General features: G+C 41.8%; 2 protein-coding genes across 4 annotated transcripts; one reads left to right on the forward strand and one right to left on the reverse strand.

The window, feature by feature from the left end:
• Positions 1–10,398: 10,398 nt before the first annotated feature.
• MCFD2 (multiple coagulation factor deficiency 2, ER cargo receptor complex subunit) lies at positions 10,399–15,713 on the reverse strand. Its single transcript, XM_041476952.1, has 4 exons — positions 15,596–15,713; positions 14,667–14,818; positions 13,844–14,003; positions 10,399–12,788 (listed from the first exon to the last, which is right to left on the reverse strand). Exons 1-4 carry the CDS (start codon positions 15,665–15,667, stop codon positions 12,657–12,659), a joined length of 516 nt encoding a protein of 171 aa, XP_041332886.1. The 5' UTR covers positions 15,668–15,713; the 3' UTR covers positions 10,399–12,656.
• Positions 15,714–17,094: 1,381 nt separating this feature from the next.
• Positions 17,095–189,458, forward strand: TTC7A (tetratricopeptide repeat domain 7A). 3 transcript variants are annotated; one of them, XM_041476948.1, is made up of 20 exons: positions 17,095–17,533; positions 20,185–20,348; positions 21,875–22,043; positions 38,474–38,604; positions 40,668–40,789; positions 47,157–47,235; positions 50,234–50,394; positions 50,844–50,907; positions 60,645–60,782; positions 61,169–61,252; positions 71,979–72,083; positions 81,039–81,156; positions 87,141–87,198; positions 90,560–90,632; positions 97,033–97,193; positions 128,245–128,361; positions 132,183–132,280; positions 137,287–137,421; positions 148,283–148,485; positions 184,163–189,458. In XM_041476948.1, the coding sequence occupies exons 1-20, from the start codon at positions 17,212–17,214 to the stop codon at positions 184,382–184,384; spliced, it is 2,724 nt and encodes a 907-aa protein (XP_041332882.1). In that variant the 5' UTR covers positions 17,095–17,211; the 3' UTR covers positions 184,385–189,458. The 3 variants fall into 3 exon arrangements, with proteins under 3 accessions (XP_041332882.1, XP_041332883.1, XP_041332884.1); XM_041476949.1 differs by lacking the exons at positions 60,645–60,782; positions 61,169–61,252; XM_041476950.1 differs by lacking the exons at positions 17,095–17,533; positions 20,185–20,348; positions 21,875–22,043 and adding an exon at positions 22,774–22,822.
• The last annotated feature ends 36,454 nt before the right edge of the window (positions 189,459–225,912 follow it).

A 225,912-nucleotide genomic window follows, 5' to 3' on the forward strand; every position in this document is an offset into this window, starting at 1 on the left:
CCTACTTTCTCTGGTTATGGCTACTGGTAGCACCATGCTCTGCTAGAGCAGGTCACCCTAGCAGCACAGTAGGTGTCAAGCCTTTATGCTGTGGCCATAATATATCAATCTGCCAGCACATCCCTTCCAAATCCTATACCATCATCCCCCGTCATCCACACCCACTCTGCTGTGTCTCCTCCCAGGATCAGCTCTCCCTTAAGAGCATGTTTAAGGGCAGCTTGAAAAGTGAAAAGAGAGGGAAGGCATCATTCCTCTTGTTTGTGGTCTGACTACACTAACAAAATCTGAGCACCTTGTCCACACTGGGATAAGGTCATAAGAAATAACTGATCCCAAGAATAGGAGAAAAATAAATTGGCCATGTTCATCTGAATGATGGAAATAATCTTTGTGGGTAATGCCAAAATGTAATGGGATGTGTTGAAGTGTGGCCAGTGATAGACTCCACAACAGAGGCAAGTGCAGAAGCTGTACCTGTACCCCTCCTCCTGGTAGTATGTAATAATCACTATCAAACTGAGACTTTTCAGAGAGTTTTTAGCTGGAATATGGAAATATATTTGGAAGATTTATAATGATGCAATTTTACTGGAATTTGTATGCATTAACTTTTTTTTAATGACAATGGAGAAGGAGTTTGGCTTAGGACTAGCTGCCACTGGCTTCCCAAGAATTAGAAAGCCAAGCTAATAAATGACCTTGATCAGAAGGCACACCTCACTCCTGTCCCCTGTAGTCCTGTTCCAGTCAGTTTCCAGCCCAAGCAGCTGCTGGGGCCAAGTGAACTGCTATGTCCGATTGGCAGAGCTGTGACCAGCTTTATTTATAAAGGCTTGTGCTAGAGCATACTCTGCTCTCATTCATACCAGGTAAAAAACATGATATGAGTTTTTGGCCCAGTTCTTGTCCTTTTGTGCTGCTGCAGCAAAAGAAGAGTCAGAAAATGCTCTCACCGATAATGTCTGGAGAAGTCATTCTGTAAAGGAACAGCTTGGCTTGGGCAGCTCCAGCCCCCTGCTCTGCTCCTCGTGCTGACAGCATTGCTGAGTGCCTCTAGGAGTGTGGTCATCCAAAAATTCTGGGCTGCTGGCAAGGGCTAAGTGGCTTGGCTCTGCAGAGGAGCTCTGTGGCTGCTGTCTTACCAGCTGCTGGCAGTTTTGGACAAGCTGCACTTGTGCCCCTATGCCACCCTGATTTTAAATGTGGCCATCTGGGATGGCTAAAACTGAGGTAAAAAACTGGGCTACTTTTTGACATGTGACTTTTAAGTTGTGTAGATAATGATGGACAAGTTAAGTCGTGGAGGAAGGGCACTAGTCAGCCACCTTGGGAATCCCTCTTTCTGAACACGGATGGTATCTTCTGTGGCACTGCTTTGCTGTTTTGTGCAAGTTCCCAGCTCTTTAGAGATCCAGTCGACTATCAGACAAAAGAACCCTCACGTTGTATGCCAGTCTGGGTACATACTTGATGTGAATGAATACAAAGACCTATTCATCACTCCTAGTGCTCACATAACTGACAGATTAAATCACTCTCTGGCTGTGAAGATGACAGTTGCCCAATAGATAATGCTGTCTAACAGCTTCCATTAGAAGACCTTGTTTCTGATTGTTTATAATTTTGCCAGACTTCAGCTGCTTGAGCTGGATTTTCCCATGCCATATGTCACCAGAAACTGAAGGTTTGTGTGTGGAGGGGCCTTAGATGAATAGTCATGGCGTTGCCAAGCTCATGTATCACTGAAAAGTCACTTGGACACAAATTTTTAGGGAGTAACTGTACATTTCTCCTCTCTTGATGGAGAAGGAGAAACATCTGGAGTTATATGCTCCCCAGTGGTTTGTGTTCAGGCTGAAGTTGGAGCTGCTGCTAAACAGCCTGAATGCAAGAAGTTCCATGTCAAAGGTTGTCAACTTGCTAGATATTTTTGACTCTTTTAACCTTTTGCGATGTCTTTTGAGGCTGTACTTTGTCCACTGACATACTTAGTTCCATATTGTACCTGTGTTTTTGACAGGAGGTTATGCTACAAGGGAGCACATCTAATGGTTTCAGTTTGAGCACATCTCGGGTTTGTGTACGTGTGATGGCTTTATAGCTCTCCTCTGCTTGACCTTTTCCTTCTTTACCACTGTCCAGTTGTTGTATTTCTGACCAGCAATCCCTGTCATACAGGATTAAGAACAGATTTTCAAATCTCCATGCTGCTCTGAGTACCAGGCTAAAGTTGCAAGTTACTAGACATGACAGCTTAGCAGTTTTCAGAAGGACTTTTACTTGGCCCACTGAATCAATGTGGTACATTTTCCTCTGCATTTCCAAACAGTTCAGTGAAGGTCAACAGGAAGAGCTTTCAGGCTGAACAGTCCCTAGTGAGGTGGTTGTGTTGGGAGGACAGTTGGTCACCAGAAAGAAGTGGTATGGATGTGGATCAGGGGTGGGATGGGGTTAGAGCACCTAAAGTATCTTTGAGAATTGTGTGTATTTTTGTAATATCTGCACATGACAGCTCAACTGGGTGGAAATGTGCTGTCTGGCCTGCAGCCTATATAACCCTTTCCCATTCCCTACAGAGACTTTTATTAAGTGAGCTTTACAAGGACTTAGAAAGGGCCTCTACCTGTCACAGAAATCTGAAAAGGGCAATGTAAGTTCCCCAAGGGATGTTTTTCCTTAACCATTACACAAACCAGAAAATTTCCAGATCTCCGTAAAAACTGTGTGGGCTATGTTTTCCCAAACCAGGCAATGTGAACTGCAGAAGCTATTGCCTATCTATCTATCTAGAGGCAGACTTTATAACCACACAGAATATTTTCATTTAACTACCTGCACTACTGGACCATCATATGATTTAGAGCTCTGACAAACCTGAACTCCCATTAAACTAGATAGCTTGGGCCCATTATCCCAGAAAGACTATTCAGGGTGGCCTGCCAACAGCAGCTGGCCCTTGACTGAGCTCTGCTTTCAGAGTGGGTTTTGCAGCATGCTGTGGTCTGAAATGGCAGTACCTTGGCTAATTTAATGCTTTAGTTTGGTGTGTCAATGCCATGCTGCAGTTTAAATAAGGTCTGTGGTAGAGGCACATCTGCAGTCCAAAATTGTCATCATTCTGCACTGCCAGCATGGTGTAATACACTGCACAGATCCTCAAGCCAAGATTTTAGAAAATTAATCTGGATCCTATAAACATTTTAATGGACGGAAGCAAAAATACTTGTAATACCTGACAGGTCTTTTTGTCTCCTATGTAGGACTTCATATGGAGGAAGTGGTCTTTTCCCTTAGTGACAATTTTTTATATTTTATATTTTTGCTGCAATGGAAAGATCATGTATTATATAGATCCCACTGAACAGCATTCAGCATGCTGCAAATGTCTTTAAGTTTCCATTATAAACTTGAATTTATTCCTATTCCTCCCTTTGCCAAAATTAGCCCTATCCACCTACAACTTCACAGGAATAATCTTATTATGGGACAGATTTTTTGGAAGAGTTGAAGGAAACTGGTCAAGGTGTTTAAGAGAGATGATGGCTAAAAAAAATGAGTTCATCTGCTTGGAGATTTTCCTAAAGACTTTTTGGCTTGTAACATCCTGAAAATTCATTTGCCTAGAGATTCAAAAAATATTTCAGATCTGTTGGTCTTGGCTAAAAATGGTGCCTTTGAATAGTTTTAGGCTGTCTGGTGACAGAATTATTTGGTTACTGAAAGTGGTCTCTGCCGCCATATGTTATATGCTCTTTGGAGATCTTAATTCATCTAGTCAGTACCAATATGGTTATAAATTCATGGTAACAATATAAGGTTTATAAACAACTCTGCATCTATCCTGAACAGACACATTCCTTATCTGAGGCTGCTTCTGTCTGCAAGTACTGTGGTCTAAAATCCTCATGTGTATGTTTCCTGATTCCCACTGCAATCCACGCTGAAACTGACAGCATGGTTTTACAGTCCCTTCTGCACACTCCCTGGAGGCCTTTTTGAAAGGGAACAGAATTCAAAGTTCGGTCTGCTCATCTCCGTGGTTTTTACTGGGTCAAAAATTCATACCTGCAATGATTTGTGCCAATATGGCTGCAAGCCACACATGATGAGACTTAAGCTAATATTATTTTTTAGCATAAGTGTTTTGAGACTTATTTGTGGTTTTATGACAAAGTAAGTTCTGAGGCATTACATTCTATTCTTCAAGAGAATTCATTGCAAAATATGTGCTTAGAACTTTCTCATAATTGGGATTTTTTTTTTAATATGGTTGTTGAAGTATGACCAAAACCATAGGCAAACATTCATTAGACTATTTTCAGCATCCCTCACGTTAAGAAGAATGTGACATCTGCAAACAGTACAGTTTTGCTATACCACTGCACTGATGTGGTCTCCCTGGATGACTCCCTTAGCTAGCACTGAAAGTTATAGCAATGTGAACAGTAAGGTCTGCCCAGCACGTACCATTGACAATGGGACATGGAACATGTTCCGTGAGACCTTGGGTTTGTTTAATGATGTTCCCAGACTTTGACATTTAAGCCTTGATCATTCTGAGCTCTGGACCTCAGCTGGTTTCACTGCTGTTGAAGCCAAGTCCCCAATCCACAAATTGCTGGAGGCTTGTATGTATTTGGGAGAAGTATGATGTCATTCTTTCTCTATTTATTATTCCATCAGTGTCTGTTATTGACCATTATTTGAAGCAAGCTCAAGGGCTACCTGGACCTTGGATTTTACTCAGTATGGATGTTGTTACACTATATTCTCAGTGTCAACAAAAATAGTTGACTATTTGTTGAAAATAGGTCTAAGAATTTACTTTGTCATTTTAAAGACTTAACAGTCATTACTGTTTTGTTTGGGGGTTTCTGGTTTTTTTTTTTTTCTCTGTGCTTTGGAGCTAGGACTTGAATCCCAAATGAAGCATTCCTCATAGTCAAAGTGTTCACTTCTGGGTCTTGACAGTCACATTTTGAAGGTGCTCAGTAGAAACTGGGAAGGGTTTTGCACCTAGATGTTGGTGACAGTGATTATACCCTGACAGGATTGAGCAGGAGGCTGCTGGTTGCAGAATGCTCTGCCATGCAGCACAGAAACTGAGTGCAGCAGGATTGTCTCACTGGCCATTGTCTTCTGGGACTGAAAAATTGCCTGAAAGCAGAAGTACTGAGTAAGTTTACAGGAGAAACTTTTCAAGAAGGAAAATGGGTTATGATGGTAAGAAGACACGCAAAACTGATATCTAGATGGATTAGTAGAAAACTGTAGTATGGCTAGCTCCATGATAGTCTGCAGAGATGATAAAGAGAAGAGGAAGGCCTTACAGCAGAGAGAGAGAGTGGGACAGTCTGTGTGATCTTGGGAAAGATTTCTCTGAGAGCTGGAGCTGAGCACAGGCTCCCTCTGTTCAGGTCCTGTGTTCAGCTCTTAGCTGTGGATCCCATCATAAGGGATTTCTCCTCCCAGAGCAAGTCCACACAGATATTGAGAGTCATCAACTCACTCAGAGACAGGCTTTCACTGGAGGAAATCTGGAAAAGTTATTAACTCCACCTTTTTATACCATGACCAAGTTGCAATCATGTCACCTCAAGCTGCAGTATCTTATTGTTGATACAGAAGTTTTGTTCAATGTCTAATCTAAATCTCCCAAGCTGTTTGGTTTATGCTTCTTAATGGTTTATTCTTCCTGATCTTTCCATCAGGAACATGTTAGTTCCTTATTCTTTGCAACAGCTTTTTAGTTGAAGAATATTAACTGTCTGTCTCTGTTGTTACTTTAGAGAAAAAAAAGCCACATTTCTTGCAGTCTTTCCTCATATTTTCTGGACACCTGTCAATTTTTGCTGATCTCCCCTGCCAACTGTTCCATCTCTTACTTGAAGTACAGTGCACTAAACAGGTTGTGGTCTTCCAGGTGAATCTTTTCCTATGGGAATCAGCCCACATGGGCTCTTTCAGACCCTTTAAACATTCTGATGTGAGAGCTTTGCCCTTCATGCTCAGCTTGTTCCAACACAGTCCCTGGTATTTTCTCTTGTGAACCTAGACAGTTTTGCAAGAACAGATGAATATTTCTGTAAGCATTTTGCACGATTATATTCCATCCATTTTAGATGATCTCTCTAAATCATATCAATAACATTTTAGATTCTGATTTTTTTTAGTATCTATAACATCTGCAGTCCTTCCTTGTTCCATCTGCAAGATTCATATTCAAACTTTATATTCAATCTTCTATGCCTTCATTGAAAACAAAACCTTATACAGGACCAAGGCCCACAGAATTCTTTACAAAACATACACATTTTGATGTTAGGATGCAATTACTCTGTGGATACAATTATGCAACTGGACTTGATCTCCTGCCCCTTCCCACAGCAGTTTCATTTAGAACACCATTCACCAGCATGTCCATGAGGTTATTATAGGAAATACCACTAAAGGCCTTGCAAAAAAATTTGTATAAAATAAGTTCAAGCTATGTGACATCTCTAGCTAGTACTTCAACTTCCCTTTAAGACTCCTAGAGTGAAATTGCTTAGGGAACTGGTCTGGAAGACATGTAATGTGTTATTCTCTAAGGCAAGTTTTGCATATTTTAGGCTGCAATTTTGCCCCCTAAATAATGGCACACTCTAGTTGCTTTTGATCTTTTAAGTAAGATTGATGAAAAAGGGAGAAAAAAAGGTCATTAAACTCTTCCACTTCCTTAACATCCTCTGCACTTACCTGTCATAGAGTACTGGTCCAAATTTCCCTTTTTCTCCTCTTGCCTGTAAAATTTATTTCACTTTTGATAAGTTTTGCTAGTTGTATCTAGTCCATTTTATCTTTAGTAACTGTTTACACCCCCTCTACACCTTCCCATGAATGAAGTATTGCGCTGGGTTCTCAACCAGCTGTACTAGTGTCTATTTTACAGCCATCTCTCTTAAAACTGAGGTCTATTAAAAGGTTGTGAATTAGCTGACATCTGCTGAATATCCTTACTTTCCTCTAAAATGCCATAGTTGCACTGGGTTTCTTACTAGCATTTCTTGAATGAATTGAAGCTGTCCATAATCTGTTAGATTTGCTTCTTATTAGATCTTCCCTACCCATTCTCTGAGTTAATGACATTGGCCTTGAAATGCAGTGCTGTCAGTCACTTGGATGAGATGGCAGAAGATGACACTATGTTTGCTGCAGTGTTGATTCCTTGCAAAATGTCCTATGTGGCAGTGGACTTTGAATTGTATGTTACACCGCCCTCTACCTACGTGCAAAGCTGCAGTGCAGCTGAGGAAGACTGTGACAATTACAGAGTGTATTAGGCCTTAAGATTTAGGCTGCTCTTCAGAATTTATCACACAGAATGAGAAGAAAAATGTAACTTCAGAGAAACTTTCTGCAAGGGATTAATAACTTCCCTTGTAATGAATCTCAGTCAATGTGGACAGAGGATCTGTGCTAATGAAAAGTTTAGAACACAAATTCCTTGTGATAACGAATACTCCAGGCTAAGGTATGCAAGGATGCTTGCCCTACCTAGTTTAAAAAAAGCTTAGACAATTATGCGGTGATTTCATGTTGCAATGGACAGACAGTGAAATTTACATGTAATGGGGGAGAGAAGGAAAAAAGGCAATAAACTTCACCTTAAGCAGAAATGGCCATACTGGATCAGACCATACTGGATCTCTGCCTTGTAAGAACAGTGACAGAAGCTTTTATAACTAACGCAAAAGCAGTAAAACTTCAGGTGCTACTAAAACCCTCCAGTATTCTTTAACGTTGGTTGAGACCACTGGAGATACATCATGGCTCCTCTCACAGGTAAACTAGAGATGGTCAAGAAGTCAGACCAAGCTTGATGTTTATATTAGAAAGCCTTCCTATTACACAATTATTTTTACTGACAAAATTACAATGAAAGCTCCTTTACTATCACTTCAAGTTGATTTGGATTCCGTAAATAATGAAAATTTATTACCAGTAACCAGGCCCATCTGTAGTCAACTTTTATGACAGCTATAAGCCAATAAAAATGCAGGCATCATGCAGTCAATGTGGTGTTGTAAGAGAGAGCAGCAAGCCGTGCCTGTAGTCAGAGTAGTGGTGATGCTTTAGGGAAATGCAGGTTGTTGAATCACTGCTCCATACTGCAGGGAACCAATGTGCAGTGTCCATACGCTACCTAGTGGCTCTGTCGATTATGACATTGCCCCTGAATAACTTCTTTCACCTGTGAATTGCAGGATTAAAAAATACTTTAGACAAAACTGGAATTTGTGAGTCTGTAACCATTCCCTAATGAATCTAAGACATTTTGAGGTCATAAGTGATTAATGAAGAAAACCAAAAAGTTCCTAAGCTTGTGTGAATGTGCAGGCAAAACTCTTGATGGGGGTGCTTCTAGGGAGTCAGTCCTGTAATTAATAGAAGTCTGAGATGCACTAGTCAAGCTGTTAAGGTCTTTCTCTTTTCTGTACAGACCTTTTTCTAGATTTATTACTAAGACCCCAGTCAGTTTAGGAGAACTAAGAAACAAGAACAAGAAAATGTTTATGTATCTTCTTTAGTTGCTGGATTCTGCAATATTTTGTGAGGTAAAAGCAGATAATCCAAACATTTTAAACTGAGCACACAGTAGACAGTAATGCAAGGCTAGATGTGCTCTCTCCAATGGGGAATGCTAATCCAATGGGGAATGCTCAACCCTTGAGATCATGGACTAGGAAGATGTGAACATCACACATAACAGCATTCTCCTGATCTTCTGTTTCTGCCAGGGATCTGATTGATCTTCAGCAAAACAAACAGCCCTTCTGTTTTGTTATTTATCTGTGAAATGGAGATTGAACTGTTCTATGGAAACTAGAACTGCTTTATAGATGAGTACTGCTGTTGTAAAGGCTGTATTTTCTATATCTTATATATATGAAGCAGAAAATATTGTATTTATATATGGCCTGTGCCAGCACATTTAGGGGTATTATCTGAGCTACAACTAGCACACAAATCAGTTATATTTGAAAAAAAAAAAAGTTTGATTCACCATCACTCTCAGCAATTTTGCACTTTTCTACTTAATAACTAAGAAAGCTCCCTAGACAGCTCTTAAAACACTTATCTTTACTTGTACTTGATTACATATGTGTCTTTGTTTTAGGAGGCTGAGTAAAGACATGATGATGCAGGTTTCAGCTTGGGTAACTCTTCTAGAACTGTTCTTTATAGGAAAGCAGAAATTTTATTTTGTTCTTCATGCATATCAAAGGTGCCAACTTTGTTTTCCCTTTTCAGTAAATAATTTTTCTATTTATACTCCTGATCCCTCAAAACAAATTTAAAATAGCTGGCAAATAATGTTCATATTACCAGCATTTATGATTTCCAATATGAAGCTTCTATGGTGTACATCTTTTGCCACATACAATAATAGCAGTTAATAGGCACATGAATACAACAGAAGTACATAAATGGACCTACAGGTGGTTGCATGTGACGAGAAGACCATGCATAAGAGTCATGCCCTTTCATCTCAAATAAACCCAAAACTAAGAGCCTTAAGTATTTGCTAATTTTGGCTGGCAGAGTTCATTTTCTTCACAGTGGCTAGTATGGACCTGTGTTTTGGATTTGGGCTGAAAATAGAGTTGGTAACACAGGGATTTTTCATTATTGCTGAGCAGAGCTTACACAGAGTCTTTTTTTTCTGCCTTCCATCTCACCACACAGTGAGAGGTGCACAAGTAGCTGAGAGAGCACAGAGCCAGGATAACTGACCCCAAATGACCAAAGGGATGTTCCTGAGCCTATGGTGTCATGCTCAGCGTATAAAGCTAAGGAGGATGAAGGAGGAGTGGGGGGGTCTATTTGGAGTGATGGCATTTGTCTTCCCAAGCAACCATTTTATGTGATGGAGCCTTGCTCTCCTGACAATCACCTGCCCATGGGCAGGGGTCAAGGAATTCCCTATTTTGCTTTGCTTGCACTCTGGTTTTTTTGCTTCAGCTATTAAACTGTCTTCATTTCAGCCCCCAAATTTTCTCACTTTTGCCCTTCTGATTCTCTCTGTCATCTGACCAGGAGGAGTGAGTGGCTCTGTGGTTCCTTGCTGCCAACTGGGGTTAAACCATAAGAGCAATAAGCATATAAGGGTTGACAGGGCTACAGGCAACCTGCTTTAAGTGCTCAAGCTGAGCAGCTTAACCTCTTCTGCCCTCTTAGCCACTAGCATTTCCTACACACTAGCATTCTTCCGATTCAACATTTGCTCCAAATCATTCAGAGCCTCAGAAGAGATTTAAAAAAAAAAAAAAAAAAAAAAACAAACCAAAAACCCAAAAAACCTAACTGTAACTGAAAGAATTCTCTTTTAAGACAACTGTAAGAGAAACGAGCTCAAAAACACATCAGCAAATGAGGTATATTTCTTACTAGCACTTCCAGCCTTGTGTATCCTATTAGTATGCACAAAACCCCGTTTAATTTTATTGCTTGTACAACCAGCACAAACCTAGCCACAAAGGTTTCGAAATAAATTATTAGTACAAGAAAAAAAAAAAATCCAACACTCAGAGCTTCATTGCACAAACATTTAAAGAGAGGAAATAATTTCTTTTACAAATGTGTTTCTCTTGTATAAGAATAATTTTGTATAGAAAATAGCTCTTTATACATTTTACAGAAATAGGCTAACATTTAGATTTTTTATTAATGAAAAATCATTTAAAGCAATTTAAGATTTCAGTTATGTTTCAGTCACCAAACATCAATAACACAGCAATACATCACCGCTCTAATATTCTTAAGCTGCTTGACTTATCAAATATTGAGTCAAGACAGTGAAAACATTCCTAGAGCCATGATAATTTGAAAACACTCAAGTAACTTGAAACTGTTAAATTATGAAATACTTCCTGAAAGTAATACCATAATTTAAGTGTCAAGGAATATGAACTTAAACCTTAACAAGGCAGCATTACTTGCTCACTCCTGCTGGCTAATACTGTAAAACCAAAAATTAACAAAAGCTTTAATATTAAACTGGTTTGCTGTTAATGTGACCTTCAAAACAGTCCTGAAGGATAGGATGCTATCCAGAAGGACCTGGACAAGCTTGAGAAGTGGGCCCACAGGAATCTCTTGAGGTTTAACAAGACCAAGTGCAAGTTGCTGCACTTGGATGGAGCAACCCTGGTATCAACACAGGCTGGGGGTGATCAAGAGCAGCCCCGGGGAGAAGGACTTGGGGGTGCTGCTGGGTGAGAGGCTGGACATGAGCTGGAAATGTGCACTCATGGCCCAGACAGCCAAACGTGTCCTGGGCTGCATCCAAAGCAGCGTGGGCAGCAGGGCCAGGGAGGGGATTCTGCCCCTCTGCTCTGCTGAGAGCCCACCTGGAACCCTGCATCCCGCCCTGAGGGCCCAGCACAGGAGAGACACGGACCTGTTGGAGAGAGTCCAGAGGAGGCCACCAAGCTGATCAGAAGGATGGAGCACCTCTCCTGTGAGGAGAGGCTGAGATAACTGAAATTGTTCAGCCTGGAAAAGAAAAGGCTTTGGGGTGACTTAATTGCATCCATCCAGTACCTGAAGGGAGCCTACAAAAAAGATGGAGTGGGACTCTTTACAAGAGTATGTAGTGACAGAGGCTAGATTTAGATTAGATGTTAGGAAGAAATTCATTACTCTGTGGGTGGAAAGGCACTGGAACAGGCTGCACAGAGAAATTGTAGATGTCCTCACCCTGGAGAGGGAGCACCTGAGCAACGTGGCGTAGTGGAAACATGTCCCTGACCATGGCAGGGGTGTTGGAACTGAATGATCTGTAAGGTCCCTTCCAACCGAGGCCATTCTATCATTCAAAATGAAACAGCAGAAGCTATTCTAGCAAATGCTATACAGCATTAACACAACACGTAATAAAAATACTTCAATTTTCTTAATAAAAAAATGGAAGGTAGATTAAAAAAAAAACCCAAACAGTAAATTAAGATATAAAAAGTAAATTTGTAGAGGACAAAAAGTTGAAAATCACATGTATATATATTTATATGTAATGGTATGCTAGGAAGTACATATATTTAAAAACACTCAATTTATTCACAGGCTGTTTAAGTTCATATGGTGTAATGTGGAACTCAAACATAACCCACACTCAAATGCTTTCCCTCTACAACTGCTGTTTCAAGCACCTGGTACTTATCTACATATTTTCTTGTAAATTAGAGAGAAGGTAAAGGCATTTCCCCTTGGAATACAACTATATGCAGTAATAATTTCTTGCTTTCTAGGTATAATTTTAAATAGAAGATGTAAGCAAATAAGGACTATAAAACCCAGTGACTGAAAACCTGAAATTTAGATGCTAATGACTCTATTTAGTATTCATACAGAGCTACTTAGGAGTTTGCCAGCTGTACTCTGTGTGAGTACTGCTGGCACTTCCATGCTTCATGATTCAAATGTGTATTATGTTTAGTGAAACGTGGCTCTCACTCCAAGTTAGCAAAACTCTTGACACATACAACTTTCAAATCAATTTAGGTGGAACTGGTACACTTTTCCTTCTCACAGCACAGAGGTTGATACAAGACAGTAATGAATCACATTATACTGGTTCACATTTTCATGTGGTTAGAAGGAGAAACAAACCCTTATTCCAGTGATTTTGCGAATTCTGCATAGTCAATGTATCCGTCATTGTTCTTGTCATCATCTCTCAAGACATCATCTATTAGACTAATCAGCTCTTCTTCCTTCATTGCTTGGGTATGCTCACCACCTTCCTACAAAAACAAAACCACAGTGAACAATTTAGCAGTCTTTCTCATCTAGTGGCACATGTGACAGATTACTGACAACTAATTTTTTACTAAGCTGTTCATGTTTGGTGTCTAATTTGGCACTAAGTTTTATGTAATCATTTATAACAATGTAAGCTTCCATCCATCAGATGGAAGCTTTGAAGTCAAAGTTCTTTGGACTTCAGGACAAGCATTCTGCAGTCAACATTCTTGGTCAGAAGTTCCAAAAGCTGAATACCACAATGTATAATGATGACAATCATCTAATAAATGTATTCTTAATTAGGATCTTGATGTAGTATAGACACTGTCATTTCTATACACTACAGAAACACCTTACAGTACCACAGAAGTGAAAAAATTCAGCACTGTAGCTTAAAGTCAGTAAAATTCTTGGTAACACCCCTTATGGGAACACAAAGAGGTGCCTTTGCACAAGAAACAGCCAGTCATATTCTGTTCTTGGCTCACTATTCTTTGCCACAGGTTATTAGCAGGAAGTTACGCTATTCTGAATTGTAACTTCCAGAAGGTCAATATGAGATAATGTGTTTCTACTGTGTTCCTAATGATTGGAAAGAGAAATTGAGCTTAGGAAGAGGCAGACCATAGCGGGTTCTCCTAATACAAATTTTGTGCAAGAGGTTTTTTATAGTTTGTGTGTACACAGCAGTAACAGTCTGAAGCTGAAAACAGTGTCATATCATGATATTTCAACAAATTCTCATGCCTCATTTTGGATGATTTCCCTTTCTCCCCATCCCCACCTGCCAAAGTAAGCCCTCTGTAAAGTGATTTTCACTCTGGAGCCCTTCCTGATTCTAGAGTTTAAACTAAAATGGAAACTTGCTAAAAACTGCAATGTGACATGAAAAGCTGTGATAATGTACATTTATAAATTCAACCAGAACTATCAAGAGAAAAATAGTCTCATTTTCAGGCAAAACTGTAACTGCACTGAAGATGTGTTACAACTCTTCTGCTTTTAGGGTCAGAACTGCTTCCAAACACATAAGCCCTTACAAAACTACACCAACCTCTTTGTGGACATGTGAGATAGCAGTAGCAAGTTCTAACCCATCTAGCAAATTATTGCCATCATAATCATGCATTTTGAAGTAATGGAGCTGCAACTCTTGAGGAGACATCTCAGATTCTGGTTTCTCGATAACACCTTCCAGGTGTTCCATGATGTGTCTAAGAAAAACAAAACCCACAACATTTCCATCCGTTAATATTTAATGCTCTGTTTACAGCAAATTTAGTCTTTGATCAAATATTGTACATCTAAAAGCTACAACTTGATATCAAGATAAAGGGGACATAAAGATTGTTTGTTAGAAGGGCTGCAGAGGCCTCTAATACCTTAGATAATATTTCTATTTCTTCTGGCCTACTTAACAGGCTATCAAAACAACTGAAGCAGAGCCCAAAATCTCTTTTTGGCTGTCTTCCAAAGCACAGGAACTGAAGGAAGATCTTGCCCATCAACCATGAAGTGTTCTAGGGAGTTTTGTTTGCTGCTAGAACTGTTCCGCATTTATGAAGAAGCAAATGAGAAAATAAACTCTACCTGTTAGGAATATGATTTTGTCTAAAGTATGCTGACATGGGTAAACAGGATTTCCGTAAGAAATTTTTTTATAGCATAAGTAGGGCTAAAGGCCCCAGAGAGACTTTCTAGGTCTTATAGCTCTACAAATTTATCAAGCAAGCATGTCTCATATCTGGCTTTAGCTAATCATACAACATTCTGAGAAAACAGGGTGCTCTAGGCTGAAGTCCAATTCACATAACACTTTAGAGATAAGAAAATAATTAAGAAGTAAAGTTTACACTTTTAGAACATGGAACACATACTCTTTATCTTGTACCAAATTCTTATCAAGGCGAATATTTGGATGTTGACTCTCTCCTACGTGTTCTTCAGCTAGGGCAGAGATGAAGAATGCAGCCATAGCAAAGCAGAATAGCAAATGTGTTCTAAACATCCTTTGGGCCATTGTGATCTCCTACAAAAAGGAAAACATACCCCCCAAAAAACCAGATGAAAAATGTGATCTATTTTCAGCAGATTTAGACAGTACTAAACAACCCCATTAAGTTTCAGAACAGAATAACTTGTTATATTGGAAACTCTTGGTAAGCAGAGAACCAGAGAGCTCCAATTAGGAGCTTTTATGAGGGTCGCTATTTTACTGAATTAAGCAGTGGTTTTCAGATAACGTTTTTTCTTTTTTTTTTTCTCCTCATAGTTAATGTACACACCGTAGCCACGCTTGGGTTTTCATATACCTTCCAGACAAATAAGTAACCATGCCCTCTGCCTCAGGCAGACCTGCCCCACAGCTATGGGAGCAAAGTTCGCTTACGGCATCGAAGCGGTTCCATCTAATGAGGAGCTCTGTTAAGACTGAATTCCCTAAGGGGCGCACAGCTGGGGAGACGTCACACAGCCAGGCATGTGCGCACTTCACGGGCAGGTGACAGGGAGCAGAGCTCCAGAGGGGCCGAGAGCGCTGCCGAGGGCAGCCAAGGCGCGGGCTGGCGGCTTCCGCTCCTCTTCTTCTCCCAGCCCCAGCCGAAGCTACTCCCGATTCCACCGGCACGGCGCCGGCCACCCACCAGGCCCCCACCCCCGGCTGGATCCCCGAGAAAGAGCCCCGGCAGCGGGATGGGGATGGGGCTGGGCCCGCGGCCCGCCGCCCCCCGCCCAGGCCCCAGCACCCCCGCTCCAGCAGCGGCTGCCGGGGCGTACGGAGAGGCCCCGCCGCCACCAGACTACGTACCCCCAGGCGGGTCTCCGCCGTTCCGCAGGCTCCGGGCTGGGCGCGGGTTGGCCACCATTCCCGGGACACCATCCCAGGATCACCCCTGACCCCGGCGCTGCCCCGCCCGCTCCGCCGCCCATTGGCCGCTCCCCTCGGCCCCGCCCCGCCCCGCCTCGCGGGGGACGTCACCGCTCCCGGAGCTCCACGTGGAGCCCTCGCGGCGGCGCAGGTGGGGCGAGGCCGCGCCCACCACGGGGCGGGGCGGGGCCGGGCGCGCGCGCCCAGGTGTGCGTGCGGGGCTGCGGCCCCGGTCAGTGATGAGCCATCCATGAGCCAGCAGCGTGTCCTGCGGCCAAGGAGGGCAGTGCTGTCCTGGGGTGCATTAGGAAGAGCACTGCCAGCAGGTCGAGGAGGTGATCCTGCCCCTCTACTCAGCCCTGGTGAGGCCACACCTGGAGTGCTGTGTCCAGTTCTGGGCTCCTCAGTACAAGAGAGATGTGGAGCTCCTGAGTGGGTCCAGTGGAGGGTAACAAAGATGATTAAGGGACTGGAACATCTCTCTTATCAGGAAAGGCTGGAGGAGTTTGGCATGTTCAGCCCCGAGAAGAGACATCTGAGAGGGGAGCTTATCAATTTATACAAGTATATATATATACATACCTATATATATATAACGTACACAAGGGGGGGGTGCCAAGAGGATGGAGCCAGGCTCTGCTCAGTGGTGCTGAGCAAAAGGACAAGAGGCAATAGGCAGAAAGTGATGCACAGAAAATTCTACCTGAACGTGACCAAGAACAACTTTGCTGTCTGGGTGACTGAGCACAGGAGTAGATTGTCCAGAGATGTTGTGGAGTCTCCATCAATGAAGATATTAAGAAACTGCCTGGACACAGTCCTGTGCCATGTGCTCTAGGATGACCCTGCTTGAGCAGGAGAGCTTGGACCAGAGGACTCACTTGCAGCCTGGTCCATTCTGGGCACTGTGGGGTCTCGACAACCCTGGTCTTTGATGCACAGAGCTCCTTCCCAGAGGACACATTGGAGGGATCCCACTGGATACTCTAGGCAGAACCTAGAAGGACTGCAATGGTGGAGCTGGTGGCACTGAGGGCCAGCACCTGTCCCACTCCTAGGGCTGTCCCCGGCTGCCCCTGCCCTGGATGCTTCCCTCTAGCCCCATGCATGAAGGACCACCATGGCTCCTGCCCTGCTGCTCGAGTGGGAACTGCTGTACACTCTCCCCAGTGCCCACCGCTGACCGTGCTGTGTGCTTCCTCACACCACGGGTCTCGCTGTTTCCACAGTCGACACCTACACAGCCACAGCCAGAGGTCACAGCCCTTGAGCAAACCTCGGCCCTGGCGAGGCTTTCGGCCCGTTCCTCACGCACGGCCCGAGTGTCTCGTGCCGAAGGTGCTGCTGGAGGGGGCCGGTGGCCGTGGCGATCAACCGGCAGAGAGCCCTGGGCTTCAGGTGACTTCTGTGGGCGGCGGTGGGGAATCAGCGTTCCCGGCCCGTCTCGCCCGCAAGGGAACGAGGGGCCACACCCGCGGTGCCGGAACAGCGGCCGCTGGTGCAGGACGCGGCTCCGTGCCCGGGTGTCAGGCTAGAGGCGTCAGGGAGTGGCGGCCATGGCGGACGCGCTGTCCCCGACCGCAGCCCTCGGGCAGGACGTCCCGGCCGCCCCCGCCCCCCAGCACCTGGCGGATCCGCAGCCCCGGCAGCAGAGCTCGGGAGGCGCCGCCGGGGACTCCCCGCGGGCCGGGGCGGGGCGGGTCTCTCCCGGCGCTAAGATGGCGGCCAAGGCCTCGCACTCGCACGTGAAGCTGGAGGTGGAGATCGAGCGGTGCCGGGCGGAGGGGCAGTGGGGGCGGCTCTGCCACCTCGCCCAGCAGCTGCTGCCGCCGCGGCCCCCGCGCAAGGCGAAGGCGGCGAGGGGCGCGCAGGACGCGGGTAAGCGGCGGCGGGGGGCGGGCAGGGCGGCCGCCGGTACCGACCTGCCCGGGCGTGCGGCGGCGGAGCCGGCTGCTCGCTCCCTGCCGCCGCCCGGTCTCGGCAGCCCCGTGCCGGTGGGCTGGCGTGGGCGGGAGCTGCGGCCGCCCCGGCTTGCGGGGCGTCGTTTGCCGTCCCGTGCCCGCGTCCCGGCTCCGTAGCGGGAGGGAAGGAGGGATGAGTGCGAGAGGCGGCGGGAGCTCAGGAAGCAGCGCTCGGGAAGATCACGCTGCGCTTCCTATTCGTGTCAGCGCTGCCGAGCCCGCCGGGCAGCGAGGGGCGGCTGCCGAGCGCTCGGGATGCCGCCCCGCCGCGGTCAGCGCCGGGGCGCAGGTGGGGCTGCCCGGCTCCGAGCCCGCCCTGGCCGCAGCCGGCCCGACTGGGCTGCGGCCGGGCTGCCCCCGTTTGGGAAGGTCTCTTCAGCTTTTCGATATGTGTCACGCTGGTTCTCTCCTGCCCTGTCCTTGGGTAGATGCCCCTGTGTTCCGTGTCTCCGTTTGCGAGGGGCACTGCTTTACTCAAAGGCTTTCACATGTAAAACAGGTTTCATAAATAGCAAGTATATTAGTATTTTTTTCCCTCTCTTGCAACACACTGATTTGCTGCCTTTTTTTTTTTTTTATTTATTTTTTTTTATGCAATCTTTTGTAACGAGTGAGGCAGCATAACTCAGTCTGAGGTCAGCAAGTAAGCTGTGAACAGGACCCGCGGTAGTGGTACAAAGGGTTCTGCCACTGAAGTCAGAAGAGCTACTTCTGGGAATAAACCCCCTTCTTTAGGGGATCATGTCCAGAATATGGCCCTAGTATTGAAGCTTTTTGGGATGCTTTAAACTGCACTGTGAGAACCATGATGGGGGAGATGTTGGTAGTTTAATTAATGTTTATTTTTGAGGCTTTCCTAGTGTTTACATGATACAGATTGAGCCCTGTGCTGAGAATCGTATGGCCAACCTTTGAACTTTAGTCAGGTTTCAGCTGTGTTTTCCCAGGTGCAGAGATCACCATGAACTTTGGGAGCATTAGTAGTTGAAGAGTTCACAGTAGTTTCTTCCCTTGTAATTAAGAGGTATAACAACAGTACAATTGCTGTAAAAACATGATTTGTTAATTTGCTGCTATGTCATCATAACTTGCTAGTTACGAAAGAGTAATGCTTTGTTACTGCTATAGAACTTCTTTCAGCAGGTTTTGTGCTTCTAGAAATGATTGTGTGTTTGGATGGGATTTTTTAAATTTGCTTTGTGAGGTATTTGCTTTGTGAGGTTTTGTGTATTTATTTCTTAATTGTCTATGATCTTACCTAATTCCTTAAGTTTGAGTGAGAGGTTAATGACTACCTGAAAGCACTTTAGTGTGTAGAAATGATTGCATGCAAGTTTGGGTGGGAAATATACTTGAACTCTTACACTTTCCCATTTTATGTACCTGTACTTTGTTTAGTTGCAGACCTGCAAATGAGCAGGAAGAGCTATGGTTATAATTTGATGTGTAGCTGAACACTTAAGTTACAACAACAAAAAAGTCTAAACCACCACAGTTATTATATGCTGTGTGTGGTGGTATATAGGTAGAAAGTGGGCATGAGGTGTCTCCTGGGCTGAAAATACAGAAATAGGTACACTGCTGCATTCCACTCATTCTCAAATTTCGGACTTTGAAACATGGCATGTATATGCCATGTACATGGAATGTAGGGCTGGGCTCTTTGGTATTCAGAGATTTCCTTACCTGCCTTGACCCACTAGTCTGCTGATGGAGGTACTGTTGTTATAGATGAAGGAACTGCAGAAGTGGGCCTGTCATGTAAGAACTCTGAGTACTCTGGCAGATGAAACTTTTTTTTTCAGCACGAGTGCCACATTGCACGATGCTTCATCCTGTATCTGTTGCTGCTACCTGTGTTTGAGAGTCTCTTTTGTGGAACTTTGAGCAGGGATGGATTTTAATGTAGAAAGAGTCTTACGTGGCATGTTAATTACAGCAGAGGATCAGTCCTTGTGTGCCTTTAGTAATGGATGTGTGGAATCTGTATAATTTATATTTTTAATTTTTTTTCTGTATACTTTCAGGAAAATAGTTGTTTACGTGGCATGTTAATTACAGCAGAGTAATGGATGTGTGGAATCTGTATAGTTTATATTTTTAATTTTTTTTCTGTATACTTTCAGGAAAATAGTTGAAGTTTTTGATGCAATTACTTCTCTGTAGTCTAAAGCATTCAGATCATGCTAATACCTTTGTAAATAAAAAGCATGCACTGAAATGTTTGCAGAGTTTGTTCTTATATTTTTGAAAATGAGTTTTGTGATGAAAATTCTTAACTGTTATATTAGTGACAATGTAAGAAGGAATGGTGCTGCCAAAATTAAAGGATTAAGGAGGGAAAATCTTCAAGTTACAACAAAGTGTTGTTTCATTTTTCCATACAAAGCATGCTGTTTCCACTAGATAAAAGTTAATGGAACTTTTTTTTTTGTCTACGAGTTCTTCCTTATCCCCTCATTTGAGTTTGTTGTCTGTCTCAAAGGTGTGTTGTTTTGTTTTTGTAATTCTGTTTATCATCAGTATGGCAGTAAGCAATGTTTCTTGTTGGTTGGTGTGTGCTTTCAGAGGACCATGGGAGTTTGCTGCTTGCAGAGGCTCTGCTGGAGGAATGTTTGAAGGAAAATTTTGCCAAACTGAAGGACTCCATTCCACTGTCAGAGAAGAGTGAGCCCAAACTAAGTGAAGCTAAACAGTATCTGACCAATATCTTGAGCAGAGGGAAGCTAAGAGTAAGTGAGCTCTATCATCATAATTCCTGCCAACTGGTTGCTTTTTTCATATGATTATTAGTCTGCTACAAGGTGTGGGTGTTGCCTGTTCGTGTCTATGGATATACAGTGCTGCATTGTAGGTGATACTAAGAGACTGATAATTCCCCTAGGCAGGATTTAATGTTGTGAGACTTGCTTTTTCATATGCAAAGAAATTATGTGCTACAAGGGCGTATCCAATTTCTTTTTTTTTTTTTTTTTAATTGGAAAGAAGCAGGATGAATGCTTAGATTTGCTCTCGGGTAGTGGAGTGTGGCCACATAAGGTGCTGTCAGGCCAGCACAGCGGAGTGACCTCCTGCTGCTCCAGATCTGAGGGAATTTTGCACAGCTGGTAGCTCCTGATTGGAGCTGCAAGCTGCTGTCAGGATCTTAGGATTCTGTTGGGAGGACTGTAGCCTATCACTGCCTTTGGTGTCTATTAGAGAAGTAATGCTTTTATTTTGTTTTGTGATCTGGGTGTGTGGCCAGTAGCTGCTTGTCAACTCAGCTGCAGAGCTTCTGCAGAGCAGGAGGGTTTTAACACTCTGTTTTGATGGCTGCTGCTGCATTGGTGTCCTTTGACACACAGTTGCATAACTGTGTTTAGATGTAAATGAATTACAGCAATCTGTTCTAGACTTGTATTACTTTTGGTCTTGAAATTGCCAGGCTAGTTTAGTTAGGTTGGAAATGTATATTGTACTTTCACCATGCTAATTTCCAATGAGCAAGGTCAGCCTATTTAGAGCATAAAATGGGAGAGAGTAAGGAAGAGGGGTCTGTCCAACCCTCTTTATAGTTTAGCCCCATTAACAGTCAGAACTACTGAATTCTTCCAGTTCCTTGTGTTTAGTTTGGCTGCATGAATTGGCATTACAGTTTCTTTAGCTACTGATGCAATATTGACCCTGTGTTGGTTGCATGTATTAAAAAAATGGGTATGAAGGCTTAGGAACCTTTTCATGCTTTCCAGAGGGTCTGAACAGATGTGTTTTACTGAGGTTCTGTTACATACGTTTTCAATCCTTAAACAAAATGAATCTTAGAAATAGCAGGTGTGCCTTCTGTTTTTTCACTGTTGTGTGAAAATTCTTTGACAACTAAAGAAAATTTGGGAGTTTTCTCTTTAGTTAAATATACAGAAGAGAGGGGAGCCCTGGTCTAAAAAGTGATGTCTACTGTCTAGTTTAAAAGCAGGGGTTTTTCTTAGTGTGTGTGTGTGTAGGCAATTCTGACAGTGCCAGCCTTTTATGCACTCTTTGTGGCTGCTAAATCGGTAAGAGCAAGTCAGCTGAGACCAAAGAGTTGGCTTACAAACTGTATTTCAAAATTGAGCTCTGAAGCGGTTGCCTGACCTTCATTGGCTACTGCTCTCATGAGCCTAGCCCTTGCAGTTGTGAGAGGAAAGAAGTCTGAAGCTGCCTAATTTGCTGTGGAGTACTTCATTCTTCCTGTCTGGTATTTCACCCTGTTAACACTTTTTCTCTCTCTGCTCCATTTCAGCCGAAGTATATGACAGAAGCTATGCTGATCCTAGGAAAGCTTCATTATGTGGAGGGATGCTACAGAGATGCTATTAGCATGTATGCCAAAGCAGGAATTGATGACCTTTCAACCAAAGATGAACCTCTGTACATGCTGCGTTTGATAACTGAAGCCTTTGTTATTAAAGGTAAAGGATTGTGTATGTGTATTTGAAATATGCTGGTTTTAGGTTGAAGCTATTTCTCCAAATGGTTTGGTTGGAGCAGGAATAGGGCAAAGATGTATGCTGTAGAAGATCCTACATGGTATGGTCTGTGTAGTTCAAACTTAAAGGCATTATGGAGTATTAGTCCATGGTTTTTAAACTTGGCTGGCTTTTAAAGAAAAGCTTGAAATTGGAAATCTTGTGGTAACTCTTGGCTGTAAGTCAGTGACATGCTTGAGCTTGTGTGTCCATTTTGGGAACATCTAAATTAAGCCCTTGGCTGAATTGGGGCCTATGCTTTCTGTCAGAAAGAGTTCATCTACTTGTACTTGTCAGTGATTTCTGTGAATTAAACAACAACGATGTCTCCAAGTTTTAAACTTTGGACTAACGGAATATGTGCTTTCAAAGCAGGTAGTATATTTTTGCAATGCATGTCACACAGTATCAGACCTTATGTACAAACAGGAATCTCTCCTCCCCCTTGTAACTCTATAGACATTGCACTGTTTGAGAGATTCTAGTTAAAACTACCTCTGTGGGTAGTGAATTTGCATTTCCTTTTTGAATGGGGGAAAGACCCTTGTCAGTTTTTGACTTGGGAGGAGAAAAAGATCAGTAATCTTCTCCTTCATTTGCTTTCGGTTCCTTTATAAATGTTGCTGAAGTACTGCTACCTATCTACTGCTTTCTACTCTTTTCAGCATGTCCACCAGCTAATTAGGTGAATGAGAACTCTGATGATCAGATACCTTCAACTGGTATGTAAAAGAGTGAAACCAAATCAACCCAAAATACTGTTTGACTGGGCTGCTAGTATTACTGATAATAATTTGAGTCATTCTGCTTTTTTTGAAACCCTGTTGTGCTGCTTTGCTTGCTTTGATTTTTGTTTCTTTTGGTACTGATCAAATCTGCTTCATTAATGAGCTTTTGTGGAGCAGGACTAATTTACTTGTACCTCACACTGACACTTGCATGGCGCAGTGGAGCAAGTAGTTGCCAGTGTGTTCTCAGCTGTGTATTTGAGAGCAGCTCCTGGTGCATTCCAGAGTCTGAAGGAGATGCACTGTCCTTATTGGGAACCAGATGCACTGTCCTTCTTGGGAACCACCCTTGGTGAGGTGTGAGTGTAATGATAATGTGTGTGTGGAAACTGATGGAATAACCCTGTTGTTACAAGACCCCTTGTATTGTGTTGATTACCTAACTTACATATGAAGATGTTGGAGGCGTTTGCCTCAGAGCGTCAGGCAATGGTTTTGGTTTCTTTCCCATGTGGTTTAACATGGAATGTAAATACTGTGTTGCCCCTGTAAACCATATGCAGTCTCTGCCACTGCAGAGAAACCTCTGTGCTGTTATGATTCCACAGTCTTTGTCCTCCACGATGATTATTTTCATATAAGCTAAGATATTAAGAGTGTAGTAAATCACTCAGTATTCTATCAAAGTTGCTGGCGGAAAAAAGTCCAGCAGAGTGGAGCTTGTCCAGCTGAGTTTGGAGAGGGCACTCACTGCTGCAGGATCACTGTTCCCTCATGCCATGTTCCCTAAGCCACTCTTATGTTAGCACTTTGTGTAGGTAGCTCTAGCAATAGCAGTGTAGATTTAAATTTTCATTTTAAAATGTGTGTCCAGGCTGCTTCTGCAGGGCAAATAACAATATGGAGTTGAATTATTTAAAATTCATTGATACTTTGTGCCGTAGATTTTTCTTATTCCCCTTTTTAATTTGGTATCTCTCCAGAAATTATGTTAATTCATACTATATTACTGTCTTTGTTGAACTATTGGTTGTTTATGCAATCTGAAGCCTTCTTTAAAAATACTCTTGAATGTTGCTCATAGTAAAATTTTTGCAGGGGCCATTTAGGCAGATATTCAGAAAAGCCACAGTCCTGTCTATTTCAAGGCAAAAGTTAGGTTCCCCACTCAATTTGTTGTTCACATTTTCAGAAATGGGAGAAAGCCATTGGTTTAATAGAATATCCCTGTTCATCCAGCATTAGTTAAAAGCAGCAGAACTTTGTGTCACCTCATAGTGGGAAATTGGAACTGCCTCAGTTTTGTGTAGATAATACTGCTGAGTTATGCCTGTATGCAGAATGGCAGCACAGGTTCTCAGGCACTCAGGATTAGGCTGGGAAGGTCATGGAACGAAGAACAGTCAGATAAAAGGCTTATTTTTTAATGTTGACACCTGTCCTTTTAACATTGGAAATGAACAAAGATGTAACAAGAAACATGTGGGATACAGTGGGAGGAGTTGTACAGAAAAAACCCGTTGTAATAATCCAGCAAAAACAAGTTTCCTTCCTTAGAGCACCTTTTAACCTCTGCAACACTGAAGGTGGGTGTTGAACTAAATCTCTTCACAGCATGTAGTGGGTTCAAATAATGGTAAGAGGCAGTATGGATTTGTACCCTGATGTTTGGGTTGAAGAAGCTGAGCAGGGAAAAAATTTCTTGCTTGTCTTCTCGCTAAACTTCCACACAAGGCGAGTTTCAAGAAGTAAGCTTAAGTTCTTTATCAGTATGAGGGCTTGTGCAATTGACAAGTCACAGGAGAAATGGCAGAGAGCAAAATTCTCCAGTGTCTCATCTGACTGCTGCTTCCTGTTCTGTTTCTAAATCCCTGCACTGTGAGGAGACAAGTTTTGTGGGCGCTGTGAGTGGAGCTCTGACAATTGTTTGATTTTTTCATTATGACTAATTTTAACCTCTCTGGTTAGTTAAAAGGTGGTTGGTTTGTACTTGTCTGCTTCCTCCCCATCCTCCATGAAGTCCAGTCCCTCCTTAAAATTTCACTTCTGCTCAGTTCATATTACTGCTGGTAGTCTGATGCAAGCAGCTCTGTGTTGCATAAACTCGTACTGAGTAAGCAAACTTTGCTTCTAATTCAGTTGGGACACACTGTGGCTTTGTTACCTGTTGATGTCCACTTGAAACAGCAAGCAAAAAAGACTTCAGAACAAACTGTGTAGCTGTTAGAGCCCACTGGTTTCCCTCTGTGCTTGCTGCAGAAACTCTGCAGATATCCCTCTGTTCAAAAGGAATAAGTCTTCCTGGTAGTTGGTTAGGCTATACCTAACCCTTACAAAGTGCTGTGTAGCTCTAGCCGGGGCTTCAGCATAGCTAAGCTCCAAGAAAGAGGCTTCTATGATATGGCAATGTTTGCTGTGCTGCTGAGAGCAGGAGGAGAGCTGCTTTAACTGAGGCAGGCTGTTGGTGGTGGAGAGTCAGGCAGGGCTCGTGTGTTCTGTGAGTCTTGTCTTTGTAATGACTGAGAGGGGTTTTAGCTGGTGGACAGGGATGTGTCAGAGCTGCTGCAAGGTGAGTCAGCCCTGTGCTGAGGGGCTCCCCATGTCTTTCAGGCCAGGCACTGGACTTCTCTACCTGGTGTGGGGTAGCCTGGAGGTAGCTACCTGTCTATATTTGTGCAGCAATGCCAGAGGATTGCACATGGTATCTAGTTTCTAAATGGATTTCTAGGGAGTTAAAGCTGTAGAAGTCCCACTGCCTGTTTTTCTCCTTTTCTCCCAGTCCATCCTGTAATTTTTGTAATTTAGTAATTTTTGTGTTATTATTGGCTATTTGGCAACTCAGGGTGAGTTTAGTTTGTGCAGCTTCAGTCTGAACTCTCTGTAGAGTCAGAAGTTCTGGGTGTTCTGGGGTGATTCCTAACCTCTTCAAATGGCATCTGACGCAGTTGATGTGAATGGTGGTGTACAATACAGCCTCTTCTCTGGTAACTGTGAGAGGACTGCAGACTAAGTTGAGATTGATCTTTTGTAATTTTGTTTCTAAGTGGTTTTGTTCTTTAGATTTTGGGGTTTTTTAACTTCAGAAAAGATGCCCATTTTGTCAAAAAGCTGCAATGTGAGCTTGGTCTTTTTAGATCTTCAGAAAGATGTGGAAGAGAACAAGGTGATAATATGCCTGTAAGAAGCCTTGGTCTTGTCTGTGTTTTATTGTAACAAATCCAACCACCAGTCATATCTACGAGGAAATGACTGTGTTAGTGCAGTGGTTCAGAGATATCTACATTTTGTTCTTGGACCCATTTTAGTAATTTAAAGATGCTTAAGATCTGTGGTGTGACACTTTTGAAAAACCAAAGATGAAGTCTTGAGACAAACATTGCTGGATTAAGCCACTGATCTTTGGAGCTCTCCTAAGATCTGTGAGTGATATTTCTGAAAGCAAAACCTTGAAATTATCACGTGGCGGTTTTTCCTGAGTTCAATAATGATAAACAGACTGGAACCTGCTTCCAGTGTCCTGGGTTCAGCACATCTTGTTTTGGATTATTTTGTGTTTGTTCAGTCTTAGAAAAAATTGCTGAGCTTACGTGTGTTCCTGTTTCTCTTGTGGTTGTATCTTTTAAAAATTCAGTGGTGATGAGATCTGTATACTTTGATTTATATTGTTCTGCTTTCTCCCCATGTGAAATGATTGTCTTGGGTTTCTAATACTGGAAGTGGTTGTTTGGAGATTCTGGTGGAGTTCTGAAAGGAGAATGGTAATATCACACAGAGATAAACAGAAAACCTGACCTTTTACTCAGCAGGTTTGAAAACTATTTGCTTGGTTTTACTCATGGTTTTAAATTGACCAAGTGAAGCCTCAAAATTTGAATAAACTGTTTTAAACCTCTTAGTGATTGTTAATTAGTTTCCTATTTTGTTGACTTGTACTACTGTTAAAAACAGTAGGTTTGCATACAGTAAATGGAAGCTTGGTATTAAAGTTGTTCATTCTAGCTAATCAGAGGATGTATCACACACTTCTTTATATACTTAATTGGAATTTTTAATTTTGACATTTGCTTGTGTGTCATCCCTTTTTCTAATATGATTTTTCACATGATGAATAATTTCCTAGGTGAGATTTGTATTCAGTTGCTTTTGTTTAAAAATTAGAATAAAATGTAGAGTTAAAGATAGCTTTATTGCAAAGCTGTGTTCTGGTAAATCTACTTTTCCCTCCTCTCTAAAGAATTTGATTAAGAATTTTCAGTTTAATAAATGAATTTATTTAACTCAGTGTTTCTGATAAGCTGATAAATTTCTTGTCATGTGTACATTTTTAAAAAATCATAGATTAAAATGGGAAAAATAAGCTTTCCTGTTCGTTTTTATTTCATTAATTATTGGTTCATTGAACGAAATAATAGAGAGAATGGAAAGGGAGAAAAGTAAGGTTTGGGGTGTGTGTTTTCTATTTTGTGCTCTTTGCAAGAAGAAGGCTATGTTAAAGGCTATTCCAGTGCTCCATCAAACTCTTATTTCAGGTCCTAAGCTACTAACTTTTCTAGTTAATTTCTTTACTAAATGCTACCAATCCCATAATGCAAGGATATATTCCACTCAAGTAACATTAATGGGTTATTGTGTGTTATTGTCTTAACTTATGCAGCCTTACTTTTAATTAGAGTTTCCTGTTAGCTTCTCTAGAATGAGATTTTTGTCCACTTAGTTTTTGGTAAGTGAGATGATAATATTGTAGATGAAACTGTGGAGTGTTCTGGAATACAGACTGTGTGGGATGATTTTGAGTACCAGTAGATTGAGCAATTTCAAATACAGATCAATTGAGTTTGGAAACATCATATAGTTTTGTAGGGAATTATGAAATAATTTATTTCATAAGCTTATTTTGAAAGTGAATTTACACTTCTAACTTCTTTTTGTCAGAAGTATTTTTAATTCAGGTTTTTATAACCCTCTTGATGGACTGTGCATGCACTTTCTGAGTCTGTCCCTCATTTTAGAGGGCATAGCACTTTTCAGGATGCCTTCTCCTTTTTGCAGACAGTGTTTGGAGTACTGTTCCACTTCTTGCATGCCAAAAACCCCCTCCCAGTGGTTATACATACTCTTGTGCTTGAGATTTTTACTACAGGATAATTTCTAAGAGCTTTTGAAGTTCCTTAAGAAAAATTTGCTGTAATACCTAAAAGTGTGTATATCATACTATGTAAGAACATACCTTGTCTACTCGATGGAGACAAGTGCAGGAAATGGATTAATGGAAGGTTGAAGACATTGTTTCCATGTTCAGCTAAGTAGTTTGCTTTGTATTCTCTCTAGGCACTAATGGAGAAAAGTGAAAGCATGTTGTAATAGCCCATGTCAAGATAAAGATGTTCCATTTCTGTATTGTTGTTTAGGAGCCACATGGCTGCAAGGAAAGTACTCAAATTTGCGAGTAGCAAAAGTAGAGGGAGCTCAGATCTTCTTTACCTCCTTCCAGCACAGCTGGCCCCACCCTCCCTAGAAGCTGAGTTTTCATCCTGCCTGCATTGCTATTCCTGTCTGACCTGAGGGCAGTGTACCCATTTAGTAGAAATGGGCAGCAGCTTGTAAGGTACAGGGATAAAAATCCTGAGCCTGAATTTCCTCTCTGTCTTTCTCCATTAATTTCAGTGTCAAGTATCGTGTTGCTTAGGCACTGGTGACATTATGGCGTATGTACTGTAGGCTTTTACTTGAAAGTCTAAATCCTCTATACTTTAATAATCCCATTTAAACCAGAAGGGTTGTTACTTTAATATGTTGTGACCTCCCAGGGGTCCCAATTCACTGCTGTCTGGAACCTGCCCACCTTGGAAGTGATGATGCTGACTGAGGCACTTGAGTTCATTGAAGTGTTGTGAAGGGTATCTAGAACCTTCCTTCTTTAGGAAGGTTAAGACAACACCACTGTTTTTCATTGGCTTTAGCAAAGCCTGTTGATCATGAAGAGCCAGCATTATACTGGGCACAAAGCTGAGATGAGAAGAGCATAGGTTTGGGTGATGGTTCAGGGGAAAGTTACCTAAAACTTCGATTTCACTTTTTTTCATATGCAGATACAGCTTTTCAGTGATAATGGGCTTCATGAGGATGATGAACACTTGCCAGCGTGCAACTGTTAACCTCCATGCTGCTTTTGAGATGATATATATGCTTGCAGTTCTCTGTTACTTAACTGCTGTTCCTCTACTGGCAGCTCCTTCGTGACGTTACTTTTGTCATTAATTTCAACTGCTGATGCGACTAAGTAGAACTTAGTGGGACACAGTAGAAGAGAAGAGAAGAATTTGTGTTGGGTTTTTGTTTTGGGGTGGATTTTTTTTATTGTGGTTTTTTTGTGTGTGTATGGTTTTTCTTTGGTTTTTTGTATGTGTTGTTTTGTTTGGTTTTTTCTTTTTTAAGGATCTGGTGGGGCAGGGCATGAATTCCTTTGCTGGAATCCTCTCATGACTACAAAAGGTTGAGATTTGTCTCTCTGAGAACTGAGATCTGTGGGACATGTGACCCATTAAACGGAACCTAAATAATAAAATTAGTTTCTCTGCCTGGCCATTAGAAAAATTGAGTCCTAACCAAAAGGATGTATGATACAACAGGACATTAAAATTAAAATAAGACATTTTGTTGGCGGAACTTGTTTTCACTTTTGCTTGGCAAAAGATGCATCTTTTAAATGTTAATCCACATGAAAGGGAGAAAGAGAGAGAGAGACTTTTTTCTATACTGGTACGCACTTCAAAGTGCTGGTTATCACAGTTCTGACAGCAAGACAGGAAGCATGCTGTTAATTCATGCTGACATCAGAGTAGCTGTCTGATAGGCAAAAGCCCCACTTTGTAGATGTTGATGTCTTGATAAAAGCACCTAGTATTAGTATGTTTTATTTGGGGTTTCAGAAAAGCATTTTTAAGAGCGTGCCTTTGTGCCACTGCTTTCCTGCTTGGGTGTGAAAGAGTTGCCAAGCCCAGCCTTGGTGTTCTTGATGCACTTTTAGGCTTTTCTGTTGCGCTCCATGAGCTTTTATCTGCTGCTGGATCCGATGGCTTACTGTTCCAGAAGTAGTTTGCACTTCTAGCACAGCTATGCACAAATGCAGCATGAATGTTTACTTTAGACTTTCAAGGAGTTAGATGCAGGCCACTAAATGCAGATTACTGAAATTTGGGAAGTAGAAAAAGGGAATAACTTCTGGTTCCTTTTGTTAATGTGACTTGGTTTCTGCAGTGTTAAAGTTTAGTTACTCTGCTCCCTTCCCCATATACAGTTGTAGGTGGTGATTGCACACATGCATAAAACCTTCTCCACCTTCTGCACTATGACTTAGTTCTCTAAAGCTGTGGGGTTAGCAGCATCAGGCAGTGGAAGAGTATTTGCCCATGCTTTTCTGAGGAAATGGAACAATGTTTGTAGGGTTCAATGAAGCAACATGCTACGCTTATTTTCACTAGAAGAGAAGGAATACAAACATTCTCACAGATGGCCTAAGCTAGAGGTAGCTTTTAGATGGCTGCGATGATGGTGTCGTGCTGGGGCTGTGTTGTGTAGCATGGTATGTGTCCAGTGGCTATGGGAAGATTTCCATGTGGTGGTGTGCCCTGGAGTAAGCTTCATATGTCTGACTGTCTTTCAAGTGACCGGGCAACAAGCCTGTTAGTCCTTGCAGGCTCTGTCCATTCTAGTAACTTTAAGTAGAATTGTGTTGAATGCTTGATACAAATCAGCATAGTGAAATATGAATTACCCTTCCTTTCTCTCCCTTCTTCTCCCCAAATACACACAGAATCATTTAGATTGGAAAAGACCTGTAAGGTCATGAAGTGCAGCCATTAACCCAGCACTGCCGAATCTAGTAATAAACAATGTCCCCAAAGCACTGCATCTACACATCTTTGAAATACCTGCAGAGATGGTGACTCCTGGGCTGCCTGTTCCATTGCCTGACTGCTTTTTCAGTGAATAAATTTTTCCTGATAGTCAGTTGAGACCTGTCCTGGTGCAACTTGAGGCCATTTTCTCTTGTCCTATTACTTGGTATTTTGTAGAAGAGACTGATCCCCACCTTGCTATACCCTCCTTTCAGGTAATTTTAGAGAGATTCCTTTTCTCTAGGCTAATCACCCTCAGTTCCCTCAGCTGGTCCTCATAGGACTTCTACTTCAGACCATTCACCAGCTCTGTTGCCCTTCTCTGTACATGCTCCAGCACTTCACGGTCTTTCTTGTAGTCAGGTGCCAAAAAAATTGAAAACAGGATTCTAGAGCTAGTCTGATTCAGTGATTCTGCAGCTAGAAGAGAACTTTCTTGCTGGTGATGCTGCTTAACTGTAGTGCAGATGAACTCAGGCTGAGTAAATTCCAGTCCTTGGTCATCAGTACCATCTCCTTTCCCTTGTACCCCTTCAACTTAGCATTTTTTCTCTTCTGTTTCTTCCTGTTGTAGTTTGACTGGGGAACAAGAGTAATTTCTGCAGTATGCTGTGACAGTTTATAGATGTGGATGGTGTTGACAAAATCTTTAGATGTGGGGCTGTCAGAGATTGCTGGTCACGCCTGTGTTTGCTGTGCCTCAGAACATTGCTCCAGTAGATGTATCTTGATGTCACAGAATGGAGGTGGCCCCTTATACCAACCAGGACAATCAATATGTTATGGCAGTGGCCCCCAAAGTGGTGCATGTGCCCCAGAGGTTGAGCAAGATGATTTACTGTGGTACAGAAGAAAATACTATAACTTATTTTTTTCTTAAAAAATCCACCAGCAAAAAAACCGAAAACCTCACATTGAAATAAATTTTCAGTATTTTATTGAAAGTGGTTCCCTGACTTAGTCTGTATGTCAGAGGGTCTTGTGTCATGTGGAGCCTACAAAAGTGTCTTACAAAACAGAATGTTTCACACTGTAGAAGGGCATCCTCACTATTTCATTCACTTTCATATGCTGAAGCTCAGTTGTGCCTACTTAAGTGGATTTTATGTAGTATATTGTCTAGTTTTAATTAAACTAACCCTTATGAAATAAATATGTAGCTTAAAGATTCCCTCAAAAACCTGTGGATTTCAGATAATACTAGAAATAGGAGCACAAGTGAATCATAAGAATGTCAGCGCTTACATTATTAGCATGAGCTCTTCAGTTGGGTAAAAGCAGTGACAATTGGATTGGATCTAATCAGTGAAGTCTAATGACACTCAATTAAGTACTTAAATTTTTAGAAGCCTCTCTTGAGCTTTCTTATGTAAAAGCAAAATGTGAAAAAAAGATACCATTGGGGAAACACTGTTCTTCCTGCTGTGGAAAAATGGCTGAAGTAATGAAAAAACCTGTATGGCAGCAGACTAAAGTGCTTTTCTTTGAAAGAGACACAGAAGACATTGCCAAAGACTTGAAAAAACAGGTATTAGAAGAAATTGGGCAGTGTGGGAGGCTTGGTATTGTAGTAGCATGGAAGTATAAATGTTTCTAACGTATCTCATCTTAAAGAACTTGCCACATTCTGGTTCAATAATGAAATACATTAAGAACTGCTTAGGAGCACAGTTTGGCCCAGAAATGCACAAAGTGCTGTAGAATGGCATCTATCAAACGGCATTTGAGGTTGACTTTATCATGATAAGAGTTAAATAGAATCTAGTTTGTAATAAGATGGGAATGACCATGAAAATCTGTACAAACCACAGCTCAGTGGTTATTTCATGGCAAAATGGTTAAAATAGTTGTCAAACTTAAAGGTGACTTACTGCCTTTTTGCTTTTACAAAAAGTCAAATGTTCTGAATTTGCAGGGCTTTTCGCTGCTGATAGGTAGCTGCCAGTAGCATGTTATCTAGCAGGTATTTTTGAAAAAATAAACACATAAATATATACTAAATAGTTTGTGAAGCAATGTCTGTATGTAGCTATATGCGTATATTGAGTATGCCTGCTCAGATTTTTTTCTTAATATGATAAAGGAATTTTGGAGACCACTGTATTACAGGTTAAAGCAAAGATTAAAAGACATGCCATGGAGGTTAAGAACAGCCAGTTGAGCAGGTCTGGATATGCACCAAAGAATTAGTGTCTGTGGATTAAAGCTGCTGATTTCTGCTATGGATAGGGTATGCGGTGTGATGCAGAGCCTATGCAGTATTGATTGAGGGCAGGACACTGAGGTTGCGTCTCAGGGGAGTGCTTGCTGCCTTCGGGCTTCACAGCCGCTTGATCAAAAAGCTGTCCTAATTTTAGCAATAAACTTGAGCTGTACTTACAAGTCTAACCAGATAGAGTTCCTGCTTTGAAAATAATTGGAGTAACATTGGTTTACTGCATCTACTAGGAAAGTGGGGAGAAGGAGGTCTTGAGTTCTGCATTGATGCAACTGAGCAGCCTTCACAGGTTGCTTAAAGTTCAAGCTTTTTTCCAGTTTATAGTTAGAAAGGTCTTCAGATAATTGTACATGGGGCTACTGGAATTTTCTGCTTTTTTACCTTTGAGACTTTTATATGAAAGATACCTCGAGAATGTAACAGATTGCCAGAAATTTACAATAATCCTGTATAATAGGAAACAGCAAAGAATGCAGCTTTTTTGAACAGCAAAACTTGTCTCTTTGTCCCCACCTTTCATGGGCTGCAGTATGAATCAATGTGTTCAAAATCAAGGGCTTCTAGGTCTTTCTTCCCCCTCTTCTATTTCCATTGCAAATAAGTCCTGCTGAAGAACGTCATAGCTTAGTTGCTGGGGAGAAAAGTGTCTAGACCAGGTTTTGAATTATTTAAACTGCTGTGGATTGTGGCAGAAATAATGCATGGTGCTGGGTCTTGCCTGTGTCTAACTAATCCCAACTGCTGCTTGTTGACAGTTGGGCTATTTTGCTTTCCAAGACACTGTAATGGAATAGGTTAATTGGGGACTGTGCTCTTAAGTTCAAACCTTAGCTGGCAGGGCACACTGGTTGTAATACCATCTCTAGAGTGGTTTGGTTGTGCTTTTGAATTCTGTCTCTGAAAAGTGTTTGGTATTCTAATGAATGTTGATTAGTCAGCATGCACGTGTATATGTTTGAAGTCTTAAAAGTAGTCTTGTTTCAATGCTAATTAATTTCCTAGAGCGACATTTCGGAACTAGACTGAAGGCCACAGGGTAGAAGTGAAGTGCATCCTCTGCTTGGGGACAGTGACCTGGAATGACCTGGCATTCTGCAGGATGGGAATGTGCACACAACAAGTTTCCTTGCAGCAGCTGTTGCCATGCAGTATCGTCATGCATGGCTTACCTCAAGACAAATTACTTACCTTGCTGTACATAGAGTAAACCTATTGCATGCACTTATGTTAGCATCACACTGTCTTCTGGCCAGGCTGGCCTGTCTGTGTGGCCCAGGAGCACAGACAGGGGAACCTTGCTCTGCAGACTGGGGCTGGTGCTGTTGGCAGGGCTGTAAGTTCCACACTAAGATGTCTTTTGCTTCATGTTGCCATAGGTGTGTTCAACACATAGCACTGGGATGCAACACGTGAGTTTGGGTTCATGCTCTTCATGCTGTTGCTTTTCTTTGATCTCTTCTTCAGCTTGCCAGGTAGCTCTGATGCTCCTGGGCCATGGGATTTTAGCAGCTGCAGGGTAGCACTGTTGGTGAAAGTGATGATCCCGAATTCTTGCACCGATTCCCTCGTTGTCTAAATACATCCAAGTATAGGAAGCTTGAAATCTGTGTAAAAAGGAAAGGATTGGTACATTGTTCATACTTGGAAGGAGGAGAGCTGCTGTTTGGTGAGCTAGTTTATGAACCATAGGAAAATAAAGCCACCTTAATCTCCTCCCTAGTCCGTGTGCAGTTTCCATCTGTGCACTGAGGCTTTCAAGACCAAGCTGGGTAACACCTTGAGCTGGCCGTTTTTTGTGTAGTGAGTCAGACAATGTACCTTCAAGGATTCCTTCCAGCATGAATTTTCATCCCATTTATGTTGCTGAGACTCTGATACCTCATGCCCATGTGCACATAGATGTTCCAGTTCTGGTAATAATATCACCTCATAGCATTAGAGCTATATGTTTTCAGTGTCTTCCCTTGGCAAGGAATGACTGAGATGAAAGTGGAAATACGCCTTCATAAAGTTTCCCCTTTCAGATTTCTGTATTTGAGAGCAGTGCATTTCAACTTAAGGAGGAGATTACTTCAGTGGTACATCTTATAAACCTTACAGATTTGGGATTTTTCTTACATAAATGCAGCTTAGATTTGGGGGCAGGGAAGAAGGGGCAAAGATGATAGAAAGGTGAAGAGCCAGAGATGAATCATTGGGAGAACTAGAGGAGGTGAATGGAAGCTTTGCCTTTATGCAGGAGAGAAAAGCAGCATTTCTATACATAGAAAGTTACTTCCTCTAAAGTGGGTAGAATTTGTTCTTTTAAAGAAGGATAATCTCAAAATAGGTCTTGAAATCTTGAGCCTGGGCTTAAGATACTCTGTTAGAAAACTGTCTGCACTGTATGATAAACTACTACAGTATATAGGTATGTATCTATTTAAATTTGGGCACCTGATTCATATGAGAAAAATCTTAGTATAGATAAGCTTTAAGTTGATACTCTCTTACCACAGCTGATTGTGAGAAATACCTGAATCCCTTTTCCTTAACCAGCTAACAAGGAAGCGTGTAATCTTATGATTTACTTGGAAGCTAATTCTGTCTTTGCAATAGCTCCACTTTGCTTGCTAAACCCAGTGTGGAAGTAATATGCACTTTAGTGGCTTTCTGACACATTGTGGAAACTGAGTTGAAATTAAATTGTGTGTTGTGCTGCAAAGTCTTTTCTGTGCTGGCAACTGGAGGATAGACAAGAGTTAGTGGAATTGGTGCTCTTTATGCTGGTGGGCTTCTCAAGTCTTACCCAGCTGCATCCTAAGCAAATCTTTTTGGTGGGACCTTGTACAGTGGGAACTGAATTGGTGGCTGCAAGAGTAGGGAACTTATGTTTTCTTCTGTTCTTCCCCTTGTATACTGCATTTGCAGTCTGCTTGCTCTAATTTTTCTTTTCATTGCATTTCTGTGGTAGGGAAGAATAGCCCTGTTTAGATTCTGTAGAAGATTTTGTACTCAAATAACATCAGGTCAGTGCATACAGTAATAGAGAGAGAACCATGACTAATGTTGCATCATGTGGGTCATTTTTCCTTCTAGCCCTTTACAAGTAGTGCAGTGTAGCATAGTATCTGTTTTAACACACTGTATTGCTGGATACTTACTGTGGTAAGAATCCTTCTGGATATGTTCCTTCCCCTGTCTCTGATCAGCCCTAGCTCTGTTTTTCTGACTTGCATGGATGGGCATATTTGTTGTCAGTACCTGATGCTGGCAGAGGCTGGTTGCTTTCCTCCCCCATGTCAGAGCTTAGAGGTAGTAACTCCTTGCAGTGGGCTGTAGCCTGTATGTAAATGGCTTTTTATCAGCCTCTTCTATCTGTGTGACATCTCCCACGATAAACGCCCCCATACAGACTGTGTTAGGATGCCTCTTGCGGTTTGATTAAATGCTGCTTGTATGTGAATGTCAGTAGATCTTACTGGATTTTTTTTGCAGGGCCCTCAGCCCTACTTTGCACTTTAAGGGAAATGACTCTGAAATGCAGACTTCTTAAAATTTATTTTCACTTAAGAGAAATGACTAGAAATTCAGAGGTAGATAAAACTGAGATGGGTATAAGAACATTTATAGGTTATTTGTTCTGACTGTAGCGCTGGATACTTTTGGTTTGTTCTTTTGCTGTAGAGAGAGTTAATGAACATTTTTTCCCTTCACTCATTACAAAGTTACGGGGTTGGAAAATGGAAGCATCAAAATAACAGGAAAACAACCCATCATATAAAGACGGAGACTTCATAGACAAACTAGAGACAAAATCTGTTATATCTGGATGCTGTACAAGGTGTTCACCAGAAGGAAGAAGAAAACAAAGACTGGGCATTACTTAAAAGCAGCAAAATGATTGTCATCCCTGTCCCACACACCCTGTCAGTTTGAAGTAAATTCAGTCCTCCTGTTCTACTCTGGTCTGTATTTTCAGAGGTGAAAGGTATGAATGTGTGTTCCTTCAAGATATAGATCTTTGAGGGAGCACACACTGTGTACTTGTGACTTGGGAGGGGATAGGAGGAGTGGGGAGCCACCTCCTGAGCTTGAACCAGGGAGGCCTTTTCCCAACCCAGTGAACTAACCGCTTATGTCTGGCTCTAATGTAAGACATGAGATAGGGAAACTCCTCGCCGAGTAACCAAGGGGACAGAACAAATGTTGGACATCAGAAGTAAACAAAGCTAAGACTGCCTAGGAACCTCAGGCTCCTCCAGCATGAGCGCCCAGACTGTATCATACATCATGGGGAAACCTGGCTGCCTGTTGCTGCCTCACAGCAGTTTGTTGCCAAGACTCCTGGAATGAGCAGTCTGAGGTGCTGTGCTTCTCAAACTGTGGAAGTCCAGGAAAGCATGGCTGGTGCCTGTGGTGGGTCCTCCCAAATCCCTTGCCACATGCTGCAACAGTTAAAATTACTTCACTGGAGAGCTGTCTGGACAGCTGAATTCTTTTCTTTTTTTGTCACCTCTGTGGATCTGTGTCGGGAAGACTAGAACTTTATATTGCATCTTACATATTTGTTGTTATTAGGGAATGTTGTTATATGTAAAATTAATCAGAAAGCATCTGCTGAACTTTTTTCAACGTGTGTTGGGCTATGAGGTGTCGGTGCAGTTGTGATTGGTGAAGATCCAAGTTTTCGAGCAGTGGTGTCTTGTAGAGATCCAGTGTGGCATAAGAACCTGTATCAATCAGAATAAAACTGGTATATGGATGTGTAGCCCATCCAATTAGATTTGGGTGTAAAGGATGTCAGTGTGATGCCAGACAAGGGTCTGATAGTAGAAATTTTTAACGTAGGGACCACTAGCTGTGTGTCTTCAGTTAACATATTCTGTGTTTATTGGTGGTGTTGGATAATGATACAAGAAAGAAGTTCAGTAGTACAAAACCCAGGGTTTTTTCCTTCCTTTGGAAAGGGAATGATCTTGTGGTTAAGAGTCTCCTGTGCCTTGCCAAGTGCTTGCTGTGTGTCCATGAGCAATCTGCATGTGCTCAGATTTTCCAAGAGAGGCCTCAGATTTTCCGATTTTGCTTCTGTATAATTTTCCAGTTGGGCAATTTTTTTGTTTGTTTTTTCCCCTCAGCACTGCTGCTTATTGAAAGCTTCACTTGAAGTAGCAGATGCCTAGAAATGATCAAATTCAGTGCCAGGCTGGCACTGAATTGAAGCACCCAAGATCTGTAGCTGTCTCTGGAAATGTAGGCCTTAATTTCTCTGTTTGCTGATTCCTACCAGAGGTATTGTGTGTCCTGCCTTCATAAAGTGTTTGAAAAGCATGGTAGGAGTGTGCAGTGGCACTGTGTGTTAGAGCAGCATGACAAAGATGCCTTGCATGTGTAGGAATTTTATTTTCATGGGGGTAGTATCCTGAAAGTCATCAAATCGAGAGGGAAACCACATGTGGAAAAGCCTTCCTAACAGCTGGTAAATTAAGAATAATATGGCCATACTGCTGTTGGTGGGCTTCAGCTAAAGATGATGATGCCATTTTGCAGGTTTGTCACTGGAGCGCTCAACCAACTCGATTGCCTCACGTGCTCGACTGTGTGAGAGGGAGGAGGAAGTCATGGCTTGTTTTGAGAGAGCCTGTGTTATTGCCCAGGTATACTTGCAAGAGCTTGAGAAGGTAAGAAAAAATGTTCTTAGGGTATGGCCTGGGTGAAATTTCTAGGGGTTTGACAGCAAAAATGAGAAAATGGAGAAATGTCAAGTGATCATAGCAAGGAATCTGAGAACAAGTTGGAAGAAATGAGGCGTGTCAGTAAAATCATTTGCAAAACAGCAGTTTAGCTGGTCTCTACCTATTTCTTCTGAGAATGAGGTCTGGAAATAAGTTCTGCCTGTGGTAATGCACCAAATACTTCAGATATGCACAAGTTGCATCTCAAGTTTAGCCCTTACTAAAGAGGAACTATGAACTTTGCATGGCAAGTGCTGGTGTGAAGGAACTCAAGACATTTTACATACCTGCTGTGTAAATGATGCACAGCAGTGGCTATTGAGATCCTTAGTGAGTTGAAAGAAACCTTTTTGGGTCAGCCGTAGCAGTTTAATTACCAGTGCTTCACCTTCTCCAAGTGAACCTTGAGGAATCCAGATCATTAGAACCTAAGTCCTCCATCCCTGGAAGTGTTCAAGGCCAGGCTGGGTGGGGCTTGGAGCTGCCTGGTATAGTGGAAGGTGTCCCTGCCCATGGTAGGGGGATTGAAACTAGATGATCTTTTAAGGTCCCTTCCAAACCAAACCATTCAGTGATTCTGTGATTAGTTGCAAGTAGCTGCTTAGCCAGTGGTTGGTAGGGTGGATACTGGGAACCTTCCACTGTGCCATGCAGATAATAGGTGCTGCTGATTTGCTGGGCACATGCATGCAAACTTTGCCTAGCTGAGGACATACCACGTGCTTTCATGCCTTTCCTATGCCACACATTATGCTTGACATCAGCAGTACTGATGGCAATGCATTGTTATCTGTCCTATAACTGAAAGGCTTTTGACCTCTGACCAGATACTTCTGCTCTTCTCAGTAGCAAAGATGTGTTTCTGTTTCAAGTTTTGTTTTTAATTGCATTGAAACGAGAAAAAAATAAGCTTAGTCTACATACAAAAAATCATTACAAAGGAAACTGAGAGGAGGCTTGCTCTGTTTCTCTGCAGAAAAAAAAAATGGAATCATCTTTAAATTGAAACTATTACTGTCCTTCCATTGTGGAAGAATGAGTTCCTGCCAGTGCTAGACGCTGTAAATTTCTTTTACTGACAGCTTGGGTCTGCGAAGAAGGAAAAGGGTCTGACCTGCAATTCATTCACTTAGAATCATAGAATCAGTAAGGTTGGAAAAGACCTCTGGATTTACTGAGGCAGCTATTAATTCAGCACTACCATATTTGCCACTAAACCATGTTGCCAGGTGCCAACACCACATGCTTTTTTGAACACTTCCAAGGATGATGATTCCACCACTTCCCTGGACAGCTTGTTCCAATGCTGGACCATTCTCTCAGTGAAGAAATTTTTCCTTATATCACAACTTGAGGCCATTTCCTCTTATCCTGTCACTTGTTACTTGGAAGAAGACCGACCCCCCACCTCTCTACAACCTTCTTTCACATAGTTGTCTCTGGATACAGAGACAGAAATGCAGGGTTGATGACAGACACAGCAGAAGTTCATAGTCCTTCTCCAGTCCTAGATGAAAAGCCCTGCTTTGGAGAGGCAACTTTCAGCAATGGAAATGGCTTGTTGCCAGTAAGGAAGCAAAACCAAGGAAGATCTGATAGGACAGACAGAGGAAAGATTAAGATTCTTCCATCAGGACTCCTGATGGCTTGCTAACTCTTAACAAATATTTATGTTATATTGAATTAGATAAACCTATTCAAACATTGTATTGATATTTCTGTGCAACATACTGGATCTTTGTGTGGTATTTCCCAAGCTGTTGATGTTAATATGCAGCTTTCTGCTTACTTTATTAAAGGTTGGAAAGGTTTCAAAACTCATATTGGATGCAGAATATCTCATGGAAGTCATTGTATAGTTTATTTTAAAATTGATTTTATTACATTTTTGAATAGCTGATAAATGTAACATTTAATTGTTGAAGATTAAAGTCTACACTAGCTCACAAGGACCTGGCTAGTTCCGACAGTTATCTGTATTCCAAGATATTTCTTTTTTTCCCTCACAGACCTTAAACAACACACATTCAAGGAGTATCAAGGGCAGCAATGTGACTTACTCTGAGTTTGAACTTTCCTACTTTCTGGAAGCAGCTCTGCAGAGTGCCTATGTGACTCAGTTAAAGAAAGGGTAGGTGGATGCAGATATTAATAAAATTAGGTAATATCCCATGTTTTGTCTCAGATGAATACTAATTTTTTTTCTTATGTTCTGTTATGACTTTTGGCTGCTGGCTCACCTCAAGTCTCCTCAGTGTCCTTCCCTTTCTTTTGTTTGTCTTCTCTCTGTCTTACTTAAGAGACGTAAGCATCATTTTTCCACACCTGCAAGTAAGGTGGGGTAGAACAATATTCTTGTCTTGACTCAGCTTTGCTCCCTGTGGAGACAAGGGGAGTTTGACTGTAGAGGGAGAGTGTAATTTACACGGCTGTGTGCCCTTAAAATTTTCAGTGCCTGGTTTAGAGTTCAGTAAAGTCTTACAGGTAGTTTCTTTCATTTGTTTGTTTGTTTGTGTAAGGTCTTAAATATGCCAATCAGTGCCTCAAATCTGTGTTTTTACTATGGAGAATGTATGCAGGAACAGCGCTGCTCCAGGGTATTTATTATGCCTCTGAAATACAGCTCCCAGTGAACTTCAGAAGGGCAGGAGGAGTTAATATCTACAAGCCTACAGTGAATTTTATGAGCCTACAGTGAGAAACCTTCTCAAGATCAGCAGAAAAGATGCTGTGAATGCCCGCTTCCAAAGGCCGTTGGTGAGGACATGCTGTTCCCTAAAGCAGGTTGTGTCTTCAAAACATAATTAACTCTGGTTATCCAATGGAGAGATTTTGTCATGTAGGAGAGTGTCTCTTCAGCATGTGTAAACAGTACTTTTAAGACTCTATCCTTCCTTAGTCCTCTTCTTGCACCATATTATCCCATTTATTATCAAGGAGTCAGATTCTGGGTATCTCACTACAAACTGTGTTCACAAATATTTAATTTTGGCTCTTTTTGCCTTCACCCCCAGTGAAAGATACTTTCTCTCATTTTCTTTGTTTCTTTTCCTGGTGAGCAGAATGGAAAAGAAAGCAAAAAAAAAAAAATTAAAAAAACAAGAGAAGATGGAAAAGAAAAAACTAGGGGAAAAAAAATCCCAGCAAAAATCAGTTTAAATCCTTCCGTAGAAAACTGATAATATTTTTTCATTCTGCTGGAGGAGGAGCTTGCTTCTTCTTTAGGGCTTTTTTTGCTACCTTTTTATCCCTTGAGAATGACTTTAAATGCAGCTGTGAATAGTCGCTGTTCTCCATGTATGTGGAGCAAAGCTGTACCTGTAAGCATATCCATGAGATGTGCCTTCAGGTAAGCCTTGTTTTAACTTGGAGGCTTACAAAAACACATAGCTCAGATGTTGTAAAATGACCCCTTTAGTCAGGAAAGTACAAGTTTATGCATAAAGTGAAGTATGAACTTGTAAAGCATAGTCTCAGTGTCTGCTTGGTATGTGGTTTTCCCAGGTGAGCTGGGGGTTGGCCAGCTGTGGCACAGTATGTGCTTTCCTAACCTTCTGCCCTTCTCAGGGCAAACAAAAAGCTCAGGTCTTGCCAGTAAGCCCATTAACTATGTAGTAAAATAAAATCCCATTTAGAACATATGGCACTGATGTCCTTCAGGCACCTTTTGAATATCAAACTCATGTTCATTTTATTCAGCAACATTGTAAATTCAGTCTTCATCAGCGATGAGTTCATTATATCTAGCAGGATAGTTTGGCCATTACTGTGGGCCCTGCGTGCTCCCTTCCCATATTATTTTAATGATAGCCTTAAAAACAAAAATCAAATCCCAAACAAAAACAAACCACAAAAAACTGTACAGGAACGCAATTTGAAGCAAAATACATGTGTGAATTAAGGCATGCTTTGATTATAAGCTGAATTGCTGCAATAGCAGCAAAATGTTCTCTATAGCTGTCTCCTGATGAAAGAGCAATGGAGCTCCTGCAGCTGGGGTGGGAGTGGAATCCCACGGGCTCCTTACCTCCTGCAGAGCAAGTGAGAAAAATCAGCCAGGGTTGCAAAGTCCACTGGGATAAAAGGAGCCTGGTGGGATGTGGCAACTTGTCCACCCCCGCAGCTGATGCTGATAACTGTTTCTGCCACGAGAGGGCATAAGCAGCATTGGGATGTATTATGGAAGGGCGAGGGATATGGGAAGAAGCTTTTTAGGATGTTTCATGAGTATGGTAGATTACTCCACCTGATACTGAACAGCTCAAAGAAATGCTTTTGTTCAGGTTACGTTCAGGTAGGAAATAAGCCTCGGATGATGGCTGCTCAGGCTCTCAGAGGGTAGGTTCTGTCAGGTGGGATGTCCTTCCCCAGTGCTACATGTGCACAAAAGGAATGGTGAGTGTTTTATTTTTGTCTCAACAGGCAGAAGAGCTCAGGGATACTGTTGTTATGCCTTTCTTCCTACTGGCAGGATCAGATGTGTTCTTCTCAGAGTGTGGTCAGGGATGCCCTTTTCTCTTGCAGTGTGCAGTGAAAAGAAGACACCAGTATAAAAGAAAGGTCCAGTCTCCCCTTCAGGTATTGAACTGCCAGCTGTAAGGAGCAGCAAGTCTTGCAGCTGTAGAAGTCACAGATGCTTTTAATGACATGCCACGAAAAAACATTGTGTTGCTGAAGATGCATTTCCTGCAGTTGTTTGCCATGCTGGAACCCAAGAAACCTTTCTTTTGGTCCTCCAGTGAGGAATGTTGATGCTGTGGATGCAGAACACAGGAAAGCAGATGCTGTCATACTGTAAGAGGCAGCCAGTTTTCTTAAGGTTATCATCTGCACTAGGTTTTGGTTGGTTTGTTTGTTTTGGTTTTTTTTTTTCTGATGCATGATGTATGAATATTAGGCTCATTTCTTTTTGCCTTTTCTTGTGTCTATGCATGAACAGCTGTTTCAGGAGAGGATATAGTTTGTTAGAAGCCTGGGTGAGGTGCAAAGATGCAAAAGGAGGTGGGCAGAGGCAGTTGATGTTGCTGCTGTTTCTGTGCTCTGGGTACTGCTTTACTCTGGAGAGGTGATGCTGCAAATCACCAACTAATTATCTCAAGATGGTCTGTTCTATCTGTCAGCAACTGATTGTTTTAGCAGTAAATGAGTGGGGGATAAGAACATGATCTGCTGTTGACCATGTTGTTGGGGGACCATCTTTGCCAGCCTCTGTGTCCACAGTCCACTCCTTTGTTGTCAATATTTTTCCCAGCAATTTGCATAGAAAACAGTGTACTTCTTTATTTTCTAGTGTCTTTTATGTAATGTTAGCCAAACTGCATGACATAACTCTACTTGACTGCTTTGATTCATGGACTGGTAATTAATCTATATTAGTAGAGTACATGCACAAAACAAATTTTTATGCTAGGCTGGACTGACTGGACTCTAAAGTTGCTCTTTATCACAGTTTGTGCCCATGATTGTCTGTGTTCAATTTTATTAGATTAGCCGTAACTGAATCCAAAACTGCTCTTTATCATGTTTTTTTCAGATGGTGCTCTGACCACTACTCTGGCTAAAACTAAAACCAAGGCAGTTTAATGATCATGTCCCTTTCCCTTCCTGTTTTTCCTCATTTCTTTTTCTGGCCTCTTAGCAATACAATAGGGGCCTATGGACTCTTCCAACTCATTTTGTTTCCATGATCTAATGTTCACTTATGATGCCATGGCTTGAGGCAGCCTTACCTGGGATTTCCAGGTAGTCCTCTATCCAAGTCCTCCAGAGGCTCAAGATTGTTTGGTTTCTAATCTAAGTAAGATCAAGTGTTTGCACCATGGATTGCCAGAGGCTTTATGACTGCATCCTCATCCAGTCACCTACATAGCATGTATTCCTGTTCCAAATACATACTTTTCTTTTTGTTAATTTCTTAAGGTCCTAATTTAAAAAAAAATCCCTTCAATTGCACATTTAGTATATAAAGGGCATATATTAATGGAACAGTGAGTTCCTTATTGTTGTAAGCAGAGCAGTTTATATGCTCAAAATGAAATGTGCTCAGATGTTCTCCTGGCTTGGAACAGTAGAGTGAAAAGACAAACTCCTGTGTTTGCAGGCAGGTGTGCTCTGTCTCCTGTCACAGCTCAGTAATGTTTGATGAAGTTCAAAATACAAAAGCTGCCAAACCAAATCCTCAGTGCTGTAGAACTGGTATTTTTGAGAGCTCAGGGGATGGAGTGGGTGCTCTTTGATAGGTCCTGGCCACACGGGCAGCTGTCTGGGAGGTGGTGAGTGCTGGGTGCTCCTCCTGTACCGCCCATTTTGCACTCCTGCATCTGTTAAAGGTGTTCCTAAGTCTGTTAAAGGTGTTCCTAAGCATTTGTCATGTGCTGCAGGGTTCCAGCCCTGACTATTGACAGACAGGCAGCAGTTTGCCATTTATTCTTTCATTCACTTCAGTGTGTCTGTTCCTTGTTTTAAATCTCCCCTTCCTCCACCCCAGAGCAAGGTGTTTCTGCCAGGAGGCTTAACTTGTTTTATGGCCTTGTCTAAAATGTTGAACTGTGATGGTGCTTTAGTTTTCTAGGAACAAAACTGTCTCATTTTATCACATTTGGTAGGTTTTTCTTCTCGCAAGTATGTGCCAAATGTGAAATTAATTGGCTTTGCAGGTGGTCACTAGTCTTCTTTCTGATGTTGGTTAATGCAATTCATTGGCACTTTATTAAGACAAATGTCATTATTTAGGTCAAAGAGACCTAAATAAATGCATTTTTGAAAATGCTGTAGAACTGTTATACTCCGTAACTCTTCTGGCCTGAGGAGCCCGTGGAAGAACAGAAAATGCTGGTAGTTTTCAGTAATCTGGAAGAGCAGTTGGGCAGCTGAATTTTGTTTTGATGGGGGAATTTATTAATTTTTTCTATCTTGATAGTAAATACCGTGTAAACAGTTCTGTTGGATTTGGTCACTACTTGTGCATAGGGTCCAAAACTGCATCTTTGTGGGTTTATTCTATTCTAGAAACACAAAAAAGCTCCTAGTGTCTTGGCCCTGTCACTGGAGTGCTTGCTGAAGTATTGAAGTCCAACTTAAAAAAAAGTTCTTGACCTTTTTTTCTCTTGATAAATTTGAAGCACATTTTTGACTTGGGAGAAAGTGGAAGCAAGAAAGACAGCATTTGACTTTTCTCTACAAGTTTTCAGCTTTTTTGCCCTTGTCGTACTTTCTTGCCTGCCTGTACACTGCCCATGATTAGACACTCTACAGATTACCTCAGAATTTGACTGAGATGGGTATTGGAAGTAAGGCCATATGCATTTGCGTTCTGTGACATGGTGACTACAGGCTTTAGGGTGGCATTTTATGTAGCCAATATTCATGGTAAACATGATGACATTTTTATCTCTGCACCTCCAAAATAATTACCTTTTTTTTATTGTCATCAAATGTTTGCTGTTGATTCTGGAGTGCAAGAAGGTTTGCAGTGCAGGAAAGCAGGCACAAGTGCAATTTGTACTGCTTACCTTCAAAATTTAATCAGTTTGACAGAAAACGTTTTTATGGCTTTCTTTATAAATGAGATTTAGCTTTTGTCTGCACAGAAAATTTTCCTGGATAAGCTGAAGTGACAGTTAATGTACCAGTACAACTGCTTATTTTGTTGTCTTGTACAGCATTGCTTCTTTTCTGATAGCTTGTATGTCTTTGGGTAACTTTGACCCTGCAATGAATGTGCGTTGAACCATTTTGCAGTTACTGTGGTGGTGGGGCCACATCCTTAGCCTTGAACAGCTGATAGACTGCCAGCGTGTTAACTGATATGTACAGTGTTTAATCTTTCCTCTCTACATCTCTCTGAGTGCACAGGCACGGTTAAGATAGCATTTGGCAACTAGTCAGCTTTAATTGCTCATGGTGTATGCAGAATAATACGATTTTTTTCTAAATTTGTTTTTTTTAGTCTAACCCTTTTACTGCAGGTTAAGCTGTGATTGCAGACAGTTGCTGCAACTTAGCTGCCTGATAATTAACTGTTTAAACCAGTGTAATTTCATCATGTGCCTGGGCCATCAGACACAAAGCGTTTAAGCACCACCTAAAAGAAATCGTCATTTAAAAGCATCACGTAAGCTCAATATAATTCAAACAAGTACAATCTGTGTGTATGAAGAGGAGATGTGCATACTTTTAAGGAGCAGCATCTGCTTTATAAATATGAGCTATGAAAGGCTTCCAAATGTCCCCTCTGTTCATCAAATGTGAATGTGATCTTCTCTTAGAAAGCCATCTGGAGTAGGCAATGCTACAGTCGCAGCCTTGCTCTGTGCCATTGTCCTGTCTGTGCCTCAGAGTGACTTGTCTTGCTACTGCACTACTGTTAGTGATTGTTTCAGGGGTTGTTTGAACTTCAGGTGTGTTGCCGAGCTTTGCCACATCATAAAAATATTCTGTTTCCAGTGTGCTGATTTTGGGGATTTTTTCATTATTTTTTTTTTCTGTCTTCCCCATAGAAATATTGTGAAAGGAATGAGGAGTCTGCGAGAAATACTACGGACTGTAGAAACAAAAGCTACTCAGACCTTCAAAATGGTAAGGGAATGGGAGGGTGGGGCAGTCTGGTATGCAGAAATTCTCTTGATTGATCAGTGCTGTAGCACAAAAGTGTATTTGTCCTCACTTGATTGATTGCTGGCTTTATTTCTTTTACTTTTAAAATTTTTTTTTAAACTTTTGGAAGTGATATGTCAAGTGATCCCCTTAATTCAAAGACCTGCCCAATTGAAACCTCCAGGCTTTCAGACCTGGGCGTACAGGTTACTTCTCTTGGGTTTGTGTTTTGTTTGTTTTGTTTTCTTGGTTTCAGTGCATTTTCTAGTAGAAACAGAGATGTTACTAGTTTGACAGTGCTGTCCTCAGGTGATGCTGTCTTGTTTTCTTTCTCAGTTTTGATCTGCATGCACACCTTTCTGCATTTGCATGTAAAAGCATTAAGTACTTCTGTCTCTTGCAACAAGCAGTGCTTTTTTAGACTGATATCTTTCAGTGTTCCTTCTGTAAAAGCCCCCTTCAATACCATACAGAGTGACTTTAATTGTTTTAAATTTTTCTTTTTGGTGTTGGCATTCTGCATCTTTGCATCCTTTTATCCTGAATGTCTCAGGTAAAGAAGTATTTATGTTCCTGTTTAATTTCTTGGACCTTTAACGGGTTCTTCCCTGTCTCCTCTTGGAGAGATCTTGTCCTGAAGTTACTCAGGAGGTGACAAGGTCAATAGCTTGCAGAATAACAGTCTTGGGAATGAAAGCTTTGCAGCCCTAAAAGCATTGATACTCTTACAGCTAAACTTGTACTTGATTCTGCTTTGTGTTTCGTGTCATTCCAGAGAACTTGGGCAGGGGAGGTGGACATGGGTTTGTGTAGTGTTTTTGAGAATACAGATGCATGTGGAGGCTTGTGCAGCAAATTAGAAGAGATGAGTTAAATAATTGTCCATTCCAAACTGAGATCAGGGTTCAGCAGTATTTTTGTGCTTGCCTGTTTTATCATTTTGCTGAAATGAATCTAACCATCTGGTGCTCCTAGACTGTGACAGAACGTGGCTCAATTGCTCCTGTCCTTGTGCAACTGGGGACAGCTGTACAACACCCCTGGGGGATTTATCCCTTTGGGGAGCTCTCAAGTTGTTCATTCAATAGCTTTTCCTGAGATTTAGAAGTAGCACTTTCATTTTCTTATTTATTTTTAAAGAGCCGTCAAGAAGGCAAAGGGAGGATTGTGCTTAATTAAACAAGTTTTTCAAGCATGAAAGTAAAACACATGATTTTTTTTCCCCCTAATTTGTGGGATCACAGTGTTCTTCAAGCATAATGATGCTTTTTTTAGCCAAAGGCAGTAATAACATAAATCAGAGTCTTGGCCTGTTCTGGTTTGTTTGGTCTTATTCAAAACAAGAATGAAGCTAATTTACACAGCTACTGTACTGTATGTTAAAATTAAAGACACTAGAAGTATTTGTTGCTTGCATTCTGAATGGCTTACCACAAACTGTACTCCTATTTCTGTGTGAACCAGTAGAGATCTTTGCATTGCTGGCAAATTATTTTCCCTCCCCTCTAAGACGGTAGGAAAAAATATAGGAGAGTTGATTCCTCAGGGTAAAACTGACTAAATAATTACACACTGAGATGATAAAATGATACTGGCTAATGTTGCAGGGCCCTAGGCTGTTTTGTTCATAGTTACTTGCTATAAAAAGCATAGAAAAGCTTAGTTAGAAACAGACAGCTTTCTGTAACTTGTCAGTAGCAGGGCAGGGAAGGTCTTGGGGTTTCCAGGGAGTTGTATGTGATGACATTTCTTTGAGACACCATGGTACACTCAGACCACTGCCATCTATGAAGCTGCCCTTTATGATGTTTAAGAGGCAGTACTGTGGTTGCATTTTAGACTAATTCAGTGAATTAATGTGTGGTGAGGGGGGTGAAAATCAGGAGCCTTGCATCATAACAAGCTATTTTGCTGTAATTGACAATAGGAACTTTAACCTAAGTGTGGCTTATTTGATCCCATAGATTTTGAGGTATGACATCTATAACATACGTGTCCTGATATTTAAAATAAAATTATTGTTGGTGGGCTCATAACACATCTCTAAGTATACATTTCATATAAAATACATATCCAGTAGTCAAGAGAAGTTGCAGAATACTATTTGCAAATATTAGGACAGAAGGGCTGAAGTTTCAGCCCACCCTCTGTTTTGTACAGGATTTACTTTACAGCATAGAGTGGTGTGCTGCCTGCCACTCACAGAAGACACCACCCAGTGTGATGACTCTGAGCTTGTTTGCAGGCTCATCTATGTGCAGTGCAAGAATTAGTGATTTGATGGGTATCACACAAGGGTAAATGCCAAAGATAGTTTTGCTAAGTGAAGTTAACTTGCCTCCTTTTGGGCCCAGCTTGCCAGCTGTGTGTATGAAGTGGAAAGCAACTATTGAAGGGTCTTCAGCTGCTTGATGGTAAAATAAGTACATGTGATGTTGCTGTCCCACTATAAAGTTCCTAAGCATCTTCTCTCCTCCCTCCTTTACTGCAACAGGAAGAGAGAAGCAGTACCAAGATGAAACTATAAGAGTCTATAAGGGGGAGTGATATTAACAGATAAAAGGTTGATCTCTTAAAGCTAAAACAAAATTTGCCTCTGGTCTTGCATACAAAATTCTGAGGCTGAGAACACAATTGTCGTGTCATCCTACTCGTATATAGTAACTATTGTGAGATTGTCTCAGCAGTTCATGTGGCAGTTAGTTGTCCTTGTTCACCAAAGCATCCCTTGCTGTCAGGCCTTTTTGATAACTTTTTTCCTAGAGCATTGCAACAAGACCATGTAAATGCAGGAGTTTGATCTTTTCTCAGGAGGGAAGAAACTGACCCTTTTGTAGACCTTAGCAGCTACTCCAGCTTTCTGAAGATTGGTACTGTCACACTGGTACATCTTCTTCCCAAGGTGGAACATGGTGAGGGGTGAATCTTTTGTGTTGGAGAATGTTCCACTGATATATGTTTTTTCTGTACTGATTTCTAGACTGCAGCCAAACAGTTAGCCCAAGTACTTCTCCATTCCCTCAGTGAAGACTGTTACTGGAGCCCTTTATCTGATCCTCTTCCTGAGTTCATGAACAAGGAATATCAATCTTATGTTAGCAATCTTCTTTGTCGGAGGCCTGAGCTGTACTCAGAAGAGAAGTAAGTGTTCATTTTTATTTCAGTTTATTGGAAGGAGGAAGGAGTGTATTTGAACACTCTTCAGTACTACTAATTATGTCACTGATTCATGTAGTAGTTTTGTGCCTTCTTGTTTTTCAACTTCCCACTGAAAAAGTCTGCTGAAAAAATAAAACGTTAAACTTTGAGTGGTTGTTTTGTTCTGGTTTTTCCCCCCACAACCCAGGAAGAAGCAAGTCCAACCAAAGGGCTGTCTTTGCTATGAAATTGAAATAATCTATTTAGGGTTCAGTATAGCTCATCTAAGATATATTGCAGAGCTTTTAATTGTGTGAACCTGCAAAGACAGTATTGCCTAGCAAATTAATTATGAATGAGATGTTTCAAGTTACCGCTTCTCTTGTGAAATGAGAAGGAAGCTGGCAGGATAACTCTTGATCTTCCTCAGAAAAATGTATTCTGTCTTTCAGTGTGTACTGCCCTCAAGACAATGTAGAAGAGGCTCTTCTCCTCCTCCTAATCAGTGAATCCATGGTAAGCCAAAATGAGCTTTTATTATTAATAGTGCAAAGGTATATCTAGCATTTCCATGTCTCCTGGTTGGTTTTGTTTACAGAATCTTCCCTAGAAACAAAGTTCAGATGCTGAGTGGAAAATGGTATCTATTATTTTATTAGTGGCACCACTTTTATTAAGTGGAATGTTAGTGAAGAGTTTTGGCAATTGTCAAGAAGAGAAATTGACTGCATTCACCATAGTTGTATGCAGGTTCTGATGTTCAGATACATTCAGTGGACAGATGTTTCCATTCATAACATCTGTGTGGATTTATGGATCAAGAATGAGAGGAAGAGAGCCTTACCTAAAGCCAGGCTTGGTGGTGCTGTTTGGAATTGCAGGATGCAGTATTCTGCTTTCATGCCTTAATGTGCAGTTGTTGGCTTTTCCAGTCTGGAGTGATCTTTGGCAGTTTCTGATGCAGTGGTACAGGAAATCTTGTGACATGAAGAAACATTCATAATAAGCTACAGTGAAATAATTAGATTTCTTCTATTTATAACATTGGTGGCTTTAAAAATCCATTTAAGAGAAAATTGGAGGAAAAATAACTGCATGGTGACCTTTGGTAATTTTCATGTTCTGAGAAGATGCAAATGCACAGAAAATGTGTAAGTAATGTGTATTTTGCTTTAAATGCAGAGTGGTCACTTGTACCTCAAAGTGAGATTCAAAACCTTGGAACATCAACAGCTCTCTTAGAAAATTTTAATAACTTTCAGACAAATTGAAAAAAGATACTGTGGAAACGTTGGTTTTTGCTTGCTTCGGTTTTTCTTGTCTTGTTCTTCTGGCTCAAGTTCTTTTCCTTTCCCACAAACTTCTTCAGAACAGGGCAGTTTAATATTGTCTGCTTTTAAAATTCAGGGGGAAATTGAAGAGGTGGAACCACCCCAAAATATTAAATTGACTTCAAAATCATGTACATCTGAGTATTGCTATGTGCTTTTCAGTGCTTTCTAGATTAAACCTCCACAGCACATCTGCTTTGTGTTTTCAAGGGTTTTTCTTTAGTCAGAAGGGCTTTTCATAATTAGAAGTGGAGACTACAGGAGTGAGGGCTTGTAGGATATCATGTGAACGTCTATTAAAATCAGAAGTACTCATGTTAGTGGGGCTTGTTGGGGCTGATCCAAGCAGGAGGAGGACTGGGGTCTGGAGCAGTGACAAAATTGGCTGCTCCAGTCTTTCTGGGATTGAACTTGCTGTTAGAGAGGCCATGTGGGACCTCAAACTCCACAATGTTGTTCTGCTGAGGAGGAGAAAGTTATCCCTATCTAATAGCATGTAAAATGGTGAACTAACTGGTCTTGTAGCTAAATTATGGATGAAGTAGTGTGAAAATGGTATTGGTAGAAACAGGACTGCTGTGCTGAGTTCCAGGTTTAAATAAGGAACTTGGTGTGTGCCTAAATGCTTCTTCCGATATATAGGAACTTCTTGGAGGAAGATGCAAGGGACTTTGATTTGCTACATATAAAACAAACAAAAGAAGCTCTTTTAGCAGAGCACTGTAGGAGACACGTAACTGTATTTCTGATTTTGGGGAAATGGAACATCTGAGCCTTCATCTTGCATCAACCTTGCTGCGAGTTTGTTCTAACTAAAATTCAGGACAAGTGTATAGAAATACACTTAAGAATCACATGAATGTTCTTCCTAAGTGAAGGAACAGAGGGAGCAGTCTGATTCTTATATGTGTTTGTAATCCATAAATACTTTACTGTACATTTTTATTATGGAACTCAGAAGGGGAAATTTTGTTTAACTTATGACATGACATGTTTTCCAGAACAGCATTGCTGTAAGGTAGTGAGTTTTCTCACTAGCCTACAGGTTTGTTATTTGTTTGAAGGTTTGGTTTTTAGTTTTGTGTATTTTTTTTCTTTAGAAAAACAACTTTCAAAAGCTCATGAAATGAGCTAAGGGGAAGCAGATTTCCAAATGAGGTGTCTCCCTAATGATACCAAGTTAACAACTGAATAAAATATACTTTCCTTCATTTGAGAGAATGTCAGTGGCAAGTGTTTCTGTAGGCCAGTAAGCTACGCAGTTGGTGTTCCTGGATTTTGGCTGGATTAGGTGTTCTTCCAGTATTTTGCAATTGTGGACCCCTTAAAATGAAACAGAAGTATGCAATAACTTTGGCTTCTCTGATGCTTTGGTCTGTCAGAGCAAAACTGACCAGAAAGATGGTACTTCTCTCTGATTTTTAAAGAGACAAAGAGCAGTCAGGCCATTGTAACTCTCTTGCAGGACTGTAAAGCCAAACAGCTTCTTCACATACCAGTTTCTGACTTCTACCACTCCAAAATTACCTTGAAGAGGGACAGAATTAGGGGAAGGAGGCCCAGAAAAAAATTTCAGCTTGTGGAGGGCACAGAGCAAAGACGAACTGGGGAGGAGCATAAATCATCAGAGAACCTCTAAGTAAATATGTGCTGAAAAGGAGATGTAGTACTTTTTCAAGAAGTATACACCTGGAGCGCCTTGGCGGCTGAAATCTACTTTGTTTCTATGTTTGACTTGCCTTCCTAAGGTGAAGCTGACATCTGCTTTGCCAGGGTCTGTTGTGACTTCCAAGAAGATGTTATGGGGGAGTAGAACTGTTCCTGTGAAGGAGAAAGCAAGAAATTGCCTTGTGATTCTTGAGGGCCAGAGCCTATTTGTCACCAAACTTTCTCTGGCTCTTAATGGGGGACGCTTCTGGCTTGTGGTTACTTATCCCTTTCCCTTGCATTGCAAGGGACTCAGTTTGCATATTCTGGTGGGATGAAATGAGAATATATTCGAAAGGGGCAATTTACAGTTCCTTCAGTATTTCACTCTGCCTTTGAGCCTAAGTATGTAAAAGGTTTTCAAATGGCTAAATAACATAGTGTCCTCTTTCAAGGCTCTGAAGATGCTTCTGTGGATATATTAACACTTTCAGTGAAAGCTTGTAGCCTGCTTTGCCCTGGGATTCTCACGATTTGCCTCCTGTGTTCTTTATGTCCTGTTAAAAATGGTAGCCTATTTTCATGAGCTGAGGTATCTCAGTAATCAATGAAAAGAATCCTGGTTGTTGAGCTTGGCAAATGTTCCTTCTCTGTGCCAGCTGTTACTTAGTCACAGCCTTTGGCTGTAGAGTTCTCATGAAGGAATCTAGTGAAACAAATCAGTCAGCCTGAAGATTGCCACAGTTGAGGCTGTCTTTGTGGGTGTTTGTGGCCTCCTGGCTACTCTATAATTCCTTTTGCGTAGCCTAAGTTATGGTATGGATGGGCTGTGTTTCTGAGAGGACAAAAATGCTCTCCTTCAGACCAAGAGACCAGCTGGTGACGGCCTTTACAAGCACAGGCTGTGGCAGAATGATGTGTTCTTATCACATCTTGGAGAAACATGGACTTGCCTATTTTTAAACCACTAGTCCTCTCTCTTACTGCATTTAACCCATCTAAACCACTGCCACTGATTGTGAGGAGAACTGAGGACATATTGTCACTTGCTGCAGTGTGATTTTTCTGCTTCACCTACCAATGGGGACAGGACTGGTTCTGCCATCAGGGACTTGGGTGCTTTGAGCTGCAGGGTGTAGACAGAGGAGGTTTGGCATGACTAACCCTTAGCTGCAGTTTTGTTTATTTTAATAGCTATTCTCAAGAGTTTTCAGAATTGACTGCACTGCCCTTAAAGTTAGCCAGAAGCTTCTTAGAGCCAGGAATGGAACACTTAGTATTACTTTTTGTGTTTGCTTATGAGGTTAAAAAAAAAAGAAAAAGTTCTTTGTTTGCATTTAGGAACCTTCCCTTCTTGAATCTGAGGTCCAACGTAGAGTCTGAAATGCCTTTATTCAGTGCTGGCAATGCTGGTTCTTACAACTGGGGATTTTGGCTGATGTGGTCCACCAAACAAACCAGGTGACATGGTATATTTTTTTTGGCTCTGGATTCATTCATACTGGAAATAAAGCTCCTTGTATCCAAAACTAATAAATTCTGTGCCTGTGTAACAAAGATTAGAAATGTCATCCCCATCTTATCTCTGATTTGAATCCCTAAAGGCAATTTGACCTTGGAGGGCCTGAGAGCATGGAACAGATGGTGAGGGGGAAGGAAGATACTGGGACTTGTCCTGTTCTTTTTACTGGTGAGAACAAACTCATGGCTGAGAGCATGCCTTTAACAGAATAACGTTAAACCCATGTATTTTTAAACACAGAAATAAATAAAACCTGTTAGATCTTCAGTTCCTAGTTTTATAAAACGCTGTCCAACAGATGGGTTGGTGAAGAAGAATCTCTTGTTGCTTTTGTAGGTTTTTCTTTTTTTCCTTTTTTTTCAAAATGGCACCAAGCCCAGTGGTGATACAACAGCTGGATGACCATCATGACTGTTTTACTGAGGGCCATTGGACTGTGGCAGCTGAGAGAGACAACTGGGGGCAGGGTTGCCTGCTCTGTTGGTTACCAAATCACAGTTGTGCATTTACAGTAGCAAATCTGGCTGTCTCTTTACTGGTTTGAAAGACAAAGCTATGTGTTTGGGACCTGCAAACATGGACTGCAGAATGTTTCTAGTGGGAAATATACTATCTACTAATTACCTCTTGAATAAATGGTTCTAATGTGAGTTGCTAGAGAACAGGGAATGAGAGCTTTTTTTTTTCTGCTTTGCAGTAGTAAGTCTTGTTTCCAGCCTTGCAAGGAGGATATAAATTCTTGGTAGATAGCTTTCTAAATCCAGATAACTGTTAGCAAATTGATGACTTTGTTACCCAAGATAATATCCATAAACAAATTTTCTTACTTTCTGCTTCTCTAGGGTTGTTTGGCTGTTTTGGGGGTGTATGTCTGTCTTGCTTTCAGTGGTGTTTCCAGAATTAGTTTTGCTACACTACAGGGTGTTAGAATGCACCTGAAACATGTAAGATATATCTATGTGGTCATATTTAATAGGCAATTATAAGGGGCTGTTTTGAAGAATCTGAATTGGGCACCAGTAACTTGTGCTCTGTTGCTTACCAGAAATGAGACAGATGCCATGTGGTTCACAAGGGGATAAGTTTTCATTTGCTGTGCTTCTGGTCTCAAGTGGAATGAGTTGTAGTATCTCTCTGAGAGGAGTTTTGTGAGTTCCTGGGGCATGGTTTTTCCTCCCTGTTCTACCCACATGCCATTTTCACAGCAGCTGTGCAGTCAACCCTTAATATTTTCTTTGCATATGTTAGTGAGGGAAAACTTCAGGTGCTGTGTAGAGATGATCAATAACTTAGGCAAAAAGCCTGTAGCCTCTTGCGTTGAACAGGTTCTTGCCATTGTTAAGAATTAATTTATTTTGTTGGCAGTATAGGCAAAACAGCCAGAAGGGAGACTCAAAGGATATAGGCTAAATATTCCCCAGCTCTTAGAAGAAAAGGCATCAATTGCATGATTTCAAAGGCCTGTTGTCAATCTTACACACACGGCATTTGTTTTTCTCTCTTAATGGTAGTATTGAATCACACCAATTACATTATTACAGTACACTGTGTAAAACACGCTGCTGTTCTGTATAGATGGGTTGCAGTGGATCTGGCAATTATGTCTATTATGAAAAGACACAAGTTGAACATTCGAATGCCCATGAATTAGGGGGCAGGCAGCAGGCACTCATTAAAGATTTTAATTGCTTTCTTTTTCTTCTTTGGAAAAAAGCAGGGGAAGCCATGTTTCAAAGTGAGCAATTAAAGGATACTTCATAGCTAATTGCTGTGAGAAGGGGCTGCTACATGGAATATACTCTATTGTAATTCATATGCTTACTTGACGTTTTATTAAGAAACACTTCTTTGTACTGTGGTAAATTTAATTTTCTGCAGTGTAACCGTGTGCGTAATAACTGCTGAAGTAATGGCTGTTTGGATTTGCTGTGGCTCTTTTCCTTCCTTCCTGAAGTAAACAAGCCATAAATAAGCATCATTGATGTACAACAAATCCTCTGTGGATGGGGGGCTTATCTAGTTTGCAGGTAAGTGTGCTGTGTGTGTGGATAGGAAGGCCCAAGCTGTGTGCAGCTCAGCACTGCAGGTGCTTGGAAAGGCAGAGCTGTTCCCGGCTGGCAGAGCCAGCAGGGGTCTGAAAGTTCCCTATGGTGGCATTGCTGTGTTTGGAGGCAGACTGAAAAGCCCTGCTGACCCCCAGGTTCTGTGCCCTGTCAGGTTCAGAGACACCACAGTGACTGAATGCTGGGTCAGCTCAGTGCTGTCAGCCTGGGCTGGGGCCCCTTGGGGGTGTGTGGCCTGCAGATGGGCTGTGTCACCGGGCTGTGGAGAGGGGGGCTGAAGATTCTCAATGTCCTAGGTCTGGGCTGACTACAAAATGTGTTTTATCTCCCCAGATAGGACTGGTGTCATGTCTGAGCCACCTACATGCACAGCTAATTGTGCCTTATGCATCCCAGAATTTCCAAGTGTGATGTATCTCTGAGTTGCTCATATGCCTTGGAATACTTCAAAAAAAGGGGTATTTACTGTGTATTTTTGCCTTTATAATGCAAGTTATACTAATTCCCGTGGTGAAACTTGTGTTGGTAGCACTGGTGACATTCCCCATCCCACAAAACAGCCTTGAACAGAGCTTCTCTAGGTATGACTTTTCATCTCTCTCCATCCTGCTTGCATGCTGTAAGGCATGTCTGTGTGACAATGGGAGCAGCTTAAAGGGAATAGTCATGGTGGAGGTGTTGAAAATGTATTTGTAGCTATGTTTTACTGCTGCTAATAGTGGAGAGGAAGGAAATAATGCAGTAGGACAAATTGAAATTGCTGCTTATGTTATGGATACACTACTTGAGACCAGTGTTGTACAAATAATCTTTTTTCTGATTGTGTTCAGGAAAGTCAGTGGTCTGAAACAACAGAAACACAGGTATTGAAAAAATGTTGGTGTTAATAGCTTAGAATTTTTTGCATTCTCAAATGCACATTTCAATAGGTAAAATTCCCTATCCCACAGAATGGGTGTATTCTTTATTGCAGTAACTCTGCAACTCTTTTGCCCTTGTACTTGCCAGTGACTGTCAGGATTTCTCACTGACAAATATTTACAAAAACGTAAACCAAGGCAAAGAAAAGAAAAAGGTTGATGATGTTCTGAGGGACAGCAGCCTGCCTTCTGTGAGAGGCAGGCCATAGAGACATGCCAGTTTCCTGAGTGGGTTTCAGGAAATAGTGATTCACATTCCCTTCTCTGAGCTCTGCACTGCAGTAGCCTTACTTAGGATGGTGATTTACCTTATTGTGTTAGACACAATCCATATCCTTGCTACTGTTCAGTCAGTTTTTTATGAGGTTTGCGCCTTTTGGTTTTGGGGTTTGTGGGGTTTTTATGTCTCTACTATCATGTGGGCTATTGATTTATTTTTTTAGAGCAGCTGGAATTAGCAATTTGGAATAGGTTCAGTATTGAGGAAATTGTTGAGATAGAAGTAACAATGAATTTGCTAGTGGCAACTTTTATGTATGGAAGCATAGAGAGTGATAGATTGCGAAGACCTTCTGTGGCTTTGAGATTTAAAAGCTTGAACAAAATCAGCAGGTTTATGACCTTCTTGGAAAGAATATTCATTGTGCCTGTGCATATGTTGCATTTAACTACTCTCTGCTTGGGTATGATATATACAATATATCATACTGCAATTTTAGAATATTGCATCCTTGTAGTATGCCCTGTATTCCTGCTTTTGCACGGCTGGGGTGTGTTCTTCATTCTAGTACCAGTATCTGTGGCAAAACGTGATGGACAGTCATGAGTTTTGATTAATTTTGTATCTGTGCTAATGCATCCACTTAAAAATCATAGCTTGGTACTTGATGTATACTGAACCATCAGGCTATAGCTGACTGTAATGGGAGGTTATTGGTGAGATTACAGAGCATGGGGGTGCTATCTCAGTAGCTGTTTGCTACAAACAATTGTCATAACAATAACTGGTGCAGAAAAAACTCTTAATGCTATTGTATATGTGTGGGAGGATTCACTTGGCAATAAGGATCATACAGTATATGGCTTTATTTAACTCCTTTTTTCCTTTTAAAGTAGCAGTCTTATGTTAAATCCAAACAGAGCTTAAACGTGCATTTATTTTTAATTTTTTTTTTTTAATTTCTGCTAATAGAGATGCTATGCCTCTGTGCTCTTGGAGAATTTTTAAAGTAGTTTTCATTCTGTCATGCATTCTGTTGTTCTGAACTATTTTTTTATCACAGATTGCATCTTTTGCAGTAGCATGAAAAAGAAAAATGCCTTTGTGGCTGCATGAGTTGCTGTAAGTTTATTTGTGCAAGCACTGGACTGGGTCTGATCTGTCAGCTTGCCTTTAACTGCAGTCACCATTTAGCTCTCGGTTGAGATTGTGTTAGTTGTCAGTAATTTTGTTTGCAGTCTCGGCTGGAGGCTGTGATGAAGAGTGCTTGGAACTGGGGCATTACACAGATAAAATCATGATGAAACAGCTGCAGCTTAATCACAATGAAGTATGCGTGGGCTTTAAGGGCTGCATATTCTGGAAATTTTTATTACGCTTAATTCCCATGTTTAACCTTTTTATGGAAAAAAAAATCTCACCACAATTAGAAAGAAATAGGTGTAAGATTATAGTTGTGTTGTAAAATAAATCTCATAACCTTCCTGTTTCAAGGAGGGAACATTTTGTTTGCCTTTGCTCAAGGTGAGATTGCTGGCAATTTTCTTAATTTTTCTAATCTTTTAGATGTCTAGACTTGAGTGTCTGATGTTGCACCCCTTTCAGCTGAGGAGCCTAGGGCAGCGTGTCTGTGCTATCAGATGGTGCTCAGGCTGAGTGGCATCCAGCACTGCCTCTCCCAGAGGCTGGGTAGTCTGTGTTTGGAAATCAGACGGACTTTTCCGTTTACTCTGGAATTGTAGTCTCCTTCTTTGTGCTCAGAAAAGCTCAAAGGGCTGGGATTCAGATGTAAATCTGAGTCTGTGGCATGTGATATTTTGGGACAGAAATTGCTCAACTCATAAATTGCTGAACTGATTGTTTCTGTCAGAAGTTTCTTCCTGATCTAGGCCCAGCAATGTACTGATATATTAGCAAAATTAAGACACATAAAATATACTTGAAAAAAACAATTTTTTCTTGCATTGCCCAAACCTTTAATTGCTTTAAGTTGATGACAAGCAAATCTGATTACTTAGGCAACCTGCTCAAATTAAACAACAAAAGGTCAGTAGCAAAAAAGAACAAAAATGGATGCTGTTATGAAGAAATCTAGTGTAGACATGGAAGATAAATTATCAGCCTTGGAAGCAGTTATCACAGTTGCAGGCAATTGAAGTAATAAGGAAGATGCTTTAAGGATGGCCTTGAATTTCTAATTAATGAGAAAATAAGGAAGATGATTTAAGGATGGCCTTGAATTTCTAATTATTAAGGAAATGAGATCTGGTAGGTCTGTTTCATAATGCTCTAATTCTGTGACACAAATCCAAATGAGATATGTGTAGCAGTTCCTTCCTGTAGATACAGCTGTCTTCTTGAGTTTCCTTCACCTGGGTAGAAAGCATCTCTGTGGAAGCACCTTCGTTATGTTGGGATAAACTTTTAAAAGAAAAAACTTTGAGATTATTTTAAACAAAATGCTGTGAGTGGTAGGTGTAGCTTGCTATGGAGGAGTCAGTTCTATTTTTCTCTCTTGGTTTCTGATACTTCACTTGTGTGTGTGCCCAGGCGAACCGGGACGCAGTGATCAGCCGAGCCCCAGAGCAGCAGGATGACCGAGCCGTCAGCCTCCGGGATGCTTCTGCAGTCTACGACCTCCTCAGCATCACGCTGGGCAGAAGAGGGCAGTACGTGATGCTGTCTGAGGTACCTCCCTCGGCCTCTGCCCCTCCAAACACGCTGGCAAAGCCCCTCTTTGTGTGGCTTGTCGGGGAAGGTGAAAATGGAGTGTGCTAGTTAGTGATCAGCTACAGAGCTATGGCTGCACAGGCCAGAAAGGTACACAGAACTATTAGAGATGTTAAAGTAATTTATGTGTAGGCACTTGAACAAAGTGGCTGCCTTTTGAAGTGATGATGTACACTAGCACGTCCCATTAGCTGAGAAGTGTAAACGGTGTCATTAAAAAAAATAAAAAATCACCTGGGTCTCTAGGGCCACAGCAAAGTGTTTCTTGATCCAAGCAGCAGTCTTGACAAAAGGTGTAAGGAGAAAAATGAAGTCTTATATTCCTTTCGTCATTTCTTTCTCAGTGCTTGGAGAGAGCCATGAAGTTTGCATTTGATGAATTTCACCTCTGGTACCAGCTTGCCCTGTCCATGGTAGCTTGTGGAAAGGTAAGGTTCAAACCAAAGGGCTCAGAAAGGGCACGTTTTCCTCTGGAAGAGTGGATCTGGATTACTTGTTTGAATGTGTAGAGTCATGTGTGTTGTGGGAGTAGGTGCCAGCAGGCAGGTCTGTGAAAGGACAGTGCTCTCCTTTTAGTCTCTGACTGCACTTTGTGATGAGCGGTGTGCATTTGGTATTGAGTACTGTTCTTTCTGTGGAGTGTTTTTTTCTCATTATCATGGAGAAAAATTAATTTTGTGCATAGCTGTGGGTTGAAAAGCATTATACAGCTATCCATTGTCTGCAGGTTCAACATAAATGGGCTTAGTATAAGAAGGAACTGATGTCTAAAACTGTCATCAGTTCACTCTGTGTCTCTGGGCAGTTGACTTAAGCTGTGGTTTCTCCATCTGTTGAAGGAAATGTAAATGTTGTTTTGTAGAGAACTTGTAAGGTTTAATATTTTTGAAGTGCTTTGTGTAAAATATGCTGTAGAAAAAGAAAATGTGAGTGTTAGCATGGTCATGTGGTCATAAGTGGTTTTTTAAACTTAGTGTGGTATTTGTGAAAGCCATCAGTAAACCACTGAGATGGCTGAAATGTGGTTGTGAAAAGTAGGCAAAGGTAACAGCAGCTTTTCTTTATTAGTCTTAAAAAAGTGGACTTCCTGTAGGAAATGTAGATGGTACAAGATGTAGTCAGTTCATTCTGGAGTTCCCACCTACACGTTCTGGAGGTATGAGCAAATTGATGCTGTGTGATAGTAGACCACTTAATATGGTCCTGTATTCTGTGCCCATGGAGTATACAGGAATCCATGTGGACCTGAGTGGAGACCATCAGCTAGCACTCATTTGCCAAATTCCAGCTATTACTGGAATTTTATGCCTGTAAGCTGAGCTGGAAATAGTGGCCTTGGCATGGAAAGAGGAGATTAATCTATGCTTTTGCAAAAGAATTGTCTTGTGAGGTATAAGTGGCTGCAAAGCTTGGAAGTGGTCTGAAGGAATTCCTTCATTTTTGTGAGCATAGGTAAAGCCTTATTTTGGAAGACTGTCTGTTGAATGTTAAGGATTCTACTTCAAAAAAATGGTAGAGCAAGGAGAGAAAGTCTGATAAAGAGCATCAGATGTGACTAAGGGCAATACTATGGAAAGCAATACTATGGAAATACTAAAATGATTTTTTCACCTTAAAGGGAAGAAAAAAAGCCTGAGAGAAGTCCTCAAGAGCTTTTAAAAGGAGGGGTTAATCTTGTCTGTAGTGGTTAGGACAAGATGTGATGGCATCTAATTGCAACAACACAAGTTCATGTTTCTTATTAAGAGGCAAAAAAAAAAAAATAAGGATAGCAGAACACTGGAAAAAGAATGCCGTGTGGAGCCTAAATCACTGGGGACCTGTGGAACACCCTAGGCAAAGCTGTAGTGACCCCTCTGTGAGGCACCAGGGGTGTCTTCTGTGGGACCTTGCAAACTCTGGGACTCCATCATTGTTTCCTTTTAATTATAACAGATCTGGCTGATTTATGAGATACCAAAGCTTTGGCAATGCCTATTAGATCAGCAGGAAGATGAACAGAGATCTTTAGTCAGAAGGAGCCTCACAGATTGCTACAGAAGTTCAGTACAAGCATTTCAAAATTCAATTCCAAGCTTGAAAACAGTGGCTAGACTCAGTTATGTGTAAGGAAACCTGAAGGTACTGGTGGAATAATTAAATAATGAGCTTGGTGCCATGGTGCTAATACCTTGCACTGACCTATGTCAAGTGGGGGCTTACATGTCATGTCCAGCTCACCTTGGAATTCAGCTGGAGTTAGCCCTCTGTGTCTTTGCAAATCCTTCAGGTACCTGACCCCTTGATACTGAGGACAACAATGATACACAGGCCATGACAGAAAGGCACAGAATCTTACCATGAACATGGGGTTTGTCTGGGAGTTCTATAGGCTTTACAAGTTGTGTAACCTGATTCTCAACAGGAGACAATGCTATAGCTCTAGTAATCTGCTGGAGAGCAAATGAAGATTTTTAACTGCTGATGTTTGAGAGTGAGTGTATGCAAAGAATAATTGTGCTTGAGTCTTAGGTTAGCATAGGTTAGGAGAAGTGGGGCCTGATCTTTAGCTTCTGACAACTTGCGTGGCAATTCCATTCTTGTCCATTCTGTGTTTGGGTACCTCTTCACCTTCCCTACATGTTACAGAATATTTGTTACTTAGATATTTGTTACTTTTTTATTTTTTTAATCTCTGTAGCTGTCCTATCTTTTCAGATTTTCAAGCACCTCATGTCTTTTTGCCTGTACTTTAAATATTTACAAGGTAAAATGTCCTGATCTTGCCTATTGAAGTAAAAGTGCTAAATGTTCTGAGCTCTATATGGGTCAGAGGGAATTCCCTTACCCAGCAATCCCATCTGTGCAGTATTTCACTTCTAATCCCAAAGTATTCCCTGAGAATTCCTGTCATATACTCTGCAATGCGTCATCTTGCTAATGGGAGATGTGGCATACATTTTTATATTGCTTTGCGGCTTGATAGCAGGACAGAGTTCATTTACAAGCAAGTGCTCCAGTGTAGCAGAAAGAGCTGATGAGAAAACAGTGTGGTCAGTCTAGACTGCAAAATGCAGAGTACACTGAGCTTTTATAGGTGAAGATCTATTTTCACCTGTCTCAGTCACAGCCAATTCATGATCTCATTTCTTGGTAATGAAACCTCACATTCTGCAGCATTACTTGTTCTGCAGTACAGCAAATTGCGCTCATAAATCCTGGGCACGACAGGAACAGTTTTATCAACCTGTAAATACTGGAAACTTTGGTTTCTCTGTTTTTTTTTTAAACATGTTTTTAGGATTTTCAATTCTGACCTTCTTAAAAGTGCCATAAAACCCTATCTTTCCCTCTATTCTACACTGAATTTGACTAGAGTGTTTTATTTGTATATTCAGATTAAGTCAATCAAAATTTCAATGTAGTTTCTTCTTCTACCAGCCGAAAAATTGCCAAATGGTGATTGTCATTTTTCACAAGTGATCTGTCTAAATATCAGGCCAACCACCTTGGCTCATTACCACATGTAGGCTTGAGTTTACACATTATTCTGAAAAGCATGTGTCTTAACAAAAATAGGCACATCACTTCAGTGAGTTCCTACAGGCCTTGGGGCTTCCTAAAAGGGTAAATGAAAAAACTCAGGGAAGCATAACCTTTCTGTCTGTCTTTTGTCCACTTAAGTGGTGGAAATAATGGAGTGGTAGCAATTTCACTTTCCTGTGTTTCTCAGAAACTTGCATCATAAGAGAGATGGTTGGTTTTTAACCCGTTTTTAGGAATGCCTTTTATATTGAACTGTATTCACTGAACAAGAGAAGCATGTATATTTAAATGAAAAAAAATTCACTATTACATTTGAAATACTTTTGTAGGCAAATTTAGTTGGGAAAGGAAAGGAAAGGAAGTGGTGGGAAAACCTAGACAATGGCCAAGACGTGGTGGGAGATGTCCTGTGTCACCAAGTGCAGTTCTGTGTAGGCCAAAGAGGTTTAAATCATTCTCATGCAGTAGCCCTGTTCCTGTGGTGCTGAATGTTGAATTCTTCACAGATGCTTTGAGTTGCTTCTGCTGGTAATAACCTCAGCTATGTGGTAATATCAGCTGGAGGCTGAGTGGGCACCGCAGCTCCCTGCCTCTGCTGCCGTGCGTGGACAGGCTGGAGTGTGAGTGGCAAGGGGTGTAATAGCCGGGTGCCATCTGGCAGAGTCCTCAGGCAATGAGACGAGCCACTGTCCTGCTGCCAGAGTAAAACCAGTGCAGACAGTTGCATCTGCTCGTCTCAAGGTTTTGAAAAAGTGACCAGTATTGAGCAACATGGGGAAAGGAAGGACCAAACTCTTTCACAGAGTAGAAAAGACTTGGCAAAGAAGAGAGAGAGCTGCTTGGGGTAGATTTGTTCTCTGCTGCTGCTTTCCAGCTCAACAGTTTTCCCTGGAGGTCGTGGAGGTTACCAGCACACAGCCCTCCTGCAGACTAGGGTAGCTCTACCGACATTTGTGAACTTGGAGGCAAAATTATCATAGTGTCTAGATGATGTATTACAAGCACAAGGGATGTGTAATAGGGTCCTTGTGCACTCGCAAGCATTTCCTTGGCCTTGGACCAGTTGGATCAGTTACATGTTCCTTTTTCAGGTTTCTGTCCCCTTCCACACCTACTGCCCTCACACAGGGCAGAGCCTGGGTGTCCCAAAGTGTCGCTGGAGCTCCCTGGGAGTAGAGAAGAAGTGCATAGTGAGTAGGCTCTAGCTTAAATTTATGGTACTTAAGAAAGTCTCCTAGATCTGCATTGTGAGGGTTAAAATACATGCCTTGGGCAGCACGAAGCAACATTGATGCCTCTCTTCTGGCTACCATCCAAGGAGACAAGATTTGTGTTTAGTATACTAACTTGCCATTTTCCTAATTGTAGTGAGGGAGGGATTCTTCAAGGATAGCAGTGAAATTATTCTGTGAACACTGAACTGAGTTTGTGTAGTCTAAAAGTGCTGGGGGCCCTAATTGAGCCATTCAATTCTCATGAGTCTTAATCTTTATAGTACAGTAGATGTTTATTGTTGTTAGTGTGTGTAATGCATGGAAACATTTTCACAATCGTGTTCAACGTCTCTGCCTGAAAAAACCCCACAACACAACTTGGTTGGTGAGTGAAGAACTTTAGGATGTATGTTTCTTGAGAGGAGGAGTGAGTAGTAATATAGCCTTAGGCCAACTGAAGGAAGGCTGGAGTATCTGCTAGGAGAGGATAATTTGCTTTCACCCCTCAGCTGTATACGCAGTGAGAAGCTGAAGTACCTCGAGAGTGAGTAAAGGAAGAGCTTGGGAACAACTGAAGGGTCTGTGAGGAAAAGCCTCTGTGAGAGTTCAGTGGAGCTGGAAGCAAGTACCCGGAGGCAAGGACTGTGCTCAGCAGGCCTTGTGCTGGGGTTGCTGCTGGGGGTTATGTGTTCCTGTGGTGTCTGCCACAAAGCTCTCCAGCCCTGCAGAACATGGCCAGCTCAGTGCTTGCCTTGAAGACAGCAATTGTGTGACTTCAGAGATGGCTGCATTTTTGCTGACCCTCCCCAGCCCCCTCAAGCCCATACTGAGGGCAGCACAAGAGCAGTGGGGTCAGCATTGCCGTGTAGATGGATAGACTTGGCAGTAGGGGATGTAAGCTCCAAGCATGATACATTGCAAAATGAGGCAGCTAAAGCTGCTTTCAGCTGCACAAAATGCTCCTTTCTACTCTTAAGCCATTATGTTTGTTCCTCTTTAAGGCAACAGGGAAGAAAAATCATGCATGTCTACCTGAATGGTTTTCTTAATCATGTAATGCTTCAGGAGGTGTCCGGTGTTATACAAAGGGAAGTAATCAAATCCTTCTTGGCATCTGTCATTCAGCTATGTTTCTGATGGACTCCAGCTTTTCCCAGAGCTAGTCTTGCAGTGTCACTGCCCTTTGGCTGCTCAGCAGTTGGAGATACTGCAGTCTTGCCCAAAGCTCATGCTGGTAGCATTTTTAAGGTTTTGAAACCAGTCTTACACAGACATGAACTCTGATTTTAGAGCCCTTAGCAAGTTGCTGATACACACTGGTCATAGCCAAATAATGACAAGCTAATGTCTGAGCTGCTCCTATCTGTGCTGCACCCAAAAAAAGGAATCCTTCCCCTTATTTAAACAGTGCAGCAAAAGCAGATGTCTCTAAGTGCTTCAAGGAGCTTCAAGTTTGACTCAGCCATGCCTGTATTGCCAACATACAGCTTTCCAGAAGGTTAGAAGGAAAGTTAAAAATATATTTAATACATAATTCTGCAGCAACAGCAGACAAATTTTATGATTTAGGCTGTTCCTTCTGTTGGTATCCTTGCAAAAGCTTAGGCTGGTTGCTAGGCAACTGACATTTAAAAAAAAAAGTACATTTCTCTTTGTATTGCAGGCAGGAACCTTGGGAGCAGCAGAGGCCTCGGATAGCTCCTTAAATAGCATTGCTGGGGAATGAAAGTTAAAATATTGAACATTCATTGGTTAAAGATCCTGTTACAAAGGTCAGCTATCTTGGGGATATTCAATAGTTTGGTTTCCTTTGGTGCAAAGGAAAGATTAGAAGGGAGTTTGCCTGTGTGCTGTAGATAGTACAAAAAATGGAAATTTCCTAAGATGCCTGACTGTTGAGCAGAATACCTAGGTGGGCTATATAATTGCCTTCAGGCTTACCTCTCTTTTCTTGACAGAAAGTGTGAAGTGAGGTGTTTGTCACATTAGCAAGTACAAATGTATGCTTATAGATCTTAGAATGTAAGAGGTGCTTTTAAGAGGGAGTATTTGAAGCTGCTTAACTCCAGTGCTCTAATTTGATAAACACAAGGTAAAAGAAAAGGGAGGGAATCAGTTCCTGTGTTAAGTAAATGTCTTGGGGGAATAATGTTCATGCTGAGATTCACAGAAATCTCTAAATTCAGTGGAAAGCTTACAGCAAAACTACTGATTCCAGAGTTCTCAATTGCTTGCTCATTCTGTCATTTTTCTGTGTCAGTTCAAGGTCATTTATATCTAAATGGCTGTGAATCCCAGGACACAGGGAATAATAATTCTTGCATTGGGATGAAATATTTCCTCCACTTCCCCACAATCCCTTTGAAATAGTGCAGTTTTTAGACAGGATGATGCAAGAAATACAGCAGCACTAGTTGTGGAAATTCATTTGTGTACTAAACTGACAGGTAAATTGGGAATGAGGCTGTCTACCAACCCACCATCTTGAGGAACATTTTTCCTTCTGGCTGAAAAGTAGCAAAGAAGGAAAAAATTAGGGAGGTTTAGGGAACCTATGCAAGAGAAGAGCAACTGTTCATGTCATGTCAAAAGTCTATCAGGCATTAGTTACTGTCTGGAAATTATTCTTCCTTTTACTTATATCTGTGTTTTCTTTATCTTCTAAATATTAAATGGCTCTCTTATTTCCTTCTTTGGTTGCTTTGGTATTATGAGAGAGCAAAGGAGGGGAAAGAATGAGAATTGTATTGGCGTAACCCAGGAAAACCATTTGGGCAGCATATATGGGTTTACCATAACTGATGGCAACTTCTCTCAAGCCATTTGGAAAAGGAAGAAAGAAGATTTACTGTAGTATGCTCTTGGTTTACTTCTGTTCATGTGCAAGCATCTTGAAGGAGTATGCCTCCATGCTTCATTGTTGAATTAGTAAATAAGGAGTGGGAGTTGTGTTCTGTGTTTGGATAGTTGTTTTTCTTTACATTTTACTCCCTTATAGGATTCAAAAACATGGTTGCCATAATTATGTAGGGGGAGGTGTCCTCTCTGTCCTTCTCCCTCCCCAATAGCTTCCTTGTGATTCCTTGCTCTAGGTGAGAGGCCAAATGAGACCTAGTTTTCTGAAGTCCTAGGGAGCTGATTCTAGTGCAGTCATTATAAGCCAGCAATTAGCAAGTTAAATAGAAACACTATAAATCCTGGCTTGAATTATTATGTGAGCCCCTTTGAAACTTAGAATCATGAGTGGGAAGCGTGTACTCACTTGGAATTCAATTTCTTCTCTTCTCAAAACATGCCTCACCAATAAATCAAATTGTTATTGCCTTGCAGTGAATCTCACAAACAATGCGCTTGGCTGCCTGGTCCACCCACTCTAAGTAAAAGAATACGTACATTTTAATTACCAGATTATTTCAATGTTGCACAAACACTGTTTCATATTAAATATTTTTACAAACCAATGATACTCAATAATAAGTGCTTGATATTTTTTCTATTAATGTCTGTAATTAGTATCTTTAAGAAACCTTGATATTACATGTCATGCCAGTCTCCTCTAAGTAAGGTCACTGTGGGAGTGAGATATTATTTCTCCTGTCATTCCTTGACTAATGTTTTCATCAACTGTATAAAATATCTGCTGAGTAAAATTTTCAAGGTGAAATTATATAATATCTTGAATTTTTAAAATGCAGCTGGGGAGAAAGGCTTCATGTCACCCTGTTTCTAAAACCAGTTCTGCTCCATATGTTTAGTTGCAAATTTTATAAACTTCTTTAAAATGACATAACTTTGTAAATGTTTTAGGAGCAGTGCAGAAACTGTGTCTCTTGCTCTGTAAATCCATGTTCAGAAGTTCTCAAGTGCATGTGTAATAAAGTAACTTGACACCTGAGGTGTTTGAGTGTAGGCACAAGATGGGACTTTCTCCTGTGCAGCATTCAGTAGTCACTGCTTTGCAGTGGCCTCCTGAACAGGCTTGGGGCAGGACAGACATGGCAAGGGTTCTGTGGATTGAGACAATTGGAGGCTGTGATGTTGGCTGGTCCTGCAGACAGGGAGGGAGCAGAGTTCAAGAGGAACTGGACAGGAATGAGTTGTGTCACTTCTCTTCTGGTGTAGGTCCTACAGCTGTGGCCCAAATTAGGACAGGCCTGTCACTGCTTTGCTTTGTGCTAGTGCTGGTTGTGGTGATCCACAGGAGAGCTGCCACCAGCTCCCAGGTGCCTTCTGATTTCCCTGCAGTTGCAGTGCTGGTGGGGAGCTGAGAAATGACCACTGGGTTGAGCTTGTGTCTGTTTTTGCAAGCATTGGCTCTGGACAGTGTATGGCCTTTTACATACCTGGCCTTTGCAGTTCACTTTTGCATGGTGAGATGACAGGGGTTGCTGGGGTTCAGCTGCAGATATACTGGCTGTCACAGTGCATATTGTCCTGCTGTCACATTTATTTTCTGGAAACAGCTGGGGGGCTGCAATACAGGTACGAGGGCAAGAAGATGATATGCAGCCTAGGTCCCTTATGGGTTATGCTTGTATTTCCATGGGAGTACCAGCTGCTTTCAGTGCATTTTATGTGAGAGAGGAATAAGATGCCACTAAAACCTGAGACACCACTTGTTCTGAACAAATAGCTGTCGGGGAGGTTCATTCTGAGGGATGCTAGTCACCTCGTGGCAACAGAGCACAGCAATGTGTTTGTTCCTGTACCTCAGGGTTGAATTACATGTCTTTATTTCTGAGAGGGATGAAGTAATGGTTCAAGCTCTAGGACAAAGTTTATTGATTTCCATCCTTGGTCTAAATTTCCATTCCTTCTGGCTTTAGGCAAATTGTGCATTTTGAATTTTAAATTAGCAAATGCTTCCTCACTTTTACTGATCATGCCTGATGCTCTACATAAGTGGGAGCAACCTGAAGAATATAGGGTGTGCTGCTGCTCTTGTTCAGACCACAAGGTTGGTACCCAAGCTTTTCAAGCAGGAGGATTTGCTCCCTGCTGCATTGGTTATGAAACCCCTCTTTGCCTTAAGGTGGGCATGGCTGGTGTACATCTGGTTTTCTATTTTTCCAGGTTCCCTCCCAAGCAAACTCCTAATCAAGCTTTTGAATTCAGTAGCAAGAAGTGGACCTCAGTTCTGTGGAGGAAGGAGCTGGCACGTGCAGCCCACTTTGATGTGGTGGCAGAGGGGAAAGTGCTGATGGAAGTGGGAATGTGAAGCTGTGGTATTGCTGGAGGGGATCACAGAAGTCACCAGACTGTGTGTGTGTCAGAGTTCTGGTAGGGAGAGCCCCTGGGAGTCAGGAGGAGATGCCCAGGACCTGATGGGAATAGCAGATGGTTGGACTTTGCAAGCTTCTGTTGCTGCTCTTCTGTAATATAGAAAGGCCATGACTATTTAGCGTGCTTCTGAAAAGGAACATTGTGTCTTAGGGCTGTGTGGAAGACTTTGGGAGGAGACAGGCATGCGAGGATAAATTCCAAGAGAATAAAACTTCCCCTTGAGCTTAAGCATGGGAAAATTTGAGTGGATTAGGGTCAATAGTGAGGAAAGTTTAAATGTAAGACAAACTCTCATTCAGGTGGAATGGGCTGGGAGTCTCTGGTAGGGCAACTCCTGTCACCTTCTTAGTGTGTGAGGTGGCCTTCTCATCACTGCCTCAGACCAGAGCTTTCTTCACTCCCCTTTAAAGCATCTGAAATGTGACAGCCGTGAATATGTGCTGTAAAACACAATGTTTGCAGAGCACATCGGGTCCAAAGGGCTATGCAAGTGCTAATCTTGAAAAAAATCCTCATTAATGGTAACCTAATACCAGCAAAATAGCAAGAGTTTATGGGCTTTCTTTCTAACACGTGCTTGGACTACCCAGTGAACAGTGCATTGATCTGCACCCACCCTTTGTATGGTGGGGTCCCAGTTGCTTTCTTGTATGTTCTGGAACTGGAGAAGACATAAAACGACCTACTGAGCAGATTACTTTAGCCGAACAAACCTCTCTGAGTGAAATTGGCCTAAAATATGAATGTTCTGGAGTATAAGCTCTTTATGATCTCTTCTGGCTTACTGGAAGATGATTATATGCAAGGAAAACTACAGCAGAATTCTTGTGTACTGGGAGGGCAGAGTTAAAATAACCAGTGCATTGATAGCTAAGAAAACTGTTTCTTGTGAAGTGCACAGACAGGGCTGCCTCTTTGGCGTTTCCTCTGAGCGTGGGAAGAGTGTGTGTGCATGTGTGTACACACGTCTGCATGTGGAGGTGGGAATAAAGTTGCTGACTTGTTGCTGACATAGGATTCTTTTCTCCACAGAACTTCTTTGTACGTGTCACTGCAATGTTCTGCATGGACTCTCAACAGCATTGTCTAATCAGCCTTTTTTATTTCCTCCTCCTCTCTCCCACTCCTCCAGTCGGCATATGCTGTGTCAGTGCTCAAAGAGTGTGCTAAACTGCGACCTGCCGATCCCACCGTTCCTCTTCTGGCTGCCAAGGTCTGCATTGGGTCACTACACTGGGTAAGCAAGCTGATGCAATTCTCATTATGTAATGGATTAGGTGCTGCAGTGACAGTGCCACAGTGTAGTTGCAGTGAGGAGAAAGGGAATCCCTGCTAAAATCATACACAGATGTGTGCCCTTTATAAAAAATGAAAATCCCTGCAAGAAATTTTGTAGTGAATCATTAAAATGTATTTTGCTGGCACATTGAAGAAAGGAGGAGGGGGGAAAGCCATAAAGAGCCATTCTGAGGACTGCTGCTTCAACTGAGTGTCACATTGAATCGGCCACTCTTGTAGCCCCTGCAGGACACAAGTTAATAGTTAGGAGTGGACTGTTAGATAGTTCAGGTCTGCTGGACAACTCAGTCCTTTGTTCTTGAAGTTGCTGTGTCAGTGTTTTGTGTTCTGGATGTGTTAATGTATGCCCCAGAAGCAGAGTGGGAGTGGAAGTTGGTGCCTGTGAAATTCTGATTATCCAAAGGAGCAGAAACATCTGTCACTCTTTCTCTACTTGGTTTAATTAACTGAATGGCAGCCTGCTGTTCTCACCTGTCCTCACCACGAGGTGTCCCTGCAGTCAGTGAAGGATTACAATTGCTGAACAGAAGTGAAACAAGATGTGAGAAAATATGAAAGAAAATACCAGAATGATCTGCATAGATCTTGGAGAAAAGTTGTAGAAGCCAATTTGCTGTTGTTTTGTTCCCTTACCCCACCTCCCCACCTTCTACATCCCTGTCTGATGAAAGCTGCTGTTCAGCTAAACTTGAGGTGTATCAGTTTACACCAGCATCAGGGAGGGTGTTTGATTATGCATGTTTTTGAATGAACTACACTGTTTGAACTATAATGGTTAAGCTTATATGCGAGTCAGCAAAAAATGGGCAGCATCTTTTTCTAGGAAAAATCTTCAAGTCTAAGGACCTTCAGGGAATCCTTGCTGAACTGCCCAACCTACTTCTGCTCTACATTTGGAGCAATTTAACTCTCTTGTACCCACAGCTCAGTCTCTAAATTTTGAAGGTTGAAAGTCATTCAGTGATGTATAAAAAGATTCACAGTGAATGTTGTTTTTTAAAATAAATAAAGGGTTTTTTTGATTCTTAGAGATATTAAAACAGTGTGAAAGTGAGGCATTACAGCTGTGTTGAATGCTGCTCTTAGTATGTCTGATGAAGTTTTCAACACACAGCTAGCACATAAAAATACCTCATTACTTTGAAAAGACAGTGAGACTGTAATTCAATTCCAGCTTGGGCAATCCAGTATGTCCAGACTTCTCATACATGACAGAGCTGACGAAACAACTGGCTAACCCTAAAAAGTAGGAAAGGCAAGGGACGAAGGGAAAAATGAGCTGGTTTTGATTATTGCAAGAGGGTTTTTTCTTCAATGTACTGCTTTTTTTATTGTGTGAAATGCTTTTCAGTGTTATTCAATCAGACCCTGGCTCAAAACTGGGGGTATTATGAAATAAAATCATGATTTCACAAGAGGGCAATTTTACTGCAGTTATCTAGAGCACAGCCTTATGAACTAAAACCAAATTAAAAATATTCCCTCTCCCATTCCTTTCAGTCAGTGGCCTATGCTTTACCCTCATAGCAAACTTGATGATGGTATAGAAGGATTTTAATTAAGGGGAGTCTGAGGTAAATCAGATCATCTTTTAAAAGAACTGAAATGATAGGTTCCCACATCTCTTAGTCAAAGGGGTGCTTTTGATATTACTGGCAGACTTCTGTGCCTAATAAAGACCTTCCTGCTTAGCAGAGCTGTTTTTCTAAATGTCATCCTTACCGTAATTATTTGCATTTAAATTACATGGCAATCAAATCAGAATCTAATAATTTAAACTGGAAGTTAACAGGCTGATCAATGCCAGTATAAATAGAAAGGAAGATAGACATGGGACAGGAACAGTCTAATGGACAAATATTAGCAGTTACAAATATTCAAATATATCTTCCTTTTCAGAACATATAAAATATGATTAATTTTTCAATTAGGAAATATGTCTGTGTATTTGGTTGCTGGCTAGGTGGGAAAAGGGTGCAATCAGATCACTATTTAGCCAAATGAAACAGCTAATTTATATCCTGCATCTGTCTACTGTGTGGTGCAGTATTGTAGCCAGTTTGTTTATAGCTCATGGGCAAGCAGTACTTTAGTCTTCTTTCAGCTACTAGCAATAAAAAAACACCCCCAGAATACAATGTTTATGCAGATGGATAATTGCAGATGTCATGAGAAGCACAGAACAGTTTCTTTCATGATTAATCTAGTGATCACTTAAGTCATTTTGCTGGCTTTGTGCATGGTGTCTCAGCACACTTTTAAGAGCAGAAAAAACAGAAAATTAATTTAAATGTACTATAATGATTTACAACATTGAGGATGCTCTGATCACATCTATGAAATAATCTCTCAGTGCAGAACAAATCAAAGTGAAAACGTGGATGCATTCATACAGTGCCATGCAAATCAATATATAGCAAAGCCTGATGCAGAAAAGAGCTGAGCCTCCCCCAGCTTCTGTTGTGGCAGTATGACTAGATCATTAACTGATGTAAGGTGGCAGTACTCTACTGGCATGTTAGGGATACCATGCTGGCTTACATTGGGAGATGATCTGCCCTATCAGCTGCTGGCTTTTAGGATTGGGCCTGCAGTAAAAAACTGGGTGTGGTATAAGCAGTGTTTTGGCTACCTTTTTCAGAATTAAAGGTTTTCAAAAACATAAATTAAAAAAAATCCAGTGTGAACAATAAATCAATACCTCATTAATTCTAAAGCTTAAGCCAGTAGACTTGGAGGACCAGAAAAGCTTCAAAATGAATGCACATATGTAAACCACGTTTGTATGGTCAGGATGCAGTTGGACCTGTACAGCAAAGCTGGAACTTCTATATTGTATCTAAACCATTACACAGGTGTTTTAAGTGTTTTTGTTGTAGGCTCAGAATTACTTTTGAGGCAACATGCTGCTAAGCCTTCCAGCTTGCTGGGGTTTCAGCACAGCAGTTTGCTGGACTTGCACATGGATGATTCTATCAAGCGAACACAAAGCCCATTTGTGTTTAGCCAGCTGTCTTTTAGCTTTCCAGAATGCACTGTGAAATCTTTAACTATTGTAGGTCAGAGTATTGTTTTAAGTTTCTGTAGAAGAGCTGAGATAGCTTGCACAGGAATATGTTCATACTGAGGTTGCTTTGCCTTGCTCCACTATAAATTCAGAGTTCTACTCACTAAAAGGCTTTCTGCAATTTCCTCTTTCACTCAGCCTTCCCTGGCATGGTCTCATCTGAATGCTCACTTGCCTATTTTGGCAATGACTTTGAGTTGCAGGATGAGTTGTTGTTTTTAATATTTTAATAGTACGGTTCTGTTAATTTCATACTAATCTAGGTTTTCCAGGATGCTGTTATGGCAGGTGTTGTGAAAATACTAAAAATGGAACTTCTTCCTACAGACAAGCATTAAATACTGAATTTCTCCATTTTTGGGAGCCTTGTTTGAGGTATTTAGGGTTACCCTGATGCTGTATTTTGCCTTTTACTCAGTTGATTTCAATGGAGGCATATTGAAAATATTGTAACTACACATAGAGCAAAGTGGAGTGTAGTCCTAGGATACACTTGAATCTTCTAGAACTCTGCTCTGACAAAAAGCTGGAAAAACATGAGGCGTGTCTGTAATTTCCATTGCTCCTCAGTTGGTATAATAGCAAAAGTGGTGTTGTGCTAAACTTGTGTAGCATCAAATGATGCCGGTATTATCAGCTAATATGAGCTTTTCAAAGCTGCAGCACATGACAGTTCTATACCTCATATTTCCCTCATTTCTTTGAACTGGTATGCACAACAAAGTGCTCTACTGCAGCAGGGAAGACAGAGATCATGCAATCTGTCAGGGAAAGGGAGAAGTGCTGTTGGGCCAGGGCAGGCTGTGCATGGAGTCATAAAAACTGAGTAAGACATGCCATGAGGTCAGGACGTCATGGTGTGTGTGTGTCAGGGGGGTTCGCAGGATGTAGATGTAGAGCTGCATACTTCTGAGGTAACAGCTTACCATTCATTACTTTCACAGAGCACTTAATCAGAGTGCTTCTCTCCCCTTCTGTCTGTTGTTCACCCTGCCACTGTAGGTAATAAATGCTGTGCGTGTGCTGGTACCCAGTCACTTAGGAGCCCTGGAGTCACCTGGAAATGCTTAGTCATACTGCAGTATGAATAATATTAAAAGATGAAATCTAGTCCTGTTAGTGGAGTTACTCTGTCTTCTGATGGACATCCAAGAGGATTGGCATCACCAGAGTGAGAGGCTACTGAGAAAGCAGGGAAGGGCAAGGAGCTACTAGGTATTTCTTCTGTCTTTTAAAATACATTCTTGATTACATCATCACTGCTGTTCTAGGGCAATCCCCATGGGTTTTAGACAATAAAAACGACCAATAATTTTGTCTTCAATACATTGCCTTTGTGAGCAAACCACTTTAACTACAGTGGAGGAAAGGCCTGAGTATTCCTAAGTGCTGGGGGCTGAGTTTACACAGTCTAAATTGGTGAGCTTAACAATGGTGACACAGAGAGCAAATGCTGACTAGACCAGCAACAGAAAGCACAGGATTTTTTTTTTCCTGACATACATAACATGGTTGGCTTTGTGTGCTATAAACAGCTGTGGGACAAAACCTTTTCATTAGACTGTGTCTTATGGACCACTTTCTTCCTATGCATGTTTCCTTTTATCATTCTAATTTCGCTATATTTATGTTCTTCTCTTTGAATTACTCTCTATGGCTACAACCCAGTGTAATGAAAATTCTAAGAAGAGGTCGATTCAACTAGTTAACATCATGTGTAATTTTGTATAAATACCATTCTATAGGATTTTGATCTCTTAAGTGCTGGGGTATTGTTCAGTGTCATGGGTGTCCAAATTCACCTGCTTCATTAACCTTGTCTGCTATCCTAAGTCCAGTGTCATTCAATGTATTTTCTGCCTCCTTCTTGGTGTGCTCCTCTTTTTTGGCGCAATAAAATGCTGTTTTCATCCTGCTGTACATCATTGATTTGTTTGTCCTTAGTTACTCTAAATGTGTGCTGGTGAGAAGTGCAATTTCTAGTTAGTCCTGCAAGCTGTTGATTCAGTGGGGTAGGGCTTGAGCTTTTCTGAAAACAATCTGGGTGGCAGTTGGACACCAGCTGGGTGGCATTAGGCCAGGGGACAGCACCTGCTGTTCTCCACTCCCTTGTCAGTATGCCTTCGGGCTTGGCTTGAGCACATACCAAAACCTGTGGCCAAATAACACTGGTGGCTGGAACAGCCACTCTCTGTACCAGGGGAAACATCCCTCAGGATAGCACAGCTAGCAACTGTTCTTTTTCTTTCAAACATGAAGGAGGAAGTAAAAGGGGAAAAAAAAGCCCAACCAACCCCAGAGTATGACCATCTCATTGGTGTCAGTTCACAGCTGGGCAGCCTGTCTCTCTCCAGGTGCCAGGTGTTTGCTTTCTGGTGTGATAGAGGGGTTGCTTAGCTAGAGGTTCTAGGTGCCTCCTGACACTTTATAAAGCTGGAGTTCAAAATGCAGAAAGTTCTTCTAAGGTTGTTTTTCCCCCATGTTGTCTTCTGTCCACGCAAGTTTTGGAGGCAGGGAACTTCTCCCTGCAACCTGGAATGATGCCTTTCTCCCCACCAGCTTTTCAGTGCAAAGTATGTAGAAAAATGTTAGAACAATAAGGGCCAGATTGGAGGGAGTGCTTTGAGACTTCATTTTTTGGTGCTTCTAAGAGAATAACATGGTAGGCCTTCCCTCCTCCCTTTCTCATCTCTGCAATACAGACTGAAGACACCCCGTATCCTTAAGGACCCCCACAGACACAGCTTTACTGGGAAAGCACAGCTCAGGCTCACTACTAGTCCCTCACTCGGGTGCATGGAGAGGGAGCTTTTATCCATCCGGACTGCAGTTTGGTAGTTCTTGCAGTTTAGTTGGTTACCCCAAGAGTGTCCCAAGGGGGTTATTCCTGTTTCAGGTAGTACTTTCCAGATTCCGAGTTGAGGAGGCCGTCTGCAAGATTGATGCACTGGAGAGCTGAAACCTCACAGTGGGTGATATGAGTGAAAGGTTTGGCTTTTCACACTTCGCTCAGAATGACTGAAGAGTAGGAGAATGGGAGAAGAGGGGGCAGATGGCTGCCACAGCAGGGCTGGCATGAGAAGTGTCTGAGTGCTGTAAGAAGGAAAAGTAAATGTCCTCATAAACAGAACCAGCTGTGCTGGAGTTCGTGAGGCCACTTATTTTCAAAGCAGACTTCAGCTGACCCAGGTTTGCATTTATAAGTATCTTTGTGGCTGGTCAAAATGCCATTAGTATTTAGTATGAATAAATGTTACAAGAATGTGCTAGAAGTGCTGTTTCAGCCATTCTGAAAAGTTATGTTTTTAATTATTCATTCATTAGATTAATCCAATACTGACAGGCCGCCCTGGGTAACTGGCAGGCAGGAAGGCAGAGACTGGAATTACCATTAGGTGACCATTCAGAGAAACAATGGAGCAAAATCTCTCCAATTTTACATGTCTTCATTTCAGCTTCAAACTTTTCATTCAGTCTTTTTTTCCCATATACTCTACCCACCCCTACTCTTGTTCACTAGTCATTAGAATACCTTGTATAGCTCTTTTCTTCTTCTAATGGAGACTTCTTGGATGAAAGTGTGTGTGGAGAAAAGAGGAGAAACAATGAAGAAATAGAGTGGGAATATAGCTGTTTATGGTGGCAAAGAAGTGCATAATGAATTTTCAGACTGCAGAGATTCATGCCTTACGTAAAAGTTTCTGAGAGATTAAGAATTCAGTTATAATATAGGAGGCTTTTTTGCTGTTCTTTTTTGGGTTTGTTCTATGTGGCAAGTCATGGCCCACTTCTTCCACTGGGCTCTGGTCCAGGACACATTTCAGTATGTGGCAGGGAAGCTGGTAGGGCTACTGACGGCTTAAGAAATCTCCTGAAACAAATCTCAGTCTTCCTTATGTGATCAGAGTTTAAGGGTGTTATTTCTACATTACTGAAGTATGTGGGACTATTTCCGGTGATCTTGGTAGGCCTTGGATTCTACCCTCAAAGACAAGCCTTGCAGTTTAGTTGGCGAATCCCAGTATTCCGCAAGAGGTGTTCCTGTGTCAATTAGTGGCTTTCACAATCACAGCTGATGGGGCAATGAGCAGTACTAATGCTTTCATAGTGCTTTCAGGAAAGGGTTTGATGATACCATATGTGTTAGTCATTGGACTGACCTGAGGTTTCAGAAATTGGGGAATAATTGTTCTACATCTAGTTTGAATTCTGTGGCCTCGGGAGTTGTACCAGTGGGAAGAAATCCAAACAGTGGAGATTTGTTTCTTCACTTGCAGTTTTCAGCCTTTCTTCAGGTTTATGTTAAAAGTAATTTTCTTTTGATGTTTGATATCATCTGATCAATCCAGGTTGTTTGTTTATGAAGCCATTAGTTAATGTTGTCACCTGAATGTTTTCAAGTGTTGGGATTAGGAGGCTCGTTGACAGGATGCTACATCAAGTCAAGTAGATTTTGTTCATAGGTAGCGTATTAACAGATCACTGCAGAAGGCAGATTTCTCGTTTGATGGTGCATTTTAATTCCAGGTTGTTATGGGTGAGTCATTTTAGATGTTAAGGAGCCATGAGGTGCTGAAGTCTGACAATGCTGAATATAAAGAGGGCACACATCCACAGTACTTGTGTCTAAACTAGCTGGATTTCAAACTAAAAAAGTACTTTTTCAGAATTAAACAACCCCATCTCGTAAAGTCAGTTGTGATGTAATTAAAGTTTCCAAAGGGAGGATTTGTCAGATAGTGTAATGCTGTCTACTTCTTGATTAGGGATGACTCTGATTATGGGTGACAGGATCTGCATACTGTCTTGTACAGAAATGAGATCTTCCTGTAGGCTCTATCTTTCAGGCATTTCTTACAAGTTTTGCCAGTGTCTCCAACCTACCCTTTTCAATATATATACATTGTACAGGTCTTAGTCTTTTCTACTTAAAATGGGTGAGTGATATTAATGAGAGTTTAAAGTTAAAAATGAGAAAAACTCCATTCTGTAATAATATTTAACTTATTCTTTTTATTTAAAATTGCCAGTAACTCAGATTTTAAAGATGCTGATAGATATGTGTCGAAAGGAAGTTGTGGGGAGCAGTCTGTGATGTAGTAGAGGAGACCAGCTTACGTATTTCATCACTTTGGAGACTGATCCTGAGAGATTGTGACTGTTCTCTCCTCCAATTTCTATCTATAATATAAAATGCATTTTCAAGGAAATTGTGTCTTTGCAAAAGATGCAGCAAGTGGTTAGTACAGCCAGAGCTGCCAAGGTAGTGTGTTAGTTCAGATCAAAATTTGTGTCCTGAAATTTCTGCGTCCTTGTAGCAACAGAACTTCAAGCAGCAGCTGAGAGCTTTCAGTGAAGTTAGTGGTTTCTTGTTTTATTCTAATGTTTTAAAAGAAAGTAAAATTTGCTAAACGGCAAAACTGAACAGTTTTCCTTTAAAGGAAGAAACCTGTAAGACCTTTCCTAAACCTGTCCTACTGGAATGGCATATAAGTAGTCCAGCTGATCCAGCATTTGCATTTAAGGCTGCATGATTGAAATGTGCCTGAAAGAAGGTATAAAATAAGATAGTGTCCTTGATTAATCTTAAACATCTGGAAAGAGTTTGGGGTGAAAAACCCAAACTTTTCTCCAAACTGTGGAGCATGTGCACTGAGGTCTGCTAATCTGACCTTCTACATTGTCCTTTTTATGAGTGTTTACTGAGGTCACTGAAAGCCTTTGTGTGAATGGCTCTCAGATCACTTACAGGTAAGCCTAATGGTAAATTTTATTGGAGCAAATATAGAGGAAATGCCTGTAAGTCTCAACCTATCTCTTTTGCAGCTGGAAGAAGGAGAACGCTTTGCTAAAATGGTGATAGACCTGGGTGAGAATGCTGGAGAGTCCCTAGCAAAGGGTTATCTGGCACTGGGCCTGACATACAGCCTACAAGCTACTGATGGTGAGTTACTTGTTCATCAAGTGTTGTCATATAGAGAGCATTTGTTCAAAGTCTTCAGTGCAACCAGTGGGAGTTTATTAGAAAGTCTGCCTTCAGTGCTGACTAGACATGAAAAACAATCAGATCACAAGATACATGGGAGCTGTTCACGTGCTCAGAGAACTGTCTTCTCTGGTAATAAAAGTGAAGTTATTAGGTAAAGGAAGAAATGCAGGTCATTACTTAGGGGGCGATAATGTGAGTGTAGCTGATAATGCTTGGTGTGCTCTACTTGAATACTTGTAATACTTTTTTTTCACTTAATTTACACAACAAAAAGTCAAACTTTCCATCTGTTTTCATATTTTTGTCACCCACTCATAAATCATAAAGAAATACAATCCAAGAATTGGAGTCAGAAATGCCTCACTTCAGTTCCTGGCGTGGTACTGATTCCCCACAGAGATTCAACCTCTCTGTGATGTAGTTTCTTTTACTTAGAAGTAAACAAGATAAAAATATCTGCCTCACTGGTACATGTGGATATTGACTAGAAACAGACCACTGAATGTAAGAAGTATTTTATTTTAATGCTGCTTACTTGGATTTTGAATGAGTGGACAAGGGGCTCCTGCAGATTTGGTGCTTTGTAGTTAGAAGCGCTTGAAGTGTTTGGGAGAGTTCTAGCTCTGCCCTTCATCAAGCTCACAGGTGGGAACAGTCTTTGTTTATTCTGTGGCTTCTAACATAGGTGAACATATGTTCTAACACATTTTCTTTGAATAATGGCTGAGCTGGTGTGTTTCCTAATCATTTTGGTACTCCTGCCCTCAGGCAAGTAATAACTTTTCTGTCATAGAGATTCCATAGAAACAAATCAACTTCTTCAAAGTTGATTCAGCAAAGAAGCCTGAATCAAAGCTAAAATTACTCTATTATGTTATCATGGAATATGCAGGCCTTGCAACTTATACCAGAATTCTGCGAGGCACTTGTCTGAGAAAGTGTTCTTGTGCTCTTCAGTACCACAAGTTGGTGTAGTTTTTCAGCCAGCCATATCTGATCAGCTGTTCTGAGAACTGCTTTTCATCATGGAGGCTAACAGGCACGGCAGCTCTTTCCAGTTCTCCATTTCTCTGCCTCAGACTAGTTCTCCCTAGAAAGTTCATGTCAAAAAGTATGTCCTTCCTAGCCTGAACTTTGTCTTACATATATATATTAAGTCTACTAGGAATAGGGTTCTGCTTAACAGCCTAGTTTTTAAGGCGTTTTGCCTAGACGTTCTTTAAACTGTTGTAAAGCTATACAAGATCCCATAGACTATTTTCGGGGAGAGAAGGTTTTGTATGTCTGCCCCTTATGATCTCTTTGTAAACTTCAGTATGAAAAGAAGGTGGTTTCTAAAGAATAGAGAGCCATATACCATACTCTAGATCTAAAAATACTTTGGCACAGCAAAATGTGAGTTGGAAACTCTTTTTCTGGAAATATCTTGAGTTTTCAATAGACTAGTTCAATATTATGTCCTTTTTAATGTAAAACAAACAGTCTTCACAACAACTGCCTTGGATTATATTCAGATTAGCCTCTGATTTATGTTTTGAAACTGCAGAATATATTGGCCTTCTCATTGTATCTCTAGCCTTTAAGGCAACAGGACAAGTCACTCAGTTATTGGAGGGAAGTACGAAGGGTATATTTCCATTTTGCAGATTATATTTTAATAAAATGGATTAAGTCTTTCAAAAGCATACATATGATGGTCATGAATATGGAACTGTGTTTCACTGGAAAATGTCAAATTTGCACTAGCAAGACATTTTTCATTAGCATTGTTAAAAAATAGCATATGACAGTGAGGAAGCAAAGCTAGAACATGCTGAAAGACAGCAGTTCTGTGATGTAATCCTGCCTCATGTTGTCAATCTTGTTTATCATTGTATTTATACCAGTTCTTACTGACATATGCAGACAAGTCAAACATCTATGTGTGTGTATATATGAGATTCGTGTAACTTCCTAGTTAAGATGAGTTTCAGTCAATCAGTATTTTCAGTGGTAGCTAAGTGTCTCAGAGACGTTTGACCAATTACCTTTTAAAGCTTTCAGCCTTCCATTCAAGTTAGACTTTATTTAATATAACCTTCTAATAATTATTTCTCTTCCTGTGTGACAGAGGCACTGAGGAGTTGTATTAAAGCCTTTCCTTTGTGATTTGCAAAAAGCTCCTGTAGGAAGTAAGATTTCTTGAAACTTATGCTGGAAAGCTTCCTTATTCTTACTGTTTAATTTCATGTTTCTTGAAATAAGTCTCATTGAAGTACCTGAACAATGTGTCCTCAGAGGAAGCCATTGACACTTTTACACTTTTGCCTCAGTCTTAGAAGCCCAAGCCTCCTGTGCATAGTTAATGTCCATTTTCTGCAGATCAATTTCCAATGGGTCAATGTCAACAGCAAGCCATTTGTCTTCCTCCCACACTTCCAGTTTTGACATAAGCTGTATTGTCAACTTTTCCTCCCTTAGGTCTGGTGAAGAATTTACTGAAGACAGGGAAAGGTGACATGAATTTACCAAAGGCTGAAGAGGAAGGACTAGGTTGAGAATGTATTGTGAACAAGTGCTCTTCTTACCTCCCATCACCACCTCAGAAATTGTGAAATCTTTGTAGATGTAACAGTCCCTCATTATTTTTTCAGAGATGAGTGTGCTGTATCTCTGTTTTCTTTTAGAATTTTGGTAGAAGGTCATGGATCAGGGACTGAATTAGAAACTCATTCTGTCAGTCTTTGTGGATTTTACAGTCAGTGTACTGGCAGCACTGGTAGTGTTAAACCCCCCAATTTTTTCACTAAGAAGTGAATAAATTATTAGTGAACAAACTTACAGTTTTAGCTTTTGGAAATAACAGTGCATGCAATCTTTAATTATAATTCTCGGCGCTAAAACTGTATGTTGTGTCATATTAGCTGTCTTAACTTAAGGGAATAGTTTCCAAAACTCAGTCATATTTGCAAAAGGGTGCACGCATGTCAGTGTTTCAGTTTGGATCAGAAATTTATTTATGAAGTCCATTTATCTGTCATCCCCACTTCTTATATTGTGATTCACATAAAGGAACAGTTTTGCACATTACAAACTGAATCCTTTCCCACAAAACAAATGTTTTACATAAATAGATGTGACTGTGCTTCAGCTGCTAATGGGTGCTCAATCCATTGGACAAGATTAGAACTAGATTCCTGTCCCTATGTTTGTAGTGTTGATTCTGATCCTCAGCACTGTGTTTCATTCCATGCATTCAGTACTCCTACTGTGCTCTAACTGCTTTTACTAGGACAGAACTTGTCCTCATTTGTTTTTGAATGTGATCCAGAGCTTTGTACTTAGGTACAAAATACTGCTGAAGAACCTATTGAATTTTAGTAAGGCTGAAGCTGCTTTAAAAACCCAAAGTGCTTCAGAAAATAAATCTTGGCTGCTCAAGTGGCATTTGCAAAAGTACTGTATCTTACGGGTTTCAGAAACCCCTGTGCCGCTCTCCCATTGATCAGACTGCTTTTGGAGCTTATTTTAATATTAGTAATAAGTCATATTTTGTTTTATTTGATGGAACTGTAGCAGACATGCTCGCAGGAAGTAAAATTGGGTAGGGACTGAAGAATTCTTTGGTGCTATTGACCTGGGAGAATGGAGCACGAAGTTTAAAAGTTTAATCAGACCCACCAGGTTCTGTTTCCTTAGTGCAAACTTTTCTTTGTCTGAAGTGAGAGCTTCTCAGTGATACAAGTGGGTTGCAGTTTTCTTTGAATAATTCAGGGGTATGGCATCTGCAACGTCTTTGGGCAACCTGTTTCAGAGTCTTGCCACCCTCCTAGTAAAGAATTTCTTCCTGTATATAATCTAAATCTTTCTTCTTCTAGTTTAAAACCATTACCCCTTGTCCTGTCTTTATAGGACCTGTAAAAAAATTACTCTCTGTCTTTCTTAAAAACCCTCTTGAAGTATTAAGAGGGTTGCAGTAAGGCCTCCCTTGACCCTTCTCCAGGCTGAAAAATGCCAACTCTCTCAGCTTTTGGAGACGTCTTCCTGCCCTCCGACCATTTTCATGGCCCTTTTTTGGATTTGTTCCAATGGAACCACCATGTCTTATGTTGTGGATGCCAGAGCTGCACACGGCATTCCAGCTTTGTGGTAGCTGAAGATGCAGTCCACATTGTGGGAGGTGGAGTCACATGCTGTTTCCCAGTAATGCAGAGGCAAAGCTGACTAGTTGTAGAGTAATCACATCATTTCCACAACATATTTTGTGTTTTTTCTGGCTACAAGCTGAACATTAGTCAAATGTCTTAACAGGTGGAAGCTCGACATTCTAGTTTTCCATTTAGTGTTTAATTTGAGGGACAAATGGTAACATTAATTTCAGTCTTTCTTGTTGTGTGACATCTTCTGAATTGCTCTGTAACTTAAAGAATGGTAGTTTCCTTGAGAAACAGAATGTCAGATTTTTTTTCTATAGCAATGTTTATAGGTATGATCAAATCCTTTCCAATGTCTCCTCAAGCATTTTTTTTACATCAATCTTGGTTCTTTAAATTCCAAATTTTCTTCCTTTGTTACCTTTATCCAGTATTTTGTGGCCTGATTTAAGGCTACTGAGAATGATGTGTTTTTAATAGATGCTGCATTTTACATGAAAGTCCATGTCTTTAAATTTATTATTTAAAATACAAATTTTTGGATCAGTTTTTAATCTTGAAGTAGGTTTTGTGGCCTAAGCAAGTTCTGATCTTTATGATTAGGAAATCCTGAAGGTTGCTGTTCCTCCCAAATGAACCTGGTGTTCTGAAGAACTGTTGGAAGATGTAGAAATAAAAAACATCTGATCACTATAGCTACTGCAGCAAATAATTTACTTACAAAATTTCACTCGCTGTCATATTGCAGAATGCAAAGAAACTGGTTACCTTTGCAGGTCTTGCAGAAGAACATATCTCTTTTCTTCTTAACAACTGTTAAGAATACTGGAATTTCACTGTCTTTGTTGCATTATTATATACTACTTAGTAGCTTTCTATTTTGGAGCATACACTGACTTAATGTATCAAATCAGATACGTTCATGGGTGATGTTAGCTGATGGATTAACTACTCATCACTTCCTTATGGTGTTGATCAATAGCTCTCAATTTCAGGATAGGCAGAACAAGAAACAACTGCTGTGCAAAATCGGAAAGCCTAAGAACCAGAACAAGACAGCCAGTGCATTTCTAAAAACCATCACTAGGTTTCTAGATGTTTTGGATCTGAGAAAGCCGTGTTCCTTTAAGCTCTTCCTCTGTTCCTGTTGATCTTGATAATATCTTACGATACCCAGGTATAACACGAGCTTGATTCTTCTCTTCCTTTTCTGGTATTAGGTAGGAATTAATGTATACATTGACACGTGTTTGTACTGAGCAGGATCCGCTAGTCAAGCAATCAGAGGCATGGAAGAAGGGCATTAGTGGCTAATGCCACATCTGAAGTAACCTAAAAGTCTGTTGTGCTCTCAAAGATGGTGGTGTTTTGTCACTGAGCTGTAAGTTTGGCTGCTGGTGCTCCCTGTTCAACCTGCAGCATGCTCCTACACAAAGATGGTGGTGGGGGCAGTCTGTACCTGAGTCAGAATGAGATGCTGGTTACTGCTTGTAGCATTTGCAGCAGTCTGGCTGAGGGCCTTCTCTAACTAGATGTCTTCTTGCTATCTAGTTAGTGTTTAACCCCTTCTTCCAGCCGCCTTCAGTAGCATATGTAAATAAAAAATGCTTCAGTATTTCAAACAAAGGACTTAAAATAATCTTTAATAAGAAGGAATTTGAGAATTCATGTCAGAATGAGCACATGCACAAATACACAGAGATTTCCATAGTGTTTATGCTCACAGTTTGAAATACTCTATACATTTATTTATTTGATCTGAAACATTGAATTAGCGCTTAAATGGCATTGTATCTTGTCCTACAGCTACTCTAAAGAGCACTCAGGATGAATTAAACAAGAAAGCACTTCAGACTTTGGAGAGGTGAGTAGGAATTTTGCAGATTTGCTTTGTGTATTTTTTTCATTAATTCAGAAAAAATTTTCTTTTTGTGTTTCTTTTTTCTCTGCGTAAGGCTTCCTTGCTGGAAAGTTTGAAAACAGTTCATTAGGTTTCAGCAGTAGTCTGTCAAAACCATTTCTGTGATGGCTAAATGCAGTGATTATTTGATTGAATATCCAAGGTAAGAGTGCTGTTCTGCCACCTTACAGAAAAAAACCTTAGCCCCAAATTAGCTGCAGTGAGATCTACAGTGCTGGGAGATGCAGCTTCCTCACATGATGCCAGCTGGCAGATGTGGAAAGCTAATTTTGTCTCAATTCCTGTGTGAAGCAGGCTTGAAATCCTATTTCTATTATGGTGGGAAAGTACCTCCACCATCAGGGTGTAGGCAGCTATGGGACCTGGCACCAGTGCACCTAGGGGAGAGAATAACTGCTGTGCTAATGAGTGTTTACATGAGCTGTTGTTGGAAGAGGAGGCACCAGAGCTAGCGGTACAAAGCAGGCACCACTCACCTCTTCTTCATCCCTATATTTCTGGGGAAAATTGATACAGTGGCTCCACCCTGGAAGCAACTGCGAATTACACTCTTGTGCAACTACACTTGAGACCTCAAGTACAACTGTTTGATTTAAAACCCGTTTTTGTCCATTCTGTGGAGTTGAGAGGTAAGGTGTGAGCTTCCTCACTCTGTTATGATTAAATTACACCACCCAAAATACACTGGGTGGTGTTCAGGCAGTTATTTACATTTGTACAATTACATTCACAATTTACAACCTACTGTAAATGTAGATGCCTACAGACTATAGATAGCAATTAAATGGAAGCTTATGTGGTCTAAGTCTGGGCTGAAGTATGTAATTCTAAATTTATTGTGGTCATAATTACATCAGTGAAGAAAACTTGAGATCTCTGGTATCTCAAAGTACAGGTTTAACAGTTTGAACAGTGTTAAAGGATCTTAGCTGTTTTGCGGATGCTGACCAAGAAGGAGGGCCAGCATGTTTGTCTTACACTGGTTTTGTAGTGAGTGCAAGAACTGAAACCACAGATACAGTTCTGGGTATTTACCTTATGGAGGTCTGAGAGAGAAAACTTCTAAAAGCCATGTATTCATTCACTGTTTGGATGAGGACTGTACTTTTACTTTTAAGTCACACTAGTTTATGGACTCCAGTGTCATACATTAACTGCTGACCAATTTTAAGGAATTGTGGTGCTGCACTGCTTTTAAACTTCCTTGTTTTTTTATCCTTTGACCTTTCCCATTGGCTGAGACTTGTTGTCATAGTATCTTAACTCTGCCTAGGAGGCAGACAAGCTTCTAGCCAAACATTAGTTACTCAAACATCAGCCAACTGGAATGTGACAGTGAGCTGATTACTAGTGTTTTCCCAAATACCTAAGTTTGTTTTTTTTCCTTTTTGTATTTTCCTTGTTTTTCGCCTTTTTTTGAAGAAAATGTATGATCTCTCAGGCCATGGTTTGGCCTGTAGTCATCTCTGTAAGGGGCCTTTTTAGCTGGAAGATTGCACCAAATGTTTTTCTAATTCCTTCTGAGGAAAATGAGCAGTAAAGGAACAATCCTTTGTTTCTTTCCAAAAGCATCATTAATTTCATCTGCTATACTCTTGTGAACTTTCCCCTGTTATTTATTGCTGGAGAAGCTACTGAAGGTTTCACAAGAGACACTTTATAAAGAGGTGGCTCACTCTGTCTAACACCTGAGGGCAAAGCTGGGTTCTATCTTGTGGAGTTTTATTGTTTGTTGCAATTTTTTGGGAGATTGGGGATTTTTTTTGGGTGGGGGGGGTTGTGGCTATTTGGGTTTGGGAGTTTTTTTGTGTTTTTTGAAGTGGAAGGAGAAATTACTGACTCGCCTGTACTAATTGCACGTTGATGTCTTTGGCATTGCTTCAGAACACTTGAGTGCCACCTTGGCTTACAGAGTTACAGGACATATTTAGTCCATACTAAATTAATTTGTTCTAGAGCCATTAGTTATAAAAATCAGCTTCAAAATCTTCTTGCTCACAGGCCAAGATGGTATTTGAAAAGTGGCTGGCATTAAAATGGTGTGTAGTTTGCTTCCTGAAGGAATTCTTTTATTGCTACTTGTTTATTATTAGCAAATCAATAGTTTTGGCATGGGTTTTAACGACCAGTGTTGTCAGCCTGTCGTTTCTCCCTCATAAGGGCATTAATTGTGCTCACTTTGGGCCTGGCAGTGCAGGTGCAGGTTTCCCTGGTGTCTGGAATGCAGCCCAGAAAGAGGTCAGGAATGTTAATTGGCTATAAGGGACCTTCCTCTTCCCCATTTCTCCCATGTGAAATGACTTCCCTGTGCTGCAGAGCTGTGAGTGAGCTCTGTGAGTCACAAGGAGAGAATCCACTGGTTCCTGGAGCGGGCTGCCAGGTGGCATGAGCTGCTGCCCCACCTTTCCTCCTAGGTTGGGTTCCTCAAGACACTATCCCATCATTGCCTTGGTTAATGGCTTCTCCACAGGCTGGCAAATTCAGACTGCAAGTTTGTGCCTAGCATAGTCTGAAAGGGGACAGGTTGTCCATCCCTGTTCCCTGCCTTGTACAAGACTTTGTTAAGGGCCTGCACGTCTGGTTCTGGAGACACTGCAGCCTTCTCTAGCCAAGGCTTCACTTCAGTGTAGTGCCTGCTGTGGGCTGGAAGGGAATATCTCGGAGTCCAAGTTTGACAAGTAAGGGCCTTGGTGTTGGTCCAGGCACAGCTCCTGTCATCAAATCGTTCCTCCCTCAGTGTCTTCCCTTTCCAAATTAGGAGTCTGCTGTCAAAAATTAAACTAGAAGCTGCAGGGTGGAAAATGTTTTGTATGTTTGAGCCTCAGCTTGTGTCAGAGGCTCCTGATATTTAGTCCTCTACATGCTCATGGTGACTGCTTTTTCAGTGCTAATCTAACACTCTCTTAATGTTTGAAAAGTGGCGGTATAGGAACAAGTTAGACAACTATGTCTATCACCTGAATTACTTAATGCTTTGATAGGTTTGTTATACGCTCAGTGCTACTTTTTCCTTATTAGTCATCCAAGTTCCAAAATATTAAGTGGCATTTAATAAAGGAGCATGTAAGTTGTATAACATCCTGGCAGCTGTGTTTCTCATACTTTTTCCTGGGATTCTGGCTTAGCCAGGCCAGCACTGTTCTGCTTTTTGTCTAGTTTCATTGTGCTCCCCTATTACTGGACTGGTTTTCTTTGGGGGAAGACTGGGTTTTGTTCTGTGCTTATGTGACTCATGGTGAAGGAGTTCTGCAAAGCGCAATCTAACAGTCACTTTTCTTTTTGTCTTATGTGGTCTTCCTTAAAGAGCACATGACCTGGCCCCCGAAGATCACCAGATCATCCTCTACCTGTCACTGCAGCTGGCTCTTGTCAGACAGGTATGTGAAATATTTGGAAATCACTGAGTCATGGGAGGGTGGAACGACAGTCCAGTTGAACAAGACCCAGGCTTGCTAAACAGGGTCCCTTCCTTCCTGCATTGTAACCGGTAACAAGCAGTCAGAATATGTTTATGTAAAATATTTTTTAATTCTTACTCTAAAAATAATAATTCTGTAGCACATGGAATGGCCTTCCCTAGGGAATGTGTTCAGCTCTAGCTCCTGAGCTGTCTTGGAGCAACCTTGTGTGTGTGGGATGAGCGAGGTGTGTTTATTCCTGTTCCCTGGTGTCATGCTGTGTCCCACTGCAGGCTGCTCCAGGGGCTCTCCCGTTATGCCGGGTTCCGTATCCGTGCCAGATCGCGCGCTGGGATTGCTTTATTCCAAACTTGGGCACGTTTGACGCGAGGCTTTGACGCGTGCTGGAGCTCTGCAGCGAGTGGGATTAGCTGGCATTTGAATGCTGCTGCAGGTGTTAACTCATAAAAATGAAGCTGATCAGAAAATGCTCTGCACCACTTTTAGGAAAAAAAATCCAGCCACTTGGACTGTGCTTTATTTTTCTGCCCCTTTTACTTAAAATTGGGGTGTTGTATTTCTCTGTCCTTTCTGTTTAAAAGCTAAAGTCTTCTTTTGGAGCAGCTTCTGTTTTTTAAATACCTCTCCAGCTAGATTTGAAATTTCATCATTGTAGTTTCTTTCTTTGTCAGGCCTTCTGCTTGCTGCAGTTTTCTCTCTTTAGTCTGCCCTACAGAGTTGAACAGTTGGGTATTTCTTACTTTCCTGAGCTAATTAGGGGAGCTGTGTGTTCATTAGGTTAAACTAATTGTTCCAAGAGAGCACCCTCTTGATAATGTCACTTTTGTAACCCTTTCATAATGAGAGCAGTGTGCTGTGAGCCTGCAATAAGAAAGGATAATTAAAATGGCTTATTTAACTTTCTCATCTGCCTACTGGCTGCTTTATGATGCAGTTTGCTCAGGGTTTTCATTAAAAAACACCCAGCTACCCTTTTTTCTCACAGCTTTTGCCTCATAGAGAGATGGTCTGATTTGCTGCCCCTTCTGCTTGCCATGAGTAAAGCATTACAGCTTTTCAGCTGAAATATCCTGAAAAATAAAATTAAGATTTTTGTGGTCATTGGTTTTTTGTTGTTTTCACTGTTACTGGCATTTTAACTGATTACCCTTTTTTTTTCTGGTTGTAGCCTGTCTTTGCAGTGCTGTTTCATCTCTCTTGTTGCTTCATTTCCCTTTCCTCCTGTTCTTTCCATTCAGTCTCTTGTCTCCGTGTTCACTTTCCTCTTTTGTCTAGTTCACCTGTGTGTTTTCATCCTTGATGTTGTGCCAGTCGCCTCTGCTCCCACAGCTGTGTGATCTCAGTGTATTATGTAGTGTCAGCCTGACCCCTGCGATGGTGCTCCTGCTCTGCTCCCATCAAGTGAGATATAAATCTTTAACGCATGCTTGGACAGAGAGGAGATACCTGAGACATCTTTATTTTTAGACTGCTGTAAAATACCCTACTCTTCTTTTGCCGGTTTACTTAATGATATACATTTGGTAATGCATTTTTAATATCCTTAATTATTTAAAGTATCTAATATATTCTCTTTCTGATTAACTGAAAAGATAAATGATACCTTTTTTGATAGATTGCATTAACTATTGAACATCACAGTTGAGGCTTTCATCAGGCAATGCTATAATACCAATAAATCAGGTCTTTTCTACATAGTAGGTTATAATATAATACCTGAATGTTTTTCTCAAAAAATAGGCCTTTTTGTTTCCATAGTCAGAGTCCATAAATGAGGTAACTGTAGCCAGCATTGAAAAATGTAGGTATCAGCTTGCATAGATAAGAGAGTGTTTTCATGGAACAAAGCAAGAGAGGCAGCTGACCAGTAGAGTGCCAGGCAAATCTGGAGCAATTAATCTTCCTTGGAGGCTGTAAAATATTTCCAGTAGTACTTATCTCTGGCACCACTGGGCAAGGCAAAGGGGAAATGGAAAAACATAAGCATCCCTCTGACATGAGATGAGGATGTGACAGAGGAGGTATGGTTATAAAAGGTTCATGCAGAGTTGGCATTTGAAACCACCAGCAACCAAGATAAAAAATGATGATAATGAGCTTCATACGTGTGGAGTCACTGGGAAGACTTGGAGGGTCTACATCAGCCCCAGAGTGTTTTAGTGGATTTTTCAGCAACACAGTGTAGAATAACCGGTTCTGTGAGGAGGGTCTCTCAGTCTGGTTTTCCCCCTGAGCTGAAGTGCCAGGAGGCCATGGTCTGTACCTGCTGCAGTGGATATCTCCGCCTGCAGTGCCTGGCTGGCAGCTGGCAGAGCCCAGCGACAAATGAAACTTGTAGCTCCCAACTCACAGTGGCTGGTTCGGCTGCTTTTTCCTGTTTCTGTGGCAACAGCACTTGGATCAGCAAAAACAAGGTAGAATGAACATTTTAAAGCTCACTGATTTTAATGCATTGCCTTGTTTTTTAAAAAGCAGACCAGTTTCTATGGAAATGACTCTCTAGAGTCAGCAGCACTTTTGTTAATTTTGTGTTGAATCCATTTTTTTTGAGGGTGGTGGTGTTTGTGACCTTGACTGCCATGTAAATCAGTATTGAATATGTAAAAACAACATATATAGCCATCATGCCATTTTAATACTTGTTTAGATCTAACCTTTCTTTTCATGAAAATGGGAAGGGAAAGATGGCTAAGGGTCAGCAGCTGAGCACTGCAAGTCTCACCAGTTTCCTGTGGACTTCCAACAGACCTCAAGTTTCAAGTGGCACTATCCAGAAAACACCTACTTCCTTCCCAAGTGTCTGGATGTACAGCTAAGATAAACATCAGTTAAGAGACTAGAGAAAATATTTCACCCGTTTTGCCCAGTTTTTGTTTGCTTTCAAGGAGAAGAGACTGCTGTCTGCCCAAAGAGAGGAGCTCTGTTTTAGGAGGTATTCAAGAGGTGTTTCTTTCAGTGACTGCTTGGATGTAGGTAGTTCTGGTCTGTCTTTTTCCCAGACCATCAACTGCCTCCTCTGCTGAACAGCAACATGCTGCTTTTCTGCCTACATCCCAGCCTAGATTGTTCTGGTGATCAAGAATGACTTGTAGGAAGAACTAAGTAATAACCCATAGATGTATACCTGCTTTCCTGAGGTTCTGGTGAACTGTAGCAAGTCTGTTTTCAATGGAAGCGCTTGCCAGTCAGTAAAGCTTTCTCCTTTCCATGCTATAAAAAGAGATGGAGTGGGTAGTTGTAATGGTTAATTAAGTGTAACTGTCAACTGATGTGAAATTATAAGGCCTGAAAATTCCTCTTAAGGGTTCCTGTTTCATTTACCATTTCAAATATCCAAGTTCATTCGACTGTTAGAAATACACTCACTCTGTTTTCCTTTTTATACCTATAATTGTGACGTACCAGCATTGTTTTTAAGGAGACATGTAGCATTACTGAAATAAATCCTACTATATAAGAGGCAGCCTGAACAATCCATGTTGTGGCATTATTTTGGTAATGCTGCAAGATGCTGTTTCTGGCCTACTGCAGCATCTTTGCTTCCTAATCAGTGTCATGTGAAGATACCTGTGTGCCATGCGAAACATGTGGTATATTTCTTAACAGAATGATAAATCAGGGAACTGTAACTTCTTCTAATTGTAGACCTTACTTAGACTTGCAGTCCAGCTGAAATAAGATTATTTTAAAGTGCAGTACTTGTAGGGAATTTTAAACTGGCAGCCTGCCTCTGATAAAGCCCTGATGTTTCAGGGTGTCATCTGGGGTGGCACCGGCTTCCATCTTTCTCAAATTATATAGTTACTTAAATAAAAATCCATCTTTCAAAAGAAGTTTGTGTTGACTGCTGCCAAGTATCTTGCTTTTGTTGATCTGGAAATTTAGTTTGTATTTCATTGCATGTGGTCTGTTGCAGGTTGTTGCTTCACATAATACTTTCTGTAAAGGCATAGAGTTCATATTATTTTTGTCCACTGTTTCTAATTATGCAGCAGTACTGTGTAGGCTACTCATGTTGTTACAGCACTAAGGAGTCTTTTTGGACTCAAGTTAATAAATTAGGTGCCAGGGAAGCATGATTAATTTTCAAAGCCAGCCATTGCCTGTGACTCTGATGGTACTAGAGGGAAGCGCTGAAATGAGATGTAGCCATTGCAGGTCCCATGCTGCAGAACAGAATTACTTTAGATGGCGTTTCTTTCAGCAGTATGTAGCTGCCTGTCCAGCAGACACAGGTTTGCAGGAGTGACCACAACTCACTTTTTTTCTGCTGTGTTTTATATATGTTGCAACAGAGTCAGAGAGCTTCTGGGATGGCCAGCCTCTGATAGGGGTATGGGCCTACCTGCAGTTTGATCCTAAGTGATTTTCAACACATAAAGCGAAGTCTCAGTTTGCATATTCACACATGAGTAAGGTCCCTTACAATTTTGAATTATCTTTCAGTAAAGGCATTAGTTGCAAGTGTTATTCTTTGCCTGATTCATACTAGCAAATTAGGATCCCCTTCCCAAGTCTTAATCATAGAATAATTTGAAGAGGACCTTTAGAGATCACCCAGTTCAATCCCTGCTCAAAGCAGGATCATCTGGACGAGGTTGCTCCAAGTCTCCTCCAGTTGTTTGATTTGCAGGTTTTCTTTCTAATGAACTTTTCCCCAAACTTGTATTTTCTTTATGAGCACTTGTGCAGCTCTGAGACAGAGAAATAGAAGGAAATAAAAGGGGTTTTTAGTCCTGAGTGCAAGAAGTCTTGACAGCAGCTTTGTTTTATCAAGTCAAATTTATATACCTGTGGTATATCTACTGAAGAACTTTGTGGGCAAGCAGATCTGGGCCCACCACTGTCTGGTCCTGGCTCCAAGTTGTCTTGTCATTGCTAGAATTTTTATATTGTTTGAAAATGTGTTCTAGTAAACTGCTGAGGGAACATGGATGATTAAGCCAACATGTTTACCTTTGCAGTAGGCTTTAATAACACATGTAGTTAAAGTAGCTCCCCTGACAAGCAGTAATTCATTAAAGCTGAGCAATCAGTCATGTATCCCAGTCTGAATCCAAGCCAGGACATTTCAGCAGTTTTGATGCTGTGGGCCAGATGCCAGTTTGGGGTTATGTCTGGAGCAGTCACACTGATCTCCAGGCTTGCATGGAGTCACCAGTAATACAGTAGTTAAGTACCATGGCTCATGTGTGCACAGCAAGAGAGAAATGTCACTTGGACATTAGGATGAAGCTGTCCTATGAACAGAATATACACTACTCTCAGAAGGATACCTGGGCTTTAGATAATCAACCACCTCTGTTGTAGCTTCAGGCAGTGCCATTGTTGCTTTCCTTAGTTACGTGCTACTTGGTTTTGTGAGAGGTCTGTGGAGGCAGTGGGAATTTGACAGTGCTAGTATGCCAGGGTAGAAGAATGTCTGTAAAGCTTTGCTAGGTGGGAAGTTCTCATAGTAGAAAAGAAGGAACTACATTCTCCATCCACTAAGAGAAGGAGCAGGAAAGCATACGTGAGGAAGGGACATTTATACACTTTTATGCTTTGTTTTCTGCAGATTTCCAGAGCCACAGAAATGATTTATGTAATTTCATAAATTCAGTAATTTCAGACACTAGAGAATCTTAAAGAAAAGCCTCTACATAAAACTTACCAGCAAACAAACAAAAGAAAATCTGCTAAGTTCCCTTTTTGAACAGATAGCCTAAAATAGTGTACTGGATCACAAAGAGTGTGTGATAGACTTGAATTCATTATAGATGTTAAGTTTTCTGCCAAGTGAGACTTGGTTCTAATAACACGATGCTGCTGTGACTGTCAGGGACTGCTCTTTACATCACTGCTTGCAAATATATTTCTTTTTCTGACAGCATTTTAAATTTTGACTCTTTTACCCTTGAATATTCAAATTTGATTTTTATTTTCTTGATCCAAATCATGAAGGGCTTTGTGCAGCCTTTATGAGAGACAAAATGCAGCAGACATGTGCAGTGCTCACCCCCAGGTGAAGAGCCAGCCACTCATCCTAGAAAATGGAGCTGAGAGTTGGGCATCTGTGGTGGATATGTTTACATCATAGAATCACCATGCCAAAGGATGAGGGGGTTGATGGGATCAGGTCTGCTGCTCTTGTTTATAAGCAGTGATTTAGTAATGCTGCAGACTTCTTTCTCTAGAATGTGTAGGTTTTTTTCAAGCACTGCAGTCTGTTAATTTTGGCAGCCTGTTTTGATAGTAGAAGGTGCCTAAGCAGAATTTCTTCAAAATTTCTATTTACTCTATTTGTTCTTATTTTTGAGGTATAATGTAGGACTGAAAGAGTAATGTGTTCTTTTGCTATTTCTACCCCATCTCCTAGATTTCAGATGCTATAGACTATCTTCAAGAAGCCCTGCAACTGTGCAAAGATGACATGAATTCACTTCATCTACTGGCCCTCCTCTTTTCTGCACAGAAGCACTATCAGCATGCACTGGATGTTATCAACATGGCTGTTGTTGAATACCCAGAAAGCTTTAGGTAAGAGTTGTTCCCTGGTGCCAAGCATCCAGTCAGGAATGAACTGCTCACTAGCTGTTGTTCTCAGCTATACACAAGGAGGCTGTTACAGGTGTGTCACTCTCCTCCTGGGGAAGGTATTCTTTTACTTGCTGTCTTCATGGTCTTTCTGTAATCCTTACAGTTGCTTTCTATTCCAGTATTTGTCTTTCTGTATTGTCCTGATGGTGTTGTTTCCTGTAGTTTTTTGTATTTCACTTTAGATGTGGAGAAATGAGCGTGAGACAACTATGACAGTGTCTGTATCACAAGTAATTTTATATTTGGTAACTCCCTGGTTAAAAACAAATTTTTCTTGCAATGACCATCGTTTTGATGCTCATCCATGACACAATTTACTGCAATATGACAGCTGGGGAAAAAGATCAGTTGAAAATCACAAGCTGTGATAATGTATAGCTGAGAGGAAGGACGATTTGCCTGCCTGGGAGTAGGTTTGAATCAGCACAGACTTCTTGGAGCCAAAGGCTTCCACTGTTCTGTGTTTGACTCAGATCCTCATCCATCTGAGGGAGGTAAATTGAATTCCATGCAATTTACTGTCATGACCTTTCAAAACAATGAATTTGTCTGTTCTGTGCAAAAATTAAAGCTACTGTAGCATTCTCTGGTGATTTCATACTAGCTGAGTTTCTCAGCCAAACTGCAGAAAATCCTATTGCTGGAAAACCAGCTTTCATTTGGAATTGCCTGTGCTCAAATAGTGTTCTAAACCTGTGCATCATTGTCTTCACATAGCCTGCATTCTCAGTAGCAAGAGGGAGCAGCCTCCATAGGTTTAGTCCAGAAGCTGAGTGGAATTTGTCGAAACAGAACAAAGGCAGGTCATAGGAAGATTGAGTCTGTGTAAATGTGAGCTTGAATGCTTTAGGATCTTTCAGCACTGTATCAGCATATAATGTTTTTATTGCAAACTATGTGTTGCCATTTAAAATAGCTTTTCTGCCTGTGTTTTTGAGGTTAGTTACTTTGTGTATATGAGGAGCTAAGACTGCATTTCTTTGAGAATTAAGTGGAAATTAGTAATGAAAACGCTTTTAAAAATGAAGCCAGCTCTACTCTTAGATTGTGAACATGGGTATGACTGAAGCAGGAAATATCCCAGTGGCTGCTGAACTGTATTTTAGGGTTTTAAAGTAACAAACAAAGTAAAAACCCCTCATACAGCCAACATTACAATTGTACAGCCACATTGTACAGTTGGAGATCAGATGTTTGTTGAAGACTACAAAAACACCTAATGATACACAAGACGGAGGAAGAGGTTGTTTATTTCAGGAGAGGAGTGTTTGCCTTGTCCGATTGACCAACTGGTCCATCATGTCCTGGATCTTTTCCCCCAGCAGTGACTGATTATTTATGTTTCAGGGGAGGACAAAACATAGCAAGCATTGTATGCAGAGTAGCTTGGAGGGCTGCTGGGTGGTTTCCTTTGTGCTGTCTGATAATCTGATTTCCTGAAAAGACTATTATCTCTTATGTTTCTGTGAGTGCAAATTTTGATGTGCACAAAGACCTTTGCTAAGAAGTAGCAGATTAGGTTGTTTTTGATAGAAACAATTAGTATTGGTAGTGAAGGCCCAGGTTCATGCTTGCTCCTAGACACAACCTTGCTAAAGTGTGTGCCCTTGGAAGGGCCCCTCTTTGCTCCTTGCATGCACAGGGTTGTGTAACAAGGCTGACAGTGAGACTCATTCTCAGGTACACATGGATGGAGGAGTAGGGGCTGGCTTCTTGCCTCTGCTGTGTCACTGCCCTGTCTCCATGTGGGTCTTTCTCTTAACCAGCCAGCAAATAACTCATGAGTGAGGGAATGGAGAAAGAAAGTCAGAGTTGCAAGGCAAGAAAAAAAATAAAAGCTAAAAAAAATAGATTTAAACAAGTGTTTCTGAAAAAAGGAATGGGAATCCAGTAAGGAGGGGAAAAGCAAGAATAACAGAGTACATCTATAATTTGTACCAAATTTGAAACCATTTCAGGCTTTCTAGTGCAGTGTATGCTAGAAGGGTTTTACTGCTTTGTAAAACCTCTTCGAAGGGACAAAAACCTGATGCTATTGTGTGTCTCCAATTGCTACTGCCTTATAGAAAAATGCTAATTTTACTACTGTATGGAATGACTACAAGATGTTTCATGTAAATAGTGTAGGCAAGTTCAACTGCGTGATTTTAAAGCTGTATTTAAAAATGGTTGATTATTTTTCCCAATTCGCATTTATATGAACCAGGCAGCTGTGTAATGTGGTGCCTGGGGGCTCCCTTCCTAATGACATCTCTTTTTGGAAGCACAGTTTGATGGCATGTATCAAGAAAAGATGATGAAAGCTGCATTAAAGGACCTTAGGACTCTGTAGATGGCAGGAAAAAAAACCCAGAAGCATTACCTAGATGTATATCCTAAATAAAAGAAAGTGTAAGATGGAAAAACTAAGGATTTAGCTGACCCAAACTACAGCCATCTCATACTGTTTCCCTTGTTTCTGTATGTAATTAAAATTAGTTAGTTGCTACTTTTTTTGTTTTATATTAAATCCTTTCATTGCAAATTTTAAAGAATAAATTTTTTTAGGATAGTTCATGTAGTTGGCTGTTGGCTGAAGCAATTGGAAAAAATATACTGCATTGCTCAGCTAACATATAACATCCTTTGAACTTCATGAACTTCATGATACTGACCCAAATATGTCTGCAAGTGCCCCTTGTTCATGTGTTTAAACATTTACTGCACATTTCAGAGGTTGATGTGGTGCTCAGGGAGGAGGGATGTGAAATGTAGGCACTGAATACAGTGAAAGATGCAGTGGTTTGGACTGAGCTATTGAAGAGCTGGATGTCCAAAAGGCACAAAATGAACCTAGGAAGATGGCTTCTTGAAAGGTGGCATGTAGTAACAAATCCATTACATTCCAGTCAGTGAATGACTGGCTGGATTTGAACACTAGAATGTACTGTCAGGCAATGACAGAGGAAGACTTTATAAAAGAAGAATGAGAGCCAGCTATGCTGAACGTATTGCAAGCTGGGCTGAGCCAGAAGAAATACACTGTCTTGCCATGACCATAAAAGATAGAAATAGCAACCTTTACAAGGAAGGTATCATCTGAAAAGCTGCTGACACCTCTCTATGGGTGAGACTGCCCAAGATAAAATTTAGTGATTTTACATCCTGTCCATGATGGTATGCTTTTAAAAGAAGCAAATGAATGTAGTACCAACAGTTGGCTTTGGTATATATTTTTGAAAGGACTGTCTTCAGCACATTTGAGTAAGAAGACTCCTGTTAGCATCAGGCGCCTCTCCTCCAGGTCAGTAATGCTAACCATAAACCTTTCTGATGATGGGTTCCTGTAATTTTTTTCCAACTCAAAGGCCAGCCTTTGGGTAGTGTTCTACCTGAGTCTGGCAGTGATTACCTTCACAGGCTTGTCTCAGGGGAGAAGTTGTGTTAGTGAGCACTCCTTTGCCCTCCAGATGATCTTCTTAAAGTAATTCATTGTTTATTTTGAAAGAAATTTTGTTTTTTAAAATCTGTATCCACCTCACAGTGTTCCATGCAGAAGTCCCATGGGTCTAGCAGCCTGCAGAATCCACCACAGAGCTTAACATGTCCTTTATTTTCAGCTAGTAAGATTTCCTCCTTCCAGTTTTGCTTGTATAAAAGTGTTTTTGTCTTCCTAATTCAGCCCCTCTTCCAGATTACTGTTTTGCTCTCTGGTCATCTTTTAGCTTTAATTGGTTAGCTTCCAGCAGTGCAAAAAAATTAATGTCTATACCAAGTATAAAGTTGGAAATAGCGTATCAATTTTATGGATACTCTATTGCTCCCAGACTGCTTATCCAAACCTATTCTGTTGTTCACTGGGTAGTTTCATGTCTCCTGGATGGCTCCCCATTATGTTAGAACAATACAGTCCTCTGGCATAGCATGTCACATCATCTAATTGCTGCCCAATGTGATGGTGAATATTTTGTTAAATGATCGTGTCTCTGTGGCGGTTCTGCATGTTGCACAGGGGTTGTAACTCTCTTAAATGAACAGATGTTAATATTCCTTCTCTTTCTAGTCTGTAAGTCACTATTCTGTTGCTCTCAGAGTCTGTAAACTAGTTACAAAGAAACAACAAAACTTCTGGGAAGCGCTGCTGTTCTACACATAAAGACTCAAAAAGAAACAAGTGGGTTGGTATTCTGGAGCAATGTAGATGTCAAATGCAGGTGCTTTTGTTCTGCAGAAAGCTAGCACAAGAGTAATTACTGTAAATGGAGTGAAAAAAAGGCTCAGAAGACCAATAAATGTTAAATGTGTATCTTGGAAAGTGTTTAAAAAAAAGGAAGTAAATTCTGCTTGGGGAATTGTGCGTATTGTCGTGGTGTCAGTGTTGTTTTAGCAGAAATGGTTTATTTGTTACAGCCAGCCCTCAAAATATAAAGTTCTCTTCTAGATTAGGAGTGGTGTGCTGACAGAAAATGTCCTTGATTTCATCACTGCTACATTAATTTCATTAAGGCCATGTGAAGTAATTGTGTGGCAAGATTTATTTGTCGTAGTCTGGTGCACACTTACTGTGGGGAGAACTATTCTGTGGAATATAAGCAATGTCATTTACCAGGTGCTTCCATTTGCCTCAAAAAAACCCCCTCCAACCCTGATGTAAAATCAGGATCTCAAAATGCAGGATTAAACTGTCATTTCCAGTTTGAATTCTCTTTCCATTGCTTGTCAAGCTCTTTCTTTTGTGTTGAAAATAAACAACTCATGCCTTCTTTGAGCCATATCTTTTTGGGCACTGGTAGAGGCCAGCAGTACTGTTGATAGCAGTAAAGTAGATCTGTGTTCTTGCCTGTAATCTCCATGGAGAACACAGTGTCAGTTGTCCCTCAGTCAATGGTTTTGTGTTGTGGCTGATCTACACTGCCACTGTTAAGTGAAGATAGTTGTGCCACCTACCCTTGCCACCTCAACCCCAGGTATTACAGCTTTCCATGCCCTGGAAGGGTTTTACCACTTTTCTCCAGGAAATGGTGGTGGCCTCTTAGCCTTAGAGAATCAGGTCAGCCCATTTATATGATTCCAGTTCATCAGCAGGCAGGAGGCAAGGAAGTCAGTACATCTTGGTGAGAGAACAGCTTGTTAAAATTCTCAGAATACTGTTTTGTTTGAATTCCTCAAGGGTGTAAGATCTAAAGCAAGGACAGATTAATATTTTGGCTGTAGCATTTGATCATGCTAGACAACTTTTATAAATAGGATATTCAAAACTCTTGAGGGTGGAGCTTTTGTAAGCTGACTTCTTGTAGTGGTGTGTTCACACCATGGCTGGTGAGAGTGACCCAAAAGTGTTTATATTTCTTTATTGATGCCCCAGCCAATAATACAAAGTAATAAAAAATGGAAGAATGTACTTGATGTAACAGTACTGTGCTACAAGAATACAAAATGTGTTAGGCTTCTGTGATTCACTAAAGCAAGGGAGATGTGGACATGGTAGGGTTGAGCTGGGGTTTTTGCTGTAGTAACCAAGAATGTTTGTTTCTGTTGGCATGTTACAATTCTGTTTTTTATAGAATTAACCTTAAAAAAACCTTGGTGATGTATTGCGATAATTGGGATTATACTCTGTAGAACTAGTAATGATAGCGAGTATTTGTATGGCACATATATGAAGGAAGAGCTTTAAGGTAGTCTTCTGACTTCTGTTAAAGATAACACAGATACCTAGAGCTAAAAAAAAAATTAAGAAGTTTTAGAGTGATTTTTTCTTGTTTGGATTTATTTTCACACTTCTAGCACTGCCCCCCTCACCCCCCATGATGAAGAAACAAAATGAGTTTTTGAGTTACAGTACCCAAGATTGGATTCCTCTTTTGGCAGATTCAAATTGACATATGCATGCCTCTCTAAGGGTTGTAGTCTGATCTAAGCCAAAAATTCAGCAGGTGAGCATGATAGCCTTTTATTCACCAACTTGATGTGGTGGAAAGAAATATCCCCCTAGATAATGTCTGTTTGTGCCAGGAATGGATTTGTGTTAGTGTACATATCAATCCATCTTAAAATTACAGGCCTGGATTCAAAGGGAACTGGAGAGAATTCCATTCCCTTATAGCACAGGGTTCAGGATATGAATAAAAGGAGTTAAATGGAGCTTAGAGAAGAAACCTACTGCAGACTAATTTTCTTAGTATGGTATGAAAAGAAGGAACAGACAAGCAGATTTCCAGCCTTAACAGTAATGGTTCAAATCTTTCCTCTGGATGAAAAGTCAATTTTATTTCATTATAACTTTTTTCTCTAGTATCTGAGTAAATGGCTACTGCCTCCATGCATTTGAGGCCTTTATAGTGAGCAGCAGTGCTTCTAGATGTTTGTTTTTTAATTGCAGAGGTAACACTAGGTATGCAAATGCAGACATAGGGAATTTAAGAATAGATTCAAAAATGTAGGACTAGCATGGCTCATTTGAGTTACGAGCCACAGGTTCTGTACTCCAGAGTACAGTATATCTGCCTTACCAATGAGTTAGTCCCCCAACACACACTTTGCTCCCTACTAAGGGCCATTTTCTTTTGAACAGCTGCAGCATGTTCTGCTTTATATTCAAAGGAAGTGTTTAGGAGCCCTGACTGTCTACACTGGATACCAAAGTATATTGAAAAATAGCATGTGTGTATTATCTGAGCAGCAGAGTCATTGTCAGTAGGAACTTTTAGAAATGGAGCTTAGCCGTAGTATGTGCATGTAGGGGTTATCCAAGGTGAGAAGGGACTTAGTGACTGAGATCCCTGTGTTTCTACCAGGTGATTTTGTGACCTCCAAAGGTAGATGTGGGTCATGGAGATCCCAAGGAGAGCCTAAGGCATACTTGCTGCCTGGAAGTCAAAAAGAGAACCAAAGAATAAAAGTGGTGTTGGTGTGGAAAGCCCAGCTCTAAACTTTCACCTCCTTCTGTGGGGCTACGTAGGTATTCAGTGGGGCTGAATGGGGTGCCAGGTTTTGTTAGCAAATTCAGATGGCAGTTCTGCCAGAAAACAGGGTTTTGGAGCCTTGCTGAACTCCTTCAAGGCACTGTCAATATATGGATAAAGGAGAAAACAAAATACCCAGCTGGTCTTGTTTTTTCATTGCTTCACACCTGGTGAAGGTGAATGCTGTCACATTCATATTTTCTGAAAAATCCCTTCACCCTGGATTTTTCTCCTGAGAAGCCTCAGAGAAAATGATCTCATTTACTTTTCCTGTGTTTTGCTCCTTTGGAATGTGGTTGGAGATAGTTTACCAACAGGTGATTGTTTCATTGGTTTTCTGATGTGAATTGTTTTGACTTATTGGCCAATCAGTGCCAAGCTGTGTTGGGACTCTGGAGAGAGTCACGAGTTTTCATTATTATTATCTTTTTAGCCTTCTGTAAGTATCCTTTCTGTATTCTTTAGTATAGTATAGTTTAGTGTTCTTTAATATAATATAGTATCATAAAATAATAAATTAGCCTTCTGAGAACATGGAGTCAGATCCATCATTCCTTCCTTCATCAGGGCACCCTGCAAATGCAGTAGAAGGCTTTGAAAAGTCTGCTGTCAGACACACAGATACAATAATCTGAAATTGTTTCCTGAGGCTCTCAGAAACTCATTACCAAGGAAGTATGGGAAAATATTTTCTGAATTTTCTGAGACCTTTAAGAAGTCTCAAATGCAAGGATGATCAAGAGTATTTTTTTAGTTGGTTTTTGAGAATAAAAAAATTGAATTCACTGAGAATTACTGTTGATAACCTTTACTGAAAAGCAGATCCTGAAATATGAAGAGGCATGGATATTATGCTTAGCAAATAGTTTTTCAGTGCAGGAGATTACTTTCCAAGAAGGGTGCAGTGCGGTCAAGCTATGTTGTCTTGAGATGAGTAGAGTATAATGCTCTGATCATTCAGTGAAAGGGTTAGCTTTTTTATTTCCAGCTGGAAATTTCAGACTTGAGTGACTTCTGCTCTAATGTCCTAGGAGTATTTATTTATCTAATGAGAAGAGCACAAAATGTTTTGATTTGCATTTTCCTCAAAAAGAAGAGGGAGGGGGATTTATTCAGATGTTTTGAAGAACTCACCAGGGAGCAAAAACTAAGTATGGTAATTTTTCAGCCACAGATGTGGTTTTTACCTTCTGAAAACAGGGAAAGCCCTTGCTCTTCACTGTCTTAGAAATATTTGCAGTAATTGACAATAATTGCATCTTAGATGGGAAGTCAGCTTCTGTTGCAATTGCCATTAATTTCTGCAGAACCAAATATGTAAGCAGGCACAGTCATACTATTTGATATTAGTCACTATTGATGTTTCTTAATATTTTAGTCTCTGTTAAGGAAAGATAATGATGAATGCAGGTTTTATGGAGAGAGAGATTGTAAACTAGAACTTCTGTGCTACCAACATGTCTTAGAAAATATCATGACATATTTCCTATTATGCTAACATTTTTACAATAGAAAAGAGATAATATGAATAATTTTACTTTCCCTTATTCACTTTAACCTTGAATTTAAGCTTTCTGTTATGTATGTAATTTGGCATTAAATTTGTTATAAGGCTGTATTTTAGGAGGAAGAGGGAATATCAGGATGGAGTGCTAAATGGCCTAATCAAGTGGCACAGTCATTAGCAGAGATTTTTCCTAATATATCAACAGAAAATTCAACCCAGAATGATGCAAGTATGACATAGAATTGTGTTTTTGAGAACTGTGGCTGGACATGTGAACTGTTGGAAATTAATGCAGTGAACTCTAATCCATATGTCTCTATCAGCTGGAGAAGTGGCAGGAGGTTGATATCTAGCACCTCAAGTCAAGTTCATACCAGTAAGCAGTTGAATCGAAATTCATAGTGAGTAGACCCCTGGACATTTTTTAATAATATTTTTTTCTTTTATTTTTCCTTCTGTAGTCTGGCCATTTGTATCTGCCATCTGGGTGCTTGTGATGACTTGAGATTTTCCTGTAGTTTTTCTTGTATTTTCTCAGGACAAGGTAAATGTCTTTCCGTTGATGGTAGGCTATGTAGTGCAGTGGGGGTCTGAACCCAGCTGGGAATATACATGTGTCTGCGGTCTGTGTAATGAACGGGAGAATGACCAGTTGGCAAGGAGCTGTGTTGCTGGGTGAAAGAGGAAGCCCTGCCTCCTGCCCCATGAGTTTCATCAGTCAGCCATTTTGTATATCTTCAAAATGTAGGTACTTTCTGTGTTGGGAAGAAAAAGGGAAAACTCTTCCTCTTGGCATTTCAGTCATGTTTAAATGTGCAGCACTGCACAGTAGGAATGACATAACCCAGCATGATCCAAAGGGATGCGACAGTACAGCTGTGTGGAGCAGCTTTAAGTCTTCTCCAGCCTTGCACAGACCATTGCAGCAGAAGTGCTTTGAGAGGCCAGTGTGATGCAGCATTGCAGAATGGCACTTGAGGAGAATATACAGCATCTCCCACCCCCAGGTGCACGTGCCAGGGGCCCTACCAGGAATGGAACTCCTTGCCAGACAAAGATGCAGAAATGACAGATGGGCACTGAGTAGCCTGGATCTCCTAGCTTTTGCAAGGCAGGTGTTAAGAATGAGTACTTGAGACAGCTTAAAAATCAGCAGCAAGGGTATCAGTAAAACCCAGATTTCTCAGATGCAGTCTGATTTCAGTCAGATTTCGCAGTGCAGCCTCGAAAAGAGGTGGGGATGCTCCACCACAGCAGGCAAAGCACTGGTGGTAAATACCATCGCATAGCAGCCAAGGACTCTGAGAGCAAGAGTGTGAGGGATTTTCCTGGCCTGCACAAAGCAGTCTCCAAGGCTTAGCTGCCCCATGTACTGTGTTAAAATAAAGCTAGCAGTAATGTGTGCCTCAGGAAGCCGCTGGTAGGTGGCATGGGGCCAGTGTTCATTTAGGGTAGTTCATGTTGCTGCCATCCAGCTGTGCTGATCTCACCCCTGGAGGATTTTTAATCTATGTGGGATTGCTTTAATCTATGCTCTTTCTACATCTCCAGAAAGAATGGCTCCTGAGAGGGGGAGCGCTGAGACTCTGGCTGCCTTTGAGCCACCACTGTAGTGCTGTTCTGTAGTAGGATTTGTTGAAAGCTGTGTGCAATAATATTGGGAGTTTATTGTTTGGAAGGATTTGTGTTTGTTTTGTTTTCTTTGCACCCAGAGTGCTTATGTGAATTAGTGCTACTTCATATATGCTTATATGTAAAAGTCATATGCATATACTAAATTATCTTTTCCTGAAAAACATTCTTCTGAAACTGAACTGGATGGTACATTTTCTTGTTCATTGCTCTGCTATTAAAGTAGCTGGAAATGTCTGGAGTCTCCTTTGTTGCCAGGGGTATAAACTATGTCCCATCTTAATCAAGAGGCTGCACATTGTCAGTTTGGAAATGCCAACTGAAACAAGGTTTTTGTTTTTCAAGTCCACTTAAGGAAAAAAGAGATTCAGTATATATGGGCTCTTTGGAGCCTTCACACCAGATGATTTTCAAACATAATAGGGATTGAAGCCTGCTCTAGTAGGAACGCTGGAATTATGTTGCTTCTTTTTCTGTGGCAACCAGCAATTGCCTGCTGCTTCACTGGCCACCTGCAAATGTCAGGGTTTCCACAGCAGGGGCATGGTCCTGTGCAAAATGCCTGTGGGGAAGAGGAAGGGAGATCCTGCAGGATAATGGTGTCCAAATGTGTGTTGTGCAGGGCAGGAAAACTTGCATTTGAAAGCCTGTGATCTTTGGTGTTATTTCCCTTCTCCATACTGCCCTAGACAGGGTGTATTTCTTAGTTTTGGCAGACAGATTTTATCCCGCATGTGTAAGACTGCTTTTGAGCAAAGCCCCGTTACATTTCTTCCAACTGGGAAGAAAAAAGAAAGAAAAAGCAAAATGCATCTGGGTCAAGACATTGTTTTAAAAGGTTCAACTGATACACAGGGAAAGGACAGCAAAGCAAGCTTAACTTAAGATTTACCCTTTCACTTAATTTCTGGGGTGATTTAGAAGCAAACATGTTAAACTTCTGCAATGTTAGTTTTTTATTTAAGCCTGTGATGCTGCTGTGAAGGACAGTATCTTAATAAGCTGCTGCAGTGGGATTTTATTCAGCTCATTAACTGTGATAGCAACACTGAAAAGTGTATAGGGAATTCTAGTACAGATTTTTGATGTTCTAGAGGTCAGTCTAGTCTTAAAAGAAAAAAATTACTTCATTGGCTCAAAACATGCCTAATCCTTGCAAGGTTTTTTTAATTGATATTCATCAGTTATTAACTTAGACTTTACTAATTTCTCCACCTAGATGTCCTGCAAACTTCTGGTGCAAAAGCTGTATTTTAAATAAGGCAGTATCTACTTCTGATCTCATCTAATTTGCCTCTGCACATGGCAGAGCAAATGTCTCATTTTATATGGTTTAGCAACTTGCACCCTGAACCCAGGAATTCTGGGCATAAAAAATATCGCAGCTGAACTATCATTTATTTTTTCTCTAAGACAGTCTAAGCAACAGTACAGTGTAAAGTTGCAGTGCCACAAAAAGATAGAAGCAGTACTCAAAATTATGTATTCCAGCAGGTACTGATTATTTGCCTACATAGACATGGCCATTAGTCTGGGATTAGTTGCCAGACATACAAGAGACAGAAATCATGGTTTTAGGTGTCACTGTAAGCGCTGTTATTACAGGGAAGAACCAATGAAGCAATTCTGTATCTAAACAGCACCTTAAGGAAATCATGTTTCTTACAGGGTAGGGCAGATTTGCCCTTAAGCACTTATGAGGCTGTAATAAGCTGTAAGACTGGTTGCAAATAATGTCACAGCTGAAAAAAAAAAAGTGCTGCTCAGTCATTAAGGACAAAGCCCTGTAGAGGTTCTCACAAATGAATGAATAAATTTGAAATGCTTCCTCTGATGTGTGAACTCTGAAATTAACACCACACTAAGAATAGTACAGGGTGTCAGCTCTGAGGGCGGAAGGGAAAGAGAAGATATACTCTCTTCCAGTCTTCTGTAGCATTTAAATTGCTTAAAGCTTAAGCTAAGTAGCATAAATGGCTACATCTGGCATTTCAGAAGTTAACTAAATAGTGCTGTAGTAGAAATATCCCTGATCATTGGCTTGACCCAAACCTTGAGCAATGCTTACTGCAGGAAAGCAAGTGTACAAGCGGATGTATTTTCTGACCTTGGCACTTGTTTAGTGCTTACAGTCACTTGCAAGCAGGTTCTGTGTGGGCTGTTGGCCTTTTAAGAAAATGCTTAGTGTCTGGATTTCAAGCTGAAGAAAAGGGAAGCCAGGCTGTTTTACCCTACCCAAGTAAGGGAAAAAAGCACAGCTGAGAATGGTGCAGATGGCCTGGAGCAGGCTGGCACATTGTGCTGGAGTATCAGCAGCAGATGACTACCTTAAAAAGTGAGGTTCTGTCATCTCCCTGTTTTCACTGGGGATCTCATAAGCTGCTTTTCCAAGATTATCCATAATAGCGGTTTGTCTAGCTGAAAATATCCCCCACAAGAACAAGAAGAAAATTCCGTGAAACCTGAATATATTAAAGGCCAAGAAAGAGAGCATATTTAATTTTTTCTTATGGATGTTAAACCTCATCAAACTAAGCTGATGAAAATATAATAAAATAAAAAAATTGCAGTGCTGCAGGATGTGTTTTCTACATGGTGCACTTCCTGGCTCCAGGCATTTTTTCTCATCAAGTCCAATGGTCAGTCAGCAAATTTTATTAAGGTTGATTGCCAGTTTCTCTTGTACCTCATAACCACTGCTAAGAGCATTAATTTTCCAGGGAGGAAGTCACTGCTCCCTTGCACAGTGCACAGTCCATCTAAATTCCCTCACAGTTGTAGTGTGTATCATGAACAATGTTGGTTATGTTCTCAGCACTTAAATAGTGCTGTTAAACTGCTGCTCGAGAGTGTGCCCTATTTGGCACAAAAGCATTTTGAGTTTAGGCTTGGAATAGAATTTGCAATGGGGACTGAGCTGGTACTTTCTGAAGTTTAAGGCTGCAGTTGCGACGAGGTTTTATATAACAAATACTTCATGCCTTAGTCAGGGCCACTTGTAGTGACAGTAACTATAGTAACAAAACAAAGTTTCTAGCTAGTGAAGAAGCATTTCCAATGAGCAGGACATCAGTTTCTGATCCAGCCTCTGAAATATGCTTATTTATCAGTTTTGTATACAATGCTATTTTAATAACTACTACTGTATTTTCAAACATATTTAGAAATTTTCATTTGTTTGCTCTTGGTGTGGGTTTTTTTTCCCTCTTTTTCCTAAAACCTGTGGAGGGACTTGCTCCTTTGCCTTCAAATGGAAATGTTCTAATTATATTCCTGCTTTTTTAACTTGTTTTCCTAAAGAAATGGGGATTATGCAGTTGGGCTTTTTATACCTTGAACACTTTTGGAAGTACTGGCTGATTTAAAACAAGTTTTGACAGTGTGTTGGAAGTCCTTAAGATAAGTTTCTGCAAGTTTTCTAAAAGCAGCCTGCTGAGTCAAGGCTGGAGGGGCAGGCAGAGTCGAGCCATGTGGTACCAGGGTTAGCAGCAGCCGGAGGACAGCAGGGACAGCACACAGGGACATGGCAGCAGCACTGCCAGGAGCTGGTGGCTCTGGGAGAAGGGATGGCTGCGGAAACAGAGACAGATTGCACTGGGGACAGGTGCAGAGGATGCAAATCTGTAGGAAGTTGCACACCACCTGGGAAAGGACAGTTTGTGGCATTTAAGTGAAGACTATATAAATGCATACTGTTTGTTTCTGTGTCTAATCTGCTCATTTGCATGTGTAACAAATCATAGCAGAATGAGTAAGGAAGGAAAGGAGGCATGCTGCAAATGGTAATTAGCACATCCTAACAAAACTTCCTCACGCTGGAGGTGAGGTAAAAGGCTGGATCTCAGCAAGGCCTGCAGGAATGGACCTCTCTTGGAAACCAGGGAATGGTACTTCTTAGGTTTTCACAGAAATTCTAGCCTGAAAGTGACAGTCTGGTTAAATAACAGCAGAAAGACTTATTATTCTATTAATAAAAAGGTCTTGTAAAACTTCAGTAGAGAGCTTTTCTGTTGCCAAACAGTTGTTTTATGAGGAGCAGAAAGACGTTTTTAAAGAAAGCGTGGCATTTGCTGAAGCAAGCTGAAAGCACAGGAATGGCCCCAAAGCTGTGATTGCTTGGACAGTCTGCCTGTGAGTTTCCTTATGCTACCTTCATAAATTAAAGGAGTGTTCTTTTTTTTTAGTGATCCCTAATCCTCTCTTCCATTGTGTGTGAATAGTCTTTTTTAAAGTTTGGTTACTTTCTGTTCAAATGGCTCGTGAAACACCAATTACATTATGAGCCTTTAATAAAACTAAATGTGTTACTGCACTGTATTTCCTCCTTCCAGCATCAGCTACTCGCTCCTGCCAATTCTTAAGCCATTTGGTGGCAGTTTTTGGAGCACCACACAAGGAAATGGAGGTGAGGAAAATGGAAGGGAAAGGAGCAAAAGAAAGCTAAAAATATGGTTTTTGGAGTTGAGGGAAGATAGAAAAATCCATCTGAAGCTTTTATGTCATTTTTGGGGCTGTTCCTGTAACTCAGACAATTGGGTAATTCACCTTTTCTGCATAGTGAGAGGTTGTTTTTGCAACAGCAGACAGGGAGCAAAAAGCTGTTCTTTTGCAAAAGCACATTTCCTGGAAGGTGTGTAACTGTAGTAAACCATTTCAGCTCCAGACTCCTTGCAGTGATACTCTCTGAATTTCCCAGGAGCCCTGTGATGCATCAAATATTTTGTAATCAATCTGTACACTGGTGAAATGCAGCTGTGACTGGGGAAGAGTAGAACAGCTGGGTAACAGGGAACAATAGTATGTATCTGATTAGGCTGTGAAGTTAGGAAGAATAATCTGCAAATTGAAGTGGACAAGATGGTTGTAGAGAAGCAGAATATAGAGAACAGAGCTGGAGTTTTACCATGTATTAGAAGCTAGCACCTGTGTGAGAAGTGTGACTTAGGCTCCTTAATATTGTCACTTAATTAAGACTTGGGTTTTACATTTCATTTTAAATAATATCTTAACAAGGGATGGGTATTAAAATGTTTGAATCTTAAGGGGACAAATGTAATCTTAAAAACTCTAAATAAAAGCAATTTAGTTCAAAGTGTTAAGGAAAGCTGGCCATATATAAATGAATCTACCTCTTTCATTTGACAATTGGAAAGACTTTTTTTGGCTTCCCTTAAATCAGCTACAGCACTAAATCCCATAATAGAACATTCTAAAATTAGTAGAAGTGGCTGGCTTTTCTGTCTCTGCTGCACAGTTCTAGTTAGGGGTATTAATGAAGAACTCTTGCTTTTCTCTCTGTTTTAATAAATTAATTACAGGATGAGTTAGTGCAGGCAGTAAGTTTCGGGCTTCATTCTACTGTTTTGTTTTCCTAAAGCATTTAACTTTATGTTGTAGCTGTAGGTATAGTAGCTCTAAGAGTACAGCAGTTTCTGCATCGTATCTTCTGCTTAAGTGTTCTTGTGATCAGTGGTCATCAAACTAATGCTTTTGGATTGGACAGGTTCATCCCTTGGGTTTTTCTGGAACAAAATTCCCGAAGCTGTAGATCACAGTTCCCGGCAGGATGGTGGTGATGTTGAAAACAGATAGCAATGCAGTAGTTAGTGTGGCTCCAAGCTCTGGGTACAAGGGCATGAAATGCTGAAGTCACTGCTTTTAGGGTTGTCCCTTTCTCCTTCTGCCAGTTGACCATGCTCACAAAAAATGTTATTCATAGGTGCTTTGGGGACTGGTCTGTGCTGTAAAACTGAAGAAAAATTGTCTGAGGATGCAAGCGGAGACACAATTTAGAGCAGTCTTTCTTCCATTCTTGTAATTTAGGCCTGCTTCCTGAGTAGCAATAATAAACCATGGAATGACTCATTTGACAAGGTAAGTTTAACTTTTATTTATGGCAGCTGAAGAAAAATTTGACAAGTGGATGTGTCCTGATGCCCTGCCCATGGGAGAGGAGAGGAAGAGATGAGTCCAGTTCCCTGGTTGGTTTTTCACACTTGTGCAGGGAGTGTCACAGTTGTGTTGTTTATCCAGGGAGGGCTCGTATATGTGAGCAGAGCCTCTGTGTGCTGCTGCAGATGCTGCCCACAGTGGAACATGGTGTCTTTAATTGGAATGGAGCTGTACCAAGCCACATCAGGCTGCCCTGTCAGTGCAATTAGCTGCTTTAACAAGAGGGAACACACAGCTTACATGGAGGCAAAATGTTTCAGTGGCTTAATCTATTTCCCAGGATGGTCTTTGCTGGGTTAATTCCTATTGAACTGTGTTATGAAGCAAACCAAGTAGATGATGTATTTTACAACATTAATGGTGTCTCCATGGTAGCTTTTATGGACTTGGGCATTATATGCTCTGTGGTGGTTATGGTGCAGGAGCTTTGCAAAAGTGGTATTTTTGTACTTGAGGCTTCAGTTGTCCATTGGCTGTAGTCCTGAACAGAAATACCAGAATTTGTGTCCTTTGGAAAGACCAAACTGCTCAGAAGAGATGGCAATCTGAAGTGCATAAATCTGCAGGGATTACTGAAGCAGCCTTCAGCAGATTTGGGTCAGTCAAGCACATCACATTATTATTTAGTTTTCAGTGGAGAAATGCAACTGTTTGGGTAGCTGGAATCACATGGAAAACACTGCATTGACACTGATTGAATGGCAGGTATTACATGAAAAATAAACTTGGACCTGGAGAGACCTGACAGATAGAGCTGTGATCTTATCCTAGAACGGGAGGAGAAAGGGGTTGAGAAAAATATAATGACAAAGCCAGTATCTCTATCAAATCTGCCAAATGTCACTACTGTAGAACTTCATTATGAATAAGAAACAAAATGGAAGAAAAACACAGGGGGAAAAAAAAAAGCAGTCACAAATCTGATGCATTAGGAATCTGTCAGCTTCCAACAGAGCTGATGTTTCTCCAAAGTAATTCCCTCTCTGTCTCATTTATGCTAAAAGTGCACTGCAACTCACATGTCTCTACTTTTACTAATGCCTCTAGGGCCTCCAGAAAAAGATGTCCAAGAAGTTTATTGAGTGTTGTTCTGAATATTCTGCACAGGAATTGACCTTAAGGATGTAATTTGCAGTACTATTTCATCAGCATGCTGGGTTTTATGTTGCCATTTCTATTGGAAAGAATCGTTCATGCAAGCTGGTGCAGGATATCCTTGCCCTGTGGGTAGGAAGCGCTGCAGTTATGCTGAGGAAGGATACAGCTGCAGTGTCCTGGAATTGCACAAGCGGGATACTTGTGCCTGCCTCCTGAGGCAGGGTAGCAGTAAGCTATGCTAGCTCTTGGTGTCAGCCACTAACTCTCCCTTTTCTGCATGTGGTTCACTTTCCTGGGTAGCCACACAGCACAGCTCTTGCCTGAGCCAAAACCACAGGTTATGTATGTGAAAGCAGTAATTCACTATAGCTGCCTCATTCAGTCAGCATACCTACCCACCCTTCTTACATTTTTTTCTTCAAAGACCCTTTCATATGGCAGATGGACTTGATACTTTCATATGCTCTTTCCTCCCAGTTCTAGTTTTAGCCCAGTTTGGGCCTGTGACTTGACAAAGACTTGCAAAGTGCTCTCATTGCCATTCAGCTTGGTATGTGTATATACTGAGGCTTTCATAGTCAGTCTTGCCATTTTACTTCTTCTTGGAGTCATCTTGTGCTGAAGCCTGATGAACAGGGTAATTATTTGAAAAAGGATTACAGCTCTGAAGCTTTTTGACTAAGGCTGGAGGAAGCTGTTATTTCATTGTATATTAAATGGCACATGGTAATTTTAAACACCTTCTGTATTTCTAATGAATAAATCAAATCTGTTCAAGAGCAAAACCACCAATTTTTATCTGTATGGTTCAACATTTTTTAAGCCAGTCTTTTTATGACAAGATTTAGTTTATGCCATATATCTACAGTCAAGGAAAATAAAAATATCAGCTCTTCCATGGGTGCATCTTGGTGTTGGTAGTCTCTTTCAAATTGTCACATTTCTGGTGCGTGCTGTGTATTTGAACCATGCTTCCTCTGGATGTCATTCCCTGAGGGAATTAATTATGGTAGGATATATCACATACATAATGACAGGTTCTGTTAAGCTTTCTGGAGGAAAAACTGTCAATCAGGTCAGCAGAGAGCCCGAGCACTTTCAGTTGCCTTGGAGTACTGAGTTCTGCACAGTGGCTTTTGGGTATCCTTTCAGTGAGGTACTTAAGAAAGGGTATGGACATATTAATGAAAATACAATGCCCTCAGTGTGGTGTGAATGGAGAAGAGTACTATACCTGTGGTTTGGATATATTGGCTTAGAAAAGAAAAGAAACAGAAATTAGACTGTGAGCTCTGAAATGCAGCTGGTTTGCATGGTAGCCTTTTAAGAGGGGAAAAAAAGCGTACATAAATGCACAGCACTTTTTATGCCTAGTGGTAAATGGTAAACAGGACAGTTATAATACTCTTAATGCTTTTAGGTTGATATCTGTTCTTTCCCTTCTGATTTACTTCAATAAGAAACTGGTACATGCTGCTAACTTATCAGAAGGCACAGATTATAAATACACTCTTCTGATTTATCCTAGAGTGCTGCGATCTCTGCAGAGAGCTCTGCACTGACTTAACAGAATATGTAACGCTGGATAAACACGGAGATTTCGTTGTGTTCAGATTTCAGTGAGTTCTGTGCAGCCTCTTTCTGTCCCTCTCCTTGGCTGAGATGTTGAGGTGCAGAGTTTGACCTCAGGCTGCTGTGCTCTCCATGGTCAGCACTGGCAACCCCTGGAAGCCGGGCATTTCTGCATGGGCTTTCTCCCCACACAGGAGAAAGGAAATCATAGGACTCTTCTCTGTGAAAGGGTGGAGCTTGCTGTGCATCATCACTTCTGCTCCTTTCTTTTTTTCAGTTGCAGAATCCTTGTGGATATATGGAAGGCTAGAATTCTGCAAATGAACAATTTATTTAAGGGCATGAAGTAGGGAGTCAGCTGATGCAAACTGACCGAACCCTGCACTTCATTTCTGTGTTTATCTGATGCATGCTCATTTCTTCAGAGTTAAAGCTGCCTGAGCTTTTCTGACTTGAAGCTCGAGTGCCAAATCCTCAGCTAGTTTAAAAAGGCAAAAATCTATTCATTTCAGTTGAACAGAGCTGATTACCTTCAGCTGACTGTCAGACCCTGAATGTTTAGTTCTTTTTACCTGTTTCATTACAGCTGTTAGCTCTAGATTTTGGAACAGAGTTCAGTTTTAAAAGCACTGTTGTGTAAAAATTTGTAAAGGTCAGTGGTTGCTAAGTGCTGGACTGTGTCTCAAAAAAAACCCGCCTTCTGTGGGTGGGTGAAGAACACAAAAGTAAACCAAAAACCAGTAATCTTGTCACCTGCACTGTGCTGCAAAATGAAACCTGTTTTTCAGCAGTCAGACCGGGTTAATTCCAGCCAGCCTTTAAATTGTATTTGCAGTTTTACACTAAGGTGTTTTTCTCAGGCTGTTATTGAAAGAAGGCCAAATATTTTTGAATGTTTAAAATGTAATTATTATGCATGTTTTCTCAAAGGATTTTCTCTAATCATATATGCAGTGCTTTAGATATATAATATTGTGTCATCTTTTCTCAGCACATCTGGAAGATCTGTCACACTGGGGTGTACTATATTGCAGAAAAATAATCCATTAATCTGATTTTCGGTTCAATCTGTTGTGGATTCTCCTTTTGATTTATTTTGGTTTGGTTTTTTTTCTTTACTGTGCATATATATTTCTCACCTTTCTCTCAAGGCTTTTATTTTTTGTTGGCAGCTCTAATTGAAATTTGTTAGGTATCTCTGACAGGTTGAGACTGCTGATTGTTACACGTGAACAGTGACTCAGCTTACTTATACAGTATAAGGTATACCTGCTGGAGTCGTATGTGCAACAGTGCAGTTCAAATTTACAGCAAAGCTAGGGAATAAACCTTCACGTTTAATGTACAGCCTGCAAGATCCCAAATTATGTTTGTGTTCAGCTGAACTGTGTGCAGCTTTCTGCTGGGAAAACCTGACACTGGAATAGTAGTCAAGGATACAAGCTGTGGGACTGGATTCTGTAAGTCAGCAGTGTCCTTGGGTTGATGTGTGTAGTTGGGGAATTATTAGGAAGAAAATGGTTGGAAACAAACCTAGCTGTTCACAGTTATATTCTGAGTTTTTATCTCAGAGTAATGGCCAAGGAGAGCTATCACAGTATCAGTTGAGCTGTCTGGCCTGAGATCTGTGGGGAATCTTTACTCGTGGGGAGGCAACAACGTGACAAAAAGTGCTACCATTGCCAAAGCCAATCTGCATGGTCTCAAACCTGACAAGGGTTAGTGGCTACAAGTCCTGACTCTGCAATTAGCCTTGTACAAAGTGAAAAGGAACTATAAAGTAAGAACTTTATGAGGAAATTTAATGCATCTTCAAAACACTCTCTGTGGTGAAAATGCAGCCCAGCACTACCATGAATACAGTTTTGTCTGCCTGATTTTTCTAAGTCAGGGTTCTGTCGAGCCAGATGGTAACACAAGTTTTGCTAGGTTAGCTCAGTTGTGCTAGTGGAGAACTGAGTGAAACTGCAGTAGCTGGTCTTCAGCTCATCTGTTGAAGTGCAGACCTGGGTCTGTGTGCTGGTCCCTAGCCCTGCATTAAAGGTTGTGCTCCTGTGACTCCCTGCTGCTGTTCCTGCACTAACCATGTTCAGCTGGTGCCGACATAGGCTGCAGTTACATCTTTGCTTTGCAGGCCCAGACAAATATAATTCCTGATGGTAGCAGTAGCAAAATAGCCATTTCTTTGTCTGGAATTTTCTTTGGTGAAGCCAGCAGTTTTCTGTTTACTTACCAAAATGCAGGTTTGTTCTACATACTGTGGGTTTGTTTGGGTTTTTGGGTTTTCTTGGAGGTTGTTTTTGGGGTTGGGTTTGTTAGGGGTTTTTTCAGAAATGAAGGAGCTTTTGTATGTCTTAATTTCTGACACTTCTTTCACCTTTTAACCATGTGTTTCCCTATATTTTTACATGCTGGCATATAAACCTGCTCCTTCATATTTTGCAGAACAAGTTCATCTTGTAAAAAGCACTGCCTCTGAACTGTCATAAGTGTATGATGGGTTGTCTTAGCCAGAACCTAGGTTGAAACATGCCCACATGTGCCCCAGAACCAGTATTCTATAGTGAAATTCAGTGGTGTTTGACTGATTGATTTCCACCTTTTCAGCTCTGCTGAGACGTGCAGTCAGTGTGCACTAAATAGCGGCAAACTCTGGCCCTTCTTGTGTTATTAATGTTAATACTTTGTCCTCTGCAAAGTTAAGCACTTAGGAGAGAATCTCCTAGATCGTTCTCCTCATAAAGAGCTGGATCTACCAGAGTTCTTAAGCACACACTAAGTTATAAGGAGAGGAATAACTGGTTTCTTGTTGACTTCAGCAGGACTTGTGTTTAAAGATGAAGACCTCTTATACGTGTGTTACTGTAATAGTTCCAAGGTAACATAAATTATATTGCTCCAGATTAAAATGAAAAGAGTGAGGTCTGTTTACCAACATTGCATAATGCAGTTTGAAAAAGAAAAGCTTATTTTATGCCTATTGTTTATACAGCAAAGCCAAATTTTGTGTGGTTCTAATTTACTAATACAGTGGGGGCATGATGCAGTTTCAGAGTGTTGGCTCCAAGTATCAGTAACATACAAGGTTTCATAAATATGTCAAGTTGGGTAGAAATGTTTTATTAATCCGTTACGGGGTTCTGCTTTACTGTATTTTGTTGCACAATTTATAGATCCATAGTAAGAGTGTACTATCACTTTTTATTACCTTGACACTAGGTTAATTAGGAGGTATTTCACTCTGTTTTAAATACATGGATCAGGATTCAGACATACATTTCGAAAAGGAAGCTATGTTATTGGTTGTACTGAGGTGACTTAGAGGTTGATGTCGACTGTTACTTTACAAGCCAGAGTCCTGGTATGCTTTCCTCTAAAAGCAGCCTAAACTATACATAATAGAAGCTTTTATGAAAATGCAATAGTTTAGAAGTGTAAGTGCAGCATCCAGTTCTGCAGTCTTTGGGGATAGGAAGTATTGGCAGCATGTTAAATATTCAGCTTAGTCTGTTAATGCTCTTCTCTCGTCTGGAAGGAACTCTGCTCAGCAATCAAAGACCCTAGTCTTGGTTTCCTTTTTCGTTTCTGTAAATCAAGAATTGTTCCAGTGGTTGTGGCAGCTTGATAGTTCTCAGCTCTGCCATTCCAAATGAATTCCAGTTTAATCAGAGCTGGTTGAATTTATTCAGGAGGCACATCTGATGAAATTCTGAAGAATCAGGCCCAGCTGATGAGAAAATGTTTTAAATGTCAGTTACCGAGCAGCTCAACCTGCTTTCCTTCCTGTCCACAAATAACTCTGAAGTTGAGAGCCACCTGTATTAAGAGATTAAATGTAAAGGATATGGGGCAGGCAGTGATGAGGGCCTTAGTTCTCCAAATGCTTTGCAAAGGTCATTCCCGTTATCTGCTCTGCATTTGGAAGAGTTAAAGCACAGCGGCCTGGATCGACTTGCCCAAATCTGGCCAAGAAGCCATCTGAGACAGCAAGGCATGGAGCGTGGCTCTCCCAGCTCCCCAGCCCAAGCCATAGGATATTTACCACGCTGCCCCATGGGTGGAATATAGTGGACTGTGTTCCTAGAACACCTCTGATATCACGCTGCCATTTGGCGTTGCCACATAAGTGTCCACCCAGAAATGAGATTCTGCACCACAGAGTCACCTGAGTTCAAGTGTGAGGGCTTGGGTCTGCTGGATGGAGAAGCTATGCATTGAACTCCTGATGAATGAGTGACTGAAATTAAATAGGAGGTGAACCTCTAAGCTCCTAGCCTTGAATGCCCAAGACCTGGCTCTGGTTTTCAAATGTGTTCATAACAGTGTCCGGCACAATGGGGTGTATTCCATGTAGGTGGAGACTGTCAGAGAAGAAAAAATTCACAAAACAATGCTGGGGGAAACTTGCAGAATAAACCTCTGAATCTTCTGAAGTGTTACAATGCCAAATTTAATTCACTCTTCTTACAAGGATACCTATATTCATATTGCAAATAAAAACTTGATGAAAACACACTTCACAGAAAAACTGGGAGCTTTTTCCCCAAGTTTTGCTGTAAAACTTAAAACTGTGAAAATTATTTTTGCATTTTTATTCAGGCAAGATATGGACTGAAATACAGATGATTTGTGATAGTACAAGATTGTTTTGTGGGCAATTCCTCATCAGGGTGAGAGGAAGATAAAAACTCTTTTCAGGTGTATCACCCAAAGGATTCTATGAACCGGGTGAGACAAGCGTTTTTATCAGCTCTGCGAACAATTTGCTTCCTACATTCATAATAAAAAGCAAAATACCACAAGTCTGGCATTCAAAGTAATGACTTAAGTAAAAGGAATGCAAACAATAATTCTTATCACCCTTTTTTTTCTGACTTCTTTTCTTGGGTATGACTAGATATGGTTTGATACTGAAGACAAGTGAAGATAAAGAATAACTTCAGTGTCTTTTGGTTTTTTTTTTTTTCTTTCCAAGCAAATCAGCCTGCTTTTTACAGACTATTAGTTAATTGTTGCTTTTCCGTTAAGTGACAACCAGCCTGGGTTTAGTGTAGATAAAGGAGGTTTGCTACTAGATGCCCTTTTGATGTAAGGGGCACTTTCTGAAAGGACCACATAAGTATTCATGTTATCATATTTGGTCTCTGTATCAGAAATTAATCTGGTGGACCTGAAGGTTGAATTAAGTGAATGAGGTTGCTGGACTGGCTACACACGTTTGTCTTGGGAAGAGGCTTTTGGGTCTGTGCAGAGTTATACAGCATAGTCCATGGGCAGGACCTTCACCTGACAGACAGGAGGCCCTTTTGTCATCAGGTGAAAGCTGCAGCTTGCAGGAGGAGGTAGTCCAAGAAAAAACATCCAGTGGCTGCTCTCTTGCTTTTGCTTTGCAGTCGCCTCCTACAGTTTCAGCTGCCATCTTGACTTTCCTGATCACCTCTTTCTGTGTTTCCCTCCTTCTCCATAAGCAAGAACCTTCTAGGTGTTTTGTGCCAGGAGGCTGAACATAGCAATTTGTCTTCATTGTGTTAACTTTTAAATAGCCTACAATCTACTACCCTGGAAGTTGTTTTCACCCGTGCTGTAGCCGTCATGGTTTGTGGAGCAACATTAGCCAAATTGCTGCTGTCATGCAGGACTGGTCTCAGAGCAGGGCATTCTTATCAAGGAGGAGATGGCAGCTCTGAGTTGGCTAGTTTCCCTGGCTTAGGAAGATGAAGTCAGTAATTCTTTGGCATGGTGACAGATTTCTTGTTTTTATTTTTTTGTTCATATTGGGGGCTAACTGGGCAGGGAGCCATAAAAATTAGGACCGTATGTCTGTAAAAGTATATGATCAATTTATTTTTGTTGGGAAAGTGATAGATAACATGGCACAGCATGAAGTTATAAAAGGAGGTTGCAGTCAGAGTTGCTGGCATTAATTTAACTAGAGAATGTGCCCTTAAATGTCAGGAGACTGCAAGAAGCACAGAGTTATTTGAGAAGACAGCAACTTTGATGTTGATTTTTTATCAACAAAAATACAGGAGATTAAAAGCAGCTCCCCAGTTTTGCTACCATTTTTTCTTATTCATAATTTGACTAGAGCATTAGCAGGTATTGTAGGAATATTAATAAAACCATAACAGTTATGGTGAAAGAGTATCCATTATCTAATTGAGTTGTTTAGGTGACTCACCACTGAAGCTAAACTCAATAACTGGGAAGCTGAGTAACTGATTTTCTGTGAAGACACTACAGTTCCACTGGCAGATAAAACAAGACTAGACAATCTGGGTTATAAGAAGAATATGGGCTTGTAGTCTTGTTTCTGCCATATCAAAATGTAAGAGTGGCCATTCTTGATCAAACTAAAGGCTTGTCTGGCTTCAGCAGGGAATCTGGTGAATGCACAGGGAAAAGCGTATAGAAACCTAGCAGCAGGATGATCCTACCCCTCATTTGTGATCCCTGCTTCTGTCAGCAGATTGGCTCAGAGGCTTTTGGAGCCAGAGGTTGCATTAGATTGTCTTTAATGCCCCTGATGGGCCTGTCAACTGTGAATTCCTCTAATCTCTTTTTGAACATATTTGTGTCTGCTCCAGAACATCCTGCAGCAGTGGGTTTTGCTCTTTAGTTTTGTGTTGTATGAAAAAGCACTTTGCCCATTTTAAATCCACTGTTTGATTGCTTTATTGGATATTCTTTCTTTCATTGAAGCAACACAGATTGCTTTGACTTCCTGATCCTTCTTCATGCTATTAATGATTTTATAAATCTGTCATCTCTTCTCTCAGTCTCTTTTTCAGGCTGAGAAGTCTGTTTACTATCTCTGTATATCAAAAGGGTTCCAAAACTTTGATCATTTTTCTTGTCTCTTTCATCCTCTTTCCAGCTCTTTTAGATCAGATTGTGTCCTGTATTCACCTGTATCCTTCCCTTGTATCCATTACCTTAAAGGAGAAGAAACTGATTCAAGAGGATCAAAGTGTCAGGGGTTTGAATCCACACCTCACAGTTCATCAGAGGGCATACTTGGGTCCTCCACTCATCCAGGTTGTGTGGCATTGTGGTTTTCATTGTTTCTGGTGTGGAATATGTATCTGGACTTCAGAGAGGTGGTAGGGTGAGCTGGTCTCTGCTGTTCTATGGCACTTTGCTGTCCCACCCCCATCACCCAGACACTGGAATCGCATTTGCTGCTCTTGGAGCTGTCACTGGTTTTCATCTCCAAGCAAATGTCTGTACAAAGCAACAGGCACGTGAATCCCATCCTTTAACAGAGGAGCAAAGTACATGTATTAGCTGGAGAAGGTCAGTAGCTTGATGCTAATGTACACAGTTGTCTGGTGAATTAAGAAACACTCCTGCATGTTTTGGTGGGGTTTTTTGTTTCTTTTGCGTTCAGAATCCAAAATAACCCAGCAGCTGTGTGTGTAGGTAGACAAATCTGGGTGAATAATGAAAGACTTTGGGGAATGACAGCACTGATCTGGTAAAGCTCAAAGACATGTAGATCTTTGAGAAGCTGCTGACAAGCTCTCAAAAACTGGAGGGGCTTTAAGCAGACAGTGAATGGCAAAATATATAGACAGATGACTACATAATACTCATTAGTCCTAATTTAGTCTCTCAACCTTGAAATGAGTGGAAGGTGTTCTTGTTTGTTATAGTACTGGCATTATTTATTGCTTGTCAAGTAATAAGACACAGATCCCACTGTGATGCTGTATAAATGTGTACTACAAGGGCTACATTTGATACTAAGAACTCAATTTTAAAGCAGGTTTTAAAAGTCCCAATAATTAACTGATTAATAAATCTTAAAAAGTCCTAGAGCATGCATAAAATCTTCAATTGATTATCACTATACACAGCAACTTACAACTTCCACACATGTGTTCATAAGCATTTATGGTATACAGATGCACTTGTGAGATGAGATCTTCTGATAATAAGTATTAGCTATTAAACCTCAGTAATTGAATTTTCAGGGATGGGAAAGAATTGCCTCTTTTCTTCATGGGTAATATTAAAGAACTTAAAGGCTGAGCGTTTAGCCATGTAACATTAGAAGACTCTTGGAAGTGCTAGATAGGTGTATTTGGCCAGGCCTTGAGACATCATGAGTATAAGCAATTGAAGTCAGCCTTTATGAAAACAAATGTTGAATGCCTTTTGAAATCAACTGAAGTAGCTTGCTCCTGAAAATTTTTGTAGGTCTTCCAAGGTTCCAGTCTCTACCTTTTTTGTCAAGGTGTGACATATTACAGTGATATGATAATTTGTTCTGCTGAAGTTTTGATACCTGGGAAACCTCACTATGAATTCATTTTAAATTTTCATAACTTAAGGTCTCACCAAATTCGGCTGTATCCGGATTTTAATTTGCTAGAGCTAATGTGATAGAGTGAGAGATGAGTGTGTTTGCTTGTGGCAGTTACCTGATTTTCCATTAGAGAAAAAAAGCTTTTGCATACTGTCCACGTGCACAAAAGAAAACCTCTTACTGAGAGGGAGCTTAGAGTCTCGTATCAAGATGAAGTACTGGTTATTTTCCATTGGTACTCTCCCTGAAATTGTACGCATTTACAAGAATGATTTATGGATTTTTTTTCCTCTGTTTTCTTATGCTGGTAGTAGCAATTTTTATACTTACTTTAGCCCGAATCTGTTTTCATATTCACAGGCTAATAGAATTACCAATGACTATATTGATAATCTTGGGGCTATTTTTATATGTTGAATCCTTTTAAAAGTCAACACTGCTTAATACTACAAGCATCATACAAATGTACAATGATATTAAGAAATACAATAAGGTGAGATCTGTGCTAAGTAATTTTTATTTATGCCCCTGAAACTGTGCGCAGACACTGATAGGACAGAGTACTCATTAGATTTATGTGTAGCAAGAGTGATAGCTCAGTAATAAAATTATAAGCTTGAGATATGTGATACTATATCACTGTTTTCTCTATGTATTTACTTATCTGGTTTCACTGTTACAAAACTTATTAGAAACTGAGAAAGACTAACAGCATATAGCACATGCAGCCTGATACCCTGATTGTATTTCCACCTTTTACTTAGCATGCTTAATTGCATTGTTTGCTACTGCCACTAGTATGGTTTAATTCTTTTTGCTTCTTACACTCTTCCCATTTGTCTTTGGTTTGGTGCATTATAAGACTACATGATAACATGGATAACACTATTTTATAACAGCCCAAGGTGAGCTGCCACAGCAGCTAGTAGGGCTTAGTATCTCCAAGATTCTGTAGTGTGCCCATGTCTTACAACTCATGATAATATTGTGCTGAGGCTTCATTATGTTTTTGTGAGAGACTTGGTTTTTTTTCCTGGTTTCATTAGTTGCTCTCTCTCCTGAGATAGAACATTGCATCTTCATCCAGAGCAGATGACATATACTTACTGTAAGCAGTAAACAGCAGAATGATGAAATGCTTGCTTTGTCTTTTTAATGTTCAACTGCAATGTATAAAGATGTTATGTAGTGATTTTACTTGCCTGCTGCTAAGCCATCTATGTCCCTGCTAATGTAAGAAGGAGAAGGAGCCTTTAATATAGCTGTCCTGTCCTGGAGTTTGACTGTTAATAGGTTTGTCTATTTAATTAATACTGCGTGGTATCTTACTATGTTGAGAAGTGTGGCTTTATTCTGGGATGTAATACAACTGGTCTCTGGGCCTTGGTCTTCTTGACCACTGTTCTTCTACTGCAAGGAGTGCTTTAGAAGGTCTTTCATTTTGAAAGTTTGTAATGGTTTAAAAATTATTCTGTATGTTTAAAATAGCATAGATTGTTCAATGTGCTTGCTTCTGAGACTAAAAGAACATTTTTAATAAAGTAACTTCCAGAAGGAAGGTGTTGCAGTCTCACCCCTCTGTACAGTGCAGCCCAAAGAAACTCACTCATGAGCCTATGCATCAAACCCACAGCTTCTGTTTATACACTACCATTGCTTTCCAGATGTTATCCTGCCTTGCTGAAAAGGCTTTAATGACTACAGAATTTACTGTTCACACAAGGTAGTTGCTGCAAAGATTTTCCTTGATACTTACGTGAATGCATTTACTTATAAATTTCCATTTGACTGATTTCAGCTTCCAACAAATTCTTAGATTCTCTGTATCTTTTCTTTTACATCAATGACTCACAATGAGAGACTTCATGTAGATGCTTGCAGGCTGGGACAAAACTATTTCTTTGCTGCTTCTTGGTTAAAGCAAATAAACTGAGCTTATCAAGCCTCTGATGGAACACATTTTTCTAGCCCTCAGATCACATGCATAATCATTTCCTGAACCATATCCCATTTTTAGTCATCTTCTGGAATCAAAGAGCAAGAACTAGAAACAGAATTGTAGTAAGTGTCTTGCTGATGCTCTGATCAAGAACAGCCATGTCTTCCAGTTCCTACCTGATTACATTTCTGTATATGGATGGTAAAGGATGTTTGACCTTTTAACTGCATTGTTGCTCAGGAACTGCATGTCTTTTTTAATACCATTGCACTCCATGATGTAACTTCCCATCTTTCTAGTGTGATATGTATTCCTTATACCCAAGTGATTGATTCTGTATCCTGTTGTGTTGAAACAGGCTTGGTTCTTATGAGCCCTGTTCTCAAGGAATACAGAGCAGCAGGTATCACTGGCCAGTTCCATTGCTAACCACTCCTTTGAATTCAGATTTTTTTTTTTTAACAGTGCATCCATCCATTATTACATTTTTGTCCCAGCAAAATTTTGATCAGTCTGTGTTTTAGCCTCAAATACCTGAATCATAAAGGGAATTCCTCCCAGTTAGGTGGTCAGCATGTCTAAGAGCAGATTATGTTCTTACCAGTATTTGTTTTGTTCACGCCAGTAACAAGAAAATCAAAGATATAGAGTAGGGATGTAAAATAGTAAAGGGTGCAGACAAATTCCCTTGATTATGAATCTTCATGTGCCTTTCCTAGTCAAAGTTTGTACCTGAGGAATTTCTTGGAATGCTTGTCCTACCACATCAAATTGTAGCAGCAGCCATGAGCAGCCTTCACTATAACAGTAGGTACAGTTGGCTACATTTTGGTCACTAACATCCCCACCCCCCAAGGAAAAATCAACCAACCAACCAAAAAACGCAAACGAAAAATGCCCACCCTAATGTTTGTTAGTGCCAAATGGAACTGCCATTTTAGCACATTCCTGTAGATATGCACCACACAGTCTTGGCAATAGAGTTCTAATTATTCCAAGTGAAGAATCTCTTACTCAGCTGCGAATTCTTCTCTAATATCGTGTATACAGTTGCTCTTGTCTCTTTCTGAAGTAGGTTGGATTCCTCAGGAGCCTGCAGGTCACATTCACAAACCTGTTTTTAGGATTTTTAACATTCAGCTGTTGTATGCATGTATGTACACATATGTGCTTCCAGTGGATTAACTGCTAGCCATATCAAGTGAATTAAAATTGTGATAATATTGTACCTTATGAAAACATTTAAAGCAAAAAGTAAGTTTTTCATTAATATAAAAGAAATAAATTATATCTTCTTCACAATTTAGATAAAATGGGTGTAGTGAAAGATGGTATTAAAAGCCATGCTGGCAGCAAGTGGTAGCTTGTGTCATTGCCAAATCTGTCTTCTAACCTCTGTGTGACCCAATTCTGCTGAATTCCAGTGGTCTGTGCAAGTATGTCTTCTCTAGGTACAAGAATAGTAGCAGCAGTTACACTACCTAGAACAAGAATGTACAAGGCTATCAGCTGTCTTGCCTAGGGGCATGAGATGATTGCCAGCTGGGGTTAAGAAAAAGTGTTTCCTTCCTGTGAGGCATTACATAATTATCTGTGTATGTTAAGTGTGCTGGGGTTTTTGTCTGAAATTCATTATATAAGCCAGTGCTATAAGGAGATGCCAGAAGAAGAAAACAGCCTGGGCATATGTATTATGGCAATTCTGTTTTCTCTTGTTTTCAATACTGTCCAAAATAAAATGAGAGTCAGTTTATGTTTCACCTTGTTAGCTTTGCAATGCTTTGCTTTTAACACTGTCCTGCCAGCTTTGTGACGCAAATTTGACTGCAGCTGAGGAATATTGCTAATCCTCTCATCTCTTTGTGGGGAATCAAACTTGAGCCAAATGAAATGTTTTGTGCTATGGTGTTTTCTTTTATTACTGCATGGACAAAGCAAGTAAAAATGCTGCCTGCCAGGATCTTGCCAGAGTGATACTGATTCTCTACTTTTATGAGATGCCAATAAAATAGGAGTTATTCTTTTTCATCTTGCAGCTTGCTCTTCACCAAAGTAAAACTGGAATGGATACATAAAGGACCTGAAGAGGCTCTGGTGACATGCAGACATATGTTGCAGATGTGGCAGATGGTATACAGTGTTTTACAGCACAGGTAGGCTTTCTCCAATGTAGCACGTTCAGATTTGTAATTGGTAACATGGTTATCTTTTTTAATTTTCTAGATACTTGAGTTATTTTGCAAGAAAGGTCATACTTGAGTTATTTTGCAAGAAAGGTCATAAATAGTACTGTTTAAAAGATACGTAATATTTCTAGCAGTGATTTAAAAAAGAAAAGGGAAGATTTTAATGGCCATTATTTAAAAAAAATTAAAAACTACACAACCAAAACTTCAGTGTTCTAGTGTTGAAGAAGCGGTTTGAACCACAGGTTTCTGAACCAATGTCTAAACATCTCTATCCATAATTGGATGTCCAGAATGGAGACAGATTCTCTTTCTCCCCAATATTGCTGAGCTTTCATCAGCTATTGTTCACAGTCTGCAGTAGTTGGCACCACCCAGGAATGTGTGGGGTGACACAGTCCTGAAGTGAATAAGCCAAGGAAAGGCACAATGCCAAACTCATATGCTGTAGTTGCACGCTGGTTGCACATCCTGGTGCTAACGGGGCAAGGAAAGAAAGGAAGGATGTAGCATCTTTCACCCTTCCCTTGTCCTAGTAAATCTGCCTTCACAGAATGCTACGTTCCCTGTTTCCTCCCTTTCATGTGCTGCCCCACTGAAAGATAAAGTTGAAAAAGTGTGGAAGATACTAAGTTGGTTTTCTTCCTTCCCGCACCCTTAGGATATTGCCCTAGTCAAGGTATCAGTGTACAGTGTCTTGGGAATATTTTACCAAGATTCCTTGTCCATAATGTCCACAGGGGTTGTGTTTGATGGGAAGGACAGCATGCTTGATGGCAGCAATCAAGACAGCAGGATGATGTAGCTTGAGTTGTTCCCCAATTTCTGTATGCATTTGCATAAGTTTTATAAACACCAGAAGTATATGCACAGTATGGTGCATGTCTATGTACAAGTTGTCCTTGAGGGGTTATTAGTAATTCTTGTTGGTTTAGCTAATGAGCAGCAAACCAAACACAAAAAATCAGGATATTTACATAGCAGCAGTGGTCTTTTACAGACTTGAATCATTGATTTCCTTAGGCCTTAGTATCTGTAGCTAAGGATTCAATCCTGTACCTCTCACAAGAATAATCTTTATACCCATGAGTAGTCCTCATGAAGCTGATCAAATCCACACTGAACAATTATGACTGAGGAAGGTTTACTTTTGCAAGGGGGGGCTGCAAACCTGCGACTGTAGAGAGTACATTGGAAAACAGACAAATAACAAGTTCAGCCATTTGGACTGCATTTGGATCCCAAGCTGTGCTTTGGTTCTTATACTTAAAAACCCAAGATGTGATACCTTTAGAGGCTTTTGATAAGCTTTAGCCATAATATCTTAAACAAAACAAATTGCTTTGCTTTCGCTTTTAAAAACTCTAGTATGTATTTCACTGCTATTCCCAGCATGGCTTTTTTTTCTTTCTTCAAAAAACACACCATAAAGTTTTTTATATTAGGAAATGCTGTTGGAAAGGTAACAAGAATCAACTTGGTACCTGCAGTTTTAGATTGGATTCAGTGACTCAGGAAGCCCCTTGTATTTAGCAAATTGCAGCAGTATCAGCTAACAAATATGTAAAGTATTCTGGGTAGGGCTGGCAGAGGAACTTAAGGGGAATTCTTATCAGTGAGACTTGAAGAAAGGCATTTTTAGGGCCTCTTGCAAAAGAGAAGGTTGTATTTACACAAAGTTGAGAACTGTTACACTCAGTACTCCTTACTGGTTCAATCAGTGGATAATTGCCTACACAATTAAATGGCACTTCAGTTGCATTTGTCTGGCCTGTTTGCTGGCTTTGCAATCTTACTGTGATTCTGACAGACCAAAAAGTCTTTCAGGGCCCAGTATTTTATCCCCAGCAGCTATTCATATGCCCTGTTCAAGTCTTCTGTCTTCTCTCTGACGAACTGGTGCCTCTGCATTCTCACAACCAAGTGTCCCACTCAGCGTTTTTGTCACCAATTTGTCCACTGTCTCCACTATGTTTCAAAAACATGGGTAGTAGATGTCCTGCTGTCAATCTTTCCAGCACTCTATGTAGAAAACAAGTCATTTGGCTACTATCCCTTCCGTGGTACATCAGAAGCTTTCCTGGCTCATGGCTTTGTACTGCAGCTTTTAAAGGGTAGTTAATTTTCAGTCCTTCTCTGGGACAACAAAGCCATTGGGAGTGGCTGTTTTGCACAATGCATTACACTGGGTTTTCAGCCTGGGATTTTCCAGGCTCTTCACCTGTCCTTAGAGTAGGAGTACAGTGTATTAACCAGTGTTCCAGCATGTGCCTGAGCAGTGATTCCACGGTGGTGGCTGCTGCATTAATATAGCACTCACCTCATGGCAGTAATATATGGAAGTGCAGCTGCCTTACTCCTGCATACACAGGAGTGAGACTGAGCTGTCCATAGAATTCCACCAGCAGCTGCTGGCCAGGGCACTTACACTTGGGTCAGTTCTGTCTAGGTAAGGCTGAGGCATAGGACAGGTAATTTAATTTTCCCTTCTCTCTGTCACTACCTGATAGTCTCAAATGAATTATCAGTGTGGAAACCAGTACGGAAGACAAGGGAGGCCCATTCAAGGACAGAGATTGGTGCAGTCCAGTGCCCAAAAATTCAGAGTGCATTAACAGAAACCATTATGTTTGATCTCAAAGCCCAAGTAAAAGGTTATTTAGCTGCTGTAAATATGATTGCTATTATGATGAATGACAGTAAGTGGCTTTCAGTCTTACATTGTTAGCTGGGAAGGACAAGACTCGCTTTATCTTTTGCTGTTGTTTTCTGTGATAATAGAATAATTGTGTTTAAAGCCAAATAGCAGTCCCAAGCTAATTCTTCTGCTAGATCAATGCAGATTCAAGGGAATTCTGTGCAATCCCTACCAAAGGACTCATCATACTGAAAGATGGGGGCATCCACACCAATCATGTCTCTCTGACAGCTTGCTTCCTGGAAGGAATATTGTCCAAAGGCTGAGCTGCAGGCTTGGAAGTGTGCCAGAAAAAGTAGCCAGGGCAGTCACTTTTCCTTTTGGTATTTCATCCCTTAATGGATGATGAGAGGCGATATCATCACCACTGATCCTTGGGGGAAGGCAGACTATGTGGTGACAGGAAGGCTCAAGAGATCTGTGTTAAGTGACTTTTTGTTAGCCACATGATTTTTTTTTTTTTTGTGAGTTTCTCTTTATAAGGCCTCTCCTGTGAGGACAGAAGTCCAGTAGAAGAACAGACCAGAGTTTCATAAACAGACCTGTTTCATAAAGCAGTGCTTCTGGTAGTTTTTATCTTCCTCCTCTTTTTGAACAGAACAAAAGAGGAAGGGGAGCAAACCTAAAATTAAGGGCAAATAAGCCCTTTGAAATGAAAATATGAAGAAATTAGCACCCAGGTGGAAGGTGGTAATTGGTCTATTTCAAAAGGATCAGCACAGTAAACCTGTGAACAAATTATTCTGCAGAAAAGCCCAAGAGATGGTGGTTCTTGCTGGGTCTGGGTCTGCTAGTGGGCCTCCTCTGGTCTGACTTCTGGCTGCATGTTTCTTGTCCAGTGGTTTGTAAAGACTCCCTATAGCCAAATAAACTAAATACCAGTGTGTGTGCCCTGGAGCCCCTGCTGGGCAGTCTCTGAGCTTCCTGTCCACTGGCAGTGGGCCAGGTGTTAATACATTCAATAAGCTGATTTCTCACAACTGGAAACCTTGATTTTTCACTTCCCATGGCAGCTAAACTATTGCCTGCTTTGAGGGGAACATTTCTCCACTGAGAGATGTCCGTGTTACACAGTTTTGTTTCTTTACAGTGGCTCTGAGAAAGGAAGTAGTGTCACCGAAACACCAGTAATCAAAAAGCATAATGGACTGCATCTCACTCTCCCAGATGCTCACGACACTGATTCTGGTAAGGAAACAAGATTTGTGCTTTCCTGTCCTAAACATGTGCTTTTGTGAGAGATGAATGTTTCGTTTTCTTTGGAGAGGGTGGTGGGCCTGTGCACGTCTGTGTTGCTAGGCTGCTGGTCAGGAGTTCCAGGTCTGCCTCCATGGCCAGCTCTGCTGTGGAATGTGTCACTGTGGTTTGCCTGTACCTTGGCTTCCCCATGCATACCACAGACAGGAGTTTCTGCTTTCTTTCACAAAGCTCTCTGAGATGTATAATTCTGTCCTTCTTTTTATTTTTTATTCCTTCCCTCCCTCAGCCTGCCTCCTCATTTAATTCTGTTTAGATATCCTGATCAAGCCAGCTGCTATTGTTGGTTTTGGAAAGCTGAGAGAGAGTGTCTATTCCTATTAGATGGTGATTTGCTCTGGGATTTATGCATAAACCTTGTGATGCTTTATTGTATGGCAAATACATATTCACAGTACCAGATACAGTCAGATGGAAGTAACTGAGACATCAAAGCTGATCTTGGCAGTAAAGGGGAAAGGAAGCTTTCAGAGAGTGCTGCTGACTTGTGATTTCTATTGTAAATCTTGTGATACTTTTTACTTCTTTAAAACCCTAGCTCAAAATCAGATGATGATGTGAGAAACTTGCCTTTTAATTTGGAGGGGTTTTTAGGGAATCAAGTGCCTATGCTTGTGGATATAGATGAAGCAAAGAAAGTGAATCTCAAACTCAGAAAATGGACAAGGAAAAAACCGAACATATAAATCTCATGGATCTCTAGGGAATTAGGGTTTGTCTGAGTCTTAATTGTGCTATATGCCATGATGCTGCCTGCCAGAAAGGGCAAATTAATGTCAAGTACAAGCTTTGAATCAGCTTTTCATGCACTTAAAGTGATTTGCACTGAATGCAGTTTGGTTTTAGCCAAGAAATATATTCCTCCTCCACTTTGAGAATCCAGGTTTCCATGCTAACATGGTTGCCCCCACAATGAATGCAAGAAAGGAGCTGGTACTGAAATTACACCACCCACCTAAGTGTGGAGCTGGCACTGGCTGCTTTCAGCAAGGCTCTGTGGCTCCCTTCTGTGCAGGCACTGGGTGTTGCTGTTCTCCATCTTCAGAAGGGAAGCAGCTGATCTGCTGTCCCTGTTGGGAGCCTCTTTGAAGACAGTAGTGGGTGAGATTGGAGGGTACAGCTCTACCCCCCTTGCCCTTCCCCAGGGCTGGGGCTAGGGCTGCCTGCTTTGAAGGAGGGAGGAGGTCTGATATTTCTGCATGGCTGTGGAGCAGGCAGTGCTGTCTGTTGTGCAATCCCCCGGGAGCATGCAGCGGCATCGCTGCGCTGCGCAGGCGCTCTGTCATCTCTGGGCTCATCACTGAAGGGTGGCAGTTACTGTGGCCGGCTTTGACACTGACCTCTCCCTCAGCTAGACCACAATAAGATTATTTGCTGTGCCAGAATTTTAGGTTTGCTGCCAGAAAGATTAATTCCTCTTTATTTTCTTCATCTTCTCCTAACTGAAGCAGTGTTCCTAACTAAATTCACTGATATCAGTCAGCTGCCTTGCTGTTTCATTCTTTCTCTGATTTAGTCTTATCTTATAATGCTTTTGCCTGAAGTGATTTAGGCTTGGGACTTCTGTGTTTCTTATAAGCCTGGTATATCTAATGAGCTACATTTCTATTTTGATAGCAGTTTTCGCATAAATGCAAAATATTAAACTTGGTCTTTTTGGTCTTAAAACACCCTAGAACAGTGCTTTTAAATTATTTAGATAGATTTTGTATGGCTTATGTGCAGAGCTCATCAGAACAAAATCAGTTTGTTATTTCATGAGTTATTTCTAAAATGTTTGGAGGGATTTATTGTAAAATGTGAAGTTTATATTCTGTCTGGTTGAGCTGTTAAATAGAGAAAGAGACTGCACTAAAATAACAAATTGATATGATATCTTCGTATGCCAACATTTGCATGTATTTTGAGGCATGACATTAAAGTTCTGCGAGACAGGTTTTGTGGGGAGGTTTTTTTAGCGTGTTTCTTTAGGAGGAGATAGCTTATAATGAGACATTCAGATAAATTTTTTAATGTTGCTTGAAGTTTTCTCATCTCCCCCCACCACCCTCAGGTCAGAGTCCTGCCAGTGTGGCACATGCTGATCTCCCCTCTCAGGATATAGTGTGTTTGAGGTAAACTTTTGTGGCTGCAGTAGCCATCAGCCCACCCCCATGGGCACCGTATTGCTTGCCTGAGATTCAGAGATGTGGCTGAGCCTCTTTCAATCCAGAAGGGCCAGGCTGGCAAAAACCTTGCCAAAAAACTCTCTTACAGAGTTTATTTGGTCAGGCAAGCTTTAAGGAGAACTGCTGTGAGCATCCCAGCAGAGATGGGCAAGAACAGTGGTGGCAAAAGTGGATTATGGGCTGGTTTGGAGAGAGCTTGATCATCTGGCATGTACGTGTCCAGAACAAGGAATGTGTCTGTGTCTAAGGCCAAGCAGGGATGGCATGATCTCTGCCTAAAATATTTTGCTTCCTCTTACAGGGTGGAAAAGAAGGAAAAGAAAGTAAACATCACAGGATTGGAATGCCAAGGGATCTTAAATGAAAAGAGTCTACATATAAATTGCTAAGTAACTTGGGTCTCATTTGTCTAGCAGTGCAGATGCCCACTGCACTAGGCAGGATCAGTCTCAGTCTCAAATTCCCTTCTCAGCAACTACTGGGCCAATGAAGATAAGATGAGGAGCAGCTAACTTGGGTTTCTTTGAGAGCAACTCTGCTGTTATATTCCTGTGAAGTCTGCTTTGTGAGGGAAGGATGCTTTAGTAGATTGTAATTGGATCTACTTAGGCAGCGTGTGAACCTCTCCAAAATGCACAAAGGTGACTTAGTTTTCTTGGATTGATTTGCAAGGAAAAGAGGATTTCCCTGAGCTCTGTGAGGATGTGAATAAGGCACCAGCCTATCTGCCCACCCAGTGCAAACAGCCCAGCATTACATTTGGATGCTTGCAAGAAACACAACTCCACAAATCTTCTCTGGGAGGGCAGCCTTGGCAGGAAAATGTGGTACTGAAAGTTGAATGCAAAACATGCTAATATAAGAATCTCATTAGGCTGACTGCACAATCCACAAAGTTCATGCAATTTTTTCCAGGTTTGCCAGTCTAAAAGGCATGAAGTCTGCCCTAACCTTGAAGCTCTGCTAATAAACTGTTCATGTGTCCATTTTCTTGTCTCTGCGCTGCAGGAAAGCTGTATGTGTTTTAGATGGCTGGGGATAAATGCTTGGTAGTATTGCCTGTGTCAAATGGCTCTAGACTGACTTAAATTTCTGGGAGATGCAGTGAATTTCTCACTAGTGGAGATAGGGATCGGGGAGAGGAGTGAGTGGGCAAGGCAGGGGAGGAATCTCGTGCAGTGAAACAGGCTGAAGGTGGATCAGTTAAATAAACTGGTAAATACAATAAATTCTTCCTGCAAAGCTGAATGTCTTTTGCCGTATCCTTAAAGCAGTAATTGCTACATTACTGCACTGTCATCTCTTGGAACATTAGATCAGGAATGTCTTTGAAAATATGTAGGAATTTAAGAAATGCATTTGGGAAGAACACATTTGCATTTTCCAAGGGAGCCGTGGGCGGCGCCTGCTGCAGGGCTGTTTTGAAGTTCTCCTGCTTGAAATGAATGACATTAGTTAGCGATGAGATAATAGGACAAATATTTCCCATAGCAGTTCTGAGCCTGGAGTTGCACTTCTGGTCTCTCCCAAGCCGTGACATGCTCACCTCGGGTTAAGTGGAAGCTGCAGCCATGTCCTGCCTTGCAAAGCACAGGTGCTTGGCACGGGAGGGTAAAGCCTCCCCTCATGCCTGCCGGGAGGCTGGGTCCCTGCTCCGCATCCACAGCGGAGATGGCCGGGAGGCCGTGGCTGGGGACCACAGGGTGATGTGTTGGTCCGCCGGAGAGGAGGTGTGGTTTGGCAACCCTCTGTCTCTTGAGCACGCTCCAGCTGGAAAAGCGTGCTGTCCCTCTCAGAGAGACCATTAAGTGCCCCGTGGCTGCGGGAGAGAAAAAGCGGGATTTTAACTCTAGGATCTTGTGGTTTCTGAGGTCAGCCTGTAAGGATAGATTCAAGAGTAATGCTAATCAACACAAGTGCTTCAGTCACAGCAGCTCTCCAGAGAAAGAGCTTATCAACCATAAAATCACATTAAAACCTATGGATATTAAAATATTTATTTCTCAAAGCCAACTCTGAAATCTCAATTTGTTGCTTCTTTTGTTACCTCCATCTTGATACCCCTCTGAGAGGTTGACTCACCAGTATAATCCCACTTGCTGTACTGGAGAATGTGGTTTCTGCCCATGCAGCCCTCCTGGGATAAACTTTTGATGTGATGTTTTGTCCCAGAGGTGTGAGCGCTGAATACTTCATTCTTGCGTAAATGTTACAGTGCATTCTAAAGGTTAATGTAGTCAAAGCTCTGAACTCTGTGCTCCCCAAGGTTAAGTGAAAAACCACCCTGTCTCTAAATCAGTAGAACAATATTGTTGTCATTTGAAATGTGTGTGCTATGTGAATGGGGCTAAGCTACCTTGTAATGCTGTATGAATTTTTTACCTTAGTGGGGCACATTTTGTAACTGTACGATGACTGTGCTTATGAAATGGGTATTTGTTGAAAATATTTGATGCTAGACTTCTGCTTCCCAAACAAGCAAAATATGGTTGTTTCCTTGATGAATGCTAAGCAGACCTTTATAGAATTACTGTCTGTCTCTTAATATGCTTGTTTGAGCTGCAGCCCTTAGATAATTTAGTGGGGGGTTTTTTTCAGTAAATTAACCTTTTATAAAACATACTTCTCCAGTTTGTCATGCCAAAATTCAGCAGAGTTCTTATTACATAAAACCAATGCACTGAGTGGAGGATCAGACCCGCTGCCTTAGCAAGTCAAAGAAATATCATAAATAAGTATAAAATACATCACTGTTTGTTTGGTTCGTAGGGTCACAACGAGCCTCTTCCCTTGCTGCATCAAGACTGGAACAGGCCATGTCTGAAATAACTATGCAGAGCAGCACAATGAAGCAGGGACCTGTGAAGCTGTGGACAACTCTAGAACAAATTTGGCTACAAGCTGGTAAGTCCTGAGCTACCTGGAATTCCTCTTTCCCTTCAGTGATGAATCAAATTACATAAGTATTAACAGAGTAGTTGAAGTCATGAGTTGAAAATCACTCTATTCCAGTAGAAAATCTGCCTGTCTATCTAAGATGAAACACCACTCATTTAATTTTGACCCCAAATACTGTGGTAGTGTGATTTCTCAGCTCACTTTTGTTTTTCCAAAACACACAGAAAACTTTAGTCATCACAATAATATGCTTTTTGCAAAAGAGGGTAGGTAGTTCTTACACTAACAAATGGTAGTTCATAAGGAAAATTATTTTCAGTCTCCTTTTACTAAATGCTTCCCTGTAATAAGACTGGGCAAACCATGTCTTAAATGTGATTTAATCATTCCAATTTTTGCTGAGGTTTAAGTGAAAATTATTAGAATGAGCATGTTCTCCACTCTGTCCTCGACTATTTGAACCTCCCAGGGTCTTGTAGGTTGAGTATCAGTTTGAGACACTAATGCAAAGATGCTGCAGCAGAGCACATAAAGGGAAAACAGTGAAGAGAGACTCTACCCACAAGCGACCTCCAAACCCATGGAGGGTTTTTATGTAGGACATTTGTTGAGGAGCAGAGTTGCCCAGCACTTTCTGTGTTTGCATTCCAGCATTTCTGAACTGATAGAATTCCAACCCTATAATTTTGTTTTTAGGAGATACAGTTGTTCTTCGATAACTGGGCCCACAGTTGCACACTTGAAATTACCTTTGAGTGCTGTGATTGCTTATTAGATGTCTCACCATTTGCAATGCAGAAAGAAAAGCAGAACCCCCTGGAAAGCTGCTGATAGTTTTCTATTCTTCGTGCAGGAGAACCTTTCAAATTCTCATTTTGCTAATCTATGCAATTGACAGACAGTTCTCACATAAGACCTGGCAGTCTCACTCTACTTCGCAGCAAAGATTTTCGTAGCTGTTTTTGTGGGTAGTTTCCTACCAATTAGACTTTAGTTCTAGAACAAAATATATTACATTGTTTTTGCTACAATTTGATTAATATTAACAAAAGAATTTACCTTATAGAATGCATCATCCTTTAAGTTAATCATATGTGTTCTCCTTAATGGCTTGTGTGGATGTAAATTTCAGTGATGTGCTGTGGGCTTCAAAATCACCAGCAAGATTGTGCTTTATTCAGTTTATACTCCTGATTTAAGGCTGAATAGGGGGCTGGTGGGGAGCAAAATAAATGGAGTTTATTATGATGAGAAGTCAGGTGTCTGTTGTCCATCATCCTACAGCTGGCTCTAGGCAGTTTACATTTTTACTGCTGTCTGAAAAGACAAAAGCAATAAAGACCTAGTGCTTGCTGTGAATTACTATGATTGCTTTTCAGTGTGAATAGAGTGCCTTTCTGAAAGGTGTTAATTAATTATTTTAGATAGAATTTATTTTTATAAGCTGTAACTTTTCTCTCTTATCTTTTGTAAGCCTTTGTTTTGCTTCATGCTTAGTTTTAGCTGGACTCAATTCGGGATTGATATTTTGAAAACATGTACTGTGACTGCTTTGTAATTTCATTACTGAAGTAGTTAGTGTTATGGATGCAGCTTAATGAGCTCCTGCTGAGGTACTGGCCATTCTCTTCTCACAGTGGTGTGGAAGCTGCTGGATTCTGGTATCCTGAGGGATGAAGAGAGGTGCAAGTATTTGGGGTAGTCTTTACTCTCTGTGGAGAAGGGCACAGTGCCTGAATAATTAAAGGACTTCTTGGAAGTGGGTTGGCCTTATGCTGAGACTATTGAATGGCATAATCCAAAGGGTGTCACTGACCTTCACTACTAGGATCTTTCCTGTCTGAAAGGAGAGGAAGGGAGGATCAAGTGTACTTGTAAGAAGTACCTTCCAAAACAGAGATATTTCATAGACAACAAATTAAACAGATATGCATAGTTAGAGGAAGTTGAGGTAGTCAGGTGGTTTTACATTGCAGCTCGCCCAAAAACTAATGGCTGTGGAAAGTAACATTCTGATGCCTGCTTATGGAGTCAGTTGATATTCATGGAAGGTCTGCATCAGTATCCTGTAGATTTTCATCAGGTTTAGCTTGGACTTGTCCTTTTTCAGTCAGTGACTCATCTTGTGACTCCAGGCAAGTTGCCTAACTTTTTCATACCTCAGTGTCCTATCTCCAAAGGGAAAAAACGTTAATCCACCTTTGGGAAATGACTCGTATGTTGTTGTTTTTGTTGTCATTAACACTTCGACCTTTTTAGTATGACTCATAAATCCTTAGATAAAGTTATTAAAATTTCCTAACCTCATACTACAGTAAATTTATAACAAAGCATCCATCCTTCTCAGACACTCACAGGACACAGCTGGCCGTGCCTCTGTGCACAGGTAGGGATTGAGAGTGCCAGGTTGCAATCTGGGTGCCATTAAAGCCATTGCAGTTGCCATGCCTTCTGATATCCCAGGGCATGAAAGGTAATGGTACCAACCACCTGGCCCACTTAGAACTTTGTGCAGTGGGACTGGTGAGAGGCACACAAAACCAGCTATCCCACAGCTATACAGGACTGCTCTTACAGCCTTCCAGCAGCCAGGCCACAACGCCAGCACATATACTTGAAAAAGGGACTGTTAGGGGGTGGTACCTATCCAGTGATGCTTACATAGGGGTATCCTTAGTGCGTCATTCTCCAGCTGCAGCTGCAGTAGGAGTTCCTGCCCTGTACAGAAGTGTCCTCAGTCCCTCCAAGCTGCAGAGCCCTTGTTCTCTAACGGGTTTCAAAATTAGCTTATGAGAATATGTGCGTTCCCTTAACAGTGGCTGAAGGGAAGGCTGTAAACCCTGTGCAAATACTTAATCCCTTTTGTGCTGTGATAAAGATGCTTATTTCACCCACAAGAGAGCATACACTTAGTGGTTTTATCTGTAGTTTTTCTGGGTTTGTGACCAGCATAGTTTTATGGGGAAGACAATAAAGCACCATCTTTGCATGTGCAGCTGCTAAATCAAAATGTATTGCACTGTAACAGGTGCTGTACCTTGTCTTTCCCTGAAGCAATGCCTAGTGATCTTTGGTAAGGTAATTTTTTGTAGCCTCCTGTAAACAAAGAGCTGCTTGATGGATCTGTGGTCTCTAGAAAGAGTCCTTTCTCTTTCAAGCATCAAAATAAAACTGTGAATTCTCACTGTGTAATCTAATGTCCAGCCATCTCTTACAGGACCACCTGGGAATACAGTCATCTGCAGCACAGAACTCGGCACATTGCCTTAGTGGGCTTCTATATCTTCCTGTTTTCTGCACAGGTAGTCACAGCTTTGGAAGAGCAGTGTGCTGTCCTCAAAGACTAGAGAAGTCCCCTGCAGCAGACATGCTTGGAATACTAACAGGCGTATTCTATTTCCAAGTGTTCTGCAGCAGAGATTGTTAACACAGCTTGTCTGGTCCCTTTTAACAATAACCCCCCTAGTCCTCTTGAATACAATTGCTGCTTAAAAAGAGTCATCTCGGAACACTTTAACATTTATGAGCCTAAACATTATTCTTGGCCCCATGTCTGAGAAACAGCTCGTTTCAGGGAGTACTTAGGAACAGTGCTACAGTGCACATGCTGTGGTGGTGCAGCTCCAGGAGAGGTGGTCATTATGCAATCCTTATGCTCATTTCTCCTCTTTGTTCTGCTTTTCATGGCTGAGAGCTTGAATTCAAGTTTGAGAAGAGGCAAGGAACGTTTGTGGCACTGGTAAAGCTTGTTAACTCCTCCCTCTTCCTGCAGGAAGAGCTGCAAGGGGAATCCTAGAGATTACTAGTGCTAGTATTTCTAACAGTCATGCCAGTACTCCTTTTTGTTTAGAAAATACTCATGCTGTTTGACTAAAGAAAATGTACTTGAAATCATTCAAATTTATGACCATAATCTACCTTCATTCGGCATTTTTATAAGATCACTTTTGACCCAGAGAGCAAAGCATGTCAGTATTGGAAAGAAATAGTGTTAATAGTTCTAGGCTCTTTGGGTAACTGGAATGATTTTTTATCTAAAGTATGTGCGATTATATTTCCAGGCACTAATAACCATATGCTCTATTTATGCACAGCATTTTAGAATGCTACAAGGTCAGTTTTAATAAGAGTTCTAATATTCTAGTTCCTGTTACTGTATTATTTTAAGCTTTACTTTTAACTACAGGGTCCACTTTGTTTGTCTTTACTAGTAGTTTATATCTGACAATTTAGCTTCTTGACTAACCCAATACTTTACCAAATATGGCCACTCACAGCAAAGTAGGTCTGGTAATTTGATCTAAGTTTGGCTAAATGCCTGCTAAGCTCAGCCTGTGAACCTCACCAGGTAGACCCTGAGGCTAATTTAAAGGAGGATTTAGAGAAAAATTACCAAGGTACTATTCCATGTCCTCACAGTGGGGCTGGAGTGGACTACCTGCTGTCTCAGTAACATGCTAAAGTTTAACCTAGGAAAAATAGTTTATACTGAACATGCTACAAACAAGAAATGCAGAGAGCCAGTGCAGCAGAGAACAGTGAGCTAATGGAAAAACATCTGCTCCCCCGAGTTATGTACAGCAGGAACTTTTTTTTTTCCCTTTCGCAAAACACTTGTGATTTATTTATTTTATTCCATATGGGCCAGTTCCTGGGAAAAAGCTGTGTTAGAGGAGATGGGCTTTGTTCCACAAGAAAGTGTTGTTGGGGCCAGTGGGCTGAAGTCTCCAACATCCTGGTCCGCAGCCATGGAGCCGGATCCTGGCAGCAGCCAAGGGTGCAGCCAGGCCCTCCCCTGCTGCCCCTCTGCTCACCCAACACAGCTTGTGTTTGCACAGCCTGCACATGGGCACCTCAGTGTTTCTCCTTCTCCAAGCTTTTAGCAGTCCTAAGCCCCTGCAAGTTATTAGTTCTGATATTAAAGGTGTTAATCAGGTGTGGGAGACATCTTTGTTGATATTGCCAGAATGGCTGAGTCAGATACTGTCCTGTAATGCAGCACTGGTTGTTGAACCAATTCTAATATTTTTTTTTTTAAGTGCTTCCAAATTTTAGAATTTCAAGTTTAGAACTTTCCCATTCACTGCTTGAGTTCTTGAGCTCCATAAATGCTGCTAATTTTTGTGTCTTTACAGTGACACAAAGCACTGTGAAAAGCTGGAGCCTGGTGAGGGGGAACGGGAGAGCGTCCTATATTACACTTCAGTTTCTGAGAAGAATAAAGGTGTACTGCAAAGATGGCTCCCCTGCAGAATTTACTTACTAGGAGGGATTAGGAGCACTTCAACTGGTGATGGAAATGGTAAAGTGAGCTGGTTTTGTCCCCTTCAAAATGAAGTTAAGAAGCCAGCAGTAGTTCTGCTGAGCCTCCTGGTTTAGCAAGGTCTGTTCTAGACTTGTGGTAGAGACTAAAGATCCCCAAATTCCCCATTTCTCTTCGTCTGAACATTCTCAAGAGGGATTAATAAGTTTTGTTCTACACTTTTCAGTTTGATTTATTTTCTGTCAACAATAAATTTAAAAAGTCAAAAGGTTTCTTGCAGCCTTATGTCAGTACAGGGCATTTGGGATTGCCTCCTCCATTCCTGAGCCTTCTGGATGTTTCTCATTGCTGGAGCAGGATGTGAAACTCTGTGGACTGGTAATTCTTAGGCATGGACAATCTTCAAAGAGCACATACCTTTTCTCAAAATCTGGGACATGCAAACATTCGCATGTGTCTTGAACACTCACTTGTGATGGAAACAGGCAGCAGCTACCAATGCCTTTTGTTTAGCATTCTGTAGAAAATTTGCCAAGAGATGGAGAGAAACTTGTTGCACTGCCAGAGAATGACTGAGGGTACCGAAAAGTAGCATTTCCTCAGCTGCTCAGTAAGTTTGGACAAGTGATAAAATGTACACAGTCATGAAGAAGGAGGTAGGACATTTGTTCATACCAGAGACAGAAAATAGGAATTTATACTTAACTGGGCTGTTAGTCATGTTTTGACTGCACCTTTTAGTATAGAAGGTAGTTTGTGGCACTTATGTGCTGCTTCCAAAAACCTTCACTCTAATGCTGCATTTGTAAATAAACAAGCTTGGTGGTCATTTCAGGCCCTGTGAGACCTGAAGCTTGGGAATTTGAAGCCAGTCCCTGGAATTCAGTTTGCATGCAAAGAGAGGGTGTAAATCTGTTGCCTCATTTCAAAAGAGCAGGTGGCTGAGCTCAGGTGTATGGGAACAAGCAGTTTCTGTACTTCATTTCTGTATCAAATGTTTGCATCAAATGAAATTATTGTAGTCAGGATATGCCTGGAGGAATCTTCTGTCTAATCTGCCACGAATTGTCAAGCTACTGCATGCAGGGTGGTGTCATAGCATGGAACAATGACTAAACCTCACCTGCCAGCAAGGAAAGGCAGTGGGGGAACCCTTTGTCATGGTAATAGCTCGGTAGTCACTGCTGATGGCAGAGCTGTCTCAGAGTGGGTCGTTCCAGCTGGCTAAGGGCTCCTGCAGTAACAAGCATTCATAACTCCTGAAGGCAGATGATGTGGAACAGAAATCACCTTCCAACACCCTCACAGATGCTCTCACGTTCTTGAGTGTGAACAGCTGCTCTGCACTGTACCATCCTGCTGGGCATTTGGGTGTTACCCTGGCCACGTCACTATGCAGTAACATTTTTGGGGCGGACGAGAGTGGAGTGCTTTAGATGCATCAGGCACACACAACCAAGGGATGTGGAGCAGTCTACTTTGTGGGAGTTAAGTGCTGCCTCTTGGATAACACCAAACACGATTCACAAGTAATGAAATTTTAACTCTTGCATTGTTCACATTGTAGAAAAACATCTCGGATCTGTTTGATTTCTTTAGGCTAGAATTAAAATTGTTACTGCAGTGACAAGCACTATCACTCTTGACACTGCTTTGAAATGGGGAATAGAGTCAGTGTTTAAGGTGATGTTGATCAACGCTGTTTCTCAGACAACAGTGCGATGCAGACATGACTGTTTGCAAACTGGATTATGCTGTTGTTACACCCTTGATGGACTCCCTAACAGAACTCTGCAAATAACTTTATCTTGGACAAAATAAAGGGGCTGACTGTAGGGCACCCAGCTTTGTCAGTGTTCTGGGAATTGCTCTTGGTCTGTGCATTTTTTAGGGTCTTTGGAGAGCAAGTAGATTATATGCTTCTGGCAATTTTCACTTGATTAAGGATCTTCACTGTAGATGAGTTTAAATGCTAGCAGAAATAGCTGAAAGAACTAGGAGCTTGTAGTAGAAGTTAATAATCTTCTCAGTGCAGAGGTGTGCTGCTCTCAGGGACTGGGCCCAGCATTAAAACAGGTGCATCAGTCCAGCTGCAAGTCCAGACAGAAGAGGCCATAGCCACAAGACAGCAGTTGTTTGGAAGAACAGCAGAATAGTTTGGACACTATTGCAAGAGAGCACAAATGGGAAGCAAAAAGTGGATCTGAGAAAGGAATGAATTGTGCTAGGCTGAACCTTGAAGTCAGCTGGATAGCTCTTCATGGTCTCAGTGCAGGCACAGGCTTCAAGAACTCACTGAAAGGAGAGATTCAACCTGTCTTGGCCCATCCATGCAGTGCACTGTCTCCTTCCTGTAGGTAAGAGTGCTGAAATATTCCCTAATGTCATTCGCACTCAGAGTTTCAATCATTACTCCATAGAGACTAATAGAAGGGTGATACATGCAGGATCATCATCTCTCTGCTCAGTAGCATTTAGAGAGCTTTTAGGTCAAAACAGAATGTAAATTTATTGAAGTTTTTGTGGAGATGGTGTTAAGTGAGAGAGAGCAAGGAAGCTTGGTTTTAGATTCAAAGCTCTGGAGAAAGTCAGTACCAAGTACAATCTAGTACAATAATGAGAGGTTCATAAATGGTTTCCCTGAAGCATTGACCCTTTCACAGGATAAGAATTACAGATACTAGATACCTGTGTCAGCCTGAGAAGGTATTCTCTTCTTTGAAGTGGAACTGGATGCCAAGTCTCTATAACAGAACTTCCTCACAAGGGCTGCAAATTTGGTTAGATGTTATTTACAGCAAAATTAGGTTATATAAGGAGATAGGCTGATTAATCCAATGGTCAGGAAGCTGCTAACCCAGCTAACATGAAAGCAGGTGTCTCACTACTTTCAGTACCACTGAGGGTTTTACCATGGTAAATTTAATAGGTCCTTGTTTTTTGAGTTTGATTTCTGCCTCTAGCTGTGTTTTTATTCCATGTTACATAAGCATATCTTGTTAATCTGTAAATAAAATGAGTGTGTAATAGAAGTGAAAAATGAGTTTACAGAAAACACATTTTAATGCAGACCTAAATGATGTCCTTTAATGTCTATTTTTAGCTGGGTAGCTAAAAATGTTAGCACTCCTTTCCTTCTGTAACCAAAAGGCACCCCTCTCATTCTTTTTTATGCAAATTAGGACTCCCACACCATTAAATCATTTTTATTGACTATTGAGCCTGCAAAGAAACAGACTGAACTTTAATATGCTACATTACCGTACCATAAAATACAATTTGTAGTTCTTATTTAGATTCTGTGTTGCTGTACTTCCTCTAAATAATTGTTATTACTGAAGATGATTTAGAGGCACCATAGAAAGAATAAGTACTCTCTATTTTGCATGCGTTGAAGCACCGGCCATGCATGATTTCACATCTAAACCCGCTTGCTCCCAGTTTTGTTCTGAAATGAAACAAGTCACATGAGGCTCTTAGTTGCTAATAGAGCTTAAGTATGGCAGTATCTAGAAGTTCTGCTGACTTCAAACAGTGCCAGGATTTCACCCCTTCTTTTGTGCTGCTAAGTTTATGCAAACTTTGAGGATGGAGTGTTCATCTCCAGGCTGTGAAGTGTCACTTTGCACATCCCCAGGCTCATTAATGCCACATGCATGGCGTCAGCTGCTATGCAGCACTTGGCAGGAAAACGCTCTGTTCCTTGGAAGTGCAAGGAAAATACTGTCCTCCCACCAATTTTTGCATAAGGCTGTGCACATACTCAGCTTGACAAGGTACATGGCCTTGCCTTCTGTTATTATAGATAGCTGCAGCCTCTTGGAGCCAAGGGAAGGGATGCATGCAGAGATTTTATGATTAACCAGGGAGAAATGTGTATGAGTCATTCTGAAAGAGTATAACTCTTCTGAAGGAACTAATATTTTGCTCATGTTGACAACCTTGGAGAATGACATTTATCTTGTACCACAACCTAGGTATGGCTGAGAAATATTCAAGCATTTTCTTGACAGTGTCTCACCCTTCTTCTAGAAGGGTCATCTCAGAAGCGGAAGGGTGTTCAGCCATGCTGTCACTTCACTACAGAATCATTTTTGGTATGCCAGTAAAAATGCCATTCATGATCCCAGTCTCATATCAGATAGGCCAAGGTGGGGCCTTCCTGTGGTCAGGCAGGGGACTGCCTTTGAGATGTTCCCTGCTCACCTCTAGCAAGCTCCACGTCACCATGCCCAGTCCCCACAGTCATCTGGGTCTCCCAGTGTTTCGAAATTGCAGTTTCAAAGATGCTCAGGAGGAATTTTCACTCTAATTTCCCCCCTCGCAGAGGCTTCCTAAGAATATTCACTGCCTTAAAAAGTCAGGACATTTAAGGTTGTGTCTAATTTCAGAATTGTTATTCTAAATCTGGAGCCTGGATTAGTAATTTTGAATTGGATTCTTGAACTGTCAATACTTACTGCATGACATCAGTTAAAAAAAAATAAGAGAGAGACACTGAGTTTTTGCAGTGAGAGCATGTAGACCACAGGTTATGGACCAAAGAGCAATGCCTGCCTGTATGAAGAGAATTATTTTATCTACATACATGCTTATGTGTGTGTATGTGTATATATATATAAACAGTTTCCCTTTTCAGTTACATGTAGCAGTGAAAACTGGGTATCACTTTTTGACCTTTTGAAAGAATTAGAATATTTCAGTTGGAAGGGACCTACAATAATTATTCAGTCCAACACCACAATCATCTAGTCCAAATATTGAGAAATGTTAAAGTTCAACCATGAGATGTGTTATGAAATTTATCATGACACATTATTTTATTAACAAAATGACATTCAAACATGTAAATACGCCTGTTACATATTTTTTTCTAAGAAAACCCCTAAGATAGTTGCTGATAGTTCAAGAAAGTAAATAAGCAGTCTCTTCTAAGAACTGTGTTATGTTTTTCTGTAATTTATGAGGATGTAAATGGGTGAATACACAATATAAATAATAATGAATAGCAATATAAATAAGTATATAAGAGCCATTTGATTGTAGGTCTCTGAAATATTAAGAGACAGTTGTCTCATAACCTTGCCAAATAAGAAGAGAAAAAACACTTTTGATCATCTTTTTAAATGGGAAAGTGCTCTCCTAAGTAAGTTATCCAGTGTCCATCTCAGACATGTCTTATTACTCTGGCATTTTTGAAATTCTCCGTAGACAGTGATGGCTTACTCGTTTTTCTCCTCCAGATTATTTGGAAATACCTGTGATGACGCCAAGTAGCCCTGCTTCCTTAGGGCTCAGTTCACCACTGTTTACCTTCCCAGTGGAGGAATCCTTAAGGCCTTTGTCAGGACACCACCCAAAGGTGTCCATGAACATCTGTATAGATCCCTTAGCGTTAGGAAGAGATAAATTCAGTGAATCCAGTAATGATAATAAGCACTAACCATAGTACTAAGCATTGTGCAGGATCATGGCCTCATGTTTTAATATGCTTAAGTCAGATGATATATAATTAATATGAAGAAAGGTCTCTGCTTCATTTCATCTAATGGCAGGGTGTTCTTTGCTTTATTTTTATGGCTTGGTGTTTTGTTTTTCCTTCAGCTGAACTCTTCCTGGAACAGCAGCATCTCAAAGAAGCAGGCTTTTGTACCCAGGAGGCAGCTAGTCTTTTCCCCACATCTCATGCTGTACTGTACATGCGTGGGAGGCTTGCAGAGATGAAAGGCAATTTGGAGGAGGCTAAGCAATTGTATGATGAAGCGCTCACCGTGAATCCAGCTGGAGTGGAAATTATGCACAGCCTGGTGAGTTTGCAGGGGCTCAGCTCCATTATAGTATTTATGTTGCTGATTAACTATAATAAGAGGGGAGAGGGCTTATGCTTGCTCTGGATGCCATTGTCTTCCTAATCCTGAGAGCAAGTGACCATTCCAAGAATAAATTGAGTAGTTTGAACCTCTATTTTAAGACTGGATTGAATTTTCTTAACTAATTAGGACTTGTGTCAAAAGTATTTTAATTGACAAAGGCTGATACTTTTGGAAGTCAGTTGACTGCTTTGTCTTTGCTGCTTTTCCTGCTGTTATGCATTTTAACTAAGCAATACACTGATGTTTGAAAGATTGGAACTAAATCATTAAAGATAGATAGATATGGGGGTTGTAAAACTTGGGCTAGTTTCTTGTGTCTGCTAAAATCAAGATAAACTTTGAGTTTACAATAAAATGAATCTGTTACTGTCGTAAGCTGCAGCTTAGTTCCAGCTTTTTGTAGGGGCAGGGACTCCACACTTGCGGGGTTTTTTTTGGTAACACTCCTACCCAGCAAGTATTGTTTTTCTGTGGCGCCAAGCCCAAAACAAACTGTTTTCCAGACATTGGGCCTAGAGCTTAATAACAATAATAATTATACAGGGAGCTTTGTGTAAGACCAAAAGCAGTTCTCTTGTGAAATCAGAGTAGTTAATCATAGTTCATCAATGGTGTGTCTTGTTAACTGTAGCTCTTACCAGGTCCCTCAGTAATTTTAGAAGTTTATCTTGACTAACTGAATTTTTACAGGAATTCTACATCCATGTGACTGCTTAGTGTCTTTGCTAGCGTATTTGTATCTCCTGACATAAATTTGGTCCTGGTGAGGTTTGCTGGCAACTCCGAAACTGAAGGGGTTTCAGTGTACAAGAGATCAAATGTTAAGTGAAGTTACAGTTAGCGAAAATAGTAGAACATACAGGCAAAGGGCAAGATATTTGGTAATAATTAGTGTTCAGTACAAAAATAGCAGATGAATAGCTGGTGCATGTCAGGAGAACGTTACAAGTCTGCTGTACACATGTCAGACTTATATGGGGCAATAATATTACTTTGTTGCTGTGATACAGCCTTCACAAATTCATTCAGTAAAAACCTAGCTAGGTGGAATGATGTTCTTTGCTCTGTCATAATTTAAGAGAAGTTGCTGATACCAGAGAAGCCATCAAATTAGATGCCAACATGATACTAGTAGCTCTCATTTTTTGTCTTATTTTATGGACATAACCACATTCCGAGTCTTCACGTTTCAGTTGCTTGCAATTTTCTGAAACTATAGTAACTTGGAATAAAAATTTCCAAGGTGCACATCTCAGATTTTCTGGCCCAGTTTACTTCAGAAAATGTCATTCCAATATGGTTTTGCTGTTTCTGAAAAGGAGGCTAAAGAAGAGACCTTAAAAGCTTCTGCAATATCTTCTCTATGGGGCCTTGTTATCTCCAGGTTTTGTCAGGAATGTGTAACATATGAAAGTGCTTTTTACCATAATCTTTCCTAGGTTATCCAAGTTGTAACCTTTAAAAAACACATATATGCTTAGTAGGTAAGTATTTCTGAAAGTTTTAAGGAGTCTGTGAATGCTTATTCCCCTCAAACTCCAGTAATTTTCAAGAAGAGCAAGAGAATGACTCTTGTAACTATAGGCCTGTCAGTCTCACTTCAGTGACTGTTAGAATTATGGACATTATTCCAGGAGATACTGAAGAACACCTGAAAGACAGTGCAGTTGTTGGTCACAGCCAGCATGGGTTCATGAGGGCGCCTGTCCTGGGGCCATCCTGGGTGCATGTACAGCATGGGGTGCAAGAGGCTGCAAAGCTGCTTCACGGAAAGGGACCTGGGGGTCCTGGTCAGTGACAAGGTGAACATGAGTCAGCAGGGTCCTGGCAGCCAGGAGAGCCATCCCTGTCCTGGGGGGCATCAGGCACAGCATCACAGCCAGGCAAGGGAGGGGATTGTCCCAGTCTGCTCTGCACCAGGGCGGCCTCACCTCGAGTGCTGGGGGCAGTTTGGGGTGCAACAGTGCAAGAAGGACATTAAACTGTTAGAGAGTGTCCAAAGGAAGGCAACCAAAACACTGAAGGGTCTTGAAGGGAAGCTATATGAGGAGCAGCTGAGGTCACTTGGTCTGTTCAGCTTGGAGAAGAGGAGACTGGGGACAGACCTCATTGCGGTTAGAACTTCTCATGAGGGGAAGAGGAGGGACAGACACTGATCTCTCTGTGGTGACCAGTGACAGGACCTAAGGGAATGGCCTGAAGTTGTATCAGGGAGGGTTAGTTTGGATATAAGGTAAAGATTCTTCACACAGAGGATGGTTGGGCCCTGGAATGGCATCCCAGACAAGTGGTCACAGTCCTGGGCCTGCCAGAGTTCAGGAAGGAATTGGACAGTGCTCTCAGACACATGGTGTGGCTCTTGGGGCTGTCTTGTGTGAGACCAAGAGACGGTCTTGATGCTTGTGGGTCCCTTCCAGTTCAGAGTATTCTGTGGTGATATTTCAGTCAGGGGATGGATATAAAATTTAGAAGAGCTGAAAAAGACAGTAAGATGAGAAATTTGGGGACAGAGACTCAGACTGTAAGCAAATAGGGAAGAGGAAAGAAACTGAAAAAGTGAGAGAAATACACATAGATAGAGAACAGGGTAAGATAGATAACACCAGGTAAGACTAGATAGATACGAAGACACATGGATGGAGGGGTGGGCATGCTAGAAAGAGTGAATTAAAGGGGTCAGTTTTAGGAGAATGACAAAGGAGCAGGAACCTGTAAGAGTACTTCCTTGCCATTTCCTTCATTTTCCTTAAGATTCCGAATCTTCCCATCCTGGTGCCAGCAAATATCAGTGAAAATCACTTGCTTAAGGTCTACCTCACCTCCTTTACTTGGCCCTGCTTGCAGACTGTGGTTCACACCTGTTAGCTAAGATAGCAAAGGTCTGGTCTATCCCTGCTGATATGAATCATGGCAGTAGTTATATGGTGCCACATAATGGCATTCCTTTATGTGCTTTTCCAAAAGCTAGGAAATTGCACATAACAAGTTAGAAGCATCTGATGAGCAGTATAGAAAAGTCTGTAAAGAAATTAATCATTCTGCCTTCAGAATAGAGCTGGAATAATGTGCAGTAAACAAGGCTTTTAGGGCTATACATCAAATAAAAAGGGCGAAAATAAAATATTGAATGGCTGCTAGCTAAGTGATTTTGTCCTGTGTACTGAATGAGACACTGTCCCCATAGAGAACTTAAGACTGGGTTTATGCAATTGAGGATGTAATGTGACAAGTGAGGATGTAATGGACAAATTCTGAATCTCCTCAAGACCATCAGAAGAAAACTGAATGTCTTTCTGAAATGTATGTATTAGCCAAGTACTAGCTGTACTTCTATTAAAAATACAAGTTCTTGAGCACAGTATGTTCAGTCCCCTACCAGAGAGAAATATATGTCTTGGATTATGCAAGAGGGCAAACTAGATTATGAGCCAGTTCCAAGGGGCTTGAAATGATGCAAGACATGTACACAGGCAAATGTAATTGAATTCACACATGTTTCTGTGCTGGTCCTCCCAGTTTGAATGCATTGTTTTCTCACTCTAGTAGTACTGTTGTGGATATGGGATAATTTAGAGGAAGAGGATCTGCTTGTGAGAATTACTGTTTGACTTGGTACAATTGCCATCCAACTGACCTAGTCCACTTTAAGGGAAAACTCTGCTGTAGACAGTGCTGAGCCTCCCTGGTGTACCAGCATCAATTAACAAAGTAGTCATGTCTCTTCCCCTGGGCTCTTGGAACTGGGTTGTCAAAGCTATATTTGGAAAATTCCAACCTGAAGAGTGTTGCTGGCTTTAAATGAAGGGCACAGATCTAGCAGTGAATGAGTCCATTGGGTGTCAGTAACTTCACCCTTACCCAGGGTAGAGTCGCCACCATAACACACACAAGCTGTCTCTGCACAGCTGAAAATGGCTGTGTTTTGCTGTGACTGTGTTTACAATAGCAGTCAAATCAGCATGCTTTCCATAGAAAGCACGCTGCAGCATGGCAGAGCAGCACCATACAGCAGCACTGCTGTGCCAAGAGTATCCCAGGGGGTGGGTGCTATGCGCTGCTTCCTCCCAGGGGCCTTTGGCACTTTGTGTCCAATGCTGTGGTTGGGAAACCACAGGCACTTCAAAAATACCACACACAGCAGCTGTGCTGCTTCCTGTAACACTTGCAGTTTCTGAGTGATGTCACAGGATCCTGAAGTCTGTATCAGGAATCCACCTTTGGCTTTAAAGTACTACTGGCTAATACCTAATCTAAGGAAGTATATTTGTTGAGAAATTTTGTTTTCATTTGAAAAAGACACACAGAACAAGCTTTCAGGGCTATTTGAAGCACAATCCTGGTGAGGTAAGCAGCTACTCCTTTGGTTAGATAGCTGTTTGCTGCCAGAAGCAATTAGCTTGGGTTGACCCCTAAAAATTGTACATCCTGTGAGACCATAGTTTCTTTAATAAATACAACTTGCTAGGGTTCTTTTTCCACATTGCTCCTGATGCCATCTCAAAAATTTCTGTCATCCCCTCCTTTACTAGAACAGCTCTGTTTCCTTCTTTCCTTTCACGGGCTCCTTCTGGGGCCTGCTTGCAAGGGTCATAGAGCATTTCTCCCTCCTGGGGGCTGATGGAGTTTCTACTGAGCAGGTGTCTTAGCTGGTCTGAAAACAAGGGCTTAGTCCATATCTCCTTCTCTTACACTGTGACCTGTGACAGCACATTTCTACAACCAAATAACTGGCTTTCTTCAGTATGTACCAAATTTGGTTATATAACATCATGCAGTACACAGCTTTGGGATGGTGATAACAAAACTGACATGTGCCCAACCAAGTCAGAAAATATAAGCTGGAGCAGATGACATCTCCTTTTAAAGCAATACACAAATCCACCTACCTGTATGTAACTAGAGAAAGGCACTGAAATTTGTTAGTTCCCAGCCACCGTGCATTCAGTACCATTCTCACTTTTGATTCAGAGGAGGAGAATATCAATGCCAGCATGTTGGATTTGAGTCTGAAAGCTCTGTATGTGATACTGCAAGTTAAACTAAACACATACTGAGATATTTGGAAGACTCCTGCCCAGTGTGCATCTCACATAGCACTCTGTCAAGTCACAGCAACTCTCAACACATTATAGCTCAGGGAAGAAGAGAAAGAATCATCAATTTTAAAGGGAAGGAAATGGACACCCTCATCTCCATCACTGCGCTGGATTTAATGAAAACAATAAAAAATACCATCAAAACAAAACAAAAAAACTGCTTGACTCATATTTGGATATTACTGGATGCAGTGGAAAACTGTAATGATTTCTTATTTCTCTTGAAGGTTGGAGCAAGGGCAATAAGGTTGGTATCAGAATGCAGTGTAGCTGTCTGCATTACCTCATCCCTATCCTTGATAGCAAAACAAAGCAGCTATATATTGGGTTTTGTTCATAATGTGGTCTGTTGTGATCACATGAATGGGTGGAAAACACGGTCTTGTGATCACATTTGATTTGTTCCATAATGAAATCAAAGAGAATACACAGCTAACAGAGGTTGTGCTAATCATGAGAGTTGTTCTTTGGCTGTCATCTGCACCACGAAACATAAGATTGGCAGCCATGCAGGAAAGAGTCACAGAGTACTCTCCAGCTGAAGCTGGAAAAACAAACTAGATTTAAGTCACCTAAGCTGGGCCAACAAATTGACTGTAGGCTGTTTGGTGACCATCGTTTTCCAAGATTAGTGTAGATTGTGGCCTTGATACAGGAAGACCTGGTTATTGTCTGGGAGAAATTCTTTGTGGTAAATGCAGCTAGGGACATATTACCCACATACTAGAATTACAGAATGATTGAGGTTGGAAGGGATCTTGAGAGATCTTGTAGTCCAACTCCAACTCCATCCTTAACAGGTTCAGCTAGAGCAGGGTACCAGGACCATGTCCAGCTGGGCAAGTTACTGCAAGGATGGGGCAACCTGTGTGCGATCTCTTCCGGTGTTTTATCACCCTTACAGTAAACAAACCTTTGAGTAATGTTTAAATGGAATTTCTCATGTTTCAGTGTGTGCCCTTTCAGTCACAGGATATTCCTGAGAATTCTAAGAGTTTTGACTTCTTTGCACTTTACCATTGGATATTTAACTGTACTGATAAGGTCTCCCCTCTCTTCTACAAGGCTGAACAGTCCCAGCTCTCAGCTTCTTCTTGTATGACAGATGCTCCAGTTCCTTGCTGATCTCAATGCCCCTTTGCCTGGACTCTCTCCAGTATGTCCACGTCTTGTACTGGAGAGCCCAGAAGTGGACGCAGTACTCTGGGTGTGGCTTCACCAGTACAGTGCTGGGTGGAGGTGCAGGAGGAACTCCCTCAGCCTTTTGGCAACACTCTTCCTAATGCAGCCCAGGGTACTGTGAGCTGCCTTTGCTGCAAGGGCACATTGCTGGCCCATGGCCAGCTGTTTGTTCACCAAGTCCTTCTCTGCAAAGCTGTGTTTCATCCAGCCATCACTCTCCTCCCCAAAGTGAATCTGAAGCTATTACCAGGATTTTTTTCTGCAAGTAGATACTAAACATAACATTGGCATGACTGTATCAGGTAAGGCCAGAGGTTCAACTACTCGTTCTCACCACCAGCAGCAAAGAAGTGTCTAGGAAAGAATGACGCCAGGGCAGGCATACGTGGTACTTCTAAGGTTAGGAATTAGCTTGGGAACATCCCAAAGTAGAGGTGGATTGTACTTGCATAGTAATTCCCAGTGGATTTTTCCTTCATGAGCTTGTCTTGAGCCTATGTTAGTGCTTTCACCATCCACAATACCCTTTGGCAAGGAGACCTATGGTGTGGTGTTGCATTTTAGTTAAATGGTATGCTCTGTCTCTCCCCTCCAAAATGTACGGTTTATTCCAATCCTGTGATCCTCCCCTGAAGTCTCATGTACCTGTAATCCCATTGGCCCAAGTCTTACTCTGCGCCAACTTTGAATCTCCCTGTTAAGCTGTGCGAGGCAGACCAGTCCCTCTCTTGGCCCTTCTCGTCTCCTCTTAGCCCTTTGGCCCTCTTGGCCCTTCCCTCCCTTAGGCTCTCCCTCTCTCTCCCCCTCCCTCCCCCTTTCCCCTTCTCCCTCAGTAACCATGTTGCTCCCGGCGGTGGGACCCCCAATAAACACTCATCTAATCAGCAACCTCAGAAGCTGTGTAAAGTCTCCTTGCCAGCCTGCTGCTGCCAGTGAACTCACAGCTTAGGGGGCCCTCTGGGGATTCCCCCAGGAGCCCCCCTACCCCAAACGAACCGCTACACCACAGGTCTCTTTTCTACTGTGCAAAGAACTGCCAAATTCTCTATGTTCTTGATGCAGCTCTTCTTAGCTGCACTGATGCACATTATTCTCACTTTAGAAGACACACCTTACTGCTGATTCTTATTCATCCCCTTCCCATTACTGATTTTGCAGGTATCTGTCACTGAGCCAGTTCCATTCCTTTCATTATTGCTGTTACCTCTCTCTGAACTTCTTACTGTTCTTTTTAAGATGAGCAGGCTAAAGCAAATAATGGATTTACAGAAAAATAGCTTAGCTTCAAAGGCAGTGTTTTAGATTCAGTGTTTAAAAAAACCCTCTCCACCCCTTAGTCTTTTACGCACATAATTATATCTATATACATTTTCATAGAAATACTAGAAATAGTGTTCTATTTCAGCTGGTTTCTATTAACCTGATTATTTTATCAAAGCTCTGTTTCTCTCTCCTCATGCCTGTAGGGGCTGGATTTTATTTTCTGAATGGTCAGCATCTGTGATAAATGGTGATGTATAATAGCAGTAAGCAGTGTAACACCTGTCTCAGGTCCTTGCAGAGATGTCAGTGTCCCAGTCTGTGAGTACAGTGCAGCCAGCAAGCGTGCAGTTCTAGTCTTTGCTAGATAGATATATATACACACTTCATTTTCCTTGCCAGAGACATCCTTTTACTGGCAGAACACAAATCTTTCTCTATTGGTAATGCTAGAAGCTGAAGAGCTTGATTGAGAACAGATTTTTTTTATAGATTATGTTCCTTTTGCCCAAGTGCTTTGCTCTTGATGAGATTTGAGTGTTTAAAAACTATATGATGCTTTATTTAAATCTTCTGCCCTTAATTGTTCAGTGGGGTGCAAGGGCTGAATAAAAAGAAAAAGGCTTTGCAAAAGTCTTGGACTGTTTAATTTGGCCTTCATTGTGTACTTAGGATGCAATTTCATGTTCATTTTAATAGAAGAGTCAACCTATTGTCTCCAGACTCGCATTTGGTAGCATCAGGGTAATTTGAACACTACAGTTTCTACTGATTAGTACATGGAAATGAATTATTTCTGTTCATTTATTTCATTTTACCTCACAGTATGGTGCATGCATCCTTGTTTTCAAAGGCATCCATTCACGTAATAAAACATGGCTTGATTGCTTAATATTTTCAAGGATGACATGTGTTACTTCCTTGGGGATTTGTTTCATGCTGCCATGCAGTAATGGTATAAATCACAGGGCAGATTCTCTGCGTGGGTAAATTATCATGGCTCCATCATACCAAGGTCTGTAAGGTAGCTAGGATGCTAATTAAAACAATTCTTACCTTGAATACTGAAATTAGAATGCATTCTATGATTAAATGTGAGAATGAAAGAGCTTAGTTTTCACATTAATGGAGTTATTTATCTTCTAAGGAGCTGTTTTGTATCTGTAGTTTACCCAATTTGTTGCCTATTTTGTAGATAGATATGCTGTGGTCTGTTTCCATTTTCTAGTGACATTTCTTGCTCAGTTTTTTATATTTGTGTACAGAGAATTGAACATGACAATTAAAATGCATCCCCGAGTAGCTAGGACAACTGCATTTGTCCTAAGTGTAATTAGGTGGATAATTGTGTCTGGAGAGACACAGCGGATAACCTGGTTTTGTCTGTTCTGGAGAGACTTCTTCCTGCTGCTCTCATTGCTCCTGTTTAGGCAAAGGTAGTGAGCAGAGTTAAGAACTGGGCAATTTTGAGGAATTGGACAGTTGTACTACTTTTGTGACACTGAAAAATAGTTTTCATTATCACAGCTACTACTTGAGAGGAATCTTTGAGAAACTGCTGTCATAAGAACTTGAATTGCAGTAGGTAACGCCTGCAAAATAAATTTTTAACTATTCTTTAACATACAAAAAACCACTGAAGATTTACTTGTAATACTTTCTAAGGGTCTGGGATTTTTTTCCTTAATACGCATATACTTTACGTTCATTACTTTTAAATATTTTTGTATGGTGTCAAATGTGAAATGTAAAACAGAATGTAACACCTGCTTCAAGGGACAGTTATTTTAAGGTTTGAAGGTATGTATTGACTACAGTTTTTTATTACATTCTGTATGTGTGATCCTAGGTTGGTGAGGCTCATGAGTTATAGCAAAAATGCACAGAAACATAAATATACCAACCAATAGTGCATGTTAAAGTACTTCAGATACTCCCTAGAGCTTATCCTCCAAGCCTGAGGAGCCAGGAGCTGAGCTGCTGGGGCTGTGTGGGGGGTGCTGCTGCAGAGGGCATCTCTTGTGTCTCAGACAGGGAGACACAGAGCACCCAAAGCAAATGTATGAGAGCAAGCGAGCTCCAGGTTTCTCTTCCCAAACTAAGCACCGTTTCCTGGTATTTATCAAAGCACTTCAGGCTGGGGCTTTGCTACTGTTGTGCAACAGGGTGTGCCTTTCTCTTCCAGAGGGCAAAGAGCTGCAACTCCGTCATTTTCCATTGAAGGCAATTCAGTGGAGAGGCTGGAGAGGAGGTGGAGCCCTGGCTCTCACCATCGCTGGCACGGCCAGCCCTGCTGCACTTTCAGCTCTGATTATGTGTCACACTTTACCCTAAACCTCTGTAAAACAGGGATGAAGCTACTAATCTACTTCATCTGGGGTTTGTGGAGCTTAATTAATAAAAGCACATACTTTCAGATGATAGACACACTGTAAGCGTAAAATCTTATTTATTCTAATTATATGTCTAGATTATTTTATTCATGTGGGATTTTGGACCACAAATTATTTTAGACAAAGTACCGTAACTGTTCAGCACAAATGATGTGCTTTACAGCTTTGAGTACCCTTACGTCCCTAACTGTAAAGTAGTGGTGAAAACATCATTGTGGTGGGAGTGGGATTTAGGAGGCAAATCTGCAAACTCTTTCTTCCTCTAGCAAGGATTTGTTTTCATTAGAAGAATCTGCTTTGCCTGTGTGTTGTGCCTTGCCCTCAGCTGTATGGATACATTGTTACAGTGGTGCTGTGAAGGACAATAAAACAGAAGCAAATGTGATTCTGACTTTCTAGCACAGCCCTCTCCTCTTCCTGGGGATAAGATATGACAACGCCTGCAAAAAATAGCTTTTTTCAGGGGGAGGGAGAGGGAGGGTGCTTCCTTTCTCTGGCAGTGAATGTATCCTCCTGCTCTGCAAATTCAGTACAAGCAGACCATCCTTGTACCAGTACAGGTCCGCAGTTTTTCCCTGGTGAGAAAGGGTTTGGATTTTTTAAGGGAGAGATGACAGTCCTAAAGGTAGAAGCAACATTAGAATAACAGTCATTACAAGCAATTTCAAAAATGGAGCAACCTTGAATGAAGTGCCGTTTTTTTCCCTTTTCCTTCCTTAAGTAAGTAGTAGTGACAGTCAACAGGAGATTTGAGCCACCCAAAGGAAGACCAGTGACGTCCTCTGCCCTGCAGCTCTGAGAGCTACAGACACTGGCACTCTCTTAGGTCTACCTAATATGGACTGCTCAAGAAAACACTGCAAGGGTGAATTTGCTAAGTCCTAATATCCAGCAGGATATTTTTGGACTGCTCTGATAGTACAGAACATTTAAACATTTCAGCCCACCCCATAAGTTTTCCCTCAATGTGGGTTAAGTCCCTGTATGCCATGAATGATTTTCTCACTACTTTTTTTTCTGTTCAGTGCACTGCATTTCTCCAGTACATTTGGAGAACAGGCAGATGGTGATATATAGGTAGATAAGAGAGAAGGGGAGGGGAAAGAATTGGAAGGAACAGAAGAGACAGAAAAAAGCATAGACTGCTGCTTACTTTTAAAATACCAGGCTAAAGCATTGATCAGTCAGAGACAGTTAAAATTACTCTTTTTTTTCTTCCATTAGCTGTTCCATAGGATGTTTCTTCCTTTTTCATCTCTCTCCACCTTGTAGATCTCTGCAGGACATGAACCCAACCTTGATTTGCCCCAGATGGCTTTTTTCAATGCTGTTCATTTGCTATTTATCAAACAAATGTAAAATTCACTACAAATCTTAAGTGAACTTAGGTCAGAAACTTGTTCCAGTGGTGTTAAGGGAGTATCTGAAAGCAGCAGAACAGACAATCCAGGACCAAGAAATTGAGAGGAAGTCTTCAGCCCTTTGGAAAACTCATCTCCCGAGTCAGGAGCTTACTGTACGTTTCTTGTTTGCTCTTTGCAACATGTAGAATTGTGCATTTTTAACGTTTTTTTTAATATATTTTCTCCTTCTGCTTCTTTCCTCTTGTCCTTCCTTATGCTTCTATAAAGCTCTAGTCTATCAATGAGCTGCTGTTTAAATCTGCTAATGTGACTTTTGCCTATGTTTTCCCCAAGGTAGTCGAGAGAATCCCTGGCTAGAAAAAGATAGGGTGTGGGGGGGAAGCCACAGGGAAATGAAAGGCCTGTGATCATCAGGGCAAGAGAGAGCTTGACTTGTCAAGGTAGTAAAACAAAGGCTGGGAAGGGATACATCTGCTCTCTGCAGATCCATATGGGAACAAAGAGGGAATGCTGTGGGGAGGGGAAAGCTGCATCAGAGGAGGCAGCTTTGTCTGCTCTAAGTTGCTGCTGCAGGTTGAAGAGGGTTCCCAGCCATCATTGCAGAGAGGTTCTGAAGCGGCCTTCTAGGTCATGATGTGGGGAGAACAATCTCACCCCTCTGATACTGGGGCTTGATTGAGTTACGAGAGAGAGAGAGACTGGATTATCCCAAAAGTAGGGCTTTACCAAACCCAAATTAGTGGTTGCCTCTTCAGGCTGCCCAGCCCAGCAGTGACTGAATTAATAATGTACCTGTAACCTGAAATGCAGAATATCCAGCTAAAAGTGTTTTACAGGCCTACCTGCTGTCCTGCCTTCCTGTTTTTGTTTTCTGCTGAAGACCTTCTATTCCCTGGAGCAATTTGTAATTATTTTGCTGTTTATTATTTTTTTAAATTAGAGGTGGTGTTTGAATGTTAATAGGGCTTCCCTGGGATGCAGCCTGACTTCCATTTTTTATATATATTTTTAATGAGTTGTCAAGTGTCTAGTGTGTTGTGAAGTGGAATGATGGATGTAGCTGGACTCGGGAGAGTTGCATGGAAATTCTCTTAAATAGCATTGTGGTAGCTAAGCTCTATTGACAATAACATCAAGTCGGGTTTAATAGTGTAGCTCTTTATTGAATGAATCCACCCTGTAGGAAACAGTATGACCTTGCTGTGTGTGCTCAAGGCAAAAAAAATCAATGTTAATCCCTTGGGAAGAAAAATACAACATTAATGGAACAGCTGAGTGAGTCTAATGAGAATTAGATGGCAAGAATGGTAATTTGGAAAGAGATACTCGTATGAGCTGTCTGAAGGTATAACGTGGTAGTTTCCATATATCACCAAATGCCATGTATTCTTAGATGTGTGTCTGCCAGATGTAATTTAATGGATTTGCACCTCTCCTCTGTGGCTTCCTGACAGAACAACAGGGGATTTTCAAGCTAATCACCTTTCAGTGGGGAGATTTATGACCAGTTAGCCGATCCTTTCTTTCATCTGGAAGGGCATGGGCTGGAGACAGTCATTGGGCACAGCATACCAACTGGGAGCTTCTTAATTAGAAGCAGGCTGGAGCATCTCTACCTTGTGGTTACTCTCTGGAGTCTTGCAGTTCCCTGGCATTGCCAAATACAACGTTTGCCTAAGGCAGTCCTCATTACTAGTATTTTTGGAAGTCAGATGGGTAATGCTTCACTTAATAGCCATTGGCTGTGTAAGGAATAAACTAAACTTTTGTCCTTCTTTGCTTCTGAAAGTCTGAAGTGCTAATTTTAATTTATGTGGGGAAAATTCATATTGCCTAGTTCTCAGCCTTTGGCTCAGATAGTTCAGTTGATCATTCTTTCTACCTGCTGTCCAGAGAGAGGGATTCTCCAGCACTGGGGCAGAGCCCCTTTTGTTAGGCTGCTGCTCTGCATTGCCTTGTGGAAATCTCTGTTCTTCCCCTGAAGGTACAGAGAGAGACTTCTGCAATTAAAGAGGGTGCCTATGTGTAGATCACATACCTCTTTAAATTATATGAGGCAGTTGAGTATCTCCTAGTGCATGGCCTAAGGCAGGAAATGAGGTAAAATACATTGTCTTGTTTCAGAGAAATTACTGCTTTGATGTTTTCATAATTAGACTGGTTCTTCCTTTGCTTGTGTTCACCTGTTCAGCATTTGAGTAAAAAGGGCAGACTCATGAAAACATCAGTTTTCAGTTGCTTCGCTTACCAGGCTGCACCTGCTTTCCAAGATTGTCACCAGCATAAGAGACTGCAAATAAAAATCAACTGGAACACAAATGGCAGCATCTCAGTACTGCCAAGCTGTACAATGGAGATTATTTGTTTATGCTTTTATTTGCTAGCATTGGCTAAACAAAGATAAGAATGTAAATGCTGTAGCAGAACTTCCCAGACAAGATTCCAGGTGTGATAGGAGCTAGCACTTAGGGTTACAATAATAGATACCAGTGTGGAGAGATGTCACTGCCCTGTTGCTCCTCTTTCACCTAAGAGCAGAGCAATAAAAGAGTCAGATCTGTGGAGCTCTGCGTGAGGTTTGCTGCTTTATGCAGGAACATTAATGTTTTAGGGTTTGATTTGTTAGGTTTGCACGGTGTGAGCTTTGCTCTGATCCCTCAAAATCTGAGCTGTGGTTAATGTGACTCTGAAGGAGAGCCTTATTTTGTGAGCCTTAGTAAGATTTACAATGAACCAGGCGAGCTCCACATAAACTCTGAACTGAGTGAGGAGCAGACCCCCAACTCAGCTGATTTTGAACACCAGTGTGCATGGTACAAGGCTAATTGAGATACACAGAAACTGCCATGTGCCTTTTTTAATTGCATTTAGACAAGATGTACAGTATTTGAGTCAGCTCGGCAGTGTTCCAGCTGATGAAAGTGTTGCTGTTACCAGACACCAGTGATGATATATTAAGTGCTCTTAATATCTTAGCACACATGTCATGAGGCACGTTAGAATCACAGAAGAATTCAGGTGAGAAAGAACCTTTGCTATGGAGGTCATCTAGTCCCACCTCCTGCTCACAGTGGGATCAGCTTCAAACATCTGTATTTGATGTAGGTAGCTCAGGGCTGTGTCTAGCTGAGCCTTGAGTATTTTCAAGGATGGCTATTCTGCCACTGGTATGGGCACAAGTTCTGGTGCTGCATACTCCTTGAGAAGAATTTTTTTCCTAATAGCTGCTCAACCAGAATTTTCCTTGCCATAACCTTAATCTGTTGCAACTGAGCACCTCTCAGAAAAGTTTGGTTCTGTCTTTCTTTCAGTCACCCATTAGATAGCTGAAGGTGGCATTTGAATCTCTCCTTAGCCTGGAGAGGAAAGGCTGAATAAATGTTTCTCTCTCAAATTCTTCATAATATCATGGCTCCCCAGCCATCTGAGTGGCCCTTCACCCATCCTTCTCCAGTTTGTCATCATCTTTTCATCAGTGGGGAATCCAAAACTGATGAGAGCACTCCAGATGTGAACCAAATAGAAAGAAATACTTAATTTCAGTCTGCTGTGGTGCATTACCTAATTCAGCTACAGTAAGCCATTAGCCTTGAGTACTGAATGGGTGCTGTGCTGGCTCATGCTCACTTGGCTGCCAGCATCCCCAAGTTCTTTGCTGCAGAGCTACTTCTCCCCAGCTGGTGTCCAGCCTGTACAATTGCATGAGGTTATTACATCCCATGTGCAGAACATCACTATTCAGCAAATGCAATTCCTCCTAAAGCTGCAGGAAGACTGGGGCACAGAAATGACAAGCAAGACCTGTGTTGTTAAGGGCCAGAGACGAATCACACATAATGACCACTTACAGCAAGTAAAACCTTTACACTCAGAATAACTAGAAAATTGTTTGTTCAGTGCTTAAATAAGATATAGAGCTGCCATCTCTGAGTTATGCTGAGATTTTGGTATCACGACTGAATTTCTAAGTAACTCTCAGTGCCCTTCCTACCAGAAACCACACAGTGCTTAGGTTTGGGGTTTTTTTACAAGTTAGGGCTTTTGGGAATTCACCAGTTATTGTAAAGGTGTTGGAGAAACACACCTTTGGTAGGAGGCTTCCTGATGTGATTTTATGCTTTTGTTGTTTGCTCATAAACAGGTGAGCTGTTAGAATGGTTCTGTCATCCTCTGTGGCCTACAGCAGGGCCATAAGTTATATGGTGTCATTGTGTGTGTCTCTATGTACACACATGTATTTGTGCACATCACAGCTACAGGAAGCATAATATCACCTGGTTTTGACAGGCTCAGATTTGGTTATGAAACCCTAAATGGAAGGAGCATCTCCTGAGAACACTTGAGTGGCTGGGGTGTGGTGCTTTGAAAAGGGGACAGGACCCCAAGGCTGTTTGGGAAGTGGGCTGTGCCCCAGGATAGTGCAAAGTAGGAAAGTATGAGCCAGATTCCAAAGACTTGCCTTGCAGAAATAGCCAGTTTAGGCGGGAGTCTCAGCTGTTGAAAGAGTGAAGCTTTGTTTGTAAGGAGTTAGTGATCTTGAGGTGACTGGAGTGGGAGGCTGAGTGAGGGCAGAGCTGGGTACCTGAAATGGGGCGTGGTGAGTTGACCTTAGCCACCCTTTAGCCCCCACACTTCCAAAACCTCACTGTGTAACCCAAATACTGAGAGGCACTGGGAGACTGCATCCTTGCACTGGCTCTCATGTGTCTGGGCCTGTTAACCCTGAGGGTCATGAGAAGCTGCTGTTCCACACTGTAGCACAGCACATGCTGTTGCTGTTCAGTGGTAAACCTATTCTTGTGGTCTCTGTCTCTCTTTGTGTTACAAGCAACAGTCCCTGTCCTTCTCCACAGCCTGCCAAGTCTGTCTGTGTCCTGCATTAAACATGACATGAACCAGCACTGAAGAGGCAGAATACATCTGAACCATGGAATCGTTTAGGTTGGAAAAGACTTCTGATATCACTGTGTCCAACCATTGCCCCAGCAGTGCCAAGTCCACCCCTAAGCCCTGTTCCTGAGTGCTACATCCACACATCTTTTAAATATATCCTGGGATGGTGACTCCACTGCTTCTCTGGGCAGCCTCTTCCAATGCTTGGCAACCCTTTCATTGAAGAATTTCTTCCTAATATCTGACCCAAACCTGCCGTGGCACAACTTGATGCCACTTCTCTTGTCCTATCACTTGTTACTCAGGAAAAGAGACACCTGGCTACATCCTTCTTTCAGGTAGTTGTTGAGAGTGATAAGGTCTTATCTGAGCCTCCATTTCTCCAGCCTGAATAACGCCAGGAATCTTACTGCAGGAACTCCTAGACTGCTTCCTGTCTGCTGTGTTGTATTTCCAGTGGACATCTGGTAAGTTGAAGTCCTCCACAAGAACAACAGCTAGTGATTGCAAGACTTAATCTTCCAGTTGCTTATAGAATATTCTGTCTGCCTCTTCATCCTGATTGGGTGGTCCATAACAGACTCCCACGAGAATATCTGCCATGCCCACCTTCCTCCTGACTCTCACCCTAAACACTCAACACTATCATCACCATCATTCAACTCTAGGCGGTCAAACCTCTCCCTAATGTACAGGTCCCCCCCCACTGCCTCTCTTGCTTTGCAAAGCCAAGTACAGTACTTGTTCAGCACATTTGGCATAACATACCAACCTGGCTAAACCAAATTGGTAATGAAGGACAAACTATGAATTGCATCTAAAATAAATTCTCAAGCTGCTCTGAGATTGTGACCGATTTTTAAACCTGGAGAAAGATTAGCTTCATCCTTATGTAAATACTCCCCTGGCCAGTGTTTCCCAAAGCAGCTAATGGTGAGCAGGTTTGGCACTTCTAATGGGATTGAGAGCAGTATTATTCCCCTGCATCTAGCAAAATATATAGAGCTTCTGAAGATGTCACTGTACTTCATATAATTACTTTTTATAGTAATTTTTGTGGCAGATTGGCCAGCAGAGGTGTTTTGTCTTTGAGGCTGTCACTTGCAGCTCAGCAGAGTACAGGAGTGACTAATACAGACAAATGAAGCTAGATCACATTAAACAAATGCCACAGTGAAGCATTTCTAAAGTCCTGTATAATCCCTCACTGCATTGTGAGGCTCAAAGCTTGATGTTGTAGGAGAGCTTATAGATTTGCTAACACACAAGCAGACCCCACAGCATTTAAATCTTTTCTGAACTGAGATTATTTATGTGAGGATAGTTCAGGACAGGCTTCTGCAGTACAAGCAGATACCAGTTCTCCAGTGACTTCAGTGAGAGTAAGAGATTCCACACATATTTCACGCACATTAAAGAGCAAAATTGCCTGCAGTATTGTCGGCACTAGGTTCATGGACCATTTGGTATCTTGTTTGCCTGAAAACCATCTTGCCTTGAGAGCAAGAAAAGTAAATAAATGTAGAGAGAGACCAGTAAAACACACAAACCCTGGAGAATTCTGGGCTTCAGGAGCAGAAACCCTCACCTTAGTATTCCTTGCTGTTCCTGGAATACAACAAATATGTTTATCAAGCAACCTTGAAAGCTCAGGACTGCTTTCCACTAATGATGATTGTGAAGTATTTGAGATAGGTGTTAATTTCACATTTCTTCAACTTGAAATTATTTTTTTAACCTCACCATAGTCACCAGTGATTAGAAAACTTTCTTAGCTCATAGGTTTTGTGTTCTCTGAAAAATTCTATATTATATATTATTTGCTGGCTGACACAGCAAGTCAAACTAACTTGAAGCATATATAATTTTAACTTATCTCTTACTTTGAATAGTGAAGGAAGAACAATCAAAGGAAGTGGTTTGGAAGTAACCCATTGTTTGAAATTAGCTTTCCCAAGCCAGAAAATACAAAATAGAAGCATCGAAAATAGCAGCATCACAAAGTAAAAATGGTGTATATGTGAGATCCTTGAGCCAAAAGCCTATTTTTTTATGTATTTATATTTAGCTTGGTCAGCTGTACTAAGTGATTTTATCAATGCAGCTAGTCTCTGGAATAAGAATACTCACATATGTAGTGTCAGTGCAGGCAGCAATGACTAGTCATGATATATACATGTGGCACAAGTCCTTTCAAATCAAATTCATACAACTAAAATTCTACAATCGATTAAGTCTCAATAGTCTTGCACTACTCATTTTCACTCTCACAAGCTGTCATGAAACAGGGACAGAACAGCAGCCTTGTTGGAATTGCAGCCCTGCTATTTTTGCATACTTTGAACTAGACAATCTGCAAACTTTTTCCATCTCAGTGGTCATAGAGCCTGTCACAGTTTGAGAAGAACCAGGACTGCTTCTCCCCATCTCCTATTAGGAGAGAGCTCCCTTTAAGAGAGACTTCCTTTGCTCAGATACCATAGATGGTGAAAAGTGAAACCTTTCAAATTAAAAGGAATTATGATGACTTTTAGGTACCTGTGGCAGAATATCCCAGTGCTTGGGGCAAGGAATAAAAGTCTATAGCGTGCCTTTAATGCTTACCTGGGCTTGAGATGTTTTTCTGAAGGACAGGAGTTAGGGAAACAGCTGTGGGTGTAGATGCCACCCCCTTCCCCAGGTGACTAGGACTGCTGCATAGAGCTTTGACAAGCCTAAATAACCTTGCTTGAACATTGCAGTCCCTCACTGCGTGCAGCACTAGGATCTGATGCTTCCACAACTCTCCCAGTATGCTGCGAAAACTTCAAGAGGTAAACCAGGGACAAGATAAAACTAACTCTCCCAAACCAAAGCCACTGTGCTTCCAGTAGTTCCCATGCAAAGTAGAAGAGGTAAAGAAGCCTTGAAAGTACCTGCCTTTCTGCAGTGCTGTACATCTAAAATGCTGCTGGTAGTGCTTTTACACCACAAAGAGCCAACTAACAGCAGTGTGGTCAGCAGCAGTGGCCTCACAGCAAAGCATAGGGGATGGCCAGGGTTAATAAACACAGCTAAACAACCAGTCCAGTGCCTTAAAGAGGGTGAGGGAGGGCCATGGGGGGATTTTTTCTATTACTGCCCAAAAACATTGAGGGAGGTTTCAACACCCAGACAGCATACAGAGTTAAAAGCAAAGGAATTTCAACTGCAGTAAAGAAGGTAGGCAGTGCATAGCAGGTATAAGTTAAATTTAGAAATAAATGAGGGATTTTCTAAAAATGCAATGAAAGTCTGCAGTGGGTATAATCTGAAGATGACCTGCTGTGTCCTCCTTTCAGTGTATTGTGATACACTGCATTGTGGGGCTGTTTATCACCAAGAGAGCATGGTTTTATGTTCAGCATTATCTCTGTTATCCTCCACACCACGAACACCCCTAAATCAATATTCACGTACTCAACTTCACGTGTTTGGCCCAAGCATCTTACACTAGTTCCATTTGGAGTTACTTTGCTTCTCAGTGATCTTGTGAATGATTTTGCCCAGCCATTAAAAACCAGACCCTCAAGTATACCCTGGCAAAGTGCTTTCCACTCTGAGCAAGGTCAGCGCAGAAGCAGGACTAAAGAAAAAAAAGCCTATTTTCAGACTTTCCTAAGTGCAGCAGTGTCACACAGATTTCTCCTTAAGAAATTCCTGCAACTGTCCATCAGAGATAGCCAGCAGCAAGAGCTGGAAGGCGAACAGGAGCTGGGGGTGGGATTTCATTCTTGTACTGGGCCAGATCCTCAGAACAATGAAGCCAAGTGGGTAAAAGCAAAAGACATGTTAACTGAAGCGAGCTGAACTGTTCCTTCATCAGTGCCTGAGGCCCTCTCAGTTTACACTGCATTTAATTCAGTCATTTTGGGCCCCAGTCCTGCACTGATATTAAGAGGGTGACTTTCTCCACCCTTGCCATAGTCCATCAAAAACTCCAGACTTTAATATCCTGAAAACCAACCTGGTTACTCTGAATTTTTGTTTAAACCAAGCCTGAACAAAGGTGTTGTTATTTAACTTGAAGCTCCAGTTGAAGAAATAATGAAAATCCAGTGTTGGATGTGATAAACTCTGGATCTTAGTTAAGCTATACCTTAAAAATCACAAAATGGAGATGATGCTGAAAATCTTCAACCAGCCTCACCCTGTTAAAGCTACTGAAGTTTTGCCTGCATGTCCTCACTGGAGCTGTAGTTAAGGATTTAGTAGATCTGTGTATGTTTAAAATTGTCTCCAGACTACTTGAAACTGGAGGCCCAGGATCTCTTCAGAGCCACTGGGCATTGTTTTTATTTGTTTTCATCTATGCATGAATTTCTTTGAAAATACCCAGCAGAGCAATAAGAAGGGATTGTTTTTAATCTTTAGAGATGATAGCATGCTGTTATGCATCAAGGACAATCAAAAACAAAGCATCAGATAAACTGTACCAGGAGATTTTTTTTTTATTTATTTTTTTTTATCTCCAGGCTTTTTCAAAAATAAAATGTATTCTGCATGGGACTTGCTGTTGATGATCTATAGGTTCAGTCTGCCATCCCAGAAGCATTAACACCACCATGTTTCAGACAATTTACATGTGTGCATGTGTGAAAATGCAGCTGGATTCTCCCTGTGCCCAGCATCCTGGGGGAGAGTGGTCATTATCACTGCAGGGACAGCTGGGACCTGGCCTTGAGCCAAGACCTTGCTTAATGCAGTTAGAAGATTTCAGTGATACAGAGTGGATTTTACATCCCCTTCTCTGGGAGAGGGTAGCTGAAGTCAGAATTCCACATCCTACAGCCACCTGAGTTTAACACTAATGTGTGCATTTTTTGTGTGACTCTGGACAGCACAGTGGACAGAAGAGGGCTTTCTGCCATCTGGGATTCAAATCACATTAACAACAGTTATTTACGTAGCTGCAGATTGATGATTTCTCTTGTTTGAGCTCTCTTTAGCAGTATCCTTCCCTGCCTGAATGAACGAGGTTATAAAACACAGTAATTATAAATCTCATTGACTGCCTTGCATTCAAGGGCGTGTTCCCCCCAGGCATTGCTGTGAAGCGTGTTACCCAGGAGACTGTCCTGTACAATCCAAAACAGAATTATTCTGACCCAGTGAGCTTGTTGGAGGGGAGAACATTTGGGATGCTGACCTGCTGCCTCAGCACAGTAAATGCATTTTTCTCATTTCACAGCAGGGCAAAGCTGCAATACAACAGGGCCATTACATTCAAGTATTCTTTTGAGGTATGACTTACATCTCACTGACAACTGCTGGCTCCCTAAACATGCAGAAAGGGAGCCTAGGACAGCAGTGATAAGCCAGAAGTCCTGCTGACTATCCACACAGTTATAGTAGCTTTCTCTGAAGGTTTGGTTGTCTCAGATCTTTCTGATCATCATAAATGCCTCAGACAATATAACACAGTATCAATAAAACCCTTTCTTAAAATGTTTGAGTCAGGCTGTGCTCATAAAACAGGTTAAGAAGAGTTCAGTGACAGCTGGCTGTTCTGTCTTGCGCTACAGATCATGGTATGCTTCAATACCATCCTTTGCCTTGTGATCTGATTGTAGTCAGGATCTGTACAGGTACCTTCCTTGGACATGAGGGGTTTAATACCAGCATCAATCCTCATATCCTACAGTCAGGAAACTGCACAAAGCCCTGTCAGTCACCCACTCTTGCAAAAGGGCTGTAAAACCTCTGATGCTCTGGAGGGAAAAAGAAAAAAAAAAAAATAAAGCACTTCCTAGAATGGTAGCAAACACAAAACAGGCTGTTGCCATCCATTTTCTCAATTACTGTCTGCACAAAAGGAACACAGTGCTGTGTGGTAGCCTCAGCAGTTGCATCCGCTGTGCTCAAGTAGAAGCAGGAGATGAGGTGCAGAGCAGTCACTCCCAGCAGGTGTGCAAACCAATTGAATTTAATTAGAAACATCCTGCTGAAAATGTAAATGTTTTACAAGTACATCATCCCCATCAGGGGCTGCTGCTGCTGGAGTCTGTGTTTTGTTGAGCCTTTGACACAACAGCAACTGAAGATGCCCCTTTCCTCATTTTCTGTCTCCTGTGCTCCCCAGACACCATGGGTCTTTTCCACATTGCTGCCTCCCTGGGTACCTCAAAGATGCAGGCTGGTTCATTTAATATACCCACGGTCATTCCTCCTGGGACAAAGGCAAACCAAACTCATTAAAATGAAATGGCTGTGCTAGACTAGAGAATGGATACTGTGCTGGAGGTTTTATTGCTCTGTAAGCGTTCTGTTCACTCTGTACTGGTAAAAAAGATTTCATGGTGTTTGTTATTTTGTTTTTCTTGCTTAGGACTCTGGGCAGTGCTAAAATGTATCTTATGTGAATGGATCAATGTGTGATTGCAGCTTATGTTTAGGCAGTCGAGTTTTTTTACTGGTTTTCTGAAAATCACAAGCAATTGGTATTACCCACTTAACTGATAATCAAGCAGTTCTCTGGCAGCTCTCAAGAAAATTTGTTCCAAATACAGTATCCATCATTAGACTAGTGCCAAACTATGTAACCACCAAAATGGCTGGTCTGTTGTGCAGACAGCTTGGGTGCCATCTAAACAAGAGATACTCCAAAGAAGTTCTTGGTGGGTTCAAACCTGGTTCAGTCATTAGAAGACATCTCCTTACCTGTTCCTGGAGAGGTTTCAACTATTTTTTCCATTCTCTTCAATTAAGTGATGGGCTGATGAGCCCATGCCTGCAAGGGAGGCATGCAGATGCTTTAGGAAATGACGTGTATGGATTCTATAGTTGGCAGGCTGTCTAGAGTCAATCCTTTCATACAAAGAGAATTAGCTATTCCTCCCCGCACATGGCTTTTAGACAGCATTGTACTGCTTTAACATTGCTCAGAGCTCATGTAGAGCCATGTAGCTGCCAAACTGACAGCTCCTACAGTGCTTCTGTGGGAGCAAGGACTCCTCTGAATGAAGTTGAATAGTTCTGCTGCTGAACCAATTCTCTACAAATCCCACGTGCTTGTATTTATGTGAGATACCAGCACCTCTTTTCACTACACCTACATTGCTTCTAAAACTAAAATGCAAATATTAGAATATAAAGCTAGATAGCTTAACCACATGCCAACAAAAACCATTACTGATTGCTTTATTTTGGCTAAGTATTTTGATTTCAAGTATCTGTCTGTAAAAAAGCATTGTATCACTTTGGAGTTTTAAACAGTTGCAGAAATGCAGCCAGATTCAGAAGAAATATGCTTGGTGCTTGGATGAGTAACATTTCTTTCATGCTTGACTTCCAAAAAGATGACTGCTATGGAAGTGTCTGGTGTGCTTATTACATGACAATTAGCAGTTGTTTCTCTACTGACAGATGTCCACATCAAAAAGCACTGATTGTCTCTTTTGTTTGCAATTTTAGAGATACCATAATCAAGTAGCTTATTTCATCTCCAGTAGATGTTGTCCTTTGCACCAGAAGCACAGCCTCATTGCCTAGGCTCATGCCAGGGAAAATCAGATTGTGAAATAAAACAGCAGATGATTTATGTGGAAGTTTAGGCCCTTTCTCCCTGTGCAGAATTAAAAATTGCAGTTATTTCTGTGAGATCTCATACCCAAGATAGATGAGCAAGCTGTATTTCTGCATTTTGTTTACTAAGGAACTGCTTGAACAGTGGAGTGACATAGAGTATGCACACATCATGCTGGTAGTATTGCTCATCTGGGACTAAGAAGCAAGAGAAGGGAAGGGAAGAATTTTAAAGAGGGGAAGAACAACTTCACATGAACAGATTCCAGAGAACAAAGTTCACAAATTCTCTTTGCGCAGCTGCGCAGGTGCATCACAGAACGTGTCTCAAAAGAAAGCTTCTTAGAATGTCACAGACAAAATAGTATTATTGAGATAATTCAGGGGGAAAAGAGCTGTTTCACATTAGTGCTGAAAGGAATCCAGTGCAAGCCTGTTATTTCTGCCTGTTATCTAGAGGCCTGTCCTCTAGCCTTTCCCTTCTGCAGCCCACTGAAGTTAAAAGGAGACCTTGCATGAGGGTTTTTGCCTGAGGTGGGATTGTAGAATGATGTGCTGTCCTGGCAGTGTGATTTTGAAACATTTGCTAACAGGCAAAGGTCTCTGGGAGCAGACATGAGACTGGCAGGTGGGATTTAATAGCAGAAATTTTGTGCAGCTGCCAAAAAATCACAACCCAGATGCTGGAGCTGAACACATGCTGCCTGATAGGAATGATGGGTAAAAGAGGAAGCCAGCAAGTGTCTGTCAGACACTGACTCTGAGCCCAGCCCTGCCTTGCCTTGTCCTTTTCACAGCACTGTCTGTGCATCAGTAACTGGCTGGCCTGAAGGTGTACTGCATTTTTTCACTATGCTGCACCCAGAAAGTACGTCACAGAGGCAAATTCCCTACTTACCATCTGCTTCTCTCTCTCTCTCTCTCTCTGTTTCTTCTCTGCATGAGGTAACTTCTCTGAGCTCCTTATTCCCCTCACACATTCATTCTGAAAGGTACATTTTTATTGTTCCTCCTCAGGGACCATAGTCTTCCCAAGACATTGATCTTCCTTACCTTTTCCTTTGTCCCTGCTCTGTTGGAGGTCAGTTCCCTCTCTGAAAGCAGCAGCAAAGAGACAGCAAGCATGCATGCATTGAAACAAAGAAAAACACAGCCCCAGATCAGTCATCTTTTACCCTTTCACAGCCACCCTGATCACAGGTAACCAGTACTAGCGCTGTATCCAGGCTCTAGGAGCCTCCACAGACCGACTGGTGAGTGACATGCTCCCACACTCTAGAATGAAAGATCTGGGCAAAGCCAGCAGCCTGCAAACCAGGCCAAGCTCTTCACCCTTTCTGCCCAAAGGAGGAATTTCCTAAAAATACATGTCCTGACATACCACTGAGCCACATGGCACAGTGAGTGCAATCCTATTTTCAGCCTGCTCTGTGGGGTGACATAGCTAGTTACACCTCCTTCCAAAAATGGCACATCAGCAGCGCAGCACTTGCTGGTGGACCATCAGCACAGTCTCCTGTGGGATGGTGCTCTCCACTGGAATTCCCCAGCAGGTGATTGCAGCCCGTTGTATATAAGGCTGTGGTGGCAGGAAGCATCCCCGGTTATGTAGAGGGAAATCGGGACAGCTGTCTTCTGTCTGTCAGTGCACCAGCAGTAACCTGCAAAATCACACAGGTGGGTTATGGGCTGGGCTGGAGGGAGCCACCAAAACTAATCTGACCCAAAGAGAAGCTCATCTGATGGGTATGATGCTTGTCCAGCACACACCTTTTCAATCTCCACCAAGAAGGACAACAGTAGAGCAACATTTGGCTTTTGGAGATGATTGCTAGTCTCCTTCCAAGCCATGGCTGGTTAGAAAATTCTGTTTTCCCAACTCTGAAGCTTATTGCAGAATCCGAGGAATGTTCCTGTGCTTCAGATATCCCAAAATAACTGCTCTAAGCTCTCCTTGGGGAACAGCAATCCTTAGAGCAGCCTCTTAACTCAAATTTTTGTGTTGAAGCAGCTGAGCTTGAGGGAGAGAACTTGGCTTTGCCTCTAGTCACTGGCTCCCAGAGGAGAAATGAGCATTTTGCGTGTTCACGTTAATAAGTTTCTGTGTCAGCTCACTCACTGTCCAAGGAATTGCAAACACTTTGTTCTCCTCATTTCTGTTTGCTGCAGAAACCGCCCTCCCCCACTGCCATCCTCCCAGCAAATCCATTAGTTAGCTGGCAGCTTCTGTAGCCCAGCCATCGGAGCAAATCCCTGGCAGTGCGGCAGGATCAGCGCTCCTGAGCACCACTCAGGAGCTGACAGAGTTGTTTTGCTGGTTTGTTGCCCGTTCTCTTCCTCTGCAGTTACCAGGCTTCCTTCCTCCATCCGGAGGAGACAGTGAAACCGTCAGACGAGGTGATAAGTGATTCCCTGACACCGAAGCCATCGCTTAGACGCTCTGAGTGGCCATTTCCTCTCCTGGAGAAGCTGCAGTTCCCGTTCCAGCGCAAGGCAGGGCCTGCTGGGGCATTTGGGGTCGCTGCAAGAGCAAATCTGATCCAGTGCACAGCGCAGAGATTTCAGTCCATTAGCGGGAGGGCTGGTGCTCTGCTTCTCAGAGGTGGATTATCCCCGTTTCCAGGGAATCTGTAGCTCTTGTTTATCTGTGCCAATCACTTGCTTTTCTCTGTTATGGTAAGTTATTCTCCATGTCCCTGAGGTGCTCATTATCACATTCAGGCTCTGTTTATATAACTTTAGAAACCACAGTAAAATCCTGCAAGACAGAACTCCCCAGCTCTTCTCTGATCTCTTCTCCAAAGTGTGTGTAGCACCTTATGAGAGAAGAACCCAGTACATTTCTTAATCCCGTTGAGATCCTGGCGTGGTTCAGTCATCTCTGCAGAATAAAACTTGCATGCAGGTCTAATGACATTATCCTTGACCTGATCTTAACGTGCAGCAGATGCTTCTCAACTGAGCTCCAACCTGATCTTCCAGATAATTACTAGCTTTAGTTATGGTTTCCTATACACAGGCTTCGAGATAACGTAAGCAGGATTGTCCTCCTGTTGTGCTTTGCTCCAAGATCAAATGAAAGCCTAGAAATTGTAGTAGTCAGGTTGATCTGCAGCTGAACTCATAAATGGTCTTTCAGAGAGTGCTCAGGGAACTGTCAGAAGGGAGAAGGTGTGGGATGACTATCCCCTTTATACTTGAACCTTCAAAAACTATTTTTCATAAATAAGGAAACCAGTTATAATTAGTTTAAATTCTGTGGTATTTAGGCTGCTTGTTATCGCAGGACAGGACCGAGTCATAGACTGTGGTAATACAGTAAATAAAATAGTGTGCAGCACAATAGCAGAGTGTGCTGCCTCCTGGTACGTAAGACACAGCTGCGCAAACAGGAGCGTGGGAATTAGCAAGACTTCCACGTTTTCGGCAAGCTGTCCTGATACACATCGAGCTGGCCACAGTCAAGAGAAGGAAGCAGAAGTCCCTTCTTGCCAAACAAATGGGAAACATGAAAACATCACAGCTCTCGGTGGTGCTGGAGCTTCCATTTACACTAAGGTTACGTGCAGTATTTATCAGATCTGTACTTTCTCAAAGAGCGTCTTCATTAATTCTCTTTTGAGCATGTAACAAAAAATGCAAACTGTAATTCAGCAAAATCTCTTTGTACATGGAGGTTTGTGATTCAGGAGAGATTCTGTGTCGAGAGACGATAAGGACACATACTCCTTGGGGGATCAGAGGCACTGGGGCAGAATCTGGGGGCACTGGCTGGACCACAGCAGTGTGTTCCTGCCCAGCTCACTGTGTTTCCCAGGAGCTCAGCTAAGCTTAGCGCTCAGCTGCGATACTGCACACGGAGGCTCCGGCTGTAGTTGTGTGCAGGATGTCATTAATCACATGCTTTCCCAGAGACTGCCAGTAGTGGAAAACTAAGCAAATTAAGATATTTTAAATACCTCGGCTCTCCTTTCAGGAGACATCTGCTGTAATCTACATTGGCATGCTGTGTGCTTCTGTCAGCATGTCTTTGCTGCGCTGTGCCCCTCCTCAGTGCCATACCAAATGCAATACTTGCTCTGGCCATAAGTTCTGTGGGACTGAGGCTCCGAGACCCTCAGCAGAGCTAAAGCTGTTACCTGTGAGAACCTGTTCATGAGTCATACATTCAGACAAGGTGCACTCTGTATGCAGGGGGGAAGATAACATGCATGGGAAATGTGCGCATCAGCCCCTCCTTTGTTGCAAAGCAGTGCATTAAAAACTGGGGAAAGATCCAGCGCTGGCACTGAAGGGATACCTAAGAAAGCAGAAGTTCCCTATTCCTCAGCCACAGCACACTGTGGACACTCAGATTAATTGGGTGTCCAATTCTTAAGCCTAGACATTCCCCAGCTATCTGCAGCAACATCTTGTTAGGTGCAACAAAGCATAGGCACCTGCTTACTATCAAAATAAAGGCAGTGTTTTTACCCCCCTGGGGCAATGGGGGCACCTAACAGCTGCCCTACCCTCTTAAAAACATTTGCTAGAAGTCAGCATGTACTCCCTGGGCACAAGAGAGGCAAGTTCTCAAGCCTCCTTAGCCTGAGAACACTTAAACCCAGGACTTCTGCTTCCCAAAGCTTGTCCCTTGACTCTGTCCCTGCTGTCGGAATTGTTCCTGAGTAATGACAAATTATTCAATGTGAAATGTATTAGCAGCCAGTGGAGCACAGCTACTGCTTTCTAGTCTAGTGCTTTTGCCAGCAGGTTACCTGCCACTCTTCAACATCCTGCATGTGTGTTACATGCCTTTTCTCTCTTTGCTGATGGTTATCAGTTTCAATTCTGCACAGATTTTGAAATACTTGGATATATTTGGCTGAATCTCACTAATTTCAACAAGGCTTTCTGCCAGGGAATCTGATACAGTGCAGAATTGGGACCTTATGTTATAAATTATGTGTTCTAAATTGTTATTTATGATTAGTTTGGCACCTTCTTTTGGTGCATATTTTTACAGATGACACCACGAGCCTGAGTCGTAGTTGAATCTCCTGTGTTCTCTATAGCAACATTACTGTGACAACTGCTAAGATCAGGGCTGGGAGAAATCTTTCCTTCCCTAGGAAAAGAGACTGTGAAACAAATACTGGATTTAGTTACTCTAAGATACATGGCTGAGGCATCCTGTTAGGTTTCCTTGCTTCCTGCTTCGTCTCCATGTAGGTCTCAGCAAAGGAAGAACTGTCTGGAGAATATTCAGCATGCAGCAGATGATTCTGCTTTGCATGAAGCTTAAGTGACGACAATCCAACAAGGCAGAAAAACTCTTCATTCTCCCTAGGCTTGTATGAGCCTCCCTGTGAAGAGATCAGAGCCTCCTCGTTTGAAATGCTGCCTTAGGGTTTGCTTTTTATGTCAATAAATGTTTTATCACATTTAAGCTTCAAACACAGTAAAAACATCCCTGCTAACATTTGATGAACTCAATAGAGACAGCAAGCCTGGGCAGAGGGCAGTGTGCAGCATGGCACAGTGCTTCCCTTCTGTGGGGCAGGGGGTGCCTTGGCCTCACAGGGGGCCTGGGCCAGATGCTGCCTTTGCAATTACTCACTGCCTTGGAAAACACGTTGGCAAGCTAAGGAGGGGGATGTCTCTCTCTTCAGGACTTCACTACTTTTGGTCTTTTCTTTCTTCTGCTTTTTCTTCTCTCCCTGCAAGCTCTCCCTGTGATTGATGATATCCGTGTGCTCAGGTCTCTGGTGGGCTTTAGTTGTCACTGTTTTCACACTCAGGTAGTGTGTCTCTCCTGATACCTCCTTGCAGTCTCGTTTCTTCCCTTCCCTCACACTCCTCTGTAGCACACAGAGAGGCTGCAGTGAAGTTTAAACAGCAAAGGCTGGGCTGCCTTTTGGTGCCTGCAGTACAGGAGCTGAAGTCTTCAGGCTGAGCCTACCGAGTTAAAACCCACAGGCAGTGCACAAGTGCTACAAATCATGATGCAGTCTCAGGTTTTTTGCTTTTCCCAGCACTTGCCAGTTCCCTTCACCAGTGCTGTTCCTTCGTTTCTCATTTCCACATTCTGTGTGTTGCAGTGGCCCTGCCTGCCTTCCCTCTCCTCCCTTCTCCTTCCCCTCCTCTGCTTTATCAAATGCAGCACTTCAGCGTCACTGACTGACAGGGGATGCAGCAGCTTGGGCAGAGGAGATGGAGGGGGGGAAGGAAGAGGAGGAAAAGCTGCTCTCAACAAAGGAGGCAGCAGAAACATTGAAAGACAAGCTTTCTCCCAGAAGTGAATCCCAGCCATCCTTTGTTAGGGCAACAAACTAAGATGTGGTCTCTAACTCAGTTCAGTGAGAGGACCCTGATTGCTCCCTGTACTCCTATAGTGTCTTTTCAGAAAACAGAGCTCAAATGTATAGCTCAGGTTCACCATAACCTGGACTGAATCAGCAGAATGGGTGATCAGCTACCCCCACGCTGCTACTGTGTGACTAAGTGACAGCACAACAAAAACTGACTTCACTGCTCACAGCTAAAAAAAAATCCTGGCTCTTCAGAGATGTAAAGGTTGTGAATGTAGAGGGAGAGAATCACAGAGCAACGTCTTTATTCTGTGAGACCTAGGATTTCCAGGGTTAATCTTCATAATTTTCTAAAAGGACACTGATATTTCATGGTTAAAGCAACAGATTTTGCTTACAACTTACTCTGGTTGCTAAATAATTACAGAAGAGTGTGTTGCCCTGTAGCAATGCCGATTTTTCTGTTACATGAGACTGTTATCACCAAATGCCAAATGCATCTTGAAAGGCTTTTTGTAGGGTTCTGCTGAATAAGCACACTTCTGAATGATCACTTTTCTGCAGCATGTCCTGCTTTTGCCAGCTGCTGATTACCCTCCTCCTAACCACAAGTGACATGTCCACATTACAGATTGGAGTCAACAGTAAGGATACTGCATTTACCCTGAAAATAATTAAGTAATGCACTTAAGGAAGCCCAGCAGCAAAGTCTGATTAATTCTGGAAACTTCTTGGGGTATTCAGACAATAATAGGCAGAAATTCTGTGCTAAATAGAGACAAGCATCAGAGACAACCTTACTTTGGCATTAGAGTCTTATGCAAAGAGACAGTGATAATTTGCATTTAATATGATTATTAAAATGCGTTTGTAAAGGATAGAGTCTAGTCCACCTATACAAATTCTCCAAAAATGAGATGACCTTGCAAATAGAACAAAAAGCAACCTTCCAGGAATTAAATGAAGTGTTTTTCTGCACATCTCTTTCCAATACAAGCCCTAAAGGAAAGAACAAGCTAATCTGTGCCACCTATTTGGAAGGAGACAACTCCCTGCAGCTCATCAGGTGTTTGATCTAAACATTTGCAAAGGAAGTTTTGATTTTCGTTACTAAAAATAAACTCCAGCTTGTACGTGAGGCTTATTTTGCAGTCTTCCATAATGTCATTCCTGCACTATTTTCTGGGAATTTTAAGAGGTTTTGTCAAACTCTTAAGGAAATAAAGGCACAGGTAGAAATTTCTTGACCTTCTAAAAGTGAGACTTCAAGTGTGGTTTATGTTTGCTTTCTTTATTAGTGAAAATTGAAAATAAGTCACTTTTTTCTCATCTAAGTTAAATTGAAATATGGCTCTCCTATTCTAAAACAAAAATAGCCTCACCCAAGTATCAGTTACTAAGTATCACATCACTGAAGGCAAGGGAGTCCAGTCCAGTGTCACCATAGAAGTGGTTTAGGTTTTGTTTGTTTTGCATGCAGACGAGGTCAAAAATACTTTTGAAAAAGCTTCCCATAGGCACCCTCTGTTCCCTGAAATTAAAAACCATCAATTCAGGAGTCCAGCTGTCAGCATGAGGCACACTAAATCAGCAGACCAGATTCGCTGTCCCCTCTCAGCCTTTGTACCCTGCTAGACTGTCCCGGTCTCGCTGTGCCGAGCCCTTCACCTCAGCTGAGCCTCTGCCAGAGCTCTCAGCTCTTCTTTCACAGTCTGGCTTGTGCTCTGCCCTCAGCACTCTGCCTCTGTTTGCAAGAGCCAAGGTACATCTTCAGACCTCAAGAAGAAATCAAATTCATTTGTGGAGGTTACCCTCAGACCCTCTCAAGTGAGTGAGTGAGTGAGAGTGAATTCACAGCCCAGCACTGTGCAGCTGGGTTGGTGCAAGCAGGACATGAAACTCCTGTGTGTGGCTGACAAGGGGCTGGGCTGCCCACAGGAGTTTGAAAGAAAAATGATTCCCACTCACCTTTTGAGTTGGTTTGGGATTTTTTTACTATTTATAATATGCTTGAGTTTTAAAAATAAGCCTGTCCTCATTGCTCCTTAGAGTCTGACTCAGTACCAGCACTGACAGAAAGGGCCATACTTAGAGGTACTTGTCATCTTTGGGAGGAAAATCACTGGGCAAAACAAAAGTGCCAGTGCTAGCCAGGAGGTGGCAGAGGAGTCAGGCTACCTTGTACACCAGTTTCTGCATTGTTTTGGCAAAAAGACAAATAGAAACTGAGGAAAGACAGCAAAACCTAGTCCCACCCTCCATCTTCAGGAATAAGAGGATGAAACCCTTAATCACATTCCTGCTTACATTTATACTAATTGCTCCTCTTCCTGAGATCTGACTTTATGAAATTATGCATGCACACCAAGCAGATGAGTTTCCATAGAAACTCAGGAGCTGAACTTTCATTAGAAAAATCATTTTTAAAAAAATCTTCCAGATAAAAATGCAAATTGCCTGTCAGTGGGTGGCTTTCTGAATTTAGATATTTTTTTCTTTTGCACTGTAGCAGATTCCAGCTGGACCTACATAGCAACAACATGCAGGCATTGTTTATAGCAAGCCAGACTCCATGGGGAAATGAGAAATTCAGTAGCAAGGAGAAGCTCTCAAGTGCAAATACCTCAGAGAAACAAAAACTCAAGTGCTCAGTGCTGCATCTTCCTGAGGCTTTGAGGTTTGTTCAGCCTCCAGCTCTCAAAATGCTTGTGGTTTGCAAGGAGCAGTGTGGGGAGGAGGGGAGAGAGGAAATGCAAAACCAGAAACTCTCCTGTGCACAGAATTAACGATGTTCAACCTGTCCTTTAAACATCAGCAGCATATTTGTGCCGCTTCAGTTAAGCCTTGCTAAAAGGCTGACACCATCTGTCACAGCTCACTCTGGGCAAAGGACTAGGTCTGTGCTGGGGCTGGGGAGTGTTGGCAGACCTGGGCTGGCCAAACCCCAGGCTCCACTTGGGCTGAGGCCTGGAGCCCAGGGTCATGTGCCCACACTGCCTGGAAGTCCAGGCATGTGTGCAGGAAGAGGGCATGGGGCTGTTCTTCACCAGGAGGGAGAAGCAGGATGGTGGCATGCCTGGGAAGGGCCACGGGCCTGGGCAGCATTTGGCACCAGCAGTTGTGCATGCAAGCAAGGAGAAGGTGAAAATCTCGAAGTCCTTTAACAAATTTTTCCTCCAAAAACATAGCAGTTTTTCACATGTGCAGTATATTGCAGCATCAACAGGAGGCCTTCCCTTGGCTTTGGGCAGCCTGGAATAGCTCTCTCTGAGGGTTCAGAGATGTTTTCTCAGCCAAACTGGCAAGCCTGAAAGCCCTGAATGCCAAAGAGGAAAGATTTACGTGAGCTGCACTTCCTGGTGGGCATCTGGCCCCAGTGGGCACAGCAGCTGGGTGTGCAGAGCACAGCACTCCTCCTGGGCCTCCAGCACAGGCACAGCAAGCCCTGGGGAGCCACGGCAGGGAAGCCACACCAGGCTGTGGTTCTTGACCAGCAAGGGCATGCAAGGGAGCTGTGCTGCACGAGCAGTTTACGATGAGGTGGATTTCACTGCAGCATTGTTGAGAGGCGCGAGATGTCAGCCAGGCAGGGAATTCCCCTCCTCGTTGGAGAGGGTTGACAGGCAGCAGCTGCTCCGGCTCGCTGGCCCCTGTGCCTCCAGGGCCAGCAACCCTCTGAGAGCATTGAGAGGCTGGATGCTGCTTAGTGTCAGGGTGAGGACAGCGCTGGCTCCCCCACCACCAGAGAGCACAATTGGCTCTGCTTGGTCAGCACAACAGGAAGAGATCTTGGGAAGAGTGGGTTTGTGGTCGAGGACAAACTTGAGCTGAGATAGCTCCTGTCTATTCTTGGCTCAGCAGCAGATTTGCTATGGCCACACTTCTTGCCCTTTCTATGCCTCATTATCCCTGTCAAGCGGGTGACTCAAATTATAATTGCACAAATTCCTTCCAGTCTGCCATTACGTGCCTGCAGTCATCTCCAGGCAGCTACCTCCAGGGGAACCAGCCTCTCCCACCAGGGAACCTCTGTGCCACCCATGCCTGCTCTCAAGAGGATTGTAAGATTACACCCTCTTGCTGTGTCGTTTTCCTGCACAGAAGGGAACCTAAAGAAAGAACACCCCCACTGCATCTCTAAATGATCAGATTTGATACTGGGTTGATTATTCAGGTCAAGGTTATGGGCAAGAAGGAGGCAGTGAAGTTTTTCATAGCACCACCAATATTTGATTAAATAGCTGTTTTTTAATATTTCTCTCAGGCAAATTAATGTGTTTCTGCAAGTATTAGTACTATCACTGGCCTTAAGGATGCTGAGGCACCCTGTGTTTAATGGTACTTTTGTAAAAGGAAACTAAACAAACCAGAGGAAAAATCATCTCTGTTTCTAAAAGCATTACCATTCTTCCATCAGAAATTTACTTGGGTTCTAATTGTGAGAAATTTCAGGTTTCTCACATATTTTCATATGCACTAAAGACAATTAGACAGATTAAAAATTAAGGTAATGCTTTTCCTCATATATATGCATCCACCTACTACATTGTCCCAGGAGAAGCATGAAGTCAGGCAGTCATCTCACTTGCCAGCATTTCCATGGGTGAATGTGGGCAGAGGCCATGTGGAGCTTGGCAGGTGGCAGGCTTCTTCCAGAGGCCACCCCTGGATGAATGAAGCTGGTGGAAGGTTCATCCTGGTGTGTGCACCTTCAGGAGGAAGCAGAGAACTGCCATGGATATGTTGTGGCCTGCAAAGCCCATGTGACCATCTGGGCTCAGTGTGGTTGACTACTGTGTAATTAACAGGGAGCCTGGCTCATTAGGTGCTTTGTGGGTTCAGACACATCCATGAAAGCCCTATAGGAAAACATGTTCTTCCTAACACTTCTTTCATCCTCCCCCTCCCATTCCTTCCAGATGGTTACACCCACTTGTGTCTTTTCTTACCCTAAGGACAGCTTTTAAACAAGGTTCCTCCATCCTTCTCCTCCCCCACGCTGCGTTAGGATCTACACTGAAGTGCAGGAGGACAGAGCTGTTACATCCCTTGCTGTTGCATACAGCCTGCCCATAGAAGGCTGGGAGGAGACCTCATCCCTCTGTCCCCTGTTTGTTGAGAACTAAGTTCTCAGTGTGGTCAGGATGTAGGAGATGAGAGACTTTAGTCCAGCCTCAGCTGGGTGTTGCAGATGTGCAGGAATGAATTCAGATACTGGCTGTAGTCAAACCTGTGTACATTTTCTGGGCAAGGAGAGAGGGATGCTTAAAGGGCCTGTAACCCTTCTTCTGTATAGCACCAGTAAATGCTCTCCCACTAACACACAGCAGAAGCACTTGCAGATCTGAATCTGAATCTGAATCTGCTTTTTATAAAAATTATTTTCACCACTACTTTTTAAAGTGCACATCACTATCAAAAACCACAACACTTAACAACTGAAATTTTATTCTCCAGAAATAGGTGGAGATGCCCCCTCCGTAGGACTCCTGTGCCTGCACTCATAGGGCAGCTTGGTGGGAGCTTGGGGTGCTCCATTTCTTCCTCTCTTCAGCGCTGTTGTTAACTGCTTGTCACTTGTTTGTTGGCAGGGCCTGGTGCTGAGCAGACTTGGGCGGAGGGAACTGGCCCAGAAAGTCCTCAGAGATGCCATCCGGATCCAGACCACCAGTCACATTGCCTGGAACAGCCTTGGAGAGGTCTTGCAAGCTCAGGGGAAAAATGAAGCAGCCATCGAATGTTTCCTTACTGCCCTGGACCTTGAATCCAGCAGTCCTGTCATTCCATTCACCGTCATACCCAGGGAGCTCTGAAGCTTCTCCCTGCAGCTAAGCACTTTCATTGCCTGGACAAACACCAAAACCAAGCAGATAAACAAAGAAGCCCAACAGAAAAGTGCCATTGTAACCTGGAACTGGGCTAAGTAATTCCAGGATGGGGCTCAGGTCTACAGGCTTAGCTTAGGCAAGCCAAACTGAAGAAGAATTTGCAGCAGGCAGGAACAGAGAATGCCTTTTTCTTCACAGGTGCCTGGCTAACCTCCTGTTGAAGTTAATAGCAAGGCTTATTTCAAAGTGCTGCTTCAAGGTGACTGTAGAAAAATCATGCTAGGGTACATCTGTTCAAAGCACTTGCACCTTTCAGTGTTCATTGAAAATAAAACCCCCAAGCCCTGAATTAAAGCCCAGAAATGCTCTAAATAGGAGTAAATTCACCAACTAACTTGAACAAGTTGTGTTTAAGTATGTGGCTGTCTCCCCACAGATCTCACAGGACAAGAATGACAATTGCACCAAATAGACATACAATATATGCTGTTTACAAAATTATTTCATCTATTTTGATAATCCTTTTTCCTGCCTTGCTTTTATATACTGTATATGCTCACTATATTTAGTGTAGCACTTGCCTAGACCAATTCAAAATTAAATTTTAGTTTTAAATTAAAAATACTTTTTTAAAAATAAAGCTGCTATTGCAGTATAATTAACAAAAGCAGTAAGACCAAAGACCAAATCAGTTCACACTTGAACTATTACTAAAAACACATAAATATCTCCACTTACATATTTATTAAAAGGCTTTACATGAAGTAACTAATTATAAGCTCTGAGCTTCATTCTTATTAATCACCTATTGCATCAGTTTAGTGAGGAATATAGTGTTTACCAGTATATAGTTAGTGAACTCTGTGCTCTACCGCATTACCATTCCTGGTGCAAAACATTTTCATATCCATCTTTGATGATGCAAAAGAAAGCAGTAGTCTTTTAAGGGAAAGTGTGCTGAAGGCAATATGGGTATATATGAACTGCTTCTTCCTTGAAACTAAATATTTCAATTGTCCACAGAAATTTCACAGTAGAGGTACAGAGTTGAGCCTTCAGTGGCATCATTTTGCATCTCCTATCAGATGTAGTAGTGAGGAGCTTCTGATCCACACGCCTCCCCATGGCTGGCACGGCCAGGGAGGGGACACAGCTGGCACAGCCCCTGCTAAGCTGCTCCTTAGCTCTGTGTGGCCTCCCCAGGGCCTTGGCAGTGAGGTGGAGCTGGACTGTGCTGTCACACGAGAGCCAGCCCTGTCCAGACCTCCAGACCAGTCCCAAGGTAAAGATGATACAGCAATTTGCTGCACTTTTCTAAAAAAAAAAAAAAATAATAAAAAAGAAGGTTGGGCCTTTGCGACCTTTTTTGTCCAAAGATTTGCGACTATTTCATAAGTAAGTTTGCACTAAAGCACGCTTTGTACTACAATTCTGCTCAGTATTGTGATCCACTACTAGTTCACTCTGGAAATAATAATATCCTCAGGCAATAAATAAGATGGGGTTGTTTCTTACAGAGTCTGAGGCTCTGGCAGCAGACTTGAAGTCAGTGTTGTTTACAGTTATTTGGAAATCTGCAGGCTAATGGAGAGCTGGGCCCTTGTGCTGCTCCCGGCCCAAACCATGGGAGAACTCCCACCCCCAGCCTTCCCTCAAGATGCCTGCACCGAGGGAAGCGCACTGCTCTCAGGTTCCTCACAGCAGCCTGGTGCACTCCAGGCCAATATTTTTATTTTTTCCCCTTAAATGATACAGATGCAGTAGCCCAGCTTATTTATCTGTTCACTGAGGGATTCCAGATCTGATGCAGGCTGATTTCACTCCAGGTGAAAGCAGCCCAGCCGTGAACAGTGCTCAGCCCATGAGTCCTCTGGCTTTCCAGTGCCACACAGGCACCCAAAAGGACTTTTTTAGGCCAGGGGCAGGTTTCCTAGGAGATGGTGTTCCCCGGCCGCAGTCCTTGATTGCAGTAGTACCAGCAGCAGAGGAAGGAGTAGGTGTTAAAGTACCAGAATTAGAGGAGTTTCATGAAGACAAAAAGATGCAGCCGAGACACGTTTTGCTGCGAGGGATGCTATGAAGTCTCACTGCACTGCGGGGGGGAGGGAGGGAAGGGGAGGGGGAGAGATGCTGTTGTTGACATAATATGTAAATTGTGACCCAGGTGTTTTAAGCCCACAGTCAGGTGCAATCTGATAATAGACTTAAGCAGAGATGTATATGTATAGATAGATATTACATTCTGGTGTTTGTTCTGCTCCGCAGTTCCCAGGGTGGGAGCGAACCTTCTGTGTGAGGCACAAAACAAGAGTCCGTGTGGTCGCGCGTCGCCGCTCCGTTGTGCGATGTATATTTGCAAAGCACTGCCATAGCAACTTCTGTGTACTGGGCAGCTATTTGAGTACAAGCTGCGCATCCACCTCTGCCACCAAGGACCAGCTTTAAGAGGTCTGCAACGTAGCTGCTCTGTGACCTGGCAGGAGGGTGCCTGTTTCCCAGCAGCAGCTGAAAAGCAAACACTCACAGATCCATTTGCTTCTGCACGCGTAGCTTGTAAACAGCCACCAGCCCATCACCTTTGTTGCAATCAGGCAAACTGCATCCTGATGATAATCAGACTTGCCACAGCACTCATCTTCCTGGAAGAGGGGCAAACATTAATGAATACTTTGAGTACATCAACAAGTCAGATGTTGCCAGGGTGGTCCCATCTTTTGTGCATTAATGAGTGTTGCTGGCATTGGAATCTCAGTCTTAAGAGCCTCTGCTCTGTGTGTGGCAGGGAAGATGTGCATGAGTAAAGACCATCATCAGCAGGAATCAGAGGACTTTGGTACCCTCTACCAGCTCACCACACCACAGCCCCCACAACAATTGCAGGCAAAGTACTTAGCATGCATACTGGACACAATCCTAAGATTTCCTGCATGCTTCCCAGAGGACGCAAAGTACCTCTTGGCTGGAAGGGTATTGTATTGGCTTGAAATGCTCTGTACAATGCAGGAAAGAGAGTGGTTGTTGCAGACTTGCAAGTACTTTGGGGGTAAATCCTCCATCTATATTTGTTAATCATGCTCAGCAAACAGAAGTCTTCCCAAACTTACATGCTTACATGCTACCTCTCTCACTCAGAATGGATTTTGTTCACACTAACAGATACAGAAAAACAAAGACAACTGCTTCAGACAAGCCTATGTATTGTAGTATTTATTTAGATAACTGCTATCTAAATTGATAAATCTGATAGATTTACTTCCCTGAGCTCAGTAATAGGCGTGGCAGGGAATCCTGGCATGCTTAATGCCCAGGGTTTGAGATTTAAGAATGGAATAGTTACATCCCATCTCTCATATGATTATTACAGATCATAAGTAATGGAAATTTGGGGAACAAAAACTTTGGGGAACCAATTCTGCAAGTTTTAGCACTGACTTGAGTCTTAACAGAGTTTTCTCATTCATTTGTTTTGAAAGAGGAAGGTAAAAAGCCCACATCATTGCCTAAAGTATCACAGTCCTCTTGTTCCGCCACAAGGTTCTTTTCCATGTTTTGGCACAGTGCATGCAAAAAGAAAAAATAATTACCTTCTATTTTCCTGTTGTGCAGTAAAGGAGTGGTGTGTGCCGTTGCCTTTGACCAACAAGCAGGATTGCATATTGTAACAAAAGTGACTCTGCCTGCAGGATAACAGAAGGAGAAGCCCAGCAGGCCAGGGAACAGCTCCCCTCCCTGCCTTACCCCGTGTAAAGTGTCATTGGCGCCACTGGAGCAGTTGGTTGCGAGCATTCCCCCAGCTGAGGTCTGCCCACCCGTGTGCTCATTCCGTACAGGGAGTACCGCGGAGCTGCAGATCCTGCGCCACGCAAGGACCCCGTCCGTTTCTGTTGGAAACAGTTCGTGCTGCTGATTATCACAATGCTTCAGAAGTGCTAATTATCTTTTCTTGGTAATGACTAATAAATCCAAATGGAGAACAGTCCTGGAGGGTGTTTACTTGAAAATTCACTGGCTGGGTACCAAAGCAGGCACAGCACTGGCTGCTGCAGTTTGAATTACAGTGATTTTGTCCAAAAAATGTTCCATTTTCAGGGAGTCTTGGTAAAGAATGAGTTTGGGTACTTTGTATTTCTTTTTAATGACAGCAAAGAGGGAAACAATCCTTTTTAGTGAAAAGACATCATTGCCATGATCTTCTTTCAGCCAAACCAACAGAGATTTGATAGTTGCAGTTCAGCCTACAAGAGGAAGGCTTCCCAAAGCAACTGTGCTGCAGCAATAATTCCCTCTGACTCAATTGTATTACAGGCATATTTGACAATTATGCAACGGGCATGTGGAGCTGAGATGCCTCTCCCTCCTTATTTGGCTAAGGGAGCTGCTTTGTGCCCAAAGGGACAGCTGTGGCACCCATCTGGGTGCCCGTCAGCACTGCCCTGGCGCCTGCCACCTGCAGGGTGGCTGCTGCCACCAGCCCAGCGGGTCTTGTTCGCCAGCACCCGTCACTTGTGCTGGGTCAGTGACCCTCAGACTGCTCCCTAAGCCTGGCTCCAAGGGACGGTTTCCTTGCTGATGAGTTGTTGTTCAGTGCTGCAGGATATCAGTGCACGATCAGACAGAAGGTTGTTTTCCCAGAAATGGAAAGCTGAGTCGTCCATCAGTCAGTGATGTTGGCAGGAGGGGGGAACCACTGACCCAGCAGTTGCCAAGATGGGTCCTCCAACTTTGTTTCTGATGAACTGGCTTGTGCCTTCAGCTCCAGCAAACCAGAGCAGACTCCCAAGTGACTGGATTCTGAAAGATCCAGCTAGTTTTCCCACAGAAACACATGCCAGTCAGTGGCTTAAACCTCTGATGGGGATGCAACACTGCACCACCCTGTAGCAGCCCATGATGATACAAGTAAAGAACCTCCCTGAGCCAGTGCACAGAGGGGTGCTCTGCCTTTGCACATCCAAGCATGTCCTACATGCCACTTGATGCTGTTGTCACAGGTGTCAGAATCAGTTTTCCATGTAAATTAACTTCTTTTGTCATTGTATGATATTGCCACCGAATTTAATAAAATTGACCCAGTGGAAAACAAAAAATGCTCCTTATATTTCCTGCCGATTTTATTCATACCACGGATGCTTCAAGCATTATGAAATGTCCAGTTGTTATATTGACTGGAACCCAGTGTGCCTAGGAGTTACCCGTTGCAAAGGGTATTTTGGCCTACACCCTGTAGTTCATGGGAAAAACGAGAGTGAGCATGCAAGCAGTGTGCCTTCAGAGAGGAACAGAGCCAGGAAAATGGAGCAATGTAGCTTCAGATGTTTGGATTTGTGGAGATTTAAGCAAGCATCATGCTTTTCTTGTGCTTCATCCAGTAAAAATAAACAAAGGTAGTGTGAGAAACTCTGACATCGAGGTAATATGCAAATACTATGCTGTCAAGTTTAGGGACTTACCTTACTTTGGCCACAATGCCATTAATCATCTTTTTTGTTACAAACAGTTACTCCTGTGGTTATTTGGAAACAAAATGTCTCCATTCAAGAGCTTCCAGAGCATTCTGTGCATTTACACATTAATCTTTTGGGCTGGTTTCAAGAGGACTTGCTTAAAAAGTCCATCCCTTAGTTTCATCCTCAAATGAGATTAAAGATGAGGTTTTTGAAGAACATTTCTTCATAACTGTGACTGCTTTGGTTTATGACTGTACTCAGCATGAATCAAGCAGAACAAGATTCCTCTGTGGCAATAACAGATTTAAGTCCTTCAGCTGCTCATAGAATCTTAAAAATTGAAAATTGAACTGAATAAAATACTGGCTCTAACTTTTTCCCCATCTTTCTCTTGATACGGAGAGGGAGCAAAACAGTGGTGTGGGGCAGGGAGGGAGGGATGGAGAAGGCTTCCATGTCCCCTCTCCAGCAGGAGCCCAGCTGGAGGCCTGCAACTGAGCCCCAGCAAAAGCTGGAGAATTTCATTGTTCAGTGCCCTCTGAGGAGGCCACTCATCTTTGCTGGTACCCAATGCTGGTACATTGCCTGGTACCCTCTCTGCATCACACAGACTTTTAATACTCCCTTTCTGTTTAAATGGGTAGAAAATAAGCCTTTTTGCCCCTCGTTTTTGCTGGAAGGCACTCCAGTTGGTTTGGGAGCTCCACCTGTAATAAAGAATCACTTCTTCCCTTACAGAGAACCAAGTTGCATTTCAGTGATAATTCTGACATGATACTCTTGAAAGGTCATTAAGAATAATTTAATAAATTTTAATAATTTATTATATATTTTATCTAATTTTTAATAATTGATTCATATCTCCACTTCTTTCTGCACCAGAATGTTCAGATACATATAATATATTCCTGCTTCATGTGAGGTCTAGATATTTAGCAGTTCCTGATATTTAGCAGTCCCATTAACTTCCCAAGGGAAGAGATGAGAAGCATTGCTGCTTCCCAGATGCTCTCGTCCATGACAGTCTCAGGCGATCAGATTTTTGCGGAGTCACCAAAGCACCAGCGTTTACTTTGTCTTTAACCACATCCCTCAGGAAATGTCACATCCCAGTCAGACGTGCCTGAACCAGTCTTTGCAACAAAGGAAAAATAACCTCCTGCTCTTTAAAGACTGGTGTTAGAGAAAATAGACTTGGGCAACACCGGCTTATTGCGTTGCCATTAGCAGCCACGAGGGCATTTAAGTGAGCTGTGACTGTCAAGCCAGTTTGCTGTGCTGCGTTGTCTCCAAAACAAAGAGCAACATCTCACAGCCAAAACATCCCCGCAGATCCACCAGCTGAAGGGCAAGATTCAAGGGCTTTCTCAGTGCTCCAACCTAAGCAAGTGTTAAACAACGGAGGAAAAATCCTTGCAGGTCATTGCCCGAGTGTCAGAGCTGCAGCTTTCGGGTCTGATCCCATTTAGAACTGATGTACCTGCTGTGATCATCTGGCTAATGGAGGAGGAGAAGCAGGTAAACAGAACACCTGAATTATATACAGCAAAAGTGGCAAGCATTGCAACATGGCCTAAAAAAGCAAAAGAGCAATAAAAACTGTAAAACGGGATGTTTTCCGTACCGAGGAGCTCTCACAGAGGCAAAGCCCAGCTTCACCAGCTTTTCTGACAGAAACGTATGAAAACTCAGTCTGGGAGAGCAAGAGCAGATGTCAAGCAGCCTCCTGACTGCAAAGACCTCTCTGAACCCCAGTTCTGCCCCTACCCTGCACCAGAGACCCCAGCCCAGCCAGAGAGCACAGCACCCAGACCCCTCCCCGGCGTGCTTGGGGCAGATGCCAGTGCTGTGCCTGTCAAACAGCACGGTCCTCAAAGCAAGCGCTTCATTACATTATGCGTGACAAATCAAACATCTTTTTTTATAATGCAGTTGTTTATGATATTGTAATTATGTCTGGAAACCAGGATGTTTGTGAATGAATCAGCAATAATTATCCCTGTATTTTGTTGTCCAGTGAGAGGGGCTGACACACGCAGTCCAGGTTTGCAGTGCTGGGTACTGTTTCAAAAGGATGGGAGTTAAGGATATAGCAATTTTCTGGTCAGTGGAGGTTAGAGGTGATTTTGTGCCCAGTGTAAATGGCATTGTCTGGCAGAGACAATTAGCAAATGAAGCGCTGCCTCACCAGAGGCTTTGCAGCCTCTGAGTCTCTTCTTCCAGCCTGACAACAAACAGAAATTTGAGATGGTATCTCGGGTTTCCAAAACAGGAAGCTGCTAAATCCAGCAAGAGAGCAATTCATTTCCCATTTATAATGATGCTGCTTTTAAATCCCCTGTGAGAATACTGAAGTGTTTTCCGAAGGGTAGCAAGGGAGGTATTTCATCCCCATTTTTCACCAGATGAAAGACCAACTCTGCCAGGAGTGGAGCTGAGAGGGGGGTGTTTTTTCTGTGCAGAGCTGGTTGCTTCACTGTGACTCAGGCTCTGTTTCTTTCTGCAGTCTGCCTCCCACCCCTGACTACCACACCCGAGTCAGAGCATGGCACAGCCCTGCTTCAAACCCCTTTTTCTTTCAAGGTCTCTTCTGCAGAGGAGGAGTTAATGGAAGTTTCCACTCACTTGTTATATTAATGCACTATAAAGGACTTGTGTAAATCATCAGAGTGGCCCACATCAGGCACAGGCTGGTGCAATTGCAAGGCACAGAAATGTACCTTGGATACCAGGTTCCTCTGGACAAGTGGTCCAGGTCTGGCCTTGGAGTAGTGCTGTGCCAAGGGGATGAGCTATCACAGCCAAAGCTTTAACATTTTTTTTTTCTTTTCTCTGTTCTCCCATCATCCCCTCTTGGATACCTGCAAAGTCCTCTCTGTTCAGCTGGCTAACAGAGAAGTAATAAGCTGAAAAAAATTAAAATTATTCAAATTACATTCTGAAGAAAAACTTCAACTTCAGAGATTTTCAGATAAATAAAGAGCTTTAAAAAACTTCCAATTAAACAAAATATTGTTCTGACAGGACTCCTCAAGCAGTATCTTCAGTAACTGAGATTTATATGACCAGAAGTTTTGAGAGAATTGCCAGAAGGGAGAGCATTTTGAAACAAAACTTCAAGATGTTTAATCCTGAAACAATCTACACAGAACATTTAAGTTTTTCTTTTTTGTCTTCCAGCCAAGAACTATTCATCAAAGTTATCTCAAGTTCTATATGTGGCTTCAGTTTTCTGGAACTTTACTTTTCAGCCAATGCCATGCTTGCAAGAATTTAGAAGTGTTTTCCAGTTCCACTTTTTGTTCTCCTGCACGTCTAACACTGAAGTTCCTGGTGTGAAAATGTTCTCAAGTGCTTCTGCACAACATTACCAAACAGTGCATGCACAGTCCAGCAAGCACAGGTGGTTTTCTGGATAATAGTACCAACTGCTGAGTAAACATCAGCATGTGCTGCTCTGCACACCTGGGCACACAAGCTGGGGTTGGCCCCACTGAAATAAACAGAGACCAGTCCCAAGCAGTTTTGGAAATCACACCTCTTCAGTGCCAGTGATGGTGATTAAAATCTGCAGCTGGTTTTTTCTGGGTAGAAATTGGTTCTTAAATAGTCTGGGCCCTGCTACCAAAACAAGTGCACTTTTACAAGTAGCAAAGCACAGCCAAGGTCTGTGGGTGCTGCACCGGCAGCTCCCCTGCGCTGCAGCACTGCAGACAGGCTGAGCACCTCACACAGGCTGAGCACAAACTGCAGTTGGAATTCCATTTCTGTGCACACCTGCTTCCATCTCACCTCTCTCTTGGTCGCTACCCACTGCTCAACAGCAGCCTACTATAGAAATGTTCAGCTTTGTGTGATCCCCAGGAATTTTCCATGGGATGTCTACGTCTGTAAGATTCACTCACACAAATTTCTGCATAGAATATGACCTTTCCACAAAGGACATGTTCAGGGTCTCGTACTAGTTGGCCACAGACACCCCTGGGATCTGTAGCTCACAGCCTGAAGACTGGGGACTTAGAACTTTTCTCTGAGATCCTATTAGAGCTTCTTAATTAAAAGACCTCTTTGGGGACCTGAATTGAATTGGAAACCATGGTGATCACTTAGGTCAATCACGCACAGAGATGATTGCATTTGGGAGAGTGAGGTGGAAGATGGGAATGTGTGCATGGTGAAGAGCTTTAAGGAAAAAAAAAAGAAACCCCCAAACATCTGTAAAAATGAGGAGCATGAATAATGTGCAATAAAACAGAGAATTTGTCATATAGGGCTCACCATTCACTACTGATTTGGAGACTAACAGCTGTCTTATTGCATTGAAAAGTGTCCTCAGCTTTTGTCTCTCGGAACATTTGATCAATGGATTTGACAGTCTGTCCATTTTCTCAAACCTGTGTATGCACAGTTTCACTCCTGTTAATAACTGTACCAGGAAAACCAGAGCTGCGCTTCTGTCATTCCATTTGAGAGCAACATGTTACCAACCTGCTGCAAAACCAGAAATTTTCACCATCATCCAGTGGGTCCTGTAACTTCAATATGCAAAATGTATAAAGAAATGCCCAATATCCAGCAAGTGTTTTTGTTCGAGTTGAATTTCACTGTTATAGTTAGAAAACACTCATTTGTAACCTCATTTGTAGACCATGTTAATAAGATTATGTCAGTTAAAACATAACTAAAAGTTATGTTTTGTTTCAACTTACAAATCATTGTACTCCAGCTCCAGGACAATGAAGTTGCTTTCAAAATCAGAGCTGTTTTGGTTTCACTAGAAAAAACTGTTTTAAAATTCACTGGCTTTTCTTACGGAAAAGGACAACATACCTCTCACTGACTTTAGCATCACCTTCTCCCTTTGCTCCTAGAGTAGAAAAATCTAAATAGTTACAAGGGATGCTCCTCTCGTAAGTCTCCACCAGAAATATGTAACCTTGCTTCACTTGTCTTTGCAAATTAATGTGTTTAGATCGGGACCTTCTATAGACTTGGCACTTCAGTTGTTCAGCCCTGTGTGAAATGCTTTGTGTTGCTCTTGAGAAATCTTACAGCCCCAATACGCAGGGGTAACCTCTTGTAACCTCCAGCAATAAATAAGACAGTTCCTGTAATTCCTGGGAGACTGAAGGCTGTTGATCCGTAATCTATCTTGCATTAGCAGTTGCTTACAAGCTGCTTCCTTTTCTAAGGTGGACGTGGAACACCAGAGCACAGAGGCTGCAGGAGTTTGGATCTTCCTCTCTCCATCACATTGATTCCTCCCCCTGCCATCTTCCAGGTCTCCTACTTACTTTGCAGGCAGTATCTGCAACACCTTCCACATCCACGCTCCTTCCCCTGCCAGCAGCCATTCCATACTGAATCGACAATGCGCAAAGGGTAAAGCAGTAGCTGCTGATATGCAGAAGCAGGAAACATTTCTTCTTTTTAAATTTTTTTTAACTTATTTCTTACTCCACAGTTAACTAACTGCAAGACTCAGATGTGCTGCCAGCTGGAGCATACCCATCTTTGGGACCAAGCTGCAGCCCACCCCGACGCCTTTGCAGTCATTTCCAGGGCTTCCAACCTGTAAGGAGGCTGGAGTTTCAGTCAGGTTAATATTGCTTGCCAGCTCATTTCAGAATGCCATGGCTTGTATGAGCAGTGTAATTATTCCAAGTAGCCTTGTGCCGGAGCTTTCCCCTGAAGGCCAAAGTTTTATTTTATTTGTATTAATATCACCCAGTGGAAGTGAGGCATCTTTGTTCTCTGCTGACTTAGCCTGCAGGGTTATAATTATAGCTGTATAAGGTACAAGGATGATGCAGCATGCACACAATGACAGGCCTTCTCACAGCAAAGGTAGAAGCAGCTTTGCGCCACAGAAGCAGGATCAAACCCCAAACCACAACAGGATTTAAGGAATAACAGATCTGCTCCAACACACAACAGCATCACCACCTGCTTTCATTTCCATAGTTTATCCCTGAAATAAGGCTACAGACTTAAAACCCACTGAACCAAATTTTTCCATTGCCTTCATTCCATAGTCCCATATGCCTGTGCAGTCAGACACATGATGGCAAGTGAGTCACCCTGATAGGTATCTGCAGCAGCTTCTCCTCACTTACCTGGAAGCTCTACCACTGTAGAAGATGGGCCACAGAATGAATCAGCAGTCAGGTTACCAAGGTCACTTCAAATTTTCGGTGACTAATCATTCGCTTCTTTTATCACAAAAATACTATGTAAAGCCTCAGCGAAGCTTTGGCACTGAAAATATCTACAGGTGCAGGTCTCTGCACAGCCAGCTTCCTGCAGCCAAGCACTTCTGTGTGGGTTACTCTGTACCCAGCCTGCTGTCCCTGAGACATCCTGGTTTTGCTGCTTGAGAAATTACTAGAATTGCCATGCTCCTGCTAGCAGCCTTCCTGACAGAAACATGTGCACGTTGAGCATTGTTTTTCTAACTGAAGCAGACCTTCTGCCAAAAAGTTAGTCTGATATTTTCCTTCGTTTCCATTTGCTGTTGGAGAAATATTTTCCACAGCAGAACATTAGCCACTGAGCCCAGTGGACAAATCCTGATAAAGGCTATTCAGAGAAGCCTTCCGCTTGCAATTAACATTTGCACATGGAAACCAAAGCCTTGTTACTATTTTCCTTTTCCTCCTCTGAGGGAGTTTAGCCCTATATTGCCTAGTTTTGCTTTCAAAAGTCTTTGAACAGAGATGTGTATGAACACATCCATAATCTTCTGTGCATGAACACAGGAGTGCAGAATGAGACCTCACTTTTTGTTTTCAGTACAATTAGGATGTTTGTAGGAAATCTTTATGTTGTATGTTAATTTTCAAATCTGAAGCATGTTTTCAGACAGCACAGAGATATTATTTCAAAATAAAGCAAGGGCATTAACAAACACAGTACCAGGAAATCTATAAAGGTTAATAAGTGATTTTCTGCAGAGTAACTCATTCTCCTAATGAGTTTTCTGCAGACAATGCTCTCTGCAAGCATTTACTGCGTATGTATCTTTAATTTGTGTGTTTATATAATTCATAGTAGTGCAAAATAAATTTCTATGTAAAGTGTCCTAATAGATCAAGTGAGGCTACAATATTCTTCCAGAGCTTGTTCATTACAATATGCCCTGGCACAGAGTCCAGAGGGAGAGGAAGCCATTAAACATTAAGCAAAACAATTGCTGTCATCCTCCAGAGGGACTGGCTTTGTAAATGCTTATGTTAATGCTGTACAAAAGAGTGGAGTATTCTGGTAAAATTAGAATGGTAAAAGAAGGGAAGCACCTTGTCCTCAATTTTGTGAGATTTGGTTGGATAGCTAATGATATTTGAATCTTTGTCCTAGAAGAGCAGAGCTCATCCTCTCCTAGCCACGGACTGGGCACTCCTCAGAGTTAATTGTTACCAGCAAACAGAAAAGATGAAACAAAAAAAAAACCCTGACGTTTCCAGTGTTTTCTATGCTCAAAGCTGAAACTCTCCCCTGTGTGTGTTTTCAATTTAACTAAAATAGATCGCTGTGTGTAAACAGCCACTCTATCTGCATCATTCATATTTGATGGACTAGTCAGTACAACAGATACTTTTATCCATCCTGTAAGTGATGGGAAACTAGACACTTCAGTGTCTTGTGCTCCTCTCAGTTAACATGAGTGGCAGCAGCTGTTATTCGAGGCTCCCTAACATGTAAACGTTTGGTGTAGAGACAGGAAAATTGGAGATATATTAAGTGGAATTGGATGTAACAAAAGTAACTTCCATGATCCAACCCTCCCAGGAGAACATGCAGGAAAGCTCTGGCCATGTTTGTTAAGAGCAACCCGGACACTGATGTTCTTGGGCTTTAGAGGCTGTGCAATAATAGTGTTCTTAGCAGGTTAACAAGTTACTTGCAGGAAAGGTAGGGCATGATTTCAAGATGCCTTGAAATTGGCAGCAAAGTGTGAAGGTGGTGCAGAGCACCGCTGCCAGAGACTGTAAAGCACATACCAAGTAGATGAAGTTGTGTTTTAAATTATGTTCTGCACCTACACTTTACACACCTGTAAGAACCATGTAAGCAGACTTTTAAATCCATTGGAAAGCAAGAGGAAATATTGCCATCTCCTTCTGCTTGGGAGAGACGAGCGTAGATGATTGACAAGGGAACAAATGTAGCATCCCAGAAGCAGCACAAAAAGGAGGGCCATCCCTCCAGCAGATGTGTGAAGGTGGGAACTCCCGGCCCAGCTCACACAAGGGTGTGTTGGTGGCAGCAGTGGAACACCAGAAATTCCATTTATAAATGAAACCAAGCTTCTTTCAGTGAGGGTGGCCAAGCACATGAATGGGTTCCCCAGAGGGGCTGTGGGCCATACATCCTTGGAAACAGACAAAACCCATCCAGATCAGCAACCTGCTCTGGCTGGAGAAGGGGATAGGACTAGGTGGTTTCCAGACATAAAATCTCTACCATGCTGTGATCCTGTGAAAGGAAAGCTTGCCAAGCAAGGCTATGGGCAGAAAATTATGGTGGTGGTTTGGCAACAGCTTTTGGAGGAGCCATGTGAATATACCAAAAGAAAAGACTCCCTTTTCCTTTGCTCCAGCTGGCCTGCCCACCCCCGCTGCAATACAGACCTCCTGTGCGAGCACAGAGGAAGAGAGGAGATGAAAAGGCAATCCCATGGCCAGAGTTTCAGAGGTCTCAGACCTGGAAAGAGCAGATTAGAGGGAGACCTTTCACCTGCTTTAAGACATATTCCAGGGAAGCTCACTAGACCTCTTGCCAGCTGGCATTTTAGAGACCCACCCTGCAGACTGAGGGGTTACAATCTCCTGAGCTTAAGCGCAGTTGCTCCATTTGTGGCCTCACTGGAGAGGGCAGCTGCAGCCCAGCTTTTGAATCTCTGCTCTGAAGCAAGAGCCAATGGAAAGGAAATGGTAACTTCTGTCTTCTCTGGGAAGGAGCTGGAGAAGGTTTGTGTGAAGGTCATTTTCATATTAAGCCAAAGGTCCAAGAAGCACCAGACAAGCAGCTCTTTTTTTCCAAATAAAGAGTTAGTAACTACATAGATATACATGGATATACAATTTTCTCTTCTCAGTGTAGCCAGGCTGGCCCTTCCTTATTCCTGAGGGAACACAGTCATTTCTTGGACATGTTTTTATATTTGCAGCTGAGAGACAGGAACAGGGGATGGCATGTGCCCACTTGTGGGTCTGTGGCACGGTGCCTGTGCACAGTGCGGGGCTGCAGGACACAGGCTGGCCGTGAGGGATGGGGCCCATGCACACGCAGGCTCCGGAGGGCTCTGCAGCCAGCGCTGCAGCCGGCTTCTGAGAGCCGCTGTGCCGTAACGTGCCTGTAGCCAAGGTGGGAAGATCGCTTCTCTCTGTTACTAAGAATATAGTCAGGGAAACATTACCCTGCAAATTGCTTTAATATGCATCACACTGCCACATATACTTTATGACTCTATTTGCACCCTGTGTGTCAGTTCAGCTCATGCCCACTGCTGCTGCTGCCAAGCTCCTGCAGCTACTCCCTTTTTCCTCACATGCACTGGAGAAAAAGGCAGAGCAGAACACAAGAAGGTTTTCTATGAGGCTTCTGCTGAAAGGCAGGGATGGGGCTCACTTCCTACCCCACCAGCTCTGCTGGATCCACCAACAGCAGGCCATAAAGCAGAGAAAACTGTTCAGGGCACATGAGGAAAAACTGAGTGACTCAAAGCTGTGGGCAGGTGGAGAATGCAGAAGCAGGTTCAATTTCAGATGTACTCAGCCCAAGTTTGCCACACAATCCATGAGATGTGAGCAGCAGAGACCCACCTTGGAGGAGTTCCCCTTTGCTTATAAATGACTCACTGGCTGAGGGGAGCAAGGCAATGTGGGTGACAGACACGCTACCGAGGCGACATGTAGCTACAAGGGCCACAAGGACAGCATGCACAGAAGCAGAGAGAGAGAGAGAGACAAGAAGTGAAAGGGTCTGGCTCCTCCCCATCATTTGGTGGATGAAAGGCTGGACATGACCTGGCAATGTGCACTGGTAGTCCAGAACGCCACTTGTATCTTGGGCTGCATCAAAATCAGTGTGGGCAGCAGGACAAGAGAGGAGATTCTGCCCCTCTACTCTGCTCTGGTGAGAGCCCACCTGGAGTGCCTGGAACCCCCAACACAAGAAAGATGTTGACCCAGCAGAACAAGTCCAGAGAAGGGCCACCAAGATGCTCAGAGGGCTGGAGCATCTCTCCTATGAAAACAGGCTGAGAGAGTCTGGGTTGTTCAGCCTGGAGAAGAGAAGGCTCCAGGGAGACCTTACAGCACCTTCCAGGGTACAAGAGAGCTGGGAGGGGGGACATTTTTGCAAGGGCACAGAGTAATAGGACAAAGGGAATTGCGTTAAACTGAAAGAGAGGTAGGGTTAGATTAGATATAAGGAAGAAGGTTATTTACAATGAGGATGGTAAAATGCTGAACAGGTTGCCCAGAAGGGTTGTGGATGCCTCATCCCTGGAAACATTCAAGGTCAGGCTGAAGAGGCTTTGATCAACCTGATCCAGTTGAAGATGTCCCTGCTCCCTGCAGGAGGGGTTGGACTAGAAGACTTTTAAAGGTCCCTATCAACCCAAACTATTCTGTGGCTCTACGACCTCCATGTGCAAAAGTCTGCCGTAAATAAAGGCACAGGGAGAAGGAGTTGTCCTTTCTCTGTACCTTGTCACCTCAGATGAGAAGTACAGCTGGTTACTCATCTGACCTGTTTATTCTGCTGTGCACTGCAGCTGGCTGCAGAAGGGGGAACACAAAGCAGATCCTTACAATTTAATGCTGTTCCCAAGCTAATAAAGATGAACATTCCTTTTGGGGGCTGAGGCAAGATGCTGCTATGCCTCTCTCCTGTGAGTACCTAAAGCCCTAAAATATGAACATTTGGGAATTTGTATATATTCCTTATCTTAAACTATTGCTTAGCAACAGACTTTAGCCAAGGGCATGTTTGTGCAACTGTGAGGCATATCCCTATCTGCTAAGTGCAAGGCAATAAACACACCTTTCCAGATTATCTCTGCTAGGATCACGTATGTAGCAGATGATCAAACTGAGCAGAAGGGTATCTGCTGTGTAGGCTCTCTGCACTTTTGCAATGCTGATAAAGTGATCTTGACCTGGGTGAATCAAAGCCTTTTCACTGCAGGAAAGGTGTCTTTGCATACCAAGTAGGTTGCAGATGGAGGAGCACCCAGCAGGGCTCGGTGTGATGCAGTTCTGTGGCTGCTCCTCCCACGTGGAGAGGAGTGATGTGTTTGTCTAGAGAGCCTTAGGTGTTCCCCTGACGCACTGCCACATGTGTACATGCTGATGAACAGCCCTGTTTTGGGAAAAAACCCCACACAATGTTATGTATGATTTTAGATACCATCTTGGTATCTATCAACCCACTATTTTATCAAGCACTTAATAGAGCAAAGCTTAACCCCAGTATTGTTCCTCAAACTGGGCTGCACCTGACAGTCCAAGGTTTTATCTCACAGAGGAATTTTTTCCCTTCCCAGGTTGTACTTTGCCACAGTGAGCCACAGTGCAGTGTAACACACATCTGGATGACAACTGGGCCTGGGAATACATGTGAGCACATGGGCCCTTCTCCTCATACCCCTGAGCTCCAGCAGCTGGTGGCTGCTTTGCAGAAAGGTCCCCTGGAGAGCTCACAGCAGCTTTCTGCCCCTGACAGAGCCTTTCCTTGGCTGTTAGAGATGAATTTCACTTCATGTCTGGACTCCGGGGAGAAGAATGGCTTTCCTGCTTAGTGCAGGGGTGGGATGCCTTGGATAAAGGGGGCGTAGCAGCTGTGAAAAACCCTGGATTGGTGGAAGGAGGCTGCAGCCCCCTCCCTTTGGAAACGTGGGTGCCCCTGCAGCATGTTACAGTGCAGAATTCACACTGAGCTCTGTGCACTGCCACTGTGCACGCCCTGAGCACAGCAGCGCAGCAGCGCAGGTGCCTCACAGAGGGGCACTTGGAGAAGCAGAGGCAGACTGTTTGCAGCTTCTCCCCCCAGCTGCACAGTAATTGCTGAACTGTGTTTTATGGTGTTATAAGAGCTCACATTGTCACTCGGAGGGCCTGGGGAGGCAGAAGGCAGCCTTACATGATCCTTATCTCTGTTAGACACAGCCTATAACACCATCATTAAGGCAAAGGCCAGGCACACTGGTGCTCCAGCTGCCGCAGTGCTCCCTACTTCCAAAGGCACAATAAAACTCTTAATTGCCCGCACAGAGATAGAGCAGAGGAAGAGAAGACCTTCAGACTGAAGGAAATACGAGGCATTTAACAGTGATCAGCAGACAGCAAGTTAAGGAAGTCCCTGTGGACAGACCTGTTGTAAAGAGTATCAAGCAGTGTAATCTCAGTGCTGAATAAAACTGAGCAGTACACCAGACCTGTGGCAGCTTTTGAGTTTTTAAACCAGGTTTTAACAATACATTCAAAACCCTTCATAATTCATAAACATTTGGAACAAAAGCTGCAGTCAGGTCTACATAATCTTAAGACAAGCTCACATTAATGGCCACGCTGGCAAGAAGGAAATCAGTGCTCAGTGCTGGGATGTGCTGGATACCTACATCTCACACTGGAATCAAGATTTGTGCATCCTCCATCTTCACTCAATTCCTCACCAGCTCAAAGGGGAAGTGGAGGAATACAGGGAAAAAAGAGGAGAAAGAGCAGGAGCCCCTATTAGCTCTCACTCATTGTACCCTATGGCTCAGAAAAGCAGATTCAGTCAAGTTCCCAAAAGTTTCCCTCTGTGCTGCTCAGTCTGTCAAGTCCAAGTACATCCCTGCTGGGGGCCATCAGGAAGGAGAGGTAGTCCTGTACCAGCAGCATCAAGCCACTTTTGTCAGGGCTCCAGGAGCAGGAGGAGCACAGGGGATTAAAATCCTTTCTGAAATTCTGACGACAAGAGGAAACACAGCTCTCCCATTATCCTCCTGCAGATAAATATTTGAAAGCAACTATAAAGAAAACTCAGCCATGCATCCCCTGCTATCTACCCGACAGCCAGGTCAGTACAATGGGAGCCACCTTCAGACAAACAGCAACACAAGGAGGTTCATTGTACCAAGTTCACAGGCATCAGTCTCTATCAATTTCTACTCAACACCATTTTAGAGGGATCTGTTTATTTTAAGTCCATCAGAGGATGTATTTGCACTGCACAGTGGGAACACCAGTATCACAGGCCACTAGGGCTGTTTGCAGAGGGGAGATGAGGGAACAGCAGAACCACCTCACCCACTCGAGGGGGAACCCCAGGGTTACAGTAGCAGAAAACATAACTGGTGGCAACAAACCTGCAGATCAGGTTGCAGGTTTGAGTTATTCATTGGTCTTTTCCTTCCATTCAGGGAAGGAGAGGACAGTGTAGCCGCTTCTCACAGACGCTCATTAAATCAGGCACGGCAGATCCTTTCACATGGAGGTAACCTGAGAGCAAAGGCCAGCCCTTAACCTGGCACAAGTCAAGAGCTGTCTTCAGCTGACGATAGCTGAAGTGTTGGTGGCAACACACAAGCACATACACTTATTGACTTCTCCACCCTGGGGCAAGCAGGTTGGAGGGGGGAGGGGGCTTCAGAACAAGGATCTCAGGATCTTTCCTAGAAAACAAAGTAAAGGCCAAGGACACTTATCAGGAAGGACAGCAGCTCCCTGGGCCATTGAATGTGCCACCAAGCAGCAGCAGGGCTCTTGCTGACTCTGGTGTTAACACCCTGCTGACCACAGGGGGACACACCTAATTAACAGCGCTGCAAACAGGGAGAGGATCAGGCTGTCTGCAGCATCCTCACTTAATTTCCTTTTCTGGACTAGCGTTTCTGAATGCCTCTTGAAAGATCTCCCAGGTTCTCCATGTAGTAGAAGAGCAAAAGATCTCCCAGGCAGACGTGTCCTAACAGCAGCTGGCAGGTCTGAAGTCAAGAAACCTTTGCACTTCCTGACACTAAGGAGTGGCATACAGTTTGTAGGCATAATCAGACTCTTCTACATACACTTTGTCCCAGTCATTTACATGGAGCACAAAGGAATCTGTTACTTACAGGGACTGACAAAAAATGTAATCTGGGGCTGTCTCCCTGTTACAAGTGCTTGCAACACAGCAGACGTCTGCCTAAGCTGTCCTCTTCTTTTGGGAGCAAGTTTCTCCCAACCTCCACAAGAGAAATGACCTTTAGAATTATTCAAATTTCAAGACAGTCCAAAGTCTGATTCAGAATTGGATTCACCCTGAACTAGATGCTGTAAAGCCACAAGACCTTCCTCTTAGTGTTTACTGCCTAAACAGATAATGCCTGGGCTTGCTGACAGAGAATGGGAATGCAATTTGTCCACAGATCAGCACCTGGGCACCATACAATAATAATAATAAGGAAATACAAGTTTCCTTAAAACCAGCACAGAACTGGAGGCAAGCCGGGCAGCACATAGACCCCAGCAGCACGTCCCTTCCCTTGCCCTTTTAGGAATACCACACTGCAGAAATGGGAAGCAGGGCACAGGCAGAAGTGGTTGATAAGTGCTCAGCCACGCTGCTGCCAGTGTCTAAAATGGCTCCCACGTGCTAAGTGCAGTAAGCCACTCTATTTTATCTCATAGCCTTTGCTAGTTACTGATTACCAGAGCCAATTGCATCACTACAAATACTTCACGGGATGCAAAGGCATCCTTCATCCCAGGGAAAAGAACATATGCCAGTCCCACCTCATTCTGGGGGGGAGTCTGCTCAGGATTGCCCCAAGTCTTCTGAAGCCTTCCTGTAGCAAGAAATACCAGAAGATATTAAAGATTTCTGCTTTGATGTGTCACAATGAAAGCGATTTATGATGTTTGATAAGGGTGGCTCTCCCACCCCCGTATTTCTTCATTTGGCCTTGCTCTCTTTCGAGGCAGGTCACACCCATCTGCCCCACCTTCCTTCTCCTGTGTCTTTCTCTATGGAAAAGCAATGACACACAACAGTATCTCTTGTCCTTTGGGTGTATCAGGGGAACTCACCTCCTCTCCTGGCTAGGTGGAAAGCGTCACACCAGCCAAGAGAAATTCCACAGGGAGGAAGATTTAGGACAGCTGTGAGAGACAAATAAAATGAGGGGAAGTATTTCTGTGTTGCTGTAACTTGTTCACAGAGGTTCCCTCTGCAGGGTGACAGCTCCTGGCCATGCTCATCTTTCTGCTCCTAAGGAAGCACCACCCTCTGGGTGGTGGCCTGAGCACATGGCACACCTCAGCATCCACACTTCTTTTTTTTCCATTTCACCCTGAGTATCAGGGTGACCCTTTTCTCTGCTACTAAGGAAACTGTGCCACCAGAGAAGGATGTGAAGCATCAGCTGAAGCAAGAAGGGATTTTCCCTCTCCCAGCAGCTGGACATGTTCCTGGCACAGTCCATCAGTACGGCACAGGTGCTGCTAACACCAGTCAGCAGATGAGGCAGTCACGCATGGGGTACCGAAGCCACCTTGCAGATTCCACTGCCAAATTAAGAGCAGAATATCTTTTAAAAGCAGTTCAGTGTTTCCTGAGTGAGTCTGAGCCATGGCACTGTGTAGAAAGCTTTTCCTGCCTGAGGATCACCAGGAACCACATAAATAAAACACCTTCAGGAAGGTTCTTACTTGTCATTGGCAAACTCATACCCTGTCTCACCAACCCCTCTCTGTTAATGCAAAGTTTTCCAACACTTTGCTCAGCTTCCCATAGAGGAGAACTACATTGATGTACCATTTTGTAATTTCAAAAGCTTATTCTACATTTTCCCTTGGCCATGTCCAACTTCACTTGCAGGACTATTAGGACCCAGTTATTTATTTCACTCACCTAAGCAGAAATCTAAAACTGCAGCTACACTGGAAACATGGCACACTGCATCAGCTTATGAATAATGCATTCTGCATTTTTAGGACTACTTCAAGAAAATTATTACAACAAAAAACCAAAAAGCAAATCAAATAAAGGTAAACTTTACATCTGTGGAGTGCTCAGTTTTTCAGGTCTCAGGAGAGAGGGTTCTTACACCTTGCAAGTTTGCCTTCTCATTGGAAACAACTGTGTGGATTAGAAGGCATTTCTGAACTATTTAAAACCAGTGCATGGAAATAAAGGCCATTCCTGATTTAAAATGGCTGAACTGGTTTTTCTTTTGCCCACATGCATGAAACCAGTTTCAAAAGGAAACCATCTGGAAGAGTTCAGCTCAGTACATAAAGTTTTGGAAAGCTGTAAGCAATAGTAGAGCGCCAGAGAAAGAGCAAAAATAGCATTAAAAACACTTTAGCGACCTTAACCAGCACAGAAAGCACCGCTCCCACCAGAGCCCTTGGCTCCAACAGACACATAACACACACGCAGGGCTCTCAGAACACAAGTATTCCCACTGAAGTCAAAACTTTAAATTATACATAGACTGAAGTACAATCCTAAAATCAGGCCAGAAAATAAAATGTGAGAAGAGTTTTCACCTTCTTCTATTGCCATCAATAAGTACATTACCTTAAGTTTAGAGCCTTCTTTTCTGATTAACATTTACCTAATTGTAATTAGGTAAATTCTTGCAATTTCTTTTCAGGTTTATTTCTACTTGTTCTGCCAAAGGGCTGTTCAGGTTTTTTAGAGAAATTATTCAATTGCCTTTCCTCCCACACCTCTGAATATTTTTCTTCCTCTGAGTTGCATGACCTACAATTCCCTCTCTTCATTTGCAGTTCCTCTGAGCCCCATCTGAGGCTCCCCCAGGTGAGAAATTGTGTCTGGAGAAAGGTGGCATTGCCCTCCTCCTTTGCATTCCTGATGCTGTTTTGCTAGTTGATGGAGATGACATGCTCCCAACCAGCCTGGAAGAGTTCATGCTGCTTGGGAAACCACCTCGTGGGTGCACAGCTTCCAGGCCCTACTGTTGCCCACACAAATCAAAACCAAGAAATACCAAGTAAAGGAGGGAATAATGAGTGGTCAACTTCCAGGGCTATTAGAAAAGGACTTCCTTTAAGAATGCTGTGTTGCAAAAGGTTTGAAAGATCAAAACAAGAGCCCAGCCTCTCTTGTGCCATGTCTAGATCCATGACTAATGCCTTGAATAGCCATTGTCATTGTGGCCTCCAAAGCAGCCATCAGAGGTGAGAGGTCATTATCTCTGCTGATGTGTAGGGAAGTCAAAATAACAAGAAGATGAAATTTTTTGCCCGTGGTCTCCAGAGCTCTTCAGTCCCCACCAAGTGCACTGCAGAGCCACGCTGCCTCCAACAAACAGAAAGCCCAGTAAAACATGTCCTGGAAGATCTCTGGATTTTGCTCATCGACGAGCACACACAACCCTGTTTTCATTTCACCGACTCGCGTTCTTAGAGGGAAGCATAGGCACCGACCTCTGCAAAAGGCTCAGTGTGAGACACAGGCTGAGAGTGAACTCATTTTAAAAAGCAAGCAGCCCTCTGCTACCTCCTTAGTGGAACTAGTGACCAGGCCATGGTGTGCTGTGTGCCAACGGGACTCAAGCCACTCCCTGAACATGAGTATGGGATTCCCGGGCTCATGGCTAAGTCACTGCACCCAAACTCTTCCTTCAGTTACTTACCTTTTTAACCTTACTCTCTTTTACTTATTCCTCACTCCTGGCACTCAGTGGGTCAGGGATTTAATTATTTGGCATTACAGGGATTTCCAAGCCGGATCTGAGGTTTGCCACAGCATCCATACCATCCAAAGTACCAGGACCAACATGTTAATGAGTCTCTGATAAAGTCCAGGACTGATCAGCAGGCAGCAGCAATTTGAACAAATTTCAGACTAAATTTTATCTTTCAACAAAGAAATAATTTTTCTCCCACAGGATCTGCAAACAGTGAAGCACTGAAGAGCTGTGCTGGTGCAGAGGGAGCCTGCAGTGAAATTCAATGCGAAATAATCATAAACCATCTAATTGGTATTATTCAAGCTGAAAAGTAATGCAAGTCAGCAAGCATAAACAAATTACACTGGGTTTCTTTTTAAACTTTTGGGCTCTAAACGCACAAAGTTTTACATATAGCACTTCTATAATGATGTAGGCATCTAAGGATTTTTCATGTTATTTTGAATTTTATAGGATTGTAAAGCAGGATGTAATTGGAATAGGACATTGAAATAAGATAATTATCTCCTGCTGCTTCAGAAATAAGGAATAAAAAAGAGCTGTGTATATATTTCCTTCTCCAAGGAAGAAATAAATATACTGTGATGATTCTTGTTTCTGGAGAAACAATCATTGGGTTGTGATTTGCAGTTTTCTAAATACATTCCTCAAAGGAAGGGCTATTCAGAGGTGTGGATGGAGTACAGCACATGCTAATTTTTCCCAGGGCTACCTTGAATATCCAGACACTAGTGATAATTCAAGTCACAGCTGAAAAGGAAGTCTTGGTTGTGCTCATCCTTGGCTAAGCTGAAAATGGTCTCATCCTTGTTCATGTTTTCTTCTCACAGCTGGCTAAGCAGACTAAGCCCATAGTCACTGAGATCTGGATATACATCCAGATCCATCTCTGGATATATAGTCGTCATGTTAATCAGGTTGTTTGTTCAGATACTTCACAAAGAAGTTACATCAGACACGTGATGAGGAGTTGAAAGTAGAGGAAATAAAGGTCTTTTTTCTCCAAATTCAGGCAGACATGAGTGACAGATTACAGGACTCACAAGTACCAACCAGGTCACATAGTATTCCACCATTCTGTTGAGGGATTCTTCATCCACTAGAAGCAGTAAATACTTTCCTGGCAGACAGAAATTTCAAGGTATCACTTCAAGATATTGTGATACTTGTAAACCTAAGTCAGCAAGAATCTTCACACAAGGAGCAGAGGTTAATGCCCTCTTGGCCTTTGCAGTTTATGATGAGTGTCATTTGCCGTTTTGTCTCTCATGTTTGAATTTTATCACTTCCCCAGCGCTCTAGTTGTGTGTCTGTCCCAATGCAGTGATAGACCTGGAAGATGAGTGATGATTGTTTCTTCTGACTAATACGGCATCAGCATAAAACCCAGACCAGTGTTCTCAGACACATTTTAGAAAGCTCTTATCCCCACTTTGGAGGAGACAAAGCTGAACGTAGCTGTTAAGCAATATGCTCACCTTTATGCATTTTGCCAAGAGGAAGAACACACCTGTTACTCAAACTGATGAGCACATGTCCTGCCTTCTGTGTTCTGGTGTCAGCTGACCTTGGCAAAATGTAGTGACATTTTCTCACATGTGATTTTGCTTTTTACTGTTTTGTTTTTGGTTTTTCTGGGTTTTTTTTGGTTGTTGTTTTTTGGTTTTGTTTGTTTGTTTGTTTGTTTTTTATCTCTCACCACCATAATTGTTTACTTGAAGTGTTAGGTCTTAATTACAGTAAACATTTTTCCATTTCTGTACAGATGGGAAATGCACTGGAATAGAACTGGATGGTTTAAGTCCATCATCTGTTCATCTCTTGATAGAGATCAATATAGATTAGAGGTAAGTCTCTTTATCCATATTCATTTTCAAAACCCAAAATTATATGCAACAGATTTATAATTAAGCAGAAGTGATGATGTTTTTGTACAGCTTACTTAAATGGATTTGACATGGTGCATTAGAGTAGAAGCTATAAAACCCCACCAGATGTTGTATTTCCCCCCCCGCCCCCACTCTGTGTTGCAATTTGTGTGAGAGTCCTACACTGTAAATAAAACTTGAGGTCAAAGTTTTCTAACCTGAGGATCTGTTCTAAAACCATGCTGACTACCCAGATAAGATGTCTTCATTTACAGAGGGGATGAACAACCCCAGCTAGGAGTAAAATCTGAATTAAACTCAGGGACTTATGTACCTGAACTGTATGGCAGCTTTTTGTTCCTAAGCTTGCTGAACAAAATTTTTTGTGAAGCAGCTGCCTCGTAGCCCAGACGTTTACATTTCTGTCACAAATAAAACCAGCTGAGTCACAACTCTGTGAGGCCAATTTTACAAGTGAGTTGCAGCAGGGATCCTGCCCCAGGTGTTGCTCTGCTCCATCAATGCCAGCCTCCCAGGAGGAACACACAGCCCCCTCGCTGTCCAGGAGACAGTCAGCTAGGCAAAACTTGGCACCTCTGCACATCAGCAAAGGGATTACAAGATTTGCTTCCTGCATTGATAGATTTGAAGCAGGGATTGGAACTCACACTGACTTGTGGAAATACTTGGTTGAAAGTAGGATGCAGCCTGAGACTCAAAAATGACAGATTACATAAAAGTGAATACAAAGCACCTGAGGCTCAAAGAGATAGAAGAGTACCTCTGAGTTCCAGACTGGTACCTGCATGGCTGGCAAGCATTTCGCCCTGTTCACCTAGTGAGGACACGAGAGGACACTGGGCCATGTTTCCCATCTCTCAGTTGGCTGAGCTGAGCAGAGAGAGACCTCGCAGGTGAGGTCTTGTCCTTGCCGCACGCAGGGCAGGTTTTACCGCTGGCTTTGGTGGAGCCAGGCTTTCACAACACTCTGTGCTCCACTCACAGTGAAGTCACTGGGGTTATTCATGTGGCAGAGATACTGGCAGAGATACTAGGTGCCCTCACGTTATGCAAAAGGGTAGGCTTGAGCAAGGAGCTATTAAAATCAACATTACACAACAGCTTCCACGGGGAGCTCCTTTTCTCCAATAATTAGCCATGGTGATGAAGTGTGGTGGGTGACTCACGGACCTTGCATTGCCCATCAACAACAGAAGACTTTTGGTGTTAGATAAATGCCTTTAAAGTCTATTCCTTACCATATGTAGCTCACAATATTTTGAGCACCAGTAGCTGTATGTGAATCATCTCGATGCACTCAAAGTTTGTTGCTGCTTTGATTTTTTAAACAAACAGCATGCATAATAGCACTTGGAAAGCACAAGATCACCCCAATCAAGCAATGAAGAATGAGCAGTGATGCTGGTGAGGAACATTCACTTCACACAGTGGTTTCTAGCAGCCTGGCTTTACAGTGTGCTACACATCCTGCAAGCTGTCGGTGCAGCTCAGACAATGAGCATGTAACCAAGGAAAAACATCCTGCACTCTATAAGCCAAATTGTCGGTTCCTAGAGTAAAAGAAGAGAGAGCAACTAACTAGGAGACAGTTATTTCTCAGTTCAGGGATCTTTCCCACTTCCAAGGAGCTCTTTAAAAAACTGTCTTGATTTTTGAGTCCTCCATACTATTTATATATTTATATATATTTCTATTTTCATTGATGCAAGCACTTTTAAGGAAAGCAATGTACAAGGAAGAAACTTCTTATGAATAGTGGTTTCAAAGTAAGTGAGTATTTTGAAGAAACATGAGACAAAAATTGCCTAAAAACATCATTAGCATTGTAGGCAGCTAATTTTTTTTAAACCCTGCCCTTTAGTCTCTTGGATTGATTAATGGAACATTTCTTGTTGTGAATAACTCAATGCCATGGAACAGTATTCCAATCACAGTTGATCATAAATTAACACTCATTTTAACTGATGCAGATAATCATGTCAATGTCACAGCAAATACATTATCAAACATTTCATATGGATGCTGTAATATAAACAAGAAGTTGAGAACTTCATTATCTTCCAATGCATCACTACCAATTCCTAAATTTTTCGTAATTGTTTAGACTGCAGTCAGATTTCACAGAATTATTTGCTACTTATAAACAGTAGATGCACCTCTTTACTTAGGTACAATTAGCAACAAAAAGGAGGAAGATTTCCTTTTGCTCAGAGCATTGAAAAAGAAAATATCTTCCCTGAACTGCCATGATAGGCCATACTTCCTTCCTAACAAGCAAAGAAGGGAGGGAAAAGAACCAACAGAAGAGTGCTAAATAATATCATTTTTTAATATAGAATGAAAGGAAAGCACAGCTGCTGACAGCACTGCAGGCAACAACCCTTTGCCTCAGTTTCCCCTGCTTGGTGGTGTGAATGCCTGGTAGGGATATAACCCTTTTTATATTATTTTCTTGCTTTTCCCTCTCCAGGGAGTCACACTCACATTTTGTGAGTTAACACAGTCTCAGACTAAGGCAGCATGTCCTGGTACCTTCTTTTCCAGTCCTCAGAGCAAACACTGCCTGTCACCTTTTTTTACCATGGTCTCCTGCCTTTGTTCTCTGGACAGCTCAAGCTGCTGCAGGGCTCATCCAGGGTTCTCTGCTCTAGAGGTTTTTAACCAGAGGGCTTTAGGTGTGCAAATGAGAGCTGCACTTTCCAGAGTAGAGTTGCAAACAGAGATTTCATTCCTGAGATACTCTGATCCCCCTCTTCATTCACAGAAATAACTGCAAGGTTTAAAATAAATGTAGACTCATCCTATTGAGCTAAAGTGCTTTGGTATATATAACAAGATTCTGGCCTCACTTTTTCCTTTTTCTTTTTTTGTCAGTGACACATTAAAGGCTTTTTTCTGATTAGATTAGACTTGATAGACACTGGTATAAAACTCTCATGTTATTTTAGCATCTCCTGTCATTTCAGGGTTAGAGGAGAACTAACAAGGAACATTATTTAGGGAAGTTCCTCTTAATATGAAACTGAAGTCCTATCCATATCACTTGTTTGTAGACATTGACAGCAAACTACACCATAACTCAAGCTTTCCTCTGCATATTCTTACCTCATTTTAAGCCCAGACTTGAAATTGTTGCAATCGAAGCAATCAAAAGCAATCCAGATAAGGCATTCCTAGCTATATTTGCAAGTTGATCTCTGCCATTAAGAAAATACATAGCAACTCTGTGAAGAGGAAAAGCACAGTAAAATAGCCTTAGCATATTATGCAATACATTTTCTTTGCATTTATATATTTCTTTCTAATGGCTATGCTATTTTTTTTTTTACTGGAAAATGAGCTGAAGCTTACATTTTTGAATCGATAATTCAATCCTCAATCCCATTCCAAACCAAACCCAAATAATCATTTTATAGCCACAGAAGATATAGGTAATCCTGGTCAGTTATTAAAGTCATGTCTGCTTTTCCAGAAGTTTCAGTTATTAATCTCATCTTGAATAAAAACATACATTTTGTTGAATATGAGCAGATTTTTGAAAACTCATCTGAAAAACATCCCAACAACTTCCACCAGCCAATTCTGAATGACAGTTTTCCATAGAAAGATTTTATATTTGTCTCCAGAAAAAAACCCCACAACTTGGTCTTTAACAGCTGAGGTCCATCCTGAGCCTGTTCTTAGCCATTAGGTAGGACAATGTGTATTTATTCATTCTCCCTGCTCCCCTTATTTTTTGATTGTCAGGTTTAGTCAGGCATAAAAATGAAGCTTTTGTGCAGTCACAATGTCTCGTGATTTTTCATGTAGCACTTAATTTTGTTTGTCTGCAGAAAATGATTGTTAAGTTAGGGTTTGCTCAGATAACAGGACATTTCACTCAGCCATCACATTCTGACATTTGATAAGTAATTAACTAAAGGAAAGAACAGCTGTTAAGAAAATGATTAGTGACAGCATGTAGATGATTTAAGGCCAATTCATAAACCACATAAGTCCCATTTAAATATAAAATGTCATGAGATGCACAGTAAAAAATCTGCATGATGTCTTTCCTTTGCAGTCTAACAAAGAATTAGCCTTCACCATCCTGAATAAATGAATGTGCCATCAAATACTCCCATCATCCAGGATGGGAAGCTTAGAACTTTGTATTCTAAAGATCAACCTTATCACAAATAGTAAACACAAAATACCGTAAATAATTATAAAAGAAGGAAGCTTACTGGATTTCTTTTTCAAACTTCATCAACATTTTACCTAGGTTTTGTGCCATAATTTTTGCCATGTTGGTCAGCTAGAATAAAAGATCAGGTAGATCAAAGTTGGCATGTTTAAAATAAAAGTGGGTAGGATGCCAAGTGTGCCTATGGACAAGACAGAGAAGAGGAAAATAGAATGAGCAACAAGGGAAAAGCATGACAGAGGTTGCAGATGACTAAAGAAAGCAGGTTTATGAATTAAAAGAATTCCGAAAAGTCAGCTGTCCAAAACAGACCACAGTTTTGGCAGATCCCACATCCACCATTACCGTTACTTGCACAGCATATAAACCACACTGATACTGACTCAGTGACCATTTAATGACTACCCATAAAAGCAGATTATTAGTTGTCATAATATAGATGGGAAATAGAGAATTTTGCTTGTCTAATGATATCTTCTTGAGGCTCGCCTTACCTGGACCTTAGCCATGACACTTAGAATGATATTAATAGATTTCTCTTGGCTCTTGAAGCATTTTGACCTTCGATGGCTGTGGAAGTAGGTAGAGTATGTGCCAGACTACAAGCTAGTGAGCATCTGTTGCACGCTGCCATTACAAATACTGCTGTTCTCATTCTACAGCTGCTTCATTGATGGGTTTCTAGGACAAGGGTTTGACTGCTGCTGGTTAGTAATAGGTATTGTGTGTGCTTCAAAAGAGAAGTAAGAAAGAAGGTACAAGCACCTTAATACCACACCCAATAGCCACCAGCTGCAAACTGCTTGCAGCAGCCTCCCAGAGAAGTGGCAAGGCTTGCCATGGTTCTCTAACACTCAGAGACATTTCTATATGCATTTGGCATATTCAGATATACTGGTCCCCTGAGGGAGATAGGAACAAATCCTTTTAGAGGATGTTTTTATGCCACACGGGAATGGTTTGTAAATTATACGTCTTCTCCTTCATCAAAGAAAAGGCCAAATGGTCAGGCAAGGTCAAGGGGGAGATTACTTTCAGCTGTTGGAACAAGGAAGAGTAAGGTTTCCTGCTAAACTCAAGTTTCTGGTGTGCTGGGGAAAGCAAGCAGCAGAGCTACTGAGGGAAGGCAGCCATGGACATAATCCACAGGCCACGATGCCACTCAAGCGGTGAAACAAACACTGCAGTGACCAAGCACTGCAAAAACAAGTTTCAGAGGCTTGCAGAAAGGGGCTGGAGTGCTTGAGGCAGAAGCCTGACAAGCATGACAGGGGTAGCTGAATGCCCCAGCTCCAGGCTGTCCCTGCTGCCTGGTGGCAGCCCGAGCCCTGGTGGCGCTGGGGCAGCGCCGATCTGACCCTCAGCAGCAGCTGCAGGGCTGGCCTGAGACCACATGGCAGCTTCAGAGACCTGGCTATGCTTCCAGTGATGAGCAGGAGGGAAGGGGAAAAGCATAATCTGACTGGTCTTTGGGAGGCCCATAGTCCTTCTCACTGAGCTAAAACAAAGAGTGCTAAGACTTTCTTGAGTAAGAGCTAATAAAAGATTGGGTCCTTAATTTGTAAGTCCAGCAAATTTGACCTGGGGATGATTAAGTAAAGGTGATTGGTGAGAAAGGTCCTTTCTGACACAAGACCCCAGAAAGAAATCCCAGGAGCCCTTAATCCTGAGTCACAGACCCTTGGGATCATGACTGTTAAAAGACTGTTTTGGAGGGAGGGGTTAATTAAAAGAATATTGGAAATGTTCAAGGGACAAAGAAAAATTCTTACATGTGGAGCAGCTGACATTTAGCAATAGACCTGAGATTGCTAGTAGCACAGAGCTTTCTCCTCACAGTTAATACCAGGATAAAGAAAACATCTGGAAAGTAGGACTTGTGTATATTCTGCTATGTTTGTAATTCAGAATTAATACAGAACACAGAGTCATTGCTTTTACAAAATCCTTTTACTGACCGTAACTGTACTTTAAGCCATTCCCAGGATGTTGATATGCATTTATGAAATTGAAAAGCCAGCCCCCACACACAGTGGCACCGCACACTAGTGCATCAGTTTGTGTCATTATGGTGATGATGATGAAATTTAGAAGGAGAGCAGTTGCTTATGAGATTACTTAGGGTATACAGTGAAAAACCTCAGCACAGATGCCATTTATAACTAGTTGTTAGCTTGAGGTCAGACGCGAACATTTCTGGCACAAAACAGCTACACAGCAAAATAAACACGAAGTGTAAATGTGTTCTCCAAATCAGCAGCCAAGCAGCTCCAAGCAGCTCTAGTTTGTCCATAAACCACTCCAGATTCTGGCTGAAATTCCAAGGCTACAAGTACAACATTAGAAGTGTTAGAGATAGTTTGCTGCAAATTATTCTATAATAGCAGTATTTGTAACTCAGTTAGGAAGTTGCTGTTTACTCAGAACAGCTCTCCTACCAGAACCTCCTACCTAGGTTACCTGGCATGGAGCAATTAATGACATCCTAAAGGATTTTCAAATAAAAGCTTAGTTTTTACTTCAATGAGAGCATCTGTCCCGTGATAATTAGTATTAATATAATCCTTTGCTATACTTTCAAACAAACACTGAGGAACTGTAGTGATGGTTATTTCATTTCTTAAAAATACTGTTTTATCTAGAATTATAAATATGGCAAGGCATAGATAATTCAGGATTTAAAAAAAACCCTTTTTTCATTTTCATGAGCTATCTAGAAATTAGTGGCACCTTAAGATTGTTGATCAGCAAACAGATTTAGCCCAAAAAGGTAAAAGGGCTCTCTGTCTCCTGTAAGATATTCAGCCAAGACCATGGTTGAGTTAGGTATGGCAGGCACAAGGCAGAATGTACACAAGCATTATCACTGCTGATTCTGGTGTAAAAAAGTAAATTAGCAGCTGTAATAAATTGTGCATGTTTCTGTTGTAATAATTGTGTATCTATTTTCCCAGAGTCATTCTCAAGTACATGGAACCTCTCAGGGATGCATGTGTCAATAAATAAATAACTAAATGTGTTCTGCTTATAAATTGTAAGAGGGGCGTCATTACCTATAGCTCCAGTTCACCCTGTCTTGTAACTGTAAACTTCTCCTAATTAACTTAAAGATGACAGATCCTCAGACCTCATAAAATACGTTGGAAGGAGCACATTGTCCTTGAGACATACCTAGTTATGCCAAGCTTGAGGAGGTCCCAAAAATGCAAAAAGTCTTGTTGAGGGAAGCAACGCCCACATTTTCATATTTCAGCTGACATCCAGCTGAGTGCTCTCAGCAGTGTTGTTTTCACTTTTTTTGTTGTGCTGGGGGAAGAGCAATCTGCCAGGGCTCAGCCTACTCACTGCCTTCTCTCTGCCAAGTCTGTTCCACAGGGAATATGTGGGCAGGGGAGCAGGGCTGCAGTCCAGCCAATCCCTTACGTGCCCCTGTCCTCAACAAGCGGCTGCACAGAGGGCACTGTGCCACAGACACACCATAATAAGTATCAGGGATTGGTTCTCATCAGACCGTATCAATTTTTGAAGCGCAGCAAGTCTTTTCAGTTTCAGAGCAAAGACTGCCACTGTGGGCTGCTTGAAGTTAATTAGGAGAAAGAGTCCAGTTAATTTTGATATTTCACTTGCTCCATGAATTATCACCTTCCTTTTTTTCAAGCAGCCAGCCAGAATCACTTGCTGTTAAACTGATGGTTTTCCTTTTATGGTTTACAGATTTTGTGGTTAATTGTGAAGAAAACCATTTTTGGAATGCCTGGGCAGTACAAGCGTGAATCACAGCAGCAAGCCATTGCTTCTGTCTCCCAACATGTATCATGGAACTATTTTCTTCCATCCCTTTTGTAGTACAGTACATTCTACATTATGAATCATTTTCATGCAAAAATAGAAACAAGTGATGACTATGTTCACTTCACAACAGAGAAGAAAGGACTGGCATCCCATAATTAAATTACCAGGTTTAGTGGCATTGTAACCAGTTGCTGCACACACGGCCTTGAGTGTCAGCTGTAGAGAGGTTATTAAACCCCTAACACATGTTTCCTAACAAAATATGATTTTTTAAAAAGTCAGATTCTGGTCCTTGGGCAAGATCCAAAGTAACACATTGATATTTAGTGCCGTTTTGGATGCTGTAACACCGATAATGCCATACCTAAAAGCAAAATGAAATGATGCTGTTCATGAGACTGAGCTATGTGCCCATCATCCCTATGAAGGAAATGAGGGGAGCAAAGCACCTGGGAATTGGATGTACAGTCTACGGCACTCGGGGGCATGGGAGGTGAGATGCTTCGTTCAGGCACTTTGTTCATCTCTTCCATGTCACACACTGCTGCTGCTGAGCTGTGTCTCCCAGACGTGAGCTACTGGGAGTCAGGAGCATAGTTCTCAGGAGTGAAGTGCCAAACCTGCCTAGTAATCCTGCTGGGAGGCTGGGAGTATTAACGTGTGCTTATTGCCCTCCTAACATGGCTGCTTGGGTCCTCTTCAGTCTTCAGCACGCACCTGCCTGGGATGCGGGCAGAGAAAGCCTAATCCTTCCTGCAGAAGATCATGTAGGGATTCCCTTAGGTGCCTAGCTTGGCCTGCAGCAGATGCCCATTTTGTGGAGCACAGTAACCACTGGAGACATTGCAGCTGCTCAGCATGGCCCATCATCAAGTTCTGCTGGAAGAAGAGACTGAGCCACACTTGCATTTTCAATCTAGCAAATTCAGTCAGGTAAAGACACCAGCTTTTAAATGCCAGTCTCTGTCTGAAGTGATTGCCCCTTCTGTAATATTCCAGTGGTAGGGTAACTTAAGCATTCTTCAGTGAGAATACATCAAGCTGCAGGTTTGGGGGCCCTTTATTTTTTTTTGCTTTTTTTTCTTTACTGGGAGGAGTGTGACTACAGGGCTGTTCAGTGGAGTGCCAAACCCACAGATGGAAATTATGGTTACACAGTTGATATTGCCTGTGCAGTGATAGTTGACAATTTCATAAACAACATACACAATATATTGAATGGAGTAGTAAAATGGAGCTGCAGTGGCCTTGAGCTTGATCTCTTGCAGTAAATCAGGAATTGTATTACAGAGGCCAGAGAAGTCACTCTACTACTGAAGCGATTAGAGTTGGCCTCAATACTGAAAGGGCTGAAGGCATTTTAATTTTATGGAATTGTAATTTAAGCAAGAAGGAAATTTTACAGATTTTTTTTCTGCCACATGGACATGATATGCGTCCAGTGCACTCACTCCTGTTTTCAGCAGCAGAAATATTCATTCTTTGGGCTCATCTACAATCTGAATTCATCTTAGCCACACCACCAAAACACACCTCCTTGTAAATCTGGCAGATACTCTTAGTTCTTTTAAACACTTAGAAGGGAAGAAATAAAACACTGTTTATCTTGTCTGTTTTTTAGAGGATGGTTAACATATATTGCTTTTCCCAATGCACACCAGAAACAACCTTCAAGGCTGAATAATCACAAAAGGAAACACTAAATTGTTTTAGCAGCCATCTGAAGATATTTTGGCTGTAAATCCTATAAACATGAGCTGCCCTTTTTTTGGCACCCATCTCATTGCAATTAAAAAGACAATTCCTGCAATACAGTTCTTTGCAAGCTGTGCTTAAAAGACCAATGCCCTGGTGTGCCACAGAGCACAAAAGCCACAGGTCTAAGTCACGGGGGTAACAGGATCTCCCACCTCAGCTGAGATGAAGTTGCTATTGATTGTCAGGGTATTAATAGATGAACTTATCACACCTTTTTGTAACAATTTAAGGAGTTACCAACACCATATTTGTGGTTGCCATGTTCACAGCGATGTCAAGAGAACGTACTCAGTGCCTCAACAGCTTCAGTGTCTAGTCTGTTCGTTTAGGTAAAATTTCACTCCACCTGCAGTTTAAAGAAAGAAGCAGACTGTGGCAGTAAAGCAGCTGGGGTGGGGCACACCTCCTGTCCTGCTGGTTTTGCTGTGGAAAGGGGCAACTTCCAAGACTGTCAGTAAGTCGAGGGCATAACTCCATAGACCACCACAGAGCCATTCACTGGATGTCATATAGCAGTGCCTCTAGTCTCTTGACAAGTTTGAGTTTATTTAAATAAGGCAGCCCCTCATAGCTCTCCAGATTGCCCGCTCAGCTAGTGCTATGCTGATTTGAATTACTTCTCATGTGCTCAGGTCACACATAGAGCTCCTATGCCTCAGCAAACACACGGCAATTTATGTACATGTTTTGCATTTCAGATGTCCATGAATATTTTATTAGTGGAAATATTCATTTGCATAGTACTTACTGAAGTAAATTTTTGAGGTCCTTGGGACTGCAGAAAAAAACAAACCACCTGGACTGAAAAAGAAGCAATTATGGTGATTTAAGGCACTTGACACGGTTTCTGTTTTATCAATAATGTCTACCAGTTTTTACTTTGAAATAACTGGCTGTCATTATGAGTACACTCAGGCAGTGTAGCCAAATTGACTGTAAAATGAAGGAACCATGTACATGACAAGGCACAAACACGCCAGAGTGTTTTTTCTTCAAAATGGTTGGATTTTAGATAGCTCTGGTCTGAAAAGATCTGTATGCACAGTGATAATCTACCAGGGCTGTGTGTCTGCAGAAGCCTTATTTTCCAGATGCTGTGTGAGGACAGGCTCTAAAGTAAATTAGTATTTATGTTCTGGTTCAGCAAAGTTCATGCTTTATTTTTAGCATACACTTCACCTCTTACTCAAGTTAATCACACACTTAATTGCTTTATTAAATGGGGGTGAAATGAAGCATATCCTTAAGAACATACTGTATCAGGACCTACCCCACAGATGGTCAAGACTGAGGGCTTGATCCAGATACCACTGAAATCAAAAGGAGATTTCAGTGGCCTTTAGTTGAAGCACATAAATGGGAGTCACAGGTGTGCTTCAGTGTTGGAATACATAAATCAGTTTTCTTATCACATAATTTTCATCTGATTTACTTGCATGCAAACCTGGGAAGAGAGCTGAGGGTTTAATGCCTGGATGTACTGTTAATATCCTGGAAGCAAAAGTCAGCAGGGACAGCACAATGACAGGACTTTCAAGCTACCAATACTTCCCAGATTTCCACATGACAGAGAAGAACAATGTGGTGGAACTGAAGGTAGAAACTGACTCATGGGTATGGCCATAGGTATCTTTCAGGGTTCTGGTCTTGCTTAAGCACAGCTCCCCATAAAGTTAAAGCTCCACTGATTTTCTAAACACTTTTTTATAATTAAGTGAATTGCAGAAAACTGCTCTGCTATAATAAAGAATGTTTTGGGGGGGAAAAAAAACAGCTTTAAGACAAAAAATAAGACTTATGTGTTCATAAAAAATAAAAGAATTATAATTGGCAAATAGCCAAAAACCTCTTTTGTAAGTTAATTTAAATTGAGCTGAGAATGTTGGGTTTATTGCTGTGGGTAGTTTGACTGAGTGGCTCAAAATTCATATGCCACTTTTGTTTTTGTCTCCACATTACTGAGATTGCTGCGCTATGCCAAACAAGTAAGTTGGAAAAGAATTTCCTTGCTAGGGTCTCCTTTGAGGCTGCAAATTAGCAGAGGAGATAGCCCCTCCCCACGATGAGTGAATTAGAATATACACATATCATGAGCAACAGTAAGGATCTGAAATAGGGCTGTTTTCTGCATGGCCACAGGTTCATGTAAGCTGTATTCAGTCTTCTGTAGGTGCCCTGAACGGTCTTCACTGAAGAGGTAGATAAAATCTCTGTTCAAGAGGTGAAAAGCTTTTTTGCTGGGTACCTGTCACACTAGACAGTCTCCTGTTCCCTATGCTGTCTCAAGCACAGAGATTCAGGACAAAGAGTATTGCCTACAGGGATAGACAACTTCTGAACAGTGGAGTTAAAATAAAGTTATCTCACAAGAATGACGGTGGACCCAAAAAGGTCAGAATAGCTGGAGCTCATCAATTAAACACACCAGCTCTGTATTTTGAATAGAAAATAAGACCAAGAGGAGGGAGGAGCAGCAGTGTCTGTGATTTTCACAAAAACACAAAAAGTAAATAGATTTATTTGGAGATTTCTTGCATCCACAAAAGGGAGACTGGTGGTGAGAACTGAAGAAATAGGACTAATATGAAAAAAAATGTGTACCTTTAACTACAACACTCAAATGTCTCCCTGGGGGAATTAAAAAAACCCAACCAACCTACTTCTGTACTTGAAAATTGTGAAAACATGAAAGCAAAATATTCTGAGGAACACATTTTAAATCTCAGATGGTATCTTTGACTTGAGTTGGGCCTTTTTTCCTCAAAGGGGAAAGGCAGCTTTTAACTTGCCAATCATCCCAAAGGGCAAAATGTCATTGCTGATCTAGTTCAACTCTAGCAGACATTACAGGTCATATTTAGCTAAAAAATATCAATTCCTAGAACCTCCACCCACTTACACTCTGAAAGTGTGTACTGTTTCTCATACGTGCATAAATGCTTACCTTGTCTTTACAACACAAGGTACTGGGATTTCTTCAGGGTGCTTTTAAACCAGTATGTTGCTAACACTGTCCCTGTCATACCTCCAGAAATAGGAAAAAAGCACACAGAAGCACTTAGTAGCAAGATGCAAATTCGTGGTTCACAGATAGATAGACAACCTTCCTCTGCCTTCTCCTTTGAAACTGTGTGTGGGCTTCACTTGTTGAGTTGGGCTTCTTGCAGGCAATGTCACACAGCATAACTACTATTAGCATTGGCTGATGGAGCAGGTAGGTTGAGTTTCTTGTGCAGTTTATTCTCTAAAGGCAGATCAGAAATGGAAACTATTTGTCTTTATTTTAATTAGTGAAAAGCTGATGAAAGCACAAACCAATATGGCATCCTAATTGTTTAATCAGTGAAATTATTAATAGATTCTTACAAAAATTATTGAAATAGCAAAGCAATCCAGAGCTATGAAATGCTAAGACAAGCCTCTTGTCCGAACAGGCTAGGGTATTCTTCAGAGTTGTACTAGATCGGAAGTGAAATTTTGCCCTTTGGGATGATTGGCAAGTTAGAATCTGCCTTTCCCCTTTGAAGAAAAAAGGTCCAACTCAAGTGGAGGATACCATTTATATGACTCCTTTCATCCTACTAAGCAGAGAATGGATGTAACTATCAGCATTTTTGGTGAAAACCGGCTGCTTTGGCTAGGTGCAGAACAGAGGGCTGAAGACATAAACACACACACACATTTGAATAGGAGATGCATTTTCCCCATGCTTCTGATAGAAAATGTAATTGCATCAGATGTTCTCTGAAAACTGCCAGTTTGCTTAAGAACGTTCAGCATATTACGTCAATAACTGCTTGTCTACACTTCACAGACAGAATGCGAGGAGGTACTTTTCTCTCAAATGCAGATAAGAAATAAGGTCTCAGGCTTGATAATACTTCCAATCTGCTTCACAAGCAAATGATTGATTTTAATTATTTTTCAACTGCTAACATGGAAGCAGACTTATCTTTAGATAGAGGCAGCCAAGAAAGTACGGACAATGCATATGAACCCCTTTCCCTGTTTTCCCCAATTTCATTGCTTGTGTAATGAAGATTACTTTTTAAGAAGAGAAAAACAGCAAAAGCATTTTATATGTCTCTTCAGTAGCCAAAGAGAATTTATCAGAATCTTGGCAATAACACCCGTGCCCGTGTTCAAGTGTAATTTATGCCAGATAAATGATGAATTTACATCATGGCAATTTAGGGACCTCCAGCTTGGACCACATGAAGATTTCTTCAGGGTATGTGGAGATGGGTCTCCTTAGCTAATGCTTCCTTGGGGAAAGGCAGATCGCAGGCAAATTCAAGGGAAAGCAAAAGCTGACAGAAGAGATTACTTTGTAGCATTCCTTCCAAGGCCCAGCAAAGAACCACTAAAGCATTTTAAAGGTTTTAGGGAAGCTACTGCCTGCAGAAACCCCCACAGCATCAATCCAGTTGTGCTGCTATGCTGGAAGGGGATGGAAAAGCTAGCAGAGAGGCGTAACTTCCCTTCATGATTAGCCTAGGCATCACAGTCCATTTCAAAAATGAAGGAACTTGTCCTGCTGGTAGAATAATGAATCATTAAAACGACAAGAAGAATTGCTAAAGTGCTCCTTTGCTCTTGGCTTTCAGATGAACTTCCAAACTGGCTTTTAATCTGCCTGGTGGGGATGACTTCCTCAGAGAGTCAACAGAAGAAAATCCTCTAATACTTTTTATCTTGGCAGCCTTTTAAAGTGCAATGCATGTATAAATAAATGCCATTATTAACTCCATGGAAAAATGCCTAGCATTCTCAGAGATGAAAACGCAAATCAATTATGCAGTGTCTTAATTCTAGCATCTTTAAAAAAGGAAAAATTCTAATGACATATCACACTGCTTTGTGAATCAATTCCAAATTATTGGAAATTGTCATACATCCCCATTCATTAAGAAGCTTTATTTTTAAGCATATTCAAGACGTTTTGGATCAATGTAAAGACTACACTGACCATAGAGCTTTAGAGTAGACCTTAAATTATGATTTTCCTAGTCTATCTGACTAATTTGGCAGCAATAAAAGACTCTGCATTTCCATTTCAGACACAGGGAACTTCACAGGTTTTCCAAAGGCCTCAAGTTTTAATTAATCTTTGAAAAACAATGGCTATTTAATAGGAAAAAAAATTTATGGTAGCCAGAGTCTTAAAGAACTTAAAAATAGAGGGAACTGTGAAACCCCACAGCCTTCCCAGGGTTGCAAATCATCTAATGGTTCACAAATCATGACACAGTAGGAAGATAGGAGAAAGCTGATCCTCTTTTTCCCGTTTTATTTCAAGAGCTGGGTATCTTAGCAGGGTGAAAAAAACTCTCTACTTAATTTAAAAAAATAAATTAGCTCTCACTCCAGAATGAGACAACTTCTCTGCAATTCCAGACACAAAAAGCTAGCAGAAATTCCTTCTCTCAAGAGCCATTAGTAGCGCTTTTCTGGCTGCCAAAAAGCATGTGTCTTTTAAGAAGGCACCATGGGACCAGGGATGTGCTGTAGTGATGATACAGTCAGCAACTATCCAAATTTCAAGCCTTTCAGACCTGGAAGGGGAATACCTGTCTGACCTCTGAGGGGCTGCCTTGTCGCAAGGAACCAGCCAGCACAAGATGGTGATACCTAAATGACTTAAGGGAGAGGTACTGAATGGGGAGCCGGTATTGTTTGCTGATCAGGGTGTCAATTACTACTGATAAAAGTACTGGTTTACTAATAGGGAAGTTTAACTCCTGAGCAAGTACATGCCTACCCAAAGGTCTGATCTGCAAGATGAAGATTATGCAATTGGAAAATCTAAATTCTCCATTCCAACTTTGGGGACCATTGGAAATGTATAAACCCAGCTACCACCCTTATCATTTGAGAACACCCTGCAGGAACAAGGCGGGGGTTCCAGCCCTAGAGTGTTGCTATTATTCAGAAAATAGTGGTGGATTAGACATTTGCATCAAACTTTTGTCTTCCTCTTATGCTATTTTCCTAATTTTATATTCTTTCACCCCCCTTTCTTTTCCATCTCCTTTTTTTTCACTATAATTTCCTGTTCAGCTCCTCCTGAAAAAGCCAAGTACCAGTGTGCAGTCGCTGCAGAATGCTGCTTGACATGCTGTTTGAATGGCTGGATCTTGGAGCAGGAACTATCTGCTATTCTGCAGACATACAGCACCCAGTAAAAAGCAGACCCATTCTTCAACAGCTTGAAGCTGAAACTCTCAATAATGTCATCAGGAGCTATTGTGTCATATCACCCAAGCTGTGCAGGGAATACACCTCATCTTTAGGCTATTACTGTTAATGTCTTCTTTACTGAATCTTCTGTGTCAAAGGTGTCCCAGTCGATCTTTGTACAATTTCTTGAACTGTATGTCAGGACTCTCAATTTCAGGACACTGAAATGAATGCTCTCTTCTCCATAGTTCATATTTGAAAAAGCCATAGGAATTATTTTTCTAAGGAGCAGTGAGAAGGGAGTCAACCATTTCAATATGCTATTTTACATCATCCGAAGATGACACTATGACATCAGACTTGCCCTTACTGGACAACTAAGGTCCTCAACCCATCTCCAGTAATTTCTGTGTTTTCTTCACAAACTTAGTATAAGACCTAAAACCCCTTCTTTTTTAGTGTATACACAGCTATCAACAACTGAATTCTTCAAAAAGAGAGTAAATAGGAGTTCTCTCCTTGTAGGAGAGAACTTTTTTTTCAAAGCCAGAAACTGGAGCAGATATAAG

Source organism: Pyrgilauda ruficollis, unplaced genomic scaffold, assembly GCF_017590135.1.
Source record: "Pyrgilauda ruficollis isolate IOZ18807 unplaced genomic scaffold, ASM1759013v1 scaffold4, whole genome shotgun sequence".
NCBI lineage: Eukaryota > Metazoa > Chordata > Aves > Passeriformes > Passeridae > Pyrgilauda > Pyrgilauda ruficollis.

Coding starts and splice junctions, on each gene's coding strand:
- MCFD2 (XM_041476952.1), bottom strand. CDS start 15,667: ATGGTGTCCCGGGAATGGTGGCCAACCCGCGCCCAGCCCGGAGCCTGC. Junction 14,004..14,666: donor AATTTGGTACAAGATAAAGA/GTATGTGTTCCA, acceptor TGTTTTTCTTAG/ACACATCATGGAACACCTGG. Junction 12,789..13,843: donor TCTCACATGTCCACAAAGAG/GTTGGTGTAGTT, acceptor TTGTTTTTGTAG/GAAGGTGGTGAGCATACCCA.
- TTC7A (XM_041476948.1), top strand. CDS start 17,212: ATGGCGGACGCGCTGTCCCCGACCGCAGCCCTCGGGCAGGACGTCCCG. Junction 38,605..40,667: donor ACTTGCAAGAGCTTGAGAAG/GTAAGAAAAAAT, acceptor TTTCCCTCACAG/ACCTTAAACAACACACATTC. Junction 47,236..50,233: donor CTACTCAGACCTTCAAAATG/GTAAGGGAATGG, acceptor ACTGATTTCTAG/ACTGCAGCCAAACAGTTAGC.